We start from the raw sequence: 229,519 nt of genomic DNA on the forward strand, positions 1-229,519 counted from the left end.
TCCTGCCCTTTCTGTCAGAGTGGACATTGTTTTCAGTTCTGGAATCACACTCATATTCTTCCCTCAGCCCAGAACTATCGCCCTCTCCCTGCTGTGCCCGCCTCCAGCACCAGCAGCTAACACTTATTCATCATCCCAATCTCAGCCTGAAAGTGCTTCCTTAGAAGCCTCTCCTGACTACCTTCCATTTATATGCCCCCAAAGTACACTGTATTTCTCCTTAGAAATGAAACCTCTCTGCTCCTTAGGGAGGGACCATATCTGTCTTCCTCATCATGGTTTCCCCAACACTTGATGGATTTTTTGCATAGGAGGTGCTCAGTAAATTTTTCTTAAAAGAATAAATGTAATGGCATCTACATCTTATCAAGACCCTCACCAGATCCAGAATTATTTCAAAAAAGATCTTAGCTAATTTCCCTGCCAATCAATTTCTTCTACCAAACCTGCAACTCCAGCCAGGCTCTCTGACCCCATGGACAGCACACACATTCCCACCGTCACACCTTTGCTCACACTGTCTGGTCATCTAACAGTCTCTTCCCCAACTCTCCAGCACACCAAATCCTCACCATCCTTCCATCCTGCTCAATGTTCCAGCTTTAGGTTCAATTTTACTATTTTATAGTTATCATCTATGTCCCCTATGTTTTAAAAAATAAAAAGAAAGGTGGAGAAAACTATTTAATTTGCTGACTTTTAGCTAAGAAAGGGTGTTGGAACAAAAATATCTGCTTATACTTAAAAACATATAAAGGAAGAACAAGCCAGAAGGGATATTTTTAAGTAGTTACCTACAGAGGAGGGAGGCAATGGGGTAGATGATAAAGATAGAAAGACTAAACTTCTTCGAAGATGACTTATATTGAAAACTTTAAAACAAAATTAATTTATTTAAAAAAATTTTCCAGAAAATGAAAATAAATGCCAAATTGATGGCATAACTATTCTAAAATAAATTATTCCAAATAAATTTAAAACATAATAAACTGACTGAACATCCTTAGTAACATATACCCTAAGCACAAAAAGAATTTGGAAAGATCTGAAACTGCTTTTTAGCTGTCATATTGTTGGTTACAGGGTTGGTGTTATTTTTCAGAGACTGTTCTGTACTGTGAAATACAGTAAATGATTATATGAACTTACCCTGGCACTCTCAGTGTGACTGAGACCTGGGGTTCTCAGCAGGGGTGAAAGGAGATACAATTGTAAGGCAGAAGTTAAGTAAAAACTATATAGTCCTGAATTTGAATTGGAAGTATCAACAAGAATATATATATGATATATTTATAACTTTAAAAATTTTACAATTTACAAATTTATATTTCCTAGCTCTGTCCAGACAAAATGTCTAGAAAAAATTATCAGTCGGTCGCAAGAAGTATCATTAGCACCTAGACTATGGTATCTTAAAATATCACTTTCTGCTAAAAGACACTCAAAGACAACTAGGTTTATGTCAAAAGGACTCAGGTCCAACTTAGAGAGGGCCCTTACTAACACAGGACAATCTGAGCATCAGTAAAGGTGATAACTATAACAGATTGAAAATATCAAATATATTTGAATCCATGAGTTCACCATGTCACTTTAAAAATTAGTTAACTGGTCAACATTGGAGGATAATACTAGCAAGTGAAAAAATGAAGTGAAAGTGTTAGTCACTCATTCGTGTCTGACTCTTTGCAATACCAGGGACTGTAGCCTGCCAGGCTTCTCTGTCCAAGAGACTCTCTAAGCAAGAATAATGGAATGGGTTGCCATTCCCTCCTCCAGGGAATCTTCCCAACCCAGGGATCCAACCTGGGTCTCCTGCACTGCAGGCAGACTCTTTTATCATCTGAACCACCAGGGAAGCGCAATACTAGTGAGTGAAAGTCGCTCAGTTGTGTCCGACTCTTTGAGACCCCATGGACTATGCAGTCCATGGAATTCTCCAGGTCAGAATACTGAAGAGGATAGCTGTTTCCTTCTCCAAGGGATCTTCCCAACCTAGGGACTGAACCCAGGTCTCCTGCATTGCAGGCAGATTCTTTACCAGCTGAGCCATGAGGGAAGCCCCAATACTAGCAAACCAATTCATTATTTTGCAAACTGGTGAAAATTCATCCTGGCCTTCCTATATAAATTGTACCTTACAGTGATACCATAGAGTAGATGAGAGAAGTTTCCTATTATAGAAAAGACTAAATGAAAAAATAATGTTAGCATTAGGACATTGCCATTTTACAATCCCTAATGGACTGCATTGATTTTCAAGGCCACTAACACCACAAAAAGAGAAACAACCAGACACTATGCCTCCTAATGGGAGACCTTATCACCACCCATGAGGTAATCTTACCAAATAAATTGTCCCTGAATCTGATCAAGACTCTACGCCCAAAAACCAATTTCCCGAAAATACAAAGAAACACAGTTCCATGGAAAAACAACACCACAGGAATATAATCAGCAAAATCCAGACTGTGGGAAAATCTAAAGCTATAGGATAAATCCTCTCCCCACCATCTTTTTTAAAATAAAAAAATTGCAAGAAGACAAAGAGACAGAGACAGAGGAACCTAAAACCAATAGGTCAAAAGAGACCACAAACCAATCACAAAGTGTGGACTTAATTTGAATCTTGATTTAAACAAACTAACGAAAATAATTTTTTAGTTATTAATAAAATAATTTTTAAGGATATGACATTTGAGACAACTGGAAGTTTTTCTTTCATGACATTAAAGAAATTGTTATATTCTCTTTAGGTGGTACTATGCTTATTTTTTAAAGAATATTTACTTTTGGGACTTCCCTGGTGGTTCAGACGGTAAAGAATCTGCCTACAAAGCAAGAGACCTGGGTTCCATTCTGGGTCGGGAAGATCTCCTGGAGAAGGAAATGGCAACCCACTCCAATATTCTTGCCTGGAGAATCCCAGGGATGGGGGAGCCTGGCAGACTATAGTTCATACAGTTCACAGGGTCGCAAAGAATTATTTTTGCAAATTGTTATTTTCTTTTTTAGGTGGCACTATGGTTATTTTTTTAAAGCATCTTAGTACTCTTTTAGTACTCATACTGAAATATTTACCAATAAAATTGAACAATTACAGATATGTAAAATAAGTTAACTTAGAAACACTGTTTTTCTCACATTTTATAAAATAATGTTATTCACAAGCCTCAATACATCTTTAACATCAATGTCTTCCTCAATACCATAGATGCTTTGAGTCAATTTTCCAGAGCATGTCAGCTTCATTTCCACCTAAGTGGTAAAGGTGCTCATAAAAAGTCAAGTCCTTTCTGAAGAATAACTTCTTGGTGGAAAAAACTCATCTTTATTTTAGACTTACTTATTATTAGTGAATTTCCTGATAGCAGGAGCCATGTATTTTCATCTTTTTATTCTCCCAGAGCCTAACATGGTAGTTTACCACTGTAAGTAGCCTGCACTCCTATAAGTTCCAAGAGGGTAGATACTGTGTCTTTTGTTGACCACCATGTACCTAGCACCTAGTACCATGTCCAGTATGTGGTAAGTATCCAATACATTTTTAAAATTTATTTTTAATTGGAGGATACTTGCTGTACAATGTTGTGCTGGTTGCTGCCATACAGCATGAATCAGCTGTAAGCATACATACCCCCCCTCTCTCTTGAACCTCCCTCCCACCTCCCCACCCCATTTCACCCCTCTAAGTTGTCATAAAGTACCAGGTTGGGCTCCGTGTGTTATACAGCAACTTCTCATTAGCCATCTATTTTACATACGGTAATGTATATGTTTCATTGCTCCTCTCTCAATTCGTCCCACCCTCTCTCTCCTGCCCCCACTGTGTTCACAAGTCTGTTCTCCATGAATGCATCTCTATTCCTGCCCTGCAAATAGGCTCATCAGTACTATTTTTCTAGATTGCATAATATGTGTTAATTGTACAATATTCATCTTTCTCTTTCTGACTTACTTCACTGTGTATAACAGGCTTTAGGTTTATCCACTAGAACTGACTCAAGTGGGTTTACAGCTAAGTAATATTCCACTGTATATATGTACCACAACTTCCTTATCTATTGATCTGTCAATGGACATCTAAGCGGCTTCCATGTCCTAACTATTGTAAACAGTGCTGCAATGAACATTGGGGTACATGTGTCTTTTTAATTACAGTATCCAATATATTTTGATGAATGAATATTTGTTAGTTTTCCAAACTTTCTCATATGGTTCCTCATAAAACCTCACACATGTGTATACCTATATACATAAACATGAATAATTTTTCATGTTGGCTTCCCCACCGTTTTGTAATATCCAGAGGACAGGGGCCAACTGATTATAATGCTTAATACTGTCCACAGACATCTGACACAGCAGAGAACACAGAATCTAGAGAAAGCGGGGAGGGAGGGGTGGTTGATTTCTTGACTCTAAGACTATAAAAGCAAACTGTATAGAGCCAGGTCAGTCAGCTGAAAAATTCAGGTTGAAAATCAACTTGCTTGTTACTTTAATTTAGCTTGGTTAATCACAGTCTAATGTCACTGAATAAATGTTCATGCACTTTCTGTGTCTTACTAAAGAAAACAGAACTACTGTCAAACACCATCAGCCAAGCACTGTTGAGATCTATTGCTCACAGAAAAAGATTCCTTTCAAAATATCACTGCTCACTGACAATGCCCTTGGTCACCCAAGAGCTCTAAGAAAGATGTACAATGACATGTTGCTTTCATGCCTGCTAACAATACAATACCCATTCTGTAGCCCATGGATCAAGGAGTCATTTCAATTTTCAAGTCATATTATTTAAGAATACATTTCATAATGTATGTAGTGCCTATGGAGAGTGATTTCTCTGATGGGTACGGGCAAAGAAAATTGAAAATCTTCTGGAACAGAGTCACCATCCTAAATGCCATTAAGAACATTCATGATTCATGGGAAGAGGTCAAAATATCAATATGAACAGGAGTTTGGAGGAAGTTAATCCCAACCCTCATGGATGAAGCCTTGAGGGGTTCAAGACTTCAGAGGAGGAAGTAACTGCGGATGTGGTGGAAATAGCAAGAAAACTAGAATCAGAAGTGGAGCCTGAAGATGGGACTGGATTGCTAGAACCACACAGTGAAACTTGAACAGATAAGGAGTTGCTTCTTATGAATTAGCAAAGAAAGTGGCTTCTTGAGATGGAATCTACTAGATGGGATCTTCATAAGAAGCAACTCCTTATCTGGGAAGATGCTGTTGAAATGATAACAAAGAATTCAGAATATTACATAAACTTAGTTGATAAAGCAGTAGCAGGGCTTGAGGGGACTGGCTCCAATTTTGAAAGAAGTTCTACTGTGGGTAAAATGCTATCAAACTGCATTGCATGCTACAGAGAAATTGTTCCTGGAAGGAAGAATCAATGGATGTGGCAAACTTCACTGTTGTCTTATTTTAAGTAACTGCAAGTCATCCCAACCTTCAGCAACCACTGCCCTGATCCATAACCAGCCATCCACATCAAGGCAAGACTCTCTGCCAGCAAAAGCATTACGACTTGCTAAAGGCTCAGATGATGGATAACATTTTTCAGCAATAAAGTATTTTTTTAATTAAGGTATGTACATTTTTTAGATATAATGCTATTGCACACTTAATAGATTACAGGAGAAGATAAACATAGCTTTTATATGCACTGAGAAACCAGAAAATCTGTGCAACTTGCTTTAGAGTAGTCACTTTATTGTGGTGGTCTGGAATTGAACCAGCAGTATCTCCAAGCTATGCCCATATTCTGATACGGTAGTCATGTCATTAAAAAAAGGAAAAAGGTCCTTAATCTTTAGTAATACATACTTAAGTTTTTACTGATGAAATGATACAGTGTCTGGGATTTGGAGACTGGGTAGAGACATAGATGAAATAAGACAGGCTGTTCATTGTTGAAGCCAGGTCATGGGATACACGATGATTCATTTTCCAATTCTCTCTACTTTGGAATATCCTTAAAATGTTGGATAAATTTCAAACATATTAAGCTTTGCTTAAAATCATAAAACATGAAAATAAAAGAACATTAAGTCTAAGTTGTCTGTGCTTATTGCGGATTCCTCACCATGTGATTAGTATGGACCTCTGATCCTGTCCTTATTTATGGTAGCGAGGATTTCTTAACCATGAATTTCCAGGATTCCTATGAATGGGCTTCAGAGGATTATATGCGAGTGTGCATTTTTCTTAGGAGAGATTCCATAGCTTTCATCAGCTTCTCAAGGGTACTTGTGACTCAGAAAATATTAGCATCATGAGAACCACATGGTATAAGTTTAGGAGAAAAAGGAAAGGAGGACGGGAGGGAAAGAAGGGTGAACTGGAGAAACAACCCGGTTTCTGTACCTCTTCCTGACTCATGACCATGACTCACAATATAAATGTGAACTGATGTGGGTGCCTACCCGAAGGATTCAGTAAGATAAAAAGAACTAAGAGGGTTAAATACACATTAAAACACTGAAATTGCAAGGCACGCTGTGAGAAAGAAAGCATTGTTATGAGCCTTGAAAAATGAATGAATTACAGCTGAGTAGCAGACCAGCTTCTCACTTACAGTTAATGGACAAATTAAAAGGCAGAGGCGGGGCTGTCTTACATAATGGCCCCAGATCCTTGAAGCAACCACAAAGGCTGCAGCAGGCAGTGGAGCCCACCTTGAGCCCTCTCCCTGACCCCTCCCTGTGGCTCCACTCTGGTCCTGAGAGGTGGCAGTCCTGCCAAACTCAGCTCTGCTTCCTCTCCTGCAGTCAGCCTCAGAGCCTTTCACCTCCAAAGACCCCTTTCCTCTTTTATCTAATGTTTTCAGATAACAGCCTCCTACCCCACCCACCCAACAACAATAAGAGTCAAGGGTTTATTGAGTTCTGATACACAACCATTTTTAAATTAAACACAGAAGTGACTTTTAGGGTTTCTTATCAGTAAGCTGAGTTTCTATAATTAATATTAGGAACAAATATTTACAGAACACTGTATATCTAGCATTATGCTTTACATATATCATCTCAACCCTCACAACAGTCCTAAATAAATCAAGGCTAAGTAAGATCTCACAAGGGCTGAGGCAGGAGGAACTCCAACTCAAGTTTCTCTGTATTAACATTATATACTATAACATATTAACATCATACACTAACACCGCCAAAAGCAAAGAACCTGGTCATTTTAGAGAGTTCAGGTCACCTAATCATGGATTAATGTCCACAGTGAAAACAGCTCAAGACTGTCACATTGTTACCTTCTTAAATCCTTGTACTTCACACTGCCTTTACTGACCAGAGTTCAAATATAGTTCTCCATCTCTTCACTCTCGACTTCCTTTTTATCCAGAAAGCTCATGAATTCTGACCCCTTGTAGACACCATCACTGAATCTGACCCAGAGATCCTCAACTCTCTAATGCCCTCAATCTGACTTCCTCACTGGATGAAGACAATGGATAGTAAGAAAAGGGGGTTCCACAAGGTTGTATGCAGCTGTTCTGGTCCTCCTCTCAGGGGCCATGAGCTCCTGAGCAGCCACAAGTTTCCTAGTCTGACTCTTCAGCAGGCTGCTAGGGGCCTAAAATTGCAAAGTGACTCTGGTTTCTCAGTGATTTTTCTTTTTTATTGAACCCCACTTGGAATCACTCCTCTTCAGTACAATGTACTAGCAAGCAAATTGCAGTTTGCAGAATAATGGCTCCCAAAAGTTGCACATCTTAATCCCTGGAACCCAAGAATACGTTGCTTTATACAGCAATAGGGAATTAAGGTTGCAGATGGAAGTAGGGTCGCTAATCAGTGGATCTTAAAATAAGGACGTTATCTGGATTATCCATGGGTTCAATGTAATCACAAGGATCCCTAAAAATGGAAGAAGGAGGTAGGAGAGTTGAGCCAGAGAATGAAGTTTGATGACAAAAGCAGGGACTGAGAGATGCTGTGCTGCTGGTTTTGGCTGCTGAGAGAGGGAACTGTGAGCTAAGGCATGCAGGCAGCCTCACAGAGCTGAAGTTAAAGGGACAGATTCTCCCACAGAGCCTCCAGAAAGAAACACAGCCTCGCCAACACTGATTTTAGCCCAGTGAGACTCATGATCGAAATCTGAAGTATAGAACTGTAAGATACTCAGTTTGTGTTGTTCTAAGCCAATAAATGTGTGGTGGTTTGTTAGGGCAGCAATAGACACTAATACATACATCATGGCTTCCTAACTAGCAAGATCAGAGTAAACCTGTTACTACTTTATGGGAAACAACCAACCTCTCCATTATCTTGGATTTGTTGCTGTTACCTAGCAGCAGATTTAGAATAAACATATTGCTTTTCTGTGTTCTGATTACCATTGTGATAGGCTTAATTGAGAGCCCTGTCCACCCTGCCAAGGCAAACCATGAGCAAAGACAATTATCTACAAGTTCAGAAGGAAGTAAATTTGCAATCTGAATTGTATCCCCAGCCTACCTCAATTCTCTGCTTGGCAGGAAAGCCCACACCTCTCCTACTGAAGCTCCCCAGTAGAGCTGATAGCACCAGGTAAAGAGAATGCTCATGTGTCCCTCAATTCCCACACAGGAAAGGAACACCTAGTGTGAGGTGGGAGAGGCTGGAGGCATGCAGACTGTATGTACACTGCAAGGCAGTGAGAGGAGAAGCTGCTATGGTGGATACTTCTGTTCAATACATACTGACTGCGTCCCATGAACTGACCATGGCACTCAGAAGTCACCAGCTTTCTACAGAGACATGCATGCATTCACTCAGTAGACATGCACCAACGTGGGCCAGGGCCAGCAGGCACTAGCATCCAGGAGTTTTTCCAGGTCCACTTTAAACATGAAGTGTGCCTCTCTTCCCATCCGCCAAGTTTCCCAATTATCACCCATTCACCAGGATTTGTTATTCTGAAGATTTCTACAGATTTCCCAGTTTGAGTTGGTCTGATTCACATAAAAGCCTTTGTAATTGCCCTAATGCACTTGCACCTCCCTTTACCATTTGTGCCCTCTCTGAGCCTCCCTGAGGTTCCCAGCACCACTTGGCTCAAGTGCTGGCAGTTTCAACCTCTGTAGCCTTCTCTTCCAGAAATTCTGCTCAATTCTGAAAATGCTGATCAGGAGAATTTGAAGCTACAGACGTCCCTTGTTCCAGTCCAAACTAGAGGTTCTCCCTCAAGCTTTCTGATCTTCCGCTCTTATCATGCCCTTTAAGAACCCACCACCTTCGGAGATCTCATTAAAATTCAATAATGCAGGCCTTCGTTAACTCATTCTGAATTCCACCAACAGCCACCTAGCTGTCCCCCATCATCCCAGCTCTTCCCACTCTAATATATCCTTTGTACTCCTTGCCACACATATATTCCCAAACATGTTAAAGTGCTCACTTTGAACCAGGCACCAGTCTAGGTGCCAGAGGCACAAGTTATGGTCATGTAGACCAAGGGCACATTCTTTGGAGAGGGTCAGCTCTGCCACTTATTAGAAGTTACTTAACCTCTTGGTTTCCTCATTTGGAAAATAAGGATAAGAAGGGCATGTAAATCTTATGGTCATTGAAAGACTGAGGCAATGCCTGGAAAGCATTAGGCACAGTACTGGGCACATGGCACGCACTCATGCAAGTTAACTTACAGAAACAGCAAACAAGGAGCTGGCAGGTCAGCAGCAGAGATGAACATGTAGAGTTCACAAGTAAGGGGTGGAAGAAGTAATATGACTTCGTGAGTGTTGTGAGCAGAAAAGACTAAGTGAAATTCCGATAGTGATACAGTGCTCACGCGTGCTCAGGCATGCCAACTCTTTGTGACCCCATGGACTGTAGCCCACCAGGGTCCTCTGGCCATGGGATTCTCCAGGAAAGAATACTGGAGTGGGTTGCCATGCCCTCCTCCAGGGGATCTTCCTGATCCAGGGTCAAACCCAAGTCTTCTGCATCTCCTGCATTATAGACAGATTCCTTACCCACTGAGCCACCTGAGAAGCCCACTGAGCCACGTGGGAAGCCCACTGATACAGAGCCAGACCTTAAAGATTAAAACGGAATATTCTAGATAGATAGGAGGGGGAATGTTTTCCAGCTAGAACACCTGAGCAAAGACACAATAGCAGAAATGGGAGACTTTTAAACAGGGAACGTGATAAAGCAATGGTCATCTCAGACTCTGGGCTAATACTGACAAGACCATGAGCTCCTTAAGGAGAGGCACACTGGCTGTGGATACAGGAAAGTCATTCACTCACTCAGAACATCAACTTTATTCCAGGCACTGTGTAGACAAAAGGATTTTCTGCCCAGTCCATCCCATCATAATGCTTCTATTTAAAAAGATAATAAACAAGACCATATCACATAAGTCATATATGCTATTAAGAAAGTAAAGCAGAATCAGGGGCTTCCCTGGTGGTCCAGTGGTTAAGACTCCACACTCCCAATGCAGCAGTCATGGGTTCCAATCCCTGGTCAGGAAATTAAGATCCCATATGCTGCATGGTGTGACAAAAATAAATGAATAAAAACTAAAGCAGATCATATGAAAGAGAGTAACTGTGAGTGGAGACCAAGGACAGCTACTCTGAGGAGGTGACATCTGAGTTGAGTCACGAGAGGACTTGGGTAGAAGAAAATCCACAGGAACAACAAGAACAAAGCTCTTGTAGAATGAGGAGCTGGTTGTGCTGGAGAAACAGAAAGAGAGCCAAGGCAGGAGTGCATGGTGAGAGAGTTGGAAAGGCTATCAGGGAGGGTGGGCAAGGCCCTGGTCATAATGAAACTTGGGAGGCCATAATAAGATGTTCGGATTTTATTCTAAACTGCACTGGGAAGCCACTGAAGGGTTTCAAGCTAGGATATGACATCATCTTTAAATGATGTGTTTGTAAAAGCTCTCTCTAGCTGCCACAGGACAAGTGGACTGTAGAAGGAGAAGCAGGAGAGAAAGCAGAGGGAACTGTCAGGGGTCAGCACAGTAGTCCAAACCAGAGGAGACAGCCTAGGCACACGGTATGTAGATGTGATGCCTGGAATCTCTGTTTACATCAAGTACACAGCCAGCTCACTTTGCAAGGTCCATCTCCCCTTCACACAGCCTTCATACAGGAGGTTTTGTTGGTAATTTTCAATTGATTGACTTGTCTCCCCCAAATTACCCCCATTTCCTTTCCTCTTTCTATCCTCATTTCTTTTCCCCCCCTGTATCTTATCTCAAGTACCCATTTGCCCATCACCTGACTCAGCCTTTACAAGGTCTTGCTGTTCCCATCCTGTTTTTGTCTCTCTCCTCACCCCACCATCCCCGAGTTTCATGAACTAGATGTAAAAGATATAATTACTTTCTGTCCTACCCCAGAAGCACTCAGGAATTATCAGTTTCACAGAGCACCAACAGAAGCCTGGGGGTTATCATGATCCTGACAATACAACTGGAACACATTCTGCATATTAAGGACACTGTCTCCCCACATTCGTTCCAGCCTGTTCTCCCCACTGCAGCCAGAAAATCTTTCAGGAGGAGAATCTGATCATAATCTCACTGGCTCTCATTCTCTCTCTGGCTCCTCTCTCTCCTTTCTGTATGCTATGACCCTGGAGTACATCTTACACCATTCACCTCTTTGCTCCCTGTGGCTCCAGCCACTCTGGCCTTCTTTCAGATCTTTGAACCCGATGGGCCCCCTCTGCTGTTCTCTTTGTCTCCAAAGCCCTTTGATCTCCTTCCCTCAGTTGACACTTATTCTTTAGATCTTTGCCCAAATTTTCTTCCTTAGCAAAATCTCTGATCTGAGACCAAAGCTGGAACCACTGTGATACACATTCACAGCACCACATATCTTTCTTTCTAAGCACTCATCACAGTTTATAATAATACATTTATTTGTGTGACTGTTTGATTAAAATGATTATACACACACACACTAAATGGGAAACTCCAGCAGTTTTGCCTATCACTGTATCACAAACATAAGCTGAATATTCTTCGTAGACCTTAGGAGAATTAGATATGGAAGGATTTCCCAAAATCGCAGATGTTGTTCCTTTTTTGATGGAGCAAGCAAAAGGAATTATGGGTCATCTAGTAGCAAACTACTGCCAGAAGAGGAGTGAGTCAGTGATACCCATTTTGCTACAAACTCAGAAAAGAGTTCTCTCTATCTCTTTACAAAAACCATCCTGACATCAATGTAGCCCTTGTTTCAAGACCTGTCATCCTTCTGAGTAGGTCCATCATTCTCTTCACAGCCCTCCACTTCATATCTGACCTCCCTTCAATATCTCTTTGCAGAGCAATAAGCATATCGGTCACCTGATGGGCACAGGAAAGAGGGGAGTGAGAATTCAATGAGTTATCTCTCCTATACTGGTTTCACAAAGCCCCTTCCCAAACAGCTGCTCATTTAGTTCTCAAAACCACCCCGTGAAGTAAGCAAAGCAGGTATTCTTATCCCTATTTTACTAGATAGGGAAATGTGATTCAAAGAGGCAAGTGACTTACTCAGGGTCACAAAGCCCATGTGAGGCAGATGCAGATTTGAACCTACAGTGTCTGACACCCAGCCCAGTGCTTTACCTTACATTAGCCACCCCAACAGTTAGCAGTTTCTTAAATCTGTTTCTTCATTTCTTTAAGTAAACACCTGTTCCTGACCCCTCGGCACTTTTCCAGCCGCTGTCCACTTCGCTATCCAGAACTTGTCAGCCCGTCTGTGCCACGGAATGAAGGGAGTTTTATGCACACGAACAAGGCTGAGCGTTTGGTCCGAGCCTCCAGTCTTTTCCAGCTCTTCCTCTGAGCCAGTAAGGAACCAGAAAGCTCCATTAATAAAACACAAAGAGGAGACCTGCCCCGCCAGAGCAAGGTCGCTGGCTATCCTTTCTCCCACGTTCCAGCAGGACGCGGCAAGGCCAGAAGCCAGCCTCTTTCCCAGCAAGGAGGACCTGAGCAGAACAGAGGTCACCGGCCGCGGGCCGTCAGGGCTCCTCAGCTGGCCACGCAAAGGATGCGGCTCCCGGTTTGGCCCAAGGTCACCCTCTCGCAGCCCGGGCCCGATCCCCGACCGCCCGGAGCGCCCCCTGGTGTCGCGGGCTGGCCTCCCCTCGCCCTCAGGGAGCGGCCTGCGAAGCCCCGGCTCGGGGGCAGAGAAAGGAGGGTGGGCAGAGGATGAGGAGGCTGAGCCCCTGGGAGGGGCGGGAGGCGGGGCCCTACCTGATAGCTGAGGACGCCGTCCGGATCGTTACTCCCGGCCGGCATGGCGGAGCCCAACTAGGTCTCACCCGCAGGGTCCAGGCCGAACGTCAGCAGGCCACGCACTCCAGTCGGGTTTGAGCAGATCGCCCGAGCGGCGACCCCTACCCCGGTGCCAACGGTCAACCATCAACCGCCGCCGCCTCCATAGCCACCGGCCCGCGAGGCTTCGCCACAGCCAATCAGCGCGCGGCCTGTACGGCCAATCAGGGCGCGGAGCACGGGAGGACGCTGTCCGGCGGTACCCTGGGCTACCAGGAGGTGGAGGAGGGAGCCAGGGGAGCCAATCGCTCCCGGGCCCGGTTGCCGTGGAAACCGCCTCCCTCCCTTCAAGGGCCTCTGGGCTTGAAGGTCCTCCCAACTGCTTGCTAGAAATTTAAGATCTCGTGGTTCTATTTGAGGATGCACCTGACCCTTGAAAACTGAGAAAGTGTCAGGTTTGCCTATCATGATTTTATTCCTTGGTCATAATTATTTTTAAATTCTGGGGAACCATCCCTTGAGCTTGCAGAAGGAAGTAACAGAATGAGAGGGAAGGGCCTTCTCAAATTACTGGTTAATCCTCGAGCTAGTGGCCAGATTATATAGTATCAAAGAGAAGCAGGCAGGCAGTAATCCAATCCCCTCCACAGATTGACTACGAATACAGGTCTTCTCCCTGGGCCTCAGGTTGGCAGTGAAAAGCAGGAGGTTGAGCTAAGGAAGATGGTTGAAACAACTCCACAAAAATGCTTCCAACTTTTCTGAGAAATAATCTAGGGCAAATTATTTAACAAAAGAATAACTGCTGATTTAAGGCAAAGTTAGAAACCCATGAGTAACACATTCAATTTGATTTGGGTTTAAAACAAGAGAGACTGGCCATAATCCAACCAACCCTCTGTCCCAAGAGGAGGAAAGGGGTCTTTTACTTTATGTCCACTATCACATCAGACGGTAGGAGAGACCATATTATTAAAAGAAAAACAGCAGGTGCAAATCATTCTCAGCCTCCGGAGAAACTACACTTGGGGAGCGTAGCCTGGCTGGTGCACATTAAATGTTCAACCTCTGCATACCATTGCTTGCACTGGCTCTGAAATTTGAACCGAGTTTGTGCTTCCATGTCCCTGAGGCAGAACCATATTTCCAGTCTTCAATTTAAGGTCTTGGGCCCATTTCTGAGTCTTAGTGTTCATTTCCCCAGTCTCTGTTGACCTTTTCACTAATTCCGTCCCTTGAATCTGTAATTCACCCCCATTTTTCCCCATCAAAACTTTAATCATACTTCAGAGTCAACCTCAAAGGCCACCTCTTCCAAGAAACTTTATTCTCCTCTCCTCAATACCCCTAAGAGATGTCATCACTCCCCTTTGAGTCTTCATAGCACTTCATACCTTCCTTATAGCAGTTACCATGCTATGGTCAAGTACTTTAATTAAATGTTAATTTTAGCTTACTGTAAAAGTGTCATTTTTTGAAGGCAATAATTATTTTTCTTATACCCTTCTGTACAAAGCCACAAAGAATGCTGGGCACATAGAACATAATTATAAATATGTAAGTTATATAAATATATATAAATAAATATAACTTATAAATATATAAGTGACTATATGTACTTTTAATTCAGTCTAACAAAAAACATATTAAGCACAAAGTACAAGCCCAAATGGCACTGAAGATGCAGCAAAATCTAAAATAAAATATGTATCTCCAGAGGGCTTATGGTCTAATCAGGGGAACAGGATATATGTTAATATGATGGCAAGATAACAGAATATAAAACAAGAGCCATATGAGGACTATAGACAACAAAGGTTATAAAAATTTAGAAGAGAAAATGTTAATATGATGACAAGATAATAGAACATAAAACAAGAGCCATAAAAGTTATATAGATAACAAAGATTATAAATATTTCCAAGAGAAAATAATTTTTTTTTACTTGGAACATGACACAGAGGACATTGGTTTCAGTTAAACCCAAAAACAGTCAAGCCAAAGTAAGGAGAGCAAGCATCTTAGTTCTTAGGGAATGAGACCCATTCAGGATAGCCACAATTTGGACCAAAGCAGAAAGGTATGGAGAAGAGCATTAGGAAATAAAAATTGTGGTAAAGAAAAAATGACCAAGTTATAGAGAAACAGCTAATCAGTTCAGACTTTTTTTTTCTCCTATGATAGAAAATATGATACTGTTGAAAATTTTAAAGAGTTTGTCCACACACTAGGACCTGGGTTTAGTGGTGTAAATGCACTATGTCATTTAATATTCCTAACCCTGCATAGTTTATCCATTTCACTGGTAAGAAAACTGAGGCTGAGAAGTTTAGCAACTTTCTCAAGGTTAAGTAGATAATAGGCTGGGATATGATTACCTCTTGAGACTTGCAATCTAGTGCAGAAACAGCAAACAAGTAAAAATGAACACAATTACAGATTATGAGAGCTGCAGTGAAGTAAACTGCAAGGTTATGTGATAGAGTATTGGCCAGGGGGGTGGAGAGAGCCACTGTAGATGGGACGGTCAGGGAGGGCTTTTCTGAGGAGGTGAGGAGAGTCTCATTTGATGAGTCAAGGATGGTTCTGTCTGAGCTTAGAGTCTCTGGCCACTATATGACACTGTCGTACGTAAGTGGTACCACTGGTGAAATCTGCCACTGGGGGCAAGGGAGGTTAGAGGGGGGAAGCTGAGGCAGAGGGTCATTTAGGCTGACTGGCAACATGGCAGTTCTGGAGGGGCCAGGGATGGTGACCAGATGTGCCCTCCATTTGCCACTCCCTAAAGAGCCAGCTCCCGTGGTGCTTTCATGAGAGTGGGCGCGAGTTGTCAGGGCACAGAGAAGGAGCAGGAGGGAGAGGATTACTGCTAGGAGCTCTGCAAGTCTGATTTGACTCCAGTTCGAATGTAGAAAAAGTCAGAGCCTCCCGCTCTTGACTCCAGGGTCAAGAGCCCCATCTTCTGGTCTGTTGTGCAAATTACAAAAGGAATTGGCTGCAGAGGCGGCTGCAAGACTGCCCTGAGGCAGCTGTCTGTCTGCAGAGACAGGCTCTCCCCTCCCAGGCCTGTCTTGTGTCCTCCTTCCCAAAGAAGGCGAGCTCGCTGGCTCCAGGCTCCAGGCACTAGGCTGCCGGCACCTTCAGCTCTCTACACAGCTTGGAAAGGAGCAAATATGCCGCTCTCAGCCTGGCCAGCAAACAGGTGTGGAAGGAGCTGGAAGGAGGAAGATATTCAGCCAAGGACACCACCTCACACTGATTATTCTTCTAAAGAAAGTGGGGGTTATGGGGCAGTGGGGGGCGGTGGCGCGGAGAACCCAGCAAAACAGAACTCAGAAACTTCTGAGGCCTGCACAGAATTCTTGGAGGAGGAGACATAAAATAGACAGGAAAATGAAAATATGGGTGGAGACAGAGACCACACACACATACACACACACACACAGCTCACAGGGAAGCACGGAGGCTTGCAACAACTCTGTGAGGTACGTGCTACCTCCTCCATCATTTTACAGATGAGAACACTGAAGACTGAGGCTTAGAGATGTAAGCTACCCCAGTTCACGCAGCAAGCACAGTCTATAAATGGAGACCCTGAGTCTGAGCCAGAAGTAGCTCATTACAGAGTATACACACTTAACCACTCACTGCCTCCCACGGGGCTGCCTGGACTTCAGTCCTTCCCTAACTTTAGAAGCTCCACCCTCCCTTTGTGACTTCCAAATGTGGCTATTTTCCCATCTTTGTCTCTAGATCCTTCCTTTCTCTAGTACCAGTGTTCTTAAACTTTGGTGGGGAGAGGTTAGGTCTTGAGCCTCTGGGGACATGATAAAATCTGTGGGACTCTCTTTTCAGGTAAGTAGACAGAGAGCCAAATTTTGCATCTCATTGTAAGGATGTGTTCACAGCCTGCCCAGGGAAGCACGAAGCACCTTACCTGTATTATTTTTAAATATTGTCTGGAAAACATTGAGATTCTCTTATTCAGAGACAAAAAAGCACGAAACACAAGTAACTCAAAAGGTCTGAGGAAATGTCCTCACATAATTGCAACCAATTTTTCCATCAAAAGCATCTTAATTTCTCCATCTATGTACCATGTTTCTTGCCCAGTTTAAACTGTCAAAAGAGCTGCCAGGGCAGAGGTTTTGGACTTTACTTGCCATTAGGTAGTACCCAATCCCAGCCGCATCTTATACCTGATTTGGTTTCTCCACAAAGGTTGGAGGGAAAGAGGTCGGGATTCGAGGAAAGACTTAATTAGGGCTTGTTGTGCAGCCGGCCGTCTGGGAGCATTTCCTGTGAAGGGAGCGGGGAGCCAGAGAGAGACACTATTCTTGTCAAGCTGGAAAGGTCATGCAGGTGCGTGATGTGCAGTCAGCTCTTGCCAAGTCACAGCACATCTAGAGAGACTGCAGAATACAGTTTTCTTTGCTCACAGCAGGCTGCCAGCCTGGGACACGACACATCATACAGAAAAACAACAAAATGCTACACAAACCAAGTCTTGCCTGCGAAAATCACTCTCCCTCCATTCGTCATCATCAACATCGTCCATAGAAATCGCCTATACCGGGGAATTCCCTGGTGGGTTCAGTGGTTAGGACTTGGCACGTTTACAACCACGGACCTGGGGTTCAATCCCTGGATGGAGAACTAAGATCACACTAGCTGTGCGGCATGGCCAAAAAGGTTTTTAAAAAGAGGACTAGACTTCCTTGGTGGTACCGTGGCTAAGAATCCGCCTGCCAGCGCAGGGGACGCAAGTTTGATCCCTGGTCCAGGAAGATTCCACATGCCGTGTGGCAGCTAAGCCCGGGCACCACAACTACTGAGTCAGCGCTCTAGAGCCCGAGTGCCACAGCCACTGAAGGCCGAGCACTTGGAGTCTGTGCTCCACAACAGGAAAAGGCACAGCAGTGGGGCGCCTGAGCGCCACAGCAGAGAAGCTCCTGCTAGCGATAACTGGAGAAAGCCCACACAAAGCAGGAATGTGCAGAACCACTAAAATTAAATACACATTATATATCTAAAAAGAGGACTCCCCTGGTGGTCCAATGGATAAGAATCTGCCTGCCAATGCAGGGGACACAGGTTCAATCCCTGGTTCAGGAAGATCTCGCACGCCTCAGGGCAACCAAGCCCAGGCGAACTGCTGAAACCCTAGCCGAAATGAGAAGCCCGCGCACCACGACTACGGAATAGCCCCAACTCGCGGCAAAAGCCCGAGCGCCAAAAATAAATAAATATGAAATAAAATGATAGGTGAAAGAAAAGGAATTGCCTGTACTGTACTCATTTACACCTTACTCCAGACTCAGTAAAGCTCTGGTAGACAGAACCCATTCAAACTGGCAAAAACTTTCTTCTCCTTTCTCTGGGATCACAACTGAGATATTTGGACAAAGGCAGAAGGAAAGGACTGCTGCTGCTGCTGCTGCTAAGTCGTTTCAGTCGTGTCCAACTCTGTGCAGCCCCATAGACAGCAGCCCACCAGGCTCCCCCGTCCCTGGGATTCTCCAGGCAAGAACACTGGAGTGGGTTGCCATTTCCTTCTCCAATGCATGAAAGTGAGAAGTGAAAGGGAAGTTGCTCAGTTGTGTCTGACTTCTAGTGACCCCATGGACTGCAGCCTACCAGGCTCCTCCATCCATGGGATTTTCCAGGCAAGAGTACTGGAGTGGGGTGCCATTGCCTTCTCCGAAGGAAAGGACGAATAGAGGGAGTAGAACAAAACAGAAACAGATTAGATTAGAAACAGAAACAGATTAGAACAAAACAGAAAAGTAAGCTTTGAAGAAAGAAGCTTTGGGACTTCCAGATCCACATAGGAAGTCATTCAGGAATTCGGGAGAAGTAGGTGTTAACCAAGGACCACTAGCCAAGTCCTTGCTATCAGATTTGAACACAGTTGTATTCATTAAATGCATTTACCTTATCCGTTTCTAACCAAACCTCGCCCTGCTTAGAAACCAAGTGTGTTTACAGTGGTTTTACTCCCTGTCTTATCTTCTTGGAGATAAGACCTCTTGAGCCTGCAGAGAAGTTCTTATTTCACTTTTAACCAGTAGGCCTGGGATATCCTTAAGGTTGCTGCAGATTCAGTGCTTCACATCTGTATAATTCTATATACTCAACGTTTTTTATCACGTTACCTCATTTCTCTCAAATGGGACTGTAAATATACACAGAATATTTCACAGACTAGAAAGCTGAAATAAGCCTGGAACAGGGACTTGCCCAAGCCAGTTAACGACAGAGCTCAGTAGAGAACTACTCATGCTTTTCATGGTTTGTGTGGATTCCTAGAAATACAATTCCATGCAGCCCTTATCTGCATAAAATTGAATTGGCTTCAATTGAACAGTAAATTGTGAATCTCCTTTAGAAACGACATGAACTCCCCATAGCAGAAACCAAGGGCTTCTCCTCTATTACCTTTTACCATCCGATTACAGTTGCATATAATTTCTACTTTGGAAAGCTTGTCAGTAATACCCATTCATTAGTTTACTGAACAAACTCTCATGAAGTTCTGAAAATAACTATTACTGCTTATCTCTAGAAACACATTATCTGACACAGATATAAATTCAATCCAAGATACTCTTACTCCCACTAAAACACCACTTGGGGCCTTTTATTTTGCAGTTAATTTTTTTTTTTTTAAGTGGGAGACCCATTCAGACTTCTGGGCTGGGGCAAAAGGGAATAGACGTAGAATCTGAATGTATCTCAGGAATTTATCTTTTTCCACCTCTAACCTTTTGCCAAATTGAAATGACCACCCTCCTTTTTTAAAGAAGGTAGAGTTTCTCTGGTCCTTCCTTATAAAATACAAGAAAGAGTATTTGCTAGATCTACCAAGAACAGCTAGGACTGTGAGATGGGCAGTCAATGAATAGCAGAGAAAAAAATTCAGCCCTGAAGCAGATATAGAAGCACTCAGCTTTGTTTGGGGTAGGCAAAATGAACAAGGGTCATTACAATTTGATTACAACTTATATATCTGTTGAGATTTCTCTAGAACTTCTTGCCCCTGTCCTCTAAGAATTGTTGGAAGGGACTTAAAAGGCCTATATTCCAACACCATATACAAAAATAAACTCAAAATAGATAAAAGACTTAAGCGTAAGACTGGATACTATTAAACTCCTAGAGGAAAACATAGAACGCTCATTGACATAAACCACAGCAATATTTTTTTGATCTCCTAGAGTAATGAAAATAAAAGCAAAAATAAATAGGACCTAATTAAATGTAAAAGCTTTTGCATGACAAAGAAAACCATAAACAAAACGAAAAGACAACCTACAGAATGGGAGAAAATATTTACAAACAATGTGACCAACAAGGGATCGATTTCCAAAATATTACGAAGAGTTCATACAGCTCAACATTAAAAAAATAGATAAATAAATGGGTAGAAGACAAATAGTTCAGTCGCTCAGTCGTGTCCGACTCTTTGCAACCCCATGGACTGCAGCATGCCAAGCTTCCCTGTCCATCACCAACTCCCCAAGCTTCCTCAAACTCATGTCCATCCATGGAGTTGCCGATGCCATCCAACCATCTCATCCTCTGTCGTCCCCTTCTCCTGCCACCTTCATTCTTTCCCAGCATCAGGGTCTTTTCCAATGAGTCAGTTCTTCGCATGAGGTGGCCCAAGTATTGGAGTTTCAGCTTCAGCATCAGTCTTTCCAATGAATATTCAGGACTGATTTCCTTTAGGATAGACTGGTTGGATCTCTTTGCAATCCAAAGGACTCTCAAGAGTCTTCTCCAACACCATAGCTCAAAAGCATCAATTCTTTGGTGCTCAGCTTTCTTTATAGTCCAACTCTCATATCCATACATGATTACTAGAAAAACCATAGCTTTGACTAGATGGACCTTTGTTGGTGAAGTAATGTCTCTGCTTTTTAACATGCTGTCTAGGTTGGACATAGCTTTTCTTCCGAGGAGCAAATGTCTTTTAATTTCACGGCTGCAGTCACCATCTGCAGTGATTTGGGAGCTCAAGAAAATAAAATCTGTCACTGTTTCTATTGTTTCCCCATCTATTTGCCATGAAGTGATGGGACTGGATGCCATAATCTTAGTTTTCTGAATGTTGAGTTTTAAGCCAACTTTTTCACTCCCCTCTTTCACTTTTATCAAGAGGCTCTTGAGTTCTTCTTCATTATCTGCCAAAAGGGTGGTGTCATCTGCATATAGAAGTTATTGATATTTATCCTGGCAATCTTGATTCCAGCTTGTGCTTCATCCAGCCTAGCATTTCGCCTGATACACTCTGCATGTAAGTTAAATAAGCAGGGTGACAATATATAGCCTTTTTTTTTTTTTTACTTTTTTTTTTATAGTTTTTTATTTTTTTAATTTTAAAATCTTTAATTCTTACATGTGTTCCCAAACATGAACCCCCCTCCCACCTCCCTCCCCATAACATCTCTGTGGGTCATCCCCATGCACCAGCCCCAAGCATGCTGTATCCTGCGTCAGACATAGACTGGCGATTCAATTCTTACATGATAGTATACATGATAGAATGCCATTCTCCCAAATCATCCCACCCTCTCCCTCTCCCTCTGAGTCCAAAAGTCCGTTATACACAGCTGCGTCTTTTTTCCTGTCTTGCATACAGGGTCACCATTGCCATCTTTCTAAATTCCATATATATGTGTTAGTATACTGTATTGGTGTTTTTCTTTCTGGCTTACTTCACTCTGTATAATCGGCTTCAGTTTCATCCATCTCATCAGAACTGATTCAAATGAATTCTTTTTAATGGCTGAGTAATACCCCATTGTGTATATGTACCACAGCTTTCTTATCCATTCATCTGCTGATGGACATCTAGATTGTTTCCATGTCCTGGCTATTATAAACAGTGCTGCGATGAACATTGGGGTACATGTGTCTCTTTCAATTCTGGTTTCCTCGGTGTGTATGCCCAGCAGTGGGATTGCTGGGTCATAAGGGAGTTCTATTTGCAATTTTTTAAGGAATCTCCACACTGTTCTCCATAGTGGCTGTACTAGTTTGCATTCCCACCAACAGTGTAGGAGGGTTCCCTTTTCTCCACACCCTCTCCAGCATTTATTGCTTGCAGATTTTTGGATCGCAGCCATTCTGACTGGTATGAAGTGGTACCTCATTGTGGTTTTGATTTGCATTTCTCTGATAATGAGTGATGTTGAGCATCTTTTCATGTGTTTGTTAGCCATCCGTATGTCTTCTTTGGAGAAATGTCTATTTAGTTTTTTGGCCCATTTTTTGATTGGGTCGTTTATTTTTCTGGAATTGAGCTGCATAAGTTGCTTGTATATTTTTGAGATTAGTTGTTTGTCAGTTGCTTCATTTGCTATTATTTTCTCCCATTCAGAAGGCTGTCTTTTCACCTTGCTTATATTTTCCTTTGTTGTGCAGAAGCTTTTAATTTTAATTAGATCCCATTTGTTTATTTTTGCTTTTATTTCCAGAATTCTGGAAATATATAGCCTTGATGTACTCCTTTCCCAGTTTGGAACCAGTCTGTTGTTCCATGTCCAGTTCTAACTGTTGCTTCTTGTCCTGCATACAGATTTCTCAGGAGGCAGGTAACAGGGCCTGGTATTCCCATCTCTTGAAGACTTTTCCACAGTTTTCTGTGATCCACACAGTCAAAATCTTTGGCATAGTCAATAAAACAGAAATAGACTTATTTCTGGAACTCTCTTGCTTTTTTAATGATCCAACGGATATTGGCAATTTGATTTCTGGTTCAGATCTCTGTTCTCTGCCTTTTCTAAATCTAGCTTGAACATCTAGAAGTTCACGGTTCACATACTGTTGAAGCCTGGCTTGAAGAATTTTGAGTATTACTTTGCTAGCGTGTGAGATGAGTGCAAGTGTGCAATAGTTTGAGCAATCTTTGGCATTGCCTTTCTTTGGGATTGGAATGAAAACTGACTTTTTCCAGTCCTGTGGCCACTGCTGAGTATTCCAAATTTGCTGGCATATTGAGTGCAGCACTTTCACAGCATCATCTTTTAGGGTTTGAAATAGTTCAGTTAGAATTTCATCACCTCCACTAGCTTTGTTCATAATGATGCTTCCTAAGGCCCACTTGACTTCACATTCCAGGATATCTGGCTCTAGATGAGTGGTCACACCATCGTGGTTATCTGGGTCATTAAGATCTTTTTTGTATAGTTCTTCTGTGTATTGTTGCCGCCTCTTCTTAATATCTTCTGCTTCTGTTAGGTCCTTACCACTTCTGTCCTTTATTGTGCCCATCTTTGCATGAAATGTTTTGTTGGTATCTCTAATTTTCTTGAAGAGATCTCTAGTCTTTCCCATTCTGTTGTTTTCCTCTATTTGCACTGATCACTGAGGAGGCTCTTATCTCTCCTTGCTATGTTTTGGAACTCTGCATTCAAATGGGTATATCTTTCCTTTTCTCCTTTGCCTTGAACTTCTCTTCTTTTCTCAGCTATTTGTAAGGCCTCCTCAGACAACCATTTGCCTTTTTGCATTTCTTTTTCTTGGGGAGGGTCTTGATCCCTCTCTCTTGTACAATGTCATGAACCTTCGTCCATAGTTCTTCAGGCACTCTATCAGATCTAATCCCTTGAATCTATTTGTCACTTCCACTGTATAATCTTAAGGGATTTGATATAGGTCATAACTGAATGGTCTAGTGGTTTCCTCTACTTTCTTCAAGTTCAGTCTGAATTTGGCAATAAAGAGTTCATAATCTGAGCCACAGTCAGCTCCCGGTCTTGTTTTTGCTGTATAGAGCTTCTGGCTGCAAAGAATATAATCAATCCGATTTCGGTATTGACCATCTGATGATGTCCATGTGTAGAGTCTTCTCTTGTATTGTTGGAAGAGGGTGTTTGCTATGACCAGTGCATTCTCTTGGCAAAATTCCATTAGCCTTTGCCCTGCTTCATTTTGTACTCCAAGGCCAAATTTGCCTGTTACTCCAGGTATCTCTTGACTTCCTACATTTGCATTCCAGTCCCCTATAGTGAAAAGGACCTCTATTTTGGGATTTAAGAAGGGTATCTAGAAGGTCTTATAGTTCTTCATAGAACAGTTCAACTTCAGCTTCCTCAGCATTACTGGTCAGGGCATAGACTAGGATGACTGTGACATTGTATGGTTTGCCTTGGAAATGAACAGACTTTTCTTCAAAGAAGACAGGCCAACAGGTATGTGAAAAGATGCTCAATATTGCTAATTATTGGAGAAATGCAAATCAAGGCTACAATGAGGTATCAGCTCACACCAGTCAGAATGGCCATCATCTAGAATTCTGTGAAGGGCTTCCCTGGTAGTCCAGTGGTTAAGAATCTGCCTTGCAATTCAAGGGACACCAGTTCAATTCCTGGTCTGGGAAAATCCCACATGCCATGAAGCAACTAAGCCTGGGCTTCACAACTGAGACCCAGCACAGCCAAATAAATGATTACATTTTAAAAAAAAAAGACACCAGAAATGTGTCTTGGTACAAGATTACCATGCAAAAATCAATAGCTTTCCTATAACACTAAGCACAGCTGATTAGGTAACAGAATGAGAGAATAGATGCCCATTACAGTAATAAGTAGAGATGAAAAAACAGCAGACAAGTAACATGCAAGAACGACATGAACACTGCTACTGACTGGCATGAAAGAAGTCTGGGGTAAACAGAAAGGCACGTCTGCATCTTGCAGAGAAAACTCAATTTTATTAATCCTCCTTTTTATTCATCTGTAAGTTTCAGGATATCATAATAAAACTACCAACAAGGTTTATTTCTTTAATGGGAAAACAAAAATATCCAGGAAAATTCTGGAGGAAAAAAAAACTGGGTCACAATTACATCTGTTCCTCACATCTTAACCTGTTCTGGAAGGGAAAAGGTCTGGACATTACTCCTTCCCTGAAGAATGGCTGTGAACAAGCCCCAAAGTGGCTCCCTCGACAGGGACTCAACTATACAAGCTTCTCCAGACCCAGCCTCATTGTGGTGTGGCAGAGCCCCAGCTTCCGGGAACCCACACCTGCAGCCACAACCCCAGGCAGCCTTGGGTCTTTAAGCAGAAAGACATGAACACTGTGTTCCCGGAGTATCACCCCTGAGTGGGAGGCACTTCAGTGCCCTGGGAGCTGGCAGGCCTTCCTTGCCCTCCGCAGGCTTTCTGACGTGTCCAAGAGATGCTGTTACAGATTAAATTATGCCCCCCACCCCTAGAGCAACAAAAAGCTATGTTGAAGCCCTAAGCCCTATTACCTCAGAAAGTGACCTCATTTGGAAACAGATGGTCACTCCAGGTGTAATTGATTAAGATGAGGTTACACTGGAGTAGCTGTGAGGTGGCTAGGTCATGTCCAACTCTTTTGCAGCCACATAGACTCTACCCCACCAGGCTCCACTGTCCATGAGATTTCCCAGGCAAGAATACTGGGGTGGGTTGCCATTTCCTTCTCCAGGAGACCTTCCCGACCCAGGGATCCAACCTGTGTCTCCTGCACTGGAGGCGGATTCTTTACCACTGAGCCACCAGGAAAGTGCTACTGGAGACGCGCATGTGTCTGGCTAAGTCGCTTCAGTCATGTCTGACTCTATGCAACCCTACAGACTGTAGCCCGCCAGGCTCCTCTGTCCAAGGACTTCTCCAGGCAAGACTACTGGAGTGGGTTGCTATGCCCTCCTCCAGGGGATCTTCCCAACCCAGGGATCGAACCCACATCTCTTACGTCTCCTCTATCAGCAGGCAGGTTCTTCCCACGAGAATCACCTGGGAAGCCCACACTGGAGTAGAGCAGGCACCTAACCCAGTGTGACCGGTGTCCTTATAAAGTGACAGCCAGGACTCCCCTGACAACCCAGGGGTTAAGCCTTTGCCTTCCATTGCAGTGGGTGCGGGTTCAATCCCTGCTCCAGGAGCTAAGTTCCCACATGCCTGGTGGCCAAAACACCAAAACATAAAACAGAAGCAATATGGTAACAGATTTATTAAAGACTTTAAAAAAATAAAGTGACAACCGTGTAAAGACACAGAAGGACACAGGGAGAACTCCATGTGAGGATGGAGGATTGGAGTGATGTGTCTCTGGTCCAGGGAATGTCAAAGAAGGATGATAAGCCACCAGAAGCTAAGAAGAGGCAAGGAAGGGTCCCCTACAGGTTTTAGAGGAAGCATGGCCCTGCAGATTTCTCCAGAATCATAAGACAATAAATTTCTGTTTTAAGCCACTCAGTGTATGGTACTTTGTCATAGCAGCTGTAGGAAACAGATACAGACATCTAGGAATAGAATCTGCACTCTACACTCCTAGGGCAGGAGGCTGCGTGCCAGCTGGAAGGGGCCAGGTAGAAAAACCAAGAGTTTTAAACAGGAAATCCTGACTGGTCCACCCAGGAGGGCAAGGATGATGCCTTCTCAGGGCAAGACATCGCTCCAGCACCCTTCCGCATGCCTCCGATTTTGCCCTGAGGACCGGCTGGCCTGGGCTGGTTCCTCATTAACTTGGTCCCCCTTTGCAACAAGCTGGCTGCTGAGCCTGGATCAACACCAGTGACCACAGGGATGCTGGGGAGAGAGAGGAGCCTCAGAGAGCCCCAGGCTAAGCTTCTGAATCTGCTCTGGCAGGATCTAGAGCACTAAATTCTGGGGACGAGCTGGGGCGTATTTGCAGTCCAAATGGTGGGGCCACCCAGGTCACACAGATGCCCCTCCCTCTGCCTGTGCCTCCCTCCACTTGCCCACTTGGCAATCCTCTACTCTTTCTTTGCACACCAGGTCACCTCACCTTCTCCTCCAGCAGGTAAGTTAATCACTCCCTCCTTTGTGCCATCCTGGACCTCCTCCACACATTGCTCTATTACACTACAGCCCATTCTAGAAGATTCGTTCAATGGACCGTGACCTCCTTACAGATAAGGACCGAGTCTTTCATCTCTGACTCCCTAGGGCCCAACACTCCAGCCCACACCAGTGACGCTTTACAGCTTCCACGGAGCTTCCATGTGCATTAACCGTCCCAACCGTGGACCAAATGTTAGAACATCACTGCTTATTCCAGGGCAAAATCTCCCTCCTGGGATAATTTGATTTGTAGCTGGTGCTCACTCTCATTAAACAAAGAGCTCCCTGAAAGAGTAATGCTAGTTCTTTGCCCTCCGATGGTCCTAACCCCAATCACACAGAAGTCACCTTCAGTAAATGCAGCTTCAGCTTTTGCTGCCCCTGCTTCCTCCTCTCAGGGAAGCACACTGATAACCCCATTACATCTGTCTGGTGCTTTCTGACCTGAGCATCTCCAGGGAACCAGGCAGTCCAATTTGTTTAATGCTATGTGATTTGCTGCACTCACACCACATTTTATGATCTAATTCGATTTATTACAGACATTATGATATGGCTCTGTTTCTCTGAAAAACAGGTTACCTCTTACACTAGTTACTTAACCATTAGCTGTCTCCTAGCTGACAAGAGTGGGGACTTTTACACCTCTCTTTCTAGTAATGGATAATAGTGCCTCCCGGAATAAGAATCAAAAACCTTAATAATATTCATAGCCTCTGACTCAGCAATTCCACTTCGAGCAGGTAACCCTAGGAAAATGGCCAAAGATTTGCACAAAGGAAGGTTACAGGGGCACTCTTTATATTCAGCAGGGAAGACCTCACTAGGGAATTTGGTACAATTTCTCCAAAGCAAACATGGGGGACACAGTTGGCCACAGAGCCTCAACAGGCCCGGACCTAAGTTTGTAATGACGTGGAGAAATGGTGACCTCTCCAACTCACTAAGCACTAACAGGTCCTGAGGCACACCATACCCCAGGGGTCTGGGAGATAAGCCAGACTGCAACAGCCCCTTGTCTCTCTAGTCTCAGGGAGGTCTCCAAAACAGAAGCCTTCCAGTTCCCTGGTCTTCCAGCTATCTCCAAGTCCTATCTGGGAAATTGTCTGGTTCAAAGGGTAGCTCACGAGATAAAGCCTAGAGAGTGGTCCATCCCTTACAATCCAATAAATGCCCCCTCACCCTCACCCCATCACCCTACAAGTTACCACTCAGCTTTGTTCCTCTGCTCTTTAGAGACTCAAAAGTGTCATCTCCTAAGTTGTTCTTTGAAGTTCCTCTCTGCCAGGCTTGTGTTTAAACAAACACACACAGCCGTTTTACTGTTCCCCTGTGGCAGTGAATTAATTCAGTGTGGCTTACTGGTCAGATTCTTTGGGTTGCAAGTAACAAAAACACACTCAAAGAATTTTCAACCAGGGCTTCCTTGGGGCTCAGCAGTAAAGAATCCACCTGCTGATGCAGGAGACACGGATTCAGTCCCTGATTCGGGAGGATCCCACATCCAGCAGAGCAACTAAGCCCGTGTGCCACAACTATTGAGCCTGTGCTCTAGAGCCTGGGAGCCGCAACTACTGAGCTCACAAGCTGCAACCACTGAAGCCCAAGCACCCTAGGGCCCGAGCTCCACAGCAAGAGAAGCCACTGCAATGAGAGGCCCAGGCAGTGCAGCTGGAGAGCAGCCTCAGCTCTCCACAACTAGAGATGCGCCTGCGCAGCAGCCAAGACTCAGCACAGCCAAAAAGAAATAAATAACATTATTTTTTTAAATAAAATTTTCAACCAAAACAAGAAGGAAGGAAAGTAGGAAGGAAGGAAGAGAGGGATGGAGGGAAAGAAAGCAAAGAAAAAACAGAGAAGAAAAGGGGGAAACAAGAACGTGGAAGAAGGGAGAAATCTAGGAATAAATTGTTTCCTCCGTGCTTTGTTTTCACCGCCTGCTTTCCGAGTGTTGGCTTCATGCCCAGTTTGCCTGTCCATCCTCGTGTAACAGCAAAAATGGCCACTAGCTGCTCTGAACTTACATCAACTTCCCAACTAATGATTCCATCAGTGATCATGTGGGGTGGGGGATGAGAAGTGTGGGCCTGGGGCAGCCCATCTCTTTTTTGCTGGTTCCAGGAAATATATCAGGGAAGGCTCTGGGTAGCCTGGCTTGGGTAATGTGCTGAACCCTAAACCAATGACAGCGGCCAGAGGATCTCTGCACATGGGTATGACATACATATACATAAATGAGCACATCATTGGTCCACCCTTGTTGCTGGGGAGTGAGGTGGGCCTCGTCTGAACTCCATGGGACTAAGAATCAAAGGTGGTTCCCTGAGGACATGCTAGACAAAGAAGAAAGCCGGTCCTTTCCGCTTGACCGGCCCTGTCGCGATCATCATCTGTCCCCGTCCACAGTCAGGCTCCCCAGTCTCCCCTGCATTTGGTAGGAGTCAGCCTCACAGACTGACACGTGCACATTCAGCAGGTAGCCCCAGTCCAAGGTGGTCGTCAGGTTCCTCCATGCTGCTCCCAACATCAGATCTGGGTCTACTCTTAGGCCCAGCAACAGCTGCTATGGGGGAGATTCTTAGAGTTTGCCCAAGTCTGGCTTCACCCACAGTGAAGTCCTTCCACCTGCCTCTAGGAGCGATCACTGAGACAGGCTCTGGACAGAGGCAGGAGCTCCATGGCTGCCCAGGTGGCCTTGCGACTTGTGCCCTGCTCAACCTTAGCTTGCCAAGTCGTGCCCTGACACAGGTCTGCATCTACCCGGAGGAAGGGGGCCCTGCTCACAACTCAGCAGGCTCTTTACAGGCTAACAACCGCGTGCTCAGATGGTAAAGAATCTGCCTGCAATACAGGAGACCCAGGTTCGATCCCTGGTTTGGGAAGATCCCTTGGAAAAGGAAATGGCAACCCACTCCAGTATCCTTGCCTGGAGAATCCCATGGATAGAGGAGCCTTGGCGGACTACAGTCTGTGGGGTCAGAAAGAGTCAGACCCGATTGAAGCGACTAACACCTGCTGCAGCTCATGGACAGATAAGGGGAGACAGACTGCCCCAAGGATGATTCAGGGAGAATGTCAAGGCTTGGGCTTTAGACCCAGGACACCTGGCTTGAGTAACAGAACGACTGTCTTATGCAGTGTTTTATTGTTTCTGGGTGTGACGCAGCTGGAGTTAGAGGCAGTCAACCTGCAATTCCGCAGTCCTCCTTGCCAGCACACTTCCTTCTCCCCACAGCTGCCAACATCACCGAATGCTGGGAACTAACACAGGAAGACACGGGAGCAGCAACCAGCCACCTGAATGTGTCCTTTTCTCATTTCTATCCCTTGCACTGCTTTCAGCTGCTCAGGGACCAAACCAAAATGAAAGAAATTTGAGCAGGAGCCAAGCAGTCATTCTTGCCCAGCCTTGAAACCCAGACCAAACACCAGTCACTCAAGCCTACCAACTAGCGGTGAGGCTCCCGCTCAAAGGCTGAAAACGACTCAGCAAAGCTTCCAGAGGAGTTAAAGCCATTTGTATGTGTGTGTTAAGTCCCTTCAGCCATGTCTGACTCTTTGCGACCCAATGGACTGTAGCCTTCCAGGCTCCTCTGTCCATGTGATTCTCCAGGCAAGAATACTGGAGTGGGTTGCCATGCCCTCCTCCAGGGGAGTTTCCCGACCCAGGGATGGAACCTGCATTTCTTATGTCTCCTGCACTGGCAGGCAGGTTCTTTACCTCTAGCGCCACCCGAGAAGCCCATCAGGAAAGTCATTTATTAATATTATATGCTGAGTATGAATGATTTACATACTTTATTTCATCAAACTCCACAACCAACCCACTCCAATATCTTCTTTTCCAAACGAGAAAACTGAGGGACTTCCCTGGCAGTCCAGTGTTTAGGACTCCGTGCTTCCACCGCAGGGGGCACAGGTTCGATCCCTGGTTGGGGAACTAAGATCCCACAAGCAGTATGTCATGGCCAGAAAAAAAAGAGAGAGAGAGAAAACCGAGGTTGAACAATTTGCCCATGATTACAGACCAGCAGCCAACTGAGGGACCCTCTGCCATTACTCTCCAAGCCTCTTTTTTGATTATGGGGAGTTCTATCAGGGCCTCCCAGGCCATAGGGTAGAACGTGCCGTCCTCATAGCATCTGGCTGTGGGGTAACCATGTGAAGAATGGATGAGGCGTCCAGAACATTCCCTGGGCTCCTACTCTCCAGTCTCAAAGGCAAGAAGTGCATGAGCCCCAGCTCCAGCGTTTTCCTCCTCTGTGAGGTCTCAGAGGGGCAGCAGGCTAAGGCTCCCATTCAGACATGAATTTCTCAACCATGGGAGTTAAAAGATGAGGATCAGATTGGCTCTGACGTTCTCTGATCCCCCCGGTAAGATTGTTTTCACTGTTGCTTTCCAGGTTCTGTAGAAAATTCTACTTTTTCTACACTCAAAGCAAAATCTGAATGCCCTTAAGAGGAGGTATGGGTCCCTTTGGACTGGTTCCCCCCATACTATGCCCTTGGCTCCAGAATAGTCCACTGAGCTGTCTCACATAACAGATGCCAGGATGGGAAGGACCCCGTGAGCAATATAAGCTCTAGCTCGACAGTGCCAGTGGTGGCCCAGGTTCTGTCGTCCAAATTCTGCTCCACCCTGTCACCGAGAGCTTTGTTCTCAGGCTTTTGAGGGGGTTTCTTATTCTTTCAGAGGAATGAAAGCTGTCTTGGAGGGTCCCAGCAAACACCTTTCTTTGTCCATCACTGGCAAGGAAATCACCATATTGAACTTAAACTAATGGCCAAGGGTTGAAAAATGCCAGGAGGTCAAATACCCTGACCACTATAGCCTTCAAATTTAGTACCTGTGGGCTCTCCTCAGGGTACTGAAGCCAGGGCAGGATAACACTTTACAGAGCCCATCAGGGTTCTAAAAGTGTGTCTAGGGAGCTCTGGTGGGGCTTCTCCTCCTTCTATTCTTGAGACATCCTTGTTTGTACCTGCTAAGTCACTCTGTGGTTCGGCAAGCCTGGAACGGTTTTCCATAAACCTCCTGTAACAGCCGAACCCCAGGATGTTTCAAGCCTTGATAATGAACGTCTGTGTATGTATCATCATCTGCTCGGTCATGTCCACCCATGGAGCCTGCCAGGCTCCTCAGTCCGTGGGACTCCCCAGGCAAGAATACTGGAGTGAGTTGCCATTTTCTCCTTGAGGGCATCTTCCCGACCCAGAATCTACTACTTCTCCAGAGCCTCCTACATTGGCAGGCAGAGTCTTTACCACCAAGTCACCTGGAAAGCTGATAATTAATAAGCAGAGCCAATATCCTTTCAAAGTTTGAGCTCACCCCTTGTTAGGACACTAGAATGCTGTGCCATCTTACTGCAGTCTGGAGGAATGCACTTCAATCAAGGCACACGCTCAGGTCTGCCTTTTCCTGGTAGTGTCAGATATAAAGGAGTGCGTTCAGGCTCCTCGAAGGTCCTGCTGAAAAAATGATGTGATGTGAAAAAGCTAGATAATCTACATCCCCATTCGCCTTTTCCATGGAGTACAACAAGGGGTCAGAGGTGTTCTGGGGCATCCCTGCAAACTGATAAAATTCTATGAGGAAGTAAGAATGTTGGTTTTTTCCTCACTAGCTACAGGCGTTTCTTAGTAGCACTCCTCACCGAATACCACCATCTTCCTGTCCGGCAGCAGGTCCCACGTGTGAGAAAATATTTATCCATTCCCACTGTGCGGGACTGTTTTTTTCCCACTGTTACGTTGCAGGTGGGGTGGGGTTGTAGACTTTGCTGATAATCAGCAACTCTTTAAAGAACTATAAATCCATGATTTCAAACAGTAAAATCTATTTTAATCTGCTCTCAGCAAATATAACACACATTCCATTCAGGGAGAAAGAAAAGATGATTGTATCCGTTTAGGGCTTCCCCTTCAGTCTCTGCTGATGGCTGAGTGTTTAGAAATCCCTGAGATCAAAGCCCTCCGGATGTATCTGTAGATTCAGGTAAAACAAACCCAGGAGAGGGCAGAGGAGCAGCACTTGGCAGGGTGTGGCCTCTGCCCACTCTGCCCACCGCACCTGGAGGGAAGGCCCACTCTGTACTTACGAGCTGCCGCTGCAGAGTGCCAACATTTTTTAAAGGTTACTCCGAGAGTTGCTGATGGACAGGGAGGCCTGGCGTGCTGCGGTTCATGGGGTCTCAAAGAGTCGGACATGACTGAGCGACTGAATTTTTTTATTCAATCAGACAGAGCCAAGATTCAATCCCAGGTCTCACTCCAAAACTGTTTTCACTTTGCAAAAATCCTATGCTGTTGATATTCTATCTACTTAGAAAACCCAAGAGAGTCCACTGGAAATCTATCAGAACCACAGACATAGGTCAATAAGTTGATTGCTTTTAAAATAACTTTAACCTCTTCAGATAATAAAATGAAAAAGTTACTATTTATGGTACTTGCTAAAATCAGGATGACTCCTTCTCTACGCTACGTTTCTAAAAAGAATCAAAAGAAACTAGTAAGAGTGTCTGCTCCTGGGAGGAAAACCAGGTAACCAGGAATAGGAGTAGTTTACTATACTTGTGAACTTTTGATCGTTGTGCCAATAGGTAATATGCATGTTACCTACAGAAAATAAATAAGTTTCCATGTGAATTAAGAAGCAGTGAGGCAAAAACTTCAGGACACTAAGAGGACATTAAAAAAATCAGAACATTAAGAAATACATTGAGTTATTCTATCACTTCTCCTTTACTTTCTATATGAAACAATATTAAACAATATTCCAGCGCTATCTGATAGATTTCAACCCTTTCTAATGACATCTACTGTTTCTTCAAATGTGTTAGAAGATAGGAACCTCCTCTATTTCTTTAGGGGTAAATAATAGATGAAGAAACAATGGAAACAGTGAGAGACTTTATTTTCTTGGGCTCCAAAATCACTGCAGATGGTGACTGCAGCCATGAAATTAAAAGATGCTTGCTCCTTGGAAGAAAAGCTATGACCAGTCATAGCTTTAACATGTTCTGACAGCATACTAAAAAGCAGAGACATTACTTTGCCAATAAAGGTCCATCTAGTCAAAGCTATGGTTTTTCCAGTGGTCATATATGGATGTGAGAGTTGGACTATAAAGAAAGCTGAGCACCAAAAAACTGATGTTTTTGAACTGTGGTGTTGGAGAAGACTCTTGAGAGTCCCTTGGACTACAAGGAGATCCAACCAGTCCATCCTAAAGGAGATCAGTCCTGGGTGCTCATTGGAAGGACTGATGCTGAAGCTGAAACTCCAATACTTTGGCCACCTGATGCGAAGAGCTGGCTCATTTGAAAAGACTCTGATGCTGGGAAAGATTGAAGGCAGGAGGAGAAAGGGACGATAGAGGATGAGATGGTTGGATGGCATCACCGACTCGATGGACATGGGTTTGGGTGGACTCTGGGAGTTGGTGATGGACAGGGAGACCTGGCGTGCTGTGGTTCATGGGGTCGCAAAGAGTCAGACACGACTGAGCGACTGAACTGAACTGAACTGATGTGTATGATTATATTTACGTAGAAAAAAGTAGAACATATTATACCAAGTGAATAACAGTGGTTATCTCTAGGTGTCAAATTATGGGTAGTTTATTTTCTTGTGATTTGCTGTGCTTTTTATAAATAGGATATTTGGCAATTATAAAAACAATAAATAAACATTACTCACCCTCTCACTCTTCTAACCCTCCTCCTTTTTCTTGTTCCCTCTTCTATTCTCTTCAGGTTCTTTGTCCAGACCCCAGAGCAGCGCCAGGCTGAGCCATACTGGAGCCTGAGGAGAAAGGAAATTGGCTTTAATGCAAGCACACTTTTCAGTGATACTTTTCAAATCTAGTTCTTCATTTGTTTCATTTTCAGTTGAGACTGCCATGTTTAATAATTTCTCTTGGTCAAGTGATGATCTTAAATACATTTTAATTAGCTTAAGCTGAAGTAAAATTAGCATCACCAACTCAACAGACACGTGTTTGAGTAAGCCGCAGGAGTTGGTGATGGACGTGGAAGCCTGGCATGCTGCAGTCCATGGGGTCGCAAAGAGTCAGACACAACTGAGCGACTGAACTGAACTGAAGTAAAATCATAACAATGTATAAATAAAATAATATTGTGAGTTTTAATATACTTTTCATTCTTTTTAATATTTTTTCATTAATAAGCACTTTTAAAATACACACAAGTGTGGATAGGGAATTATGTAGCAGCCCAGTGGTCAGGACTCGGTGCTCTCACTGCTGAGGACCCAGGTTTGATCCCTGGTCAGGGAACTAAGATCTCACAAGCCTAATGGAAAACCAATAAAAATTAATAGAAAGAAAAAACAACCCCATGGATATAGAGTGTGCACATTTTTTTCTTTTACCTCAGGCTCCAACATCGCTCAGGCTCAGGCTCCAAGCACTACTCTTTATTTTAAATTGTTCCTATTTTGTTCACCATAGATATTTTCTGATTAATTTTGATTCTTTTTTTACTTAAAAAATTTTATTTATTTATTTATTTTGACTGCACTGGGTCTCAGGTGCAGCACGTGGGATCTTCCATCTCTGTTGAGGAATAAGAAGTCTTTAGCTGCAGCATGTGGGATCTAGTTCCCTGACCTGGGATCAAACCCAGGCCCCATGCATTGGGAGGACTGAGTCTTAGCCACTTCACCACCAGGTAAGTCCCTTGATTTTTTAAATACTACATTATATATACCAAGAGAACGCACTGGTCATAGCAAAACCCTCTTCCAACAACACAAGAGATGACTCTACACATGGACATCACCAGATGGTCAACACGAAAATCAGATTGATTCTATTCTTTGCAGCCGAAGATGGAGAAGCTCTATACAGTCAGCAAAAGCAAGTCTGGGATCTGACTGTGGTTCAAATCATGAGCTCCTTATTGCAAAATTCAGACTGAAATTGAAGAAAGTAGGGGAAACCTCTAGACCATTCAGATATGACCTAAGTCAAATCCCTTGAGATTATACAGTGGGAGTGACAAATAGATTTAAGGAATTAGATCTGACAGACAGAGCGCCTGAGGAACTATGGATGGAGGTTCATAACATTGTACAGGAGACAGTGACCAAAACCATGCCAAAGAAAAAGAAATGCAAGAAGTCAAAATGGTTGTCTGAAGAGGGCTTACAAATAGCTGAGAAAACAAGAGAAGCAAAGGGTAAAGAAGAAAGGAAATGATAAACCTATTTGAATGCAGAGTTCCAAAGAACAGGAAGGAGAGATAAGAAAGTCTTCTTAAGTGAACAATGCAAAGAAACAGAGGAAAACAGGATTGGGAAAGACTAAAGATCTCGTCAAGAAAATTAGAGACATCAAGGGAACATTTCCCAAGAAGATGGGCACAATAGTGAAAGTGAAGTCGCTCAGTCGTGTCCGACTCTTTGTGACTCGTGGACTGTAGCCCACCAAGCTCCTCCATCCACGGGATTCTCCAGGCAAGAATACTGGAGTGGATTGCCATTTCTTTCTCCAGGGGATCTTCCCAACCCAGGGATCAAACCCAGGTCTCCCACATTGCAGGCAGACGCTTTAACCTCTGCACCACCAGGGAAGCCCTTAAATACAAGAATACAGTCTCTCAGAAAACCTCCTATAGAGACACAGAAATTCAGATCCAAGTACTAACATCAAAGATTTCAAAGGAGGAAAGGAAGCCAGGTTGAAAGAAGAAGGGGGAGGAGGCGGGAGAGGGGGGCAAAAGGGGTGGCCTTACAGACGTCTCCTGCCACCTACAGATACCCAGGCGTTATGGGACTTTTCCCTGGGCCTGCAGAGAAGGGAGGACTGGAACTCGGCCCTATCAGAAATCAGACCAGACCAGAACCAGAATTCGAGTTCCCTGCCAAGAGGAAGTGATCAGTCTCCAATCCTCAGCTCAGGCTGAGGGCCCTTCGACCAGATTCCTGCGTCCAGGACCAGGGGACTAGAAAGACAGGGAAGGATAGGAAGGGTTAAGGAGAGGAAAGAGGAAAGGGGTCCGCCTTCCTGCAACAAATGGCGACTCTGGTGGGATTCTTCTTTGCTGAGACTGACATCCTGACCACTCGGGGTACTCAGGGGCCAGCTTGCCTGCCAATGGACCAGACCTAGCGGCTGCAACCGGGATCCTTTTGTCCCTGGTCTCCTCCTGATGCAGACAACTGGCCAGAGTGCCCCGACCGGTAAGGAACAAGAGACTTTATTGACCTCTCTCCCCTTCCCTCTCTTTCCTTCGGACACGACTGAAGCAACTTAGCAGCAGCAGCAGCATCTATTTTACACACAGTATTGTAAACTTCTGTTACTCTCTCCATACATCTCCCCTTCTCCCTCCTCTCTTCCTTCTATGTCCATAGGTCTGTTCTCTATGTCTGTTTCTCCATTGCTGATGGTTTCTCTTCAGATCCAGGGGAAAGAGATCCAGGGGAATGAGATGAAAAAGAGGAAGGTGAAATAGAAAGAGAAAAGAGATAAATGGATGTAAACAGAAGAATCAAACTATCCCATTTTCATGTCAGTTATCTACTCCACCTGCACAACCACCTCTAAGGCACCATTAATCTTTACAGATAAGAAACGGAGACAGAAGTTCAAGGGACTCTTGGGTTCCTTCCACAGGGGTACCTGCAGAGGGTGGGGGAGGGGTACAGGCTGCCCTCCCTCCTGACCTCCCGAGCAGTTTCCTGACAGCTTCTCCACAGTCTTTCCCTCCCAGATGGCGGCAGCACATCCTCCTTGTGAGCAAGTCTCCCTCATTCTGCCCCACCCAGAAGTGGGCGTTCCCTCGCCAGGGACCACGTGTGCAAGAGACTAGCTAGGGGCCAAGGCTGAAGTCAATAGCCTCCAGAGCTGTTCTTGTCTGCCAGCTTCCCGTCAATGTGCACTACACCATGCTTCCTGCCTTGCTGGGGGGAACCCCCTGAAGCACACTTGTGAAAAGCGAAACTTCAGAATACCCCAAAACAGAATCTAAATTGGCCAAAGAATAAGAATATGAGGGGGAAAAAAAGAGAGACAGAGAAGATATTCACAGGGCTTGTTGAGGCGTGGGAAATCCAGGCCTGTCTTGCAGAAGAGCTCAATGATGGGACGTTTCCGTCACGAGCAGGCAGAGATGATTTCTGGAGAGGAGTGACAGAAATGACTCTTTCACTGTCTACTTTTCTCCAGTGCTTGAATTTTTTTTTTAACCAGGTGGCTCTATAACATTTGCAATTACAGAAGACTATTTTAAAGTGGCCTGCCATGCATCACCATCCTGTGCGGCTCCCCTTCCTGTGAGAAGAGAACAGCTCAGTCAGGGCATGACACATTAGGGGTGGGGGCACACATCCGGTCTACTACGTATGCCTCCAAATTAAGCAACTCGTTGTTCTGAGGACAGAGAGTCACGTTTAAAATCAGAGTCAGCTAAAGTAACACTGGAAGACAAATTTGCTTCTGGAATGTGGAGCACACAGCACAGACCGACGCGGCTTCCTGGGCAGCACCCTCTCAGGGACTCTGGGATGGGTTTAGCGGTCATGACTGTCCTGGGGAAGAACTGGGGCGGTGAGTCCAGTCCAGCCCATCACCCTCAGGTCAGGGTGGGTCCTGGAAAAGCCTCAACCTCCGAGGGTTACAGAGCAGAGTCAGAGGAAGAGTGGAGCAAAGACCACAGGGTCAGACCCGCACAGGAGTGTCGAGCATCCAGAAAGAGAGAAATGAGGGGCAGCATCCCACAGTCTTCAACAGGAAATGTCCTTATTCTGAGAAAGGTAGCTGCGGAACCAGGCAAGTGACAGTGGTGGCAGCTGAAGCAGTGAGGTTAGAATGAACCCTGAGGGTCTGTAAAGGAAACAAAACAGATGATCAAGGCAAACGCTATATAAAGTCTCTTTAGAAATTTAAACCCCAGCGGGTGTGCATACTCAGTCATGTCCGACTCTTTGTGACCCCATGAAGTGTAGCCCGCCAGGCTCCTCTGTCCATGGGGTTATTATCCCAGCAAGAATACTGGAGTGGGTTGTCATTTCCTCCTCCAGGGGATCTTCCTGACCCAGGGATCAAACCCACGTCTCCCGCATTGAGATGATGGATCCTTCACCACTGAGACACTGGGAAGTCCCTTTAAACCCCAGAGTCTCTAATGTGAAAAGAAGGGAATTGAGGGCAGGGGAATCACTCAGTCACTTGGTTGGTATTAGGGGAGGAGACAGGTGAGCAGGCCAAGACTGAGTGGATACCTCCCTTTTCTACTCCTTTAGGAACATCCATCCTTCACCCACTTCCTGGTCTAGTGTAGGGGGGCAAGGTCTTCTCCCTGCTCCACTGGTCTTCTCTCTCCAGAATCCATCACTGGAGAAGCTGTGACCTCTTTCTGAATAGCTCACTTCTACTGTGGGGTTCCAGATTAAAAAACAAGGTTACTTCTCTCATCCAGCTGTTAATCCCCAGTGGCTTCCCCTGCTCTTCCAGGTTCATGTCACAACTGCCTTCTTGCTCAGATCTGCCCACCCACACCCCTGCCCCCGGCCCGGGTCTTAGGAACTTAGAAATACAAATTCATTTAAACATCAAGACAAAAGAAAAACAGAATTGGTGGTTGAATTTTCTGTCATAGAACATTTCCAAATTATCAGCTATTTGGAGTGGTCCTTCTCTATTACTGAGACAAGGACCCAAAAGATTACATCACAGAACCCTGGTGAGCAGCCTGAGGGTGGGGGTGGTAGTGAGTCAGAGCGTGGGTTTAGGGACTGAACTTACTTATTTGGATTTTAATTCCAGCTCTGACACTACTCGCTCAGTGATTCTCAAAGTTGAGAATGCACCAGAATTACCTGGAGGGCTTATAAAGATACAAATTACTGGGCCCCATCCCCCAAGTTTCGTATTATTTAGGTCCGAGGTGGGACCCGACAATCTACATTTCTAACAGTTTATCAGATGATGCTGAAGCCGCTGGTCTACTTTGAGCCGCACTCTCCAGCAGCGTGGTCAGCCGCCTTCCGTGTATATTCCGGACAATAATCGTAGTTATTTGCTGGGGCTAGTGTTTACCTGAGACCCGGCACATGAAGACCTTAGCATTGTTCGGGGCACACAGCAAATTCCCTGCTCTTATTGTTGGACGAAGGGGAGCAATCATTTGGTCAAGACCACTCCTCCCGATGAGAAGCAAACCTGGGGCGGAGCCCCTGGGTGCCTCTCTGTCCGGAGGCGTTTCTCTGCTCCCGAGCCTCTTCCTCCAGACTCTGAGCGCTGCGGCCACATGGCCACTGAGCCCGCGCGCCGCACGCGGCGGTTCCAAGCACACGCCGGCGACTCCCGCCTGTCGTCTTTGTGGTGGCCAGGACCCTCCAATCTTTATCGACGCCGAGAGCCTGGCCGCGGAGACTGGCCCCCGGAACTTGCTGAGATCTGGAGAAGCCGGAGCAGCCGGGCTCCCAGCCGCGGCGGCGGGGGCGGGGTGCATGGGCCCGGGGCTTCCCCGCAGCAAGCCGGCGTTCCGGGGCGCCGAGCAATGCTGGGGAGCTCAGCCCCCAGCACCTGACCCGGAGGGGCGGGGAGGACGCGCCCCAGCGGCCGGGCAGGGCCCGCTTCGGCCCCGCCCTCCAGGACGTCCCGTCGGGAAACCGGTGAGCTGCACGGCCGCGCGGCTGCGGCTCCGCCCGGGCACCACAGGTAAGCTGCAGAAGCAGCCCGCCACCCTTCTCTGGACTTAGAACCCAGAGCCCTCCCGCTTCCTGGGACTCCCTGCCGGTCGAACTCGCTTCTCCCAAGCCCTTGTCCCCCATCCACCTCCCCCCTCCGCCGATCTCTTCCTCCTCCTCCTCCTCCTCCTCTTCCTCGCCACCCCCGACAGTGACACGAAGGGGCAGGGCCGGGCTGGGCCATGTGTCGTGGTGGCCTCTAGCCCCTCCCTCGGTAGCACTCCCTACACCTTCGCGCCTTCCTTAAAGGTTGAAAGAAAAGCTGGGGTCTCGGTCCTGGAGGGGCGGGGTGGGAGAGGTGCGAGCTGCACTGCCTCCGGGGCTCTGCAGCCTCTGCCCGTCACGCATGCCCTGGCACCCCTTCTGTGCCCCCATCGCCCCGCGCTGGGCCAGCCCCTGTGCTCAGCTGCAGAAAACCTTGCAGAGAGGTTCCCTCCTGCCCGGGCGGCGCGGCTCCCAAGCAGAAGCGGTGAGCCGGCGAGAGAAGCCTCCCTGGTGAGGGCAGGGTCTCAGACATCCTCCCTGTGGAGATTTGGGCCTTTAAGGGGCAGGAACTGTGTGCTCAGCAGTGTTGGGAGGGAGTCTGATGGGTGTTCATGACTGTGACTGTCACTGACTTCCTGATTTCCTGTCACTTGTTCCAAACCGTAGGCCAACCGAAAGGAGAAATAGTTTGTTACTTGCCCCCAGAGCCTGTCATCCCAGACACTGACCTCTGCAGAGGTTAGGATAGGGCTCGTCTGTATGTATGGGGATGGTGAGGTGTCAGTTTGCCAGCACAGCATAAAACAGACCCCTCTATTAGCCAATCACCCCATTGCAACATTCACAGGAGCGTTCTAACACTGCACTCTCAGTGCACTGTCAGACCTGCAAATGCAGTTTGCAGACACTGCAGGAGGTTAACAACTCTGGACACACCAAAGAACCTGGGGCTTGTGCTCATTTTGCCAGAGATATGTGTACACTGCCCACGCCCCATTCTCTCGGTGAATGAGCTGTGTCTCTGCCCATTACAGGAAGAGTGAAAAGGATGAGACAGGCAAATGCATGTGATCAATAGTGCAAGCTAAGGTGAGGGGTTTGAAATTTACTTTAGTTCAGGTTATCCAGCAGAAGCCAGTATCATTGCAGGTACTTCCTGACCTCCTGTTCCTTAACAGCGCCATTCACTTTAGGCACCCAGAGGTAACAAAACAACTTTCAGGGGCACCAGAGCAGTTAGCAGAGCAGGCAATGGGAAGGTAGTCTAGAGCTGGTGGAACCACGAAGAATCCCAGGCTGCCTGGAAAGCCCTCATCCTTGGTAATCACTGCCTATAGTTAGCAGAACAGCTGACTCCTACCCACATGGAAGAACTCAGGCCTGAAAAGGGGCATGTCAAAAACTGTCTGAGATCAGAAACATCTCAGCCCCAAATTCAGCTGGGAGAAACCTGAACAGGAGATACGACCTTGGGCTTAGCCCATATAGCCATTGCCTAGAACAGAAATCAGGAATCAAAGGGACAACTAGCCCTAGGGCCAAGGCAGTGGGTATAATGGAGGCGGAGAGCTGGCTCACCTCTGTCACTAAATAAGCTGTCTGACCTTGGCCAAATCACATAAACACTCCCTGGGTGGGGAACAAATGAGAAGGTGTATATGTAAATGCTTTGTCAAAGCTCCAAGCACCAGCCAAGTGCAAGGCAGCATGGTGCTATGGTTAAGATAGTGGGCTTGGGAGAGATGTGGGCTTGGGAGAAAATTCTGCCTCTGCCATTTCATAGCTGTGTGTCCTTGGTCAGGTTACTAAACCTCCGTGGGCTTCAGTTTCCTTATATGTAAAATGGAAAAAGACAAGTGTGTCTTGCTTTGGTATGGTAAGCAGTGATATTTAAAAAAGGCTCTGGTATTGTCCTGCACCTCCTCTGGCTTCATGGACATGTTCTGACATCTCCAGCCTTAGAAGTGAAGCTGAGGTCCAAAGTGGGTTTCTATGTCCTGGGCGGACCCAGTGGCTGTGCCAAAGATTTGGGCGAACTCAGCTCATCGTACAGCCCTCTGCCCCTCTCTGGGAAAGCCCAACATACCCTTACTCATTTGATGGGAATGAGAGTGAGGGTTTGCATAAATGAGAGGTCAAGTGCAGGGCAGTGCCTGTCTCTGTGTCGAGCTCAAAGCTGTGATTGTGCTGTGTACAAGGCTTGCCCAGTGAACGAGGATGGCCTCAGTCTGGGGAGAAGAAGGACTGTTACAAGACTCTTTTGTGGCACCTGAGAGCCCTGGGAGGTCCGGTTATTCTCTGGTCTCCTGTGCAGCGTGGTCCTCAGCCCGGGGTAGAGATTTGAAGAAAGGGAGAAACTATCCTCACCCTCAGCTCTGCGGATAGAAGACAAAGAATAGACAGATCAGGGCGTGGGATTAACAGCCAGATACCTCAGGATGGAGGGACACTGCAGCGATAGAAGGTTAGGGGAACTAGCTGGGAAAAGCATACTAGAGGCAGAAGATTGCTGCTAAGTCACTTCAGTCGTGTCCGACTCTGTGCAACCCCATAGACGGCAGCCTACCAGGCTCCCCCATCCCTGGGATTCTCCAGGCAAGAACACTGGAGTGGGTTGCCATTTCCTTCTCCAGTGCATGAAAGTGAAAAGTGAAAGTTAAGTCGCTCAGTCGTGTCCGACTCTTCGCGACTGCAGCCTACCGGGCTCCTCTGCCCATGGGATTTTCCAGGGAAGAGTACTGGAGTGGGGTGCCATTGCCTTCTCCGAGGCAGAAGATTAGGGACCAGGATTTAAAGATTTGAGAAGATGAAAGAAAAGGGAACCTAGGCAGCCCAATGTCTAGACCTGTTGGTTCTCCCCCCTCCATAAAATCTAGTGGGGGCCCTGCGTGAAGAAACATGGGCCGTGAAACTTGGAAAAAAATATGCCTGATACTCATGGCAGTAAGATGCACTTTAGTCTGAGAAGGCTTCTTGGAGGAGGGGAGTTTCAGGTAAGAATTCGAGAAAAGAAACATAATTTGCTTTCAGTTCAGTTCAGTCACTCAGTCGTGTCCGACTCTTTGCGACCCCATGGACTGCAGCACACCAGGCTTCCCTGTCCATCACCAACTTCCCGAGCTTACTCAAACTCAACTCATGAGTTGAGCCTACTCAACTCATGTTGGTGATGCCATCCAACCATCTCATCCTCTGTTTTCCCCTTCTCCTCTTGCCTTCAATCTTTCCCAGCATCAGGGTCTTTTCCAGTGAGTCAATTCTTCGCATCAGGTGGCCAAAGTACTGGAATTTCAGCTATAGCATCAGTCCTTCCAATGAGTATTCAGGACTGATTTCCTTTAGGATTGACTGGTTGGATCTCTTTGCTGTCCAAGAGACTCTCAAGAGTCTTCTCCAACACCACAGTTCAAAAGCATCAATTCTTTGGTGCTCAGCTTTCTTTATGGTCCAACTCTCACATCCATACATGACTACTGGGAAAAAAAACCATAGCTTTGACTAGACGGATCTTTGTTGGCAAAGTAGTCTCTGCTTTTTAATATGCGGTCTAGGTTGAAAATGGCTTTTCTTCCAAGAAGCAAGTGTCTTTGGATTTCATGGCTGCAGTCACCATCTGCAGTGATTTTGGAGCCCAAGAAAATAGTTTCTCACTGTTTCCATTGTTTCCCCATCTATTTGCCATGAAGTGATGAGACCAGGTGCTATGATCTTAGTTTTCTAAATGTTGAGCTTTAAGCCAACTTTTTCACTCTCCTCTTTCATTTTCATCAAAAAGCTCTTTAGTTCTTCTTCAATTTCTGCCCTGAGGGTGGTGTCATCTGCATATCAAGGTTATTTCTACCAGCAATCTTGATTCCAGCTTGTGCTTCATCCAACCATACATTTTGCATGGTGTACTCTGCATATAAGGTAAATAAACAGGGTGACAATATACAACCTTGATGTACTCCTTTCCCAATTTGGAAGCAGTCTGCTGTTCCATGTTTGGTTCTAACTGTTGCTTCTTGACCTGCATACAGATTTCTCAGGAGGCAGGTCAGGTGATCTGGTATTCCCATCTCTTGAAGAATTTTCCACAGTTTGTTGTGATCCACACAGTCAAAGGCTTCAGCGTAGTCAATAAAGCAGAAGTAGGTGTTTTTCTGGAACTCTTGCTTTTTCGATGATCCAGTGGATGTCGGCTATTTGATCTGCTTAGCAAGAGCATAAGGAAAATGCTTTGAAGAGGAAGAGGTAGCCAGTGAGCGTGAGGAGCAAACAGGAAGCAGACTGGCAAGGCCATGTTTCTGCTACAGTCAAATGGCGCGAAAGGAATATGAATATGGCCCTTCTAGATTGTGAAAGGGAGAGAGAGGCCTGAGGCAGAGGAAGCTGGCAAGCAGCTTCTGCTGATCCTTCAGATGCTGGGTCATAAGAGCACAGTCTCGGAGAATGGTGTTAAAAGGGCAGAGGAAGAGGAGAATCCAGGAGGCAGAGAATGAATCAGCAGGACTCGGGAGCATGCATGGAGTGAACCTGACGTTGAAACCCATTTAGAAACTCCATGCCTGGGAGTAGAGTAGGGGCAAGAGTAGTTTCCAGGGTTTCAACGCTACTGGTCGCAATGGGGAAATTGGGAAGGCTGACCAGCTTAGGGGGCAGGCCACAGACTCTCGAGTTCAGGGTGTGGCACATCGAGTATCCAGTGGCCCTGGGTAGAAGTGCTACAGCCGGGAGCCCGCTGTACACTGAAGAGAGAAGGGAAAGTTCTGTCCTCACCCATCACCTGCCCCTCAATCTGAAGATGAGCGCAAACCTTCAGGAATACCCCTTCTGTAAATACCCCCATCCATCCCTCTCCCCCTGCCAGGTGATGGATGATAAGACTCAGTTCAAGTTTTTTTTTTTCTCTCCCGCCCCCGACCCTAGCTTTCTCTCAAACCCAACCTAATTGTCACCAGGTTTCCTAAATGATTAGGGAATCCCAGCCCATGCCCACCTAAGGTTCTTCTTCATCCCTAGGTTCTGAAGACTCTCAAGGCTCAGTTTGAAATGGTTACATATCCCTGCCCGACCTGGCAGGACCTGGAGATCCTTTAGTGACGAAAACCTGTGAGCTGGTGAACTTCCTGCTTGGTCACGCATTATTTTGATTTTTCAGTAACTTAACAAACTTGGACTAGATCAAGAAACATTTGCTGAGCACCTGCTATGAGCCAAGTCTATTCTAGGTACACAGCGTGAGTCAAGTTCAATTGGGTTTTTTTCAATGGAAAAATGTGTTTGGGCAACTAAAGCTTAAAATGTTATGCAAACAAAAGATGAACCTAGATCGGCCCAGGAGAAAACTCGATAGACTTGCTACTGAAATAATTTTCAGTGAGTCTTTCTGGGAAAATAAAGCCACATACTGCAGCTCTAGTGTTGAAAGGGAAAGCTGAGGTGTTCTGAAGGTGTAATTATGGGGAAAAGTGAAAGCCTATCAGCATTCTGTAATCAAAAAGGTCAGCGGTGGAAGGAGGGGTTTGGAGGAGATAATTTGCTACTTTGTTCACAGCATGAGAACACAGGAAGTGAAGTGCAGTGGGTTGGTTTTGATAACTGAGAAAGTGCTGCCCCGGAGGAAAAAAGGGAGAATCATTTGTCCCACACAGCCTCTTGGCCCCCTCCCCACAACCAGTAGCTTGAAATGGACCTGTGCGCTCCCCACCACGGTGTTAGCTCCGTCTCACGCCTGCTCCTGGTGAGAGTGGCGACAGTCATCACTTTTCAAGAAACCTGTAATTGAGCGACAGCCTGACTAGCTTGAGCAAACATCCCTGTTGGTGGTGTTGCCACTGCTAACTTCCTGGCTGCCACGTCTCTAGGAGGTGAGCAGCTCCCTAGACAAACAGAAAGAAACTTTGTTATAAATAGGCTACCTGGCCAGCAAGGGCCTGTTCCGGGTAGCTGACCCTGGTTCTCGTTAAAGCCAAACCTTGACCTGGAAACTACTTTCGTGGCATCTTTAAAGCATTTGTGGTCCTAGGTGAGAACTGGAGGCGGGCAAGCCTGGGGAAGGTGGTGGGAGGAGAGGGGAGGGGATGGGGGATGGGTAGAGGTTGGAAGCTCGGTGTCTATGAGTGAAATAGGGAGTTTCTGGAAAATAGTCTTGCTCCAGGTTCAGGAGACCCAAACCTAGTCCCCAAACTCCCCAGGTGACCTCCAAGGGGAAGGTAAAATGGTGGGAAAAGAGCAGTGCCTGGGAGTTGAGAGATGGGCACCTGCTCCCAGGAGCCATGAGCTTGTGACACAAGAGAAGTCACCTAATCAAACGGGCCTCGCTGTCAAATAAGAGTACTGGGCTCAGACGGACCTAGTCTAAGTGGCTCACTTGTGGGTAGCAACAGACTATCGTGTAACCCACATGCACAAACGCATTCAAAACATCATTCAGTGAAGCCAGGGCTCACCTTTGTGTCTTTAAATGGGTCATGTTAGCCCTATTGGTCTCATCTCATTTAACAAGAGTTTTTGGAGTACCTGCTGCATGCAAACTTTGTGCTAGAACTTTGCAAGAGACAAAAAGCTGAAGACAACTTGCTCTCTCTGGTCCAGTTCACAAAGGTGTGAGAGAGGAGAGACTGTGAGAAGATCAAAGTAGAAGTATAAACAGTTTGCTAAGGGGGTGAGGGGCTTCCCCGGTGGCACTAGTGGTAAAGGACCCACCTGCCAATGCAGGAGACCTGAGAGACATGGGTTCATAAGATGTGAGACACAAGAGAATCGGTTCGATCCCTGGGTTGGGAAGATCCCCTGGAGGAGGGCGCGGGCAACTTACTCCAGTATTCTTGCCTGGAGAATTCCATGGGCAAAGGAGCCTGCAGTCCATGGGGTCGCACAGAGTCAGACCTGTGGAGCGACTTAGCGCGCACACAAGGGGGTGAAACTACAGATATAAATTCCGCAAGAGACCTAGGAAGGTTTCTTGGGGGAAACTAGGATGTAAAATGGAGGAATTAGACTGTATCACTGGCTTTTTGACTGGACCTGGGGAAGGTGGTGGAAGGAGAGGGGAGGGGATGGGGGGATGGGTAGAGGTTGGAAGGGGGGCGTTTTACAAGAAAACTTAGTATCCTCTTATATGTGACAGGGTAGGTATTTCAAAAGTCTCAGGAAAGTTTTGTTGTGTGGGATCTTAGTTCTCCAACCAGGGATTGAACCCTGGCCACAGCAGTGAAAGCGCTGAGTCCTAACCTTTAGGAAAATTTTACAGTTTAATCGCCTAAGAGGTATGAATTCTACAAACTAACAAAAAACGTCATTTGAAAATATGATTCCTTTCACCTATGTGAATTTTGAATAACAACTTTTCATTTTAATTTTGTATCAGGAAATGTTTATCATCTTCAATGGATGGAGAGAGACATTAAAATAATAATTTTTTATTCAAAATTCATAGAAACAAGGTGAAAGAAATTTAAACTTTCAAATGATGTTCTTTGTAAGCCTGTGGCATTTATACTTCCAAAGTTATTAAAGCATAAGATTGTACTAGGACTTTTGGTACACTCACTCTATATATGTATGTGTAATAACCAAAATGAAATTTTAACAAAACAATACTTACCCATATTACCTGTGATGTAATTGTTTTTTTTTTTTTTTTTTTGCTCTAGTCTAGTCTGCTCTTTTAAATAATTTTTTTCCATGCTGATTTGCAACACTTTAAATGGATTTCACAGTCCTGGAATGAGTTGCAATCAACGGTTTGATAGACATGGGACTGGGTGAAGCCTCAGTTCCCTTATACCAGTGTATACCAATTTGCATTCTGATTGGTGAGGCCAGGAAAACAGGTCCAATTTGTTCAGTCTAGAAAATGTTCCCAGAATAAGAGGATTTCTGGTATCATCTCAGTACTAAAATCAAGATGGCCTGATGTTTTGCAATCCCAGGGGTGGCTGGAGGAAAAAGAGTTGGGAATGAAAGTTTAGCAGCAGCAGGAGGGCATGAGTGGTTGAGGGCCTTGGGCATACTCGCCGGTGGGCCTCTTGGCCAGTCAGAAGCTGGACCATGTGAAGCCCTGCTCTTGACAAAGGACTGTGTGCAACAGGGCCTCTTTCTCCCCCAAGTCTGGTGACCTCCCCGACCTTGCCAGCCACACTTCTGGTAATCGTCTCCTACGTAGAGAGCAGGAATCCTTAAAGCCAAAGTCTTCTGACTTACACTGGATTTTGTGTCCCTTCGAAGAGCCTCTTTCCCATCGCCTACATGCCAAGCAAACAAACTAGAGTCCCTTACTGCCAAGCCTAATCACAGGTGTCTTGCTTCATTTCAGGATGTGGTTAGTACCTTGAGGAACTACAAGCACCAGAGAGAAAGCCTTAGACAGCCAGGCTGGATTGAGAGAGCAGATGCCTGGGAAGAGCTCAGTTTAACCCCAAGTCTCTCTTTAGGAGGGAACAAAGAAACAAAGGTGAATCACACTGTGATGCCAAGATGAGGGAGTTGGAGTGACCTGGGTGATTCTGAGTGAGTCAGTCAGGGAGGCCTTCCTGGAGGAGGTGAGTCTTAAGTACTTGGCAGCATCTGATAACTAAATTTTGTAGGCATATGTCGTTTCATTGTGCTTTACTTCATCTTGCTTCACAGATACAGCATTTTTTACAAATTGAAGGTTTGTGGCAATTCTATATCCAGCAAATCTATCTCTGAAATGTTCCTGGAAGTGTTATTTTTCATTAAAGTATGTACTTTTTTTTTTTTTTACATAATGCTATTGCACACTTAGTAGACTACAGTAGGGTATAAACATAACTTTTATATGTCCTGGGAAACTAAAAAATTGTGTGACCCCCTTTCTTGCTGTGGTCTGGAACTGACTGCACAGTAACTCCCAGGTTACGCCTGTACCATGCCTTTGTTTCTAACTGTGCTCCCTCTTTCTTGTTGGAGCGAAAGGTAGACAGACAAAGTGTCAGGGGAGATGCCACATTCAGATGGTTCAACCCTGTTGTAGCAAACACTTCCCCATCCTGCGTTGCTCGGTCTCTGCTTAGCTGGGGCAGTTGCAGAATTGACGAGATGTCAAGTTCAGGCATCAACCAGCCTAGCAACCCCTAGACAGGACACCACCTCTACATTGAATCTCCATTTCCTCCTTGAAGCCTTCTTCAAGCCAGCGGGGTACTCTCCTTGTCTTACACAGTTCAAATTGTATTACTTTTTGAATAATGTTGTCAGGGTTCAAAGTGCAGAAGGGTATTTAGAAATAGATTTTTTTCCTGCTCCTATTCCCTCCTGGGACCGGTGCTCCCTGAACCCAGTGCCACCAGTTCTTGGTAGCACTCCAACTAGATTTTAAAATCTGGCAGGGAAAGAGGTGGTCTCACACCTCTCTGTGTCCCTCTGTGTCCCAGCTAGGATGAACTGTCCCGCCTCATCACCCAAGGAAGTTCCCCTAGCACCACACCCTCCCTCCTCATCCGCACTGCTGCTATTTTGGGTCAGACGCCCCTAGTTTCTCTTAACTGGTCATCCAGCTGCCAGTCAGGTGCCTCTCCTAGACACCCTCCACCAGCTGTCACACTACTCTTCTTGTAATGTTGGGCTCCCACTAATCTTTACTGCTTCCCATGCCTCGGGTCAAGGGCAAACTCTTTGCTTTCATGCCTTGGTTTCAAGCCACCTCTCCAGACCACCTGCTACACCCATCAGGCTTCATACTCCCACCAAACCAAATTCCTTGGAGTTCTCTGATGGATCATGCTGTCTCCTGCATCTAGGGCTTTCTATGTATTGTTCCCTCTGCCTGAAATGTGCTCACGTCACCAGCCAACTCCTACTTGTGGGTTAGGGCTCAGCCCAAGTTTCTCTCCAGAGGGACTTAACGAACATCACCCTCCCCAACTCAGTGAGCTGACTGCATCCTCTCTCCCTCTGACCCCGAGGATGCCTCTCTCAGGCTGGGTGCCTCTCGGCTTAAAATTTGACTCCCCCAATTGACTGTACTCTCCTTGAATGCTGGGCTCTCTGCATAGGAGATGATTACCAGAAGTGTGGCTGGCAAGGTCGGGGAGGTCACCAGACTTGGGGGAAAAACAGCCCCTATTGCACACAGTCCTTTGTCAAGAGCAGGGCTTCACATGGTCCTCCCCGCAGTGTACCTTGCTCACCTTCTGGCTGGCCACCATCTGGCAGAGTACCTGGCATAAAGCAGGAATTGACTCAATACTGGCAGGATCAATGAATCTCCTCTGTCTCCCAGACAATACCTAATATAAAATAGATGCTCAAAAAGATTTAATCTTATTCAATTTTTGATGCTGCTGCTGAATCTTTTTTTTTTTTTTTTTTTGCAAGAAGCACTCAACATATTTATATACAGCAGGCACTTAAAATGTTTATACAGTAGATACTCAACATATTTGTGAGAAGTAGGTTCTTAGGTATATTTGCTGTATACAGTAGGCACTCAGCACATGCTTGCTATGTATATGGTAGGCATTCAGTATGTGTCTCTATACAGGCAGAAATTCAATGTGCTTGCTACACACAAAGGTGCTTGCTTCATGCTTGCTGTTTACAGTAGGTGCACAATTTCAGCTTCCTGTGCACAGCAGATACTTAGTGTCTGTTTGCTATGTGCATGAATCTGAGGTTTTAAAAGAGAACATCTCCCCCCTTTCCCAGAGTGACCCCTGTTCCCACTTGACATCATGACGGCCACATGTGCCCCAAGTGGACCCAAGTGACTCCAAACACCGGGCTTCTCCACAGGCAGCAGCTCGTGTGTTTACCACAGCTCAGTTGAAGTTCCTTGTAAGTTAGACAGAGTAATGAGTGTGGCTTTGGCCAAAGACCAGTCGCCTGAGAATAATTGCTGGGAAACTGAGCAGCAATTTATTAACAACACCATCGAAATAATTGAGGGCTTGGTCTGTGCCAGACACTAGGCTGAGTATTTTATATACATTATTTCTGACTTAATCCTCACACCCGCTGTGGGTTAGGTATTAGTTACTCCCACTTTATAGATGAGGAAGTTGAGGCTTAGAGAGATTAAGTCATGTGCTGAGGGTCACACAGCTACTACTGATAAAAACTAACACTTTTTGAGCATTGACTGGGTGCAGAGACTGCTCCGGGAATTATTTTATTGAACTTAATCCTTACAATAAACAACTCTAGGAGGTAGGTGCTATTACTGTTAGAAGCTGCAGATCTAGAATTTGTGCGCAGGTCTGTTGCCACCAGCATCTAGTGCTTACCCCATGAGCCTTATACTTGCAGAACTGTCTACAGAAGTTTTGCAAACACTGTTCCTCTGAGCCTGGTACCACATACATGAGGGTAGATGCTCGGGGCCATGGTCCTGCCTGGAATGTGCTGTCATTAGAATCTTTAGATTTAAAAATTGTTTTTTTTTATTAAATATGAGTAGATACAGAAAATATTGATAAAATATGCATAGGGTATAAAGAATAGCAGTGCTGCCAGCAGCCACCATTCACTTTTTTTTAAAAAAGCTTATTTTGAAGTCCCCCCATGTGCCTTTATGCCCATGTCTTTCCTCCCTCTTCAGAAACTTCTGTTTTTTTTTTCACTCAACTTTGCATCTGTGTTGTGGCATGTAGGGACGGTACACTCTTTGTCACGGTTGTGCAGTCCATGTGCTGTGGATATTTCACACTGTTTGTTCATTATAATGACAATAGACTTTTGGATTATTTCTAATTTTTGCCTTTTTTGTGGGTACTACTAGAAATGTTGTTGTGCACGCCTTTGGGCATATGTTTATCTGAGATATAAAACCAGGAGAGGAATTGCAGGGGTCATACGGTGTGAACATTTTAAATTTTTCTAGAAAAAGACAGATTGTTTCAAAAAGTGGTTATATTGATTAGATTTCTTCATGTAGCGTTTCAATGCTCCAGTTTTTCTAGGTCCATGAATGTCAGAATCTTAGGGCAGAAGAGAAACAGGGTCCATTTTCCTTATTATCTGGATGGAGACAGTTTAGGTGCAGACAAGTAACGTGATTGGACTAAGGTGATGTCACCATTCAGCAGCAGAGCCTGGACAAGAACCCGCAAATCCCCTGACTCCCTTCCTCCACCTGCCTTGGCTCATTTCTCTCTCTCATCCTCCCTTCTCAGGCCGAGGCCCCAGGGTGTGGCCACCACGACACCTCGAGCTGTTTCCAGGGCCAGGTGCAGCAGTCAGAGCTGACTCAGCCGGGGTCCCCGTCGGTTCCAGAGGATGAGGCTACTCCGCAGACGCCACATGGCCTTGCGCCTGGTCATGGTGGGCAGCGCCTTTGTGCTCTTTCTCTTCATCCTGCAGAGGGACGTAAGCGGCAGGGAGCAGGCCACAGAGAAGCCATGGCTGAGGTCCTTGGTGAGCCAGAAGAACCACGTCCTGGACCTCATGCTGGGGGCCGTGCACAACCTCAGGGACTCGATGCCCAAGTTCCAGATCAGGGCTCCGGAGCCCCAGCAGACACTGGCCTCCACCAACCAGTCCTGCCTCCCAGGTTTCTACACCCCAGCTGAGCTGAAGCCATTCTGGGAACGGCCGCCACAGGACCCCAATGGCCCTGGGGCAGATGGGAAAGCATTTCAGAAGAAAGAGTGGACGCCCCAGGAGACCCAGGAAAAGGAAGAGGGCTATAAGAAGCACTGCTTCAATGCCTTTGCCAGTGACCGCATCTCCCTGCAGAGGGCCCTGGGGCCAGACACCCGACCCCCTGAGTAAGTAGCACTGCATCCCGGGGTGAGGCCAGGGTTCTGCCAAAGGCGTGCTGGTATGTCCACAGCCAGTGTAAAGGGCTGACACGGACTTTATTTTATATCAGTATTTATTTATTTATTTGGCTGCGTCGGGTCTTTGTTGCGGCGCTCCAGCTCAGCAGTTGTGGCATACAGGCTTGGTTGCCCCAAGGCATGTGGGATCTTAGTTCCCCAACCAGGGATCAAACCTGCATCCCCTGCATTGGAAGGTAAATTCTTAACCACTGGACCACCAGGGATGCCCCTGACAGGGATTTTAGAATGTGGGCAAGGGTTTCCTCTAAGCCTTCATTTCCTTTCCTGAGCCACTGTCGTTATCCCAGGGGTTGGGATTCAAGGGCATCATGGTCAGGCCAGAGTCTCAGGGAGACCTGTGAGAATGAAAAACAATTGTGAAGGTAACGGGATCCAGAAAAAGGAACTCCTGACGGGGACCACAGCAGGCCAAGGGGTGACTAGGAGTGCCTGACTGCAGCCCACAGACTCGGGGGCTTTGCCCTCTGCCAAGAAGCTGGAGACTGCAGGACTCTGCCGCTGAGCTCCTAACAAAGGACATTTCCCGAAAGCAGCTCTGGTGGTCAGGATTGCTGCTCACCTCCTGGTTTCTTTCAGTGAAGACTCATAGGGCCATGAACTCATTCCAACCAATTATTTGAACCTGTTTGTACTTTCAGTCCTGGGCAGTGAACCAGCTCTTAGATCTTTGAGCTGAAGCCCCTTCAGTCTGTGTTCTTACTGGCCTCCCATCAAAGGTTTTGTGTCTTTCTCGTCTAGACGTTGTCATTCCCAACTCAAGAGGAATACCGTTTTTGGCCTTTTCTCACATGGCAGTTAGGGACTTCCCCAGTGGCTCAGCCACAAAGGATCTGCCTGCAATGCAAGAGATGCAGGAGGCCTGGGTTCCATCCGTGGGTCAGGAAGATCTGCTGGAGCAGGAAATGGAAACGCACTCCAGTATTCTTCCCTGGAGAATCCCATCAACAGAGGTGGGCTGCAGTCCACGGGGTCTCAATGACTAGGGTGCGACTGAGCATTCATCCCCACACATGGCACTTTACATTCTCAGGTTCATGATTCTTTAGGGCTATGAACCCAGAGTTCCTCAGACTTGGACCAAGTATTAGAGGCCTAGAACGTGGAGCCACCCTGAGTTACCAGGACTCCTCACAGGGAAGGGCAGTGGGCCTGAGGCCAGCCAGTGGAGGAAGTCTGGGAGTCTTCTCTGGAGGGCCCCTGAGAAATCTCTCTGACCAGCAGAGGGAGTTTAAAAAGGGCCTTTAGAGACTTCCCTGGCAGTCTAGTGGCTGAGACTCCCCGCTCCCAAAACCCAGGGGGACCGGGTTCAATCCCTGGTCGGGGAACTAGATCCCATATTCTGCAACTAAGATTAAAGATCCTGTATGTTGCACCTTAGACCCAGTGCAGCCAAATAAATAAATAAGTACTATTTTAAAAGAAAGAAAGAATGATTTAGGCCGCACAGTTCCTTGAGATCCAGCACTGACACATTCCCACCCCCACCTGAGATGGTGTGTCGGGGGGGGGGGAGGCAGTGCCGCCTAGTGCCCCAGAGTGGTGGGAGAGGGTGAGGATAGAGAAAAGTCCCAGCAAAGTGTGATAATAGTATCAGATTACAGGGAATGCATGAGGACATGGGTTCCAGTGGAACCGTTCACTGTAAAGAGTAAAGCCTTTCTTTCCCTCTCACTGAATATGGAATTTGTAGTCACTTTTTCCAGATGTCAGAGTTGCCCTTTGTTACTTTCCCTCTGGGACCTCAGGTGGGGGAAGTAGGCTTTGGGTATTTTTGGGGGGGACCGTCTGTTTTTTGCCATGCTGGGTCTTAGTCGCTATACACAGGATCTTTGATCTTAGTTGTGGCATGAGGGATATCTCAGTTATGGCGTGCAAACTCGTAGCTGCAGCATGTGCAATCTAGTTCCCCGACAAGGGATCGAGCCCAAGCCACCGGACCACCTGCGCTGGGAGTGCAGAGTCTCAGCCACCGGACCACCAGGGAAGTCCTGAGAGACAGGTTTTGGAGTGGGTTGCTTAGCACCTGTGCAGAGGCTTAGAGTAGGTGGCAAATAGTGGATTAGCTGGGGAAAGCATGCCGCTATTCCCAGCTCCAAAGGGGAATGTAGGCTGGGGTTTCCGAGGAGCAGAGAATGCTTATAGGAATCTGTGGACAGAGCCCTCCCCGCCCCCGGAACTACCGGGCACCCGGAGAACTGTATCTGCACTGTCGTCCTTGCAGGTGTGTTGACCAGAAGTTCCGGCGCTGCCCCCCGCTGCCTGCCACCAGCGTCATCATTGTGTTCCACAACGAGGCCTGGTCCACACTGCTGCGGACGGTGTACAGCGTCCTGCACACCACCCCTGCCATCCTGCTGAAGGAGATCATTCTAGTAGATGATGCCAGCACGGACGGTGAGGCTAGGAGGCCCCTGAGGAGGGGCCTGGGGTCTCCCCTGGTACTCTGGGAAAGAGGGCCTAACCGGTGCTCCCAAGGGAGCAGACACTGCCTTGTGGCCTGTGATCCCAGCTCATCATAAAGGTCAGGAGCAGGAAGAAGGCAGGTGGGTGCTAGGGGGCGGGTAGGCCACATTCCTGAACTTGATTTGCATTTGACCCCTCAAGTTCCAAAAGCTTAGCTGTTCTGGCCTCAAGGCTTCCCTTAGAGCTGCCAAGCCCAACCCCAATTCAGAAATGCAGACGGTGGGGACGGGCCCTCCCCTCTGTTTCCCACCTACTGGACCGTTCTTTTGCTCTTGAAGACTCCATCTCAGAAGCCTTCGTTGTAGTTGGTAATAGGCAAGTGAGTTTGCTCACCAAACTTCCACAGTTCAAAGCATTTTCACAAATATCTGCTGAGTTATTTGTGCCTGGTGCTGCCTCAGGCGTAGGAGATGACATGACAAATGACAAATTAGACAGATCTCATCCCAAGTAGGCTAACAGCCCTCATAGTCAGATGACTGCTTACAGCACCAGCCGTGGTGGTGTGACCTGGAACACACCCTAGCGGGCATGAGAGGACACAGACTCGAGACTCCAACACCCAGGAACTCAAATCCTAGCTCTGACTTTTCCTAGCTCTGTGACCTTGGGCAAGATACTTAGCCTCTCTGAACTTCCATCCTCACATTGGTTTTGTTTTTTCAAATATTTACTCATTTGCCTGTGCCAGCTCTTAGTTGAGCTGGTGAGCAGATCTTTAGTTGCAGCATGTGGGATCTAGTTCCTGATCAGGGATCACGCCTAGGACCCTGCGTTTGGAGTGTGGAGTCTTAACCACCGGACCACCGTGGAAGCCCTTCAGTCCCTTCTTCTAAAAATGAAGATAATTGACTCCCTTGCAAGGTGGACAAGCGATCAGAGATAGATGGTAAATGAGATCGTTCGTGTGCTGTGGAGTACTTAGTTTCTAGTAAGAGCTCCATAGGCATTCAGTTCAGTTCAGTCGCTCAGTCGTGTCCGATGCTGTGACCCCATGAATCACAGCACACCAGGCCTCCCTGTCCATCACCATCTCCCAGAGTTCACTCAAACTCACGTCCATCAAGTCAGTGATGGCTTCCAGCCATCTCATCCTCTGTCGTCCCCTTCTCCTCCTGCCCCCAATCCCTCCCAGCATCAGAGTCTTCTCCAATGAGTCAACTCTTCACATGAGATGGCCAAAGTACTGGAATTTCAGCTTTGGCATCATTCCTTCCAAAGAACACCCAGGACTGATCTCCTTCAGAATGGACTGGTTGGATCTCCTTGCAGTCCAAGGGACTCTCAAGAGTCTTCTCCAACACCACAGTTCAAAAGCATCCTCGGCGCTCAGCTTTCTTCACAGTCCAACTCTCACATCCATACATGACCACTGGAAAAACCGTAGCCTTGACTAGATGGACCTTTGTTGGCAAAGTAATGTCTCTGGTTTTGAATATGCTATCTAGGTTGGTCATAACTTTCCTTCCAAAGAGTAAATGTCTTTTAATTTCATGGCTGCAGTCACCATCTGCAGTGATTTTGGAGCCCCCAAAAACAAAGTCTGACACTGTTTCCACTCTTTCCCCATCTATTTCCCATGAAGGATGGGACCAGATGCCATGATCTTTGTTTTCTGAATGTTGAGCTTTAAGCTAACTTTTTCACTCTCCTCTTTCACTTTCATCAAGAGGCTTTTTATTTCCTCTTCACTTTCTGCCATAAGGATGGTGTCATCTGAATATCTGAGGTTATTGACATTTCTCCCAGCAATCTTGATTCCAGCTTGTGCTTCTTCCAGCCCAGCATCTCTCATGATGTACTCTGCATAGAAGTTAAATAAGCAGGGTGACAATATACAGCCTTGACGTACTCCTTTTCCTATTTGGAACCAGTCTGTTGTTCCATGTCCAGTTCTAACTGTTGCTTCCTGACCTGCATATAGGTTTCTCAAGAGGCAGGTCAGGTGGTCTGGTATTCCCATCTCTTTCAGAATTTTCCAGTTTATTGTGATTCACACAGTCAAAACTTTGGCATAGTCAATAAAGCAGAAATAGATGTTCTTCTGGAAGTCTCTTGCTTTTTAGATGATCCAGCGGATGTTGGCAATTTTATGTCTGGTTCCTCTGCCTTTTCTAAAACCAGCTTGAACCTCTGGAAGTTCACGGTTCACGTACTGCTGAAGCCTGGCTTGGAGAATTTTGAGCTCATTTTATTCTTTGTATGGGAGCAGTGCACTGTGGGAGATGTTATTTCTGTGTGGCCTCGCTGAGACGTCCACATTGGATTAGAGCTTCACCTGAAAGCCCAAGTGTCCAGGGAGAGAAGAGGTGTTTCAGGGCAGCCCCAGAAGAGAAAACAGCATCAGCCGAGCTCGAGAGACATTGGTATTTGTGCTGTAGGAAATGATGCTGAAAAGATGTTGAATGAAATCCTTGCATGCATGCTAAGTCGCTTCAGTCATGTCCAACTCTTTGAAACCTCATGGACTGTGGCCTGCCAGGCTCCTCTGTCCATGGGATTCTCCAGGCAAGAATACTGGAGTGGGTTGCCATGCCCTCCTCCAGGGGATCTTCCCAACGCAGGGATTGAACCTGTGTCTCTTATGTCTCTGGCATTGACAGGCAGGTTTTTTACCACTAGTGCCTCATGGAAAGCCTGAATGAAATCCACACCGTGCTAAAAGTATTTATTTGGGGGGAAGAAAATGAATCATTGAAGGTGCTTAAGCTGGAGAGTGACCTCGTCTCAGAAAGCTGGCAGCTTTGGGGAGGGTGATTGTCAGGAAAAGAAGCAGAGGACCTGAGTCCAGAGAGGAAGTCCTTACAGTCACTCAAGCATGGGATGCCAGGGCCAGAACTAGAAAAGCACTGTAGGACCCCTGCAGCAGTAGACTGGGGTCCTCTAGGAGTCGCGCCTTCCTCCCAGGTGGCAAGTGGGGCCTGGGCTCTCCCAGTTTGGCTTCCTGTGCCCATGCTCCCATATTGAGGGCAGGAACCATAGGCGTTCCTCCAGCAGCCCAGCTGCTGATGCACCCTTTCCTTCCCCAAACCCCCTCCTTCGCCCCGGGAAAGAGGACTAGAGCCAGGGAGGGCAGAGGGAGGAGGCACTGAGTATGGCTCTGTGAGCCCATTTCCTCTGGAAGCTCCTACTTTCCTGGGAAGGGCAGACAAGTATCAGAGATGCGTGAAAGGGTCTGGTGGACAGGGAGCAGAGAGATGAGCTTGTGGAAAGGGAGGGGCAGAGAGTCTGGCAGAGAGGATTGGAACTTGGGAGTGGCCTCTGGGGAATCTTAGGAGCAGTAGAATTGTTGTAAGGAACAGGAACCAGTGTATCTGTTGCCCTTCAGCTCAAACTGCTGTCTTGTAACCCTTATTCCCATGACCCTGAGTGGCCCATCCTTCAGAAGTTTCCCGCCTTAAATCACATGTGGTGGAGTTTTCTAAACTATCTCAGCTTGTCACTCAGAATTGTTTAAGTAAAAGGCACACTGCCCAGCTGGGTGACTCCCTAGACCAGGCTAGCCAACGACATAGTACCAGGCTGGCATGGGCAGTTTCCAAGAGGCAGAGTGGCCTGTGCCTATTAGGGGGACTTGGCAGTAGCTACTCCAAACAGCCTGCCTCTCTCAGGCCACCAGACATATTCCCATTCCTTCTGGTGGCCTCTCCCTTCTTGCCCTGGACTGTCTCATAGAGTCGAGTCCAACATCTCAGAATCACCTGTCTGAAAAACCAGAACCAGCCGTTCTTATTTTCTTGGGTCCTGGCCTCCTTTGACAGTCTGTTAAAAGCTATGCCCTTCTCTCTAGAGGGCTTCCCAGGTGGCTCAGTAGGTAAGGAATCTTCCTGCCATGCAAGAGTCACAGGGGACGCAGGTTTGGTCCCTGGGTTGGGAAAATCCTCTGGAGGGGGTCATGGCAACCAACTCCAGTATTCTTGCCTGGTAAATCCCATGAACAGTGGAGCCTGAAGGGCTGCAGTCCATGGGGTCCCAAAGAGTCAGACACGACTGAAGCGACTAAGAACGCAGGCACTCCCTAGAATAGCGCACAGCTGCCACAAGGGTGCACACACCCACATTTGTGCATGTGATTCAGGGAGTTTGTGGACCCCAGGATAAACCACCATACCTTGAGGGCTTTGAGACTTTAGAGAGACTTTCAGCAAAGAAAGAAAAATATCCTCAGATCCACGGTAACCTCTGCAGCCATAGCGGGATAAAGTTCGCCACACAGCTGACTGACTGATCAGATTAACTGGCTCTCGTTACACACACGAGGGCTGTGTCTGTGCTGAAATTCAATGTCCAGGCTCTCTGTCCTCCTGTCCAGGTGCCCAGCAGCATGGTTTGAGCACAAGTATACAGGCATTTGATATTGGGGGCCAGGTATCAGAAAGAGGTCTGGAGCCAGGCCGAAGACCTGGCTCAGTCCTACCTCACAGTCCTTTCCCAGGCACAGACTTCCCTCCTGCATGGCCAGGTCAGCACCTGAGGCCCACCCTTGATCTGGCATGTTTCACGAGCTCCCCAAAACTGGCCTTTCCAAGCCTGTCAATCCACCGTGCTCCCAACAGGGCCTCCCTTGTCCAAAGCCCTGCTCTGCCCCAGGTGGGGAGGCTGAGGCAGGGAACTTATGCTGCCCTCATGTGGGTTTTCACTAAATAAGGGGGAGGAATTCAGACACTTACCAGGGACCCAGAGAGCTGAGCAGAAATAAGAGCAGGATAACTGCAGAGATGTGAGCAAGGAGGCAGAAACAGCACTGGTGCAAACTGAGTTTACAGAGGTGAACAGAGCTGAATCACAGGACCTTTGCAAGCAGTAGTCAGTGTTTGGATTTTTAGGGGGTGTGTGGTAAAATATACATAAAATTTACCATCTTCGCCATTTTTAAGTGTGCCATTCAGTGGCATTAAATACATTCTCATTGTTGTAAAACCATCGCCAGAACTCTTTCATCTTCCCAAACTGAAACACTGCGCCCATTAAACAATAACTCCCTATTCCCAGCACCCCAGCCCTTGGCAACCCGCATTCCACTTTCAGTCTAGGAATTTGTCTACTCTCGATATCTTGTATAAGTGGAATCATGCAGTTTGTGACCTCTGGTGCCTGGCTTATCTCACTAAGCATAACATCTTCAAGGTTCATCCATGTTGTGATGTGTCAGAATTTGCTTCCTTTTTAAGACTGGAAAAGGGCACGACAGATCCACTCTGGCATTCTTGCCTGGAGAATCCTATGGACAGAGGAGCCTGGTGGGCTACAGTCCATGGGGTCTCAAAGAGTCAGACCGAACTAAAGTGGCTGAGCACGCACAGAGCACACATGCATGTCATTGTTAGTATCGTTCACATTTTTTATTCATTCGTTCACCCACGGAGATTTGGATTGTTGCCACATTTTTGGCTATTGTGAATAATAGCCAAAATATTGCTATCCACATGGGTGTACCAATATTTGTTTGAGTTCCTGATCTCTGTTATTTTATTAAATACCCAGAAATGGAATTGCTGTATCATATGGTAGTTCTTGGTTTAATTTTTTGAGGAGCTATCATACTGTTTAGATTTTTTTTTTTTTTTTAATTTTTGGTGGCACCCTGAAGCATGTGGGACCTTAGTTCCCTGACCAGGGATTGAACCCATGACCCCTGCATTGGGAGATGGAGTCTCAACCACTGGACCACCAGGGAAGTCCCTGGGATCTTTTTTTTTATGGCTGTGCTTTTCTCTGCTTGTGGGGCGTAGGAGGCCACACTCTGGCTGTGGTGCACAGGCTTCTTCTCACTGCCGTGGCTCCTCCTGCTGCAGAGCACAGGCTCTAGGGCCTCAGGCTCCAGTAGCTGCAGCGCATGGGCTCAGTAGTTGCAGTTCCCAGGGTCTAAAGCACAGGCTCAGTAGTTGTGGCCCATGGGCTTAGTTGCTTCAAGGCATATGGGATCTTCCGGGATCAGGGATCGAACCTGCCTCTCCTGCATTGGCAGATGGTTTCTTTACCACTGAATCACCAGTGAAGTCTTGGATTCACTTTTTTAAGTGAAATTTTAAACCATTATAGTGACGTGATCTGAGTTGTAGTTTTAAGAGAGAATTCACTGTGGGTACTGTGTCAAGAGGAGACTGGGGGCATTTCCCTGGTGGTCCAGTGGTTAAGACTATGTGCTTCCACTGCCGGAGGCATAGGTTCAACCCCTGACTGGGGAACTAAGATACCACATGCCTCGCAGCATGGCCAAAAAATAAATGAAAACAAAGACTGATGCCAAAAAAAAAAAAAAAAATCCTTAATGAACAAAAAAATCAAAATTGAAAAAAACAAAAAAAGAGTAGATTGGGAAGGGGAGTGGTATAGAATAGAGGTCAGGAGATAAGTTAAGACATTATTGCGGAGGTGCAATGGGAATGGAAAACTGGCCTTACTTGCTGATGGACTGATTGTGGGGAGTGGGAAGAGGGGGAGAGTTTAGCACAATTCCTAGGTTAGAGCAGCTGTTGGGATAATGGTACACAGGGGAGGCTGGGAGGGCAGGTGGGGAAGAAATCTGGGGTTCCACTTCAGGTGTGTTAGGTTTGTGGGGGGTTTTGTTTTGTTTGTTTAATTTATTTGGCCATGAGGCATGCAGTATCTTCCCCAACCAGGGATCAAACCGGTGCGCCCTTCAGTGGAAGCGCGGAGTCTTAACCGCTGGACTGCCAGAGAAACCCAGTTTTGTGGTTTGTTAGACATCCATGTGAAGATTTAAGGCCAGGAAAAAAGGCCCAGGGGTATCTGCATATAGATGGTATTCTGCACATGGGATTGAGTAAGACGGGTGTAGGGGAGGTCACAGGAGTCTTGTAGACTTTGATTGTGAGGAACGAACCTAAATGAGGAGGCTCTCACCTAGGGAACATAAGACTAGATGGGCCCATCTGTGTCTCCATGCTCAGCTCTGCTGCACTCCGGTCTGGGGTGTCTGTCCAGTGGGTCCAACAAGGGGCATTACTCAGGGGTGTTGTCTCATCCCCTTCAGAGAGCCTGAGGCTCAAGCCCCGAATTCCCGGGTCCCGCCTAGCTGCCGGGATTGGAGAGAAGGGCTGGGAGAAGGGCTCTGTAGAGCTCAGGTGCCCCTGACATTCACAGCTCAGTGTGTGGCGGGCCCTTACCACAACACCCACTTCCTCTGATGTTCTGTCTCCTGATTCTCTCCATCACCATGAACTTCCTGTGAGCACAGTTATGTTATCAGGGGAAACGTCAGCCACGCTGAGAAGGCAAGGCTCCCGCGCAGAGTTCCTCCCACCTCCCTGTTAGAGCCCACGCTGGGGCCTGTGCTTGAAGGATGAGCCTAGGAGCTCTGAAGCAGGCAGGACCCAGACCTGGCCCTGCCCTGCCCGGAACAGTGGCTGGCACCTGGCAGTGTGTTCACAGGTATACCCTAAGTGAGTGCTGGGCTGAAGCTGCCAAATGAGGCTAATTTTGACTCATAAACCCCAGAGACAACACTTCCTATTTCGTAGCATTTTAATCTTCACGTGGGTGCTCAGTCGCTCAGTCATGTCGGACTCTTGGTGACCCCGTGGACTGTAGCCCAGCAGGCTTCTCTGCCCATGGGGATTCTCCAGGCACGAATACCGGAGTGAGTTGTCATTTCCTTCTCCAGGGGAGCTTCCCAACCCAGGGGTCAAACCTGCGTCTCCTGGGGCTCCTGCGTTGGCAGGCGAATTCTTTACCACTGAGCTCCATGGGAAGCTCTTTAATCTTCAGAGAAGATTAACTAAGAAAGTCAGCATGGAAGCATCTAGTCCCATGACTGGCATGTAGTAGGTGCTCCAGTATTTGGACACAGTGTGTGTGTGTGTGTGTGTGTGTGTGTGAGTGTGTTTCAAAGTAGAGAGAGGGACTTCCCAGGTGGTCCAGTGGTTAAGACTTCATGCTTCCACTCCTCATTCAGTCCCTGGTCAGAGAACCAAGATCCCGCATGCCACATGGCACGGCCAAAACTAAGAAGCAGAGAGGGAGAGATCAATTGCACCTGCACAAAAACAGCCCCCAGTTTGTATGATATGACAGTGGGAGCGAGGCCTAAGCACTGGGCTGACCCCACACCCCTCAAGAGAGAAAGGACACAGTCAGCCTTCACTGCTGCCCCACACCACCACGTCTGAAACCACAGGCCTTCCATCCTGCACAGTGGGGAACAGAGCAGCTGCACAGATAAACCAAGACAGCGGTTAATGAATCATCACTACGATTTGGACTATGTTCCCAGATGGATCGCTTCAGAATAGGGTTATTTTTTAAAAACTGTGTATGTATTTTAAATCTTGAGTAAGTGTATTTTATTTTGTTTTTTATTATTTGTTTATTTGGCTGCCTGGGGTCTTAGTTGTGGCACACACGATTGATCTTCTTGCAGCGTGTGGGGTCTAGTTCCCTGCCCAGGAGTGGAACCCGGGCTCCCTGCATTGGGAGTGCAGAGTCTTAGCCACTGGACCACCAAGGAAGTCCCTAGGGCTATTTTTAATGCTCTGAGGGTTTCTGATTGATTAACAAGGGCCCTGAAGTGAGCCCCCTCTCAGAATGAACTGGAGATCTCATCAGATACCCCGCCCTTCAAAGAGCTTTCCACACCCCCTCTCCAATTCAGGCGTTGGCCCCTCCTGCAGTCTCCCCCAGCCCTGCACCACCTCTGGTGGTTCTTTCATCACCTACCCTGCAGTTGCCCGCTCCCTGGGCAGACAGGCTCACTGCTGTGCCTGACTATGCAGGCCCTGGGTACCTGGCTTTTAAATTTAATTTAAAAGCTGTTCTGCATCATTTCATCTTCCTAAAGAATTCCACGTGCAGAGGAGGTAATAAAGAGGATTAGAGGAAGACTTCTCGCTGCTGCCCCAGAAGCCAGAAATGAACGCTTGTGCACGCTCCGCTTGTCAGACGTGCTCTGAAGAGCCTGGGAGACAGAGACTCAGACGCAGAGAAATGACTGCCAAACCCCGAGTGTGGAAAGGAGGGGAGGCCTGAGACACAGCTCTGTAAATCGGGAGCTGAGAGGGAGCTGAGGCCAAGAGAGGCATCCGAGAGCCGTCATCAGAAGTTTACACTTGATTTGAAACCAAAGAAACACAGCTGTGAGGTCCTGTCTCTGACATCAGAGAAGTCGCCCTGGTATACAGACACAGGGTGGGCACTGCGGAGCCAGTGGAGTGTCCTGGCAAGGTGGCCATGTGCTGTGGGCACCTCCTCCACCCTCCGACCCCCACCTTGGGCTTCGGTGAAGTTGCTCAGCACAGTAGGTGTGAGAGAGGATTAGAATGCAGGCCTGCTGGAGGCCTGATGGTGCCCGGACCTGGTGTCCACGGAAGATTACGTATGCTTCCCTTGTAGCTCAGTTAATAAAGAATCTGCCTGCAGTGCAGTCCATGTGGTTCCAAGAGTGGGACACGATTTAGCGACAAACCACCACCACGTCGCTTCTGTTGTGTCCGATTCTGTGCGACCCTATGGACTGTAGCTCCTCTGTCCTGGGATTCTCCAGGCAAGAATACTGGAGTGGGTTGCCGTGCTCTCCTCCAGGGGGTCTTCCTGACCCAGGGATCGAACCCACGTCTCTTACATCTCCTGCATTGGCAGGCAAGTTCTTTACCGCTCGTGCCACCTGGGAAGTGCAATGGGGAATTAGGTTTGTGGCAAAGTGTTGAGCGGGTGGCAATGACTCTGTGCCTTCCAGAGTACTTGAAGGAGCCCCTGGAGCAGTATGTGAAGCAGCTGCAGGTGGTGCAGGTGGTGCGGCAGCAGGAGAGGAAGGGGCTGATCACCGCCCGGCTGCTGGGAGCCAGCGTGGCCCAGGCGGAGGTGCTCACCTTCCTGGATGCCCACTGTGAGTAAAGGGGGCCGGCCCGGCTCTGCCCCCCTTCCCTCCCTGGCAGAAGGAAAAGCTGGGACCCCTGCATCACCCATGCCCCTGCCTGCTCTGCTGTCCCAGGAGCAAAGCAGGCTTGGGACTCCCCCAGATTCTTCTACCCTTTCCTCACCCCATTCCCTAGGATGGTTATCAGGAGGCATGCACAGCCCTAAAACCACTAAAACTAAAACCTAGACCTGTGGTGACCCCACAGTTGCTGGGAGTATGTTCTAGAACCCAGACACTCCTCTTCTCGCTCCCCTGATCTGTACCTCATTCTGAGCTCAGCCCCTCGGACAGGCTCCTATTATCTCTGGGTGCTGTTCGGTGTGGCCCTTTCCACATGGAAAGGAAGGCCTGCTTTTTGCCCCCAAACAACGCACTTCCCTTGCTGTTGTCAGGGGGGAAAAAAGTGTTCCCTGAAAGCAGTGATATTCTGAGAAGCTGTAGACCTGGAGTCAGAAGACCTGGATTTGTGTTCTGACCCTGCCACTAACAGCCTCAGTCTTCTCCTTTATCAAGTGGGATAAGGATGCCAGCCATCCTCACCAATAAAATCATCACTCCAGGGGCCAAATCATCTCTGCAGTTCATCAGAAATCCCCAGGGGGTGATTATTCTGCAGCTAGAGCTGAAGCATGAGGTGCAGAGACCCCAGGGAGAGGGGCACCCCCGCATGAGACCCTCACTTGGGTGGGGAGAGTCAACTGAGTGGCTAGCCTGCAGACCCTGAAGACAGCCCTATATGGCCTCCCTGTGCCTTTGAAGCCTCCATGTTACTCCCCTGATACCTCTGTTCTCCCCTCCAAAGCCATTTCCACCTCTCTGGGAGGAGGGGCAGGGGTAGCCGGGTCCTGGGAGATCTCTGTCCGCTCTCTGTGGCTGTGGAGCATGCACGTGTTTTCCTGCCTACCACTGGGGAGCAGGCACTTGTCCTCCTGGGGCTTCCCACTGGCCGGGGGGTGCAGGCTGGCCAGGGGGCAGCACCCTGACTGCTGTCTCCTGGCCCTTGCCTGCAGGTGAGTGCTTCCATGGCTGGCTGGAGCCCCTCCTGGCGCGCATCGCTGAGGACGAGACGGTGGTGGTGAGCCCGAACATTGTCACCATTGACCTGAACACTTTTGAGTTCTCCAAGCCTGTCCAGAGGGGCCGAGTCCAGAGTCGGGGCAACTTTGACTGGAGCCTGACCTTTGGCTGGGAGGTTTTACCGGCACGAGAGAAGCAGAGGCGCAAGGATGAGACCTACCCCATCAAGTAAGTACCATAGCCTTGTGGGCCCCCAGCCTGGCCTCTGCAGTCACAGGGACCTGGGCCATCTCAGGTCAGCATTTATTAGCTGTTGTGTGAAGAGCTTAGCATATTTAATCATCATCCCCTTGAGGTAGGTACTATGATTAGCCTGTTTTGCAGATGAGAACACTGAGGTTCCTGGTGGTTAACAGTTGGCCCCAGACTATACCACCCTGGAAACTGGGGGAGCAAGAATGCCCATCCCACCAGTTTGGCCACAAGCCTGTCCCCCCACCGTGGTGCTGTCCTGCCTAGTGCCATAACAGTTGGCTCTCACTCTCCATCTTCCTTGTGCCAGGCCCTGGCTTCAGGGCTTTCTGTACTTCGTCTCGTTATTTCTTCCCTACAGGTAGAAAGGACATGACTGCTGCTCGCAGAGATAGTGGGTAGAGACCATTGTAAAACAGCCATTATAATAAGAGGGGGTGATGTGTGCAGCCAAGTGGCCATCTTTGAAAAGACTGAGAATGTCTTAAAGGAGGATAGACAAATGTCCTGCAATTGGCAATGTCTTGCAGTTGTCCTGAACTTTTTCAGAAAAGGGCCAGATAGCAGATATTTTAGGTTTTGCTAGGCTAGGCTTCCCAGGTGGCGCAGTGGTAAAGCATCTGCCTGCCGGTGCAGGAGATGCAAGAAATGCAGGTTCAGTCCCCTGGAGTAGGAAATGGCAACCTACTCCAGTATTCTTGCCTGGAAAATCCCATGGAGAGAGGAGCCTGGCAGGCTGCAGTCCATGGGGTTGCAAAGAGTTGAGCACAACTGAGTACCCACACACATACATACGTGCAGCTACAAAAAAGAATCTTTTCAAAATGTAAAAACTATTCTATGCCAGAACCTTAGAAAGTCAGGCCAGCTTTGACCCACAGGCCACAGTCTGCCAGCCCCTGAGCTAGAAGGCAGGTGCTTGAAAGTTTATCCATTGTTTGATGCCCAGCTGGGTTTGCCTTCTCCCAACACACCCACCCTGCTCCTCCCTCTCAGACTGCCTGTGGGTGCTGTTAGAGACCACAGACGTCTCAACCAGACTGAGCTGAGGAGTGACTTTTAGGGTATCCATTGCTTCTGGATTATCTGTACCACGGTTTTTCTATACTGTCCAGGAAACTGAAGGGTCAACCAAACATACACCAGGGGTGGTGGGAAGTAGACGTTGGGGATATAGTGAGCAGGGTTGGGAGGGAAGGCTTTCTCCCCTTCCACGTCCCTAGATCCTAAGAAATGCTGCCCAGAGCCTCAGTAGAGAGGCTGCAGAAAGGAATCCCATGGATCTGGAACAGCCAGCTGCTCTGTCTCCTTTGGAAGGAAGAGAAGCAGCAGCAGCAGAAGGGGCAGAAAGGAAAGGAGAAGACAGGAGAGAGAAAAGAAATTGGAACTCCCTATTGAGTCTTTGCTTGATTCATAGATGTCTTTTGTTTGGGATGCACAGCAACAAAGCCCCCTCCCCCCAAGCTAGGGGCTAGGCACACAGTGGCACAGTCAGGGACAGGGCACCAGGCCCCCACCCATCACTGACGTCCCCTGCTCCGATGTCCAAGGACCATACAGCTGGAAGACAAAGCTCCAGTATTTGAGGAGTGAGTCTGCTCCCTGGTCCAGATGGCCTGGTGGTGTGCTTGCTTGCCTCAGGCACTTTGCCTGGTACCCATCAGGAGACCTGCAGGCAGCACCCTCCCTTCCTCCACTCCCAAAGTTAACAAGAGACTAAGAGGAGAGGTGAGGACCCAGGGGACCTCAGGAAGCAGGCCCTGGCAAATACAGAAAGTTTTCTCTGAAAATACAGAGAGTTTTCAGAGGTTGCCTATTGGTTGTGGGTCTGTAGTGACATTCCCTGTGTAGTTTATCCTCAGAGATGATTTGTCAGTGGCTTCTTAGTCAGAGGGACCTCCGAAAACCAAGAGACAGGGACTTCCCTGGTGGTCCAGTGGTTAAGATTCTGAGCTCCCAATGCAGGGACCTGGGTTTGATCCCTGGTCAGGGAACTAGCTCCCATATGCCACACTAAAGATCCTGAGTGCTGCAAATAAGACCTGGTGCAGCCTAAATAAACAAATATTAAAAAGAAAAAAGCCAAGAGACAGGCTTAGGTCCAGGAGACCCTCAAGAAGCAGCCAGTTAGTTCCAAAATGCTCATCTAGGGTCCCAGGACTCTCTGAGCCTTCCTTGGCCTTCCTTGGGCTGGCTTAGAACCCCTAGGAGGAGCCAACTGCTACTGCTGCTGCTAAGTTGCTTCAGTCGTGTCTGACTCTGTGCGACCCCATAGACGGCAGCCCACCAGGTTCCCCCGTCCCTGGGATTCTCCAGGCAAGAACACTGGAGTGGGTTGCCATTTCCTTCTCCAATGCATGAAAGTGAAAAGTGAAAGTGAAGTCGCTCCGTCGTGTCCGACTCTTAGCGACCCCATGGACTGCGGCCCACCAGGCTCCTTCGTCCATGGGATTTTCCAGGCAAGAACACCGGAGTGGGGTGCCATTGCCAAAGCCAGGGACAAAAAGCCTGCCTGAGTTTGAGGGTTTCCCAACAGAAATTCCTTCCAGAAGGTGGCTACATGAGCCAACCTCAGGGCAATGAGAACAGCGGTAGGGTAACACCAACTTCAGGTTCCTGGGTGGTTGCCTTGACTAGTCAGCCAGTGAGTACTGATTGAGGCCCTGCTGTGTCTGAAACACCTTGACTGGTCCTGGGCTTACAGAGAAGGTTTCTGCTTGGCTGTGCCACATGGAGCCGCCCACTGAGGGCAGCAAAGCCCCATCCAAGCCAGCCTGGCCTGGCACAGAGACAAACAGTGAGTGATATGTGTGCACTCCTGTCTCCCTAGCTCCCACCCCTGCCTTCAACCCTTAGCTCAGCCCCTGTTGTGAGCAACGTGCTATCTAAGTTCTTAGATGTTTCGTCAGTTTATCTAAATGTGGGTCCATGCCTCCCTGCCTTTGTCCGAAAGCCAGAATCTTTTTGTAATCTCCAAATGCTCCGTTTAGTCCAAATTGAGTTTAATTTCACCTCACTTCCTACCCTGTTTCCAGGAGCACCTATGTCCAAAACCATTTTCACAGAGCTTCTGATGACTGAGTATCTACTGTGCTTAATGAACTTTGCTGCCAAAAAGCAAAAGATGATGACTTTTGTCTCAGCTACTACCCTGTCTCTCTACTGATCTGTCTCTTTACTCTGTATGACTAATACACAGGACAACCCCAGATAGCCCGTGTGTAATATATCCAGTTGAATGAGTAAATAAGTGCCTCTTATTATTATTTATTTACTTACTTATGGTTGGCTGTGCAGGGTCTTCATTGTTGTGCGCAGGCTTCTCATTTGTGGTGTCTTGTCTTGTTGCAAACAACGGGCTCTAGGTACACTAGCTCTCTGAGGCCTATAGAATCTTCCTAGACCAGGGATCGAACCCATGTCCCCTACACTGCAAGGCGGATTCTTAACCACTGGACTACCAGGGAAGTCCATGAGTACCTTTCAGAAGACAGTCATGATCTTTACATCTCTCTTGGACCCACTCCTAGAAGGCAAAGAATAAAAGCTCAATAAACATTTGCTAAGTGAATGAATTAGTGGCTGCACATCCCAGACGAGAAGAAAGGAGGAGGGAGGGAGTTTTAGAAGCATCTGCGGTGAGTCCGCCCCTTTCCATGCTGGGCTCCGGCCCCCCTTCCCCCCAGAAGATGCACATGCTTTTCCCTCTGTCTCTCCAGATCCCCGACGTTTGCTGGTGGCCTCTTCTCCATCTCCAAGGCCTACTTTGAGCACATCGGTACCTATGATAATCAGATGGAGATCTGGGGAGGGGAGAACGTGGAAATGTCCTTCCGGGTGAGAGCGAAGAGGGCTTCGTGGGGGAACCACAACGTCCCGGGGCACGGATGGCCCAAGACCCCATCTCTTAGGCAGCAGCAGGGTCAGCATATCTGGAGCTGAGCTTAGAAGGCTGGCTCTTCCCCGTCATGGCTCCTCCTTCCCTCTGCCCCCACACCCCCTGTCCATGGCAGTAGGGCCATGGGACTCAGATTGGACATATGGGAAGAGATGACTGGGCAGAACCCCTCAGAGGGAAGGGATAGTTGGGTAACAGGGACTGGATATCTGGGGATCCGTGACATCTTTCATGATGTCTATGGGAACAGAATTAGGGTGACGGTGGGACAGATCAGTAAGCAGTCACTATCCTTTTTCTGGAAAAACCAGGCTCCACTTTCCAGGTCAGAGGACACATGCCTTGGTAGCCTTTGGAGTTACCCTCCCCTATTGTCAGCATGCGCTTCATAACTGTAAGAGAAGATGATGGCCCAAATTCTGGTGGACCCCAGAACTCTGAGAGATTCCAGGAATAAAGCAAATCAGGATTAGGTTAGCAAGAAAGGCTTCCTTGTGGCGAAATCGACACAAATCTCCTACCAGGGGAAAGTAATTAACAAGGAAATGAGCTTGCTTATGAAGTCATTTGGATGGCATCGTCGACTCAATGGACATGAGTTTGAGCAAACTATGGGAGATAGTGAAGGACAGGGAAGCCGGGTGTGCTGCAGTCCTTGGGGTTGCAGAGGGTCGGACACGACTGAGCGACTGAGTAACAACAACAGTGAAGTCGCTTATCACAATGCCTGGCATGAATACGCACTTCATTGACATCATTGCTGTTACTATGGCTATGATTGTGCATTTCTGTTGCTGCTGTATGAATAGCACTGAAACATGTATATTATCATGTGTGCACCAGATCACCAGTCCAAGTTCGATGCATGAGACAGGGTGCTCAGGGCTGGTGCACTGGGATGACCCTGAGGGATGGGATGGGGAGGGAGGTGGGAGGAAGGTTCAGGATGGGGAACACATGTACACCCATGGCTGATTCATGTCAATGTATGGCAAAACCACTACAATATTGTAAAGTAATTAGCCTACAATTAAATAAATAAACAAAAATAAATAAAATTAATAACAACATACCTCCCAATCTAAAACCTAAAAAAAGACAAGACGCAAGTGGAAGGAGTGTTCTAAACCAGCCCTCTGACAGAGAACGGTCACCAACTTAGCACCGTAATTCCCAGGGTTCTGATTCTGGGCTAGTTCATGAGCCTCTGACCTCTGTTCAGTCTTTCTGTAAGGAGGCTACTGTACTAAAGGTCAGGTGATTGCCATAAACCACCTGATGGTGGCTTTTAAACAGTGCATTGATGCTTTGATTGGGTCACAAGTCCATCTCCATTTAAAGGAGCTTGAGTTCCTGAGTTTCCAGTAACACGTGAGTGAGCTGATAAAATCACCTTTCTGGGTCAAAAAGCCAGGTGGCGCCAGAGCTCAGAGTAGGTAAGATGGATGTAAACTTGGCCATCTGTCTCTTCTCCAAAGTGGGCCCTGGTAACCCTCAGGACCCTGCAAATTTCCACTTGCTTAAATCAAAAGTGAACCACATCAGAGAGCCAGGGATTGTGTAGTTATGGCCTGTGATGAAGCCTGCTACTGCTGCTGCTAAGTCGCTTCAGTTGTGTCCAACTCTGTACGAACCCATAGACGGCAGCCCACCAGGCTCCCCCGTCCCTGGGATTCTCCAGGCAAGAACACTGGAGTGGGTTGCCATTTCCTTCTCCAGTGCATGAAAGCGAAAAGTGAAAGTGAAGTTGGTCAGTCGTGTCCGACTCAGTGACCCCATGGACCACAGCCCACCAGGCTCCTCGGTCCATGGGATTTTCCAGACAAGAGTACTGGAGTGGGGTGCCATTGCCTTCTCTGGTTATGAAGCCTAGTCTGTGTCTTTTTTTCCAGGGGAAGAGAGGGGCATTTCCCTGATTTCGTGGACCTGGGGTCTGGCACCCTGGGAATGGAACAGAGTTGCTTGGGGTAGGTTGTCCCACCCATCTGCTGAAAACCCCATCCCGTCTCATCTTATGGCAGGTGTGGCAGTGCGGCGGCCAGCTAGAGATTATCCCCTGCTCTGTGGTCGGCCACGTGTTCCGTACCAAGAGCCCCCACACCTTCCCCAAGGGCATCAATGTCATTGCTCGCAACCAAGTGCGCCTGGCTGAGGTCTGGATGGATGGCTACAAGGAGATTTTCTACAGGAGAAATCTGCAGGCAGCACAGATGGCCCAAGAGGTGAGAGGGGAGGATGCTCAGGAGATGTTCAGGTGAAGAGAAGGGCATAGTCGCAGACCCTGATCCAGGGCTTCATGATGATGGAGGCCCACTCAGCTCCGACACCCGGTGCCTTTTCCCCTCAGGCCTTGGGAGCTAGAGCCCAGGCTCTATTTTGGAGGCTAGAGAATGAGGAAGGGCAGGCTTTGTTGTCCCTGTCTGGAGAGCCCCAGCATCTTTTAGAAGGGGAGGGAGACGAGATTTGGAGGAAGAACCTCTTACAGGAAGAATGGCTTTGGTCTGAGAAACTAGGAATTGAAGACTGGAGGAAAACTGAGAGGTCACAGGAGATGGGGAGTGCTATGGGTGGGGATCCCAAAGCCAAGGCAAGGGGTTTGGGATTAGATGTGGAGCTGAGCCAGGGACCCCACTTATTGGGAAGGAGCATGAGACCCATTCTGGGAGAAAGTGGTCCCAGAAACCCTAGGCTACATCTGCCCAGACAGGAAGGCCAAGACTAGTGAGACTGATCCTTTGGGGGCTGCCTTAATTGACAGAAATCCTTTGGTGACATTTCGGAACGACTGCAGCTGAGGGAACGACTAAACTGTCGCAACTTTTCCTGGTTCCTGGACAACATTTACCCGGAGATGTTTGTCCCTGACCTGAAGCCCACCTTCTTTGGAGCTGTGAGTCTTAAGAACAAATGTGCCTACCCATCATCCCAGAAGCCCTGGGAGAAGTTTCAGGACCACTGAGCCCATAGCTGGATGAGAAACAATCGATTTTTACTCTCCACACTCGTTTATCCAGGAGGGGGACCTGGAGGCCACCCGGGCTTCTAGAGCTAGCTGAGAAACTTCATAAGGAGGAAACAACCTGTAAGCAGCGGTTCTCACTCACTCTCCTGCATCAGTCACCAGAAAGGCTTGTTAAGACACCGTGTGTTGATTCAGGAGGACTGGGATGGGGCCTGACAATTTGCATTTCTAACCAGCCCTCAGGTGATCCTGAGGGTTGGGGGATCACACTTTGAGAACCACTGCTCACAAGGACATTCCTACAGGTTGAGGGCTTCTCCCAGAGACCTGACTGGTTGCCCACCCCGCCCTTGCCCAGCCCCTGGGTTCTGCACCTCATTTGCTATTCACTCCAGGCATCTGGGTTAATAAGCGGGGGAGGAAGGTCACAGAGGGGGAATGCAGCCATGCAGATTTATTCCAGATGGACCCCATACCACAAACCAAAAAACCACCTCACTGTGTTCCCCTGGGCTCCGTCTCTGCTCACCATCCTGCAGCTCAAGAACCTCGGCGTGGATTACTGTCTGGACGTGGGAGAGAACAACAACGGAGGAAAGCCCCTCATCCTGTACGCCTGCCACGGCCTCGGTGGCAACCAGGTACACAGCCCAACCCCTGACTGGCCTGTCTCCCGGGGCACCTCCTCTCTGCACACACCCCCTTTCTCCATACAGAGGAGTCCTTTCCTGAGGACTAGGGCAGGAGAGATCCAGAAAGAGGAGGAGATACCAGTCCTGCCCTCAGGAAGCCCCCAGTCTGAGGGGAGACGCATGATGCACACAGATAAGGTCCTAAGTGTGGATCAAGGGCACTCAGAGAGGAGTGAGCAGCAGTGCTGGCCGGTAGAGAGGGGCTGGATGGGGCAGGATTGTTCATCACAGGAAGCCTGCTGAAGGATGTGAGCTGCTGAGTGATGTTTTAAGGTGACCGTGAAAATTTTTTGAGCCCTTTCCCTCACCTACACTCAAATTTTTTTTTTTTTTTTTTTTTTTTGCTATTTCCAGGAGGCCCATTTATTATATTTTTTAAGTGGCCAACTTGTGGAGTTGACTTTTGAAATTTATTTATTTTTGGCTGTTCTGGGTCTTCATTGCTGCACACAGTCTTTCTCTAGTTACAGTGCTTGGGCTTCTCGTTTCAGTGGCTTCTCTTACTGCAGAGCACAGGCTTCAATAGTTGTGACACCTGGGCTCAATAATTGTGACTCACGGGCTCTAGAACGCAGGCTCAGGAGTTGTGGCACAGGGCTTAGTGTCCCAAGGCATGTGGGATCTTTCCAGATCAAAGATTGAACCGGTTCCCCTGCATAGCAAACTGTATTCTTAATCACTGGACCACCAGGGAAGCCCTTACATTCAACTATCTTCAATGCTTCCCCTGCCCAGAAGCTAGCACTCTGATCCTACCACCCATCAGTGACCCCAAAACAACTCCCTACTGCATCCACTGTAAGGGCCCATTTCCCCCTGTGCTACAATATCCAGCTCTTTCCTGAGGAATAACTAGTAACCTCTTTGGCCCCAGTTCCTCAGTCTACCCTGAAGGCCCAGTGTTTGATAAGTAAAAGGCAATTGAAGCAGAGCCGAAGGAAGGAAAAAGTGTCAGGGGACACTGAATAGGATGCCAACGTATGCAAGTGAAGACAAACCCATTCTGAAGTCATTTCCTGTACCACTGGCCTGCACAGTGATTTTAGGTGGCATACCGCTGAGCGTTTTTTCTATAAAGAAAGCTGAGTGCCGAAGAATTGATGCTTTTTAACTGTGGTGTTGGAGAAGACTCTTGAGAGTCCCTTGGACTGCAAGGAGATCCAACCAGTCCATCCTAAAGGAGATCAGTCCTGGGTGTTCATTGGAAGGACTGATATTGAAGCTGAAACTCCCATACTTTGGCCACCTCATGCAAAGAACTGACTCATTTGAAAAGACCCTGATGCTGGGAAAGATTGAGGGCAGGAGGAGAAGGGGACGACAGGGGATGAGATGGTTAGATGGCATCACCGACTCGATGGACATGGGTTTGGGTGGACTCCGGGAGTTGGTGATGGACAGGGAGGCCTGGCATGCTGCAATTCATGGGGTCGCAAAGAGTCGGCCACGACTGAGTGACTGAACTGAACTGAACTGAACTGAACCTATTTACAAAAAAAGAACCAGCATATCAAACACATGATTTCGCTTTAAATGAGGCGAAGTTAATATTTTTTTTTTCGGTCGAGCCTCTCAGCTTGCAAGATCTTAGTTCTCTGACCAGGGATCGAACCCTTACCCTCTGCGGTGGAAGGTCCCTGGACTGCCAGGGAATTCCCTAAGTTAAATTTTTACCTAAAGAAAAAATATTTAGTAACTATTATCTATTATTCCAGTATAATAACCCAGATACGGTGGCACATGAATTACTGAAATCTTGGCATCCACTCACTTCCTCCCCAAGAGGCCATCTGTGATTGCTATCTCTGGGCTGTTGGCTTTGGGAGGTGGCGGGAAAACTCTCCACCTGTCCCTCAGAACCTTCTCTTGTGTTGTGTTCTAGTACTTTGAGTACACAACCCAGAGAGACCTTCGCCACAACATCGCAAAGCAGCTGTGTCTACATGCCAGTGCTGGCACTCTGGGCCTTAGGAGCTGCCACTTCACTGGCAAGAATAGCCAAGTGCCCAAGGATGAGGAATGGGAATTCACCCAGGTGAGTCAGCTGTCCAAAAACCTCAGAATCAAGAACCTGAGGCCACAACTGCCCCCCTCCCTTCCTTCTGCATCTTCTTCTGAGATACTATGGGGTGGATCCAGACAACGTAGAAAGTATGGAGAATGTGAGCTTGGTCACAGGCAGGGTTCACGGGACTTAAGTACTGTTTGGGGATGGCTGATTCTGGTTGATATAAAGATGGAGGTAGGGTTATGGTCTAGGGCCAGCTCATAGTTCAGGTATTTTTAGGGTGAACCCCAGTAGATGAAGAGTCATTCATGGTTCCCGCCTGGCCTCTGTGTGCTAAGCACAAGGCACTCACGTACTTTGGTTTGGTTCATCTTCCAGAGGCTCTTCCCAAGTAGGTGGTGTCCCCATGACTAGAGATGGGCCAGCAGCAGCTCAGCAAGTTTGTGTCTGACCCAAGATCCTTCACTAGGTAAATGGTAGACCCGGGGTTTGGACCAGAGAAGTCTGACTCGATAGCATGGGTTCTTTCCATTAGACTGCCCTGCCTCGGGATGAATGATGTAACTTCTACAGGATCGGGCTCAAACTAGCAGCCTCCGATGAGCCTCCATACCCACTCCACCCCAATCCCTAATCCTGGGCTTAGGAAAAGAGGAGCCTAACCTTGGGGCTACAGGGAAGGGAGTAGTCTGAATATGATCAAAGGCAGAAAGTGCGGGTAGACTGCAGTGGCCCAGGTCTTTGAGACTGGCCATCTGGAGGCAGTTTTCATTTTCATTTCATCCTGAAAGCATTTTTCAGTTAGCCCATGGTCCTGCCTTCCTGTGTTGCAGTTCTTCATGCTAAAGCTCGAGGTGGGGAATTGGCACCCAGCACAGGAATGCCAATTCCTGTGAAAACTCAGAAATGCATCTCATTAGAGTATCTGGCATCCAAGGAAAGGAATGTGGAAGTATCCCCCCTGTGCCTTGCTGGATTTCCCTTCCCTTTGGTTTATTGTCCTCATCTCATTCACCCTAGCAGTACTATCAGAAGTCTGAGGCCTAAGTTGACCCTTTGTTTTGCTGTGTCATCTTTTAGGATCAACTCATCAGGAACTCAGGATCTGGTACCTGCCTGACATCCAAAGACAAAAAGCCAGTCATGGCCACCTGCAACCCCAGTGATCCCCACCAGCACTGGCTCTTCATTTAGGCCCCAGATCGCCCCCTTTGGGAGTTCCCACAAGCTTCTCAGGAAACAGAATCCGGGGGAAACCTGATGTTTGAGAACCTGACCAGCAGCTTCCCTGTCAGCCTTAAAGATGGATTTCAAATCCAAAGGAAGTCAAGGCAGAACCTTCCTACTCCTTGCAACAACATTGGGCCTGATTTCTTTCCTCCACATTGGTGGACAAGACCATTAGAACACATAAGACAGGGCCTAGAGCTCTCCTTCTGTCCTAGAAACAGACCTCCAAAGCAGAGGAGGCAGCTGGGGGAAGGACCTGGGGCAGCAGTGACGAATTCAAGGAAAGTGCCTCTGCAGCCACGTCCTGGATCCCTGGTCATCTAGGACACCTGCAGCTTCCAGTGAACTCTAGAATCTATCAGAGGAATTGGAGGGCTAAGTCTCCCTTGCTGCTTTTACCTGAAGCACCTTGACAGTGCTTGACAGGTACACAACAGTCCTATGAGAGAGGCAGGAATCACCGTGCCCATTTTATAGACAAGAAAACGGAGGCAGAGAGAAGTAAAGGAGCTGGTCTGCATTCCACAGCTGGTGCGTGGCTGGAGCTGAAACTGAGGCTCAAATTTGACCCTTGAACCCAGGCTCCTCCCACTACGAGAACACTAAGCACCGAGCCAGCAACTCTCCACTCTTTTTTCACTCCAGTCTGACCCTTCCTGGCTGGCTGGTCCCCATAAAGCCTAGAACAGTGGACCAGGTAACCATGAGCGAGACCACATTTGGGAATCCTGTGAGGTTCATTTTGAAAGAAACCTTGTGGAACTAGCTAGTGATTTCTCAGGTTTATGTCCCAGAGCCTTTTTTCAATGCTCCTCGTAAGCAAATTAGCCATGGATGAAAATGAAGGCAGGATGAGGGCAGTGCCCACCAGGCCCTGATTTTCCAAAGGTCTGCAAGCACAATTTGAAAGTCCTTGTTTTAATCCAAGCCTATCAGTTTCATATTATGAAACCAAAGCCAGATAAGAGAAGTTACTTGCCCTAGGCCACACAAGGAGGTATTGGCAACCCAGAAGCTAGGACCCAGATAAGGCTAACAGAATCCCTGGGAAGTCTGAGGAAGCAGGGCTCACGGGTAGCCTGGAGCATGACTCTGTGACTGGCCTGGTGTGCTGTTCTCGCATGAACTCCCCACGTGGAGCGGGCCTGCTATGCATGTCAGCTCTTCTCCAAGCAAGTTGGACCCCAGCACACATGGCCACTTTGCCTGAAGTAGAGAACCCCAGCTGCCTGAAGGAGGACCCATTGCTTCCAGGAGGGATTCCTACTTTGAGTAGCGGGCTATCCTCTTGGGCATCACCACATGAGGCTGCCGTGGGACCACACCTGCCTCTCCTTCCCACTCAGGAAGTCTAGGTCCCATGGGGCAGCCCAGCCAAAGAGAAAGAAGAGTGGCCAGCAGCGGGGAAAGAGAAAAGTTCTTTCCCAGCATGAGAAGAGAGTGGTACACAGATCCCAATGGAAATAAAGGTTTTATGGCATGGGTGAAGGAAGTTGGCATTGGGTTCCTCTTCTTCTGGCTAGTCCCTTAGCTGATCTGTCTGGAGGATCCGCTGCTTCAAGTTGTGAAGAATCACGCACATCTGAAAAGTTCTCTCTCAGCCACTGTCTCATCTCTAGATATCCTCTAGCTTTCAATCTGGCCTACACAACTGTGTCAAGCCTGGGCGGACATGAGGAGATATGAGGCTCTTCCTCCTGTGGAACTCCCGCTCGAGCTGGGAAAAAAGCTGAGAACAAGTCATACCAAAACTAGAGATTTTCAGAGCTGGACTAGGTGAGTTAGAACAGTTCCTTTCATTTAGGGAAATCAAGGAAGCCTCACAAAGAAGGTAACCTTAGACCTCAAAGGATGAATCCTCAGGTAGGAAGAGCTCAGTAAGGAAAGATCCCACGTGTGAGAAAAGTCGCAGAGGGGCAGCAGTGCAAGTGGGCGCGGGAAGCAGGAAGACCTCAGGGGGAGGGCGCCGTGGATGGTAGAAGCCAGGTCAGGACCACACTTTGGGTTTTGCGAGCCCTAGGCACTTGAGCCGTCATTAAAAAGTATTAAATTATATTTCTTACAACTGCGTTGGTATTAAGGTGAACACAGTCCAGAGTGATTGTCGAGACTGAGATACATTTGCGGGCCTGAGAAGTCTTATGGGCCTCGGGCACTGTGCCTGCTGCGTTTACTGGGGGAGTCAGCCCTGTAGAACAATGGGTGGGGTCCCCATTGAGAAGACTGTGACCGCCATGCTAATAAGTTCGGTAAGCTCTAGGGAGCCTTAGTCCTTAACTCCAGTCTTAGCCCTACTCTCGGTTCCATTAAGCATCCTGACATTTATCAGGCACTGATTGTCTGCCGTCCGTTTATCTTGATATCCCTCATATTCTCTATAGGATCAGCCAACAGCTCTGCAGCCCAATCTTATGATGCATGCCCAACCAAGGTGCCCTGTCATGGTACTCAGTTTCCTCACCCTGACCCCACAGCAGGAGAGCCTCACCCAGGGCCAGTCAGCTAAGGGTAACCCACAGGAGTGAGAGATGCAGCAGGTTTGGGGGTGAAGGGAGGACCAAGGAAGAGAAGTGCTCAAGAAGAGAGAGAGAGCACTAATGGGGTGGTAGAGGGGCTCAGAAACCAGCTTCGTGGCCTGCCCTTAGCCCAGGCTGGCCTTGACCTATCCCCACATCTGTGCTACTAAAATCCACCCCTCTGATCATTCTCAGCTCAGTTCAGTCGCCCAGTCGTGTCCGACTCTTTGCAACCCCATGGACTGCAGCACGCCAGACTTCCTGTCCATCACCAACTCCCAGAGTTTACCCAAACACGTCCATCGAGTCGGTGATGCCTTCCAGCCATCTCATCCTCTGTCGTCCCCTTCTCCTCCTGCCCCCAATCCCTCCCAGCATCAGTCTTTTCCAATGAGTCAACTCTCTACATGAGGTGGCCGAAGTATTGGAGTTTCAGCTTCAACATCAGTCCCTCCAATGAACACCCAGGATTGATCTCCTTTAGAATGGACTGGTTTGATCTTCTTGCAGTCCAAGGGACTCTCAAGAGTCTTCTCCAACACCACAGTTCAAAAGCATCAATTCTTTGGCGCTCAGCTTTCTTTGCAGTCCAACTCTCACATCCATACATGACTACTGGAAAAACCATAGCCTTGAGTTGACAGACCTTTGTTGGCAAAAGTGCCATTCTCAGGGCTAAACGAAAACCGTAAATCCTGCTTAAAATCTTGATGCTGGTTAGCCCTGTGCTACTGTCCTCTGGCTCCAGAAACCTCTCACCTTAGCACTGAGTGGCTGGTCCCCTCTGGGGATCTATTTCCCACTTGAAGAGAATGTGTGCCATTGTTAAAAATGAATAAATGTCCTAGAATATATTTCTTAGTTTTAATTACAAAAATAAGGGACTTCCCTGGTAGTCCAGGGAGAAGGCAATGGCACCCTACTCCAGTTTTCTTGCCTGGAAAATCCCATGGACGGAGGAGCCTGGTAGGCTGCAGTCCATGGGGTCGCTAAGAGTCGGGCACAACTGAGCGACTTCACTTTCGCTTTTCACTTTCATGCATTGGAGAAGGAAATGGCAACCCACTCCAGTGTTCTTGCCTGGAGAACCCCAGGGACGGGGGAGCCTGGTGGGCTGCCGTCTGTGGGGTTGCACAGAGTCGGACACGACTGAAGCGACTTAGCAGCAGCAGCAGCTGGTAGTCCAGTGGTTAAGATTCCAAACTTCCAATGCAGGGGACATGGGTTTGATCCCTGGTTGGGGAACTAAGATCTGGCAGGCTGCCAGGAGCAGCCAAAAATAATGATAATATTGTAGATAAGTCAAATAACACAGAAAAGTGTGTTTTAAAAGTGAAACTGGGGAATTCCCTGGTGGTCTACTGGTTAGGATTCCAGGCTTTCACTATCATGGCCGGGGATCAATCCCTGGTCAGGGAACTGAGATCTCACAAGCCAAGGTGTACAGCCGAAAAAGTACACACACAAAAAAGGGAAATTGATCATCACAGTGCTCCCATACCTATTGATTCATTGTCTAGAAGTAATCCTTTTCTATAAAGGTAATAATTTCTAGGTATAAACCTTCTGTACCCTGTTTATATATATATATTTATAAGTATATATTACATATATGTGGGTAGCCATTCCTTTCTCCAGGGGCTCTTCCTAACCCAGGGATTGAACCTGGATCTCCTGCATTGCAGGCAGATTCTTTACCATCTGAGACACCCAGGAAGCCCACTATATAAAACAAATATATATAAATAATATATGAATATATTTTTAAAAGGAGAAGGGGGCAGCAGAGGATGAGATGGTTAGAAAGCATCACCAACTCAATGGACATGAATTTGAGCAAACCCTGGGAGATGGTGAAGGACAAAGGAGCCTAATGTGCTGCATTCCATGGGGTTGCATAGAGTAGGATACAGCTTAGCAAAAAACAACAGTGATAAACATATAGGTACACAGAGTACCATATTGTTTGAAACTTGTTATCTTCATTTAATATACCAAGGGCATTTTTTCATATCATGTCATTTAAGTCTAACTTATTCTTTTTATCTCATTTTTTAAAATATTTATTTATTTGGCTGTGCTGGGTCTTAGTTGTAGCACACAGGATCTTCCATCTTCCTTGCAGCATGCAGGATCTTTAGTTGTGGCATGTGGAATCTAGTTCCCCAACCAGGGATCAAGCCCAGGCCCTCTCCATTGGGAGCATGGAGTCTTAGACACTGGACCACCAGCAAGTCCCTAACTCATTCTTTGTAAAAGCTGGATAGTATTCCTTAATATGATTAAACCCAATTTATCCAACTTTCCTCTACTGATGAATATTTAGGTTTTTCCCAATTTTTTGACAAATTTTATGACAAACTACACAAAATTTGATGACAACTGTACTAGAATCCAGGCCTCCCTGATGGGCTCAGATGGTAAAGAATCTGCCTGCAATGCAGGAGACCTGGGTTCAATCTCTGGGTTGGGAAGACCCCCTGGAGGAGGGCATGGCAATCCACTCCGGTATTCTTGTCTGGAGACTCCCTGTGGAGGGACCTGGTGGGCTACTGGCCATGGGGTCACAAAGAGTTGGACACGACTGAGCGACTAAGTCGGAGAAGGCAATGGCACCCCACTCCAGTACTCTTGCCTGGAAAATTCCATGGGCAGAGGAGCCTGGTAGGCTACAGTCCATGGAGTCACGAAGAGTCGGACACGACTGAGCAACTTCACTTTCACTTTTCACTTTCATGCATTGGAGAAGGAAATGGCAACCCACTCCAGTGTTCTTGCCTGGAGAATCCCAGGGACGGGGGAGCCTGGTGGGCTGCCGTCTATGGGGTCGCACAGAGTCAGACACGACTGAAGTGACTTAGCAGAGTGACTAAGTCCAGCACTTACGAGAACCCACATCTTTATACATGTATTTGTGTGCCTCTGTTTATTTCAAAAGGAACTAGCATTGTTCAGAAAAAATGCAGAGCCTCAGCATGAAAGCCAAGCCTTCCTCCACACACCACCCTCCGAATCAGGATGAAGAGTCTGACCAGCACGAGAGATGAGGCTCAGTGTGAGATTAGGCAAGGCACTGAGAGTATTAAGTGCAATGCTTAACAGTCTAATTTTTAAGCAAATACATATTAGGCTTTCCCAAAGAATACAAAGATGGATGTGATATTGACCCTGCCCTCAAAGGCTCACTTTGGAGTCTGTAACCTTCAGGAGGCTCGAGCTTCCTCTTAGACTCCTCATTCTGAGGCTAGAGCCATCTCCCTACCCTCCAGAGGGGGCAGGGAGGTGGAAAGAGAATGACAAAGGAGGCCAGGGTTCCCCAGCCAGCTCAGCCCTCTTCCCCAGGGCCAGGTCTGCTTTAGGTTAGGATCCTGGGGGATCGGGCTGGAGAGGCAGTGCCGGGGTCCAGCCCCGGTGGATCCAGGGAATTCGAAGCGGGGATGGTGTTGGTGAGGAAAACTTATTTATTTATTAATATAAGATTAGATTAGGAAGAAATAGTGTAGTAGGAAAATTAAGTGGAGAAAGAGGGCTGAATAACTTGGCTTACGGGGAAAGCCAATAAAGTTCCAGACAAGGAGCTTGCACTATCTACGTTGGGCCACCGGCGCCCACTTGAATATCTAAGGGTGCCCCTCCTTAGGCTCCCTTTCACGCGGGTCTTAAAAGCCAGGGCAAGTAAGTAGACTTAGTGAGCCGCCCTGCTCCAGGTGGGAATTCAGCCTGAAATTAGAGTAAAGAGGAGACACGGGGGAAACCAGTCCAGCGACTGGCTCCGTCCTCTATTGTTCAGAAAGCCTTTTATACTTTTGATAAAACATGGAGACCAATGCGTAACACAAAGTTATGCAGCGTTAGCAGTCCAGACTTATCAAAACCAGGCTTTTCTCTCTGCATACCTAATTGTATACACAAGTCTTAGGTAATTTACATCATCTTCCGGCCAAAAGGGCCAATTAACATTTTACAGCCTTTTTTCTGATAAGGGTTTGTCAACCAGACTTGTTTGTGTTGATCTTCCCAAAGTCTGGTGCCATTCTCAGAAAGCACTAAATAAAGTTACATTCTTACATAGCAAGGACACAAGAGGAGTGCAGTGATATATTACAAAGAGAAAAGTAATTAACTCAAAAGTCTAGTGTTGCTAACATCAAAACTACTATATATCTTTTTCCATATCCCGTTTACATTGATTAACATCCTCCCAGGTGCCTAAAAGATAAAGAATATGGAGGCCTGGCAGCAGTCATTGAGTCAACAGTGAAAATCCTCTACCAATATAATTTTTAACTCTTTAGAAAAGGCTCTGTATCTTTAAGATGCTTTTAAGCTTTGTGCCTCTCGCAGTTGGGGGGCTGTAAGCAATTCACAAGCTGTAAGAGGTCCGGGGGAACCTGTTAGGCAAGCTAGAGAGTTATCAGAGGGGGTTTTAACTGAAACATCCCTTTCAAATGCAGAAGACTAAAGCCCTGATTTGACTTTTTCCAGAGAATATTAGAAGAGTGGAAAAGCAGGCAGATTCTTATTTTGGGGGGGGGGGGGGGGGGTGGATGCTCAGGAAATTCCAGGGGGAAAACCTGAGGTCTGATTAGCCTTGCCATCAGAGCTCTGCCGCATGACCTTGTCACTGGTGGAATTCCTCATGCTGGCTCCCGGCAAGGCAGCCCTTAGTGCAGTTCCCCGTCCCCTTCCTGGCTTCAGTTCAGTTCGTTCAGTTCAGTTCAATCTCTCAGTCGTGTCTGACTCTTTGCGACCCCATGGACTGCAGCATGCCAAGCTTCCCTGTCCATCACCAACTTTCGGAGCCTGCTCAAACTCATGTCCATTGAGTCGGTGATGCCATCCAACCATCTCATCCTCTGTCGTCCCCTTCTCCTCCCGCCTTCAATCTTTCCCAGCATCAGGGTCTTTTCAAATGAGTCAGCTCTTCGCATCAGGTGGCCAAAGTATTGGAGTTTCAGCTTCAGCATCAGTCCTTCCAATGAATATTCAGGACTGATTTCCTTTAGGATGGACTGGTTGGGTCTCCTTAAAGTCCAAGGGACTCTCAAGAGTCTTCTCCAACACCACAGTTCAAAAGCATTAATTCTTCAGCACTCAGCTTTCTTTATGGTCCAACTCTCACATCCATACACGACTCCTGGAAAAACCATAGCCTTGACTAGATGGACCTTTGTTGGCAAAGTAATGTCTCTGCTTTTGAATATGCTGTCTAGGTTTGTCATAGCTTTTCTTCCAAGGAACAAGTGTCTTTTAATTTCATGGGTGCAGTAATTTTGGAGCCCCCCCAAATAAAGTCTCTCACTATTTTCATTGTTTCCCCATCTATCTGCCACGAAGTTATGGGACCAGATGCCATGATCTTAGTTTTCTGAATGCTGAGTTTTAAACCAACTTTTTCACTCTCCTCTTTCACTTTCATCAAGAGGCTCTTTAGTTCTTCGATTTCTGCCATAAGGGTGGTGTCATCTGCGTATCTGAGGTTATTGATGTTTCTCCTGGCAATCTTGATTCCAGCTTGTGCTTCATCCAGCCCAGCATTTCGCATGATGTACTCTGCATATAAGTTAAATGAGCAGGGTGACAATATACAGCCTTGACCTACTCCTTTCCCTATTCGGAACCAGTCTGTTGTTCCATGTCCAGTTCTAACTGTTGCTTCCTGACCTGCATACAGATTTCTCAGGAGGCAGGTAAGGTGGTCTGGTATGCCCATCTCTTGAAGAATTTTCCATAGTTTGTTGTGATCCACACAGTCAAAGGCTTTGGCATAGTCAATAAAGCAGAAATAGATGTTTTTCTGGAACTCTCTTGCTTTTTCGATGATCCAATGGATGTTGGCAATTTGATCTCTGGTTCCTCTGCCTTTTCTAAATCCAGCTTGAACATCTGGAAGTTCACGGTGCATGTACTGTTGAAGCCTGGCTTGGAGAATTTTGAGCGTTACTTTGCTAGCGTGTGAGATGAGTGCAATTGTGCGATAGTTTGAACATTCTTTGGCATTGCTGTTCCTTGGGATTGGAATGAAAACTGACCTTTCTCAGTCTTGTGGCCACTGCTCAGTTATCCAAATTTGCTGGCATATTGAGTGCAGCACTTTCACAGCATCCTCTTTTAGAGTTTGAAATAGCTCAACTGGAATTCCATCACCTCCACTAGCTTTGTTCATAGTGATGCTTCCTAAGGCCCACTTGACTTCACATTCCAGGATGTCTGGCTCCAGGTGAGTGATCACACCATTGTGGCTTCCTCTGTGCACATCACTGTGGCACCATTCCTGGCTTCTCTCTGCCTAAATCACAGCTCCAGCCCCAGTGCCCATTCAGGGACCTCCCAACCCAGAGTTTGCCACCCACGACCAGGCACTCTGCACCTCCCTCCTTCTTCCTCTCCTGACTCTGATGAGCAGAGCCTCTCATCTCCTGCAGGATACACCTGTCCTGAAACTCCCGATCCTCTGCCCCCACCCTCATAGCCGGAAGACTAGCTTCCTATCCTGAAGGCTCTCTCTTCTCACCCACCCCATACCCTCCTTCTCTGAGAGCTCTTTCATCTGCTATCCATATGACTTTCCTCTAACCTGCTTCCTAATACCGTCCTCCATCAGAAGTCTCTCCACTGAACTTCTCTGGTGGTCCAGTGGTTAAGACGCCTTGCTCCATTGGAGCTGGCACAGATTCCATCCCTGGTTGAGAAAGTACCATATGCCAAGGGGCAGCCAGAGAGAAAAATAAATGCATAAAGTAAAATACACCCAATGGAAACTAAATACCATTAACAATTTGATACCATTGCCACCACAATCACACCTTTTAAAAAATGAATAATAAATAAACATTTGGAAGTATACATTGTTCTTAAAAAAATAATAATTCTCTCCACTGCATCTACTCTGCTTTTGTCGCCCTGCATTTATACCTCTGTCTGTGTCCTGGGGGGATGACCCATCTCCTTCTTTGGGCAGGGAGATGCTGCTGTCTCTTCCTTCTTTCTGCTGACCTTCCAGCCCTGTTTGCCTCTACCTTCTGGTGCATGGGATAGGTCTCTGCACTTACAGTGCCCCAGAGGGCAGTGAGGCAGTGGCAGGTTAGGAGGGGAGCACCCCAAAGGAAAAGCCAGCCCTGTCTTTCCATCTTATTTCTGGTAAAGAGTTTGTTGGATGCTTTTCAACTGAAAGCAGATGATTAATTCAGCCCTGGCCTTGTTCTGTCTTTGATCATAGATAAATTAGTTTACCTGAAAAGAAATCTTTTCATTTGTGTTTCCATGTCACCTGTGATTTTCCCTGCCTTTCACCCACAGCCCTGCCAGTTGGCAGGAAGAAGGTCAGCAAAGCTGCTGATAAGAGGAGTATAAAGAGGGCTTGGTTCATGGCAAGGGGGCAGTGGTCTACTCGCTGGCAACATGCTGCGCTTGCTGGTGTTCGCCTCTCTCGTCCTTTATGGTAAGTGGGTCATCTGGCCGGAGATCTGTAGGGAGGGAGATAGAGCAGGAGGGTCCGAAAGCTTTCACTAAGCCCAGGTCTTATCCTGGGGCAAGCAGGAGACTCTGCCTGTGTGTCTAGCAAAAACTTTACTCTCCTGGAGCTCGTGATAGAAAAGGTCAGGAACCCCTGGCTGACAGGTTCCTGAAGCAGAGAGGAGCCTCTTCCAGGCCCCAGACTCCCCCATCATCCCCGAGGACAGGAAGACATCCTCAGCAGGTGCCTCGGGGCGTGTGTACTGCTTTCCCCCCTGGGGACTCCAGCTAAAGCTCTGTGTGCGGGCAGGTGGGGGTGAGGCGAGGGGTAGAGACCCTGAGCGAGGCTGAGATCACTGGGTCCTGGTGGCTGTGTGAAATGGGTCAGAGCTCTTGGGACACGTAGGGGAAGCAGAAGGCACTTGGACTTCCCTGCTTTCAAAAGGGACCCAGGGAACTCACAGCTGGGCCCCTCATTTGCTGGGAGGAACTGTGAGTTTGCAGACAAAGCACAACTGCCTCCCGCCCTCCCACCCTGAGCTGACCCCACGCTTAGTCATCACTCACTTTTCTTCTGCTCCACAAAGGACACGGCACCCAGGACTTTCCAGAAACCAACGCCCGGGTAGTTGGAGGGACTGCGGTCTCGAAGAATTCTTGGCCCTCTCAGGTGGGTGTTCCTGCACAGCCCCAGACTGCCAATGAAATAAGTGTTGCTTGTGCCCTGATATACATTGTTATGTATATGTGTGCATATCCTTATCTACAGGAAGTTCTCCAGCTGCCTGGATTCTAGATGTTGAAGATGAATGGGACCAGGCTTAGGAGTTTTTTTCTAAATGCAAAAGGAGTTTTTCTCTAAATGCAAAAACACCGACCACACTCAGTTTCCCAGGCACACACACAAACACAAACCTCATGTACGCTCCCAGCGATACCACTTTGACCACACTAGCAAGACTGTATGCCAGACTCACATAGATGCAACACACCTTCACACACACACACACACAGCCCCCTCCATGCAGTGTGTGTCACATGTGAACACACCCTGCCCCCAGCTAGAGCCCCTTGTTTATGTGGCTGTTTAAAGAGTTTCCACTTTCAAAATAGGGCTAGGCTTTGATTTCAGCAATTCTAATTGTGTAAAACTGGCAAACTGACTGGTGAATAGCCATACTTCGAGAGGAATCACTGCAATTAATTCTGAATTAAACCCAATTTACAAAAGTTTGAGCCTCCATTTTCAGGAGTAGAGTTATTGTGTGTGATAAGAGCCACCAAAGGAGGAGGCGTGAACTGATTAAAACGAAGGCTCCAGCGGCGTTTCTAAGCATCCGCTGAATGAAGGGCCAGGGTGTATCTTGAAAACACTAGAGGGGAGTTCTGGGGACCTCGGCTTGTGAATTAGGTGATAGAGCAATTCCATGGCTACATTTCCTTCCCAAGAGGCAATCGAGGTAGAAGGACCTGGGTTCTTGGCCCTTTGCAACAACCTAGTGTAACGATGCCAAATGCACTGTATGTGTAGCCCAGATGGTTGGCAGATATTTTGAGGGACGGCAGGAGTTTAAGGAGATCTTGGTTTGGGACAAAGTTTTTTTAAAAACACCAACCTATTCCTCTTTTCTTCTCTCCCCGTCTAGATTTCCCTTCAGTACAAGTCTGGAAGTTCCTGGTATCACACCTGTGGTGGCACCCTCATCAAACAGAACTGGGTGATGACAGCTGCTCACTGTGTGGATAGGTGAGAAAAACAAGCCAGCTTTTCTGAGCCCCTGGGAGGAGAAGAATCTGGTCCTTCTAGAGGAATATGTATCCTGGACCACTCAGGACAAGACTTAAGAAGGAGTTTGGGGGCCTGCAGGGAGGTAGTAAGATGAAAAGTACAAACTGTACTTTTCAAAGCCTGGCATCAGACAAGTTCATGTTCAAATCCAGTCCCACCTTCTTCTAGCTATGTGAACTTGGATGGCTTACTTAGCTCCCTAAGCTCTTACTCTCTTATCTCTAATGGGGTAATAATACCTACTTTGTAGAATTATTGTGAAGATTAAGTAGATAAATATTTAAGTACCAGTCAATGCCTGATTGGTAACCATTTTTTCATATTTATCTTGAGCAATGGTTCTTAAATTTGAGCATGTATCAGAATCACCTACAAGGCACAGATTGCTGGGCCCCACCCAGTAGAGTTCCTGATAGAGAACTCCAGGCTGAGTCCTGATAATCGGCATTTCTAGCAAGTTTCCAGGTTCTACTGATGCTGCTGGTCCAGGGACCATGTTTTAAGAACTCTTGGTCTAGAAGTTTATATACCTCTCAACATCCCTTTGTGGTCTGAGAGACATTCTTTCATTTATGCCCACCACACTTCTCCCAAGTTATGAGATATTCAGCCTCTGATATTGGGGAAATGAAGCTGATAGTAGTTTTTGTCACGTCCACAAGTTAGCAAATTGGGGATGAGAGGGCTAGTTACTTCTTCATCTCCCAGGGTCTTCCATATTCCCTCTGCCTGGGCCAGAAAAGATGAGTTCCTGTCCTAAAAATGAGATGGAAGATGCCTTCCCGACTTTTCTCTGAGAGGAGGAAAAAAAGGCTCACTCAGGGGTTCCCTCTCTCCCTTCAGCCAACTGACCTTCCGTGTGGTGCTGGGAGAACACAACCTGAGCCAGAACGATGGCACTGAGCAGTACATCAGCGTGCAGAAGATCGTGGTGCACCCGTCCTGGAACAGCAATAACGTGGCTGCAGGGTAGGGCAAGGTGGCGCTGGCCTGGGGCTGGGAGGTGGGGGGCTAGCTGCCCAGCCACAGGGTCTGGGCTTCCTTCACATTCATCCAGGAGGACTTTGAGAATTAAGATGCTGGGGGGCTTCCCCAGTGGCTCAAGTGGTAAAGAATCTGCCTGCAATACAGGAGACACAGGAGATGTGGGTTCGATTCCTGGGTCAGCAAGATCCCCTGGAAGAGGAAATGGCAACCCACTCCAGTATTCTTGCCTGGAAAATCCCATGGACAGAGGAGCCTGATGGGCTACAGTCCATGGGGCTGCAAAGGGTTGGACATGACTGAGCACACACTAGGGTTTGAGAACATTTGAAGGTCTTTGGGATTTGTTTGATCTGGGCTGGTCTGCATTATTGGATCCCCTGAAGCTGCTTCTCTGCAGAGTTCAATGTTCCTGTTTCTATTGTTATTTATTATTCATTTTATGGCACAGACTCCATTAGCAAAAGGCTTTCCTTGTAGCTCAGTTGGTAAAAAAGTCTGCCTGCAGTGCAGGAGACCTGAGTTCCATCCCTGGGTCACAAAGATCCCCTGGAGGAGGAAATGGCAACCCACTCCAGTTTTCTTGCCTGGAGAATCCCATGAACAGAGGAGCCTGACAGGCTACAGTCCGTGGTGTCGTGAGAGTCAGACACGACTTAGCTACTATACCACCACCATTAGCAAAAACGGACTTCCTAAAAATGAATCTTATAGTAAGAAAACTTCAGCAAGACTGAGCTGTAAACTTTTGTAAAGGAAGTGGTTAAAAGGGTGGCCAGTCTATAGAGTGTGGGAGTGGGATTGGGCTCCAGTAACTGGGGTATATCTGCAAAGCATCTTAGGTCTTTCTCATTTGAGAACTCTTCTCCACTACCAAGATCACAGCCCTCCACTCAGAAAAGAGCTTCACTCCCCAGGGCTGCAAATAAGAACTAGTGACCGTGCCAAGACCTCACCAGCAGGGGCTGCTGTTACACATAGAATATCCTAGACCCCAAATACGCAATTCCTCAAGTTTGAAGCTTGGCGAGTCCTCTCCTTCTTCGTAGTCACTGGTTTCTGATCCTGTGGGGACACAAAGCTTAGGGAGGGCTTATCCCTATGCTGAGCTGAAGGAAGTTCCGGTCCTGCGAGCAAGCAATCTCCTTTCTACCCGCAGTTACGACATCGCAGTGCTGCGCCTGGCCCAAAGTGCTACCCTCAACAGCTATGTCCAGCTGGGTGTTCTGCCACAGTCAGGAACCATCCTGGCTAACAACACGCCCTGCTACATCACAGGCTGGGGCAGGACTAAGAGTAAGTTGCCTGCACTGGCACCATCCATCCCCCGCATGGATACTGATTAGGTAGCTGAGCTTCTGCAGCCCTTGTTTTGTGGTCCTAAGTGTTCAGAGCCGGAGGCCAGGAACCAGAGGAACCACCAGAGATAAAATAACTGGTGGGTGAAATCAACCTAAGAACAAGCCATGCAACAGTCAATTCAGAGATTCACAGACTCTTAGCAACAAAAAAAATAAGGCCTTACCTCAGAGAGTATTTTTTACTAGCCTCTCATTTTATATATGAGGAAACTGAGGCCCAAAGAAAGTAAAGATTTTGTTCAAGGTCACATGACTAGATAGTGACTAGTTAGTACCTGGTTAGCTGGGGCCAGAATGCTGGTATCTTGGCTCCCACTTTTGTGGTCACTACAGCATCATGCTACCTCCATAGACAAATCACTGGGCTGTGGGTTGGAGTGAAAGAGCCAGGGGTGGTTGCAGGTCCAAAGAAGTCAAGGCACAGGAGGCCTCAGCCTTCTTCTGGTCAATCATGGGAGGATTACTGGAAGGGAAAGTCACTGGATGACACGGAAAGGTGGGAGAGGCTATGAGCAGAGATGGTTAACAAGGGAAGAGACAGCAGGCCTGGTGCAGAAAGCTGAGAGCCACTGGGCAGGATCTGAGCTCTGCAGGAGAGGTGAGGTCTTGCTGTGAGCAACAGTCTACTGGGAAAACCTGGGACTGAGACAGACATGCTTCTAATCCAGCTTTGCTCTTGCTTCACTTAATGTCATTGTGATTCAATTCCCTAATCTGTATATAACATGAAAGTGTTGTTGTAAGGATCCACACACACACACAAAAATCAGATAAAGGAAAACTGCACCAAGTTCTTAAGAAATGGAAAGAAGGCTGCACAGTTCCAGTTCTACTCCATGGGGTTTATGGTGTAAGGAAGCAGGACAGACAGATGAGTTATTAACAATAAGACCATTCTAGTTACTTAACTAAAGTAGTCATGAGTTAGTGGTTTGGAATCTGGGAATACTAGTCAAGGAAGGTGCCTGTACCTTTCACCTGAAGAGAAACAAGAGGACATCTATGACATGGCAGAGAAAAGGAGCTTACCCTGACCTCAGCTTTCATCAGAGCTTGGGAAAGTTTGGCCAGGTGTGGAAGGTTTTCCCTGCACAGCATCTGGGGCTGACCTCTAAAGTTGTGTGTGCTGTTCAGCCAATGGGCAGCTGGCCCAGACCCTGCAGCAGGCTTACCTGCCCTCCGTGGACTACGCCACCTGCTCCAGCTCCTCCTACTGGGGCTCCACCGTGAAGACCACCATGGTGTGCGCTGGAGGAGACGGAGTTCGTGCTGGATGCCAGGTGAACACAGGCTCAGAGTGTCCGAAGTCTCACCCCAGCTCCCTCTCTTCTCTGCCTCTCACCCCCTACCTTTTCCCCACCTTCTATTCCACACCTACTCCCACCCGTAAATACAGACCCAACTTTCTAGTCTAGTGTCTGGATGAGAATTATTCTGTGCTGATAAGTGTGTATTCAAGGAATCTCAAAGTTGAAAGGAAACTTAAAATTCATCTTGCCTGCCTGATGCCCTCACCTCAAAAGTTTGTATGTGGCCTAACATTTGTGTTGGTATATGTGTGTCCTTTAGAAGTTATTGGTGCCTTAGACTTTTAATGGCTGCGGTAGGGCTAGGCCTGGATTAGTGGTTGTGACTGTGTACAGGGTAGCTTCCCTCCCGTCAACCCCAATTTTTCTTTCTTTCTTTTTTTTTAAATATTCTGTTTATTTATTTGACTGAGCCAGGTCTTAGTTGTAACAGGTGAGATCTTCTGTCTGGGATCTTTAGTTGTGGCATGTCAACTCCCAGTTTCAGTATGTGGGATCTAGTTCCCTGACCAGGGATCAAACCCAGGCCCCCTACATTGGGAGCGCAGAGTCTTAGCCATTCAGGGAAGTCCTGACCCTAATTTTTCTTATAGCTCCTCTACCACCACCCTTTTGACCCAGTAGTATTGATAGCAATATATATATACAGGTAAATACGGTAGGGGAAAGTACACTAAATAGCTTTATAATAGTATATATATAAACTATTATAAAATTATATATATGTATAAATCATCTATTTACACAAGATCAATCAGCAATACACCATCTTACAGATTTGGTACTGCAGTCCAATAAAAGTTCTTGATTATCTGCTAAATGCTAGTCACTGTGTTTGATTCATCTTTGTATCAAAAATACAAAAGATACAAAGATGAATATAAACACAGTCTAGTGGAGGAATGGAAAGAGCAGACATAGGACAGAACGTCTACAGTGTGGCTAAGTGTTATCATAAAGACATGCCTAAAGGTGATACAGGAGTCCAAAAAACAGATACTCCCCTCTCTACCTGTTGGTGTCAGAAAAGACTTTCCTTCCCTGAGAAGCTAGAGTTCGTAGTGAGTCATGAAGTTTAAACAGAAAGCCAGGCAAGAAAAAAGAGGAAAAAATATTCAGAGAGAGAACATGAAGAAAGACATGGGCTAAGAACCTAGAACACACAGAGAATTATAAGGCATTCCCTTCAGCTACAGCAGCGGTCAGGGCTCACAGCCTCCAGCACCCAACTTGCTGCCTCTGTTTTTTGTGTGGCCCGTGAGCTAAGAATGTTTTTTATATTTTTTTTAATGGTTGGGAAAAAATTTAAAAAGGAAGAATATGTTATGACACATGAAAAATATAAAATTTCAATGTTTGTTTTAAAAAGGTTTCCCTGGAATGCAGTTAGACTTGTTCATGACATTGTTTATGGCTGCATTCGTGGGGATGAACAGTTGCGAGAGGGACAGTATGACCTGCAAAGCCTGAGGTACTTACTCTTTGGCTCTTTACAAAAAAAAAATGTGCTGACCTCTGGGCTGCAACATAAACTATTACCATTCTAGGGAATGTCAGGAGATGACACTAGAGATGGGTAGGAGCCACAGGACTTGGGCCTTCATTCAAATAGCATGCTTGGGACATGCACTTTATCTTAGGCACTGGGAAACCCCTCAAGAGTTTTAAACAGGAGAACAGCGTGAGCAGATTTGCCTTTTAAAATCACTCTCTGATGATAAGGTAAGTGTGTATTTGAAGAGGGCAAAATTAGCAGGGAGACTGCTTAGGAGACTGTTTCAATTATCTAGGCAAGAAATCTGAGGGTCCGAGTTAGCGCAGTGGAGAGGAGGGAGGCGGAGGAGCAGCAGTGACTTCCAGGCATCTCAGTTAAGTGATTTGAGGGAGGGGTTTGCAGCCTCCAATGAGACAAGATTTCTAGGATTTCGGAGGGAAAGTGATGAATATGGTTCTGGACAAATTGAGTCTGAGATCTCAGTGGGACATTCAGCTATAGTTTAACTGGTAAGAAACCAGATATAAAGAGGGTAGAGCCTGGAGGAGAAAACTGGGCTAGAGATAAGTTCAACAGGAAGTGAGATCCCTCAAACTCTCCCACCCTCTACTCCCTACTCTTCAGGGAAAAGTGGTAGAATGAGGAAAAAAGAAAATAAAACAGTGGTTTGGGGGAAGAACTGTGATAACAGAAATAGTTGAGTGTTTCAGGGATAGGTGGAGGACAAAGGATCCGTAAGGATCTAAGAAGTAAGAGGAAACCATAGTAATAAGGGTTTTACAAACTCTCAGGAAATACTGACAGGTCATCACATAGCATACAGTGAAGCCAGGAGCCACAGTGCATAACTGAAAGTAGCTTCTTCGGCAGTTGACAGATCACTGGTAACTATGGCCAGAACAGTTTCAGTGGAGTGATGAGGACAGAAGCTTGATTGAAAGGTAACGCATGAAGAGGCAATAAGAAATAGCAAGAAACATAGAATACTCTTTCAAGAATCTTGGATGAAAGAGGAATTTAAAAGTCTGGTAGCTTTCAGGAGGATGAAAGTCATGGAGCGGGTGCATCTTTTAAGATCGAAGAAAACTGAGTGTATTTCTGGGCAGAGCGGAAAGGATCCTGTAGAGTCAGAGAAAGGGAATAAATGGATGATGCAAGACCCCAGGGGCCACCCCAGGGGTAGCTCAGCTGGTAAAGAATCTGCCTACAATGCAGGAGACATGGGTTCAAACCCTGGGTCGGGAAGATACCCTGGAGGAGGGCATGGCAACCCACTCTAGTATTCTTGCCTAGAGAATCCCCATGGACAGAGGAGCCTGGCGGGCTACAGTCCATGGAGTTGCAAAGAGTCGGACATGACTGAGCGACTAAGCACAGCACAGCACAGCACAGCAAGATCCCAGAGGGGAAGGAAGAGATGAACCAAGAACACAGGTGGAGCTGGCTTTGAATAGAAGAGGGACACAGAAACATGCATGGATATGAAAGAATGTGCAGGCTGAGTAGCTCAAATTTGGTGGGTGTTCTGTAATTGCTTCTATTTACGCATGAACTAGGAGTCAAATTAAATGTGGGAAATGAAGGGGTAAAAGGGTTGGATGGATTTGGATTAATTAAGATGAATGGAGAAAGACTGGCCTCCATGATGTTGCTGATAGGCTGAGGTTAGAGACCATGCAGTAATCATATGGGTAAATTATTCACTCCATTCAAAGATCTAGTTGTAGGGAATGGATTAGTTCAGGGCTGGGTTTTCATGCATTATTGAAACATAAAGACAGTATTGCAGATCAAATGCAAGCTCTAAGCTAGGTGGAGGAGGAAGAGAAGCCAGAAGGAGACTGGTAGGCTGGCTGAAATAGTAGAATCAAAAATTAAAGGTTTTTTTGGTGAGCACTTAGTACTATGAAAGTAAGGTGACCAACTCATCCCAGTTTTCCCAGGACTTCCCCAGGGTCAGCTGAAAAAAAACCCGAAACCACACAACTTACAAGTTAAGAGTTTTGTTTTATTGGATGAACTTCCTGAAGATTGTAGCCTGGAAGACACCCTCTCAGACAGCTCAGAGGAACAGTTGCAAAGAGGTAAGGAAGGAGCCAAGGGATGTTAGAATTTTTGCTGGGGGGGAAAAAAAAGTCAGCCATCAAAGATTACTGCCAATAACAAGAAACAGACATCTCCAGTGAATGGTTTCAGTGCTTTTCTCTGTATGGGAAGATGCAAGAGTCTGGGCTCATAGAAACCAGCCCTTTGATATTCACTGTAACTATCTAGGGTCAGTATCATTTTTCGCCATCCTGAAATCCCTTCAGGATGTGGAAAGCAGCTGCGGGGGCAGGTGGCTTGATAGTGGGCAACATTCATTGTTTCCCAGAATAGTAGGCAACACTTTGTTTACTGACACAGCAGGCAACGTTTTTTTTGTCCACATCTAAAAGTCCTGTATCCTGGGAATGCTACCTGCAAGTTAGGGCAAAAAAAAAAGATGCGGGACTTCCCTGGTGGTTTAGCGGCTAAGGCTCAGCGCTCTGAATACAGGGGGCTCTGGGTTCGATCCTTGGTCAGAGAACTAGATTCCACATGTCACAACTAAGACCCAGTGCAGCCAAATGAATAAATAAATAAATGAAGACAAACACAGAAGTTAAATTCTTCCAGTTCCTCACCAGCCAGCCTCACCTATAACCTCTTAAGGTTTAACCTTTCTGAGTTTAATTTACTTTCCCCTGCTCTCTCTCAAAGTCTTGAACTCTGAAAAACTAGAGTACTTTCCTTCTGGCTGACACTGCAAATCAGATATTCTCTGAGGCCATTGTGTCTCCACAGTCCCTTCCCAATGGAATTTCCCAAATATTGTGTCTCGGTTTTGGGGCTTTCAGATTTCTGTATCCCCCGCCAATATCCTCAGAGGGGATTCACTAAACGCCTCTCACCTCAATCTACCCACTCCCACTGAGCTCTCTCCCAGCTCTTCCTTCTGCCCTAAAATCCTCAGCCATATCCTCCTTCACTACAGAGCTTTTGTTTCTTTTCAGGTCAATTAGCATAAGACAGAAATACGGTACACCATTCAATTACCTTCCATTCCTCTAGTTTAGAAATACTCTCAAATCCCTATTAGCATTTAGGTGGAAGATATTTAAATTGTTTTGTATTGAGTACAATAACCTAAAGGAATATATATCTTTCTTTTTATAAAAAGAATAACCATCTTCTTTACCCAAACATAGTTAGGGTGGGGTACAGCTACTTCCTTAAAAAAAAAAAAATTAGCCCCAATTTGAACTTTTGGTCTCTTTCCCTACTTCTTTTTTTTTTGTTGTTTTTTTCATTGAATGATGACTTTGTTTAAGGTGGCATATAAAACTCTGAGGCTTGATAGTGGGAAAGAACAATCATGTGTTTCTTCTTTGACCTGGAGTTCTCCCTCCCTAGAGGGGACTACTTTTAACTCTTGAGTTGACTTCTTTTATGTCTACCTCCGCTCTCTAAAAGCGTATACTTATATTGCTACTTAATTTTTCACTTCAGGCATTATGCAAGATATGGAACTTCTCTTCCTTTACACATTTATACTTGCCCTTCAAGCATGAATTTTTCTGATCCCCACCCCAACCTCCCTAAATAATTTCTCTTAAACTAACATTTAGTATTTATTATAATTATGTAAAATGCTATTCCCTGAATAATTTTGTTTTCCCTAGAGTTAATCATTGTCTTTCAAAATTTGCATAAAATATATATTCATGGCAAATAGATGGGGAAAAAATGGAAACTGGCAGGTTTTATTTTCTTGTGCTTAAAAATCACTGCAGACGGTGACTGCAGCCATGAAATCAAAAGACACTTGCTCCCTGGAAGAAAAGCTATGGCAAACCTAGATGGCATATTAAAAAGCAGAGGCATTACTTTGCTAACAAAGGTCCATATAGTCAAAGCTGTGACTTTTGCCGTAGTCACACAGATGTGAAAATTGGACAATAAAGAAGGTTGAGCGCCGAAGAAATGATCCTTTTGAATTGTGGTGCTGAAGAAGACTTGAGAGTCGCTTGGACAGCAAAAAGATCAAACCAGTCAGTCCTAAAGGAAACCAACCCTGAATATTCATTGGAAGGACTGATGCTGAAGCTGAAACTCCCATACTTTGGCCACCTGATGAGAAGAGCTGACTCAATGGAAAAGACCCTGATGCTGGGAAAGATTGAGGGCAGAAGGAGAAGATGACGACAGAGGATGAGATGGTTGGATGGCATCACTAACTCAATCGACATGAGTTTGAGCAAACTTTGGGAGATAGTGAAGGACAGGGAAGTCTGGCGTGCTGCAGTCCATGGGGTCACAAAGAGTTGGACAAGACTTATTGACCAGACAACAACCAACAACATACTCAACTCATCACCAGTTCAGCCTTAAACTCTCCACTAATTTATAACTGACCTATCTTATCTTCTCTTGACCCTGGTGTTCTGTGTCTTGGTATGGGTCTATTTGCATTCATTTTGAGGGACAGTGAGTTTTTTCATCCTGGAAACTCCAGACCTTTGGTTCTGAAAATGTTTATTTATTGATGATTTCCTCCCCTCCGTTTTCACTTTTTGTTTCTAGAATTCCTGTTACTCACAATCCACCTCCTAAACTGGTTCTCCTATTTTCTTATTTTCTCTCTATATAGTTTGTCTATCTCCTAGCCTAATATTTCATTTCTACCATCATATTCATGTTTCCAAAGGCTTTTTGTTTTCTGAATGCTCTAATAGCTTGCTCTTCTTATATCATGGATATAATACTTATATAGTTTTATTGTTTGTAGTCTTCTCCCTGCATAATCTTGGTTGTCTTCATTTTTGGTTTATTTCTTTCTCTTTATTTTGATCTTTATTTTTTTAATTTTTAAAAAAATTTTTTATTGGAGTATAGGTAATTTACAATGTTGTGTGAGTTTTAGGTATACACGAAGTAGAATCAGTTATACATATATTCACTTTTTTTTTTCATTCTTTTCCCACATGGGCCATTACAGAATATTGAGTAGAAGTTCCCTGTGCTGTACAGTAGGTTCTTATTAGTTACCTATTTTACATATAGTACTGTATATATGTCAATCCCAATCTCCCTATTTTCCCTCCCCACCCATTTGTCTCTCCCCTGATAATCATAAGTTTGCTTTCTACATCTGTGACTCTATTTCTGTTTTAGATTCCACATATAAGTGATATCATATGATATTTGTCTTTCTGTGTCTGACTTACTTCACTCAGGATCTTTATCTTTATATTGAGGCTTTCTTCCCTGGTGACCCAGATGGTAAAGAGTCTGCCTGCAATGCAGGAGACCCGGGTTCGATGCCTGGGTTGGGAAGATCCCCTGGAGAAGGAAATGGCAACCCACTCCATAATTCTTGCCTGGAGAATCTCATGAACAGAGGAGCCTGGAGGGCTACAGACCATGGGGTCGCAAAGAGTCAGACACGACTGAGCGACCAACACTTTCTTAGATGTTTGGTCATCCTTGACCATCTGCTCTTATTTCAGAGTAGGACAGTGGCAAGCTGATAGGTACCTCTGAGCCATAGGTGGGGTTCATCTATAGGGAACTGCTTTGTCAGGTGATCTGGCTAGGCCGTTTCATTGGAGGACTTCTAACGATAGTACCTCAAAGTCTTCCCTCTTGTGCTGGTCAGATTCTTCAGTGAAATAGCTTCCAATTTTATGTCTGGAATCACAGAACTGACATCTGGGAACTGAGTAAGCAAAAGAATATCAAGGTCATAATCTGTAAACTCAGATTCTTCCGATTCTGAGCCCAAGCACGTAACCACTACCCAATACAGCACTTTCTCTTCTCTTTACCTCAGTTTAGTTTAACATGTTTTGACTACCTACCCTGTTATCTAAATGCTGTCTAATTAGACCCATTGGTCTGAATGCTTGGGGGTAGGTAAATCATTAGAACACCCTATTTCCCCCCACTGTAGGTTCAATTTAAGTCAGTAATAGCTATTGAACTTAAGACATTCAAAGTTCTAGGCTAGCACTGCAGAGCGGAAAATATCAGCAAGATGTAGTTCCTGTCTCAAGAAGATCACAGATAAGCGTGGGAGTTAGAAACAAATTATGAAACCAAAACACAAGGCAGAACATGACAAACATGCTGCAAAAGAAAGGAAGAAGTACTATAATTGTTTACAAAGTGGGGATACGAAGGAAGTAGGGATTTCAATTGGAGCTTTTATACAGTACGGGATTTATAAACAGAGATGTGGGTGGGTAGGGTGTAAGCAGAAACGAAGGCCCAAAGATCCATAGATGTGGAGTTTTAGGACTCTGCTTCTCTTCCCCACAGGGTGATTCTGGGGGCCCCCTTCACTGCTTGGTGAATGGCCAGTATGCTGTCCATGGTGTGACCAGCTTTGTATCCAGCCTGGGCTGTAATGTCGCCAAGAAGCCCACAGTCTTCACCCGGGTCTCTGCTTACATCTCTTGGATAAATAATGTGAGTCCTCTCAAATGATGGGATGAAATACAGTCACCTGGAGATTCATGCATTGACTAAGGTGGGGAGCAAAAGTTGGGCAGGAGAAGCCATCATCTTCCTCATCACCTTCAAATAGTTATTTACCCCTTTCCCTTCCCTTCTAGTGAACTTTCCCCTGATAGTGTTGCCATCCTGAGTTCCTCTTCACATACCTACTAAGCAGGCTTCACCATATTGTTTACTACTTAGAGTAAGGTGGCAACAGCAGGCCTGAACCAGGTGCCTATCACGGCTGTCCAAGTCAAGGCCAAGGGGAAAATGGCTTCAGAAAGGCCTGCACACTCCAGGCAAGGGAATAGGCACTAACATTCTCCCCCCACCAGTTCTTTCTAAGGGCATCATGAGAATTTGCTCTACCATTTGGCAAGAGGTTTTACCACCTTAAACAGTGCTTGAGTGCTAGGTGAGAATGTACCTACACTGACCTGGTGGTAGAGCCTCACACCATCCCACCTGTGCCCTCCAGCCTTCAAACACATTCTGGAGTCTTGTGGCATGAACCTTGACTTACAACCAGTTCAAGGTCTGCCACTAAGTTCCGAGTATGTGCTTATAGCACTGAATTGTCCTGGCCCAGTTAAGAACTGCTTCCTGCCTCCCACCCTCACAACTCCCCATAAACCCAGTACAGGGCCATACTCAACTAGGAGCCCTGAAGAAAAAAGAAAGGAGGTGAGCAGAAGTTGCTGACTGGATATAACTGGTTTTTCCTTTAGGCCATTGCCAGCAACTGAACATCTTTCTGAGTCAGGCAGCCTTCCCAAGATGATTCTGGGACTGACAGCAGAACTTGAGGCCAACAAGGAAAAAACCAGTCTAAGAGACTATTGAGCCAGATGTGGAAAAGCAAATAAAATTGAATATACATAACACCCTGTGTCTTTTTATTTGTAATTAAGCCTTCTAGGGGAAAGGCAGTTATAGGGCCTGAGTTGGATTTCACCAGATTTCTGGGCTGGTTCTTCCATTTGCTGCCATCTCTATCAGTTCACAAACTAAGCCAAGTGAAAGTGGCCTTACATTATCCTTTTTGGATTATGTTAGATCTACCCATCTGTTAATCTGCCTGTCTGCCCCTCCTCCCATGCATATTTGCTATATTCAGAGGCACAGAGGGCTTTAAAAATGTTCCAGAATGACAAAATGTGCCCTGACTCTCCAGACAGACTGGGGGCTCAGCTTTCTTTTGGTTCTCCTGTCAGTGCCTAGAACAGTGCTCACGCCAAAGTTCTGAGTCATGACAACTGTGGGGATACATTAGAGATAGGAGTATAAGATTGGGTGGTAGGTCAGGTGCCAGCAGACAGTGAAAGTGACAAATCAGAAAGGAGATAGAGAGGAAAGAATTGAAAAAATGAGAAAAGAAGATGCAGAACAAAGAAAGGAAAGGATTGAGGGGAAAAGAATATGGGGCCTCAAGTTACGTATGAGTCAGCACTTCAAGGTTGGACTAAAACAGGCAACTGGATCCGGGGTTCTATAAAAAACACAGAACTGGGAAGCTGATAAATCTTCCCTATCCTGGCCAGGGCTCTGTCTGTTAGAGTGGCGTATGATAAAGTGAAGAGGGAACTGAAAGGAGAAAGCTAAGGGGATGAGAAACAGTTTTTCATAGCAACTGCTGAGGATCAGACAAGAGGGATCTGGAGAGTTAACATTACATTAGAGGAAACTGTCTAAGACCAGTCTCACAATTTATAGGCTACTTTGTCAGCAGAGGCTTCTAGAACAGTTTGTACAGCAAAAGAAGCTGGGCAAGGGATTTCCTTGATGGTCCAGTGGCTAAGATGTTATGCTCCCAATGCAGGGGGCCTGGGTTCAGTCTAGATCCCACATACCACTATTAATAAGAGTTCACACACACACACAAAAAGAGTTCATATGCAGCAACTAAAAGATCCTGCATGCCACAACTAAGACCTCTTGCAGCCAGATAAATCAATTACTTAAATAAATATTTTTTTTAAAAAAGGAAGCTGGGCTTGACAGGACACCTGTATTTTCATCTCTGTTCTACTACCGACAAACTGGGTGTGTGTGCTTGTGCCAAGTCGCTTCAGTTGTGTCTGACTCTGTGCAACACTATGTAGCCTGCCAGAGGAACTGGATAACCTTGGGCAAGTCACCCTTTCTGTTACTCAGATTCCCAACCTAGTTACTTTCCAAAGATTTGTCCTGCTCTAATACTACATGATTTGGTGACTATCAATTTCAGTTCCCAAGGGATTGGCACTGAGGAGGGTTTTTTAGGAAGCAGTGCCTGGGCTGCATTGCTGAGGATGCTGTGAATTCCAGAGAATGACCCAAGTACTGGCCTCCTTCTGCTACTGATCATCACATCTGTGGTGATCACCATCTCTCTCAGTGTTCCCACAGCACCACTGTCCTCCCACTTCCCCCCACTTCTTCCCATCCAACATCAAGTCCTTCCATTTCTTCACTTTGCCCCTTCTAGGTCATCCCCACAGCTAGCATTATAACACAATAAACCCTAATGACCTATTACCCGAAAATTTTGTATCCATCTCTAAAATCATCTGATTAACAACCTATCTCCACTTCCAGACTTCAAGCATTTTTAAGTCAAGAATCACTTTTTAAAAGTTCATTCTTGGCTTCCCAGCACCTGGCAATGCCTGTCACATGCTTGATTCTGAGTGCAATATGGCTGTTTGGGGGAGTGATCTGGAAAAGGATAGCAGAGAAGGCTTTCTGATTTTGTCTCAGGTGTTCAGCTTCCTTCTCCAGTCCTTAGGAAGTTTATCTTGAACTCCTTTCCTCCTTTTGGAGAATATTACTTGCAAAATCCTTGAGTAAATGGTTCCTCCAAACCTAGTGTCCTAATTTCCAGCTATCTTCTCAATCAGGTCAGGAAGCAACTTCCATTTAGAAAGCTACCTAGAGAAGCAACTGTTACAATCTCAGCAGTCCCATCCCAATTTACACAATGTATTTTCTGCCTCCATCTAGTACACTATACTAGTTCCTCCAGCTAGAAAAATTTGCTCCCCATGCCCAGCACAGGCTTCCATATCCAACTCTTTGGCCTTTTTTCTATAAGGTCCTCTCCCTTTCTAGGCATCTTCATTTCTACTTCTAGCTCAGCTGCTCCTCTCTTTCAAGTCCAGATTTGGAGTCCTGTCCTCTACTCAACCTACCCCTCCTACCAGTTTGGGTTTGGAGTCATGAGTGAAAAAATGTTGGCTGACCTATCAGTAAACAAAGGTTGTTGCAGTCATCAAGTCATCACAGTACAGCCCCATCCTCCCCATGGTGAGCCCTGAGAGAGCTCAGGAGAGAGAGAGGATGCTGGCCCTCAGGCCATCAGCCACTACAGCCACCACTCATTGTTGTACCCTGAGGAGACTCGGGATGAGAAAGTGCAAGATACTGGCTCCACATAGTGGAAGTACATATCCAAGGAATAATTTCAGTGAGCCCAGACTCTTGCATCTTCCCATAAATAGAAAAGTGCCAAATTCCTTAACTTGAAATACCTGTTTTTCTTTAATTAACTATAATCTTTTGATGATTACCTATTGGCTCTTCCCTTACCTCTTCTGAGCAGTTTCTCAGAGCTGAGAGGCTGCGTCCCAGGCTTAAGTCCTCAGTTTTGTCTGCTAAATAAAACATAATTCTCAACTTTTAGATTGTGCTTTTTTTTTTTTTTCCCCAGTTGACAGAGCCAACCTCTCCAGTAGAGGGCTTCCATCTTTAAAAACTCCACCCTGAAGCAGAAAGTCCATTTTATTTGGTCATCCGGTTGTTGTTTAGTCACTGAGTCCTGTCTCTGTCTCTCCATGAACCTATCCCACCAGGCTCCACTGTCCATGGGATTTCCCACGCGAGAATACTGGAGTACGCTGCTCCTGCACACATATCCATAAACACCCCATTCAACACTCTCACTGAGTGGAAATTACAAAAAATTTCTACCCTCCTGTTCCAGTTATTTTCCCCTGCTGATCGTTACAGCTGGTTAGCTCTCAGGGAACATTGTCTGGCCCAGATTTGAAAACTCTTCGAGGATGATGTTCTCTACCTCACGGGTAGAGGGTTTGAAGCTGGCCTGGAGGAAGCGCCGCCTGAAGGCAGACCTGAGTCTCTGGCCTCCTGGGAACAGACCCAACCCCAGCCTGAGCCTCACAAGTGTCCGCGGGCCCCTCGCCCACGCCCTGGGCCATGCCCCGGGTCGAACAGCCGTGGGCCTCCAGCGAGAGCGCAGGGGAGCGGCCAGCTGGGCCTGCCGTGGGCTAGGCCGCCGCCCTGGGCCTGTGTTGCGCAGGTTTCCGGCTGCGTCCGGCCGGGCCCGGGGCCTCAGGCGGTCCAGGGTGATTCCCAGGCGGCAACGGGGCGGGGTGACCTGCGCGAGGCCCGCCTGGCCGGATGCGAGGCATGACGGGAACGCACTTCCTCCTCTGGGGGCCTCGAGAAAACCACAGGGCGCCGGGCCAGGGGAGGCCGCCCCCGAGGGAGTTGGCAGGATGGCCGAGGGCCGGGCGGGCGGCGCTGCCGGCCTCTTCGCCAAGCAGGTGCAGAAGAAGTTCAGCAGAGCCCAAGAGAAGGTAGGAGGCTGGGAGCCGAGGCTGAGGCCCGACGCGGCCGCAGGGTGTGCGGGGTGTTCCGGGCGGGAGACCTGGGCTGGACACGGAGGCTGACCTCGGGAAAGGCGAGCAGGGGTTCCCATGAAAACAGCAGATTTGAGAGAAGGCAGAGAGCCTCGCCCAGTCTCGGACAGGGATGGGGGAAGCTGAGAGACAGTTCCCACCGTCTGTTTCTCTTGGAACCTAAACAACGCCCAAGCTGACCCAGAAAAGGGAAAAGAAAGGAACTAAACGTTGGTGACTGCTCTGTAGCAGATTTTGTCCTCGCCACCCAGCGAGAGTGGCATTTTTCACAGATGATGAAACTGGAGGTTCAAAGAGGGTCATTTCCCACATAAGACAGCACTCAACCAGCTGGGCTGGCAGCGAGTACCACCCGTTAAGGTGGGACTAGAGTCATTCTGACGGATTCTTTCCTTGCCTGACCCGGCCTGGCCGCAGGCTGTTGCTTTAGCGGATGTAAGCAGAAACTCGTATCTGCTTCCTGTGCCTCTGTTTGGCGTTGGAGAGTACTTGGTTCAGGGTGGGCAAGGAGCATCTCTTTTTGCACTGTGTCCTGAATTAGCTTTGGGTGGCCCTGCTCCGAAGGGCTTCCCTGGTGGCTCAGACGGTAAAGAATCCCCCTGCTATGCTGGAGACCTGGGTTGAATCACTGGGTTGGGAAGATCCCCTGGAGGGAGGGCATGGCAACCCAATATTCTTGCCTGGAAAATCCCCAAGGACAGAGGAGCCTGGCGGGCTGCAGTGCATGGGGTCGCAAAGAGTCGGACAGGACTGAGACTGAATGACTAAGCACAGCACGGCTCCATCGAAGTAGACTGTCTGTCTTATCTGTACCTTGCCCACTTAACTAGATGATGTGACCATTTCTCCACACATTTCACTGGCATTTTTGTTTCTATGTGTCCAGTGTATTTTCTTTGCTTCTGATCTGAGTCCCTGCTCTCCACGCATCAGCACCCTGGTAGGCAAGATGGTAAGGAGAAATGAATAGGCTAGAAGGAGAATGGGAGGGAGAGAGATAACTAGGACCTGAGTGAGAATCTTGGTTTTCTAAGACTTCATGGTCTTAGAAGCATTTGAATGAACACCATATGCTTAAGAATTTAAATAAAAGCAGAGCACTAGCTTGGGTGCTGGGAAGGATTAAAGGCAACCAGCTCTCCAAAGTGGGATTATTAACGGAGAATTGATGGAATATAGATTTAGTCTTTAAGAGGCTCACAATGGAAGGGTAGGGGGAATATGTGTGTGTGTGTTTCCCCTGTCTTTGTCTGAGGAAGCTGGGTCATGTGAAAGAGCAGAGGAAAAGGGAAAGATTTTTGTGTGGCTAGATTTTGTTACATCACCTTAACCTAACTTCACCTTGATCATGGTTTCAATCTCTCCAAAGGTTACAAAGCCTATGGAAAGGTCTAGTTAGAAGTCATTGTGGAGGAAAAGGAGGTGCTAGAGAAGAGAAGGCTGGTCACTCTTATGGGTTGGAAAAACAAAAAGAAATCGCCAAAGGCCAAAAATTTGTGGACAATAGTTATGTTTTACCTCCCTCTTTCACCTTCTATCATCATCCAACCTATCAACACTATGCATGCATGTGTGCTAAGCCACTTTAGTCATGTCTTTGTGACCCTATGGATGTAGCCTGCCAGACTCCTCTGGGATTCTCCAGGCAAGAATACTGGAGTGCGTGGCCATGCCCTCCTCCAGCACGTCTTCCTGATCCAGGGATTGAACTCGCATCTCTTACATCTCCTGCATTGGCAGGTGGGTTCTTTACCACTAGTGCCACCTAGGAAGCCCCATCACTATGCCCTTGCTTTAAGATTTCTCTCTTTTTTTTTAAAGCATCAACTTGAAGCCTCAGGTAAATAACAGCTCTGCTCTAGGCTTTAGATTTTGCATCTGTAAAATGCAGTTGATGTTCAGTGATTTGGAGACTCAATTTGGTAAGGACACTGAAGTGAGAAGGGGAGAGGGCTCCTTGAACCTCAGAGTCAAATACTTCCCAACTGCCCAGATACACCCTGTTCTTCTTAGTCTGAGCCCCTAGAAGGCAGAGAGAGAAACAAACTTGAATCTGCCCTGAGAAAGTCCCAGGCTGTTGCAGAAAACAAGGAGATACTCTGAACCCAGATTTAGACACAAAGGCAAGCAGATATTGAACTTCAAGCAGTACACCTGGTACCCTAGAGGCAGTGGGTGTTGTCTGGATAGGATGGAAATGACCTGGGTTAGGAGAAAGAGTTCAGCTCAGCCTGTCAGAGTTTTTGAGTCTTGGGAAGTTATTGAAGGCAAAATAAAGATGGAGAAATTTACAGTCAAAAGAAAGGATTCCTTGGGACACTGCAATTTTACTATATGTGGTTGACTGTAATATGTAACAACTAATGTGTCAAATATCAAGTGCCTGCTATAGACAAAGCACAGGAATATAAGAAGGACGTAATATCTCCCTTTATGGAGCCCGCATTCTTATGATATGATCTCACTTCATCTTTTCAACGCTTTAAGCTTTATGTTAGTATCCCAAATTTAGAAATGAGGAAATAAGGCTCAAAAGAGATTGGCAAGTGGCAGAATTATCACTGAACCTCAGGTGTCCTGCCTTAGGATCCCAGTCTCAGGCTGCTCTCTATAAAGTTCCTGAAAAACCACTCTAACATCTGTGTCTCCCCACTTCCTGCTGTGCTGGCCCACTTCCTGCTGATCTTTTTGCAGGAGTAAAGCTGCGAGTGAAGGTCTGGTGACTGTTAAACCAGTGGAGAGGAAGCATCATCCTGTTTTATTTTCCAGTTCCTTCTCAGATTCAAGATGAGTCTGGCTTTATTGTGTTTCTACAGTATGCTACATCTTCACATTTCACACGAATGCTTTCACCATCTGTTTGTGATTTCTCTGTGGCAAGCCTCTTAGATCTCCCCCCAGGAAAAGGCATTCACTGTTTACCACTCCTCTGTTGGTCTTTTTCGCTGCTGACTTTCAGTCAACTTGTGAGGGTTCAGTCAGCAATATTTACAGAAAAATCCCTTTGTCCACGATATGGGCTGGACAGCTCATCTCTGGAACTTAGAGATGAGTTGAGTAACAGGCATTCTTGCCTGCTAGAAGCTTACAGTCTAGGTGTTTTGTTTTGTTTTGTTTTCAAGTAAAATAAGTGACCTGAGAGATAAATCCATGGGAATTCAGAAGACTTGAGAACAGAGTAGGGTTTTGTAGGCTGAATTGATAAAGGAATTAGGTCTGATTAATAGTTCCTCAGGCAAATGATGAGAGAGCATTCCAGCTGAGGAATGCCAGCAGGAGCAAAGCATAGAATCTGGAAATCCTTTTAGGCAAACGAGGGAGAAATGCTGCTGAGCTGGAGTTCAGGGATTGGTGGGAGAAAAAGCTGGAAAATATATGAGGGGATAAAGGAGAGCCTACTTTAGAATATATCTTGACAATAAGGATTCCATAATATCTAATATCCAAGGCCTCATCAAGTTACTCCAATTGACAGAATTAACTAAAATATAATAAATGATTATAGGGAGGGGTCATAGTGAGGAACTACAGCTACCAAACATGTCTGCAGTGGCTTTTTTTTTCTTTTAAGCTTTATACTTGTAACTCAACTTACATAAAAGGTAAAATAGGTGAATGAACATTGCAATATTCTTCACCTATTTCACCAAGTGTTAACATTTTGCCACATTGACTTTTTTTCTTGTCCCTGCTCTTTTCTCTTTAAACATCTGTATTCCAACTTCTCAGCTGCTAGGCCAGGCAAATTGGGGCAGAATTCTCAGTGCAGGACTTTAGGGATTAGTATTATATGGGCTTTCATTAGTAAGTGATCCAAAGGTAAAATTACTAATTCTTTCAACAAACATTTTTGGAGCACCATACATCATCCTTCCTCAAGGAAGTCAAGTTGAGGAGGAACATCTACAGCGTAGTTTAAGTGCCCTGAGACATGGCCCTATTGCTTAAGACAAAAAATACTTTGGCCCCAAGACACTGGGTTATGTTTTCGCGGTGATCATGCTCATCTTTTCAGTTTCAGAATTGAAGGTGGGCGTATTCCTTCAACAAACACACTCCCACACCCTCCAAGCTTTTTTGCCCTGAGCCTTTTGAGGTTTGGGGAAGTTGGTCTGCTCCCAGGTGTGTCACACAGACTCTAAACTGAATCGACTCCTCTCTCCTTTCAGCCCCCACCCCCCCTCTCCCCACCAAGAACCAAGCCCCAGGCAGAGGAAGGGAGGGCTGGCAGGAAGGAAGTGAGAGCTGTGATTACCACTAAGCCAAGGTGGTTTTGCAACTTTCTGGTAGAGGACAGTGTTTGGTTGAGGGGAGAGGGTGGAGCTTGGGAAGATGAGTGACTCTGCGCACCCAGGGCCCTGTGTTAAGTGAGGCAGAATAAAGACAAGAATGCCCTGAAAAGGAAGTAAAGACAGGTATTTATAGGGAATAGAGTGGGACTCAGCACGATGATAGTGGATTTGTATTAACTACTCACCATAGGGCACCACTATGAAAGCAAGTTATGTGTATAATATCATTTAATTCTCCCAACAACTCCAGGAGATATTATTCTTAATGGAGGAAAGGGAGTTCTACAAACTGAGGCTCTAGAGTTTAAGTGATTTGCCCAAAGGCTTATAGCCAGTAAGTAGAAAAGCCAAGATATGGGCATATATCAGTTTGGTTCCAGAGACCTTGGTCTTAACTGCTATAGAGAAAGCTCCAGAACCCCAGGATTAAGAGTGGAGACACCTGAGTCAGAGTCTGCATAGAGCTGGCCTCATGCCCAAGACCTGGGCACTCCTTCATATGATTCAGAGTTCTTCACAATGAGACTCCAATCTCCCTTTCTAGTTTCCTTACACATCACTCCTTGTAACACACTAAACCATTCATGCTGAACCATTTCATGAAAACTGCTGTGAATCTGCACACTTCTGTTACTTTGCTGATGTTGTCGTTGCCTGAAATCGTCTTTCTACCCTCACCTTTTTCACTTTATTCCAGGCTAGCAAAATCTTAAATTCAAGGCCCAACCTTTTGGTCCCCTCCTGTATCAGTCTCACTCTCCTTCCTGTTATAAGTATTAAGTATCTATTTGCTGGATACTGAAAAATATAAATAAGTAAGGCAAGTGTCCAGTCCTCAAGGAGCTCACAGTTTAGAAAGAGACAAAGATAAATGCAAATAATAAAACAGAGAGGAATTCCCTGGTGATCCATGGAAAACTGGCAACCAAAGATAAACGGTTTGAACAGAGTGCCAATAACTTCCATTAACAACAGGTAATCTGGAGGGTGGGAAAGGGAAGCTTGTAGAAAGAAAGAAGGCATGAGGGCTGAATGGTAGAACAACAGCAGGTTCTGCAAATCAACAGGCAAGTTAAGCAAGTTAAGTCTCCATCCTTCCACTGAAAGGAGCTTGGGTTCGATCCCTGGTTGAGGAACTAAGATCCCACAAGCCACACAGTGTGACAAAAAAAGAACAACAGTAATAGAAATGTATACAGGTGCAGAAGTTGTAAGTGCTTAGGAGGGACTGATTTACCTTGATTAATGACATGCAATAGATGTGATTAAGTGTCACAAAGAATATAGAGTATGAATTTGGTCATTTTAGATAGTTGCCTGATGATAAGGTAAGAAAGAACATTCCAGAAAGAAGGAATAGCATCTACAACAAGAACAGTACAGCTTATTAGAAAACCAAAAACATGAGTGAGAGAGAGACCTGTAGGAAAAAGGAATAGTGAGAGCTGAGGCTTAATGAAGGGTCAGATCCTAGAGACCCATATGTATGCTAGAGTTACAACTATAACTTGTAGATATGTAATGGACATTTAACTGAAACATTTGTTGAGCAGATGAATGGAGAATCATTAGAAGGTTTTAAGCAGCAACAAGATAGGCCTATTGTCACAGGCCAAAAAAAACAGTGAGGCCCTGGACTAAAGCCATGGCAGTGAGGCTAGAAAACACGGGATGGTTTCCAGAGCTGGACATGGTGAGGGATTCCGTGAAGGAAGTGAGAGAGAAGTAGTTGAGGGAAACTCCTGATTCTGACTTGGGCCTGGGGGATGGTGGTACCTCTTTCCAAACTGGGGGTTACAGGTAGAAGAGTCAGGGCTTTCTTACTTGTTGTGAGTGAGTGTCCTCTAGAAGAGAAACTGTATCTTTCTCATTTCTGTGTTCTTTGCATCCGCACTGAGACCGCTATGATGGCTGGTTCTCTGGGTCCCAGGGGAGAGGAGGTAGCTATCGATAGCGTTCACTTCTAGCTGAGTTTCAAATGCATAATGTTAGAGCTTCTCAGTTTTCCTACAGGGGCCTTCAGACAAAAGTCTCCTACCCACCTCTCTGACTTCATCTACCTAAAGGAATCTGCTGCTATGGCTGGAAGAGGGTGTCCCATGTGAGAAAATGTCTTCAAGGCTAAGGCTTAGCTGAGGCTAAGACATGTGCATTTTAGCCATGCACATTTTGCATTCCTCTAATTAATCCTTACTTTAATATAATACTCTCCCCCCATCCCCACAGAAAACCACTCTAAATAACAATTTCATAGCTTATTTATTCTGGGCTTTATATATACTCTAGCACATTGCTAAATACCCCAAATTGAGAAGAACCATAAAACATAACTGAAAAAAAAAAACATAACTGACTTTTCAGCAACATGCTGTATTTCTAATTCTGTTGGGCTAATATATGTACTTCCCTTTAGTTGAATCTGAGACTCAGAAGCCAGGGTCAAATGAGGCCAACAGATAAGAGAGACTTGACTATAACAGTGTGGACCTCTCTGATTTATATTCCCAGGTACTGCAGAAGTTGGGGAAAACTGTGGAGACCAAAGATGAACGGTTTGAACAAAGTGCCAGTAATTTCCACCAACAACAGGTAACCTGGAGGATGGGAAAGGGAAGCTTGGAGGAAGAAAGAAGACGTGAGGGTTGAGTGGCAGAACAATAGCAGGTTCTGCAGATCAGCAAGCATCCCTTCTAACCCACCTAGCCCCAGGAGTCAGGGCCACGGGGTGACCTACCTGCTGCTTATTCTTCCCCTGGGAACCACAGAAAACTACCTTTCTTGTTCTTGCTCACCCTGGTTCGTAAGGGACAGAGAGTGTTTTTTTCTTATGGTGATTCCCACAGGATATAGAGACATCACCAGGTCCTTGGACAAAAATCAAAACAAGTGCCTTCCACTTCAGTTTCTGGCGTATTCTTTTCCTCAGGCTGCCTCTCTCCTACCCTAGCATCTTCTCATCGCAGTGGCCCTGTGTCATGTTGCCTCTTTGTCCATTACATCTACCTCACCAAAGCCTTTTATTCTAAAATAATACCTCCATCTTTTACCTGTCATTCTCACCAGCAAAACTCCTGCTCTCACTGTTGCTTCTGTCTTCACTGGATGCTATGGGTAATTTTATGTAGAAAGCTTACATTAAAAAAAAGAAGAAAACTTACATTAAGAAGTGGAAAAGAAGGCACTGCAACCAACTCTGAAAATTCTATAGTGCATATGTGATTTGAACAAGAAAAAATATAATTCATATATAGTAACGTTAAAAAGAAAAGAAGAGAAAGTGGGTCACACTTGGTGGCCTATGGATGGGGAGAGGCACCTGGCCAGCCATCGGGCCTTGGGGAGCCGTGCTTCCAGAGCTGCTGGATGTGACACCTTCTCCAGACCCAGCATGTGAGTGCCAGGTGACTGCCATGAACTACGGAGCCATGAAGATCCATAGCGATTCACATTTCCAGGGTGGAGTCCAGGTCAAAACGAAAAAAAGAACAACAGTCTTTGAATTTTCTGAAAACTGATAACAAACCAGAAAAGCAGAAGAAAGCATTTTACACTGACTTACCTTCTGTCACTATATCTGAAAAATTGCAAAAGGACAAGATCTGGGAGAGTGAGTTGAAGAATTTCTCAGTAAAGATTTCAGTTACCTAACTTCAAAGAAAAAGTACAGATTTCTCCTTTTAGTAGATGAAAAAACTAGTAATGACTGATTTTATTCCTTCAAATAGATTACCAAATATCATGGGGAGTAAAAATTCTTCATACTGATGACATAAGATACTACATGGAACAAAAGAAAAAAAAAGTATTTACTCAAGAAATCAAGAACTTCTGTAAGAAATGTAGGGAAAAGAGTAGGAACTGACCCACAAAAGCAAGAACAAGTAGACTCACAAAGCCTTTTTTATAAAGGTAAATGACAGGAGGCACATCTTATAAGTGAGCAACACAAACTTTGCACAGAGTAATCACTATCAAGTTGTTGATGATATTGTATCTAAGTTAGTTTTTGACTGTAAAAACTGCAAATGTCCCGGAAAAGTCTGAATATAAAGAAAAGCTGGAACTTCAACATACACCTCAGAAGGACATCAGGGAAAATAATGTACAGTTACTTGACCAGGGTTTCCTATGTAAAGAAACCTAATAACCAAACAAAACTTTGGGTTTTTTTTTCAGAACGTGTTTCTCTACCCTTCTTCTATTGAATTGAAAGGACTTGATGAGAAAACATCTAATAAAGGTTCCATTTATGAAAATGACATAAAATTTTACATATCTACTGTTACATAAAAATGAACAAAAATGCATTCTGGCATTTCTGAATGGAAATGAATTATACATGAAAATGAAGAGCTAAGGGTAGATCACTGTCTGTGTAGGATACACACATGTATACAAGTTTCTAATTTCAACATGGAAAAAACTGCATCTCAACCAAAACAAAAGTTAGATGCTGTGCACTTCCCAGCATAGGATCTGAAGGAAAAGGACCTTCATTCTATATTTGGTCAAGATTCTTATTTGTTATCAGTAAATAGTTCAGGGATGTGTGCTCAGTTGCTCAGTTGTGTCCGACTCTTTGCGACCCTATGGACATAGCCCACCAGGCTCCTTTGTCCATGGGATTCTCCAGACAAGCATACTGTAGTGGTTTGCCATTTACTTCTCTAGGAGAGCTTCTTGACCCAGGGATTGAACCTACATCTCTTAGGTCTCCTGCATTATCAGGTAGGTTCGGGTTTGATCCCTGAGTCAGGAAGATCCCCTGGAGAAGGAAATGGCAACCCACTCCAGTACTACTCTTGCCTGGAAAATTTCATGGATGGAGGAGCCTGGTAGGCTACAGTCCATGGGAATGCAAAGAGTCAGACAAAACTGAGCGACTTCACTTTCTCTCTTTCTTTCTTTTCTTTACCACTAGCACCACCTTAGTTCAGAGAAGGCTCCATCCCAAAGTTCTAGGAATCCAATGAATGTGATGTCAAGAATTCAGAGAGCTTACCATCTGGTAAAATCCACTGGAGAATGAAAATATTATAAGGAAGAAATTTTTTTTAAAATCTGGAACCAAATGCAGAGTTTTATAAGAATACTAAACTTCTTACTATGCAAGAAGAAAACAGAATTTGTAGTTCACAAATACAATCTCATGAATTTGAGCAAGCTCTGGGAGATAGTGGAGGACAGAGGAGCCTGGCTTGCTGCAGTCCATGGGGTCGCAACAAAATCAGACACGATTTAGTGACTGAACGACAACAGTACAGTCTCTACTGAACTTTTTTCAGACTAGTGAAGAGAAGTCAGAATTCTTAGGTTACACAGGTTACACTGAAAACAATGATATATGTGATGTTTTAGATATTTGAAAAGAGGGAAATTCAAATAATCTGTTGTCAGTGTTTTCTCTTTCGACCTCTATATTTAGTGGCTTTTAGACTTAAAAAAATAAATAACTTTCAGAAATGATGAAAACCAAATTCTTGAAATTTTTATAAATTTATATAAAAATTCTTAAGGTTTTCTTTCTCCCCCCAAGTTTGTTTATAGAACCAAATAAATAGTAATAATATTTTGTTTGCACTTTTCTGCAGAATTGAATACCTATTATAGAAAATTATAGAATAAATTTGTGGTTCATCTTATTAAAAAGGAGAAAGAGAGAGAAGAGTGTACTGAGATTTATTCTTCTATGGGATATTGACTTTCTATCTCTGTACCAGGCCTCACATTTATCTGATTTAATTCTGACATCAGTCCTGGAGCATGTGATCTTCTCTTTATAATAGGAGGGAATTATTAACTTAAATGAATATCCAATTGCAATGCAATTCTGACACTAAATACCCAGAGTAAGTCCAAACATTACAGGTTGAGGGCATAGTTCCCCACCAAACTACCTCATTTCAGACACCAGCCACAAAGCTCGAGAGTTCCTAGGCCACTTGCATTTTTGACCAACTGGTTACAAATTTGGAGGTTCTTACCAGCCACTCTCTGTTCGTTTCCAAGGCAAACCATTCAGTATTACAGTAATCCAAATCTGTGCCCCAACCAGTGATGCAGAAGAAGCTGAAGGTGAACGGTTCTGTGAAGACCATCTAGAACTAATACCGAAAAAAGCTATCCTTTTCATTATAGGGGACTGGAATGCAAAAGTAAGAAGTCAAGAGATACCTGGAATAACAGGCAAATTTGGCCTTGGAGTACAAAATGAAGTAGGTTAAAGGCTAACAGCACTGGTCATAGCAAACACCTTCTTCCAACATAACAAGAGAAGACTCAACACATGTACATTACCAGCTGGTCAATACCAAAATTAGACTGATTATATTCTTTGCAGCCAAAGATGGAGAAGCTCTATACAGTCAGCATAAACAAGTCTGGGAGCCGACTGTGCCTCAGATCATGAACTCCTTATTGCCAAATTCAGACTGAAATTGAAGAAAGTAGGGAAAACCACTAGACCATTCATGTATGACCTAAATCAAATCCCTCACTATTATACAGTAGAAGTGACAAATAGATTCAAGGGATTAGATCTGATAGAGTGCCTGAAGAATTATGGATGGTGGTTCGTGACACTGTACAGGAGGCAGTGATCAAGACCATCCCCAAGAAAAAGAAATGCAAAAAGGCAAAATGGTTGTCTGAGGAGGTCTTAAAAATAACTGAGAAAAGAGAAGCTCAAGGCAATGAAGAAAAGGAAAGATATACCCATTTGAATGCAAAATTCCAAAGAATAGCAAGGAGAGATAAGAAAGCCTTCCTCAGTGATCAATGCAAAGAAATAGAGGAAAGCAATAGAATGGGAAAGACTAGAGATCTCTTCAAGAAAATTAGAGATACCAAGGGAACATTTCATGCAAGTGAAAAGTGAAGTCGCTCAGTCGTGTCCGACTCTTTGCGACGCCATGGACTGTAGCCCACCAGGCTTCTCCATCCATGGAATTTTCCAGGCATGAGTGCTGGAGTAGGTTGCCATTTCCTTCTCCAGAGGATCTTCCTGACCCAGGGATTGAATCCTGGTCTCCCGCATTGCAGGCAGATGCTTTACCATCTGAGCCACCAGGGAAAAGATGGGCACAATTAAGGACAGAAATGGTATGGACCTAACAGAAGCAAAAGATGTTAAGAAGAGGTGGCAAGAATACACAGAGCTATACAAAAAAGATCTTCATGACCCAGATAACCATGAGGGTGTGATCACTCACCTAGAGCCAAACATCCTGGAATGTGAAGTCAGGTGGGCCTTAGGAAGCATCACTACGGACAAAGGTAGTGGAGGTGATGGAATTCCAGTTGAGCTATTTCAAACCCTAAAAGATGATGCTGTGAAAGTACTGCACTCAATATGCCAGCAAATCTGGAAAACTCAGCAATGTCCACAGACTGGAAAAGGTTAGTTTTCATTCCAACCCCAAAGAAAGGCAATGCCAAAGAATGTTCAAACTACCGCACAATTGCACTCATCTCAGAGGCTAGCAAAGTAAAGCTCAGAATTCTCCAAGCCAGGCTTTAACAGTACATGAACCGTGAACTTCCAGATGTTCAAGCTGGATTTAGAAAAGGCAGAGGAACCGGAGATCAAATTGCCAACATCTGTTGGTTCATTGAAAAAAGCAAGAGAGTTCCAGAAAAACATCTACTTCTGCTTAATTGACTGTGCCAAAGCCTTTGATTGTGTGGATCACAACAAACTATGGAAAATTCTTGAAGAGATAGGAATTCCAGACCACCTGACCTGCCTCATGAGGAATCTGTATGCAGGTCAAGAAGCAAGTTAGAACTGACATGAAACAACAGACTGGTTCCAAATCAGGAAAGGAGTAGGTCAAGGCTATATATTGTCACCCTGCTTATTTAATTTATATGCAGAGTATATTATGCAAAATGCCATGCTGGATGAAGCACAAGCTGGAATCAAGATTGCCAGGAGAAATATCAATAACCTCTATATGCAGATGACACCACCCTTTTGGCAGAAAGTGAAGAACTAAACAGCCTCTTGATGGCAGTGAAAGAGGAGAGTGAAAAACTTGGCTTAAAACTCAACATTCAGTAAACTATGATCATGGCATTCAGTCCCATCACTTCATGGCAGATAGATGGGGAAATAATGGAAACAGTGGCTGACTTTATTTTTTTGGGCTCCAAAATCACTGCTGATGGTGACTGCAGTGATGACATTAAAAGACCTTTGCTCCTTGGAAGAAAAGCTATGACCAACCTAGACAGCATATTCAAAAGCAGAGATATTACTTTGCCAACAAAGGTCCATCTAGCCAAAGCTATGGTTTTTCCAGTAGTCATGTATGGATATGAGAGTTGGACTGTGAAGAAGGCTGAGCACCAAAGAATTGATGCTTTTGAACTGTGGTGTTGGAGAAGACTCTTGAGAGTCCCTTGGACTTCAAGGAGATCCAACCAGTTTATCCTAAAGGAAATCAGTCCTGAATATTCATTGGAAGGACTGATGCTGAAGCTGAAACTCCAATATTTTGGCCACTTGATGGGAAGAGCTGATTTATTTGAAAAGACCCTGATGCTGGGAAAGATTGAAGGCTGGAGGAAAAGGGGACAACAGAGGATGAGATGGTTGGATGGCATCACTGACTCAATGGACATGAGTTTGAGTAAGCTCCAGGAGTTGGCAATGGACAGGGAAGCCTGGCGTGCTACAATCCATGGGGTCAAAAAGTTGGACATGACTGAGAGACTGAACTGACTGGCCACTCAGCTTCCATAATTCACTAGAATGACTCACAGAACTCAGGAAAGTGCTCTAGTTACAGTTACAGTTTTATTATAAAGGGTACAAACCAGGACCAGCCAAATGAAGAGACACACAAGGGGAGGTCTGGGATGATCCCAAACATGAAGCTTCTATGTTCTGAAGACATGTTACTTTCCCAGCATGTTGATATAGGATTACCAACCAGGGAAGCTTACCTAAATTTAAGATGTCTAGAGTTTTTATTGTGATTTCATTACAGAGTGAATCATAAGCCATGTGATTGAACTTGATCTCTAACTTTCTTCCTCTCCTTTCCCCTGGAGGTCATGCTGATATCACCTATCTGAAAGCCCCAACCCCCTAATCACATGGTTCACATTTCTGGTCTGACCAGCCACCATCCTGAGTCATTTATTTAGCATAAACTTAGGTATGATCTGAGAGATCCACCGTGAATATCTTGGAAGTAACTTGGAAAATCCCAAGAATTTAGAAGTTACTTCTCAGAAACCAGGGCCAAAGACCAGTCAAATTCTTTATTGTCCTATATCAGTTAACTGAATTATATGGAAAATAATTCTTTAAAATTAATTTAAAAGCATATTAGCTATAATCTAATTCAGTTGTTGACTGTGCCAGAATCATTTGAGAAATGTTTTTAAATACAACATCTCCAGTAGTAGAGCTTGGGCATCTCTATTTTTAAACTTGTTTTAATGGAAGATTTCAGATATATACTAAGAAAAACCTGTTTCTTGTTTCATCTTGATACAGATGAAATCTTGATAACAGATGAAATCTTGTTTCATCTGTATCTCTACCCATTTTCCCCATCCTTGATCATTTTGAAGCAAATTCTAGATATTTTATCTATACAAATTTTATTATCAGTCTCTAAAGATAAGGACACTTAAAATTTCACCACAAAATCATTATCACACCTAAAAATATTTTTTATAAAACATTTACTCATTACAGCAATGAGTTTTTAAAATTTTTTTGAGATATTTAAATTATAAATATCAACAGGAAATCCCTGATAGTCCAGTGTCCTCAGAGCCAAAGGCCCAGGTTCAAGCCCTAGTTGGGGAACTAAAATCCCACAAACCACATGGCCAAAAAAATAGTATATTAAGAAAAAAAAAATTAAAAAATAATGGTTTCACACCATCCCATGCTACAACTACTGTTTTTTTATACTTACAATTACTTCGCTGTGTATGTGTATGATCTCACAACAATCAGTTTACAAAAGTGTTATTATTCCATTCATTGGTTTTATAACTTACTTTTTTCACTTTACAAATATCTTTCAAGATAGTTCGGGTTAAGTATCTGGCTTAAAACATATTTTAGCAGTATCTTAAAAACATCTAAAAAATAGCAGTAATTTCTTAATATCATAAAATATGCAGTGTTCACACTCCTCGATTTGTGTCACTTTTAAAAAATAATTTGTTTAAATCAGCAATTTGTTGACATATTTAATAAATCTCTTAATCTGTAGGTTTCTTATCTCTCCTTTTTGCAGTTTATTTATGGATGATAGCTTCCCTAGTGGCTCAGATGGTAAAGCGTCTGCCTGCAATGCGAGAGACCCGGGTTCGATCCCTGGGTTAGGAAGATCCCTGGAGAAGGAAATGGCAACCCACTCCAGTATCCTTGCCTGGAGAATCCCATGGACAGAGGAGCCTGGTAGGCTACAGCCCACAGGGCCGCAGAAAGTCGGACACGACTGAGCGACTTCACTTCATGGATAATACTAGGTTGTTTTTCCTGCAGTTTCTAAATTTTGCTGATTGAATCTCCCTGATACTGTTTAACAGGTTACTCTCTCTCTCGTATTTTCTGTAAATTAATAGTTAGATTTAGAGAGTTGATGAGATTCAGATTTTTGTTTTTGTTTGTTTTGGAAGCAAGAATACTTGATATTATAGGTGTTACATTCTTCCACTGGAGACACATAGTGTGTGATTATCTCCTTTTTTGTGTGATATTAACAGCCATAGGTGATCATTAACTAGAGTATCTGTTTTACATTAAGCTTCCTAAGTGATTATGATGTAGCAGTGGGAGAACAGCTTTTGGCCACCACCAATCTAGTTTAAAAAGCTTCCCTGGTGGCTCAGACAGTAAAGCGTCTGCCTGCAATGCGAGAGACCCGGGTTCGATCCCTGGGTCGGGAAGATCCCTGGAGATGGAAATGGCAACCCACTCCAGTACCCTTGCCTGGAGAATCCATGGACAGAGGAGCCTGGTAGGCTACAGCCCATGGGGTCCAGAGAGTCAGACATGACTGAGCGACTTCACTTTCACTTTCAATCTAGTCTACCTCCATCAAGGGGAAATAGGATCTGATTGAGAGGGAAGTAATTTAATCAAAGTAACATAACTTAAGAGCTGCAGAGCTAGGATTCAAACTTAAAGCCTTTACTTTTTTCCCCCGTACCTCACATGGAGGCCTCCCTGGGCCTCTTCTCAACTCCAGCTGCTGCTCTACTTCCAACTCCAAGACAGGAAGCATACTTTGAAAGGTTTCTGACTCTTGGCCCATCTGGCCCGCAGTTCTTTCTCTGCCTTATAGGGTGGACCTGGAATGGTAGACGTGTGGGTAGAAAAGGTAGGAGATGAAGGAATAGCCATCAAGAAGAATAAGAGGATCAGATGGGACAACCCCCTCAGTATTCCCTGTGTGAGCCCACCAACTGTCACTTGAACGAGGAAATACATTTGAGAGATGAAATGGAGTTAGATTAGGAATAAGGGAAAACATTTCTCCTGAGAGAATGATGCACCTAGGTAACTGGTGTTTGAATATGCTTGGAAAGTTTAAGTAACAACCATTTCATAGGTGCTTGCTACATACAAACAATACAGCACTCCTGTTCTCAAGGCTTTCACAGTTTAGGAAGAAAAACAGTGAATATACAGTCGGGTCTGAAGCTGGACTTGGCTGTCTAAAATGAACAGGAGGAAAAAGGACAAGGTTAAGGTAGTTGGGCTTCCCTGATAGCTCAGTTGGTAAAGAATCTGCCTGCAATGTGGGAGACCTGGGCTCAATCCCTGGGTTGGGAAGATCCCCTGCAGAAGGGAAAGGCTACCTACTCCAGTATTCTGGCCTGGAGAATTCCATGGACTGTATAGTCCATGGGATTGCAAAGAGTCAGACACTACTGAGCAACTTTCACTTTCAAGGAAATTGAAAGTGAGTGAAGTTTTCCAGAAGTTGGACCAGCTGGTCAAGTGCCCTACCTTTCACCTGCAACCAGTTTATAGGTGAACTTTTTATTAATAAATAAATATTACTCCCAAACTACCCAGCCAGATTTCAAGGCTTTGACACTTGCCTAGGTGCTTCATCAAATTTTCATAAGTAATTTTTCTTTGAGGACTCTGCTTATTTCCCCCTTTCCCTTTCCTCAAAATGTATTCTATAGGAAGAATTATTTTCCTCAAGCAGCATTTTCATCTCTTATTTCTGGGAGTGACAGCTGCTTCCAATTCATTGCCTTTAAAATCACATCTAGGGACTTCCCTGGTGGTCCAATAGTTAAGAATCCACCTGCCAATGCAGGGGACACAGGTTTGATTCCTGATCCGGGAAGATCCCACATGCCACTGGGCAACTAAGCCCGTGCACCCCAACTACTGAGCCCACATGCCTAGAGCCCATGTTCCGCAAGAAGAGAAGCCACTGCATTGAGAAGCCTGAGCAACACAGCCAGAGAGTAGTCCCTGCTCATTGCAACTAGAGGAAGCCCGCCCACAGCAGAGAAGACCCAGCCAAAAATACATAAATAAATTTAAAATCACATCTAACAATCTAGCTTCATCTTTCCCTCCTGGACCTCTATTAGATCAAGAACTGTCAACACTTGCTCAGGATTGGTCATGCCCTTATTTTGCTGAGTGTTTGTGTTTCTCTGAGTCCGTTTTTCTCTAGCAAGTTAGGAACCCCAGGATGGACTTCTCCATCCTCAGAACCCCAGTCTATTAGGACACAGCTCTGTCTACCTGAGTGCTTAGCACAAGCTTCCAGAGTGAGGGCTGGGACTGTTTGTTTCAGGGATGGGAAGGATGAACTCAGACTCTGTGATGCCATCAAGAATTTTGCAAGGATTTAGAGCCTGGGAAAGATTGAAGGCTGGAGGAGAAGGGGACGACAGAGGATGAGATGGTTGGATGGCATCACCAACTCAATGGACATGAGTTTGAGTAAACTCCAGGAGTTGGTGATGGGCAGGGAGGCCTGGCGTGCTGCAGTCCATGGGTTCGCAAAGAGTTGGACACGACTGAGCAATTGAACTGAACTGAGAGAGCAGAAGTGATAAAATTATAATATTTAAAGCCAGAATTAACATTTAGAGCTGGGCTTAGTTGATATTTATAGATGAGGAAATTAAAGCCAGAGAAGTAGAATAGCTTGCTAGTTGGTGGCAGAAACAAGTTTTTGACTTCCAGACAAGTGGGAGGCTAAGACTGTCAGAGCCCCATCTGTCCGGAGAGAAAAAAGATGCTGGGATTATTCAGCCTGCAGATATTATTTCAGGTCAAAGAAATAAAATGACGCTGGTCCTGTCCCACGTCTCTAGCACCCACTACCACCACCGCACATCCTCTCTGTCTGTCTGTCTCTCTCTCTCTTCATCTCCCCAACGGAAAGAGCAGGAGCATACAGGAAGAACTTTGACCAAGACACTTGATCTAAAACACAGAAATGGAGTTGGGCTTTTGTGAGGTGCAGTGGAGGGTAGAAGCATTCTGGTCTTAAGGACAATGGTATAAATAGTACCCTTCGTTTTGAATAGTGTACATATAACCTGCATCATCATACATGGTAGCCTTGATTACTGATCTGGTTTTTCAGGCCATATAATATCTAATGGGATAAAAAATTAAGAACTTCATTTGTAGAAATTATGCAAGATAGTTTAACAGTTTTTATTACTTACATTTGTATTCTGAAGACCAAATCTTCATGGTGAAGTAAAAAGTTGAGTCCATGTTATTTCCTTTCAAAAAAGAAATTAAAATCCTTGTTAACTTACATAATCCCTCAAACTCTTTCAAATCATGGTTATCACATTTTCAAAACTCTCAAAAGTTATACCCACCTACCATATCCATGTTTAAAACATATTATGTATGTCTTAGACTGTTTAAACTTTTTTCTGTGAATGACAAAGCAAAGAGGAAGTGAGACATCTTTCCTGGTGAATGCTGTTTCTGAATTTTGTTAACTGAATCTGTCTCTATTGCACTATTAAAATCTGTCTCTATCACTTTTTCAAGGTCACCCATGACCTCCAATTACCAGGCTCAATGATTTCCTGATTCTTCATGCATTCTGACCTCTCTGTTGCATCTTACCCTTCTTCTGTCAGGATGTTCCTTTGATCCTTGTTTGCTGTGCCACACATACGATCCCAGTTCTTCTCCCACCCATCTGATGGCACCTCGGATTCCCTTGAGACTATCTGTCTTTGTGTGCCTTGAGCCCTGGCATGCAGCCCCTTGAAAAAGACTTTTAGCCTGAGGTATGGTCAAGAGTTTGAACTGGCTTAGAGGTGAGCTCTGGAGGCAAGAAGATGGATGCTAATCATCTAGCTTCCTTTGTTTACTTGACCAAGTAGACCTAGTTTTTCTGCTGCTGAAATTAAGTAATAATGATTTTTCTCACAAACAGTTCCACAGTTTAAACTTTTAAATTACGAGATAGAATTTTGTGAGTTTTCAGCTTTTTTCTCATAAATTTTTCATACTCTTGGTATACTCAACAGCCTACCTATAATGAACATAAGCGAATAAAACAAGCAAACATGTTCACAAGTATTTTTATGATGTACGGCAAAATGCCTCTTAGCTCAGATCATCTGAACGGAGGATCACTGCTCGGGTCTGCAGGCCTGGCCCTGTTGGATACCCTTGATGTGGGCTGTCCATCTAGTCCCACACTCCAAATGTTGGGAGTGTCAGTCTCCAAAAGGCTGATGGCCTGGGGTCAAAACTCCTCCTCACTGAATTCCTAGAAACTAGAATTCACACAGAGGAAGGAGTCCAGATATAAAGGGTCTTAGACAACACCATGAGGAACAATTGAGGAGGCCTATGAAAAAGAAGACCTTGTGGTGAAATATGTCTTCAAAGCTGTGTGCAAGAGAGACTAGTTTGCTCTGAATACAGAAGGCCAACCTAGGACCAGTGGGCAGAAGTTCTAAGAGAGCTATTAAAAAATGAAGTGCAGGGGCGGTGGGGGGTGGGGGTGGGGGAGCAAAAAAAAATGAAGTGCAAACACAACCTTGTAAATCAACCTTACTCCAATAAAAATTAATTAAAAAAAAAAACAACTATACATTGGTGAGTGGTAAACAGTCCACCTGCCAGTGCAGGAGATGTACGAGATGCAAGTTTGATCTCTGGGTAGGGAAGATCTCCCGGAGAAGGAAATGGCAACCCACTCCAATATTCTTGCCTGGGAAATCCCATGGACAGAGGAGCCTGCTGGGCTACAGTCCATGGGGTCACAAAGAGTCGGACACGACTGAGCAACTGAGCACACACGCACACACACTGGTCAAAATCTTCCTGGAGGTGACACAGTTTAGTCTCATGACAGTCAACCTAAATTTTCATAAGACCTACATAAAATTACACCTGGTAAAGAGTGTTGTTGATTAAAACATAAATACCAAAAGAAAAAAGGAAGTGCAGGGAAGGACAGGAATGGCCTGTGTCTGAGTACAAAGAAAGAAGGGAGCCTGGTGTCTGCAGAAAATGGTAGCAGTTTATCTACTCAGTGAGGTCAGGGTCAGCCAGAGGGGTCACACAGATAGCTTCACATAGGATCCTTAAATTCCAAGGGTCTATTAGGTGGGGGTTCTCGTTCACTGGGGAGAACAAACCAAGGAAAAAAGACGTGCCAGTGCAGTGGGAGCAATTTCGCAACTTAAAATTTTATCCCAAAGGAGACAACCTACAACTTCTTGGTAAAGAGAATAGAAGCTGATATATAACATTTGCAGATGTTTGAAGAAATTCCAGGACTGATTTCTGCTTTTAACCTACTTTTCAACCTTGACACCTAGAGATATATCTCTTTAGTCATTAGAGGCACTTCTCCATTTCAGGCAGAAGGTCATAAGCTATACAAGGACCTGAAGAACTTCCTCAGTGCAGTCAAAGGTGAGTATCAGGGAGCACAGGGGGATCCAGATGGTGTTTATGCAGCTACTAAGAAGTCTGGGGGATAGGGAAAAAACCAACCATACTCAGGCTTTTCATCACTTGCCTGTGCCTGACCCCTGGAACTTTGTGGACCAATGAAGAGTAACTTTTCCTATCCAACCCCACCCAGCTTCCCTCAGTGATAGCCCAAACCTACGGAATTTGCCCTTTTTGATTAGCCCCATTGATTCGCCTGTCACCTATATGATTATGTCAGACTACCTTATGGTAGCACTGAGTTCTCTCCTTTCAGTGATGCATGAAAGTTCAAAGAGAGTGTCAGAAACCCTGCAGGAGATCTACAGCAGCAAGTGGGACGGTCATGAGGAGCTGAAGGCCATCGTGGCGGTAAGAGTATGCTGGGCTTTACAGCTCTTCCACAGTCACCCTACCCTCATCTCAGCCTCCTCCCAGCTTCTCTGTCCAAGCAAACAGGAGAACAAAGGAGCCAATTCACACTGTTTGTTTGTATAGCCCTGATCACAGGTGGTAGGAAGGAGCTGTAACTATGAAGGTAAAAGCAAGTTTTCCCTAATCCGTGGATTCCTCTCTTTTGTATCCTTTTCCTCTCTTGAAAACCTTAGAAAGTTTTACCTACACAAAACCCAGTTTGTTGGTTTTGAAAACTAACTTTATGCAGTCATTTGCTCCCATACTTCCCTATCCCCAAACTCTAGAGTCCAAGACTGTTCTTAATCCCTAGAATGTGTGTCCAGTCTCTTACAGGGCAGTTCCCGAGGAAGAGCTGTTTCTTCATCTGACTTTTCCCCAGAGTTCAAAATGCTCTTTTGAAAATATTGGTGCTCTCAAAGGAAGTTTGTTGCGGGAAGAATTGGGATATTTCCCTGGAATGAGGTTGCTGTTGAGAAGCGGGGCCCTTACCACTGCCCTCTGCCTCTATCCTACAGAATAATGATCTCCTTTGGGAAGACTATGAAGAGAAACTAGCTGACCAGGCTTTGAGGACCATGGAAAACTATGTGGCCCAGTTTAGTGAGATTAAGGTAATCAGTTTACAGCATCAAGGATGGATTATGGGTGGCCCATGTAAGTTAGAAGACAAGGAAGATCCCCTGGAGAAGAGAATGGCAATCCACTCCAGTATTCTTGCCTGGAGAATTTCATGGACAGAGGAGCCTGGTAGGTTCCGGTCCAGGGAGTCACAGAGTTGGACATGACTGAGTGACTGTCTCTTTCACTTTCACCTGGGTAAAAGTACAAAGTAGAGTTAGAGCCCATGGTTAGGAATGAAGTTGGGTAGGTTAGGAAAAAGATTGAAAGTTGAGGGTTTACACAAGAGGTTAGCGTGAAGGGTTAGAGACAGTGTAAAGGTTACATTTAGATTTAGATTTCAGTGAACTAGATTTGGGCTGGTTTTGAATTAGATCCAGGTCAGAGCATCCGTTTTTGTTGTGAGAAACAGCTGGTGGGACTAAAGATATTTATTGTAGAGAAGAGAAAACTTAGAGGAGTCATAATAATTACCTTCAAATATTTGAAAGCCTGTTAGGTAAAAGAGGACTTCAGCCTGTTCTAAACTGTTCCAGAAAGTAGAATTAGAATTCATTAATTCATTCAGCTCATATTTATTAAACATCTAGTCTGTTGAACACTGTGCTGGTTTTAGATTAATATAGGAAGAAATTAAAGGAAGCCTCACTTAAATTTCTCATAGCTAAAGCTTTCCCAAAAAAATGAAATCTACTGAGAGATAGTAAGTTGTCTATTCTCTGTTCAAACAGAAGTCTAACTACTTCGTATCTTGGATATTGTGGATAAGCTTTGTGAATTGGATAGGAAGTTGGGTCAGATAATTAACAAGATCCTTTCAAGCTCTGTGGTTGAGAGAACAAGACAAAGCCGTTACCATGGTTTGCCTCTCCCTGGTGTAATTTGTAGTTGGTATGAGATTGAGTAGATGTTCTCTCAGAGCTCATAATAGTTTGCAATGTTTATTATTATGCTGTAGGATTTTCAAACTACTTTATATTCAGCATTTGATCTTTAAAAGAACACTATGGGGCAGCTGGGCTTCCCTGGTGTCGAAGTTCAGTTCAGTCGCTCAGTCATGTCTGACTCTGCAACCCCATGGACTGCAGCACGCCAGGCCTCCCTGTCCATCACCAACTCCTGGAGTTTACCCAAACTCATGTCCATCGAATTGGTGATGCCATCCAACCATCTCATCCTCTGTCGTCCCCTTCTCCTTCTGCCCTCAATCTTTCCCAGCATCAGGGTCTTTTCAAATGAGTCAGTTCTTCACATCAGGTGGCCAAAGTATTGGAGTTTCAGCTTCAGCATCAGTCCTTCCAATGAATATTCAGGACTGATATCCTTTAGGATTCTTAAAGAAATGGGAATACCAGACCACCTGACCTGCCTCCTGAGAAATCTGTATGCAGGTCAGGAAGTAACAGTTAGAACCAGACATGGGACAGCAGACTGGTTCCAAATTGGGAAAGAAGTACGTCAAGGCTGTATATTGTCACCCTGCTTCTTTAACTTCTATGCAGAGTACATCATGAGAAACGCTGGGCTGGATGAAGTACAAGCTGGAATCAAGATTGCTGGGAGATATATCAATAACCTCAGATATGCATATGATACCACCCTTATGGCAGAAAGTGAAGAAGAACTAAAGAGCCTCTTGATGAAAAAGTTGGCTTAAAGCTCAACATTTAGAAAACTAAGATCATGGCATCTAGTCCCATCACTTCATGGCAAATAGACAGAGAAACAATGGAAACAGTGAGACACTTTATTTTGGGGGGCTCCAAAATCACTGCAGATGGTGACTGCAGCCACGAAATAAAAAGACACTTGCTCCTTGGAAGAAAAGTTATGACCAACCTAGACAGCATATTAAAAAGCAGAGACATTACTTTGTGAACAAAGGGCCATCTAGTCAAAGCTATGGTTTTTCCAGTAGTCATGTATGGATGTGAGAGTTGGACCATAAAGAAAGCTGAGCACTGAAGAATTGATGCTTTTGAACTGTGGTGCTGGAGGAGACTCTTGAGAATCCCTTGGACTGCAAGGAGATCCAACCGGTCCATCCTAAAGGAAATCAGTCCTTGGTGGCTCAGTGGTAAAGAATTCACCTGCCAGTGCAGGAGCCATGAGTTCGATCCCTGGGTCGAGAGGATCCCCTGGAAGAAGAAACAGCAACCTACTCCAGAATTCTTGCCTGAGAAGTCCTATGGACAGAGGAGCCTGGCAGGCTACAGTCCATGGGGTCACAAAAGTCAGACACAACTGAGCAACTAAACAACAACACAGGGCAGATGAGGCTACTGAGGCTCCAAAAGAGGCATGCCTTGCCCTGGGTGACAAGGCTAATAAATGGTAGTGATGGGAGTAAAACCCAAAAACTCCTGACTTTCAATTTAGTAGGTTTCTTGAGGCCATTTGTTCTGGGTGCTGAACCAGTTTCTAATAGGGTCGTAGGATATGTTGCAGTTGAGTGCAGGCTTCCAGGTGCTCTGGGGGATTGCCCTCTACTCTCTCCCCCTGAGAATTCTCCATTCTTTCCAGATAATGAGGGAGATCCCTGAGCACAAAACCCTGTTAGAAAGTACAATAAAATTTGATAATAGGACAGGAATGCTGCCTCTCTGATACTCTGTTACCAACATCCTGGTCACTTAAAAGTGAGTATCAAGGTCCTTTCTCTTGACTCTGGGTTAGGAAAGAATCGCCAAGCGGGGCCGGAAGCTTGTGGACTACGACAGTGCCCGACATCACCTGGAGGCAGTGCAGAATGCCAAGAAGAAAGATGAGGCCAAGACAGCCAAGGTGAAAAACAAACAAACCCTGGTAAAACCTTCATGCCCTCCCTTTACCCACAGTGGTGGCAGGTGGTTGAGCCAAGTTCAGTTTAGGAAATGATAAACTCAGCCTCCAGTGTCTTGAAGGAAATCCTGTTTCCTCTGACACCAGTGCTCTCAGGATAGTCAGACTCAAGGCTGGGGAGGACACAGGTCTGGGGAAGGAGAGGCATGTTTCCTAGTAAGCCTAGTCCCTGAACAAATGCAGAAGAGAGAGGAAGCAATCTCTAGCTTTGGGTTCAGGAATAAGGGGAATTGGTCTGTCTCTCTTACTACCTAGGCAGAGGAAGAGTTCAACAAAGCCCAGGTTGTGTTTGAAGATCTGAACCAGGAACTACTAGAGGAGCTGCCTGTCCTTTATAACAGGTAATGACTGAGTTTCAGAAGAGGGCTGGATCCCAGGCCCTGGGCAGCCCAAACATGTTGCCTCCTGAAAAGAGCCCTGGTCCAAGAATGGAATGTAGCCTCAGCCCTGCTCCTAACTTGCTGGGGGTTATTAGGCTCACCACCTTAACTATGGACCTTGATTTCTTCATCTGAAATTCAGAGATTCTTTGCCCTACCAGCTTTTCTGGGTTTAAAGACAACATGTCTCTTAGGTAGGAGAGATCTTGGCAAGTAAAGTGCTGTCATCATGCCTGCTAGGAGTATCTGGTTTTATGCTTGAGTGTGTATTGTTTTAAACAAGCTTGGTTCATGAACATCTAGATTCATATATAAGGTAAACCATGGGATGAGTGTTTCCATTAAAGAAGATGTTTTTGCTTCACAGTAGGTAAAAATGTTTTAGATATAAACTTCCCACATTGGAAAAGGAATCTGATCAGAAGTTCTGTTTGTATCCTATTTTCTTTTCATTGTACAAGATATGCTTTAATGCAGAGTATTTTATAGTGTCACTTTATATTAGTCTATGAGTGAGGGATCCTTTATAATGACTACATGTATTCTAAAATATTAATTAGGTGATTCTTAATTTAAACAGAATTGAAATTTAATAGTTTCTTTAAATGTAAACTTCCACAGTTCATCTACAGTAGAATTTCATTAATGTACATACAGCTGCATAGACATCCAAGTACCACATACTGAGAAAGAACACTTATAATTATAGCTATATGGCCTTATACATCACTTCTGAAATTCTTCAAAGCGCTTGCATGTCTACTTCAGTATCTGAAGAGCCTGAATCAGTAACTTCATTCACTCATGCTAAGTCACTTGAGTCGTGTCCAACTCTTTGCAACCCTGTGGATTGTAACCCTCCAGGCTCCTCTGTGAATGGGATTCTCCAGGCAAGGATACTGGAGTGGATTGCCATGCCCTTCCCAGGGGCTCTTCCCAACCTAGGGGCTGAACCCATGTCTCCTGTGGCTCCTGCGTTGCAGGCAGATTCTTTACTTCTGAGCCACCGGGAAACTTCACTCAGAGATCTGTTATACTTTGGTATCATGTCTCCCCTGCCTTCCCACTCCTGAGAGTCTAATGTACTCCTGTCCTGGCTCTGATGAATCCAGATCCCAGCATCCTGAGTCTAGGCCACGAAGTGCTTTTCTATGAGGAGCCCGGCAGTGGCTGGCTTTGGCTTATGCGTCTACCTTATACTTCCAACAGAGACTTTCTTTACCAGCACTTACCTGTACATGTTTGTTCTTTTGCTTCCTGATAGTCGTATTGGCTGTTATGTGACCATCTTCCAAAACATTTCCAACCTGAGGGATGTCTTCTACAGGGAAATGAGCAAGGTGAGAAGCATCTGGCCAATTTAGACACCTGAAAGTGTTAGTCGCTCAGTCATGTCCAACTCTTGGCAACTCCATGGGCTGTAGCTTGCCAGGCTCTTCTGTCCATGGAATTCTCCAGGCAAGAATACTGGAGTGGGTTGCCATTCTCTTCTCCCAAGGATCTTCCCGACCCAGAGACTAAACTTGGGTCTCCTGCATTGCAGCCAGATTCTTTACCATCTGAGCCACCAGAGAACCCCGTTTAGACACCTAGGAGGGTTTTTCTAACAAATCTGAAGGTCGCTTTAATTTACATAGCCTCATTAAATATCCGTATTGGTGTCACAGGTGTTTACGTTTTTCTCATGGTGAAATAACAGCACCTGATGGACTGTGCTGCTCCATTAACAGCTGAATGGTCTCCAAATGAGTTTCAGGTGCACCAAGGAGATTAGGACTATAGAAGGAACGGCTGAAATGGGGAGCTAAGTTGTGTAATCTTTGTCTTCTGTTGCTGGGGAGTGGAGGTGGTGTTTAAACATAGCTCAGTTTCTCAGGGCATTGGTCTTGGAAAGGGCCAGCCCTATTTAGAGATGGGCAGCCATGGAACGTGACCCCATGGGGTCTTTTCTAGACCTGCAATTCCAAGACAGCTTGCTGTTACAGTATTAATTATATTCACATCCATATCCACACATGTTCCTCTCCACAGTTTCTTGGCTAAATTATGGTTTGTCTAGTTGATATTACCATGCCTTTTTGTTCCCTGGGTCACCTGAGAGAAGCTAGAACCTCGAATCAATGTCAGATATCAAGGACCTAGCCTTGAGAGAACTGCCAGTCTGATGGAAAAGACAGAAATTAAGACACAACTGAGACACTAATGCAAAAGAGATGAGGAATTTTATCATTTAGGGTAGGAAGGTTTTATTTTGGGGAGAGAAGGAATTTGTTGGTCCCAGGTTCCCACGTGGCTAACATCTCTTCTCTTGCTTGCTCCAGCTGAACCACAATCTCTACGAGGTGATGAGCAAACTGGAGAAACAACATTCTGACAAAGTCTTTGTGGTGAAGGGACTCTCAAGGTGAGCTGCTTCTGAGACTCATTTCTGTTTGGTTTATTCTGTGTGTGAACACATTCAGCACTCTCATCTCTGATCCCAAATCCTGACCTTTCCTTTGTGTCCAAGTGCATAATATTGTTTTTTGTTTGTGCTACACCCCTAAATATATGATTTTTCTTTTGTGAAATACTTAACTGATAACTAAAGATAAAAAAGAATAGTACAACAAATAGCCATATACCCATCACCAAATTTAAGAAATCACTTAATTAATTCCCTGGTGGCTCAGTGGATAGGAATCTGCCTGCCAATGAAGGGGACACAGGTTCAATCCCTGGTCCGGGAAGATCCCACATGCTGCAGAGCAAGTAAGCCCACGGGCCACAGCTACTGAAGCCCACAAACCACAACCAAGGGTAGACCCCACTTCTCCACAACTAGAGAAAGGCTGTGTGCAGCAGCCAAGACCGAGTGCAACCAAAACTAAATAGATAAATACATAAAAACTTTTTAGAAGAAAAAAAGAATATATATAATTAAATCTCCCAGTGTCCCTTCCCCACTCACTTTCTCTTCCTGTCCTCCACCGAGGGTAACCACTGTCTTAAATTTTAGTATTTATTATCCACATTTTTTTTACTTTAATTATACACATATATGAATACACAAAAATACTATTTTGCATGTTTTAAAATTTTATTTAAATACAGTTATACTGTATATATTCTTTTGTTCTTAGTATTGTTTTTGAGATTTACTTATCCTGTTGCTACATGTTGTTAGCTCTGATCTTTCCTTTTCATAACTGTTATGGATATTACTATATGGCTAGTTCACAATCTATTTGAACTGCTAGTGGACATTGACATTGCCTTCCAGTTTTATGCTATTACAAATAATGGTGCGATGAATGTGTTTTACATTTATCCTTGTATGAATATTATTAAGAGTTTCTTTAGGATGTACTGGGAGTGGAATTGCTGACTCTTAGAATCTGTACCTTTGGGTTCCTTCAGCCTTATGAGACATTACCATTGCCAAATTGCTCTCCAAAGCCATTGTCCCAGTTTATAGCCCACCAGCAGTGAATTGAAGCCCCCATTGCTCCATATTCTTGCTACATGTGACATTGTCAGACTTCTTAATTTTTCCAAGGAAATGGGTATGAAATTGAATTTTTTGCAGTTTTAATTACATCTCCACAATGGCTGGTTAGCTTGAATATCTGTTCATGTTATTGACCTTTTAAGGTTCCTGTTCTGTGACTTTCATGTTTATCCTTTTATTCACATTTTTCATGTAGATAGTTTACTTCTTTTTAAAAATTGATTTATATGAGGTGGGGTTTTTTTTGTATATTCTGGATATTAATCCTTCAGTGATACGCATTACAAATACCTTTTCTTAACCTGTCATGACTTGCTTTCCTGTGTGTGTCAATGTGGCATGTCTGTTACCTTCATAATGTGATCACTTTCTTATTCTAAAGCCTTTTAAGTTTTTATAAGTTCTTTCTATGCACAAGGTTTTATGCTGAGAGTTAGGGACCCAGAGACATAGGTGACTTGTCTTTTCCCTGAAGTGACTTACAAAAGTTGGAAGGACACAAAATGTGCCTAAGAAAACAAGGAACAATATAAAATTGCACATACTAAGCACCTAAGGAGACCAGTTAGGAACCAAGAGTTAAGTGATTGCAATATGCAGATAGATGGTCAGGGAAGACTTTGAGGAGGTGCTGAAACTGAGTTTGAGATTTGAAGAAAGAATGGGGCTCAGTATGTTGTTTGTATTTGATATTTGTATTACTCATTTAACAGTCAGTTACAGACTATTAAAAGGAATCACTAACGGGCCAATATAGACTTCCCTTTTCCAAAAACTCTATTTCTTCTCTTCCCAGCGTTGAAAACCAGAGTTCTCTCTGAGTCCATTCATCTGAAATTAACCATCATTTACACCAAGATGTCCTAGAACCTTGCAGAGAAATCTGATCTTTTCTTTCTATATCCTGGGCCTTCTAAACCTGCTGACCCATAAGATGCTAGTGCTAGAAAGAACCTTATATCACTTAGCTTATCTTACATCAGAAACTCCCACAGGGCTGGAACTAAATTATTACCTTTCTCTTCCTATCACTCTTCCTATCACTCTCTCCCATCCTTGAACCCAGGATACAGCACGTAGTTGCTATACATCAAGCAATTATTGGTGAGTTGCTTAATCAGGTAGTGGCTGGTACCCAGGAGGCACTTAAGGAGGTGAGTAGGAGTTAAGCTGATGTTGCCTGCAGAAGCACTCAGCACAGTATCCAGAATACTCAATAAATGTTGTAGTCAGTTTTCACTGTTTGTGGTAGTTTTGTTCTAGAAATCACCACAAGCACTGAATTAGTGAATACTGACCCACTGCTCCTAGGGGAAACATGGGGTTAGGTTCTTAGGAGCCCCTGGTTCCAACATTTTCATCAAGCGATCCATACAGAACCTTTCTTGTATATTTGTTTAAAGACATTTAATATATATTGTTGATTCATTCATATTGGGAGAAGGCAATGGCAACCCACTCCAGTACTCTTGCCTGGAAGATTGCATGGACGGAGGAGCCTGGTGGGCTGCAGTACATGGGGTCACTAGGAGTCAGACACGACTGAGCGACTTCACTTTCACTTTTCACTTTCATGCGTTGGAGAAGGAAATGGCAACCCACTCCAGTATTCTTGCCTGGAGAATCCCAGAGATGGGGGAGCCTGGTGGGCTGCTGTCTGTGGGGTCACACAGAGACACGACTGAAGCGATTTAGCGGCAGCAGCAGCATTCATATTGAACCCACAGCCACCAGCACTATAACTCATGCCTGAATGAAGCTTATCTAACATATGTATTTTCTCTGGAAGGCACATCACAGACTTTCTGCTTTCAAACAGCACTTTGGCACTGCACTTAGAGGCCATTTTAAGCAGCAAAATCACCAAAGAAAATCACAACAATGTGTAAAAACTTGGCAAACAGGACATATTTACACTAAGAGAGCTAAAACAGGAAGGCAGAGGCTTGCTTTGTTAGACCTCAGTTGGGAGAGTACTGGTCAGGCAATCATTCTTCATAGCTGGCATGTGTCCGAGAGTGACTCTGAAAGTATCACAAGTGTTGATCTTGAGGTTTAAATAAATTTCAGAGGGTAGATGAATTTGCAAACACAGAATCCATGAGGATCAACTATATTTCACTCATGAACTGTTTTTCCCTGAGGAAAATACTTTGTTAATATATTGCTGAGTTTTTTCCAGTCATTTTTTCTTTATATATTTTTAGATAATCAAGGTTGTGATATGGATAAAAATTCTATAGCCTTTTTCCACTTTACTTTATAATTTAAGCACTATTGCAAATTATACAAACTTTCTGATGCCATTTAAAATTGCTTTTTCTGTTTTATTATTATATGAATGTATCATTATATATTTGGGATATTGGGGTTACTTCCAGTTTTTCGCTCTTCTGAATCTAAACACCCTTCCTTTTTTTAGCAGCAACAGACGCTCTTTAGTCATCTCTCCCCCAGTTCGAACATCTACAGTCTCCAGCCCTCTAACCTCACCTACCAGTCCTTCCGCACTTTCCTTGAAGAGTGAGAAGGACTCCAGCTCAGCAAGTGAAGAAGAGCTGGCATCTGATTCAGCCCAGGGAGAAGACAACTCTGAGATTAAAGAAGAGCCCTTAAAAGACAAGGAAACAGAGGAGGAGGCTGAGACAAGCTCCTCTGAGGAAGAAGAGCCTCTGCTAGCCTGCAATGGCCCCACCCAGTCCCAGCCCTCACCCCTCACTGAGGCTAGAGAGTCCCAGGAGGAAGTTTTCCCTTGCTCCCCAGCTCCATCACCAGCCAGAGCTCTGACCCCTTCAGAGCAGGCTTCATCTTCCTCAGTAGTAGTCCTCCGAACTCGTACCTCAAGCGAGGGATCTGAAGAGCTAAAGAAGACAGTCTCTGTGCAGAGGGCTTCAGCACCACCTAGTAGGCCTCCGCCACCCAGAGCCACTCCCAGTCCTAGGGGCTCCTTAGGGAACACGCCCTCCAGCCCTCCAGCCTCACCCACCAGCCCTCGGGCTTCCTCAGAGGCCTCTCCTGACCCACAGCCACCAGAGAAGCCAGTAAGAGAAAAGGAAAACACCAGCAATCTGAACCCAGAAGAACTTTGTACTTCCCCTACTTTGATGATCTCTCAGGTGAGCATAGATCTGGCTGAGTCTTTATTCCCTTTTATAATCTCCATGGGGATCATTTTTGCTATGCTCAGGTTGCCCCACAGTAGATAGGATTTTACGTCATTATATTACAGTTTCAAGGATAGTCTCAGACACCTTTTTTGGTTCTGGGATTTCTTGCACATCATCATAGCAACTAATTTAGTGATTTGTACTGCTAGGGTAATTGACTTTTGCAAAGGGCTTATCTCTAATATTAGTATAACCAGATTGTTACTAATTCTTTCTTTCTTTTGCTCCAAGTTCTGGGAGTTCCCAATACAAAGTACCTACAACTGACATCTGATCATTACTTTTTAATGTGGGGTAGGGAGGAAGGTCTCATTTCACTTTGTCATACTTGTAACTATGATAAACAGACCCCAAGCAAAATGGCATCAGCAAATTTCCAAGGCATTGTCTTTGATGAGAGAGGCCTAGAAGGAACTCACAGAGGACAGTAAAGCAAAAGGATGGTCTTTTGAAAAGTGAAAATTTTGATGAGAAAAGGATTGTGTTAAAATAGAAACGCAGACCCTCTGTGAAAGATCTGGAAATCAAGTCATATTCTATTCAAATTACATGGAAAGTCTATCATATAGAAGAGAGATTTGACTTGTTCTTCAAGACTCCTGAGGACAGAAAAAGGCCCTATGTGTGAAGTTTTTTTTTTAAGGTACACTTTGAATCAGTGTAGAGGAACTTTCAGCGATTAGCTCTGTTAAAAAATGGCATGGGAAAAATATTTTTTTAATACAGGGAAAGGGGGCACCAGGGGCATCCAAAAACCAAAGGATGAGCCACCTTGAAAAATAGTTCCCCTTCCTTGATGTTAGAAGCTCAGGCTATGTGGTCACCTACCTGTCAGGTGCATTGTGCAGAGTATTATGGTGCAGCATCTGACTGGATGGCATCCAGCTTCATTCATTCAATCCACAATCATTCATTAAACCCCTTCTATGTGCCAAACACTTTTCTAGGAAGTAGGGTTATTAGAGTGAAGCCAAACACAAAATTCTCTGCCTTCCTGCATCTTACCTTTTAGTGGAGGGGAAAGAGACAAGAAACAGAATAAGTAAGTAAAATTATAGTTTAGTGTTAATAAGAGTTACAGAGAAAAACTAAGTAGGGGAAGGGACCAGAAGGGGGTGCTGAATGGCAGTTTTAAACAGTGGTCAGAAAAGGTGACACTTGGGCAGTGAAGGAGGCCAGGGCATGAACCATGTGGATATCTAGGAGTGTGAGATGTCTGGTACACCTCAGATCATAGCACCCTGCTACTGAGTATGCCTACCTGAAGGTTGACCCAGCTCTCTTGGGAGCTCCCTGCTGTCTGAGAGGAGCTAGCATGGACAAAGGGCACAAGGCTGTGATGCCTGGCAAGACAAGGAAGATAGAAAACACGAGGACAATAAGCTTATCTCAGCTGACTCCCCTGAGGTACTAAAATCTGAGTCATCAAGGGTGTTATATCCTTGCCTGGGAAGGATATTCACGTGACTCATGTGAGATATTGAAAATCCTAATACATAGGACATAAAACTTGCCCTTGGCTGGTTTCCAGTCTGAGGTTGCCATTCTGTGTGAGAGAGCTATGCAGGACATGTGGGTAGTGAATAAGCACAAGGCCATTGTGGGGTTTTGTGTAGTGAAGAGTAGAGTCACTTTTCTGCACTGAAAAAAGCAAGTCAACTGTATGGAAAATCCAAAATTAAATTTGACTTTTGTCACGTATGACTTTAGTATGGAGGCAGCAATAGAATGACCTGTTTGGCTCAGGTGAATGAGTTTGCATTCTTGGGGTAATTTTACTGAAGGGGAAATTCTGGGGGCCATGATGCTATTTGATACTTTGAGGAACAGGTTAGTAACACTATCTTCCTAGGGAAAGAGGTACAGGACACAACCTCATTACATTTGAGATTTATATAGTGTTTCCTTACTCCCAGCCTCTCCTGTGGGATTGCTTTAGTCAAGTGGCTAAGGAGACATATTTTTTCTGTGGAATTAAGCAATAGAGCATCTTACATCCTCGCCTGTCAGTATCATCAGTCCTTTGAAGCTTGTGTCCCTATAAAATTTGTTCACCTCCCTCACAGATACATCATAAATCATATGTTCTCTCAAGCAGAACTGTGGACCTATCACATATAAAAGTGGGCAAATAGAAAGATAACTGAGAAAATCTGTTCTTGCCCAGCATTTGAATCACCTGAGAGAACATGAAGATTTTGACAACTTCCTTGGAGGTAGCACTTACTTACTTGGAGGTAGAATTGTTGTTGTTTAGTTGCTAAGTCATGTCTGATTCTTTGTGACCCCATGAACTGCAGCCTGCCAGGCTCTTCTGTCCATGGGATTCTCCAAGCACGAATACTGGAGTGGGTTGCCATTTCCTTCATGGGATCTTCCCGACCCATGGATTGAACCCACGTCACCTGCCTTGCAGGCAGATTCTTTACCAATGAGCCACCATGGAAGCCCAGAGGTAGTATTACCTTTGAGGTAATTCATGGCCTAGAATCAGCAGAGGGACTAAGAATAAGGAAATTTTCCTGAAAGGAGAAATCACAGAATTTCACATGACTATCATACTGTTAGGTTTTACTTTAAAAGGATGACTTTCATAGTGTGTAAATTAAATTTCAATTTTTAAAAAATCTTTTTAAACCTTAAGAGTGCCAAGGTCTTCCCCTGTCTTAGCAGTTCCACACCTCAGGCTCCCATCTCAGAACCTAGACCTTTTCCCAAAGAAGACATCATACCACTTGGCTCTCCTAACTGCCAGGGGTTAGGATCATCTAAATGTGTGCATTCTTGAGGAGAATTGGTCTAAAAGTGGTAGCTAGTGGTTTTAAGTCCTATATTTGTATCCTTACAGACCATCACATAAATACATCTATATAGATGCATGTCACACAAATCATGGAAACAGTTCTGGAATTCAAAGGCCTGGTTGCCTGTCCCAGCAAGTTACTTCAGCCTTTGAATCTTGTTTTCCTAATCCAAGAGAGGATGATATAAAGCCTTCCCTGATGCTTTCAGGCTGCAGTGAAACAACTTTATATGTTTGCCCTTAGTATTACCTGTGACCCTAATAAAGTGTAAGGCACAAAAGACCCTTCTAAGCCGACAGGCTGGGCAGTTGAGCCACATCTCACCAGTAGAACTCTTCTTTTTGTAGAACCAAAGTCTTCAGCTTCATGGCTCTGCAGTTCCAGAAGAGAGCAATGTCATAGCACATGAGCCTGAAGAAGAGGTAAGAAGGCCAGATGCTCAGAGAACATGGGTGTGGTGAGACTGGGATTGGGGATGGACCAAGGCTTGGCTGCAGGCTGGAATCCTCACTGTGGGCTGCAAGGGGAACCCAGCAGTGAACAGATTCCTTAGGGCAAAGTCAAGCAGGTGGGAGCCAGAAGAATCAAGAGTAAATGAGGCTTCCTTTGTGCCCATTTCCCAACTGGCTTTGGATTTCCTGATCCCTTCGCATAGCCGTCTCCTAAGAATATATTTAGTTATGCCTAAACTTATTTCAAAAAGGAGTTAAGAGACACAAATGGCATACAAAAGGTAAATACACACATAAAATGTAGCAAAGTAATGCAGAATTCTGTACATTAGTGATAGTGACATAAAATGGAGCCATGAATTAGGCAAATACAAAAATGCATTCTGTAAAATAGACTTACTAACGATAGACCACAAAATTGGTTCCAGACTTTCTAACATCCAAGAAGAAGAGGGAAAACCTGATCAGTTCACCCACTTTATGATGCCCTTTCCTTAAGAGAACATCTCCTGCTACTAAGATGAAAAGAAATCTCTTCTGGGACTTCCCTGGTGGTCCAGTGGTTAAAAATTTGCTTTCCATCGCTGGGGACATGGGTTCAAGCCCTGGTCAGGGAACTAAGATCCCACATGCTGAGGGTCAGCTAAGCCCGACCACAACCAAGACCCAATACAGCTAGAAATAAGTAATATTTTTAAAAAGAAATCTCCTCTGCGAATCCTTATAAAGAGATGGTGAATGAGATAGTGAACAGTCTCTGCAATAAGGCTTTAAAATCATCCCAATAGCCAGTTTCACATCTTCCCCCCCCCCCCCACCCCCCCCCCCCCCGCCGCCATAAAGGCCAGTGCGTTACACTAAATATATTCAGGAGAGGAAGACTGATTTTTCACTTCCCTTGAGTGGTTGGTGGGAGGGCAGGTCCACATCTAATGCAATCATGTTTACTTTCTAGGTGTCTACCATTCAAAATGCCCAACTCTGAAGAGGAACCGCGAGGACCTCCCCACACACCTCCCCGGAGAAACTCCTCAGCTAGAGGATGTAGGTCAGAGGGACTAACGACCCAGCATTCATTCCTGGTTTCTCAGGCTGTGAATCCCGGCTGTCTCTAAAGACCTAGCATTAATGGAGGCTGAGGAGCACACTTAGGGGAGGGAGGGAGGCAGGCTTGGGAGAAGAAACTGTTGGAATATTTAGTTCAGGTTTTAGCGTTTTGACAGTAATAAGACCTTATATACTAATTAAGTGGGACTAAAATTATAGTGAGACTATAAAAAGCAAAAGCATCTGTGGACATAGACATCTGTCCTCATACAGACATATAACCACATATACTCAGAGACTCATGCACAAATCTTTGATTTACCACTCATTTTGCAGGACTTAAAGCCAAAAGAACAGATTTTCAGATTGATAAATAAAGTATTATTCTGATGTGTGTGGGGTTTCTTTTTTGGACACAGGAAGTTGTTCCAGGCCGGCACACTGTCCTCCACCTAGGCAAGGTTATTGACTGTACCCCAGGTTCAGAAAGCTTTAGTCACATCCCTGACCTCCAGCTCCCCCTACCTCCTGGCTATAACACTTTGCTGATGCCTGGGGCTACAGGCTTCTCTCCTCAGTCTAGATGCATTGTTGCCTACCTCCTCTGCCCTTGGGTTAATAAGCAGATATCCTTGGAAAGGGGTTTTATTTTAGAGCTGTGTCTAGTGTCTACAGATTGGTACTTGATGTAAGTAAGGCTCTGACCAGGGTAGAAGAAGAAACAGAACTCCAAATGAAGGGGAAGGATTCATGGTATAGATACAAAGTGTAATGGAAGTGGTATGGCATTTGGAATCAGAACTTCTGGATTCAAGTACTATCATTTGCTTCTGTGAAAACATTAAAAACTAACTTCGAGCACTTCCCAGATGGTCCACTGGTTGAGAATACGCCTGCCAATGCTTGGGACATGGGTTTGATCCCTGATCTGGGAAGATTCCACATGCCAAGGGGCAACTAAGCCCTCACGCCACAACTGCTGAGCCCAAGCACCCTAGTTCATGCTCTGCAACGAGAAGCCACTGCAATGAGAAGCCTGTGTACCACAACTAGAGAAAACCCAGTGCAGCCAAAAGTAAATAAATAATAAATTTTTAAAAAATTTCACTTTGAAGTCCTGCCACCCTGATAAATATGCATACATATACGAGCACTCATCCATTTTTGCTTTTGTTTCTGGGGGTGATTAATGATGTCACTATTCGTTCAGTCATTCAGCAAGAATTTATTGAGTAGTCTGCCAACCGCTGCACTGAGAACTAGAGAAACGATGAGGATGGGGGAGAGTAAGAACTTTACAGAGACAAACTGCTCAGCAGGGAGCAGAACAGGCAGGATTTAGCAATGAGTGAGAGGAGACGTGATGAAGACTGAAGTTTTAAGGAATTTTAGGTTAGGCTTGGTGGTAACATTTCCTGGAATGGTGACTACAGGAGAAAGTGCATTATATATGAGTTTTCTGGTTTCAGGCAACAAACTGACACAATTCAGCACTAAAGGATATGATGGAAGGATATTACGCAGCTCACAGAACTGAAAGAACCAGGCTGCAGAAAGAACCAGTCTACGGATGTCTGTAGCAGGAATGCATGGGCTGCCCCTCCTGGCTGCTGTCATTGGAAGACTCAGCTTCAGCTGCCTCCTGCCACTGTGTTCTTTCCCTGGAGAAAGACTCTGACTGGCCCAGTTTGGGGGGAGGCATGTTAGTGTCTACAGGAATGACAGGAAGACTGTGTTGGTGGTGGTAGAGGGTGGGAGTAGGAAGGAGGGTAGATTACAAAGAAGGGCAAAGAAGCTTTGGGGTGATTTGACTGGGATAGTGGTGGTAATTTAATATGTATCCATTTGTCAAAACTGATCAAATTGTACCCTTTATGTGCAGTTTATTGGGTGTCCCATACAAACATTAATACAAAGAGCTTGAGAACTTGCGGGACTTTTCAGTAGACATGTTGCTTAGGGAGCTGGAAATGCATATTTGTACTTAGGAGTCATTTTTCTAAGATCTAATCCTGTTATTGTTCCATTTTAAAAAGTTCAAAGGATCTCTAAGGAAGTGGAGGTTGCATATCCCCCTATCAAAGTCCTGTCTGTATTTTAATTCCTCTCCTAGAAGGCATCCCGCTCCCCTGGCACTCGGTCACTGCTGCGGGTGATACTCTAGGACTAATGGAGGGGGTAGAGGAATGCTAGGAATACAGGCTTCCTGGCTGTCCAAGGCCCTCCAGGACCTGCATAGAATGCTCCTCCCAAGGCAAAACCCCAGTTCAAGCCTTTTTTCTTTTCGGCTTTCCTGACCCTCATCTCCTAGGAAACTGATCCTCTTTGGAAAGTGTGCCAGAGAGGACTCCTAGGGTCCTTGGTCTATTGGTGGGGAGATAAGCACTCAAGGTAACTTCCACAAAAGAGGCACAAATGAAGTGGAAAACTTAACTGTGTGAGACTGACACTCTATTAGCATATGCCGCCTCCCCACCTGAGGCTCCAGGAATATTGGGGAGAGGGCTAGTAAGCTGGGCATGAGTAATCATTTTGCTTATCTAGGGCAGATGGTCCCAGTTAGGAATCAAATTGTTTACCCTAATTTGAAAAATGGTGAAGTTGTAGCTGGTCCAATGGTAGTGGGTTGACAGAACTTACTAGACTAGGACTTAGAAGACTGCCATCCTGGCAGCACCACAAGAAGGGGCTGAAAGCTGGGCAGAGATGAATATGTCTTACCCTCTACCCTGGGGCCCCTGGAGGTCTGTTGCCATAAGGATGGCTGCTCCAGCTTCTGAAGTCTGGCATTTAATACTTGGAGAATACTGGTAGCTCACCACCACCTGAGGCGTCATTCATCACCTATCTGTATGCATCTAGAATTGATTGCAAGCCCATCACCCAATCCCTGACTTCCAACAATGTGAAGGAGACTATTGACAGACCAGGTAAAATATCCAGAGAATACTAGAAACTAGACATATCCAGGATACACGGGACACACCAGAGAGCAGAGGACACACTGATTACGGTATTGGTTATTTTATGCTGAAGTGGATGCTGAGCATGTGCATGCATGTTGTTCACTCAATCGTGCCCGACTTTTTGAGACCCCATACACTGCAGCACACCAGGCTTTCATGTCCTTCACCATCTCCTGGAGTTTTCTCAAATTCGTGTCCATTGAGTTGGTGATGCCATCCAACCATCTCATCCTCTGTCGTCCCCTTCTCCTCCTGCCTTCAGTCTTTCTCAGCATCAAGGTCTCTTCCAAAGACTCGGCTCTTCCCACCAGGTGGCCAAAGTAGTGGAGCTTCAGCTTCAGCATCAATCCTTCCAATGAATATTCAGGGTTGATTTCCTTTAAGACTGACTGGTTTGATCCCCTTGCTGTCTCAAGAGTCTTCTCCAACACCACAGTTCGAAGGCATCAGTTCTTTGGTGTTCAGCCTTTTTTATTGTCCAGCTCTCATATCCATACATGATGACAACTGAAAAAACCATAGCTTTTAGCTAGATGGACATTTGTAGGCAAAGTAATGTCTCCGCTTTTTAATATGCTGTCTAGGCTTGTCATTGCTTTTCCCTCAAGGAGCAAGCGTCTTTTAATTTCATGGTTGCAATCACCTTCCACAGTGATTTTGGAGTCCAAGAAAAGTCTGTCACTGTTTCCATTGTTTCCCCATCTATTCGCTGTGAAATGATGGAACCAGATGCCCTGATCTTAGTTTTCTGAATGTTGAGTTTTAAGCCAACTTTTTCACTCTCCTCTTTCACCTTCATCAAGAGGCTCTTTAATTCCTTAAATTCTTCTTTGCTTTCTCTGCCGTAAGGGTGGTGTCATCTGCATATCTGAAGTTATTGATATTTCTGCCCGCAATCTTGATTCCAGCTTGTGCTTCATCCAGCCCGCATTTTGCACGATGTGCTCTCTATATAAGTTAAATAAGCACAATGACAATATACAGCCTTGACATACTCCTTTCCCAATTTGGAACCAGTCTGTGCATGCATATGGATCCTATTTTTCCGCATGTTTACACTTTCAAAGTGAGTGGCATGTGCCAACATGGATAAAATCATGTACCAGCAAAGCTTTTAAGGTTACATTTTAAACAAAAAAAGATGCTTCTGAGAGACTATGAACCTTCACATTAAATTGTAAAAGTAATAGCAAATCAGTAGTCAGTTGGACTGGATGGCTTCTGAGAGTCTGTGGTTCTAACAATCTTGAAACATAATGGAGGGACTTCCTTGGTGGTCCAGTGGTTAAGAAACCGCCTGCCACCGTGGGTTCAATCCCTGGTCTAAGAAGATCCACATGCTTTGAGGCAACTAAGTCCATGTGCCACAACTACTGAGCCTGTGCCCCACAAGAGAAGCCCTGCAATGAGAAGCCCGCACAGCACAAGGAAGTGCAATAGTTCCCACTTGCCGCAATTAGAGAAAGACCATGTTAAGCCATGAAGACACAGCACAGCCAAAAATAAATGAATAAAAAAATAAAAATAATTTTTTAAAGTGTTAGGAAAAAAACATAATGGAATATGCCATAGGGGAGACTGACCCAGATACAAGAAAAATCTCAACTTTCCCTGGAATTCATGGTCAATTTGTCAATAAATGCAAGCAGTTGTCCACCTCTGCAATTTAACCCTTAGGATTTGAGTTTCCTTTTCTATTCTTTTATCTGAGGACTGGCCAGGCTTACCTTTTTATTAACTTACATACATCTTGCCTACGTGTTAACTTTCTTTGCCTTTCTCGGTTGGATTGGTAGTTTTCTCACACATGGACTTTTTTCTTCCTCACTGACAACTGCTATATCATTGAATATATATTTAAGTGAATGAATTTAATCAACTTATTTTGTTTTTTTCCTTTTTTTAACCAATAAGTATCTTTAGGAATAAAAGCAACTATCTTTGCTTACTTATTATTTTATTTATTCTTTGCTTCCCCCCCCAAAACTTATTTTTAACTGAAGGAAAATTGCTTCACAATATCTTGTTGGCCTCTGCCACACATCAACATGAATCAGTCATAGGTATACATATGTCCCCTTCCTCTTTAACCCCCACCCCAACCGTTCCCACCCCTCTAAATTGTTAGAGTATTCTTTGCTTTTTTCCCCTTACTCTATGCCCCTATTCTCTGAGACTCTTTCAGTCCTTGTTTCCCAAATGAACAAGTACAATTTCTGTCTCTATCTGATTTATATAAATATTGATTCGCAAAGATAGAGAACTCCTTCCAGGAATAAGAAGCAAGCATAGAAGTCTGTAACACTTAGAGGGAAGATGAGTAACAATGAGAGTTCTAACTAGTAAGTAGGAAGCCAAGATAACATTTACTGAGCACTTACTATTGTGCCAGGTAAGCTTCTAACGCTGTAAATGCATGAACTCGTTCCATCCCCACAGTAATTCTGTGAGACAGGTACTGCTCCAGATGAGAGAAATGAAACAGAACTGTCCAAGATCGAACAGCAGAGCAGGTTCCAGAGCCTGTGTTAACACTAACATTACAGCCTTACTCATCGAGCTCCTCATTAAGTGGGAACATTTCCTGCCACAAAGAAGTGAGTCAAGAGGTGACTAAAGTCTGGCATTAATTAGTCTCAAATGGAGGTGTTTCCCAGGTGCTAGAACCACACTGAAACGGCATGATTTTTCAGTCCCCCATTTCAGGGATGAAAGATCAGATTTTAGAGATGGTAACTAATCTGCCCAAAGTCACACGGCTAAGAAGCAGCGGAGCTAGGACTGTTTTGAATCCAAAGTCCACGAGTCTCTTTACCTCTGCACTACATCTCTTCAGAAGAATTCGGGCATCGTTCCTCTCTCCATCGCACCCCCATGCTCCCCGGCCCGAGGTGTGCCCACTACGTTAGCTTAGGTTCCAAGCTTCTGCACACAGACCTGTTTACGTAAATGACACGCAAACGCAAGTGAAATGTAACTTTTTATTTGCTGAAAATTCAAATAATGTCGGTGGCGGGGAAAGCGGATGGTCGCACTAACCCCGGGGCTCATCAGGTCCCGTGCCCTCCGGAGCCTCGAGGCAGGCGGGGGAGGAAGCGGCTCCGGATGGAGAGTAAAGTGACAATCGGAGAAGGAAAAGCAGCCTTTCCTCCCGGGGGAGCAGGAGGCGGCCGGCGGGCAGAGGGAACCTGCCGAGGGCGGTTTCTCTCCTCTTTTCCTGTCCCACCCAGTCGGCCGCCCCCACCCCACCCCACCCCCACCCCTACTCCCGCCGGCCTCGGCAGCTAACTCTGCCAGTCCCTGCGCGCTTCCTCAGCTCCGAGGCCCCGGCGCGTCCCCGCGCTGCCTGCGGTGCCCGCCCCCGTCGAGTTGAGAGGGACGCGCGGCGCCCGCCCGTCCCCGCCGCCCGTCCGACTGGTAAGGTGAGCACGCGGGGGAGGGGACTGCGCAGGGCGGGAGGGCCGCGCGCGCCGGACGCCCACACTCACACCTCAGCCGCCGCGGCCGCGGAGGAACTGAAACCCAGAGCGGCCGAGCTTGGGCCTCGGCTGGAGCCTCCCGTCTTGGCGGCTCGGAACCCGTGCCCAGGACGGGCCGCCCTCGGAGCGCAGCGAGCCCTGCCTGGCGCCGGTAAAGGGGGCCGGGGCGGGGGCCGCGAGCCCCGACGATCGTGGACGCGACTAGGGCCCCAGGGTGTCCCGGTCTCGGCAGGGCCAGGTGGGGGGCGGGCCCGGGGGCCCGGCTAGCGGGGGTCGGTAGACCGCTCGGACGGCGCAGCGGACGACCGAGGGGCACTGGGAGGCGGCGAGCCGGGCCCCGACAACCGGCCGTCTCGGACGGGCCGGGGGACGATTGAGGACCCTCTCTCCGGTTCCCCGCTCCTGGCTCCCCCAGCGGGGCCGGGTCCCTGCCCCCGCGCCGCCACCGAGCCTGGGCCGGGGGCCTGCCCTCCCTGCGCTCTCCTGACACCTAGTGGACGGCTCCCCCAACTCGCGGGCTGGGAGAGAGCCGGTGGTAGGGGGGGAACCTATTACCGCGCCTGGGCGAGCCTGGGTCCGTTGCTAATTTGCAGACTCTTACCTAACTTTCTCAGGCCTTGATAAGCCTCCTAGGTAAACGTGGTGGCCCAGTGAAGGGATCTCGGGAAAGACGCTCAAAGGGGAAAGGGTGGGTGGGGGGAGGCGAAGGGATTCAGGAAAACCTGGCACCAGATGCTTTCTTAGGATTTCCGGTCGTTTTCAGCCCCAGGCACGGGCCCACCCACCTCATGGTGGGCTCTGTCCCTTTTCCTACAGACCCGCACCTCCCTACCGGTGCCCGATCACCTACCGCGATGACTGGCTTCCCAACCACGCCTCCTCCAGCAGGTAGGTGAGCGCCTCTCCCAGTTCAAGTCCCTCACCCATAGCCCAGTTCCGGAATTCCCTGAGGCCTCAGCCCAGAAGGGAAGACTCTTCCACCACTCTCCACCTGCCTGACACCGCAAAACCCAGGAGGAAGCCGAAGGCAACCTGACTGCACACTTCAGTACAGTTTGAATCTGGAGTTTCATGGACCTGGGCCCATTCCTGGTACCACTTTGAGCTTTGTGACCTTGAGTGAATTATCTACCTTCTTAGCGCCAGTCTCCTCATTTGTAAAATGGGGGAAATAGTACCTTAAGAGATTATCTGTGAGGGTGAAATGAGATAATCCATGTAAAACACTGAACACAGTGTCTGGTGTCTAGGAAGCGCTCAAAAACATGGGTTATTATTACTGGGTGCTTGTAAGAAAAGTCCATCTATTCCTGGGAAGCAGTTTTGCTTGTTTTTTCCCCCCTGGCCCCCAGTTGTGTGGGATTCCCCAAATCTCTGCCATGTGGTGTCTTAGTTCCCTCACCAGGGACTGAACCTGGCCCCCTACAGTGGAGGGGCAGATTCTTAACCACAGGGCCGCCTGGGAAGTCCCTCGGCCTGCTTTCTAATTCCGCTCTGATGATTCACTCCAGCATCAAAAATCCCTTGTTCCTGGAACTATTGTTAACCCTGTTCCTCAGGCTAGTATCCCCTCTTCTTCTGCTTCACATTGAGAATGGAGTCCCACCTTTCATTTCATAAACAAACTTAGCTGGACAAACTAAGCTTGTTTTCATTGCATGTTAATTAGGATGAGGAAAGAATGAAACCTTGGTTAGTCTGTATACTTTTGTTTTCATATAGGGTCTCATCTGTCATTAGGACAGACATTCTCTGCTTTTCTGTTGTGGAAACAAGTGAGTGAGAACCCCAGGGGAAGTTAAAGGTGCTGTCCTGTATGACTGGTGATGAACACAATTCAGATCTTTAGTTTTCTGCTGAGAGATAAGAAAAGGGAGAAATGGGTAACCAGCTGGATTAGTCAGTACAGGCTTCATGAGTGGGGAAGGGGATTAAGCATTACGCTTGAAGGATGGGTGAGGTTTATACAGGCCAAGACGGGTGCAGCAGGGATTCCAGACAAAGGCAGTGCCACCTCTTGTGAGCTGCAGAGCCTGTGCTTACCCTGGAGGGTATCCTGAGGGAGAAGACAGAGGCCCTCCAGAGTATACCTGCCTGTAGGGAAGAGAAGTGACGCTTGCCTGGCAGCTAAGGAGTTAGAACTTGGGCAAAAGGAGAACTGTATACATTCCTTTTCTTTTAAGTTGGTGGTAGGATAAACATACTATAAATGTTACCATTTTGATTATTTTTTGGCGTGTTGTTCAGTGCTGTTAAGTATTGATTGACATTCAAGTTGCTCTGCAATTATCACCACCATCCATCTCCAGAACTTTTCACCTTCCCGAACTGAACCTCTGTATCTATTAAATAATAACTCTTCCTTCCACTTTCCCCACAGCCCCTGGCTACCACCATTATACTTTCAATCTGTTTGTATTTGACTAAGTACCTAGTGTAAGTGGAATCATACAAAATTTGTCCTTTTGTGTCTGGCTTATTTCAGTTAGCATAACATTTCCGAGGCACATCCATTTTGTAGCATGTGTCAGAATTTCCTTCCTTTTTAAGGCTGAATAATATTATATACATATATATGTATATAAGTACATCATTTTTTTAATTCATTCATTCATCAGTAGATACTTGGCTTGCTTGGCTGTTATGAATACTGCTGCTGTGAACATGGTTTTACAAATATCTCTTTGAGTCCCTGCTTTCAATTCTTTTGGATTTATACCCAGAAGTAGAATTGCAAGAATGTGTGGTAATTCTGTTTAATTTTTTGAAGACCTATCATACTGTTTCCCAGGGTAGCTGTACACTTTACATTCTTAACAGCAATGCATAGGGTTCCAATTTCTCTATATCTCTACAACACTTGTTATTTTTTGATTTTTAATAGTGGCTATCCGAATGGGTGTGAATGGGATCTCACTGTGGTTTTGATTTACATTTCCCTGATGGCATCACGAACTTGATGGACATGAGTCTGAGTGAACTCCGGGAGATGGTGATGGACAGGGAGGCCTGGCGTGCTGTGATTCATGGGGTCGCAAAGAGTCGGACACGACTGAGCGACTGAACTGAACTGAATGACTAGTGATGTTGAACCTCTTTTCACGTGTTTATTGGCATCTGTATATCTTCTTTGGAGAAATGTCTATTCAAGTCCATGCCCATTTTTTAATTGTCTGTTTTGATTTGTTGTTGAGTTGTGTATTTACATTTTTGACCCACCAAATGACTTGAGTGGAGTGGTATTTTAGAACATACCGTATAGTCCCCTACCCAGTGGGTCCAAGCAAATGTATTAATAAGTTCCCAGGAGAGAAATGGAAAAAAATCCCACAGGGTGAGAGCTTTCACTGGGAAAAATGTGATCATTGAGGGCCTCGCATGTCTCTTCCCCACCTCCCTACCTATCCCCTCTCACATCCCTTTTCCTCAATCTGTAAAGTCCTCCGCAAGGAGGACTTTAAGAAGGTTGAAAGTGAGGGCCACATTGTAACTTTCATGGGCCCTTAGCACGTGTGCCTTTGTGGACCCATTCCTCCATTTGAAAAAGGTAATATATTAAAAATTGTATTTTACAACTGTGTTGCTGTAAGGAAGAATATAATATCAATATAATAAAATCACTAATGGTTATATTTATAATTAATTGATTGATATAGCAATATTACAATGTCCTTGACATAAACATGCATCAATTTTTTCTTCTGATTTTAAAAGAAGTTAAGATCATTAAAAAACATTTTCATGGGCCCCTAGAAGTATTGTGGATCCTAGCATGTTGCCTGTTGTATGTAGTGTGTAAGTTGCCCTCTTGGAAGGAGAGTGGAGTGGAACTTGGTGTTGTGGGCTCTGCCCACCCCACCAGGTAAAGCCCAATCCCTTGCCACCTAGTCACACTAGGTTGTCCTCACTCTAGATTAGATGCTCAGGGTTTTTCATCATGCTTATTCTTCATCACAATCCTGTGAGCACTTATTAAAAATTTATTTATTTATTTATTTTTGGCTACACTGGGTGCTCATTGCTGTGCACGGGCTTTCTCAGGTTGCAGCAAGTGGGTGCCACTCTTTGTTGCCATGCACAGGCTTCTCTCTGTGATGACTTCTCTTGTTGCAGAGCATGGACTCTAGTGTGAACGGGCTTCATTAACTGTGGTGCACGCACTTAGTAGCCCTGAGGCCTGTGGGATCTTCCCAGACTAGGGATCCATCCCCTGCATTGGCAGGCAGATTCTCAACCACTGGACCATCAGGAAAGTCCTGTGAGAATGTTTCATTCTCATTTTAAAGAAGCAAAAACTGAGGTTCAGAGACATTAAATGTTCAGAGGCTAAACTCTCCCAAGGTTAAGCAACTGATAATGGCAGAGGCAGGATATTGTGCCAAGTCTGATTTATTCTAAAGCCTGTATTCTTTCCATCATAGTGCACTGCTCTCAGCCACTCCACCCCGTGGCTGAGGCACATGACAAAGAAGGAAGAAGAAAGGAAGCAGAATTCCAGGGCGGGTTCCCATGGAAAGGAGAACTGGGGGAGCCGCCCTGTGCTGGGCAGGGCTAGAGCAAATAAGTAGGTTGGCAGACTCAGGTGGCAAAGGATCTGATGTCTCAGTGATAAGAGATTTAGCCCAGGAACAAGGGCCACAAAGAAACCAACCAGTATCTAGGTTAACTATAACAAAAAAAAGAGTAGGTGAGCCAAATAGATCTTGAAGTTCGTTTACTGTAGGTTAGGATTTGGGTTAGCCTCAAATCTCAAATCTTGTGGTCCTCAGCCCCAGGCCTCCCTCCTTGAAGAAAATCAGTGCTATACTCTTTCCATGTCTAAGAAGGGAAGGAACAAAGACACATTCTTATTCCTTTGTTTGGAAGAGGAGACAGGAGAGAAATGGGACGGGAAAAGGAGATCAGGGAAGTAAACCATTCCTTCCACTTAATGCCAGGTTTCCTGAACTTTGTTTATTTCATTGTTGTTTTTTCATTACAAAGCTATTACATCCCCCTCAGGGAAAAACCTTCTAGGCTTCTCTGTGTGTATATATATATGTGTGTGTATTTATAGTTTTATTTTAACTTACTTTTTCTTTACAAACATGTAATCATATTACACGTACTGCCCTAGCAATTTGCTTTTTTTGTCTAACCATATACTCTGTTCCAGTAATTGCAGATCTACCACATTCTTTTTAACAACTGTGTACTATTTCCAGAATGAATGGCCTGTCATTTATTTAATCATTCTTCTGCTGATAGACATTCAGATATGTGTCACTCTTGCAAACAGTGCTTCAGTAAACACCCTTTCCATCCTGCAGTCAAGCTCTGAGAACCAAACCCAGCGGACAGTTCAACAAAATGTTCAGGCTGGAGTGAATAGGGATGATTCCAGACTTTGGAGAGAACCTTGAAGTGAGGAGACAAATTTGTAGCTGGGCCTAGCCAACCACTGAGTGACGAGGGGCTGGTGGATGAAGCTTGCCAAGCTGCCTCAGTTTTTTTGGCCTGTATGTAACGATAACACCAACCCTAGTTATATCACGTTATTGGAGTGGAGATAAAATAGCTTATGTTTTTTGAACTCTAAGTCACAGATATAGATTACCATTGTGATACTTGGGCTTCCCAAGTAGCGCTAGTGGTAAAGAACCCGACTGCCCACGCAGGAGACATAAGAGACACGGGTTCAACTCTTGCGTCAGCCCAAAGGCCCCAGCTCATTCACGCGAACATCCTGTGACCTGTAGTCTGACAAAAATTCTTCTGCATAGAGTTGAGTTCATATTCTTTTTTTTTTTTTTTTTGGCTACACCACATGACGTGTAGAATCTTAGTTCCCTGACAAGGGATCCAACCTCTGCCCCATGCAGTGGAAGCTCAAAAGTTTTAACCACTGAACCACCAGGCAAGTCCCTGATTTTTTTTTTTTTAATTGAAGTATAGTTGATTTACAATGTTGTGTTTGTTTCTGCTGTACAGTAAAGTGAACCAGTTATATACACAAACGTATACCCAGTCTTTTTTAGATTCTTTAAAATTTTTTATGTTTTTAATAGACATTTTATTTTGGAATAATTTTAAGTTTATAGAAAAGTTGAAAAAATAGTACAGTACCCTTTCATTTCAGTTCAGTTCAGTCGCTCAGTCGTATCCAACTCTTTGCGACCCCATGAATTGCAGCACGCCAGGCTTCCCTGTCCATCACCAACTCCCGGAGTTCACTCAAACTCACGTCCATCGAGCTGGTGATGCCATCCAGCCATCTCATCCTCTGTCGTCCCTTCTCCTTCTGCTCCCAATCCCTTCCAGCATCAGAGTCTTTTCCAATGAGTCAACTCTTCGCATGAGGTGGCCAAAGTATTGGAGTTTCAGTTTTAGCATCATTCCTTCCAAAAAGCACCCAGGACCGATCTCCTTTAGAATGGACTGGTTGGATCTCCTTGCACTAGTCAATCTAATCACACGGACCACAGCCTTGTCCAACTCAGTGAAACTAAGCCATGCCATGTGGGGCCACCAAAGACAGAGGGGTCATGGTGGAGAGGTCTACAGAATGTGGTCCACTGGAGAAGGGAATGGCAAACCACTTCAGTATTCTTGCCTTGAGAACCCCATGAACAGTAGCAAAAGGCAAAATGATAGGATACTGAAAGAGAAACTCCCCAGGTCAGTAGGTGCCCGATATGCTACTGGAGATCAGTGGAGAAATAACTCCAGAAAGAATGAAGGGATGGAGCCAAAACAAAAACAATCCCCAGCTGTGGATGTGACTGGTGATAGAAGCAAGGTCCGATGCTGTAAAGAGCAATATGGCATAGGAACCTGGAATGTTAGGTCTATGAATCAAAGCAAATTGGAAGTGGTCAAACAGGAGATGGCAAGAGTGAACGTCGACATTCTAGGAATCAGCGAACTAAAATGGACTGGAATGGGTGAATTTAACTCAAATGACCATTATATCTACTACTGTGGGCAGGAATCCCTTAGAAGAAATGGAGTAGCCATCACGGTCAACAAAAGAATCTAAAATGCAGTACTTGGATGCAATCTCAAAAATGACAGAATGATCTCTTCATTTCCAAGGCAAACCATTCAATAATATCACAGTAATCCAAGTCTATGCCCCAACCAGTAACGCTGAAGAAGCTGGAATTGAACGGTTCTATGAAGACCTCCAAGACCTTTTAGAACTAACACCCAAAAAAGATGTCCTTTTCATTATAGGGGGCTGGAATGAAAAAGTAGGAAGTCAAGAAACACCTGGAATAACAGGCAAATTTGGCCTTGGAATGCGGAATGAAGCAGGGCAAAGACTAATAGAGTTTTACCAAGAGAACGCACTGGTCATAGCAAACACCCTCTTCCAACAACACAAGAGAAGACTCTACACATGGACATCACCAGATGGTCAACGCTGAAATCAGATTGATTGTATTCTTTGCAGCCAAAGATGGAGAAGCTCTATACAGTCAGCAAAAACAAGACTGGGAGCTGACTGTGGCTCAGATCATGAACTCCTTATTGCCAAATTCAGACTGAAATTGAAGAAAGTAGGGAAAACCACTAGACCATTCAGGTGTGACCTAAATCAAATCCCTTATGATTATATAGTGGAAGTGAGAAATAGATTTAAGGGGCTAGATCTGATAGAAGAGTGCCTGATGAACTATGGACGGAGGTTTGTGATATTGTACGGGAGACAGGGATCAAAACCATCCCCGTGGAAAAGAAATGCAAAAAGCAAAATGGCTGTCTGGGGAGGCCTTACAAATAGCTGTGAAAAGAAGAGAAGCGAAAAGCAAAGGAGAAAAGGAAAGATATAAGCATCTGAATGCAGAGTTCCAAAGACTAGCAAGGAGAGATAAGAAAGCCTTCCTCAGCAATCAGTGCAAAGAAATAGAGGAAAACAACAGAATGGGAAAGACTAGAGATCTCTTCAAGAAAATTAGATACCAAGGGAGCATTTCATGCAAAGATGGGCTCAATAAAGGACAGAAACAGTACCCTTTCATTACCTGAAATGTCATTTGGTACATTTGACATTAATACAGAGGACCATAGTACATTTGTGAAGACCAAAAAATTAACACTGGCACGATACTGTTAACAAATTACAGATTTCACTGAGATGTCACATTTGAAAATTTGATTTTGAAGATAATTCTGATAAAAGACTTCAAATTTTCAAAAATTCTTAACATTAAGACTGAGAAAAGTCTTGGAGGGTCAGCTAGTTCAGCTACCCTTTCTGAGCCAGGGTTCTCTTTCCTGATGCCCACAAAGCTTCTGTCCCGCTTTGCCCTTCATTCTCTGGGGGAGACACCCATCTCCCCTTAGTTTCTGCCAGTAGTCCTTTTGTACAAGTTGATGTATTCGAAGACAGCACTCAAGTCCTAGTCCTTGCTTCCTGACCAGGTTTTCACTCTGAGCTTTCTCTTGCAAGCTTTCCTCATCTGATGTGGTTTCTCTTGCAAGCTTTCCTTATCTGATATGGTTTTCAAGCCATTTACTGTGTTCCCCGCTCAACTCAAAAATACCCAGACTCAACTCAGCAGCCTAGGAGTAGCACAGAGTGGGACTGCCCTGCTGATACGACTATCAGAGGCCATATTTATATTCATGGTGCAAATTGCCAACATCCTCTGGATCGTCAAAAAAGCAAGAGAGTTCCAGAAAAACATCTATTTCTGCTTTATTGACTATGCCAAAGCCTTTGACTGTGTGGATCACAATAAACTGTGGAAAATTCTGAAACAGATGGGAATACCAGACCACCTGACCTGCCTCTTGAGAAACCTATATGCAGGTCAGGAAGCAACAGAACTGAACATGGAACAACAGACTGGTTCCAAATAGGAAAAGGAATACGTCAAGGCTGTATATTGTCACCCTGCTTATTTAACTTATATGCAGAGTACATCATGAGAAACGCTGGACTGGAAGAAACACAAGCTGGAATGAAGATTGCCGGGAGAAATATCACTAACCTCAGATATGCAGATGACACCACCCTTATTGCAGAAAGTGAAAAAGAACTAAAAAGCCTCTTGATGAAAGTGAAAGGGGAGAGTAAAAAAGTTGGCTTAAAGCTCAACATTCAGAAAACGAAGATCATGGCATCCGGTCCCATCACTTCATGGCAAATAGATGGGGAAACTGGCTGACTTTATTTTTCTGGGCTCCAAAATCACTGCAGATGGTGATTGCAGCCATGAAATTAAAAGACGCTTGCTCCTTGGAAGGAAAGTTATGACCAACCTAGACAGCATATTAAAAAGCAGAGACCTTACTTTGCCAGCAAAGGTCCATCTGGTCAAGGCTATGGTTTTTCCAGGAGTCATGTATGTATGTGAGAGATGGACTATAAAGAAAGCTGAGCACAGAAGAATTGATGCTTTTGAACTGTGGTGTTGGAGAAGACTCTTGAGAGTCCCTTGGACTGCAAGGAGTTCCAGCCAGTCCATCCTAAAGGAGATCAGTCCTGGGTGTTTATTGGAAGGACTGATGTTGAAGCTGAAACTCCAATACTTTGGCCACCTGATGCGAAGAGCTGATGCATTTGAAAAGACCTTGATGCTGGGAAGGACTGAGGGCAGGAGGAGAAGGGGACGGCAGAGGATGAAATGGTTGGATGGCATCACCAACACAATGGACATGGGTTTGGGTGAACTTCGGGAGTTGGTGATGAACAGGGAGGCCTGGCGTGCTGCAATTCATGGGGTCGCAAAGAGTCAGACACGACTGAGCAACTGAACTGAACTGAAAATAAGAGCAAGCTTTAACTATTTTAGGATTATAAAAGTCATTATCATTGTAAGAAACTTGAAAGATAAAGGAAAAGATACAGAAGAAACTAAAAGGCGTCCAAAATCCTACCACCTCCCTGTCGCTTTCACTGCTGTTTTGAGGTCTGTGCTTCCAGCGTCAGTGAGTTTCTACTGATCCCACTGTAAGTCTTTTATAGATGCTGCCACTAAGCTGTGGCTTCCCCCTGCTTTATTTGTGAGTAGTTGATTTCCTGGACCCAAGAGCAAGGAGTCTGTTGAATTCTCATCTTGTTAAATCTGGCCCATTTCTCCAGCCATTTTTAATCTGTTTATCAGCTTATCAGTGGCTCCTTAACTTTGTGTCTTTCACAAATTTGCCAAAACTTCCCTGGGTCTACTGGGTTCTGTATTTACGTGAAGGACACTAAAGCCTTCCACACAGCACCAGTAAGGCAGAACACCAAAACCAAAGCTCTTGTAAAGAATTTGATATTTACTTTTTGGGGGGCCATGCTCCCCAGCTTGTGGGCTCTTAATTCCCTGAGCAGAGATTGAACCTGGGCCCTCAGCAGCAACAGCATAGAGCCCTAGCCACTGAACTACCAAGGAGCTCCCTCATTTATGTATATTTTAAAAATATTTTTATTTATTTAGCTGTGCTGGGTCTTAGTTGAGGCACATGGGATCTAGTTCCCTGACCAAGGATCAAACCCAGGCCCCGTGCATTGGGAGCATTGGGTCCCAGCCCCTGGGCCACCAGGGAAGTCCCCCTCACTATTTTTTAAACACTAGCAAAACAGCTAAGAGCTGTTACCATAAGGGGAAAATGTATTATTGGACTTTGTTATATCTGTCTTGTGATTTAACATTTTTATTTTGAATTACATAAAGGCCTTAATTTGGCCCTGGCATGGTCTGTCATAATAATATCAATTCAAAAAGAACTAAGGTCAAGTCCCAGCGGAAGAAGCTCTGTTTAGACTGGCATCACTCCATTCCTTGATGGCCAATTACTACCCCACTTAGTCCTTAATAAAGCCAGGCTGTGTTAGTCCACAGAGATATTATAAACACTCCATCATGTGTTCTCGGATGAGATGCTAGCTACTCAGGCAGCACCTTCAACTCCCCTAACCCACCCCCTTCTCATCCTTACTCGTAAGTTGATGACATGACCTTCTATTTTCTGGAGCAAATTAGAGTTCTCAGGCTCCCCTGCCCCCATCTGCATACTACCCGCCTCCATGCCCACGTGCACATTAATCTTGAGTGATCTCTGCTGTCTGCAGCCAGTCCCTCCATCTGTGCACTGGATCCCATCCCTTCAAGGACATGGCTCCAGGTGTCAATTGTCCCCTCTCATCTGAGTCATTCATATCCATACATAAACATACTGTCATTTCTCCCATCCAGAAAGCAAAAACAAAAAATTTGAACTCTCTTCCCCCCTCCAGCTATAGCTCTATTTCCCTGCTCACCTTTGCAAAAATAAAAGTTTATATCCTGCTGTCAGTGCCTTTCCTTCCCTTTTTTTCTTTTTTACTGAAGTGTAATTATTGACTTACACATTGTGTTAGTTTCAGGTGTACAGCAAAGTGATTCAATGATTCAGTTATTCAGTAGATACATATATATCTATTCTTTTTCAGGTTCTTTTCCCTTATAGGTTATTAAAAAATACTGAATATAGTTCCCTGTGTTATACAGTAGGTCCTTGTTGGTTAATTATTTTATAGATAGTAGCATGTATATGTTAATCCCAAGCTCCTAATTTCCCCCTTTCCCCTTTGGTGACCATAAATTTGTTTTCTGTGTCTGGGTTTATTTCTGTTTTATAAATAAGTTCATTTATTTTTTTTAGATTCTACATAAGCGATATCATATCATGTTTGTCTTTGTCTGGCTTACTTAGTGTGACAATCTCTAGGTCTATCCATGTTGCTGCACATGGCATTATTTCATTCTTTTTATGGCTGAGTAATATCCCAGAGTGTGTGTGTGTGTGTGTGTGTGTGTGTGTGTGTTTATGGCTGAGTAATATCCCTGTGTGTGTGTGTGTCTTTTTATGGCTGAGTAATATCCCACTGTGTGTGTGTGTGTTTATGTATGTGTGTGCATGCGCGATCTTCTGATCCATTCATCTGTCAAGTGACATTTAGGTTGCCTTCTCTTTTTTTCTTGAATGCACCATAAACCAGGGATTTATACTCAGCACTCCACCAAACGTCTCTTGTCACCGTTACTCATGACCTCTGCATGCAAAACCTGGTAGTCCTCCTACTTGGTCTGTTTGGCTGCTACTCCTCAGCCTCCTAACCCTCGCTGGGCTCAGTCCTTGGTCCTCTTTGTCCATACTTACTCTCTTGGTGATCTCATTCCGTCTCATGTTTGTAAATATGCTGGCTTTTTATTTATTTTTTAAAAACTGTTTCTTTATGGCTGTGCTGGGTCTTTGTTGCTGTGGCGGCTTTTCTCTCGTTGGGCTGAGCGGGCACTACTCTCCGTTGCAGTGCTGGGGCTTCTAACTGCAGTGGCTTCTCTTGCTGCAGAGCATGGGCTCGAGGGTACGCAGGCTTCAGTTGTGACTCCTGGGCTCTGGAGCACAGACTCTGAGTTGTTCTCTGCAGCGTGCAGGATTTTTCTGGGCCAGAGATCGAACCTGTATCTCCTGCATTGGCAGGCAGATTCTTTACTACTAAGCCACCGAGGAAGCCCTGTGCTGACTTTTTAAATCTCCAGTCCAGACCTCTTCCCCAGATTCCAGTTTTTCAGTTTATTTATGGTTGTCCTAGGTCTTCGTTGCTTTGCTCGGGCTTTCTCTAGTCGCAGTGAGCGGGCGGTGCTCTTTCGTTGGGCCTGTCATTGTGGTGGCTCCTCTTGTTGCAGAGCACAGGCTGTCGAGCATGGGGTCAGTCGTTGTGGGGTTGTCTCAAGGCATGTAGAATCCTCCCAGACCAGGGATTGAACCCATGCCCCTGCATTGACAGGTGGACTCCCAGGCACTGGACCACAGGGAAGTCTTAGTTTTTTTTATTTCGGTGCACCATGCAGCCTGTGGGATCTTGTTTCCCTGACCAGGGATTGACCCTGCACCCTCAGCAGTGAAAACTCTGGACTGCCAGGGAATTCCCCCCTCAACTTCTATAGGTGTTTATTTCACTCAAGTCACCTCCCTGGCCACCCCATTCACAGTCCAACTCCTGATTCCCTTTCCTGCTTTTATTTTCTACATAGCACTAACCAAAGTCTAACGTGGTACAACCTTTACTCCTTTATCTGTTCATGGTCCATCTTCCCCCAATCAGGACGTAAATTGTATGACAAAATGGGTTTGTTTTTTTTAATTGCAGTAAAATTAGACACAAGATAAAATTTACCCTTTTAAAGGATACAGTTCAGTGGCACTATGTACATTCCCATCGTTCTGCAGCCGTCACCATCATCCATCTCTAGAACTTTCTCATCATCCCAAACTGAAACTCGGTACCTGTTAAACAGTATCCCCTCACTCTCCTCTCCTCCCAGCTGCTGATAACCACTTTCTGTACCTATGAATTTGACTATTCTAGGTACCTCAGATAAGTAGAATCATGTGCTGTTTGTCCTTTCGTGACTGGCTTACCTCGGTTAGCATGATATCTTCAACATTCATCCATGTTGTAGCATGTGTCAGAACATCCTTCCTTTTCAATGCTTCATAATATTCCATTGTGTATGTGTGTGTACACGTACACGTGTATGTGTGTGTGTTAGTTGCTCAGTCGTGTCTGACTCTTTGCAGCTCCATGGACTGTGGCCCACCAGGCTCCTCTGTCCTTGGAATTCTCCAGGCAAGAATATGGGAATGGATAGCCATTCTCTTCTCCAGGGGATCTTCCCAGTACAGAGATCAAACTCAGGTCTCTTGCATTGTAGGCAGATTCTTTACCATTTGAGGCACCAGGGAAGCCCATATATATACACACACATACACACATATATGTAAAATTATGCCATCTTTTGTGTATCTGTTCATCTGTTGATAGACATCTGAGTTGTTTCACTCTTTAGTTATTAATGTAAATAATGCTGCTGTGAGCATTGATGTACAAATGGTAGTCCCAGTTCCTGCCTTCATTTCTTGTGGATAAATACCCAGAAGTGGAATTGCTGGATCATGTGATAATTCGATCATGTGATAATTCTATTTAATTTTTTTAAGGAACTATGAACGCATGAGTTTTTGCCTGTTGTGTTCACTAATCTATAACCAAACTAATCTATAATCGAACAGAGGCTGGTCCAAAGTACACACTCCATAAATACTTGTTGAATTAACTTTTTAATTTCTCATTCTCTGGACAGTCTAAAAAGGCTGTGTGACTTGCCTGACCTAGCTTGCTCCTAGTGGTCTCACACTAACTCTTAATGCTTGTGGTTTCAAGTTCAAGACCCCCAAAGCAGTCCCTTATAACTTGTACTAGAATTTTGCTGGGAATGATATCAGTTTCACCAGTTGTTTATGGAACCCACCCCATTCCGTGGCCCTTCAGGCTTCTGGCCCCTCTATCTTTCTCAGAAGCTCCTGTGTCACCAATAGCTGTCCCATTTACATACTCTCCCAGTGCCCTTGACTGTCACTTCACTGAATCCCTTTCATATCAGCCTGGTGCTTTTTGCTTCGCTTCTCTTGAGCTCACTTCCCCATGTCGCCAAGGCTCCTGCTACTCTTTTAGTGCAGAAATCATTCACTTTGACAGGAGGCAGAGGCAAAAGGGGCTGAGAGATTTCTAGTCTGTTACCTCCAATCTCTTAGCTTCAGCGCCAGACAGCAGACCTGTCCCGTTTCCTTGTTTTTGCTCCAAATATAACACTTTTAAAATTGTCCTTCCAGTGTCCTTTGCCAGCTGGAGCTGTGTAGAGTTTCCTGACACGGTTCTCTAAGTTTCTGCTATTAGCTTTTATGTGCATTTTTTTAAAGACTCACCTTCTGAAATCACGTTACTGGAAACGGGCTTACAGGAAATACAGAACTGGGACAGAACACTCAAAACTTATGTAACTTTGTAACAAGAACCCTAAAACTACAACAACAATCTGAATTAAAATACTAGCAGTCAAATCTCTGCTAACAGTCGAACCTCGAATCCTTGTCCATCCTAGACCCCTGTGCCGTGGGGAGTGTGCTTCCTCCTAGATTAGAGGTAGGTTCCGGAGAGATGTCACTTCCAAGAAAGACTGTTTTCATCAAAATTAAAAATCTGATGTAGGATCTGCCTTCTTCTAGTGTTTTTTGAATAGAGATAAATTTTATACAGAGGTAAATTTCCTATAGGGGTCTCCCTTCATCTGATGTGTTGGATAGAAGGAAAATTTTTTTTACCACCTTCGTTTCCATTTACTGCTTCACCAGATGGCTTAATATAAGTGGAAAACAACTGATATCTGCATCCAAGGAAGGTTCAGTTCAGTTCAGTTCAGTCGCTCAGTCGTGTCCGACGCTCTGTGACCCCATGAATCGCAGCACGCCAGGCCTCCCTGTTCATCACCAACTCCCGGAGTTCACTCAGACTCACGTCCATCGAGTCGGTGATGCCATCCAGCCATCTTATCCTCTGTCATCCCCTTCTCCTGCCCCCAAACCTTCCCAGCATCAGAGTCTTTTCCAATGAGTCAGCTCTTCTCATGAGGTGGCCAAAGTACTGGAGTTTCAGCTTTAGCATCATTCCTTCCAAAGAAATCCCAGGGCTGATCTCCTTCAGAATGGACTGGTTGGATCTCCTTGCAGTCCAAGGGACTCTCAAGAGTCTTCTCCAACACCACCGTTCAAAAGCATCAATTCTTCGGCGTTCAGCTTCCTTCACAGTCCAACTCTCGCATCCATTCATGACCACTGGAAAAACCATAGCCTTGACTAGACGGACCTTTGTTGGCAAAGTAGTGTCTCTGCTTTTGAATATGCTATCTAGGTTGGTCATAACTTTTCTTCCAAGGAGTAAGCGTCTTTTAATTTCATGGCTGCAGTCACCATCTGCAGTGATTTTGGAGCCCAAGAAAACAAAAGTCTGACACTATTTCCCCATCTATTTGCTGTGAAGTGATGGGACTGGATGCCGTGATCTTTGTTTTCTGAATGTTGAGCTTTAAGCCAACTTTTTCACTCTCCTCTTTCACTTTCATCAAGAGGCTTTTTAGTTCCTCTTCACTTTCTGCCATAAGGGTGGGGTCATCTGCATATCTGAGGTTATTGATATTTCTCCCGGCAATCTTCATTCCAGCTTGTGTTTCTTCCAGCCCAGCGTTTCTTATGATGTACTCTGCATATAAGTTAAATAAGCAGGGTGACAATATACAGCCTTGACGTACTCCTTTTCCTATTTGGAACCAGTCTGTTGTTCCATGTCCAGTTCTAACTGTTGCTTCCTGACCTGCATACAGGTTTCTCAAGAGGCAGGTCAGGTGGTCTGGTATTCCCATCTGTTTCAGAATTTTCCACAGTTTATTGTGATCCACACAGTCAAAGTCTTTGGCATAGTCAATAAAGCAGAAATAGATGTTTTTTCTGGAACTCTCTTGCTTTTTCCGTGATCCAGCGGATGTTGGCAGTTTGATCTCTGGTTCCTCTGCCTTTTCTAAAACCAGCTTCAACATATGGAAATTCACAGTTCACAGATTGCTGAAGCCTGGCTTGGATAATTTAGAGCATTACTTTACTATCGTGTGAGATGAGTGCAATTGTGCATAGTTTGAGCATTCTTTGGCATTGCCTTTCTTTGGGATTGGAATGAAAACTGACCTTTTCCAGTCCTGTGGCCACTGCTGAGTTTTCCAAATTTGCTGGCATATTGAGTGCAGCACTTTCACAGCATCATCTTTCAGGATTTGAAATAGCTCAACTGGAATTCCATCACCTCCACTAGCTTTGTTCGTAGTGATGCTTTCTAAGGCCCACTTGACTTAACATTTCAGGATGTCTGGCTCTAGGTAAGTGATCACACCATCGTGATTATCTTGGTCGTGAAGATCTTTTTTGTATAGTTCTTCTATGTATTCTTGCCACCACTTCTTAATATCTTCTGCTTCTGTTAGGTCCATACCATTTCTGTCCATTACCAAGCCCATCTTTGCATGAAATGTAACTAACCCTTGCTATCTCTAATTTTCTTGAAGAGATCTCTAGTCTTTCCCATTCTGTTGTTTTCCTCTATTTCTTTGCACTGATTGCTGAGGAAGGCTTTCTTATCTCTCCTTGCTAGTCTTTGGAACTCTGCATTCAGATGCTTATATCTTTCCTTTTCTCCTTTGCTTTTTGCTTCTCTTCTTTTCACAGCTATTTGTAAGGCCTCCCCAGACAGCCATTTTGCTTTTTTGCATTTCTTTTCCATGGGGATGGTCTTGATCCCTGTCTCTTGTACAGTGTCACGAACCTCCGTCCACAGTTCATCAGGCATTCTATCAGATCTAGCCCCTTAAATCTATTTCTCACTTCCACTATATAATCATAAGGGATTTGATTTAGGTCACACCTGAATGGTCTAGTGGTTTTCCCTACTTTCTTCAATTTCAGTCTGAATTTGGCAATACGGAGTTCATGATCTGAGCCACAGTCAGCTCCCAGTCTTGTTTTTGCTGACTGTATAGAGCTTCTCCATCTTTGGCTGCAAAGAATACAATCAATCTGATTTCAGCGTTGACCATCTGGTGATGTCCACGTGTAGAGTCTTCTCTTGTGTTGTTGGAAGAGGGTGTTTGCTATGACCAGTGCGTTCTCTTGGTAAAACTCTATTAGTCTTTGCCCTGCTTCATTCCGCATTCCAAGGCCAAATTTGCCTGTTATTCCAGGTGTTTCTTGACTTCCTACTTTTGCATTCCAGCCCCCTATAATGAAAAGGACATCTTTTTTGGGTGTTAGTTCTAAAAAGTCTTGGAGGTCTTCATCGAACCGTTCAATTCCAGCTGCTTCAGCGTTACTGGTTGGGGCATAGACTTGGATTACTGTGATAGTAAATGGTTTGCCTTGGAAACGAAGAGATCATTCTGTCATTTTTGAGATTGCATCCAAGTACTACATTTCGGATTCTTTTGTTGACCATGATGGCTACTCCATTTCTTCTAAGGGATTCCTGCCCACAGTAGTAGATATAATGGTCATTTGAGTTAAATTCACCCATTCCAGTCCATTTTAGTTCGCTGATTCCTAGAATGTCGACGTTCACTCTTGCCATCTCCTGTTTGACCACTTCGAATTTGCTTTGATTCATGGACCTAACATTCCAGGTTCCTATGCCATATTGCTCTTTACAGCATTGGACCTTGCTTCTATCACCAGTCACATCCACAGCTGGGGATTGTTTTTGTTTTGGCTCCATCCCTTCATTCTTTCTGGAGTTATTTCTCCACTGATCTCCAGTAGCATATTGGGCACCTACCGACCTGGGGAGTTTCTCTTTCAGTATCCTATCATTTTGCCTTTTGCTACTGTTCATGGGGTTCTCAAGGCAAGAATACTGAAGTGGTTTGCCATTCCCTTCTCCAGTGGACCACATTCTGTCAGACCTCTCCACCATGACCTGCCCGTCTTTGGTGGCCCCACATGGCATGGCTTAGTTTCACTGAGTTGGACAAGGCTGTGGTCCTTGTGATCAGATTGACTAGTTTTCTGTGATTATGGTTTCAGTGTGTCTGCCCTCTAATGCCCTCTCCCAACACCTACCCTCTTAGTTGGGTTTCTCCTACCTTGGACGTGGGGTATCTCCTCACCGCTGCCCCCTCCTGACCTTGAACGTGGAGTAGCTCCTCTCGGCCTACCTGCGCCCACGCAGCCACGGCTCCTTAGATCCAGGGAAGCCAACCTCTTAAGTCTCTTGCATTGGCAGGCGAGTTCTTTAGCACTAGCGCCACCTGGGGAGCCCATACAGTAAAATGCTGACTAGGAGAAAACTGAAGGGCTTCCTGACTTCTTATGGAAACGGAAGCCTGGGTAGTGACTTTTTAGAAGTGGGACTTCCAGGCTCTGAAGGACAGATAGACCAATATAGCAGGAGGAGGTATGGGATATATTTTAGGATAGGAGAGGCCTTATTTCAAAAACTTTCAAATTGCAAGGCCTACTCTGAATGTGTAGAAAAGGGTTTTAATGAGGGAAGGAGAAATGTTTCATTATTTTTAAAAAATGTTTACCAAGAGTTTGTAAGAACATTAAAGAAATGCATGTGCTGTATAATATAAATATACGTACACATATATGCATTCATTATTTGATCTCATTTATATAAAAATGTGTATTCCTAACAATAACATACCCTGTTGAATTACTACATGTCATGACAACCCTATAAAGTAGGTACTGTTATCGCCAGTTCACAAATGCACAGATGGGTTAGGTAATTTTCCAAAAATGACACAGCCTGTGAAAGATAAAGCTCAGATTTGAACCTTGCTGGTATATATATGTATATATGTGTGTGTGTATATTTTTTGCCAGGCAGTGCAGTTTATAGAATCTTAGTTCCCTGCCCAGGAATCAGACCTCGGGCCCTCAGCAGTACAAGTGCGGAGTCCTAACCACTGTACCACTAGGAGATTCTAGAGCCCATACTCTTAACTATTATGTTAGACAGAGAGGAATCTATCAAAATGTTCATTGTGGTGGTTTGCTTTCTCCTCTGTTCTCCAGGGTTTCCTATACAGATATCCTATAAGAGTTAAATGATAAAAGTTTGAGTAGGGAAGAAGGGGAGGGGTTGAAATTGAAGGATAAATATGTGTTTTAGAACAAAAGAAACCACCCTATTTCCTTTTCCACTTTGTTAAATTTTCCAGAAGAACTGATGGCTACCACAATTCTACAGGCCACTGAGGCCCTGTCTCCGGAAGCTGAAGCCAGCACAGCTCTCATTGCAGGTAACAAAGACTCTGAGTCAAATCCAAGGGGCCTTCTGAGCTCAGGGGCCCTCTTGCTTCAAAGACAGCCAGAAACCAATGTGATGGACTAAGATTCTCCCTATACAGAACAGCACCACAAACTAGAGACTAAATCTATTAATGGGTTCACTCTGGCATGTAAGTTATGTTAACACACACATCGAGGCTTCACATCAGAGGCACTGCCAGTAATTGAGAGGTTGGGAGGTAGCCACAAACAGATGCACTGCCTATGGGTGCTGCAGTCGGGTGTGGGGATAGGGATGAGGATGTGTGTGGTTTGTTGAGTGGTGAGAAAGAGGATGGGAGGGATCAGAAACCCCTACAGGAGGCGATGGGTTTAAAAACTCTTCCTGTTGGGATAAGCGATTTCCTGTTTCCCTCCTTCCTATTTTTATCGTAATCATCAGGAACGAGTTGAGCAGGAGTTCATTTTGACAGAAATCAAGTCCTTAAGCCCAAGGAGACTCTGGATATCATATACTGAGGAAGTTGGGCTTGGTGGGAGAATATGGACTTGGACACTAGTTAACAGCATGAGGATCCTCATTAAGAGTGAGGGAATCGTCTAAAGCAGGGGACCCCGTGAGTTACTGAGATGCCCCAAATCCTGAAACATGCATTTTCCCTCTCCTTTCCAAGTTGTTATCACCGTGGTCTTCCTCACCCTGCTCTCAGTCGTGATCTTGATCTTCTTTTACCTGTACAAGAACAAAGGCAGCTACGTCACCTACGAACCCGCAGATGGCGAGCCCGGTGCCGTTGTCCTGATGGAGAATGATTCAGCCAAGGGCAGGGAAAAGGAAGAATATTTCATCTAATGGTTCCCAGGCCCCAAGGAGCTTATCCAGGTTCCAGTGCTATCACACTATTTATTAGGTGAAAGTTTTACCTGAAACTGGTGAGAACCATTGATTGATATGGGTAGACCTGAGCTCCTTCCAGGACACAGACCTAAATGCCAGCATCACCAACACCATGGACCGAGGACATGAAGAAAGCTGCTCACGTCTCTTAACCAGGCCTCTGTCACACAGCTTCTGACTGATGAGTGAGATGGAGCTGGACTGGGCAACACTGGAGTATATACCCAGTCATCTTCACTTTTTTCACAGGTTGAAGGGAAGAAGAGTTGGGGGTCACTGGATGCTCCTCTGTCCCTTACCTGGTCACCTAGTGACAACCCAAGTGGAAGTAGTATCCTTAGTTCTTCCCAGAGGCGGGAGACCACAAGGAAAGGCCGGCCAGGAAACTGTGGAGACCTCCCTTCTGATGAACATGCCACATCCCTTAATCTGAGCCCTTCCTTTCCTTAGCCCCCAACAATCCAGACATATGCTATTTTTATCGGAATTAAAATCATTTATTGATACAGAAATCCGATTCTCATGTGCAGAAAACCACCATCTTTACACTGTGACTTATCTTTGCTGAGACTTTTTTGACAGGTTGCTGCTGTTGTTCAGTCTCTCAGGCCTGTCCGACTCTTTCTGACCCCATGAACTGCAGCATGCCAGGCTTCCCTGTCCTCTATCGCCCAGAATTTGCGCAAGTTCATGTCCATTTTTTGCTTACTCAACTCTTACCTGTGTTCTCTCTCAAGCAAAGGGGGCCCCAGGGAAGTTTCAGAAGTTCCCAGAACAATCTCAGAGGTTTGCAACAGAGGTGGTCCTGGGAAGTTTGTCCTAGAAGAGGGTCATTAGAAACAGACCCTGGGAGATGAGTTGTTTAGCCTCCATCCTGGCAAGGGCCAGTATGTCCCTGATCCATTCTGTGTACACACAGAGGGAACCAGGAACAACGTGTGACTTTTCCCACCATTGCCCTTTCTATCTCATTTCATCCATCTCAAAATGAGGCATATTTAAAAGATACAGTGTTTTGGTAGAAATCATTAATTCTCCATGCATTGTTTACTTTGGAATTAAACTAAACCTCCTTCAAGGTCTTAACTATATGGTCTTCATTTTTCAAGCTCAAGTCCACCCAAGGTTAAGACCCAAGAGTTGAGAAATTCATCTTAGCAACTTATATTCCAGTTTTCAGCATTTCTCCAAACAGAATTTTGGAAAAACCGAAGATCACCCTCAACTTACAGCTTAACAGTTGTCAAACTAAAAAGCATTTTCCTCAAGTCCAACTTAAGGGCTGGAGGAGACTCCTCCAAATGAGGAGACTCAGTTGTTCCCTTATTTCTAAGTTTATGTTCTGAATTCCTCTGGCCTAATAGGCTTTTAAGAATCTGAAAGCACTTAGGAAATAAAATGAAAAAAAAAGCTAAACATCTAGAATGGAACTCATGAAAATGGTCAAATCTCAGCCTTGTACTCCTGCATTTATTTCAAAGACTTCATTAAAAGAAAAAAAACAAAACAATGACAGCAACACTTATCTGAATTCTAGGTGGGATATAAAAAACGTTATATACAGAAGAGATCTAAAAACAAGTTGAGTAAAGAATCCTTGAAGTGAGGTGTAATGCAACTTCATCACTTTATTCAAATCTTCAAAATAGTCTTTATTCTACATTTTTAGTATAAAAAATCCACAAGTTAAGTGCACCACAGTGTAGAGAGAGACATACAACGCTGAACTTCCATAACAGTCAATGGTACAGTCAAACATCACATGTACAGAACACAAATTTAGATGAACTGAAATTATAAGATAAAATAAAATAAAATCCAATTTTAGAAAACAAAAATCAAAATATTAAGGATCCCTGAAATATTCTTAACCCTAATGAGATTTCACTGGACTCAAGTCATTTAGTAGTGAGGCATTCACAATATGACCCCATTAACCCAGCTGAGGAATTCTTGGGAGCCATAAGTGGCTACATCAGACACTGACAAGAAATGGTAACCAATTTCTGATCTGCAAACTCCCCTTAATTTGGCTCCAGAGTCATCAGGCTTTTAAATGCATCCTCCTTGCCCCTCAAAATTATAAACAAACTGCTGTTTACGGTACAGTTTGCACTGATATCCTTTGTTAAAACAAGGTTCAGTTTTTCTGGCACCAAAACAAATTTGGGCTTGGTTCATGTCTGAAGAGAAAACCTATGAGGAGGGTCCAAAAGGCACCCTCCGCTTTTGCCTGAGGAGATGCAAAAGCAGAAGCAATGGGTCCTGTGTTTGGGGCACAGAGGGGGCTTCAGAGGATCCTTTGTGAAAGACTAGTTAAAAGATGACAAGTGGGGGGAAGTGCAAGGAGAGAAGGAAATTAGTCTGACTGGCTTTCTGTCCTGCACCATTGATTCAATGGAGATTGGTGGGAAGGAGTGGAAGACAAGGGTTGAGGGTAGGACCAGGGGCAGAGGACGGAAAGGAAAAGGCAGACAACTAATGCAGTTTGTTTATAACAAGTAATATAAATCAAAGACTTAAAGGAGATTAAAGACCAATCAGAATAATTTGGCAACTTTAATTCTTAGGAAGATCAAAGTTCCCTCCAAACCTAATTTGATGTTTTATTACTAAAAGCAAAGACCAGTATGGTACAGTATTACTCCAGAGGAATTAAAGGAAGATCCTTAGGGCTGCTTCACCCACATTCATTTTATGAATGGATACCTCCCCTACCTCAAAATGCTTTAGGGAGGTACTGCTACCATTACATGGTTCCTTATTAAGTTTGAAAAGTGCCTGAAAGTTTGGGCACCAGAAAGACACCCCAACAACATGTGTCTAAACTGCAACTTCAGGTTAATATGACTAAAGCAGTTACATTGTGAGAAGTGCTGAAGGTATGTGATGTCTTTCCCGGCATAGAGATGGCCTTGGTTCTTCACCAGATGGTGTAGCCACCATCTGAGCCACCCATGAAGAAGTTTCCCTTCCGCTGAGTTACGAGGACATTGGCTCCCTGCATGACTGCCAGCTGAGCAGCATTGGGAGGGCATCCAGGGGGAGGAGGCTGAAAGGAAAAGACAAGGTTGATTGGGCAAGAGGGCAGCTATGGGAGGGAAGTGGACAAAGGTGAAAAAGGACCAATCAGGAAGATGGCAGTGTGCTAACCAGTGGCATCTCAAAGAGCTATCTGGGCCACCAATCTGGGTCCAGCAGGTCTACATTCTTTGTAAGGCCAAAGATATAAACAGGAAACCCACTCATTTAAAGGGTTCCGGATCCAAAATAAAGCCTATGGATACTTTCTAAGTGTGGGAAGTCCAGACTCGGCATTTTCAGTGCAGAAAATCACTCCTATTCACATCCCAAAACGGAGCGGGTACCAGGTCCAGGGACTTATATCACAGGGCCTGACAGTTTTCAAATGGCCCTGGATAATCTGAAGGCTCTACCTGATGACAGCATTTTCACTTCATCCCTAGCCTATGGTTATTGAGTAGATGGTCCTAGCAAGGACCATATGGGCTCTAATTCCCATACATAGGAGAACTAATCAAGAGACATAGCTAAAATCCCTAGTATCTCTCTAAATGCAATTTAATAGGGATTATGCATTGTTTTTTTAATCGTCATGGTTCCTAATACAATGCCATGCTGATGGCACATATAAATAAATGCTTATGGAATGAATGAGGAGTGTTACTAAACTAGTTGAACTAAGTGAACTGGAAAAGCAGCAGGCAGGACTCCTAAGACAGGAAAACTAGGGAATCTGATAAATTCTGACATCGGTGAGTACGCCAGATGTTACTGACTGGCCACGGTTCTCCTGCCCCTTTGAGTGCTTTCTGCCTGACTACTGGATGTCAGTGATTATTACACCAATACCAGCAACTATTACCCAGGGATGATGAAAGGATGACCAGTCATTTCAGAAAGTTAAAATACATAAGGGTTGAGCTTTTTTGTGACCAAGTCATACTCACAGGAATGTTTCCAGCAGTAGCGCCAGCTCCAAATCTGGCCCCTGTATCATACCCTCCTTCCACCAGCACTGTTGAACCCGGTGGATAGATGGGACCAACTGGGTAATAAGCCATGGGGATTGTGGAACCTAAAGGTCCAACAGCCACAGACTGGGCCATGGGAAGATACAGTGAGGCGCCAGGAAATGCAGCTGACATGGTGGGGACGGTGGCAGCCCCCGGGTGCACAAAGCTCGGACGATAGAGCTAGAAGAGGCAGAAGAGAAGGCAACAAGTTACTTCATGACATTCCTATTTCAGATCTCAATTTAATGAGTCAAGTCTTAATTCTCCTTGTGCAGATTACACTCTTTGAGTTACACAAGTTGCCTTTCCACTGCCACTCAATATTCTCCTGGATCACTTCCTGCTATAGCTAATGTTAGGCTCAGGGAATGCAAACTCATCTTCTTAACTTCAGCCAGTGCCAAATAACATAAAACAATCAGATAATGCCTTCTCAAACCCAAAAGAAATGGCTGAACTATGTCATGTTTTAAGATGATTCATGTGAACACTCTCTCCTGTTTGTGGAAAGTAAATGTGTGGAGCCAGACTTGGCCAAGGACCGAAAACATGATCCAAGAGTATTCCATTATTAAGTTAACTGGAAGCACCTCTGAGTAGGCAGGTGGAGCATCAGTATAGGGTGGAGCCTGAGGAAGATGCAAGGTCTGAGGGTACACAGGGTTCCCAGGAGGCTGCACGGGGTAAGTTGGCTGCGTTGGATATTGACCTGGAAGACAAGGGGGGAAAAAAGCATGTTGTCTACCATACAGTCACCAAAACAAAGCAGGGCATATTGGGTAGCTAACCTAGCTGGGATAAGCAAAAAGATTTCCAAACAGACTGCCCTAGAGGGCCTGATTCCTGGAGCCAAGAAAATAAGCATTCTCTTTGCACCCTTAAAGCTGAAGAAGCTGGATTCTAACTGGACATCCAGTAGCGGACTGCTGTAAGGGGAAAGTCTAGCTGGGCCCAAGATCCTCTCAGAACGCAGGGCATTTCTGGGCATCCCCTCTAGCCGGTATTTCAACGGTGTGTCCTGTTTCCCTGTCCTGCGTGGTCTCCAAAGGTCTGGTTGTAACTGACCAAAACCTCGTAACGGTGGTTGTGGTCATCGACCTCACAGGTTCCTACTCAAGGTCGACTTCCAAATGAAAAGAGTGAGTGGTGGAAGTGAACGCTGAGATCGGGGAGGGGGCTGAGGGGAATGTTCTGACACAGAAACCGGGAGACTTTCTGGCCGCCAGCGAGGGTAAGGGGGAAGAGACCCCCTTCGGGCCCGACTGGCCCGCCCACCAGAGCGGCACTTCACTAGTTAAGCCCGGAGGCCTGCCTGTGGTTCCGGAGCGCGGCGCCCCGCCTCTGCCAGTTCTCCATTGGCCTACCCAAATCTCGCCTCCAGCTCCCCATTTGCTCCTACAGATGCCCATCACGACAAACCTTCTCCCCACCCCCCCAACCCACCCACCCAAGAGCCGCCCCCCCCAACCCGAGCCCGCAGCTCCAAACTGCGCCACAGAGTTCAAGGAAGAAAGGGCCGTGAGGGAGCGAACGGCCGTAGTTCGGGAATGACGAAGGTGTCTGGCGCAGCCCCGAGCACTGCAGCTGGCTCAGGAGCGCGGCGCACCTCGCCCCAGGCCTGGCGTTCGGTGACCCTGGGCTCCAGGCCCGCTCTTTCCGGGCCAGCACTACTCCCCCCGGCGGCCTCAGCCACCCCCTATCCTTGCCTTTGCTGTTCATGGTGGCTGCGGGTCCGGCTCGGCTCGGCGTCGCGGACGGTTATTTTTTTCGTCCTCTTCCTGTTCGTAGTCACTTCCGTGTCACGTGACGATCTGTCCGCCTAGCGTCACCCGACGCCCGAGTGCCGCTGCCACCGGAAACCCCGCCCCTTCGCCCGGCTCCGGTTGCCGGAGGGAGGGCCCGCGTGATCCCGTGCTCTCGCGTAGGCCCCGCCCACCGGGTCTGGTCCTCCAACCCCGAGCCTTGTCCCTCGGCTGAAGGAAAACCAAATACAGGTAATTGTCTCAAAACGGGATCTTTTCTCTCTTGAACGCTCGGAGGCAGTAACATTAAACTATTCTCTGGAACCTTTTTCCACCTACGTTCAGCACCTCAAGGTCACCTCACCTTGACAGCCTTTCTACAAGGGGCATGCATACTTGCTAAGTCTCATCGGTCGAGTCCGACTCTGTGCGACTCTGTGGACTCTGTCCATGAGATTCTCGCCAGGCTTCCTCTGTCCATGAGATTCTCCAGGCGAGAATACTGGAGTGGGTTGCCATTTCCCATGGACCGAACCGGAAACTAACACACACACACAAGGGACATAGATTCCTACAATCTTACCTAACTGCCTGAGATGCTTCGCAACCCTTGATCTATCACTCGTTCCCCTCACTCAAGTCTTCACTGCCTTTCTATTCTACCGATAGGCTGTCGGTATTTTATTTCTGTGTCGTTTTCTCACCGTCAGGAAGGGTATGCTGTGCTGTGCCCCGCCCCACCCCGCCGCAACAGCTAGCACTAAAACGCATGTTCTTGGTACCCAAGGAGTACCCATGCCCTGGCCCTTACTTTGATACCTGTCACAGACACCTGTATGGTACCTGATAGGTATTTTCTCTGTGTATCCCTTCTCTTCTAACTTAATCGTTCTTAAGAGCAAAGATGCCATCCTTTAAAAAGGCAACAATTGCTTCCATTCTTTATTTTAAGATACCTGCTGAACGCTTGCTGTGTTCAGGTACAGAGATGGAGCTGAACAAGACAGCCCAAGGCTATTTTCTCAAGGTTTACATTCTGTAGTGTAGGAAGAACATTAGAAAAGCATCTGAAAAGAAAGCTTTGAAAAGAAAAACCCTCGGTAAACATTAGAAACCTGATACATATTTGCTGTTGAATGACTTAAACCACTGAAAAGACCAGTACTCACTTCATCAGCAATCCGCTGTTTTTCTCTCCAGTGTCATATTACAGTTTGCAGAACACCATTAATATGCGTGATTTTATGGAGTCATCACAGATCTTCACAACAGCCCTGTGTGGCAGGCAGGGCTCGTTTAAGCATTTCTGTTTATCAAATGAGAGATTTGCCCTAAGTCACACAGTGAACAGGTTACAAAGTCAGGTGTGTTATCTTGGTCCCCACCCCCACCCCGGTTCCCAAATCAGTGTTTTTGTTTTGTTTTGTTCTTATCCCTTTACTCTGCCTATCACAACTGCTGCTGCTGCTGCTGCTAAGTCGCTTCAGTCGTGTCTGACTCTGTGCGACCCCATAGACGGCAGCCCACCAGGCTCCCCCGTCCCTGGGATTCTCCAGGCAAGAACACTGGAGTGGGTTGCCATTTCCTTCTCCAGTGCATGAAAGGGAAAAGTGAAAGTGAAGTCGCTCAGTCGTGTCTGACTCTTAGCGACCCCATGGACTGCAGCCCACCAGGCTCCTCGGTCCATGGGATTTTCCAGGCAAGAGTACTGGAGTGGGGTGCCATTGCCTTCTCCAGCCTATCACAACTAAAATGCCCTAAAAGCACAATATCCAAGACTGTATTTGGAGTTCTTTTAGGTTTTTTCCTTTTCTTTAAATTCATATTATTTATTTGGTTCAGGCTGGTATTATTAGTATGATAAAGCCTCTGATATTTACCTTTTCTTGTATTTCTGACTAATCTTCTTGAAGGCAGGCACAGTGTTAGATATTCACTCATTCAACAGTTCTTTGGAGAACACTGAAAAATGCCAAGCACTGTTCTAAAAGAAAACAAAGTTCTTGCTCTCCTGAATTCACCTTCTGGTAAAGGCGCTTACAAAGTTTTTTGAGCAAAATTCACAGTAATTTAAAGTAATAAACTTTAAATCATGACCCAGTACACACACATAAATAAATATGTGTAATTATATGTAACTGGAAATTTTATGACCTGATATCTATCCTTCTGTGTACAATGCACTCTCATATTTTCTAATCTCTCTTATTTCCTTTTTTCAATTCTGGTTGTGATTTCACATCCTACTAACAAGTCAGGACTCATACTTTGAAAAACACTGTTTTGGGGTTGGTTTGTTTAAGTGGACTTTTAGGGTCTTGCATTTTTCTTAGCATGAAATTTGCAGTCACTAATTGGTAAATTTGAAAGAATAAGTCCTTGGAGGTCAGATCAGTCAATCTTCTCCCTTGTAACCTAACTTTTACAAGTTAGATCCTAAACCACCCGAAAGCCTGAAACTGGAGAGGTCACTAATCTATACCCATCCTACCCTGTGCCCAGGGCCTCAGACAATACAGCAATGAACCTAAGAAAGGAACTGCCCTTATTTCTCTTTGGACCCTCAGTTAGGAACCCTGAAATTGTGTTGACTATAGCAACCCATGTCGGGCTTCCCTGGGGGCTCAGAGGGCAAAGCGTCTGCCTGCAATGCAGGAAACTGGGGTTTGATCCCTGGGTCAGGAAGAGCCCCTGGAGAAGGAAATGGCAACCCACTCCGGTACTCTAGCCTAGAAAATCCCATGGACGGAGAAGCCTGGTAGGCTTCATGGGGTCGCAAAGAGTCAGACACGACTGAGCAACTTCCCTTTCATAGCAACCCATGTCAATGAGAATGTAGGAGAGGGATGCTAGTTCTGGTCATCACTGTGTCACCAGCTAACTGACTTTGGTCCTCATCTTCTCTGCTGCCACTTGTTCCTTGTCATATAAGAATCAGAATCTACACCAGTGTCCTTGCAGACGCTATGCACTTTGTGTCCATAACAGACAAGAGGAAACATTGAGGCAAGAGGACTGTATTTCAGAGAGGTTAAATAGCTGAACTAAGTTACACTGCTACAGAGCCAGTGTTCAGTCTCAGCTTTGCTTGATTTACAAGCCTTGTTTCTAATGTTTATTAATACATTGTTTAATCTGTTTACCTTGTTTTTAATCTGTTGCCTCCCAAGGGTCTCAGTTTCATCATCTGCCAAAAAAATTCACATGATTCTTGTGTCACCTTCTGCTCTAAACCTAAACTCTGTTTTGAGGAAGGAAAAAAGCAAAGAGGAGCCTGAGAAGGCAGAGGGGAAGTGGGCCAAGCTGATAATCAGATTGTAAATTCTGGTCAGGCTCTGTGTGTGTTAATCGCTCAGTCGTGTCCAACACTTTGTGACTATATGGATTGTAGCCCTGCAGGCTCCTCCGTCCATGGAATTCTCTAGGCAAGAATACTGGGGTGGATAGCCATTCCCTTCTCAAGGAGATCTTTGCAACCCAGGAGTCGAACCCAGGTCTCCTGCAGTGCAGGCAGATGCTTTACCATCTGAGCCACCAGGGAAGCCCAGTCAGACCCTATCAGGTGTTACAAGGATAAATACAAATACTTCTACTGGATGATAATCAGCCACTGCCCCAAGCCTTCTCCGCTAATACCCTCCTCTCTCCAGCCCTTCACTGAAACCCCTCCTCTGCAGACCTTTCCATAGTCTAGTGACTAAAGGGTTAACTCTTGACATCCAGGAAGCCTGCAGGATCTAGCTCCAGCTAAGGCTAACTGCCTTCAGACTGGTCAGTCTTCATCCTCCTCTACAGGATGTTAGGTATTTTTTTTTGCTTAATGCTTTCAGGGACCTGGGTCTCCTGAAAGCCAGGGCAGAGCCAAATGAGGTTACCACCAAAAAGGAGGAGCTGCAAACACTTGTTTTCTCTGGCAGGTGGGATTAAGGGGCATATGGCTACTTTCTTGAACAAGCATCAAAAGCTTTTTTATTTTCTTCATTCTCCTGGGTCCCCCAATGAGACAAAGATACCATTCAGTCATCAAACATCCTTTCCTGAATTAATTTAACAACTGTTTATTGATGGACTTCCCTAATGCTTCAGTAGTTAGGAGTCTGCCTGCCAATGCAGGGGACACAGGTTCGACCACTGGTCTGGGAGGATTCCACATGCTGTGGGACAGCTGGGCCCATGCACCACAGCTGCTGAAGCCCACACGCCTTAGAGCCTGTGCTGTGCAACAGGAGAGGCCACCACAGTGAGGGCCCACGCACATAGGCAGGAGAGTGGCTCCCACTCACTGCAGCCGGAGGAGGGTGTGAGCAGCAACAGAGACCTAGCCCAGCCAAAAGTAAATAAATTTTAAAAATTAAAAAAATAATTTTAAAAAGCCTATTTATCAAGCACCTGTTATGTGCCAGGCCCTCTAATAGACTCCAGGGAAACAGTAATGAAGAAGCACACTTAGTCCCTGTCCTCGTGGAACTTAGTCTACCTAATGAGAGAGAGAAAGTAAACAAAGTCAAAGTATAGTGTGATGAGTGCATTAGGGATGGTATGGGGCCTCCCCTTGTGGCTCTGCCTGCAGTACAGGAGACACAGGTTCAGTCCGTGATCCAGGAAGATCCCATGTGGTGCAGAGCAACTAAGCCCCTGTGCCACGACTATTGAGCCTGTGCTCTAGAGCCCAGGAGCCGCAGCTACTGAAGCCCTGGGGCCCTGGAGCCCGTGCTCAGCAGCAAGAGAGCCGCTGCACTGAGACGCCTAAGCACTCCAGCTAGAGAGCAGCCCTCGCCTGCAGCAGCCAGAGAAAGGCCACGCAGCAACGAAGACCCAGCACAGCCATAAATAAACAGAATTATACCTGAAAACCAGCTGGACTAACACTGAGATTAATGTCCTGGATTAGTTAACAGGGTTAATGTCAGGGATAAAAACTCCATAAAGTCAAAAGAAAAATGACAAATTAGAGAACAAATCGCAATTGCATCACAAAGGGCTGCTGCTGCTGCTAAGTCACTTCAGTCATATCCGACTCTGTGCGACCGCATAGACGGCAGCCCACCAGGCTCCCCCGTCCCTGGGATTCTCAGGCAAGAACACTGGAGTGGGTTGCCATTTCCTTCTCCAATTCATGAAAGTTAAAGGGAAAGTGAAGTCGCTCAGTTTTGTCCTACCCTCAGCGACCCCATGGACTGCAGCCTAGCAGGCTCCTCCATCCATGGGACTTTCCAGGCAAGAGTACTGGAGTGGGATGCTGTTACCTTCTCCAAAGGGCTAATCCCCCTAAATATTAATAACTCCTAGAGATCAATAAGTATATGACCAACCATCAGAAAAAGAAGCTGGGAGCAGAAGGAGTTAGATGAACGTAGTCAAAATGTACAAGGATGTAACATACAACACGATACAGATAATTAACACTGCTGTAATTGTAAATGAAAGTTCTTAAGATAGTAAATCCTGAGTTCTAGTCACAAAATTTTTTTCTATTTCTTTAATTTTGTATCTATGTGAGATGGATTTCACTAACTAAACCTATTGTGGTGATCATTTCATGATGTTTGTAAGTCGAATCATTTTGTTGTGTACCTTAAATTTACATAGTTGTTGTTGTTTAATCACTAAGTCACGTCTGACTCATTGTGACCCTATGGATGTAGCCCACCAGGTTCCTCTGTCCATGGGATTTCCCAGGAAAGAATACTGAAATGGGTTGCCATTTCCTTCTCCAGGGGATCTTCCTGGTCCAGAGATTGAACTCAAATCTCCTTTATTGGCAGGCGGATTCTTTACCACTGAGCCACCAGACAAGCCCAAACTTACATAGTGCTGTATGTCAGTTATGTCTCCATAAAACTGGAAAAAAAATTTTTTTAATTAAAAAGTTTTTTAAATAGCAAGTGATTTTTACAGACAGTCCACAGAAAAGGAAATATGAATGGCTTCTCAGTTCAGTTCAGTCGCTCAGTCGTGTCCAGCTCTTTGCGACCCCATGGACTGCAGCATGCCAGGCCTCCCTGTCCATCACCAGCTCCTGGAGTTTACTCAAACTTATGTCCATTGAGCTGGTGATGCCATCCAACCATCTCATCCTCTGTCCATCCCTTTCTCCTCCCACCTTCAATTTTTCCTAGCATCAGGGTCTTTTCAAATGATTCAGCTCTTCAAATCAGATGGCCAAAGTATGGGAATTTCAGCTTCAGCATCAGTCCTTCCAGTGAATATTCAGGACTGATTTCCTTTAGGTTGGACTGGTGGGATCCCTTCGAAGTCCAAAAGACTCTCAAGAGTCTTCTCCAACACCACAGTTCAAAAGCATCAATTCTCAGCTTCTTTATAGTCCAACTCTTACATCCATACATGACTGCAGGAAAAACCATAGCGTTGACTAGACCGACCTTTGTTGGCAAAGTAATGTCTCTGCTTTTTAATACATTGTCTAGGTTGGTCGTAACTTTCCTTCCAAGGAGTAAGCATCTTTTAATTTCATGGCTGCAGTCACCATCTGCAGTGATTTTGGAGCCCTGAAAAATGAAGTCAGCCACTGTTTCCCCATCTATGTGGCATGAAGTGATGGGACCAGATGCCATGATCTTAGTTTTCTGAATGTTGAGCTTTAAGCCAACTTTTTCACTCTTCTCTTTCACTTTCATCAAGAGGCTCTTTAGTTCTTCTTCACTTTTTGCCATAAGGGTGGCATCATCTGCATATCTGAGGTTAGTGATATTTCTCCCAGCAATCTTGATTCCAGTGTGTGCTTCCTCCAGCCCAGCGTTTCTCATGATGTACTCTGCATAGAAGTTAAATAAGCAGGGTGACAATATACAGCCTTGACATACTCCTTTTCCTATTTGGAACCAGTCTGTTTCATGTCCAGTTCTAACTGTTGCTTCCTGACCTGCGTACAGATTTCTCAAGAGAAATCAGGTCAGGTGGTCTGGTATTCCCGTATGTTTCAGAATTTTCCAGTTTATTGTGATCCACACAGTCAAAGGCTTTGGCATAGTCAATAAAGCAGAAATAGATGTTTTTCTGGAACCCTCTTGCTTTTTCGATGAATGGCTTCTAAATATATGAAAAGATGTTCAGCCTCATTCTTAAGAAGGCAGATTAAAACCACACAGATACTACCATCAGACTGGCAAAAATCCAAACATTTACAAACTTTAATTGTGAGGCTGTGGATAGGCAGAGACTCTTTAATTTATTGATGGTGGGAGCACTATTCCTATAGGGTTAATTTGGCAAATGTCAAATTTTATAATCCCCACTTCTAAGAATGGTTCCTACAGATACCTTTGCATTCATGAGAAACACTGTGTATATAAGGCTTTTTACTGCAGCATTGTTTGTAAAGCAAAAGATTAGAAATAACCTATATATGTCCATCAGTAGGGAAATGGTAAATTAAATCTTAGTACATCCATATAATTAAACACTGCATGGCTGTAACAAAGAATGAGAAAGCTCTCCAAAATATTTTTTAAATGAAAACAAGGCTAGGTTCAGAATCATGCTTAGCATGGAGTCTTCTGTGTAAAAGAGTGGGAAAACCATATTCGTTAGTATTTGAGTAAAGAAATTCTGGAAGATTACACATGATACCTATAAAAGTGGTAACTGAGTCAGGTTGGGGACAGAGACGGGAGTGACTTTTCACTGTATACCTTAAAAAACATTTTTAAAAATTTTGAAACGTGAATGCTTACCAGTTCAAAAACTTAAAACAATGTTGGCACACCTATTAAAATGGTTAACATTAAAAAGACTGACTGGACTTCCCTGATGGTACAGTGGATAAGAAGCTGCCTGCCAATGCAGGGGACACGGGTTCAATCCCTGGTCCCCACATGCCACAGAGCAGCTAAGCCCGTGTGCCACAAATACTGAAGCCTGCATGCTCTAGGTTCCTGGAGCCGCAACTACTGAAACCTGTGCCCCTACAGCCTGTGTGCCACAGCAAGAGAAGCCACTGCAATGAGAAGCCCGGGCACCGCAACTAAAAAGTAGCCTCCACTGTCCATACCTCGAGAAAGCCTTTGCACAGCAATGAAGATCCATCATAACCAAAAATAAAGTAACTTAATAATAATCAAAAAAGACTATTTCAAGCCTTGGAGAGTATGTGGAGCTACTAGAATTCTCACACACTGCTGATAAGAGTGTAAATGGTACAACCACTTTGAAAACAGTATGGCAGGATTTTAAAAGTTATACTTAGTGGGTGATCAGTCCTTTCACTCCTATTAACTCAAGAGAAACGAAAGAATGTGGGCACACAAAGGCTTGCCCATGACTATTACGGCTTTATTTGTAACAGCCAGAAACTGGAAACAACACAAATATCCATCAACAGGTCAGTGGATAAATACATTGTGGTATTAAGGAATGAACTGTGTATCCATGCAACATCAGTTCAGTTCAGTTGCTCAGTCTTGTCCGACTCTTTGCAATCCCATGAATCGCAGCATGCCAGGCCTCCCTGTTCATCACCAACTCCCAGAGTTTACCCAAACCCATGTCCATCAAGTCGATGATACCATCCAACCATCTCATCCTCTGTCGTCCCCTTCTCCTCTGGCCCTCAATCTTTCCCAGCATCAGGGTCTTTTCCAATGAGTCAGCTCTTTGCATCAGGTGGCCAAAGTACTGGAGTTTCATCTTCAACATCAGTCCTTCCAATGAACACCCAGGACTGATTTCCTTTAGGATGGACTGGTTGGATCTCCTTGCAGTCCAAGGGACTCTCAAGAGTCTTCTCCAACACCACAGTTCAAAAGCATCAGTTCTTCAGTGCTCAGCTTTCTTTATAGTCCAACTCTCACATCCATACTTGACTACTGGAAAAACCATATAAGCTCAATTATGTTGAAGGAAAGAAACCAGACAAGAGTGCACACTAAAGGGTGCCATTTATGTAAAATTTTGGAGAATTTACAAACCATAGTGATAAAGAACAAATCAATGATTGCCAGTATAAAGGGAAAGGGAGGGACAGGAGAGAAGAGGTGGACTTTGGGAAGCTTTGAGGAGTGATAGATATGTTCACTGTTTTGATTGTGGTGATAGTCCTCTTGGGAGTGTCAAAATTTATCAGCTTGTACATCTTAAGCATATGCAGTTTATTGTATGTTGTGTGTGCGTGCTTAGTTGCTCACCTGTCTGACTCTTTGTGACCCCATGGACTGCAGCCCGAAAGGCTCCTCTGCTCATGGGATTCTCCAGGTAAGAATACTGGAGTTGGTGGCCATTTCCTACTCCAAGGGATCTTCCCAACCCAGGGATCGAACCCAAGTCTCCTGCATTGGCAGAAAGATTTTTTTTTAACCACTGAGCCACCTGGGAAGCCCTTATTGTGTCAATTATGCCTTAATAAAGGTGTTTTTAAATTTTTTTTTTTTTTTTGGTGATACCCCTCTCTTTTTATTATTTTTTTGGCCACAGTGTGTGGCCTGTGGGATCTTAATTCCCCGACCAGGGATTGAACCCATGCCCCTGCACTGGAAGATAGAGTCTTAACCACTGGACCACAGGGGAATTCCCAATAAAGGTGTTTTAAAAAAAAAAGTTAATGTTGGGAGGATTTCTTTGGTGGTCTGGTAGTTAAGGATCTGCCTTCCAATGCAGAGGATGTGGGTTTGATCCTTTGTCAGGGAACTAAGATCTCACAACTAAGCCTGTACACCACAACTAGAGAGAAGCCTGAGCATTGCAAGGAGAGGTCCTGTGAGCCGCAGCTAACACTCAACGCTGCCAAATAAATAAAAATTGTAAACTATTTATTTATTTTTGGCTGCGCTGGGTCTTCTTTGCTGTCTGCGGGCTTTGTCTTGTTGCAGAGAGTAGGGGCTTCTCTCTAGCTGTGCCTAGTCTTCTCGTTGTGCTGTCTTCTCTTGTTGACTCACACAGGCTCTAGAGTGTGGGGCCAGTCGTGGTGCAGGGGCCCAGTTGCCTTAGAGCACACGGAATCTTCCCAGACCAGGAATGGAACCCATGTCCTCTGCTTTCGCAAGCAGAATCTTAACCACTGGACCCCCAGGGAAGTCCAATAAGTGTTTTTAAAAAATGAATTTTAAAATTGTTGGGATGAAGAAGAGAGAATAGCCAAGAATGATGGCTAATGAACTCTTGTAGTGTGTTTGGGCACGAGAGATGCTGAGAGGGAAATTATAGAACTCAGTAAGCACTACAGTAGAGATGGGTAAACTGCCCTCCGAGGGTTCAGAGATTGACGCACCTCTTCCTGAAGTTTCTCCTGTGTGTGTGTTAAGTCACTTCAGTTGTGTCTGACTCTGTGAACCTATGGATTGTAAGCGACCAGGCAAGATTACTGGAGTGGGTTGTCGTGCCCTCCTCCAGGGAATGTTCCTAACCCAGGGATCGAACCAGAGTCTCTTTTGGCTCCTGCGTTGCAGGTGGGTTTACCACTGAGCCACCAGGGAAGCCCCGAAGGTTCTCCTAGTCCCAGTAAATTAGGCTGACTAGAGCTCTTCTGCGCTATGCTGGGACTTCATTGCTTTTGCTCAGGCTTTCTCTAGTTGCAGCAAGCAGGTGCTGCTCTTTCTTGTGATGTGTGGGCTTCTCATCGCAGAAGCTTCTCTTGTTGTTGAGCACAGGCTCCAGGCATGCAGGCTTCAGTAGCTGCGGCACATGGGCTCTAGAATGTGGGCTCAGCAGTTGTGGTGCAAAGGCCTAGCTGCTCCAGAACAGGTGGAATCTTCCTGGACCAGAGATCGAACCAGTTTCCCCTGCACCTTCAGGCGGATTCTTATCCTCTGTGCCACCGGGAAGTCCCTGATTAGAGCTTTTTAATGTACCTTTATTGAACATCTACTCTGTGTTGGACTCTTCATTTCTATTAACAGAAAACAAAACACCTCCTATTTCTCAGCCCAGAGAGGGAGGGTGGAAGAATCCAGTCAGGCTCTGAAGCAACCTTTTCAAAGCTTTGGCTGGTCTTTGTGTAACTAACTAAGGGAACAAAGATTACAAGATACATGACTCAGGAATGGATCCTCTTTTCTTATTGCTGGCGAGCCTTTGTAGGAGAGGCAGTAACACTGCTCTGCATAATAATGTCAAGGCTTAACTCCACTGTAGCTGGGGAGCCTAGTAAATCCTGGGACAGCTTCTTTTCTTTTGGGGTTCTGAGCAATTTTTATCCCTGTGAAATCCCAAACCACTTGTATGAGAATCACTTAGTGTTTATTAAAAATACAGCGTAGTAGGGTGATTCTACCACATGACATTTGCTGGTTTGAGGGTTAAGCTTTCATTTTATTCTTCAAGGTGTGTGTGTGTTGTGTGTGTGTGCTCCAAAAGTTATTTTCCAAAGGGTACTCAGAAAAAATAGAGCCTCATCTCCATCTCCATCTGCCCAAGAGACTGGAAGGGGTCTGGACTTGGGGTGCCAACCTTCCTTGGATAAATTTTCTGGGTGGATTGTGTGCTAAAGCTCATAGCGCCCACTCCATCCCTCACCCTCATTTAGGGAAATGTATTTCTGAATAGGGGCTCCCAGGTGGTGCTAGTGGTAAAGAATCCACCTGTAACGCAGGAGACTCGGGTTCGATCCCTGGGTTGGGAAGATCCCCTGGAGGAGGAAATGACAACCCACTCCAGTATTCTTGTTTAGGAAATCCCATGAACAGAGGAGCCCGACGGGCTACTGTCCATGGGGTCGAACAGAGTTGGACACCACTAAGCGACTGCGCACGCACACACTTCTGAGTAAAAGTGAGGAAGCAGAGGGAGGAAGGGCTTGGGCCCTCCCAGAAAGGAATGGAAGTTTGAAGGAGGAGTTCTAGGGAGGAAAACTGGCCTGAGGACAGGGAGTCAGATTAGGGTTTGGGGTCCAGGCATGCAAAATCTGACCCGCTCATAAAAACTGAACTTCTTATCTGGTTTTCATTTGAATTACACAGAAAGTTAAAATAAAACATTTAATGCTTTTATTCATTGGAATTCTCTTTAGCTTTTTTCCCAACTCTTCAATAAAGAACAACCTTGAGGGACTTCCCTGGTGATCCAGTGGCTAAGACTCTGCACTCCTAATGCAGGGGGCCCAGGTTCGATCCCTGGTCAGGGAACTAGATCCCACATCCCCCAACTAAAGATCCCTCGTGCTGCAACTAAGATCTGACACAGCCAAATAAATACTTTTCTTTAAAAAAAGAGCAACCATATTCAGTCATGCTGGGGAGAACTCACAGCGGTGCCCCACTGTGACTACAGCTGCATTTCATCCAGAGGAACCACACCAGGCAACTAGCAGCCAGGTGAGTGACGCAGGACAGATGGAAACAGAGGACCAAGCGAAAGACTTGGGGGCACAGGCAAACGACAAGCCTTGCCTTCCATTCCATTTCCCCAAATAAATATACAGATCCCACGGGGTATTTTGTTATAGGATCCACACCCCCTTCACAGATACCAAAATCCAAGACTGCTCAGATCCCTTATATAAAATGGTATTTGCCTAAAACCTCTGCACATTCGCCTGTATAACTTGAAATCATCTCTAGATTACTTATAATACCTCAGTTCTGTCACTCAGTCATGTTCGTCTGACTCTTTTTGACCCTATAGACTGTAGCCCACCAGGCTCCTCCATCCATGGATTTTCCAGGCAAGAATACTGGAGCTGGTTGCCATTTCTTTCTCCATACAATGTAAATGCTATGTAAGTTGCACAGTTTTAAATACTATGTAGTTGTAGATACTATGTACAAAGTTTGATTTGCAGCAAATTCACCTTTTGGTTTTGGGGACTTTCTGGAATTTATTTTCCAGATATTTTCAATCCTTGGTAAATTGAATCCTCTGATGCAATACCCATGGATAGTGGATGGCCAGCTGTGCTAGAGAGAAGGAGCCTTTAAAATAGAGGAAAGTGCTGACACTTGGGTTTCATATACATCATCTCATTTAATTCTTAAAAAACTCTTAAAAAAAAAAAACTCTAGAAGTGTAATCCCCATTTTACAAATGAGAAACTACAGCCTAAAGAGGCTATCTTGCCCCAGTGAAACAGCTAGTCAGTGACCGTGATCAGATCTGAACCCATATCTGTAGATCTGGCTGAATTATAATATCTCCTCCTGGATCCTGTGGCAGAGGAGTTTGGCAATCATGGCAGTTAACTGCCTGTCCATTTGTTATTCTTTATTCTATAGAACTTTAGGGTATTTGATGCCTTCAAGCCTGTATTGCTTCTGAATTTCACAGAAATAATAAAGATACTAAAAAGAGAAAATAATAAAATCAGTGGTTCTTGGAAAACAATGTGAAATGCCTCTGGGAGTGGTAGGTTTCATTATTCCAGAGGATTTAGGAAGACAGAGTATAAAGAACATGGATTATGGAAGAAAACGTAGATCCCAGTCCTGCTCTGCTCACCAGCTGTTTGGCTTTAGACAAATCACTTAACCTCTCTGAGCCTGAGTTGTCTCATCTTGAAATTATTCCTACCTCACAGACATGGTATGAAGGTCAAATAATAACATAAATGGTAACACTTCTTGGGCTGCAGAATGCAATCTATATGTATGAAGTCTAAAAAAAAATCTATCAGATTTGCTAAAGCTGCTCCTTTGTTGCAAGAAAGGGGACTCTTTTTGGACACTTCCTGGACACAATTTCTGTGGAAGCAGGAGTCAGAGGCCTTTAGCCAAGTTAAATGAATGATGGTTGATTCTGCCAGCTTATTTCCTACTCCAAGTTTTCTTTTCCTCTTATTTACACATCTGCATGTCAGGAATAAAATTTTTCCCCTATGATATGATTTTTTTGATGGGAACTTCCAGACTTAGATGGGAGAAAGAAGGGGGGAACAAAAGCCCACGTTTCTTCAGCATTTCAATCAACAACCTCATTTTCTTCTAACAGTCGAAGTGAACTTCTTATGAATAATGGATGATAACCTGATGAATATGCACACAGCCTATTATGCCTGTGAGGTTTGGTGAATAATTTATGAGCTAAAATGTTCCTCACCTTGTTACTGTACAAAAATTATGGGGGAAAAAATCCATATTTACCCTTTGAGCTGGTAAGGTGATCTGTCAGAGTGACAGCAGCCCAGCAATAATTTTACATCATTGCTAAAATTAAAGTAAATAGATAAAATATATGCATTTCAGTGTGGGAAGTCTATAAAAAATGGAGCATGCCCAACCACACTCCTTGCCAAGCAAGTATTCCAGAACTCTGACTTCTTACCTTTAAATAGCCCCACATTGTTACCGGCACTTAGGGATCTTCTCTTTTTCCCTTCACAAGGACTTCAATATAACTAGTCAAGGTGAACAATAGCTTCCTTGTTTTATGAAAGCTGGCCAACTACAAGCCATGATGTAAAATTTAAGACAGAGATTTTTTAAAAAGAAAGTCCTAAAAGCTTTCAGAGAGCAAGCAGGTAAACACAGTGGGGGGTGGAACCTGGCCCAGAAGCACTTGAAAAATGTATTTGCATTGCTGTCTTCCCTCACAGCTGAAAGATTTTTTCCCCTGCTGACCAGCCTGACTCCCTGCTGTATCATCCTTCAACTCACTCCCACCTGCCCAAGCCTCCTTCTCTTAGCAACAGCAAAGATGCCTTTAACCTGGTGATTGGCAGGAGGAGGGCAAGATTAACTTGGCAGTTAAGGAAGGTGTCTGGGAAAGTGTATGTGGATCCTGGGGAAATTTGGTTGCTCCAGGGCAACTTTTGAAGATCTGAAACTGAGTCAGTCCTCAAGCTGGGAAAAACAGGGTTCTAGGGGTTATCTACTTAGATCCCAAGAGCTTTCTAGGAACAGAGTGCAGGGCCAAGGAAGGCCCTTAATGTCAACAGAGCATCCCTGATGCTTGGAGGAGACTCAGGTAAAAGAGGAAACACAAAGCCCTGTCCTACATCTGTTGCGTAAACCAATATATTCTCAGGAAACAGAAAGAAAGGGCTATTTACTACAGATTATGAGGTTTTTGAAACAATGATATAATTAAAATAATAATATTAATTTGAACAATTCAGTATTATTCAAGAAGGCTACTTAGAGGGGGTAAATCCTGAGGCGAGTTTGCAAGGAAAGAACAGCTCCAGCTGAATGCGAAGATTAAAGGTACATATTGGAGAAGGCAATGGCACCCCACTCCAGTACTCTTGCCTGGAAAATCCCATGGACCGAGGAGCCTGGAAGGCTGAAGTCCATGGGGTCGCTAGCAGTCAGACACGACTGGGTGACTTCACTTTCACTTTTCACTTTCATGCATTGGAGAAGGAAATGGCAACCCACTCCAGTGTTCTTGCCTGGAGAATCCCAGGGACGGGGGAGCCTGGTGGGCTGCCGTCTCTGGGGTCGCACAGAGTCAGACACGACTGAAGCGACTTAGCAGCAGCAGCAGAGGTACATATGGCCAGGCTTTCCTGATTCGGGCCCTGCCTATCTTTCCAAGTTTATTTTGTGAAGTTCTTCCCATCACTTGCTGTGCTCGTTTCTTGAACACCAGGTGCTTTCCTGTCTTATCACCTCTGCTGTTCCTTTGGTCTCCTGCCTATTCCACTTTTTAAAAGTATTTATTTTTCTTTCTTTATTTATTTGACTGCACCGAGTCTAAGTTGCAGCATGTAGAATCTTTAGTTGTGGCATGTAGGACCTAGTTCCCTGACCAGGAATTGAACTCAGGCTCCCTGCAATGGGAGTGCAGTCTTAGCCACTGGAAAATCAGGAAAGTCCTTATTCCATCTTTTAAACTTCGCCTTATATGTGACTTCCTTAGGGAGGCCTTCCCTGCCCCCCAGTGTGATTCTTTCTCATATCACCTTCTAGTTTCCTTCACTGTCACATGTAATGATATATTTGCGTGCTCTTTTTTTTTTGTTTAACATGTGTTTCCCCAGAAGACTATAAATTTCAAGAAAGCTGTTTTGTTTTCCACTGGACACTCAGCATCCAATCTAGTAGACAATAATATTTTTTGAATAAATGTAGGCTCAGAGGCACTGGAAGTGGGAGCAAAGGAGGAAAAAAAAATGTCCTGGGCTGAGGATACTATTGATGAGTTTTCTTTGGCGCAGCATGTCACTGGTGACAGCTTCTCCCTACTTACTCATGGAAATATTTGTATTGTTGGCTTTTTCTCTGACTATAAAATGTATACTTAGTCCAAAAATCATATATTGCAATATTTCAAAAAAAGACTATTTCAAGCATCAGTGAGGATGAAACAACTAGAACTCTCATACATTACTAGTAAGGATATAAATTGGTTCAGACATTTTGGGAAAGTATTTAGCTGTATCTGTGTTGAAAGTGTTAGTGGCTCAGTTGTATCTATTCTTTGTGACCCCATGGACTGTAGCCTGCGAGACTCCTCTGTCCATGGAATTTCTCAAGGCAAGAATACTGGAATGGATAGTCATTTCCTTCTCCAGGGGATCTTCCCAGCCCAGGGATCAAACCCAGGTCTCTTGCATTTCTGGCAGACTCTTTAATGTCTGAGCCACGAGGGGACCAGAATCTATGGGGTTAGCCAAAAAGTTCATTCAAGTTTCTCTAAGATGTTATGGAAAACCCAAACCCAAAGGTTTTTATTGGCCAACCCAATAAAAAGTTGAACATATACCCTAAACCTAGCAATTCCACTTCTCAATATTCATCTAGGAAAAATAAGTGCCTGTATTCATAAAGAAACTTATACAAGCATGTTTAGAGCAGCTTCTATGCATAAAAGACAAAAAGAGAAATTACTCAAATGCCCATCAATAGTAGAATGGATAAACTGTGGTATACTTATACAATGGAATGTAAACAGCAGTATAAAAGAACAAGTAATACTGTTAAACACAACAACATGGGTGACTCTCAAAAACATATGTTGAGTAACAGAAACCAGACACAAAAGAATACACATACTGTCTGACTCCATTTAGATGGAGTTCAAGAACCAGTAAAATTAATCTATAGTGATAATTGGAAGTTTACCTATCAACACAGAGGAGTCTTCTCAGTTGTTGGAAATGCTCTACATCATATTGTGGGTGTTGATTTTATATATGTTTATAAAATACATATGTGTGATATATAGTAAAATGTAATTATTATAATTATGCCCAGGGTTCCCTCATTGCAGGCAGATTCATTATCATTTGAGCTACCAGGGAAGCCCCAATTGCTATAAAAAATATTATATGTAAATAACATAATCTCTTATATGAAAATAATGTGTAAATAATGTAATGTGTAGATAAAAATAAATATTTTATGTATAAATAATTCAATATGCTCATTTAAGGTTTGTGTACTTTACTGTGTGCATGTTATAACTGATAAATAAAAAATTTAGACCAACAAAAAAGTAATATATGTTCAGCATCAAAAATTTAGGCAGAAGAGTATACAATATAAGTTTAAGGCTTCCTTTTTCCAAAGAAAACCACAGTTACCATTCTCATGTATGTCTCCCTGAATCCCTTTGATCACATCCATTTCTTTCTTCATACTGTCCCTGATATCATGCATTTGATTTATCTGTGTGTGGCACCAAAACATGTCACATAGTTTTTGTCTTCATCTGACTACATTCAATAGCAATACTGAGCCTCTTCACATAAACAGCAGTGGGAAAGACAAAAATGAGTTGTCACCATCTGTGCTCTCAAGAAATTTACAGCCTAAGAGGAGGGACCATAGGGACAAAAGATCAAAGAAAACCTCCAAGAACTGTAATACTGTCATGTATCAGTTTTACAAGGCCAGTTAAAACTACAATTGTATATCAGTTAGAATTTTTCAAGGTTCTTTCACATACAAGCTCACACAGTTAAACTTCTTGACCCCGTGAAGTAATGATAACAGAAAAGTAAGTAATGAAGTTAAATCACCTGCCTGAACTGTGAGTGGAAGGGTAGGGGCTAAACCCTAAATATCCTAACTTGGAATCCACGGATTACTCATAGATCTGCCAAGTGCAGGTAAGGTTCTGGAAAAGTGTGTCGAGATGGTCTACCACCTGGTGCTGCTCCCCTCTCCTCCTTTCCCCTGCCTTTCAGTGTCCTCCTGTGGAGGGGTGAACAGTCTCCGGTGGGCTGAGGGCCCCACTTCCATTCTCCTCACATTACCTCTAACTCGTCTATGCTTACCTCATCAAAAGATAAGCCACCAAATCTGGGGGTCGGGGTCGGGGGGAGCGGGCAGTAGATGGTGGGCCAGAGGGCAAGCAGCCCAGGCTGACGTCAGGCTGTCTCTAGGTCTCAAAGCTGGGACCCACAGTCGCTGCATTTACAGAGCCTCCCTCCTCTCCAATTCTTCTTCCCTCATTCTTTCTCTTCCCCTTTGTTCTTCCAACTCCTTCCTCTTTTATTTGCCAAAGACGTCTCCTCCGTTTTCCCTCAGCCTCAAACTGTGCCTCTTTCTATCCCTTCCCCTTTCCCCCCCTTCAGGTGCCTCTTAAACCAAACCCTTCCCGACATCACCACCACCAAAGCAGAACGTTGGGTTTTTTGTGTGTGTTTTTTTTTTTTTTGCTCTATGCCACAGAACTTTGTCTATTTTTTACATTTCCTCATCTACTTGGTCAAGAAAGCAGGCAAGGTAGTCTCTAGACGGCTGCTATATGGGGGCTTTCGGGTCCAGGCCCCCCACGCCTCCCACCTCCCCACCCTGCTCCCCCCGGGTGAGATGGAGCTCCGCCACAGTTGCTCCGGAGGTTGGTCGGGCGGTGGTTTTGGTCTGGCTGAGTTCCCTCCCTTTTCTCACAGTGGGGGCCCGGCCTGGGACTTGGGAATGGACACGAACTTGACTTTCAGTGTTGAGCAGGGCAACTGACCAAGCTAGAGAGGACAGGGCGGCCGCTGGGAGTTACCGCCCCAACCCTAGGCTGACGGGAATGTGGCATAGGGTCCCCAGTTTGGACTTCTGTGCTCCCCACTCTCGCACCTTCCAAAATGAAACGACCTCGGGATGCTCCTCGGAGCGGGGCTGCGTGACCCGCCACATCGACTTTCCACTCCAGTCCGGGGAGCTAGCCTGTGGGGTCTTTGGGAGCGAGGGTGGCAAGGGGCTAGGATGCCCCCACCGTCGCTCGTTCTCGGTTCCCCAGATCCCCTCCCTTCCCTGCCGGCCCGCCCAGCCCGCCGCCCCCGGCGGCTGGCGCGCGCGGTGCAGCATGCGGCAAAGCTCTTTGCATAAATTATGCTCGTGACGCAGCAGCTAAAAAAATCCAAGTAGCAGAAGGAGGGAAAAAAAACGAGGGGGGGGGAGGGAAAAGTGGGGGCCGTGGAAGGGGGGAAAGGAAGAAAAAAAATATATATATACCTGACCGCCCCCCCACCCATCCTGCTTCCCCTTCTCGCTTCCCAGCCGTCCCCCCTCCGCCCAGCGCAGCCCGCCGAGTCCCTTTCGGCTCTGGCCAGCCCGGGCTGGGGGCCCGGGGGCGGCGGCGGGTCCCGACCGGCTCCCGGGCCGAGCCGAGCCCAGCCAAGCCGCACTGGCTTCTTTGTCTGCGGGTGGCGGCTGCCCCGGCCCCCGGGCCCCAGCCCCCGGCCCCCTGGCCCGAGCTGTGAGATGAATCTCTAATCGGTGGCCGCCGGGCACCCAAGGCGAAGGCAGCTCGGGCTCGGGCTCCGGTAAGTAGCGGGGTCCGGGGCGGGGAGGGGTTTGCACAGAGGGGGAGGGGGCCGGGCTGGGGAGGTTTCGGGTTTGGTTAATATGCAATGCCCGTAATTAGCATAATTTATATATTTATGATAAAGAGAAAAAAAAATGCCGCGGGGCCGGGGCGCCGGGATGTTGGGCCGGGGCGGCGAGGAGCTCCGGGAGCTGAACGGCGTGTGGCCGCTCGCCGGAGGCCGGAGACCCCGGGGGCCGCGCCCTAGCCTTCCTGCCGGCCCACGGGGACCGAGGAGAGGAGGGGGCGGCCGCCAGGTGGACCCCGAGGGGAGCTTGGACCTGGCCCCTCCCCATTTCTGCTCCGGGAGCCCAGGTTGGGCACGGACCACGGGGACGTTCTTTACCCAGCCCCCGTGGCGACCGCGAAAGGATTGTCGCCCCACTGGAGAACCCGGACGCCTGGGTTCCCAGCAGTCAAGGTCAAATGAGGCGGCCAGAGGCACCTGTCACAATTCTCTCCAACCACCATACACCGGGAGGACTGGTGGGACTCGGGGTTAGGGGCCTGGTGCTGCTGGAAGGGTGGGAGAGTGGTGGGAGGGTTACCGTCTAGCCGAGCACAAGCACTTCATAAATATTTAATAACGATATTATTATTAATAAAAACAGTCATCATAATGGACCCGCTGTGTGCTCCCTGGGCATCCTCACCTGGCAAGGCCAAGGAGCCGCAGGGCGCCTTGCAACCTCCACTTTCCCGCGTTGAGGTCCCCTACTCATTTGTCATTGGAAGCCCCAAATCTTGGAAAACCTCCGCAGCCGGCTGTGGGGGAAAATAAAATGCGGTTGTGAAGCCTACCTGGGCTAGTGCAAAGAAGCTCTTTGCGGAGATCTGTGATCTGCTCTTTGAAATTCCTTGATCCCAAAGTAGAAGGCTGGTCTTCAATTGTTATTTCCCACCTCCCTTTTCTTGGTAATCCAAGGCAGCCAAGTTGACCAGCAGGGCCTTCTGAGGAATAATTCCATGTATTTTGTTTTGATTGAAGTCTAGCTTCTCAGGGTGTTATTTCTGTGATCTGGTATTTCTTTGCATATCTGCTGTAGACCTTCATTTATTTGTTCATTAGGGCGACAAAAATATCCACTCTGTGCCAACTCTGAACAATACAGACAGAATTTGCCCTGTCTTGGAGTTTTAATTTCAGTTTGATGGGTGGGATGGGGATGGAGACAGGCAGATCATAAACATGAAAAAAACAAGATTATAGAGTGATTGTGTGTGTGTGTGTGTGTGTGTAAGAGAGAGAGAAGGAGACGGGTTATTCTCTTCTTGGAAGTACTACCTAGCAATTAAGAGATGACTCAGAAGAAATTTGCTTTTCTAAGGAGTCTTTGCATTATGAAGGAACATGGGACAAGATCATATCCCCTCTCCCCAAGATTTGCTCACTGTAAAGTCGTAGTAGTAATCTTACACATTTTTTATAACACTTTACAATTAAGAACAGTGCTTTACTTCAACTTAAAGCAATTACATAGTGTTTGCTGTGTGCCAGGCCCTGTTCCAAAAGCTTTACATAAATGTTAATGATTTAACAATAGCCCATGAGGTGGGCACTGGAATTTAGCCCCATTTCACAGATAAGGAAACAGGCTGGGAGGTGTTACCTTAAACAGAAGTGATACTCAACCTGAGTCTTCTGCCTTTAAACCCCAAGCTCTTTCTGTGTCAAAATGAGGGTCAGTGAGGCCACAGAGAGAATGAGACTCAGGAGAAACTGGCCAAATGAAGGAAGACTTGGGAATGAGGAGCTGAACTGGCACATTAGGAAGGGGTGAGTGTGACTGGGTTTCTTAAGAACTTAATACTGCTTCTTTGAAATCATTTTTAAGTAGCCCTAATATTGAAAATGAGGGCATGAAATTTGAAATAGGCTGTGTATTTTGAGGAAAAGGTAGGAAATATGAGGAGACTAAAGAGTATGATCTGATATCATAATTTATGTTTTCAGCTCGTATTCATTAACCTCTGTTGTGTACCAGGAATTTTATGAGGCTCTGGGATATGATGGTAAGTGGATATGCTTTCTTGGTCCTTAAAGTCTAGTAGGGGAACATACTTCTTGTTATTTTTCACATTTATCCCCTCTATTCACCCTGCCTGGGATAAATCAAGTTTGAGCCCAAGGGGATGGGGGGGGGTGGTGCAGGAGGAGAAACCAAATCTAAATGTGTCTTTATAAAACAAGTCTTTACTGTTTGACTATGTTTGTCTAAAATTTACAAATGGTTGGTTGGAAAGAAGTAAGTTTGTTCACTACTGTCCTGTCTTTTGCCCTTTCTTCTCCTTCTGGCCCATGTGTGTGGCTAGCTAGTCTACCAATAGCTTGGCAAATCATTTATCTCTGTCCATGAATTGGGGTTGGAGGAAGTAAATTGATTAATGTTAGTCGCTCAGTCATGTCCAACTCTTTGTGACCCCCATGCACTGTAGCCCACGAGGCTCCTCTGTCCATAGGAGTTCGCAAGCAAGAATAATGGAGTGGGTTGCCATTCCCTTCTCCAGGGGATCTTCCCAACCCAAGAATCAAATCTGGGTCTCCTACATTGCAGGCAGATTCTTTACCATCTGAGCCACCAGGGAAGCCCCAAAGTGAAAGTGTTAGTTGCTCAGTCATGTCTGACTCTTTGTAACCCCGTGGACTGCAGCCCTCCAGGCTTCTCTGTCCATGGAGTTCTGCAGGCAAGAATACTGGAGTGGGTAGCCGTTCCCTTCTCCAGGGGACCTTCCTGACCCAGGAATCAAATCCTACGTTGCAATCAGATTCTTTACCATCTAAGCCACCAGGGAAGCCTGTTTTTATTTCTTGGCCACACCACAAGGCATGTGGGATCTTAGTTCCCTGAACAGGGATTGAACCCATACTCCCTGTGTTGGAAGCTCAGAGTCTTAACCACTGAAACAACCTGGAGCAGAATTGAGAGCTTCCGCTTTCCAGTGTGTCCTGATCCTTGGGGGCCAGAGCAGCCTCCACCAGCCTTCCTGCCATTTCCTGAATGAAGGCTTAGTGTGGTGTCAGAAAAGAAATCTGGGGCAGGTGATGTGACCTTGAAGTTTGAAGGTCATGGACTGTGCCCTTGGGCAAATCACCTGACCTCTCTCCACCTCCATTTTCCTATAAATAAAGATGGGGATCATCGTAAGAATACAATGTTAAGCATTTTACTTGCATGATCTCATAAAAAAGTGAAAGTGTTAGTCTCTGAATCGTGTCCTACTCTTTGCTACCCCATGGACTGCAGTCCACCAGGCTCCTCTGTCCAAAGAATTCTCCAGGCAAGAATACTGGAGTGGGTTGCCATGCCCTTCTCTAGGGGATCTTCCTGATCCAGGGATTGAACCTGGGTCTCCCGCATTGCTGGCTGACTCTTCACTGTCTGAGCCACCAGGGAAGCCCTAATCTCCTATCACCATTATAACAACCCCATGAAGCTTGCCCATTTAATCAGCATTTTAAAGTAAGGAACTTAAACTTCAAAGAGATTCAGTCATTTGCCCAAGATGGCACAGCTATTTCATGACCAAGCTGGGATTTAATCTAGGGTTTTCTCCTAAGCCTATTCCATTATCTCTCTTTGATCATCAACTTACTCTTCAATAAAAATGGGGATTGTAATAGCTTATTGTTATTTGTGCTTTATACAGTAATTCTAAGATAAGCTCTCATTATTTATCCCTGAAAAAAACGGAAGTAATCTGCCCACTTGTCACACAGGTGGTCAAGCTTTCCTATGTGTTTACTTTGTAGCCTCATGGGGCTGGTGTCAAAATTGAACAATAGTTAACAGTTCATATTTATTGAACCCTTACACAATTGGCTACAATGCCTAGTTATTCCCGTTTCAGATATGGTAACTGAGGCATAAAGACCTCAGTTACCAAACCTGGGTTCCTAACTGCTGTACTAAATTTAAATGAGATAGTATTTGTAAGGGCTTCCTTGGTGGCTGAGATGGTAAAGAATCTGCCTGCAGTGTAGTAGACCCAGATTCAATTTCCGTATCAGGAAGATCCCCTGGAGAAGGGGATGGCTACCCATTCCAGTGTTCTTGCCTGGAGAATATGTAAATTTTTATAACAGCTACCATCTTCTGAGCACTTACTCTGTGCCAATCGTTGGTCTAAACTTTTTATGGGCATCAATTTATTCAGTCTTCATAATAAGCCCTATGAAGTAGGTGGTATTACTCTCATTTTTACAGATGAGGAAACTGAGGCAGAGAGGTTAAATAATTTGCCCGAAGTCCCACAGCTAGGGACTATCAAAGCTGACATTGTGAACCCTAAAGTCTGTCTCCAAAGAGTGCTCAGTGTAGTACTATGCATAAAGGGGCTGGGTCCCAATAAACTATTTTTTAAATTTATTTTTAAATTGAAGTATAGTTTATTGATAATGTATTAATTTCTGCTGTACAGCAAAGTGACTCAGTTATATACACACATACTTTTTTTTTAATCTTCTGTTCCATTATCATTTATCCCAGGACCAACAAACTATTAATAATGATTAACAGTTTTTTATTAATCATTAATAGTATTTTATTAATCATTAATAATGATTACTTTTCAGCAGATGGGAAGGGAAATCTATGTCCTGGGGCCAGAAATGGAGAAGGGTGGGAGAACATACAGAAAATCCATCAAGCAAATGAAAACTTGAAAGCTGTAGCAACCCACCTGAAGATTGATGGTTTAAGAACAGAGCAGATGATGCTTGCATGCAAGAGGGGATGTTATCTTGTGTTCCTTTGCATCAGGTACAACTACATGGACCATGATGGAAGTCATAAGAAGTGGAGGGATTCTGGGTGCACTGGAAGGGAGAGCCAACAGGATTTGAAGAAATCAATATAGATGGAAATATAAGAGCAAAGGCAAGGATGACAGCAAGGTTTTCAATCTGAGCATCTGTGGAAGGATGAAGCTGCCGTTTGCTGAGATGGGGAAGGCTGCAGGCAGGTGGAGCTGGTTTGGGGTGCAAATCAGGAGTTTGATTTCGAATATGTTAAGTATAAGATTTTGTAAGCAATCAGTAGGTAGTTGGATTACATGAGTCTGAAGTTGCCAGGTGAGGTCTCAACTGGTGGCTGACAGGCTGGGTGAGACCACCTCAGGAAACCATTCTTGTCTGGACGATCTGGCTCAACTCCAACTACCTGTCTGTACTAATCTCCTGCTTCCTGCTTCCTGTCCTTGTGACCTTTTTAGACGGCAGCCCTGCAGGAGGTAAGTTGGTGCACAATTTAAATATAGAAGTGATGTAGAGTTGGAGATGCTGATGTCAACAAACAATCTCATGTGAGAGGATTATGTCAAAAATTTGAAAGGTAATTTCCCATAACAAATGTGACTTTCAGTTAAATACCAGTTAAACTCATTCCATTCATTCCTTTAATCCATGCAGAATACTCTCCACCCCTCAAAATGACTACAGTGAGAGGTACTTTACCTCTTGGAAACCTCAACCACATTAAGTATATATAAAGTGATTAAAATCACAGAGATGAGTCTGCATTAAAAGTCTGAATCTCATACAACAAATTCCATTTTCCTCTGCATGTCACAAGATGCTTCATGTACTATCAAATTTTATGTCTGAAACACATGCCACCCTGGAATAAGGGGCAAAGGACCATATTTAAAAGTGCATTAGCTATACCTTCAGTGTATCTTCTGCCACCCTCTATTCATCCACCATGACACTTAAACACACTATATTGTCGTTACCTTTTTATTTCCTCAATGCCCATATTAGACTGTTGACTCCTTAACAAAGCTGGGGAACATGCTTTTTCCCCACTGTATCCCAATGCCCAGCACATAGTGGCCACTGAAGTATTTGTTGAATAAACAAAGGACGAAGCATTTCAGGATTCTTCTTACAGGATCTCAGGCTATTCTAGGGGGTTCTGATTTGTTTTAGACTTCATTGCTCCTCCTGGGTGTCTTGGAAGATTACCTTAAGCCCAAACCAGTTCCCCAAAGAGAATGATAAATAGAACCAGGGCCTCTAACTCAGTTTTTCTGCCGCTGAGAGTCCTGGATGGCCCTGGACCTCTGGATTTTTGGGTTGGAGACAAATGCCTCAGGACCTGCTGTTTATCTTCCCTCCGAGGCTGCCTGTGTTTTTAGATGCTAGCACAGGAAAGCCAGGGACAAGTGAGCCATCTGTTAGCCTTGCCAGGTTTGATTCAGGTATTTTTCAAACTCAACTCACTGAAGAAAGAAGGCAAAGGGGCATGCTGTGTCTGGGCACTGGCTCCTGTCCCAGCTTTAACCAGAGCAGCTCTGCTGTGATCTATGATTGCACCGGGGTTCTACTTCTGGGGTAGTCACAGGAGCCCCTTCTCTCAAAACTGACAGGTGATCGTCTCTCTTCATTGCTTTCAGGCTGTGGACACTGCATGATATCATGAGCTCAAAGGAGGCAGGCCATCCAGATGTGCTATTTACTAGCGTCACTGGAGTGAAACCCCTAAAACCCCTGGGGTCAGCCAGCAGTTGCACTCCTAGGTATATACCCCCAAATTGAAAACAGGTGTTCCAACAAAAACTCGTATACAAAGATTCATAGATGCACCGTTCGCAGTAGCAGAAAGGTAGAAACAACCAAAATATCCATCAGCGGATGATTGAATAAACAAAATATGGCATATCCATACCGTGGGATTTTTTTTTTGACATATGAGTTTAATTATGTGCTAGACTATCCAGATGGAAATATGTGATAAGTGGATGGAAACAAGAGTCATAAAATCAGAGAGGCCGGCATTTTTAGACCCATTTAAGTTTAGACATTTATAAGGTTGGACTGTTTTTTAACATTGACAGTAAAACTTTTTTTTTTTAACCACAGTAAACAGAACACTGTATTAAAACTGACTTCCAAAATTGTCCAAATTATTTTTTAATCGCTATTTAAATTTTTCACATATTTATTTAAATGTTTTCTTTGGCAGATTTCTCCAAAATACTGAAACCTTATTTTAGAACTTGGTTTATATTTGGATAATAACAAGCTTCATAAATTGGTGTTCGTCAGGACACCTTTCTCTAAGCTCTAGTGGCTTATACGTTCTCTTTAAAATATGCGAGTATCTTTTTTATTATGTCGTCATTCTCAGAGATTCTCTGGAGAAAGAATTATGAATGAAACTCTTATGACTTCATCTTCATTTCTGTTACACTGGAGCAATTTATCATCTCACCCACAGTGATCTATCAACTGGGTGAGGTTCAGTTTCTTGTCCTTTGGGGACTTAGTTGATTGCCCCTCACAGAGCAACATCTAGGTACAGTGTCTTTGCTTCCTTATTAACAATTGTAGCTGGGACAGGTCGTTCTTTGAGTGATACGTTTTGACTAGTTTTATCCTCTGAAGTTCTCTGGAATCTCCTTCACCCATTTGGCGGATTTGGCTTTTTCTTCGTTTAATCCTTGTTTGGAAATGTTCTCATTCACAAAATCGTTTTGGAGGACCATGCATAACCCAGTATCCAGTGATTTAGATTCATATGCAACACTTTTGTTTGTTTTTGGTCGCGCCATGTGGCACGTGGGATCTTAGTTCCTTGACCAGGGATCCAACCTGCACCTGTCTCCCCCTGCCACCCCAGACTGGAAGTGCAGAGTCTTAATCACTGGATCACCAGGGAAGTCCTGCATCAATATTCGTTAAAGTATTTTTCAAATATAAACTTTCTTCTAACTCACTGTGTGTTTAAATTTTTATTGAAATTCCAAACAGTTTTTCTTTTGCTAAGGATCCGGTCTTCTCTGAAAAGATCTAATAGTTTTTTTCATTCTCGACTTTGAGATGCTTCACCACTCCATTTATTTATGAGAATTAAATGAAGATCTTGTTTTCCTTAATTGCTCTTTAAGTGTTGCGCTCATAGGTTGTGTTCTTGAACTATTCGTATGGGGAGGTGGTGGATTGGCATAGACCTGCAGAGTGCTGGGTGAAGTCACAGCTGAGTCTGATGGACTTTCCATCTTGGAAACAAAGTCTTGGTTTACCTGTGCCTCTGCCTTCCCTGGAGAGTGAAAGAGTCTATACGATGAAATTTTATCCAGCTGTGTAAAAAAATGAAGCGCCGATACATGCTACAGATAAAACTTGAAAATATTCTGCAAAGTAAAGGAAGCCAGACACAAAAAGACCCCATATCAAATGATTCCATTTATTAATCTATGAAATATTAGTGTTAGTCTCTCAGATGTGTCCGAGTCATTATGACTATGGACTGTAGCCCACTAGGCTCCTCTGTCCATAGAATTCTCCAGGGAAGAATACTGGAGTGGGTAGCCATTCCCTTCTCCAGGGAACCTTCCCAACCCAGGAAGTGAACCCAGGTCTCTGCATTGTAGGCAGATTCTCTACCATCTGAGTCATCAGGAAAGCCCATATGAAATATTGAGAACAGGCAAATCCAAAGAGAGAAAGCAGATTCGTGGTTGCCAAGGGCAAGAAAAGGGAGTTAACAGCTAATGGGCATGGAATTTCCTTTTGGAGGATGAAAATGCTCTGGAGCTAAACAGTGTTGATGGTTGCACAGCACTGTAAATGTACTATGAGTGTACTGAATTCCATCGAGTTGTACATTTAATCTGATGTCATGTGAATTGTACCTCAATTACTCAAATGACAACAACAAAAGGAAGGCCCATGAAACAAACCCAGAGGTAGAAAAGGAGGAGGAAGAGAAAGGTGAGGAGTCTAGAACCCTTCTCTGAGCTGAGTGTCCTCACCTATGACACAGTGATGCTGATGTTCCCATACCCCAGCTGGCCTGAGTAGTACGTGAATTAGTGTTCCATAGAATGCTTAGCACAGTGGGCACTCAGAATAAAAGTGTTGGTTGCTTCTTCCCTATTTCTGTGTCTAAAACTCGTTGTCCTAGCTATTTCCTTTATTTCTTGTGACTGTGGTTAGTGGCTCCAGCCAGACCGTCTGTTCTCGTAAGGTCTTCTCACTCCTCACTGCCTGTGGCAGCTGCTCCACCATCTGGTATGTTGTCCTGCCTCCCATGCTAAAGGCCAGCGTGGTTCTTGGGCCACTGCCACAGAAACCCCTGAGGGACCCACCTACTGAATCAGACTCCCTGGAGATGCTTGGTCTGGGAAAATCGGGGTGAGGGGGGGGTCTGCAGTTTTAATGTGTTCCAGGCGCATTAAAGTCTGAGACAACTGTTTCCATTTATTCCTATCTTTGCCATCTCTTCCAGGGGAAGTCTGCTCAGACCCCTCCCCTGAGAATTGTTCTGATACCCAGAGGGCTCCTTACTTGTGTCTGGTTCTGAGTATCTGGGTCAAAGTCACTTTGGGTTCTGCTGGGTCTGCTCTTTCCCATCGGACTGGGGAACTCCCAGGGACAGACGTCTGCCCCGCCCCGCCCCCATTCCTCCTGTTACCCTGGCTCCGCCTGAGTGTAGGTTGTCCTAGGGTGCTGCAGGAAGTCAGACATTTTAATTTTAAAATCCTTAGAATCCTGTTCCCTTCACTTCTACACATGCCTGAGAGCCCTTAGCTTCTCTCTCTTCCTACCATTCTACTTCTGACTTTCTGAGATGATATGGAAATTGTCTTACATTGTCACATCAGCCTTTGCTTTTCCCATCTCATCTCACCCTGCAGAATGTGTAGGTGTGGGCCAGCCCCCACCCCACCCTGACAAGTCACCATGGATCCTGGAGCCGGGCCAGACTCATCTCTGACTGTCAATGAGCAGGTATCTTTTGGAGCAGGAAGAGGTGGGGGTGGGGAAGGGGAGGGGGATGGACTGAGGGGTGTGGGCAAGGAGGAAAACTCCATAAAGCCCCTTGTTGTCTGTTTCTTACCAATGTTCATGGTCACTTGACCCATCCAGATGTGGTTGCCAGCTAGGATTTTTCAGGGGCTGGGTTTGGGGACTTTAGTTATGACTTTAAAAAGTGGAAATATGTATAAGTTAATATGGGGAAAGAAAGATTTGGATATCTGGGAACTTATTTATTTTTCTTGGTTATATATCATTTTCTAATTTTTACTTCAATGACCTTTTATAACTTATGTAAAAATTTTTTTTTAATTGGCCATGCCTGTAGCTTGCAGGATCTTAATCTCCCAACCAGGAATCGAACCCAGGTCCCTGGCAGTGAGAGTACCAAGTCCTAACAACTGGACTACCAGGGAATTCCCTTATGTATTTTTAATGTATTTTTAAAAGGAGAAAAAAAGATGAACATCTCTTAAAATGTAATTGGAGTAAAGGTTCTCATAGTCAGGTTTGAGTCAGAAAGGAAACTGTTTGGGAAGGTTATTTCACTCATACTCCCCTGATGGGTCACATAGTTGCTTTTGTCCAGCAGAGTCTCTGGCTGGATCCAGTTTTCAGTCCCAAGGAGCGTGTTGTGGGAGTGGCTTTGGCCCCAGGACAATTGCAGGGAAGGCCTGATACAGAGCTTTTTCATGCATAGGGTGTCCCTGATTCTTGAAAGACCCAAGTGGAAGCATGTCAGTGCTGGAGGTTAAGCACTAAGTGCTGGCTGGCTGAGCAGGAAGGAAGACCCAGTGTTCCAAGGAGGCCCAGGCGCCACCCGCATCGCTGGGCATGGGGGCTCCCCTCGAGGAGGTGCAAGGTTAGAGCATGCACACACGAGATGGCATGCTGGAGCTGCAGGTCTGCAGGGTACAAAGCTCCAGTTCAGGAGGGCCAGCGAGAGGCCGTGCCTTCAGAATTCCTGACCCTCGCTTCAAGAAGTTAGCTTGCAAGGAAATCATGGCCTCTAACCTCAGGGTTTTGGACATTAAGGAACCATGAACTTCAAAAGTTCCTCAGCATCCTGGAGCATTCATTTTCCACTCCTATAATGTTTAGAGGGACATGCAGAGGGCTTCCTGTCTTGTCCCAGCTGAAGCTGTGGGTCCTGTGTTTGGGGTCATCGTAACCACACTCCAGTATCCTAGCAGCCAAGAAGACATCCTGGCAAGGCTGTGGGTGAGGCCATTTACCAGTCCCTGAACTGAGAGCAAGAGAGGGAGCAAATAGAAATGTCTTCAAGTGGTTTCTCTCAGTGGGACTTTTTCTAGCTTGTGTTAGACCCTTCCCCCTGTCACCAGGGCCTGCTCTCTCCTAGCACTTCCTTCCCTGGAATCAGAGAGCTCCAGGCTCCGGGAATCTCACAGAGCGCACAGTCCTCGGGACAGGAAGTCTGCAATCTGAGATACTCTCTCCTCTCTGCCTCAGTCACACCTAGAGCTTTAGCTCCCCAGAGGCTGTATCAGCCTCTTCCCCTAGCAGTGTCCCTCTCATCTGTTCACAGGTCATCGTGATGTCAGGCCATGAGACCATCCGAGTTCTGGAGGTTGGAGTGGATGCTCAGATCCCTGCTGAGGAGGAGGGCAAAGCGCTGGAGGCTGTGGCCACCGAGGGCTCCCAGAGTGGAGGCCCTGCTGAGGCTGGTGAAGCTGCTGGTGAAGCTGGCCCAGACAACCCAGACTCCTCCGTGGAGGCAACTGGTACGAGGCCACTGCTCCCACCTGAGTCCCTTCCCGTGTTCCCCCTGGGGAGCCAGCATGAATCCCAGGGGGCTAGGTGGCTTTAGGGGTGTGTTGTCTTCCTGTCCACTGGGCAGGCCTCTGGTCACAGCCTGTGCTGCTGTTCAGCTCCTAGACCACTCCTCAATCCCTGGAATGAAGGACCATTTTCAGTTATTTATAGACCTAAACTGGGACGGGTCAGGGTGAGGTGGGAGGAGAGTGGTGGGACTCAGCTGAGGGGATTGCATCTTCTTTATTTTCAGACAAGGCTTTCCTGGGGCCCCTGCTGCAGCAGAGGGAAGCGAGAACAAGCAACAGGTTCCCTTGCTTGCTCGCTCCCTGAGGGAGGACCAGCTTATTCCTTACATGGGGTGAAGGTAGGGATGTGTCCAGGGGTCAGGCTGAAGGGGTGGCCTAGGTATTTTGCCCATCCCTTAGGTGGCGTGTGCAGGGGGCATGCACAGTCCTCTGCTTTTGCTCTAAGCTCTTCAAAAGTGGCGGGTGGGTTTTTTGATCTCTTTGTATCTTTTGTTCAGAATTTGCCTTTTAACTGTACATGCACATCAAGGGGATTGAATTAACCTCCGAGAGGGCTCCCAGGTCTAAACCAGACCCTCAGGCTCAAGGCAGAGAGGACTTAACCTTTAGGGTACTACCAGCCCTTGCAAATCAGTACCTTTTATGGTAGAGCTGGGAGGTGCCAGGAGCTGGAGATGGAACGGCATCTTACCCACACTGGGCTAAGAATGTGTGTTAGGGAGGGCCTTGTAGAATCACAGCTTCTCACTCCTGGCTACACTGACACACATCTAGCCTGGTGGGCTTATCTGGGCTGTTTATCTCCAAAGGTGACTTTAGGGCATGAGTTTGATTCTCCTGCATGGGGAATGGATGTGGCTGATTGACTCACAGTGTCTCCCCGAATGACTCTACAGTACAGCTGTGAGATAGCCAGGCTGTTCTAAAAGCTGGCACTGGTTGTAGGCACTGCTTTCTGGGCACAGGGTACCCTTTCATTGACTTTCCTCATTAACACCTTGCAGAATAGACATCTCTTTTTGCAGAAAGCCTGGGGCCTCCTTTGCCAATTCCCCCAGAAAGCCATGGTTCATCTCGCCTTGCCTTCTGCTGAACTTCACCGCTTCCCTAGATTGGTGATCTGGTTGGGGGAGGTGGGGGGGGGGGATCAAGAGGAAGAGACATGAAGAGAGCAAAGAGAATAGAAAACAGGTGAGAACACTTCGGGATCTCACCTCCCTTGCTGTACTTGCAAATCAGTATATAGATCCATCTGGGAGCCTGGTATTTTATTTTTTCTCCTTTTGAGTAAAGAAATGACAAGACACATGACCATTTTCCCTAGCCTGGCAATGTTCTGCTTCCTTGTTGAGGAAGTGTCCTGGGCCAGTGTCCTGGTGAGCAGGCAGGAAAAACAAGGATTCTCCATCTCGGCCAGCCTTTCCATTCCTTTCCATTGTGGGGATGGAGCCCCTTTTCAGGAAATCTGGGAGATTTTCCAGCTTTGTCCACAGTTCGTGTGTGTGTGTGTGTGTGTGTGTGTGTGTGTGTGTGTGTGTGTGTGAAGTTGCTTTAGTCATGTCCAACTCTTTGTGACCCCATGGACTGTAGCCCACCAGGCTCCTCTGTCCATGGGATTCTCCAGGCAAGCATACTGGAGTGGGTTGCCATGCCCTCCTCCAGGGGATCTTCCTGACCCGTGGATTGAACATGGGGTCTCCTGTGGCTCCTGCACTACAGGTAGATTCTTTACCACTGAGCCACCAGGGAAGCCCCCCCTACAGTGCTTCCCTTTCTTTTTTACCCTTTTATCCATCTTCCGTATCTCATTTCCTCTAGCGCCTTAATTCAATTCCTTACCCAAAACTTACTCTCAGAAATGGATCCAAAACCAGTAATTTACATCTTAGCATGAGTGTTCATGGTAGTGTGCATCTTCTTCCAGAAGTTTATCTAATTAAGCCTTTCATTAAAGTCTTCTTTGTAAAGGAATTTTAGTCATGGTCAAGCAGGTAGGGGAGGTATGTTGGTAGTAATTCCTAAGAAGTTGCCAGCTTAAAATGTAGCTTTGATAGAACGTTTCTGCATGTGAAATATTGAGAAGGGTTTCCTCTTAAAACTAAGTAATAGGAAACTTTTTCCAGATGAAAAAAGAATCTAGTGATTTGTGCTACTCTGTTACCCAGACTTTGTCACACACACATGTTTTTATAGATGTGGCCCCTGAGGGCAGGCTAAGTAGTATGACACCTACCACCATATTATTTCACATTCTGTATCCTTTACTAACAGATTCACTCACTGATTTTGGCTCTGGCTATTATCAAACTCCCTGGTTTTTTCATTGTCATAAACAGCTGCTTTAACCCTATTTTTCTTTGAGGTGTAGTCCACTAAAATTCCTTTTGAAGAGAAATGAATTGTTTACACAGTAGGAAATCATTACATGGAAAAACACACAAAACCTTGCTATCAATGAGAGGAAAAGTAGTCGGCCAAGAGGTACCATCTATACCTCGGAAGCCAGAAAAAGAAATTGTGATATAATCTAAACTGGGTGGTGCTGTGGAGAAACAGGTACATTGTTGATGGTTCCGCAAGTGGGTTCAGTCTTGCTGAAAAGCAGTCTGCTGCTGCTGCTAAGTCGCTTCAGTCGTGTCCGACTCTGTGCGACCCCATAGTCGGCAGCCCACCAGGCTGCCCCGTCCCCGGGATTCTCCAGGCAAGAACACTGGAGTGGGTTGCCATTTCCTTCTCCAATGCATGAAAGTGAAAAGTAAAAGGGAAGTCGCTCAGTCGTGTCCAGCTCTTAGCGACCCCATGGACTGCAGCCCACCAGCTCCTCCATCCATGGGATTTTCCAGGTGGAAAAGCAGTCTAGCAGGAAGCAAAAAAAAAACCTAAATGTAGGTGAATCCTAGGCCCCATAGTCCCACTCTGGAAACGTATCCTAATGAAATGACTTATTTCTTCAGATGGTAAGCTTTCATCACTCATGCTTGTTACATTTCCATTTCCTCAGTTTCCTTTAAAGGTTTCATCACACTTAAAAAAAATAAACAATCGCTGGTATTGTTGCTTGTTTTTATTTATTTATCTGGTTGTGTTGGGTCTCAGTTGCAGGACATTGGATCTTCGTTGTCCTTCACTGTGACGCATGGACTCTCTAGTTATGACACACGGGTTCAGTAATTGCAGTGCCTGGCCTTAGTTGCTCCACAACACTTGGAATCTTAGTTTCCCAACCAGGGATTGAACCCACATCCTCTGCATTGCAAGGCAGACTCTTAACCACTGGACCACCAGGGAAGTCCCGGTTTCATGACACTTTGTCAAGTGAAATATTTTTTGAATTCTCAGAGGTTCAGATTATCCTTATCTTCTCTGATTTTTTTTTCAACAGTTAGAAATATATTTCTCCTTCACAGTGGACATAAATCTGCCGTTTGGTTTTCTTTGGTATTTTATATGGTTTTTGTGGTTGCTTGTCTTTTTCATCCTTGAAGCAATCTGGATTTTTAAATTGTATACTGTGAATAGTCCTGGCTTAGGTTGGTGCCTTTCCAGATTAAAACAAGAGCTGGGAATGCAGGCTTGGAAGGTTCTCTAGTTCAGTGGTTCTCATTTTGTCCCTGTGTATCACAAGGGAGCTTAGAAGAAAGAGAGAGAGATGTGAGGTTGCCGGCCTCCACTCCTGGACATTCTGACTCAGTTGGCCTAGAACAGGGTCTGGAAACCTATGCCCAGCCAGCATTAAGAAGTCACTCATCTGGTCTAACACCCAACACCTGGACTCCCTGTAATGTCTCACTATGTATTAAATAACCCTTCTCCATATTGTTATGTGACTTTGAAGAATTTTTCTGCTAGGGGTCCCTACCTAACTAACTCCACATAGTGAGAGGAAGCTCTCACTTGTTTGAAAAGCTACAATTCATGAGAAGCTCCTTTGCTGCTGCTGCTGCTGCTAAGTCGCTTCAGTTGTGTCCGACTCTGTGCGACCCTCATGGACTGCAGCCCAGCAGGCTCCCCCGTCCCTAGGATTCTCCAGGCAAGAACACTGGAGTGGGGTGCCATTGCCTTCTCCAATGCATGAGAGTGAAAAGTGAAAGTGAAGTCGCTCAGTCATGTCCGACTCTTCGAGACCCCCATGGACTGCAGCCCACCAGGCTCCTGGATCCATGGGATTTTCCAGGCAAGAGTACTGGAGTGGGGTGCCATTGCCTTCTCCAGGGAAGCTCCTTTAGAACCTCCTAAAAGCTGCCCATCAGACTTCAGACCTCAGGGAATGCCGGAGAGAAGTTATCTGGCCTGGAGAGCCCTGGGATCCAGAGTGTGGCCATGACATGTCTCTTCCTAGGCTTCACCCTGCAGAAATCCTGCCCCTTCCCTAAGCCAGCACTGCATCCCCAAAGTAGCCTGGAGGCAGAGTGACCATTGATTCAGTTGCTGGATGCGCCAGTCAATCCCATTGATTCTGGAGCCTTCTCTCCCTGACACATGTTCATTTCTACTGCTGGTTATGTGATAGGTCCTAGCATCCTACCAAGCCAGGAGATGACAGGCTGATACCCAGCTGTGCCTGGGTCTGCATTTTCTTCATCCACATGTGGGATGAGGGTGGTATACCTTCCAAGTCTGGCATAGGGCTTTCCGGCCTCCCCATGCTCACTACCAGTAACTTTGGGGGAACTCCCTCTTTGGGCCAAGGAAGCCAGAGATCGGCCTTGGGTTGTGCAGAAACGCAGTGTGGCACTGAGAGTTGTCCCACTCCGCCAGGTTCACTCCTTGTCCCTCTCTCTCCCAATGCTGCATGAAGTGAAGTCGCTTCCGGGGATGCCTTCGAGCCCTGCCCCTGCTGTTGCCACCTTCAGCCAAGCTCCATGCCAGCCTCAGGCATCACAGACCCTGACACCGCTGGCTGTACAAGCTGCCCCCCAGGTAAGGACCACCCCAGGGAGCTAGACAGAGGGCAGTGGGCAAGAGCAAGGCATGGGATAGCCAACATGGGCTGGCCATGGGGTCTGGGGGTCTGGCCTGCCTCCTTCATGAGGCAGGACAGGGAAGGGGCTGTGGCTTGAGGGAGGGAATCTCCTACTAGGGACCCCTGGCTTTTCCCTGAGCCCAGATCAGGCCCCCTGGGAAAAGTAAATCTACATTTGTCAGGTAATCCCCTCAGGTCCAGCAAGGATTAATAGATTACAGTAACTCTTCAAGTCATCTAATGATTGAATGAGTGAATACCCTTGTCAGCCCCTCTAGGGGGTGCCTGGAAGAGTTAATGGCTCCTCATTTAGAGCAGAGGGCAGCCCCAGCACAGCAAGAAGCTGCTCCAGGGGCCTCCAGGCAGACTTAGCACCCTGTGACATCTTTCACTGCACACACAGATATCCAAGGTGTCCATCAGGAGTGTCCTCTATCATAGCTTCCCAGAGGCCTCTGTGGGCTGGACGACTCAGTTCCACCAGCCCCTGCCCCTGCTCCTGGTCACAAAGCACTGGTCCCGTGAGCAAAGACCCAGGGAAGGCTTGGGAGGCAGCTGACCATGGCGGGAGAGACCTGTGACCCTTTCTGATCCTTGGGCAGGGCTGGGCCCTGACCCTGATGTGGGCTGCTTCTCCAAAGATGGGATAGTCCAGTCCAGGTCCCTCCTCAGGGATGGGCCTCCAGCTAGGGCTCATCTCTTCCCCGCTCTCATGCAGCCTTTTCCCCTCTTCCCTCAGGATGCTTTGTGTGTGCTCAGCTGGGTCTAAAAGACCCAGCGTTTGCGCTGTTGATGTTGATTTTTTATTTTTTCTTTTCTTTTTTGAAATCTTGTTTGCTTTTGCAGGTCTTGACTCAGGAAAACTTAGCCACAGTTCTGACAGGAGTTATGGTTCCAGCAGGGGCAGTTACTCAACCTCTTCTTATCCCCATCAGTATTGCAGGTCAAGTGGCTGGTCAACAGGGGCTGGCCGTGTGGACAATTCCTACTGCAACCGTGGCTGCCCTCCCAGGACTGACCGCTGCTTCTCCCACGGGGGGAATTTTCAAGCCACCTTTAGCCGGTCTCCAAGGTAACGGCAACTCTCCCCAGGACTGCACCAGGCCCCCGCCACCTTCCACTACCTTCCCTGCTCGTGTGTTTGCCATGTTGGACTCTGAACCCACGGCCCTCCCAGGGCAAGAGCCCTGGAGTCTGGATCTGGTGCCCCAGGCCCCCAGCCACAGAGCTGCTGCACCACCTCAGGACTCTAGGCCAAGACACCACGCTGGCCCGGCAGGCCTGTCTTCCTTCAGCCAACTGTCTGGGACTGCCCTCCCCCTACGCCAAACCTCACCCTGTGACCAGCCTCCTGAGAAGGACTGCAAGAAGATTCCACTTCTGGTTCTGAACCTACACGTCTCCAGGCCCTAGGGAGGGGGGATGAGAGATGTTGGCATGTGCCACCCCTGCAAGGATCAAGGGAATCACAGCAGCCTGTGCCCCCACCCCAGTGCCCCGACCCCCGTCTCGTTCTTATACCAGATCCCTTGGGATTGGAGCTGCTCTGGCCTGCGGCTAGGCATTTGAGCGCCTCTGTCTCTGCCTTGCTCCGTAGCAGCTGCCGTGCTGAACACCGCTCTCCCGGCGCCTGTACAAGCCGCCCCACCGGCCCAGGCCTCCTCGCCTGCCCAGCCCCGACCACCGGCTCAGCCCCAGACGCTGTTCCAGCCCCAGCCACTGCTGCAGGCCACACCGGCCATTCTACCACAGCCCACTGCTGCCACCGCCACTGCCCCCACCCCCAAGTCTGTGGACACCCCCACACAGATCACCGTTCAGCCTGCAGGCTTCGCATTCAGCCCAGGAATCGTAAGCTGCTGCCCTCACCCAAGGCTCACCGGGGATGGACTGGATCTCTGGCCAAGGGTGAACGTGACCCTTCCCACGGGGGAGTATGGAGGTGCAGGACCAGCCCCCTGAATGCGGCTCTTTTCCAACACTTCGGCAGAGATGGGCTCCTTCCGAGGCAGCTGCCAGCCCATGCATCCCAGCCAAGAGCAGACAACCTCTGCCAAGAGGGCTGGCCCAACCTTCCAGAACCTGGACCATGGACCAGCCTTGGAGGGTGGGATGATGTCTGGGGATTGCAAACTTGTGAGCTGTCACTCAAGTGGCGCTAGAGGCTCACAGCCCCATGCCAGTGTCTATCCAGTGTGGTTCCTGACTTGGTAGTGGAGCTGTTAGGCATGAATAGATGGCTTCTAGTTAGATGTGGCTAGAGTCACATCAGCCTCTCCAGCCTGGCCCTTCTACTCTCCCCGGGCTGGCCTGAAAGATTAGCCAGAGGTACTCCTCCATGACTGTGGCCCCGTCCTTCCCTGCTCACCTTCTGCAGCCCCTGGCCCTGGATACCATTCAGTTGGTGGACTTGGGCTTGCAGCCCACACTCACATCTGCCCAGCATCGGTTACCCCCCACCCCTGCCCCAATACCCTCAGCCCTCTTCCTTCTGCCTTGGGCTCTTTCTTGCCCCGTTGCCTCTGAGCAAGGCTCTTCCTCCACCCACAGATCAGTGCTGCCTCCCTCGGGGGACAGACCCAGATCCTGGGCTCCCTCACCACAGCTCCAGTCATTGCCAACGCCATTCCCAGCATGCCGGGGATCAGCAGTCAGATTCTCACCAACGCTCAGGGTCAGGCAAGTGGTCAAAGCCAGGTGGAGGGGTGGGGATCGTGGAGATGCTGGCTGTGGGGGAGGGGCAGGACTGGGTCATAGAAACTCAACCAGGGTGAGAAGCTGCTGTTCATTATTGCCTGTGTGACAGCTCTCTGCCGACACTGAGGCCAGGCGGGGGCATTGCCCCCACCCCAACCCTGCCGGTGCTCACTCCAGTGGGGGGTTTTCATTTAGGGAGCCCTCGCTTTGTGGCCAGGTTCTGTGCTAAGTACTTTCTCATACATTATCCCACTTAATTCTGAGTACAGCCTGTTGGGTGGAGATTTTTGTTCCCATTTTCCAGGAGAGAAGGCTGAGGTTCGGAGAAATTAAGCTAGTTAAAGTGTGGCAGAGCAGGGCTTCACATGCAGGCCCACTCCTGCTCCCTCACGGCGCTGGAGAGAGGATAGAGAAGCAGCCCCTAGAGTGCGAATCCTTCACTTTACTGAGAGGACACTGAGGCCCAGAAGGGTTAGGTGACTTGTCTAAGTCCCTTCCTGCCAGTGTGGGGGTTGGGGGTGGAGCTGGACGCTGCCCTCACACGTGGGGTCCCTGTGTTTCCTCCCAGGTTATTGGAACACTTCCGTGGGTAGTGAACTCGGCTAGCGTGGCGGCCCCAGCACCAGCCCAAAGCCTGCAGGTCCAGGCTGTGACCCCCCAGCTGTTGTTGAACGCCCAGGGCCAGGTGATCGCGACCCTGGCCAGCAGCCCCCTGCCTCCTCCTGTGGCTGTCCGGAAGCCAAGCACTCCTGAGTCCCCTGCTAAGAGTGAGGTACAAGGGCTGGGTTGGGGGAGGGTGGTAGGCAGTGTTGTCAGGCATGAGCGGCCTCCCTCCAGAGGCTGGGCAAGACAACATTATTTTCCAAAGCCCCTGGGAAAGCAGGACACCTCCCCAAAGTGGAGGGAGGCTGAAGGTAGAAGGTCCCTTTGGTTCACACGTGCTCTGCCCAGAAAAACACCACCACCACCCCGCCCCTTACCCCCACACACCAAACATGTGTATATGTGCCCTCAGAGGCCAGTGCCACTCTGAGAAGGCCAGAGAAGGGTGGTCAAAGTGAACTGGGCCTTGGGGCTTCCCTGGTGGTTCAGTGCTTAAGACTCTGTACTTCCAATGCAGGGGACGCAGGTTCAATCGTTGGTAGGAGAACTAAGATCCCACATGCTGCAGAGTGAGGCCAAAAAAAAAAAAGTTAATTGGGCTCAGTCAACTCCAGGGTGAACAAATTGCTGGAAAGGCCCTGGGAGGTTCATTCTGCACCCTCCTCTTCTTCACCCCTTCATCCCTCCACCCCTCCTCCACTCTGCACTGTGGCATCGATTATTCACTCACGTGTTCATTCTAGGAGCGGTTTTTGAGTGCCTGCTATATTCCAGTGCTGAAGATACAGAGATGAATAAGATGCCCTTCCTTGCCTTAGGTAGCCCAGCATCAGAGACAACTAAAGTCAGTGTGGCAAAGGCTCTGATAGGGGCAGGATAAGGTGCTTTAGGAACCCAGTCTGCTGACTGAGGAGTTTGACAAGCCTTCACAGAGTACGACATTGAACTAATCTAAAGGGATGGGTTGGATGGGAGATTCTTCTACTTCCACAGAACTGCAGGAAGTACAGTGTGCCGGAGCAGGGGTTCTCAAACTTGAGTGTGCCAAAGAACCACCTGGAGGGCGTGCTAAGATGCAGATTTCCAGGCCCCACCTTGAGTCTCATACAGTAGGTCTGGAGTGGGGCTGAAGGATTCACATCTCTAACAAGTTCCTAGGTGATGTTGAGGCTTGTGGTTCTCAAATGGATATGCTGCTTCCCAGCTTCATTGAATAACCTCAGCCTCATCTATAGAAGGAGAAGGCAATGGCACCCCACTTCAGTACTCTCTCCTGGAAAATCCCATGAACGGAGGAGCCTGGTAGGCTGCAGTCCATGGGGTCACGACTGAGAGACTTCACTTTCACTTTTCCTTTCATGCATTGGAGAAGGAAATGGCAACCCACTCCAGTGTTCTTGCCTGGAAAATCCCATGGGCTGAGGAGCCTGGTAGGCTGTAGTCCATGGGGTCGCTAAGAGTCAGACACGACTGAAGCGACTTAGCAGCAGCAGCAGCAGCATCTATAGAAGGAGAATGATGAGAGTACCAACTTAAGTTATGAATGGTAAAGGATACATTACATGGAAGGTTGGTGCACAAAGTGAAATGTGTGTGAAATGTGTGTAAAATGGTGCTTTTATTGTTATCACTAATATTAGGTAACGGGGAGTCACCGGAGAGTTTTTAGCAGGAAAGTGGCTATTTAGATGTGTATTTTAAAAATTCCTTTTGTTATCCAGGTGGAGCCAAGAATTGGACTGTGCTGAGACTTGAGTCCTATTTGTTGTTGTTGTTCAGTCGCTCAGTCGGGTCCAACTCTTTGCAACCCCATGAACAGCAGCACGCCAGGCTTCCCTGTCCTTCACCATCTCCCAGAGTTTGCTCAAACTCATGTCCATTGAGTCGGTGATGTCATCCAACCATCTCGTCCTCTGTCACCCCCTTCTCCTTCTGCTCTCAATCTTTCCCAGTATCAGAGTCTTTTCCAATAAGTCGGCTCTTCACATTAGGGAGCCAAATTATCAGGGCTTCAGCTCCAGCATCAGTCCTTCCAGTGAATATTCAGGGTCAATTTCCTTTAAGATTGACTGGTTTGATCTCCTTGATGTCCAGAGGACTCTCAAGAGTCTTCTCCCAGCACCACAATTCAAAGGCATCAATTCTTCAGCCCTCAGCTATTAGGAGATAGCTTAAAGAATTCTACCCAGAGACAAGGAGCTCCAAACAAGGCCCTGGGGATGACGAGGGAATGACTTTAAGCTACCAGGAGGCAGAATTCAGGGAACAAGGCCCATCCTAGAGAAATCTGCACTTTCAAGAAGCTTAAAAAAAATCATACTTCAAATACTGATTTCATATAGTTTATCCTGATTGTAAATATGATATAAGCTGTTTATTAAAATTCCAACATTATGTATGATGTCAAAAAGTAAAAATCCCTTCTAACTCCACTTCCAGAGATGACTTCTGTTGACACTTTGCTTTATATGACTCCAGAATTTTTTTCTTGGAAATTCATATTTTTTTAAAGGAATTATTCCATAAAAATTGTTTTTCACCTTACTTTTTTTTTCTTTCACTAAGCACTGTGACTCAGAGGTCTTTCCACGACAGTTATTAAGAGATATTCTTTTTCATGGCTGCACAGTGTCTTAATGAAGCGAGGTCCCAAAAGTCATTTACATATTTAATATGCCAGTTAAATATTAATGGATATGGGGTTTTCCCGGTGGCTCAGAGGTAAAGAATCCTCCTGCAATGCAGGAGATGCAGGAGATGCTGGTTCAGTCCCCGGGTGGGGAAGATCCCCTGGAGGAGGGCATGGCAGGCCACTCCGGTATTCTTGCCTGGAGTGTCCCATGGACAGAAGAGCCTGGTGGGCTACAGTGTGTATGGTTGCATAGATTTGGAAACAACTGAAGCGACTTAGCACACATGCTCGCACGCATTAATGGATATTTGGGGTGTGGTGGCTCTAGAATCAGGTTTAGGCTTCTCCTTTGAGGGCAGAGACTTGAGAGCAGTTATCGCAAGGGCGGACACTTGGAACTTTGACCAAGTATGCTGAACCTTTCTGAGCCTCTGACCTGCCTGGGTCATAGACACCTACAAGGCCCTGGCTCGGTGGGGCACAACCTATGCTTATTTTGTAGGTCATCATCATTCAGTTCAGTTCAGTTCAGTTGCTCAGTTGTGTCTGACTCTTTGCGACCCCATGAATCGCAGCACGCTAGGCCTCCCTGTCCATTACCAACTCCCGGAGTTCACCCGAACTCATGTGCAGCAAATTGGTGATGCCATCCAGCCATCTCATCCTCTGTCGTCCCCTTCTCCTCCTGCCCCCAATCCCCTCCAGCATCAGAGTATTTTCCAATGAGTCAACTCTTCGCATGAGGTGACCAAACTATTGGAGTTTCAGTTTTAGCATCAGTCCTTCCAATGAACACCCAGGACTGGCCTCCTTTAGGATGGACTGGTTGGATCTCCTTGCCTGGGTGGGTGCTAATGCATAGCTTCTAATCTAGCCTTTTGATGGGGCACAGGTAAAAGTGTGCTGGGTGAGGAAGGATTCCATGCCTGCTTTTGCCCTGCCTCTGGACTGCCCACCCCGCTGACCCAGGCAGGTGGGCAGTGGGGGTTTGTTGGATCTTCTTCTCACAGGTGCAGCCCATCCAGCCCACACCAGCCATGCCCCAGCCGGCCGTGGTCATCGCCAGCCCAGCCCCAGCGGCCAAGCCTGCTGCCTCTGCTCCCATCCCGATCACCTGCTCAGAGACCCCTACAGTCAGCCAGCTGGTGTCCAGTAAGTGGCTCCAAGGGAAGGGTATGGCGAAGGGGTGAGGCATTTAGTCGGGTACCCTGACCACATTAGATGATGCTCCCCTTAGTAAACTCTCCAGAGTCCCAAAGGGAAGAGCACAGGCCCGTTGCCAGGAACTGACTTTCTTAATCTCATTCTACGGAGCTGGATTCTGTGCATGACCATGGTGGAGGCTGCTTAGCCGACTGTCTGGCTGCTTCTCTGAGCAGCCAAATCATTGGCTGTCTCTCCTATGGTCTCTCACCGGTATTTGAAGAATGTGGATAGCTAACAGGTGTGCGTGGGGCCAGCCTGGGGAGAATCAGGGAGGGTCAACAGTTAGAGCTGGAAGAACTTAAAATAGACCTCTATCTACAGGGACCTTGGTCCTGGCTCATTGCTCCCGTCTCGTCTTGGGGACAGGAATGATGAGGGTCTTAAGGGTACACAGGCTTTTTGTCAAACGTCCTGATCCCTCACTGCTCACCAGGGCTAGGCCAATGGGCTGGGTAAGCAGTGATGATTATCTGTCTTACACCCTCCCCCCTGCCCCCTTCCTCTGGCCTAGAGCCACATACCCCAAGTCTGGATGAGGATGGGATCAACTTAGAAGAGATCCGGGAGTTTGCCAAGAACTTTAAGATCCGGCGGCTATCCCTGGGCCTCACACAGACCCAAGTGGGTCAGGCTCTGACTGCAACAGAAGGCCCAGCCTACAGCCAGTCAGCCATCTGCCGGTGAGTAAGACTGCCTGGGCAAGATCAGAGCACTCACAGGAGCTCAGGTATCTGGCACTTAGACATGAACACCTGGAATAGTCAAAGTCTTTCTGGGGCCCTCTGAAGTTTATCCTCCAGTCCTGAGCATTTATATTATCTATTTAGGAGGAATCCAAGATCCTGATCCAGTTAGGAATCCTAGAGGGACAGGAGTACAGCTTATGAAATTAATCACAAGACTGGGAATTTCGGTTGTGGCTTGGTTCTTGACTATAACCCGCAATCACCTCTATCATGCTTCCACCTCCCCCTCTTGTGAGACATGACTCTGAAGTGATGTAACTGACTTTTCTGTATGCAGTGTACAGACTGGTTCTGGTGCCTGTATTATAGTTGATTGTAAAGTGTAAACCAACTATACTTCAATTTTTTTTAATGGTGAAAGAAAGATATAATAAAAAGCACATCCCTAAGTCATGTGCATTTTCGAAAAAGCACATGGCTTAGGTATGGCCAAAAGGTTTCATCTGCTTGCCAACTCTATATATTAGACTAGAGTGACTATTAAGCTACAGTGTCATGTTGGGAATTCTGTAGTCTCATCTGGGCTCAGCCAGAAAGAGAATTCTGACTTAGGGACGCTGCAGTTGGAGGAAGACAGCACTTAGGACATCTGTTTGCCATCTTGGAGGCCTCTCAACATGATTCCTCAAAGGACCTCACCCATTTGGGTGTGAAAGTTTTGGAATGGTGTTCATAAAGCAGCTGCCCTGTTATCATTGCACTATAAACTGAGGCCATGGGAATGGTCTCCCTGTTATGACCTGGGAGACAGGACAACCTGAGGAGTCTGGGCTGGGCCGAGCCAGGGGATCTTAGTCGGGGTTGTGAGGGGAGCACAGGTCTACCAGCCCCAGGAGAAGCAGCCCCCTGAGGCCAGCACTCACGCCCGGGGTGGGGAGTAAGGCACTGTCACTGTCCCTTCCTGGGCCTGGGTCACCCACAGGTTTGAGAAGCTGGACATCACACCCAAGAGTGCCCAGAAGCTGAAGCCGGTGCTGGAAAAGTGGCTGCATGAAGCTGAACTCCGGAACCAGGAAGGCCAGCAGAACCTGATGGAGTTTGTGGGAGGCGAGCCCTCCAAGAAACGTAAGCGCCGCACCTCCTTCACCCCCCAGGCCATAGAGGCTCTCAATGCCTACTTCGAGAAGAACCCGCTGCCCACAGGCCAGGAGATCACCGAGATTGCAAAGGAGCTCAACTATGACCGGGAGGTCGTGCGGGTCTGGTTCTGCAACCGGCGCCAGACACTCAAGAACACCAGCAAGCTGAATGTCTTTCAGATCCCGTAGGGCTCAGCCCCCAGCCCTATGTCCCAGCACTTTGTACCTCCCCTTGGCATCCAGCTCCGGCTGCCACCCTGTGGCCTCTGCCATTCTGCTGCCTGTGGCTGTGTTTGTCCTGGGTTGTGAGACTCCGCTGTGCACCTGTGTGTCAGCTGCCCCCCTTCTTTTCCCCGTGCCATCCGCATCCCAGGGAGGGCAGTGGGGCCCACCTGAGACCTCCAGGTTTGGGGCTGGTCATGCCGAAGGAGGGGACTTGTCATGTCACTTAAAGAAGCACTTTGCTGATGTGGGTTTTTGAAGGGTGATTTCTGGTTGGGAACCAGAGGCTCCCCATCTTTGGGACGGGGCTGTAGTAGCCTCCAGGACCACTGGCCATTAGCTCTTGTTTTTGATGGCACTCTCTCCACTGTCTCTTCTCTGTTCCTCTGTGTGACCGTGGCAGGTACAGCGGCTCATCCAGTGGAACCACAGCCTCACCCACCTACCCTCTGCCTGCAAGCACACTGTCCCCCGACAAAATCCAAGAGATCTTGTTCTGAAAAGTGTGATGTGCAGCTCAGAAAGTCAGATTCCATGTATGCCTTGACCTCAAGGTCAGAAGGTTTCCATAGACCTGGGGCCAGAATACATGATCACTCCCATCTCTCCTTGGCTCCTAGGTAGGGAAAATTTCACTAAAGCAGAATTTTTTTCTTTTATACATCATGTTGGAAGAAATCAGCAGTGAACTCTAGCTGTCCTGGAGTTGACCTGGGCCTATAGCAGGTTGTGAAGTGAAAGTCACTCAGCTGTGTCCGACTCTTTGCGACCCATGGACTGTATAGTCCGTGGGATTCTCCAGGCCAGAATACTGGAGTGGGTAGCCTTTCCCTTCTTCAGGGAATCTTCCCAACCCAGGGATCAAACGCAGGTCTCCTGCATTGCAGACGGATTCTTTACCAGCTAAGCCAGCAGGTTGGGAACTTGATAAATAAGGCATCTCTCCCAGATTTTAATTTGATCTCTGTCTGTGGCCATCTCTGCATCAGAATGATGTAGTTAAGAGAATTTGCAGCCTGGAAAACCCCCTTGCCCAGATAAGCAGGCACTCGGGGGGGGGGGGGGGGCGGGGGGGAATGAAGAAAGGAATGCTAAGTCTCTCTTGCCCTCACACTCACCTCCCACCCAGTCCTGGAGTCTTCTCAGAAGCAGCAAATGAAACGACACCAGACAGGAAGGTCCTGGAAAAAGCCCACATCCAGAAAGAGCTGACAGCAGCCTGGGAAGGTCCTTTGTGGAAGGTGACTTAACTAATTTTCTTTGTAACTTGCAGTCTTGGATACCAGAGGAGAAATCTAATTTTGTCCAGAGTCTTGGACCATGTGTGTGTGTGAACAAGCCCCCCAGAGTGCTTCTGAGTTGAGAATACACCTAGAGCAGGCTGGGTTTTGCCTTCAGAGAGGATATCTGTGGTACACTGGAGCTTGGCATCTCCTGTAAGATATCCAATGAGTTTCCCAGCCTCCCTGCAGCTGGGCGTCCCCTGGAACTCAGCATGTGACTCCGGAAGGTCAGGAGGGCCCTGGGAGGTTTGCTAGAGGAGTCCAAACCTGCTATGTGGACTAGACTTAAAAGTCACGCACAAGTCACAGGGGTCAGCCGCCCCCTGCTTTCACAACTCCTGTCCTTACAGAACCTGGTCCCTAGCAGCTGCCCTCACATGATAAACCCTGAAGAAGTGACTGCCAGGTGGGGGCATGTCACCACCTCCGTGGGACACTGGGGCAGAGCCCAGCCTTGCTTCCTCTGGCAGACTGGGGTTCCTTTCCTACCTGAAGCTGGTGCATCCCAGGCCTTTCAGGGCCACTGTGGCCATCGTCTTGGTGGCCCTGCCAGTGAGAGGGCAGTTGTGTGTCAAATTGCCACATATGCGCACACACACACCCCACACCACTGCATTCCGACCAACCAGACTTGCTCAAGTGTGGTGGGGGATGAGGACGCAGGTGCGCACCTCGCTTGCTGCAGCCTCCCAGCAGAGAATACGTCTCCAAGGGTAAGGCTGCACACTCAAGTTCAAGGTTATCCACCCGACTCAATGAGGTGACAGGCTCACTTGAGAGGGGCACTTGAGAGGGGTGTCGTAAACAAGTTTTCAGTGAGAATCAAGTACCAGAGTTTGTGAAGGATTCAGTGACTTACAGTTCAGTTAATTAGAGAGATACAGGTTTTTACCCTCAAGCCTTTGCATTCAGATATGCTTTCTTTCTTGCGAGAGACAAGTGGGTCCTGGCTGGTGCACACAGGAGTAGCATGCGACCCAATGGATGGCAGTGGATATGCCGGAGGACACCATCTGTCCTGAGTCACGGCAGGAAAAAGCTGCTCTAAATTAGTCCTGGCCATGCTTTCTTAGCTCCTCCCGCATCTAAATCTGTCTTCCCAAGGCTGGGTAGAACGAAAGCTTTTCTTCTGCTGGAATGATGGGTTGGTCTTTCAGAGAAACAAGCCCAGGGGGAGGGGGCCAGAGTGTTTGCAAGCTGAATTCCCCAGGCAGGGGCTTAGTACGGGCACAGGGGAACTAACCAACTTGATCTCTGCTCTTACTGCCCCACCGTAGGGCCCCCTGGAAGCAGCTGTGGCCCTGAGGTGAGGTTTTGTTTTGTTTATATCCTTACAAGCAGCATCAGACTCTGAAGGGAGTTGATACTGATTTTGTTTTACAAGCACCTTTCTGGTTACCAGCCAGAGCTCAGTGGCTCCTTTGCCATGGAAAGGCAGGCGAAAGGGCAGAAAAAGCTTCACTGTTTGCATGTGGTTTTGTTTTTGTTTCAAAGACCAAAATGTTCTATGGCTTAATGAATTGGCTGGGCCCTTTGACCCTGCACTAATCATGACATTTTATCCAAGTGGGGTTCAGGAAGAGAACTCAGCCAAGTGGATTAAAGAACCTGTTTGAATTTGGAATGAGAGGCCCTGGCATTTTTGTGTATCCTTGGAAATCCAATCACCTTCCTATGCCTAGATTCCCTTCCTGTCTCACAGGCCAGGCTCTGACACTGAGGTTCTGACTGTTCCTGGACATGGACAAAGTCTGCTGAGAGCTGGAGTGAGGGGTGGGGTAGGGAGAATGGGGGGAGGGGGCAAGCACTTGGTGTAGTTGTGCGGAATAAACAGTATTTTTTCTTTTGTACTGGTCTGCTTGTTTCTCTTTTACCTCTCAGAGTGATGTAAGAGAATCAGGGTCAGAGACCAGGGGATGAGCTAGCTGCCTTTGCTGGCAGAGCTTGTGGCCTGGAAAATCCCATTGCAAGAGGAGGAGGATCAGTGCCCTGGACTCCTGCTTCCCTGCCATGATCTCCCTGTGGGGTACAGGGTCAGGCGGGTGTGACCTTTCTCTTTCCAGACCACCCCTGATACCTAGGACCCCAGAATTCCCTGCCACGGGGCAGCTGTTGTCAGAAAGCTGGGTGGACAGAGCTTGGCTGTGCAGGCTGGATGCCTCTACATATGTACAAAGCCCTTTACAGTGTGAGGTGGAGCTGCAACGGGGTTAAGAGGAGGCGGGCTGGGGACCAGGACTGAGGCACATTCTAGCACAGAACTTGAGGGAGTCCTAGAAGTCCAAATTCAAACCTGGCCTTCTGGGTCATTATGAAGGCATGCTTATCATGATGAGAGGCTAGAATAGTCACAATTAGGTTGATTTATGCTTTCCCTGGAGAAGGGCATGGCAACCCACTCCAGTATTCATGCCTGGAGACTCCCGTGGACAGAGAGCCCGGCAGGCTACATTCCACAGGGTCACACAGAATCAGACCTGACTGAAGCAACTTAGCATGCACCCACATGCTTTATAAACATTTAGATATAGGTAAGAGGATCTTCCTTTGTACTGTTTCCCAGGCCAGCAAATATGAGCAGGTCTGCCACTCAAGTTCAGAACTGGGAAAGTATGGCTGTAAAATGGGTCTCCCTCCTAGGAGTAGGGTTCATGCCATACCTCCATGGACTCTCCCTCTCCCCAGTCCCCTGCCCCATCTTCCTAGTATTGATAAGGTCTGAGTGACATAATCTAAACTGGTGAGAACAAGGCATCAGCTTTGATTCCACCCAACCAGGATTCCTGAGTCAGGCACTGTGCTGGGTTCTAAATCATGCTCTCCCATCCCTTCGCCACCCAAGGGACAGAGATGTCTAAGATACAGATGCTAGGTTTGGGGATCAGAGGCTCTTTACAGGACTTTGAAATAATGAGGCCAAAATGACACAGAAGCCAGCACTTGTCTCTGCATAGATCTCACGATCCTAATATTGACTGTCCACACTAGGCTGTATATTGTCACCCTGCTTATTTAACTTATATGCAGAGTACATCATGAGAAATGCTGGACTGGAAGAAGCACAAGCTGGAATCAAGATTGCCAGGAGAAATAGCAATAACCTCAGATATGCAAATGACACCATCCTTATGGCAGAAAGTGAAGAGGAACTAAAGAGCCTCTTGAAAGTGAAAGAGGAGAGTGAAAAAGTTGGCTTAAAGCTCAACATTCAGAAAACGAAGATCATGGCATCCGGTCCCATCACTTCATGGGAAATAGATGGCGAAACAGTGGAAACAGTGTCAGACTTTATTTTGGGGGGCTTCAAAATCACTGCAGATGGTGATTGCAGCCATGAAATTAAAAGACGCTTACTCCTTGGAAGAAAAGTTATGACCAACCTAGATAGCATATCGAAAAGCCGAGATATTACTTTGCCAACAAAGGTCCATCTAGTCAAGGCTACGATTTTTCCAGTGGTCATATATGGATGTGAGAGTTGGACTGTGGCGAAAGCTGAGCACCGAGGAATTGATGCTTTTGAACTGTGGTGTTGGAGAAGACTCTCGAGAGTCACTTGGGCTACAAGGAGATCCAACCAGTCCATCCTAAAGGAGATCAGTCCTGGGTGTTCATTGGAAGGACTGATGTTGAAGCTGAAACTCCAATACTTTGGCCACCTCATACGAAGAGTTGACTCATTGGAGAAGACTCTGATGCTGGGAGGGATTGGGGGCAGGAGGAGAAGGGGACGACAGAGGATGAGATGGCTGGATGGCATCACCAATTTGCTGCACATGAGTTTGGGTGAACTCTGGGAGTTGGTGATGGACAGGGAGGCCTGGCGTGCTGCGATTCATGGGGTCGCAAAGAGTCAGACACGACTGAGCGACTGAACTGAACTGAACGCTAGGCTGTGACTCAGGACCCAGGCCAAGGGCACAAAACAGGTGCTTGATAAATAGCAGACAGATGACTGAATGCATTTTCTACCCACTTTGTCAAGGAAATCCTAAGAGCTGAGTCCCTGACTTCAGGCCACTGGGAGAAAGCAGGTTCAGAGGCTTCGGTAGTAGCACTGCAAGGTTTAGACTGTGACACATGGGAGTGAATGGAAGCTGGGCAGCGACTGGCTCTGAATGCAGACAGGCATCTCCCAACAGCTCCCAGCAGAAGCATCAGCAGAAGCTGTTATCTCCGGCTCAGACCGGTTGAGGACATTTCCTGGCAACTGGCCCCAGAAGGCTTTAAAGGAAGAGGGGTGAGTGTATGGAGGGACTGCAGTTTCTATTGTCGAGTCTGGGATGTTCCTTTGGGTTCCTGAACCCGTGTGTGTGTGTGTGTGTGTGTGTGTGTGTGTGTGTGTGTGTGTGTGTGTGTGTAGGCTTCCCCACATCAGCAAGCAATTCTCGGATACTAGCAGTGTGTCCAAAAACTCAGCTCAATTCTGACATTATCTACCTAGAGATGGCATCAGATTCCACAGGTAAAGGGCTCTGTCCCAAAAGACCACCCTTCACTTCAGATGCCTTTTCTTTCAACTGCAGGGTCCATCAAAGAAGCCAGACTGGGCCTCAAAGGTTCTTCGTCTGGAATGTATGAAAGACGTGAAGAGTTAAAACTAGATTGTCCCTGAAAAAGGCTTGCCTGGATAATGATCTCTTCCTGTACCTGGAGGAAAATGCCTGGTGATTGACTTGGGACCTCAGCAACAGTGACTGACTCTTAAACGAATTAGAAAGTCCAGGGGATGGATAGGTGTGGATCCTCCAGAGAGTTTGAGCCCTCAAGCCTCTGACCCCTAGTAGCTCAGATCGTAAAGAATCTGCCTGCAATGTGGGAGACCTGTGTTCAATTCCTGGGTCGGGAGGATCCCCTGGAGAAGGAAATGGCAACCCACTCCAGTATTCTTGCCTGGAGAATTCCATGGACAGAGGAGCCTGGCGAGCTACAGTCCATGGGGTCACAGAGTCAGAAACAGTTAAGCAACTAACACTGACAAGGGACTGAGGTGCAGAGAATACAAGGAATCTACTCAGGGTTGCTTTGTTTGTAAGCAAAAGAACTAGGCCTTAAATCAAGATGTGCTGTCTCTAAAGCCTGTGTGGTTAACTTTGTCCCATATAGGGTGGGACCTGGGGAGTGCTATCTGTCCCGATCTTTTGGGTAGGATTTCCATGTTTCCACCCTCCAGGGTAGGTCTTGCTGTGTTCCATCTAAACAGTGTCTAGTTTCAGGACCTAGTCTAGGGAAATGAATGCTTTACAATGAGGCAATAGTTCAGAACACTGAATTTGGAGCTCTGGGCCACAGGTGTTCTGGTTAATCACTCAAATTTATTATGAGTAATGGTCTAATAGAAACCATGATTTTTGTTATGGGTACAAAATTTTGATTTCTTGATGGATGCTACTGGATGTCCAGGGGAACACCTGATGATCTTTTCTTGGAGGCAGAGCTCTCAGGACTGCTCCTGGAATTCCTGTTTCCGGGCCTGGCATTCCAACTTCATGAGTAGCTACATTGGAGAAGGAGAAAATGGGGAAAGTCCACTCCCTGGGGCAAAAGTGTTTACCCCTGAAATGTGGCTCAGCTGGTAAAGAATCCACCTGTAATGTGGGAGACCTGGGTTTGATCCCTGGCTTGGGAAGACCCCCTGGAGAAAGGAAAGGCTTACCCACTCCAGTTTTCTGGCCTGGAGAATTCCACCGACTGTGTAGTCCATGGGGTCACAAAGAGTTGGACACGACTGAGCGACTTTGAATTTATTTCACTTTCTGAAAGTCACAGAATTCCAGGGCTAAACGCTGTCTGATGTCTTTTCCCCTCAGGTAGACCTGGGCTCAAGGACCTAAGTCTCAATGCTAATCTGTACTCCAGCTGGGAGGGCGGCCAAGCTTTAGGACTCACTTTTCATTTCATCTCTGTTTGTTTTAGAATGGCAAGGAGGACCTTTGTGAAGTCTTTGTTTTGGTTCAGAATTAAAACTTAACCTCAAACCTTTCCAAGAAATATATGTATTTCTTTTTTCTAAGTATTTCCCAGGGGACAGGGTGCCATAACATTTCTGGATATGGCTATGTCTTCCAAATATCTACTATGGTTCTCTTCCAAACATTAATATAAATATTTCTTGTTTTATTTTCTTTTAATATTTATTTATTTAGGCATGTGGGATTTTTACTTGGCTGCACTGGGTCTTCGTTGCTGTGCCAGGCTTTCTCTAGTTATAGCGAGTTAGGGGCTACTTTTCATTGCAGTGCACAGGCTTCTCATTACAGTGGCTTCTCTTGTTCTGGAGCACAGGCTTTAGGCATACAGGCTTCAGTAGTTGGAGCTCGACGGCCCAAGAGTGCTGGCTTGGTAGTTGTGGAGCCCAGGCTTAGTTGCTCCATGTCATGTGGAATCTTCTCAGACCAGGGATTCAACCCATGTCCCCTGCACTGGCAGGCGAATTCTAATCCACTGATCCACCAGGGAGGTCCCTCTGCTTTATTTTTCAATCTGTTCCCTTTGAGCTGTTTTACTGTTGATGAAAAATCGTACTTCATCCAATGTTCCTTCATGGGAACAATTTTTTGAAAACTCAATATTCTCCCCTCCACAGATTCAAACTTCATCTCTGAAAGGAAGAAAGGATGGAAAGTTTTGGGGTTTTTAAGGTTATAACCATCCACAGGGGTGTGGTACCATGGTTAGATGCTCAGAGTGTAAGGCCAGTCCGACTTTACCACTGGGTGATCCTGGACAAGTCAACCAGTGTTTCTAAGCCTCAGTTTCCTTATCTATGAAATGAATCTAAAAGTAGTGCCTTCTTTACAGGGGTGATGTTGGGAGGATGAAATGAGATAATCTACACAAAGCATCTAGTCAGGGCTTGGTACCTAGCAAGGGCTTAGGAAATAGTAGCCTGTCATTATTATTAGCTATTATTTGCTCTGTATCTGTACAGTCCCCAGAAGTGTACCACTAGCAGGGAGGCATCCCTGTAGGCAAAGGCCAGCTAAGAGAACTAGGGTAGTTCCTGGCTCAGATGCTAATTTATGTAATATCTGTTACATATTCAATAATACATTTTTTGGTAAGTTATGAAAAATAATAATGAAACAATAACCCATGGATCTACCATTCAACTTGAGTAAACTACTACCATGGGTTAAAGCTACTTTTGAGTTCCTCCCCAGCCCACCTCATTGCCTTTTCTTAGATGTGACCATCTATTAATAGAAAGAAAGCTGAGCACTGAAGAATTGATGCTTTTGAAGTCTGGTGTTGGAGAAGACTCTTGAGAGTCCCTTGGACTACAAGGAGATCCAACCAGTCCATCCTAAAGGAAATCAGTCCTGAATATTCATTGGAAGGACTAATGCTGAAGCTGAAACTCTAATACTTTGGCCACCTGATGGGAAGAACTGACTCACTGGAAAAGACCCTGATTCAGGGAAAGATTGAAGGCGGGAGGTGAAGGGGACAACAGAGGATGAGATGGTTGGATGACATCACCCACATGATGGACATGAGTTTGAGTAGGCTCCAGGAGTTGGTAATGGACAGGGAAGCCTGGCATGCTGCAGCCCATGAGGTGGCAAAGAGTCAGACATGACTGAACGACTGAACTGATAATAGAGTTGTGTTTATCATTTCATTCCTTTTAAAATGAACATGTATGTATATATAATCCCCTAAATGGTATATTATTTAATTTTGCTGGGTTTTGAGCTTTATAAAGTGATACTGTATGAGCATTTCTGCATTTCCCCCACCATTCTAATTTATTCCTGTATTTGCATATAGCTGTATTCATGTTCACTGCTGTATAATAATCTATTACACTCCAACTCATCCTTTCTCTTGTTGGCAGATATTTGTTCTGTTTTGCTGCTATAAATAGTGCTGCCATGAACATTCTCATACTAGATTCCTGGTATGTGTGTGTAAGAGTTCTCTAGTGTATATATGAAGAGTGGAGTTGCTGAAGCACAGAATAATTTTCAGGACAATTTCTAAAGAGGTTGTAGTCTGCAGAGAACACAGGTTCCATCCCTAGTGGGGAAACTAAGATCCCACATACCACATGGCCAAAAAAATTATAAAGCCCTGTTTATAAAGGATTTTGACTATGGCACCTCTCTTTTGGTCTCTGAGTTCAAGACCCCTTCCTTTACACACAAGCACATATTTTGAGATACAACTGGCTCAAGGGAAGAAAAAAAATGTCTTAAAGAGATATTAAATGTCTTGAGAATGAACCAAGACTTGGATGCCAGGCTTACTAAAGTAAGAAGATGGATAAGACAGAGCCCTCAAAGATAGAAGAACTCTAGTTGAAACTGGGAGCATGCTGTCAACTTCATGTCAACCTCTTTTCTTTCTATCTTTCCTTTTTTAAATTCAATAAGCATAAAAAAAACCCTATTGAATGTAGGAACTACACTAGGAGATATTTAGAACAGAAACCTGAAAAATATGTATTCTCTTTTCTTTAGGAGGTCATAGTCTAGTGATAAAGGCATCTATCTACTTGTATCTATCTATCTCAACACATTAAATACTTGAGTACAGTAATGAACCAATACTTTCATACAGGCAATGTCTTGTAGTGAAATTATCCTTATAACTTTATAATAAAATTATCACATAATTTTATAATCCACTCTGAGATTGGCACCCCAATTT

At 45.8% G+C, this 229,519-nt stretch overlaps 6 protein-coding genes, 1 non-coding gene and 1 pseudogene across 8 annotated transcripts; 6 read left to right on the forward strand and 2 right to left on the reverse strand.

Moving 5' to 3' along the window:
* The first annotated feature begins 53,012 nt into the window (after window positions 1-53,012).
* Window positions 53,013-77,941, forward strand: GALNT6 (polypeptide N-acetylgalactosaminyltransferase 6). Its single transcript, XM_052640669.1, has 10 exons — window positions 53,013-53,503; window positions 55,800-55,972; window positions 65,736-65,885; window positions 66,929-67,163; window positions 70,907-71,024; window positions 73,107-73,307; window positions 73,844-73,975; window positions 74,587-74,688; window positions 76,622-76,774; window positions 77,828-77,941. The coding sequence occupies exons 1-10, from the start codon at window positions 53,013-53,015 to the stop codon at window positions 77,939-77,941; spliced, it is 1,869 nt and encodes a 622-aa protein (XP_052496629.1).
* Window positions 77,942-87,894: 9,953 nt separating this feature from the next.
* Window positions 87,895-102,152, forward strand: CELA1 (chymotrypsin like elastase 1). The gene is made up of 8 exons (XM_052640880.1): window positions 87,895-87,934; window positions 88,536-88,618; window positions 89,595-89,695; window positions 90,581-90,706; window positions 91,881-92,017; window positions 93,217-93,362; window positions 101,227-101,376; window positions 102,135-102,152. The coding sequence occupies exons 1-8, from the start codon at window positions 87,895-87,897 to the stop codon at window positions 102,150-102,152; spliced, it is 801 nt and encodes a 266-aa protein (XP_052496840.1).
* A 3,750-nt stretch (window positions 102,153-105,902) lies between these two features.
* BIN2 (bridging integrator 2) lies at window positions 105,903-141,451 on the forward strand. Its single transcript, XM_052640422.1, has 12 exons — window positions 105,903-105,983; window positions 112,847-112,927; window positions 126,200-126,254; window positions 126,550-126,644; window positions 127,205-127,300; window positions 129,984-130,091; window positions 130,404-130,489; window positions 131,793-131,868; window positions 132,850-132,932; window positions 136,441-137,134; window positions 140,337-140,411; window positions 141,397-141,451. The coding sequence occupies exons 1-12, from the start codon at window positions 105,903-105,905 to the stop codon at window positions 141,424-141,426; spliced, it is 1,560 nt and encodes a 519-aa protein (XP_052496382.1). The 3' UTR covers window positions 141,427-141,451.
* Window positions 141,452-147,957: 6,506 nt separating this feature from the next.
* On the forward strand, window positions 147,958-169,446 carry SMAGP (small cell adhesion glycoprotein). Its single transcript, XM_052639659.1, has 4 exons — window positions 147,958-148,084; window positions 148,750-148,821; window positions 167,493-167,573; window positions 168,237-169,446. Exons 2-4 carry the CDS (start codon window positions 148,788-148,790, stop codon window positions 168,413-168,415), a joined length of 294 nt encoding a protein of 97 aa, XP_052495619.1. The 5' UTR covers window positions 147,958-148,084; window positions 148,750-148,787; the 3' UTR covers window positions 168,416-169,446.
* Window positions 169,447-171,254: 1,808 nt separating this feature from the next.
* Window positions 171,255-174,327, reverse strand: DAZAP2 (DAZ associated protein 2). The gene is made up of 4 exons (XM_052639658.1): window positions 174,204-174,327; window positions 173,088-173,206; window positions 172,432-172,677; window positions 171,255-171,512 (listed from the first exon to the last, which is right to left on the reverse strand). Exons 1-4 carry the CDS (start codon window positions 174,214-174,216, stop codon window positions 171,384-171,386), a joined length of 507 nt encoding a protein of 168 aa, XP_052495618.1. The 5' UTR covers window positions 174,217-174,327; the 3' UTR covers window positions 171,255-171,383.
* An 11,913-nt stretch (window positions 174,328-186,240) lies between these two features.
* Window positions 186,241-186,313, forward strand: TRNAR-CCU (transfer RNA arginine (anticodon CCU)). The gene has a single exon. It is a non-coding gene; the product is annotated as a tRNA-Arg (tRNA).
* Window positions 186,314-193,730: 7,417 nt separating this feature from the next.
* POU6F1 (POU class 6 homeobox 1) lies at window positions 193,731-220,547 on the forward strand. 2 transcript variants are annotated; one of them, XM_052640413.1, is made up of 11 exons: window positions 193,731-193,830; window positions 203,511-203,604; window positions 205,178-205,373; window positions 210,232-210,353; window positions 211,243-211,468; window positions 211,994-212,247; window positions 212,947-213,075; window positions 213,662-213,865; window positions 217,339-217,480; window positions 218,046-218,214; window positions 219,203-220,547. In XM_052640413.1, the coding sequence occupies exons 2-11, from the start codon at window positions 203,557-203,559 to the stop codon at window positions 219,546-219,548; spliced, it is 1,836 nt and encodes a 611-aa protein (XP_052496373.1). In that variant the 5' UTR covers window positions 193,731-193,830; window positions 203,511-203,556; the 3' UTR covers window positions 219,549-220,547. The 2 variants fall into 2 exon arrangements, with proteins under 2 accessions (XP_052496373.1, XP_052496374.1); XM_052640414.1 differs by having other exon boundaries at window positions 211,997-212,247.
* Window positions 200,995-201,899, reverse strand: LOC128048096 (swi5-dependent recombination DNA repair protein 1 homolog; annotated as a pseudogene).
* Window positions 220,548-229,519: the final 8,972 nt, after the last annotated feature.

Source organism: Budorcas taxicolor, chromosome 5 (assembly GCF_023091745.1).
Source record: "Budorcas taxicolor isolate Tak-1 chromosome 5, Takin1.1, whole genome shotgun sequence".
NCBI lineage: Eukaryota > Metazoa > Chordata > Mammalia > Artiodactyla > Bovidae > Budorcas > Budorcas taxicolor.

Bases quoted from the DNA above. Each gene is read 5' to 3' on its own strand.
- GALNT6 (XM_052640669.1), top strand. From the start codon at position 53,013: ATGAGGCTACTCCGCAGACGCCACATGGCCTTGCGCCTGGTCATGGTG. The intron at 53,504-55,799 runs GTAAGTAGCACT...TCGTCCTTGCAG, and splicing joins CCAGACACCCGACCCCCTGA to GTGTGTTGACCAGAAGTTCC. The intron at 74,689-76,621 runs GTACACAGCCCA...GTTGTGTTCTAG, and splicing joins ACGGCCTCGGTGGCAACCAG to TACTTTGAGTACACAACCCA.
- DAZAP2 (XM_052639658.1), bottom strand. The intron at 172,678-173,087 runs GTGCTTCCAGTT...TGCCTCTTCTAG, and splicing joins CTCCACCTGCCTACTCAGAG to CTCTATCGTCCGAGCTTTGT. The intron at 171,513-172,431 runs GTGAGTATGACT...TTTTCCTTTCAG, and splicing joins CTACTGCTGGAAACATTCCT to CCTCCTCCCCCTGGATGCCC.
- BIN2 (XM_052640422.1), top strand. From the start codon at position 105,903: ATGGCCGAGGGCCGGGCGGGCGGCGCTGCCGGCCTCTTCGCCAAGCAG. The intron at 131,869-132,849 runs GTGAGAAGCATC...TGCTTGCTCCAG, and splicing joins TCTACAGGGAAATGAGCAAG to CTGAACCACAATCTCTACGA. The intron at 140,412-141,396 runs GTAAGAAGGCCA...TTTACTTTCTAG, and splicing joins CACATGAGCCTGAAGAAGAG to GTGTCTACCATTCAAAATGC.
- CELA1 (XM_052640880.1), top strand. From the start codon at position 87,895: ATGCTGCGCTTGCTGGTGTTCGCCTCTCTCGTCCTTTATG. The intron at 92,018-93,216 runs GTAAGTTGCCTG...TGTGCTGTTCAG, and splicing joins AGGCTGGGGCAGGACTAAGA to CCAATGGGCAGCTGGCCCAG. The intron at 93,363-101,226 runs GTGAACACAGGC...TCTTCCCCACAG, and splicing joins GAGTTCGTGCTGGATGCCAG to GGTGATTCTGGGGGCCCCCT.
- SMAGP (XM_052639659.1), top strand. From the start codon at position 148,788: ATGACTGGCTTCCCAACCACGCCTCCTCCAGCAG. The intron at 148,822-167,492 runs GTAGGTGAGCGC...TAAATTTTCCAG, and splicing joins AACCACGCCTCCTCCAGCAG to AAGAACTGATGGCTACCACA. The intron at 167,574-168,236 runs GTAACAAAGACT...CTCCTTTCCAAG, and splicing joins CAGCACAGCTCTCATTGCAG to TTGTTATCACCGTGGTCTTC.
- POU6F1 (XM_052640413.1), top strand. From the start codon at position 203,557: ATGGATCCTGGAGCCGGGCCAGACTCATCTCTGACTGTCAATGAGCAG. The intron at 210,354-211,242 runs GTAAGGACCACC...TTGCTTTTGCAG, and splicing joins CTGTACAAGCTGCCCCCCAG to GTCTTGACTCAGGAAAACTT. The intron at 211,469-211,993 runs GTAACGGCAACT...CTTGCTCCGTAG, and splicing joins ACCTTTAGCCGGTCTCCAAG to CAGCTGCCGTGCTGAACACC.